The 247,850-nt window shown below is 40.2% G+C and overlaps 2 protein-coding genes across 4 annotated transcripts; one reads left to right on the top strand and one right to left on the bottom strand.

The window, feature by feature from the left end:
* Positions 1 to 1,180: 1,180 nt before the first annotated feature.
* Positions 1,181 to 138,752, top strand: REC114 (REC114 meiotic recombination protein). 2 transcript variants are annotated; one of them, XM_054531655.1, is made up of 7 exons: positions 1,181 to 1,306; positions 1,401 to 1,527; positions 63,153 to 63,242; positions 119,226 to 119,309; positions 129,666 to 129,878; positions 135,089 to 135,175; positions 138,485 to 138,749. In XM_054531655.1, exons 2-7 carry the CDS (start codon positions 1,444 to 1,446, stop codon positions 138,647 to 138,649), a joined length of 723 nt encoding a protein of 240 aa, XP_054387630.1. In that variant the 5' UTR covers positions 1,181 to 1,306; positions 1,401 to 1,443; the 3' UTR covers positions 138,650 to 138,749. The 2 variants fall into 2 exon arrangements, with proteins under 2 accessions (XP_054387630.1, XP_002825691.1); XM_002825645.4 differs by lacking the exons at positions 1,181 to 1,306; positions 1,401 to 1,527 and adding an exon at positions 32,584 to 32,775 and having other exon boundaries at positions 138,485 to 138,752.
* Positions 138,746 to 216,590, bottom strand: NPTN (neuroplastin). Of its 2 annotated transcripts, XM_054531654.2 has the most exons (9): positions 216,260 to 216,525; positions 181,585 to 181,932; positions 176,530 to 176,701; positions 172,060 to 172,154; positions 158,469 to 158,602; positions 154,940 to 155,213; positions 148,027 to 148,048; positions 146,688 to 146,762; positions 138,746 to 139,762 (listed from the first exon to the last, which is right to left on the bottom strand). In XM_054531654.2, the coding sequence occupies exons 1-8, from the start codon at positions 216,348 to 216,350 to the stop codon at positions 146,702 to 146,704; spliced, it is 1,197 nt and encodes a 398-aa protein (XP_054387629.1). In that variant the 5' UTR covers positions 216,351 to 216,525; the 3' UTR covers positions 138,746 to 139,762; positions 146,688 to 146,701. The 2 variants fall into 2 exon arrangements, with proteins under 2 accessions (XP_054387629.1, XP_009248282.1); XM_009250007.4 differs by lacking the exon at positions 181,585 to 181,932 and having other exon boundaries at positions 216,260 to 216,590.
* Positions 216,591 to 247,850: the final 31,260 nt, after the last annotated feature.

Genomic DNA, 247,850 nt, shown 5'->3' on the forward strand with positions numbered 1-247,850 from the left:
TTGGTCATAAGCATTAGAAAATCCTATCACATACTTACACAAGTAAGGGGTTTATTTTTCTCACATAAACAGATGTTCAGGCTAGGAAATTCAGAACTTTATGGCTTGCTGAAGCCATTATGAAGAACTGGGCTTCTTTTATCTACCTGTCTTACCATCGCTGGTGTTTTTACTTCTACAATAGAACAGACTAGAATAGAATAGATGCTGTACCTCCAGACATGTCATCCAAGTTCAAGGCAGAAAGAAAGAAGATTGAGGAAGACAAAAAGAAAATAGCAGGCTGGGCATGGTGGCTCATACCTGTAATCCCAGCACTTTGGGAGGCTGAGGCAGGTGGATCGCTTGAGGCCAAAAGTTCGAGACCAGCCTGGCCAACATAATGAAACCCCATCTCTACTAAAAATACAAAAATTAACTGGGCATGGTGGCACATGTCTGTAGTTCCAGCTACTTCAGAGTGGGAGGCTGAGTGAGGCACAAAAATTGCTTGAACCCAGGAGGCAGAGGCTGCCATGGGCCAAGATCGCACCACTGAACTCCAGCCTGGGTGACCAAAAAAAAAAAAAAAAAAAAAGCAAATAGCAACATTCAGTAGCCTCTTCCTTGTCAGACATTGACTTTTTATTCTGGAATGGAAGGCTTCCCTGGCGTCTTCTGTCTGCATCTGACTAGTTAGAGCTGTGTGGTATCATGGCCATCTTTTTCTACAAGAGAGAGTGGAGATGTGAGCATGTCACTTGCCAGCCTTCTTTAAAGTAAGACAGTAGACAATATGGTTGAAATAGAGGCTAAATCATCTAATCTACAGAATCTGCCAAGGCAAGTGTTATCTCAGTTTTACAGATGAGGAATCTAAGGTTGAGAGAAGTCACACGACGTGCCTGAGTTATCTAAGGGAATGTGGACCACAGATAATATGGCAGTCTGTCCTGTGGAGCATCTATGCATTGCACTGAAGTGAAGGGGTGCTTTTCCTCAGTGTCCATCAGAGTCTCCTTGGCCTCAATGCCTGTTACAGATGTCCCCTGATCTTGGACAAGGAGTGTAGACTTGGGGAAGTATAGAGTTTTTGATACCATTAAACCTAGAGATTGCGAAACCTACCTTAACATGTTAGGAACATTCTAGAGCTGAAGCATTACCATGGGGATGTACAGGCTATTGTGAGAAGAGAGGACTCAAGGGAAGGTTCCACAGCAAGAACCACCAACTCATGAAGGCCACTTGCCAGCAATTTATGTGGCACCAGCAGGGAGCATCAGGGCTAACAGGGAGCTGTGTTCACTGTTAGGTTGTTATAGAGGTGAGAAGTAACTTTTCAGATAGCTTAAAAAAGAAATGGTGAACAGGCTTAGGAAGGTAAAAGTGGAGGTCTCTGTCCTCTTGAATCGGTGTAGGCTTGAAGAGAAAGTGGAATTGTGGACAGGGAGATCTGGATGAATGGTGGCACCAGAGAGAAGCACTGAGAAGGTCCTGAGGGGCAGTGGCTGCTGTGGATGGTCTGATTTCAAGATCTCAATAAAGGTAACTATAAAATTGGAGAGATTTAAAGAAGGCCAAAAAAAAATGATATACCATGTTCGTGGATCAGAAGCCAATATTGTAAATACGTAAAATTTCTCTAAATTGATCAATAGACTCAATACAGTCTCAATTAAAATCACAAGATTCTTTTAGGAAACAAATGAGCTGATTCTAAAATTTATATGGAAAAGTAAAAGGTAAAGCTTATCCAAGGTAAAAGAAGAGGTAAGAGGACCTGTTTTAGCAGATATCAGGATTTACTATGAAGTAGAGTAACTAAATCAGTGTGGTATTGGTACAAAGATAAAAAATCAAACCAGTGAACTGATGGAATAGAATAGAGAATCTAGAAATAAATTGTGCATAGATAGACACTCTATATATGACAGAAAAACAATGCTGTACACTGGGAAAAGATTGTCTTTCTAATAAGAGGTTATCAATGTGGAAAAAAATGACTCTTATTCTCACACCATCAACAAAAATCAAATTTCAGATGGATTGGAAAATTCTCAATAGATTGGAGTCCTCAAAGTTAAAGACAGAATAGTAAGAAATGTATAAGGGAAGATAGGGGAATGTTTTCATGACCTTAGGATAGGTAAAGATTTGATAAGATGCACAACAGTACCAACCATAAAAAAGAAGACTGTTCTACATTAAGACCTTTGTTTTTAATTAAGACCTTTGTTCAAAAGATACCAGTAAGAGAGTAAAAAGATAAGCCGTGGAATGAGGCAAGCTGTGTTCCACACATATAACCGACAAGAAAGAGCACCTAGAAATCAATAAGAAAAAGACAACGTAATTTAATTAATGGTTAAGTACTTGAACAGACACATCACAAAAAGGGAAGTCCAAATGGTGAATACATTTAAGGAAAGTGGTTCAATTTTATTAATTAAGGAAAAGTACAAGATTCTATTACATACCCATCCGATGGGTAAAATTTTCCTTAAACATCTGGCAGCACTAGGCATTGGCTAGGGTGTGGTGCAAGGGGAACTCTCTTATACTGTTGATGGGAGTGTAAATTGACATAACCATCTTGGAAAAATGGCATTTGTTACTAAAGTTTAAGGTATGCATATTCATACCATAACCCAGAAATTCCTGTAAAAGAATGTACATGGGCAAGAATGTTCATAGCAGTATTGTCCACAATAGCCTCAAACTAGAAACAATCCACATGTCCATCAACCATAGTTTATTTATTCATACAATAGATTATATGGCAACAAAAACGAACCCAGCTACATGCAGCAACATAAACAAATCTCACAAACACAGTTTTGAGCAAAGAAGTCATATACAAAAGAATTAACACTATATGATTCCATCTATATGATATTTAAGAAATCAGCAGCCAAACTACCTAGCCTAGCCTAGACTTGCATACTTAGGTGGGATGTGACTGCTATTATTTTCATTATAGTGTATTCCTCTTGGGGAGGAAGAGGGCTGTGACTAGGAAGAGGCACCTGGGGGTGCTTCAGTGGTGCTAGAAATAATCTCTTTCTGGCCGGGCACAGTGGCTCACACCTGTAATCCCAGCACTTTGGGAAGCCGGGAGGCTGAGAGGCCAAGGTGGGTGGATCAAGAGGTCATTAGTTCAAGACCATCCTGGCTAACACAGTGAAATCCCATCTCTACTAAAAATAATAAAAAAAAAAAAAATTAACCGGGCATGGTGGCACACGCCTGTAGTCTCAGCTACTCGGCAGGCTGAGGCAGGAGAATAGCTTGAATCCAGGAGGAGAAGGTTGCAGTGAGCCAAGATCGTGCCACTGCACTCCAGCCTGGGTGACAGAGTAAGACTCTATCTCAAAATAATAATAATAATCATCATCATCATCATCATCTCTTTCTTGAGCTGTGCTGATACCCAGGTGGTCAGTAAGAAGGATTAAACTCTACTCATCTGGAACCATCAGTTTTATGTACTTTCCTGGGTATAATATTGCAGAATAAAAAGACGAAATATAATATATATTAGATCTGGAAATACATTCAAGAGGCCCTCTGGTTTAGGTCCACTCCATCAAGCGGATCAGATGTCCTTTATCCCCATTTTCAGGTGAGGCAATTGAATCTGAGAGCTTTTAATGACTTGTCCAAAGCCAATCAATGGTAATGAATCAAAACCAGAAATAGAACCCAGGCCTCCTGCCTCCAAGGTAAAGACTCTTTCCGGTCTACTTTACATTTCTCTCAACCCAAACAACAGCAATTAAGTTCACAAAAAGTTAAGCAACATAATTGAGGGAAGAATTTCCCAGGTGGCCTGGATCATCCTGAATCCTGGCCTCCTTTTTCCCCAGGGTCCCAGCCCTACCTTGATGACCCAGGCAGTGTGAGGAGCTGGGACTGGAGGGTTAACCCTGAAGCTTCCAACAGCTGCTTGGGTGCATCTCAGGCTTTGCATTACTCTTATTCCCTGTTCTGCTCCACATTCCCTGGCTGGCCCTTCTGGACCTACAAGCCCTGGCTGATGTGACCAGCTCTTTGGGATTTGTGTTTTATTGCCTCTCAGTCAAGAAGAGAACTACCTAAAAGATATACAGTTTGAGCTCTGTGAGGGCAAGAACCATGTGGCCACAGGCACTATACTCCCAGAGAGGTGGAGCTGAATAAAGGTCTGGTTCCTTATCCGAGGAAGTCTGTGACCAATCCATGGACTTTGTAAGTCATTGATGGTTGGGGAAGGGAGAGATCAATGTGGGCTAACTGGTCCAAGAGGTCACATTTGTACTGAATCTTGAGTGATAAATGGAAATTGATACATGAAAAAAGAATGGAGGATGTTCCAGCATGGGCGGTGATGGGAAACTTCAGGCCAGTTCTGGGGAGGGTGATCAAGTTGACCACAGCAAATCATTCATGTGGGAGTATAGGGTTTGATCAGTTAGTTTCACTGCCCTTTCAGTTATGGCATTCTGCAGGGTCTGTCATCAAACTTGTGAAACTATCTTGTGGCCCATGGCTCTTCCTCATCACAGTGGAGGCTCTTGCAGGGCAGGCCTATGCCTCCCCTATGGGCTCAGCCAGAGTGCCACGCTCTGCAACTTTTCCAAATCCCCTTCTGACCATCAGGCTATCAGCAGTGTTCCTCCCATGACCATCTGGGTTCCAGGTGATGGTTCTCCCAGACGTTCTGGTTTGCATTTTTTACAGGTTGAAGTAAGTGCATTATTTCATCCTGGCTGTCCCACAGCCCCAACCCTTATGCAGTTGTCCCCCCTGGTCCCCCATATTTTTAGCAACCAATGTAATTAATATGCTGTGTAATGTGTTTTCCTGGAACTATGATTATGCTTAAGGTATCTCAAACCTTTTTACAGTAATTACTGAGAAAAGGCTTGGAGAGTATTAACCATGCATGTGGAGTGAGCTATAATCTGACCTTGGACCCTTAGATATTAAAAATCTCTCTGACTGTGTCTGCCTTCATTTGCAATTCCAAATTTTCAGGTTAGAGGGCCTTTCAGCTGATTAAATAATGGGTTAATGGAATCCTCTTTCTAATTAAATCCAGATTGTCTCTTTGTGAAAGTGCACACTTGACAGTCTATCTGGATCATTCTAATTGCATTCTAAAGTTGCCATGGGGGCTGCCTTGAAGAAGCTGCTGTCCTGTCTGAGGGTAGAAACTGCACACAGGAGAGTAGCAGGTCCAGGAACACTCAGAGGCTATCCAGTTCCACACAGTGCTATAAGATTTGGGAGAACAGAGACCCACTTTGCCTTGTTGACCATCATGTATGCTGTGCCTACAGCAATTATGGCCACTGTTCTCAATGATAGGCTCTTGATGCTGGGTAACTATTGCTTGAACACATGAATGAATGAATGATTTGCAGCCGTGTTGTCATACTGACAACCCGGTGGGGCGGGCTGAATGGCCACTTGGATATAGTTTTAATCCCATGTTTTAAATTATGGGACTAGGATATATTGAACCCAGAGCATGAGAAGATTCTGAATACAGGAGAAGCTAGGCTTGAGCAATTCCCATATCTCCCCAATATATGCCCCCATAATGAGCCTTCTGCAGGGACTGGGTGGCCCATCTCTTTAATAAACTCTCTGACTTGCTAATAGCCATCTAATTTCTATGTCAGTTATGCCATATGATAAAAACTTTAATATGAAATGTTTTTCTAATACCAATCCAAGCTAATCTAAAACATACTGCTTCCTCTAGACATGGATTTCTATGCTTAATTCTAATCTTTTTTTTTTTTTTTGGAGACAGAGTCTTGCTCTGTCGCCCAGACTGGAGTGCAGTGGCACAATCTCAGCTCACTGCAACCTCCATTTCCCGAGTTCAAGCGATTTTCATATTTTCATGTCTCAGCCTCCTGAGTAGCTGGGATTACAGGCACTCACCACCAGGCCCAGCTAATTTTTGTATTTTTAGTACAGACGGGGTTTCACCATGTTGGCCAGGCTGGTCTCGAACTCCTGACCTCAAGTGATCTGCCCACCTTGGCCTCCCAAAGTGCTGGGATTACAGGTGTGAGCCACCACACCTGGCCAATTCTAATCTTTTAAAAACTCAATATTAATCCTTGATTGCAGAGAAAGTAGTGGGGAAAGTATTCTGGGTCTGCCTATTACAAACAGTAATATAACCAGCTTTTTTTTTTTTTTTTTTTAATGCATGGTTGGCTGGGTGTGGTGGCTCACACCTGTAATCCCAGCACTTTGAGAGGCTGGGCAGGCAGATCACTTGAGCCCAGGAGTTCAAGATCAGCCTGGGAAACATGGTGAAACCCCATCTGTACAAAAAATATTAAAGAAAAGTAGCCAGGCATGGTGTCTCACACCTGTAGTTCCAGCTACTCAAGAGGCTGAGGTGGAAGGATTGCTTGAGCTCAGGAGGTAGAGGCTGCAGTAAGCCCTGTTTGCACCATTGTACTTCAGCCTGAGCAAAAGATTGAGACCCTGTCTCAAAAAAACAAATAAATAAAAATTAAAAAATAAAGTGCATGGTTAAGCTTACAAGACAGAAAAGTGAATCTTTCACTGGCCACCAGGAAAATTAAAACCTAAACCACTATGAGATACCATGTTACACCCATTAGGATAGGTGTAATAATTTAAAAAAAAACATAAAATAATCAATGTTGGTGAGGGTGTGAAGAAATTGAAACCTTTCTACATGACTGGTAATAATGTAAAATTGTTTAAAAAAAAAAAAAAAAACTCCAGGCCAGGTATGGTGGCTCATGCCTGTAATCCTAGCACTTTGGGAGGCCGAGGCGGACAGGTCACTTGAGGTCAGGAGTTTTGAGACCAGCCTGGCCAACATGGTGAAACCCTGTCTCTACTAAATATACAAAAATTAGCCAAGTGTGGTGGCAGGCATCTGTAATCCCAGTTACTCCGGAGGCTGAGGCAGGATAATCGCTTGAATCTGGAATGCAGAAGTTGCGGTGAGCCAAGATCTTGCCATTGAACTTCAGCCTGGGCGACAGAAAGAGACTCTCTCAAAAAAAATTTTTTTAACTCCAAAGAGTTTTTTTTTCTTTTTTTTTTGAGACAGGGTCTTGCACTATTGCCCAGGCTGGAACACAGTGGTGTGGTCATGGGTCACTACAGCCTTAACCTCACTAGGTTCAAGTGATCCTCCCACATCAGTCTCCCAAGCAACAGGGGCTACACGCATGAGCCACCATTCCTTGCTAAGTTTTGTATTTTTGGTAGAGACGGGGTTTCACCATGTTGCCCAGGCTGGTTTTGAACTCTTGGGCTCAAGAAATCCACCTACCTTGGTCTCCCAAAGTGCTGGGATTATAGACATGAGCCACCGTGCCTGGCCCAAAAAGTTAAACATAGTATTATCATATGATCCAACAATTCCACACAAGAGAATTAAAAACTTGTACATAAACATTTATAACAGCATTATTTATACAGTTGGTTCTCCATATCCACAGGTCCCACATCCTTGGATTCAGCCAACTGTGGCTGATTAAAAAAGTATTTTTGGGGCTGGGCATGGTGACTCACGCCTGTAATCCCAGCACTTTGGGAGGCCGAGGTGGGTGGATCACAAGGTCAGGAGATCGAGACCATCCTGGCCAACGTGGTGAAACCCCGTCTCTACTAAAAACAAAAAAATTATCTGGGCATGCTGGCGTGTGCCTGTAATCCCACCTACTCAGGAGGCTGAGGCAGGAGAATCCCTTGAACCAGGGAGTTGGAGTTTGCAGTGAGCTGAGATCGTGCCACTGCACTCCAGCCTGGTGACAGAGTGAGACTCCATCTCAAAAAATATATATGTATATATATTTTTAAGAAATATATATTTAAAAAAATAATACAACAATAAAAATAATACAAATAAAAAACAACACAAAACTACCATTTACATAGCATTTACATTGCATTAGGTAATATAAGTAATCTACAGATGATTTAAAGTATGCAGGAGGATGTACACAGGTTATATGCAAATACTGTGTCATTTTATATCAGAGACTTGAGCATGTGGATTTTGGTACGGGTGGGTATCTTGGAACCAATCCCCCTTGGATATCGAAGGACAAGTGTAATAGCGCATATCTTGGTATAAACAACCCAAGTGTCTATCAATTGATGAATAGATAAATAAAAGGTAGTATAGCCATACAATGGAATATTAATACACTTATCCCAGGCCACTTTTCCCTCCACAAAAGTTGATGGCCAGATATCCTTCATAGAGCTCTGCCTTCCAGTAGGATCACAGCCATGGGTGGAGTTGCAGTGGGGCAGGAGACCATTTTTGACGCACAGCAACAAATCAAGGCATTCCATTCATGGACCAGACCCAGTTTTTTCCTGCTCACAGTAGCTGATTGTATGGAACTCTCCACGAGGCCTTAGGTTTGAGCTGAGACAAAGGTATTGGTACAACAGAGGTAGGCGCCATGGGGATTTGGGATACCTGACAGTGTAAATTATTTGAGTTCTCCAGTTTTATTTGGGCCTAATCCCAAATATACCAATTCCACCATATGATGGATTGCTACTGTGTTCTCAAATTTGTGATTTGGTGGATGTGACAGGACCCAACTTATAAGGTTAGCTCCACTCAGTCACCTAGCACCCCATGGTCATGCACTCAGTTTCAACCAGGGTTCTGGTCTACCAGGGACTGATGTTTAAATAATGGCTATCTCTCTGCTGCAGGTAGCAAATCCTTTCTCTAGGACCTTAGGGATTTGTGCTATGACTGTCCTAAAATAATTTGTCAGAAATGCCATATAGCACCCTTATCTATCACAGATACCTATAGCCCCATTGTGCTGGATTATATGACCTCCCCACCCTCTGCCCTATGGCAGGGCTGCTTTTGCTGAAGCCTGGACCTGCTGAAGAGCCCACTTTTACCCTAGGCCCAATTCAAAATCAGCTGCCTTCCAATGTATCTGATAAACAGGACTGAATAATATTCCCAACCATGGTATGTGCTATTTCCAAAATTCAAAGAGAGCTTCCAAGTACTCTGCCACTTTTTCAGTGCTAGGAGGTACAAGGTACAATCATTTGTCTTTTACTTGAAGATATTCCAGCATACCCCAGACCACTGGGACCCTGAAAACCTCACTGGTATGGTATTATCCCTAAATTTTTATGGGATTTATCTGTTACCCTCTGGCCCTCAAGTGTCTTGCCGGGGCTTCCAGAATACTTATCACTTCCTCCTTACCAAGTCTGACTAATGTGATTTAATCAATATGGTAAACCAGAATGAAGTTCTTCAGAATATCAAGATAATCAAGGTCCCTTTGGACTATATTGTAACGGGGAGCAGGAGAGTTAATCAAGCTCTGGGCAAGACCAGTGAATGTGTACAGCTCTGTGTGTTAGGTAAAATGCAAACTACTACTAACCTCCTTTCCTGATGGAGGTTAAAAATAACACATTCACCAGCTTAATAGATGCAGACCCAGTATCATACACTGTGTTGATCTAGTCAGTAAAGATAACAAATTTCATATAGTAGCTGGGATCGGGACTACCACTTGCTTAAATTTATGGGAATCCACCATCATTTGTCTTGGTCAATCTGATTTGTAGGTCCTTAAGAAAGAATGGTGGTAATCTCTGCTATTCCACCCAGGATGCGGTACAACTACTTCTAGTTTACTATCTTGGTTGGCAGGAGGAATAGTTTAAGGGGCTTCTGTCTGGCCTTTCGTACTACAATGACTCTTACCCCACAGGCCAGGGAACCAACTACTAAGTATATCTATCTCAATAATGCAATCAGGACTGAGAAAATTGACTTATACCAGGACTCCATGTAATACCCAGCCTGCATATACCCCTAATCTAAGTATAGGGACCATGATGACATTTTGGGTCTTCGTGGTATCAAATGTCAGCTCATTTAAAGGCTCTATATCCAATAGCCTTTAAAAGATCTGGACAGCCCTGTGCATGATTACTGTGCTAAACGACTATAGGTCCCTTTGGGATAAGGGTTGAGGGAACACCTACTTGCATACACTTGATGTGACATTATAGGGTCCTTCTTCAAGGGAGTACAGCCCCCTTCAAGCAAGTGATCTAAAAACTGGCTCATGTCTGGAAAACAGTGAGAGATCATAATATTTTTCCATTGCAATCAACCTTCTGCTCACCCTCTCTTGATCTATTTTGATCTTGTAAGTTGAGCCACATCCTCATTGGCCCTCCATTTATCTTGTGCCTAGAAACATCATTGTTTATTAGCCATTGCTCTGAAGCCATGTGGGTTAGGACTCTTGATTTTCTTCTGGCCTTGCTGTTCATCATGGTAATTACACCCACATTTTCTTTGACAGTTAAGTGCTGCCCCATGGCCTGTGCTATTCCTGAATCCTATCATCTCATTGATATTAGGGACTCCAGTTCTGTAGCACATCTTTTACCTTTAACCCTGGCCCACACAGGACAGCCACCACGGAACCCCTCACTAGCTTATTCCTTATTATTTTAATGAAGAAAGTGTCTTCTTGGCCTTTCCAGGGAATATAGTCAGCTGGAGTGTTCTCTAAAATTGCATAATAAATGCGTTCTAACACACTCATTTTTCTGAGGCTTTTTTTTTTTTGACAAGAGTGCAGTGGCACAATTATAGCTCACCGCAACCTCGAACTCCTGGGCTCAAGCGATCCTCTTGCCTCAACCTCTAGAGCAGCTGGGACTATAGGTGCGTGCCACCTCGCCCAGCTATTTTTTTTTTAAGAGTCGGGGTCTTGCTATGTTGCCCAGGCTGGTCTTGAACCCCTGGCCTCAAGTGATCTTCCCACCTCAGCCTCCCAAAGTGCTGGGATTACAGGCATGAGCCACTGTGTTTGGCTTTTCTGAGACTTTTGACCTCCTCCTCAGTACTCTGCTAAGCCATCTCCCCTTTCTTTCCTACAGACTATCACTGATTCCAAGCTTCAGGGAGCCATTCCATATTAGGATTAGCTCCAGGCATCCTCATTGGGATGTTAAATCCAAAGCCACAAGTGTGTTTCCATATCATTAAATCTTCCATATCCAGCCTTATCTTTCAACCTCATTAGTCCAGCAATCTTGGAATCCATTCCCACATATGTTTTCCCACAGCTCTTTTGGTGAATAATCCCTTTTATTTAATGGCAACAATCATACTTTTCAACTGAAAGCACGCTGAGACCTGACCGTACTTATCAGTCTAGAAGTGGCCGGGTGTGGTGACTCACGCCTGTAATCACAGTACTTTGGGAGGCTGAGGCGGGTGATCACTTGAGGTCAGGAGTTTGAGACCAGCCTGGCCAACACAGTGAAACCCTGTCTCTACTAAAAATACAAAAATTAACCAGGTGTGGTGGCATGCCCTTGTAATCCCAGCTACTCGGAAGGCTAAGGCAGGAGGATCACTTGAACCTGGGGGAGGTGGAGGTTACGGTTAGCCAAGATCATGCCACTGCACTCAGCCTAGGCAACAGAGCGAGACTCTGCCTAAAAAAAAAAAAAAAAAAAAAAAAAGACAAGAAAAGAAAAGAAAGAAAGAAAGAAAGAAAACAGAGAAGCAAGGAGGGTGGCAATGGGAGGTTGCCCTACTAACAAGTGGTAGTGGAGGTAGAAGGGCACACCTACTGGCTCAGAAGGGTCTAGATTCTTAAAGGCATCTACCCAAATATCCCATGTATCAGAGTCCTGACCTCACCTTATCAGTGCTGTGATTTTGGCATAGGAGACTTGTTAGGGCTATTAATTCATCTTCCTCTGTAACTCCACCACCCTTGCAATCAAATCTCGTCCTGATTTTTAGTACAATCGTTTTTCAGCTGCAGGAGACGCAGCTCACTAACATTGCCACCAGGCTGTGTGGTCTTCACATTGTAACCAGACTTAACAGGAGGCTGACATGAACTTGGTATTTTTTTCCCCTGCTGAGCTTTTATTTTATTTCGAGACAGGGTCTCGCTCTGTTGCCCAGGCTGGAGTGCAAGTGTTGAGATCTCTGCTCACTGCAACCTCTGCCTCCCGGGCGCAGGTGATTCTTCCACCTCAGTCTCCTGAGTAGCTGGGACTACAGGTGAATGCCACCATGACTGGGTAACTTTTTTATTTTTTGTAGACACGGGCTGTCACTATGTTGCCCAGGCTGGTCTCGAACTCCTGAGCTCAAGTGACACACCTGCCTCAGTCTCCCAAAGTGCTGGGATTACAGGCATGAGCCACCGCACTGGGCCCCCTCTGGGTTTTTATGGCAGTTAACAATAGCCAACCAATTCTGCCTTCTCTGTAATTACCATTGCCCCCTTATCTTTCAAGTGCCAGAGCTATTGAATAAGCATTGCATTCCATTCCACCTGTATTCCGTCCCAATCCATAGGCAAGTTTTATTCATTGCAGCTAGCGTGAGAGCTAATATTACCACCCCAGTCGCTTCTTTTTTTTTTTTTTTTTTTTTTTTTTGAGACGGAGTCTCGCTCTGTCGCCCAGGCTGGAGGGCGGTGGTGCAATCTCAGCTCACTGCAAGCTCCACCTCCCTGTTTAGAGCAATTCTTCTGCCTCAGCACCCGGAGTAGCTGGGACTACAGGCGCCCGCCACCATGCCAGGCTAATTTTTTTGTATTTTTTAGTAGAGATAGGGTTTCACCGTGTTAGCCAGGATGGTCTTGATTTCCTGACCTCGTGATCCACCCACCTTGGCCTCCCAAAGTGCTGGGATTACAGGCGTAAGCCGCGCCCGGGCCACCCCAGTCACTTCTTACTGATATCTGGTTGGCAAATGATACAATTTCAGAACCCCATATTGAGGGTCTGCTTTGTAGGATCACTTTTGGCACCACCCTTCTTAGGATGAGAAAAGGATTTGAATGCAAGGAGCTTATTTGGAAGGTGTTCTCAGACAGCACTGGTATGAAGCTAGAGAAGAGAGACAAGTAGAAGAAGGAAGTCAAGAGAGGCTGTACTGATGAGCAGATTTTCACCATGGACACCTCCTCCTCCCATTCATCACTGACTAAGAATCACTCCCCAGGATTTGCACTCCCCAGTACTTCTGGTTCACCCCATGGCATGGACCACGTAAAAGCCCTCAGGTAGAGAATCACAGGTTTACAATGGGATACTATTAGTGTGTATGGTAATGATGAATGCTGGTGGGGTATGTGTGTGTCCTTAACTGTATATACTACCGTAGGCTAGAAAAAAAATTGTCCACCTGAACCACCTCACACAAAGGGAGATATCAAGAAAGCTTATCTTTTTTTTTTTGCTTGGGCAAATGTGTGTGTGTGTGTGTGTGTGTGTGTGTGTATGTGTGTGTCCCCTTTGAGAATTTGCAACCATAGATCTTTACTTGACATAGGCTTGCTGTTTGAATTTATACTCCTTGATGGTCCAGAAACCCAAAGTAAGAAATTAATGTAAAATTTATCCCTGGCTAAGTGATACCCATGGAATGCTCAGCAAATGTGCGTGAAAAAAATAAAAAAATTTATATGACTTAAAACACCCAATAAAAGGAGAAATGATTTTTGATAAAGCCAAACAATGTTACACAATGCAGCCGTTAAAATGATGCTTAGAACCGGGAGCTTGGGGGAGAGAGATAAAGAGAAGTTGTTAATAGTTGCAGAGTTTCCGTTCTGCAAGATGGAAAAGTTCTGGAGATCTGTTCCACAGGAATGTGAATATACTTAACACTACTGAAGTGGACACTTGATAATGGCTAAGATGGTGAATTTAATGTTGTGTGTTTTTTTTACCGCACAGGAAAAAAGAGAAACAAAGAATTCTTGATGGTGAGGAGAAATGCTTACGGTAGAATGCTAGAGAGAAGGGGGACACAAAATTGTATAGACCATCTTATCCATCTTATCTCATCTGTGAACAATTACATATATATAGTAATTATATATTTTATATATATAGTATATTTTATATATATATATATAATTACAGTGGAGGGAAAAGCTTTAAGAAAATATTTTTAAATACTAATAAAACTGCCTGGCAGAATTATGGGTGATTAATTTCATTTTCTCTTCCTTTCTAAAAAAATCTGTTTCAGTAATGTATCACTTAGGATGCTTTCAGTTGCAAGAAATGGAAAATCCAATTTGAAATGACTTAAAAAATGAAGGGGATTTATTGGCTCATGTAACTGAAAAGGCCAGAGGTGGGGTAAGCTTCAGGGCTGATTTGGTTCAGATGTTCTAGTGATGTCATCAGGAATCCATTTCCTTCCCTCTTTCTGCCCTGCCATCTCTGGCTCCAGCTTTACCCCAAGGCTGACTCCCTTCATGGTACCAGAATAGCTGTAGCAGTCCCAGGCTGTGCACCCACACACCATGCTGTCCCAGGGAAAGGACCCCTCTCCTGGCGGCTTTCAAAAGAAGAGGAAATTTCTTTCTCATAAGCCACAGATAACTGATGCTTAAGTCTCTTTGACCATATTGCATCACATTTCCACCTCTGATCACATTATCCTGATCGATCTTAGCTTAAGCAGATAGGCTACAAGGTGGAGAAGATACCTGAAAAAATGTCTGGGCATTGTTAGGAAGGGGAGAGAAGAGAATGAATGCTGGCTGGACAGCTAACAAATACATGTATTTAAGCCTATTCCAAATTTGTATTTCTCTGGGAAATTCAAAAACCACAAGTGTAAAAATGCTCTTTTATAGAATATTTTATATATATACTATAGCATGTATTACATAAGTTTATATAATATAAACATATAATATGTAAGTTATAAGTTTGTTATATAAATATATATTTATTATAATATGTGATATATATTATATTTTGTACATAATATGTATCATAAGTTTCTATAATACATACTATAGTATACTATACATAATATAATATTTATATATGTACTATAATAGACTATTATATTACAAATATAATATAAATACCATAATAATAATGTTCTTTATGCAGAAAAAGTAACAAACCACCTTTACCAGCCTTTTACATAGACTCTATAGAACGAGGTTAGCATTCTGAAATCAGCTTTAACCTGACATTACAATTAAGGGTGACATTAAAAATATTTAATGAGCAGTATTGCACAGTTATCAATCAATCTGAGTGGGCACCCAAACAATGGGGGAGAGGATGTCACTGGCCATTCCACTGCGTTGGTGACCTCAGCCACAATCACAGTCATTATTACTTAGCAGTCACCATCAGATCAGAGTATGACATAAAACTGTCCAGTTTACCTTCAGCCACCAGTGCTGGACACCCACTCACACCCAGTCCAACACTGTGCCAAGACAGAGGGATCCCCATCACCAGACACACAGTTTCAAGGGAGATTAGGATTATCATTGTCAAACACCAACGGAAGCATGGGCTAAAGAGAACAAAAATAAAATCCAGCAAAAGCCTCCCTAGTCTTCTGTTGCATTTAATGAAGAGATACGGCATTGAAGTCAAGACAACCAATGTCAAAATGAGGTCGATTGACAACCAATGTCAAAATGAGCTCGATCATTTACAGCTGTGTCTACTCCACCTGGCCAAGCTTCAATGTTCACATCTACAAAAATGAGTAATACAAGAATTACCTCCAAAACTGGTTATGAACACATAGAGGTAGTGTAAATAAGTCATTAATGCAGGTGCAGCACATAGTAGGGAGTTAATCAATGGTAAGTATCTTTTATTACCATCTCAAGAGGCTGGTTGAAAAAACCTCAGACAACTGAGAGGCTTACAAATGCCCTTGTAGGGAGGTTAGCTCTCTGATTTCTGAAGTAAGGAAACAGCCACTGGCCTCTCCGTAATTTCACCCTCATTTTGGGCTTGAACCATCCATTCATCCACACTGCCCCTGTCTCTATAAATATAATGGGCTGACAGCCTCTAGAGCTGGAAACAGCTCTTCCTGAGCTGGGATTTCTGACAGCTCAACTTCCACAAGCTGTTCATGAGTTATTTCAAGGGACATTTTACTGTCAATCACTTACCCCTGAAGTGGACTGCACAGTCCTACCATGTGACCAGGATTCTGAAAGGGGCAAGAGCAACATTTGCTTCCTGGAAATCAGCATACTGGTTCACGACCCATAAAAGGAAGCTGAGAAAAGCAATGTGATGCTAAACAAGGAAAGGAAGCTATTCTTACCAAGAACTCCATATATGTCAACCACTGTGCTATCTTGCTGAATCCCCACAAGAACCCCAGGAGGCAGGTGTTAGATGCCCACCTTACAGGTAAACAAACTTAGGCTTAAAGATGTTAACTAACTTGCCCAGACTGGTATGGGGAGGAGCTGAGTTTCACATCTAGGGCTCTTTGACCGCAAATTTCTTTCAGAATTTCTCAGAGGTGACGCTGTTGACATTTTGGGCAGGGCAGTTTTTTTTATTATACGATGTTTAGCAACTCTGGTTCCTGAGCATTAAAGGTCAACAGCATGCCCAGGTCATTGTAACAGTTAAACTGCCTCCACACAGTTTCAAACCTTCTATATCTATAATAAATAGATCTTTTAGATCTATAATAAATCTATTTGTAATAGATAGATAGAAAAACATCTTATTTCAGAACAGGATTCTGGCACAGAGTAAGAAGAGAAAAGGAGGCTGGGCACAGTGGCTCATGCTTGTAGTCCCAGCACTTTGGGAGGACGAGGTGGGTGGATCCCTTGAGCCCAGGAGTTTGAGACCAGCCTGAGCAACGTGACAAAACCCTGTCTCTACAAAAATACAAAAATTAGCCAGCCACAGTGGCACACACCTGTGGTCCCAGCTACTCAGGAGACTGAGGTGGGAGGATTGCTTGAGCTGGGAGGGTCGAGCTGCAGTGAGCTGTGATTGCACTACTGCACTTCAGCCTGGGCGACGGAGTGAGAGCATGTCTCAGAAAAATAAAAATAATTTAAAAATAAAAATAAATAAAAATAAAAAAATTAAAAATAAATAAAAAAGAAGAGAAAAGGAGCTTTACAGATGTGGCCATGGGTGATATTGGAAATGCATTTGTGAATCCGAGTATGTATATTCCTGTTTCGAGTTAATAATGCATCTCTGTGCATAGAGTGTGCGTGCCACACTATGACTGCACGTGTGTATGAGATGTGCTCTTGTGTATGCACAGGCATGCAAGTCCCTAAGTCATCTGGGACCCTTTCTTCTCAATCAGCTCCCACATTCAATCAGTCTCTTCAGTCCTGTTGATTCCCCCTCGTAAATATATCTCACACCCATTTCTGCTCTCCAACACTGCTACATTGGTCGATATCGAACTTCTTCATCTCTCATCTGGACCACTGCACTAACCCTATATCTGATCACAGGTACTACCAAATCAATCTCCACACCACTGACCACCAGCATGATCTGTCTATAAGGCAAATCAGACCACACCTCCCTCTAGCTCAAAATTCCTCAGTCATTGTCATTGCCTATAGCAATTTTAGAAGCAGAACCTTGAATCTAAATGAAGTCTTCAAACACAAGTGCAATACGTAAAGCAGATAAATGTAGAACTGCTCTTTTGGATTATGTAGACTCCTTAGCAAGGCATACAACGTCTTTTATGATCTGTCCTTTAGCCAACTACTACAGCAACATCTCTGGCTTGGTGGTCATATTTGAGGGCTCTAAAATTCCCTACCTGCATTCAAATTCTTTGCCACTTACTAACTGTGCAACTTGGGCACATTGCTTTACTTCTCTGTGCCTGGGTTTCTTGTAGATAAAGTGGGACTAACTGCACTTAATGGAGTTGTTTTGAAGATTAGATTCATTCATATTTGTGAATCACTTAGAACAGTTCCTGTGGTTCCCAAAGGAATCTGTGGTGGGATTGACCCTCACTACAGTTGCCTACAATGTGACCAGCTAAATACACATCCTTGGATTAGCTTTCCTCTTTCTCTCTTTCATTTCAATTTTTTTTTTCTTTTTTTTTTTTTTTTTTCAGATCATGTCTGGCTCTGTCGCCCAGGCTGGAGTGCAGTGGTGCGATCTCAGCTCACTGCAATCCCTGCCTCCCGGGTTCAAGCAATTCTCCTGCCTCAGCCTCCCAAGTAGCTGGGACTACAGGTGTATGCCACAATACCCAGCTAATTTTTGTATATTTAGTAGAGACAGGGTTTCACTATGTTGACCAGGCTGGTCTCGAACACCTGACCTCAAGTGATCCACCCACCTCAGCCTCCCAAAGTTCAGGGATTACAGGCATGAGCCACCACGCCCGGCCCTCTCTTTCACTCTTTAGTCCCCCCACTTCTATTTCCTCAGACCACTTTCCCAAATAAACTATTTGCACACAAGATCCTGTCTTGACCTCTGCTTTTGTAGGGAATCTAAGCTAAGACAAAAAATGTTCCCAAATTTTTCACTATTACAAATAAATCCTGCTTTATGTTTTTATGTTTCTTTGTGACCATGTGTGAGTTATTCTCTAAGGTGTAAATCTAAAAGTAGAACTGCTGAGTTACATGACGTGTGCATTTTCAATTTTATTAGAAATTGCCAAGTTACTTTCCCATATGGTGGAACTAATTTACATTGTTGTCCACACTGCTGAAAATTCCCATTTTCCCACATTCTCTTCAATATTAATGTTGTCTGGTTTTAATTTTTGCCAGTAACATACAGCCTCATTATTGTTTTTAATATGTATCTCCTTGACCACTAACGAAGTTGAGCATCTCTTCATAAGTTCATTGCTCATTTTGTTTTCCTTTTATGTATTTTGCTTATTCACATCTTTTGCCCATTTTCTATTGGGTTTCTTTGTCTTTTTGTTATTGATTTATGGAACTTCTTCATACATTCTAGATACAAATCCTTTGTCTGTTAACTAGGTTGTGAATATTTTCTCTGAATGTTTTACTTGTCTTCAAATTTTGCCTATGATACTTAGTTTTTACTTTTAATGTAATCAAATATATTTTTCCCTTTATTATTTGTAATTTTTTATGTCTTGTTTTAAAAAATCTTCTTTTTATGTTACTTTATGATAATATTTACTTCTTTCATAATTTTACATTTCGGTTTATGTTTAGGGCTTTAATACATCTGGAATTTATTTTTATACATGGTATAAAGAATAACTCTTTTTGAGCTAACAGGCATTGAGAAGTTTTACTTTGCATTAAAAAATGTTTCTTGCAGAGACATCTTGGCATTTTGCATAATGTATATCTGACAGACCTAGAAATGGCAGAAAGGTAGAAAAGGAGGAGAAAGCACTGAGAAACTAGGGATGGTAAAGAAATTTCAGTTTCACATTTTATCCAATGTGAGTACTGTGACCTTGTTTGGGCAAAGCAATCACATAAAAACCACTTTGAAAAGGTTTACATTGGTTCTTAATTATCTACAGGTATCACATTAGTGAACATTTTTTGATTCCCTCACTTCCATTAGTCAGCTGGAATATGCTCACAGAAATTGCAAAAGCTATGAAGTAGGAAAATAAGTAGCTTCAGTCTGAACCAAACATGATGAGAAAAGGAGGTCTACAGGAAGAAAATTACATTTCAAAGCCTAAGCTAAAAAGTTTGGGGATCTTCTGCTATTTTGGAATAGTTACTCACTTTATATTCATTCATTCAGCAAGCATGTATTGAGCATCTACTCCATTCCAAGGACTATCCTGGGTGTAGGGAGCTATAGAGATAAATAAGTCCCTCCCCTTGCTCTCAACAATTTCTCTTTTAGGCAAAAAGACAATTATGTGAGAAAATAAATTTTCATTATATGTGATAAACATATGAAATGGCTACCATACACCATTTAAACATAACACCGAGCAGGAGGAATTAGTTATCTAGATTGGAGAGGAGGAGGTGGTCAAGGAGATGTTCCTAGAGCTAACTATTCAGGGGTGAACAATGGTTGACCAGGTAGACAAGGAGGTAGGTATGAGATGGCTTCAAAGGACATTCCAATCAGAGGGAGTAGAGAAAGCAGACATGTGAGAGGCAACTGTGCCTGTAGGTGGTGGGAAGGGTCTAAAAATGTCACACAAACGGGATCTATTTTCCCAATTTTCTATTTCTCCTCTTCAGTTTGAGCTTGTCTTAGTTCTGAAGAAAAGGCCCATCTCATCAAAGTAAACAAATATGGGCTAAAATTGACCTTCTTTTGCATATATACCTAGATTTCTTTTATTTATCTAATAATTTTTGTCCAGCACCTACTACAGGTGCTAGCAATACTTAAGGAATTCTTGTGAAAAGACACACAGAAATACAGACATTAATAAGACAGATCTGCTAAAGGAAGGTTGTACCCAGGTCCTGGATGTGAAAACAGGCCACCTAATTCTGCCTGGGAGAGTCAGGGAAGAGAGACAGAGGAAGTGGTCCTCGAGTTGAAATTTGACAGGTAAATAAAGTTTGCCAGGCAGAGAAGTAGGAAGGAGACAATTCTAGGTGGAGGCTGCAGGACGTTATGGTACCAACGTGGTCACTACACCCCTTTCAGCTGCAACTGTCTCACCCACAATGCCCTGCTCAAGGAAGAGAAGCAAAGCCATCCTTTGAAGGATGGTGGCTGCTGATTGGACCTCCTCACAGGCAGACAGTGTCCTATGAAGTATCCAGACGCAAGGGCTTTACCCAATTAGGAGGCATTGGTAACTGGTCAATCAGGCTGCATCCCCTAAGAATTTAGAGAATACAAATTGGACTGTCTGGTAACAGCAGAAGGATGATGAAGCCAGCTCTCAGAGAAAAGAAGAAACCTGGCTAGAGCACCAATTGTCTGTGATTATTTCCCCCAAGGATAGAAGATTAATTCATTTATCCATAGACTCCCAGCTTCCAGTCATCAAGGATTGCCCCATGGGATGTTAACTCCCTCAGGTTTCCAGGTTGCATGTAGGTCAGAATGGCTGAGTAGGACCCCACTGGAGTTCCCAGATTGTTATGTTTTCTTTCATGGGCTCTGTCTCTTTGGCCTTTTGTTCCCTTTACTCCCTCCCTCCCTCCTTTCCTCCTTTCCTTTCTTCCTTTCTTCCTTTCTTTCTTTTTCTTTCTTTTCTTTCTCTTTCTTTCTCTCTCTGTGTCTCTCTCTCTCTTTCTTTTTTAGATGGAGTTTCGCTCTTGTCACCCAGTCTGGAGTGCAATGGCGCAATCTCGGTTCACTGCAACCTCCACCTCCCAGGTTCACAAGCGATTCTCCCGCCTCAGCCTCCTGAGTAGCTGGGATTACAGGTGCCCACTACCATGCCCAGCTAATTTTCGTATTTTTAGTAGAGACGGGGTTTCGCCATGTTAGCCACGCTGGTCTCGAACTCCTGACCTCAGGTGATCGGCCTGCCTCGGCCTGCCAAGGTGCTGGGATTACAGGCGTTAACCACTGCACCTGGCCGACCTTTTGTTCTGCTTTCTAGGAGAGCTCCTCAACTTTATTTTTCAACTCCTATGCTTTCTTTTGTATTTGTCCAGCATACTTTAAACTTTTTAGAGCACTCTTTTTTCTCTAATTATTTGTCATTTGTGTAGCAACCTGTTCTTGTTTTATAGATATAATAGCTTCTCATGTCTCTCTGGGGATTTTAATTATCTTCTTCTCTCTATGTCATCTCTGTTCTCTCTAGTTATTTATCCTTTCTTCTACTCTCTTTTATATGTTGGAGATTTTTCTCAGAAGTCTGATAATATTAATTGCTGGTTTTTATTTAAGAGTGAGGTAACTAAAAAGCTGATTGGAACTATTATATTCTGGTTGGGCTTTAGAATTGGGGAAATTTGCTTTAGGTAAGTTAGGAAATAAGAAATTTCCTTCTATTCTGAGTGGCCCCCAAATGCCAGATAAATGGAAGTTATTCCATTTCTCTATGGAAGAACCCTCTGCCTGGGGGGAGATGTCCTGTGGGTAGGTGTTTTACACTCAAGTTTTGAGAGTGTGTTGCACTTATAGACTTTCTTTCTTTCTTTTTCTTTTTTTTTTTTTTTGAGACAGAGTCTTGCTCTGTCGCCCAGGCTGGAGTGCAGTGGCGCGATCTCAGCTCACTGCAGCCTCGGCCTCCCGGGTTCAAGCGATTCTTCTGCCTCAGCCTCCTGAGTAGCTGGGATTATAGGTGCCTGCCACCATGCACAGCTAATTTTTGTATTTTTAGTAGAGACAGGGTTTCACCATGTTGGCCAGGCTGGTCTTGAACTCCTGACCTAGTGATCTGCTTGCCTTGGCCTCCCAAAGTGATGGGATTACAGGCGTGAGCCACTGCACCTGGCTCCACTTATAGACTTTGAATTAGTCCATCCATTTGCAGCCTCACGTCTCAGTCACGTGTACCCTCTGGGGACACATGCCATCTCTGCCAGACATGATGGCTTTCTTCTATTTTACATCCTCCTTCTAGTATGCTCCAGGCTGCAACTTCCCCTGCCCTACTAACAGTTACCCTTCCTTCTGTAGTTTTTTCCTCCTTAGAAACTTGTTGAAATCTCTCCTTCACCTTGTTTTTTGATCATAGTCTTTTTTTCTAGTCATCTACATTTATTAATATGACAGTACATTTGGTCTTCTTAGTTATTCCTTGGTTTTTAATACTTTTTTTATGTTCTGTTATATTAATGTTTCACTTTATAATCTGTGATTACTTTTCTGGGATGTGCATGCTGTTTTTGTCTGATAATAAGGATTTTTTTTATAGTCTGATATTTTTCTAGTTGATCACTTTTTAGCTATGATTTTGAATAACATAATTGATTCTAGCATACAGCTAGATTTAAAAGTCCAATCTGATAATTTATGTTTTTAATTTGTGAGTACAGTTTATTTACATTTTGTAAATATATATATATTTGAAGTTTTAGGACCACCTTATGCATGATTTCTGCTTATTTTTCTTTCTTTATTCCTTCTCTTTATTGATAGACTTTTCTTTATCCCAACACTCTTTTTTAGTGTACTCATTTGGAAGCTATAGATTGTTCTATATTTTTAGTGGTTTCTTTTGTTTTTTGACATATGCACACTTAACTCCTCATTTTCTAACAAAACTACTGTTATTAAATATTTCAATCCTAACTTTGGACATTGTCACAATTTAACTACTTGTTGAATACCTCTCTCCCTCCATCTTTTTACTCTTTAGAGTTTTAAAAATAGCCAATAGTTTTTTTGATAGTCAATAATTAAGTTTCTCTACATTTAAAACCAATTTCTGTGCTATCATTAAATACATCCTCTAATAGTTATTTCAGTGAGTGTCTAGAAGTATCAACTCTCAGTTATTACATTGAAAATTCATTGTTTAAATTTTTAAATGGGCAACTTTTTAATTGAAGTGTAATATACATAAAGAAACCTACAAAAATTATATACAATTGATTCTCATTATTTGTGAAAATTATGTTCCATAAAATCACCATGAACACTGAATTAATGAATACTGAACCATTGCTCCCAGGGGAAATACAGAGTTAGGTTCCCATGAGCCTCTGGTCACATTTTCGTCAGCCGATCAATGTGTAATCTTGTTTTATGTGTGTTTCTATTGAAATACACCTTATTTAATATGTATGGTTGATTCATTAACATTGAACTTACTGCCAACAGCACTGCAACTCATACCTGAATGAAGCTTACTAACACATGTATTTTCTCTATAAGGCATACCACAGGCTTATGATAACACTAGGTAACACTTCAGCTGTATGCTTCCAGGCCATTTTAAACAGCAAAATCACCATCAGAAAGCACAAAAATGCAGAAAAATGTGCATTAAGTAGCCTGTGAAAAGGACACTTGAGGCCAGGCACGGTGGCTCACGCCTGTAATCCCAGCACTTCGGGAGGCCAAGGCGGGCGGATCACAAGGTCAGGAGATCGAGATCATCCTGGCTAACACGGTGAAATCCCGTCTCTACTAAAAATACAAAAAAAAAAAAAAAAGCCCGGGCGTGGTGGCAGGCGCCTGTAGTCCCAGCTACTCGGGAGGCTGAAGCAGGAGAACGGCATGAAACCGGGAGGCACAGCTTGCAGTGAGTCGAGATCGCGCCACTGCGCTCCAGCCTGGGTGACGGAGACTCCGTCTCAAGAAAAAAAAAAAAAAGAAAAAAGAAAAAAAAGAAGAGGACACTTGCTTCTAACATGAGAGCTGAAACAAGTAAGCAGAGAGTTGTTTTGTCCGACTTCAGCTTGGAACATGTGCATCCAGTGACTCAAATTTTTCCCCTCAATGCGTAGATCTGCAAACGACCACAAAGCTCAGCAAGTATTGATTTTGGGGTTGCAAATAAATTTGAGTGAGTAGGTAAATTAACAAATACAGAATCAGTGAATAAATGAGGATGGATTGTATGGACACACAATGACTTTTCATAAAGTGAAAGCACCCATGTAACAAGCATCTGAGTCAAGAAATAAAACGTTTCCAGCATTCTCTTTGGCCTTTTTCCAAGGGTAACCATTTTTCTGGCTTCTGACACCATAGATTGGTTTGCCTGCTTTTTCACATGACATCATGTAAGCATGTGTTATGTACTTTTTTGTGTCTAGCTTCTTTTGTTCAATATTATATTATTCATCCATGTCACAGGTTGTAATAAATGGTATTGATCATTCTAAAGCATTTTTGTCAGTCTGTTCTATACAATTAGTTTTGTCAGAAGTGAGTTTATATTCCTAGTGTTGATTTTGTTGATCGTCTTTCCTAGAATTGTATTCCCTGATGTGTTTTAGACTTTTGATTTTCAGGGTCATTTTAAGCAAGAAGCTTCTTGCTTTTCTTCATGTTTCTCTTGCTTTCTAGTAATTGAGTGGTGTGCTGCTGCCTTCCCTTGGTCCCCCAGGCTCCAGTCCAGTCTTACAGGGATGTTGATGTGCTGCAACATTGGAGATATCCAGTTCCAGAGTCTGCACGAGCCTTGGCTCAGGTCCTGCTCATGAGGCTCATGAGGCTGTGTCTGTCCACCTGCCTTCTTTGGGCTCCATGTTGCTGGAAACAGTTACACCGGGCATCAGAGTGGCAGTCTTTTGAGCCCCTTTCAAAGGAGTAGCATCCCACTCCAGCTCCTGGCTTCATGCAGGGAGCTGGACTCTATTCCGTGCCTTGTGTGGAGGTTTTGGTCCTGATTCCCTGCTACCGCTGTCTGGGGCCAGACCTGGAGCCCAGCATGCCCTGGCTTTATCCTTGCTCACTGCTGGAGATTTATGGTCCCAGAGATGCTTGTCTTCTCTTTGATCCCAGCTATCCATTTTCAGTCATCTCTTCTTATATTTGACCTGTCATTACTGTGTCTGGAGATGGGTGAAGTTGTTGAGGAGTGAATTTAACTGTACTATGCTGCCTGGGAGTCTGTATTGTTTGTTTTATCCGAGAATTAACAAGCCATTTTTATCTTGAAATACATAAAGCATTCAAGAGTTTCCTCTCAGGTGGAAACAACTCAAATATCTGTCAACTGATGAGTGGATAAACAACATAGGTATATCTATACAATGGAATATTAGTCATCCATTAAAAAGAATGAAGTATTCATACATGCTATGACATGGATGAATCTTGAAAACGTTATGCCAAGTAAAAGAAGCCAAATATAAAAGGCCATATATTGTATAATTTCATTTATATGAAATATACAGAATAGACAAATTCATGGAGACAAAGAGTGGATTGGTGCTTTCCAGGGGCTCAGGGGAGGGGAGCGTGGACATGATAACTAATGGGTATGGGGTTTCCTTTTGGGGTGATGAGAATGTTCTGGAACTAAAGAGTGGTGATGGTTGCACAACACGTGACTTCTAACTGCCTCGTTTGAAGGTATTACTCCTTTGCACCAACACAAGGCCAGGTCCTGTCTTTATTGAACATCTTTCACAATATATTGTGAATTACTTGTCTTTGGGTCTATCCCTCTACCAGACTATAAACATTTTCAAGAGAAGCGTTTTTTCCTATTCAGATTTTTATCTCTGTTACTTTGCTTAGTGCCTGGCACAGAGTAAATCTAAGAAACACTGCTGATCAAATGAATGAACAAATTAGTTGAACTGACATGACCACTTCAAAAAAAGTCATTCTTTTTTCTGGGTCCCTCAGTTTATTGTTAGAATCATCTCCCAGGGAAAGATTTTCATTCAGAGACACTGTGATCCCTCAGAGTTAAAGCATTTGATGTGAGGAAGCAGTGCAAGCAGCCCTTACCATTCCCAGGGTCCTCCTAAAACTTTGACCTCCCAGCCTCAGCCAGTCCTAACCTAACATCTGCTGGAGGTGCAGTTGCAATGGCTGAATTATTCAAAATATTCCCAACAACTAAGCACAAAAATGCTGTTGCTGAGTCACTCCCAGCATAAAGCATTTTCTTTATGATGTCTGCCCTCTGAGGTGTAAATTGCAAGTCTCACAGCCTCACTCTATAGAGGTGAGCTAAATGACTTCTCCAGGGTCAGGGAACAAATGATGGAATAAGCGGCACATCAAATTGGAAGAGATTTCTAGGGATCTATGCTTCTGTATTTGACTATGTATATGTAGGTGTCAGGGTTAGAAACTCCCCAAATATATCACCTATTAGATTAAGATCTTGAGATACAAAAATTTATTCTTAATGTTAGCGCCAATTCTTCATGACGTGGTTGAAGGTGATTTCTTCTTGTTCCAACAGTGTGGAGGTAAGGAAGGGAAAGGGTTATTAACCATTTCCCCCCATGTTAACCCTTTATACACTCAAAGTGATTTTTAAATTGTCCCTTTCTTCCATATTAAAATTTGCAGTCTGTTCATTAAAAAAAATTAAGAACCTACTATGTGCCAGCAATTCTGGATTCCAACATAAAGTATAGTCCCTCTCTTTAAGGTCTGAGTTCATAGTCTTCCTTTAGGGTTTGCTTTAAATTCTTATTTCTGACGCTAATCCAGCTTTGCAAAATACGCTCCCAAATCTACCACCTGGCAAACATTTTGTAGTAATTTATTATTCTCTGTGCTTTTAACACATGGGAAAATCAGTGTTAATCTCTCTCCATGTTATGCCAATGACCAGCAGCCTGTAGACAAGTTGGGATTGTCTGCGCCTGGTCACATTGAAATACTTTCAATTACCTGCAATGGAGGAGTTGATTTTTGCTTGTGAAAGATACAGAGTAGCAACTTGAAAATAATTGCTTTTTAGCAGTGAGTGTAAAGTACCATGGGAACATCCCCTTCTTACACAGTATACACAGGTCTGTCATAATGTAGACAGTTCATCTGGCTTGACTGATGCAAACACGGCTTTTCTGGGAAACCCCACAGCCATCAACATTGTTCTGCAGTTCTCAATCACTTTGTGTGGTCCCTAGAGCTGTTGCTGAGGGACACAGCAGGCAGAGCAGAGGTGCAGCTTTTCCTGTCATCTTGTCATCTAGGGGACCCAAGGAGACTGAAGCCATCATTTCCTTTGCTGACTCAATATCCTGGGCAAAAGGGATGTATGGGGTCCCTGGTCTGCTCTGAAAGAGACATGCTAGGGTTCCAAAACCAGTCTTTCGGCCTGCCTCCAACAATGATGCTGACTTACTCACACAGCATCTCTCTGTGCTATTTATGCCACCTGCAAAATAGAGTTACACAGTAAAAGAATTTGGAATGAAAACACTGTTCAGTGAAATAAATGACTTTTTCTCTTTTTTTAAAACTTCAGGGGCTAGGTTTTTCTAACTGGTAATAGTTTTCTAAGAGGGGGATGTAGGGATCCAGTGGCTCATGCGTGTAACCCCAGAGGCTGAGGCAGGAGAACTGCTTGAAGCCAGGAGTTTGAGACCAGCTTGGGCAACAAAGCGGGACCCCATCTCTACAGAAAAAAAAGAAGGGGATGTTTTAACTCATAGTAACCTGTCATTTATTAGTTCTGCCTTCAAATGCTGTCATTCTGCTGCTTCTAGTCAGCGAGGCATTGGAGGGTCTACTTTGCATTTAAGAATGACTTCTCCCTCCTCTGAATGCTGGTTGTACCATCTTCCTGTATGCAATTATATTAAAGCTAAATACATGAGGGTAGGGACTGTCTATCTTGTTTGTTACTGTCTTGGTTTGAGTTTCCACAGAAGCAGACCCTGGGAATAAGCAGACCCTCAAGTGCGAGCAATTTATTTGAGAGGTGATCCCAGGAAACACTGATAGCGGAGGGAGACAGGGTAGGGAAGTTAGCCCAAAATGAATCATTACTAAACAAGTTAGCATCATGGGTAACTGGAACTTAATTCCACTGGAAAACTTAGGGAACAGGGTATTACACACATCTCAGAGCAGTCCCAACTGAGGAGTAAGGGAACTTGGGTATTTATATGACAGTTTCCATTAGTCATTGGTTTAGGGCTGCCCCCATTTAACATAACGGTACATCCACATGGAAAAGAATGATCCTTAATCCCTACTTCACTTCACACAAACAATATAATGCAAGAGGGATCATATACCTAGTTGTAAAAGTTAGAACCATAAAGTTTCTGGAAGAAAATGTGGAAGGATATGTGTGCAACCTTAGGGTGAGCAAAGTTTTCTTAGGCAGGACAGAGAAAACACTATTAAAAAAACCCGAAAAATTAATTAAAAAGTACTTAATCAAAATTAAATACATCTGCTCTTTACAAAAACATTGTTAAGAAAATGAAAAGGCAAGTAATGGAATGGGAAAATATTTTCATTACATATATCTGACAAAGGACTGGTGCCCAGAATATATAAAGAACTCCTACAAATCAACAATGTTCAATGATTTGAACAGACACTTCACACATAATTTATACAAATGGTCAATAAGCCAATATCATTCATCATCAGGGAAATGTAAATTAAAATCCTAATGAGAAACCACTAGACATCAACCAGAATGGCTCAAACTAAATACTTGGTAAGGCCAATGTCAGCAAGGATGTGGTCATGTCAGCAACTGGAACTCTTGTATTTTGCTGATGGGAGTGCAAAGTGGCACAATCACTATGGAGAACTCTTTGGCAGTTTTTTACAAAGTTAAACATACATCTCTCTAAGACCCAGAAATTATATTTCTAGGTATTTATTTATTTATTACTATTTTTTTGACATGGAGTCTCACTCTGTCACCCAGGCTGGAGTGCAGTGGTGCAATCTTGGCTCACTGGAACCTCCACCTCCCAGGTTCAAGTGATTCTCCTGCCTCAGCCTCCCGAGTAACTGGGATTACAGGTGCCCACCACCACGCCCAGCTAATTTTTGTATTTTTAGTAGAGACAGGATTTCACCATGTTGGCCAGGCTGGTCTCGAACTCCTGACCTCAGGTGATCCGCCCGCCTTGGCCTTCCAAAGCTCTGGAATTACAGACGTGAGCTACTGTGCCTGGCCCTCTAGGTATTTATTATTGAAGATAAATGACAACACACATCTACAAAAACAAAAAACAAAAAACAAAAAAAAAGCTTATACAAAAATGTTCATAACAGCAAAAACAAACAAACAAAAAACTAGAAAGCATCCCAAATGTCCACCAACAGGTGAAAAAAAGCAAGCTGTGAAGTAGTCATATAATAGAATGCTATTTAGCACTAAAAAGGAACGAATTATTGGTACATGCAACAACACGGATGGAGCTAAAAAAACAAAATTACACTGAATGACATAAACATATATAAAAGAATATATTCTGTGTGATTTCATGTATATAAAGTCCGGGAACAGGAGAGCTAAGGTGATAAATCGACCAGTGGCTGCCCTTGCAGGGTGGTCTGATTTGAGTAATGGAAAGGAGGCACTCACAAGGGAACCTGGTGGTTTTGAAAGTGTTCTATATTTTGTTTTGAATGGTGGTTACATGAGTGTATATAGATGCCAAAACTCACCTAATTGGATATGTGAGATCTGTGCTTTTTATTATCTAAAATTATACCTTAATAAAGATTACAGACTTATCTTTTAAAAAGAAAACACATTAGCCATTAACAATAGTGGGTGATTTGCTCAGTGTTCTGCCCTCTACTAGACTGTGAGCTTCAAGAGAGCAGAAGCCCCATTTGTTTTGCTCTTTACTATATGCTCAGCACCTATCATAGCACCTGGGACCACCTGAGTGCTCAAGTCATATTTGTTAATATTATAAGTTTGTAAGAGCCTCTGTGCATTGAGCTGTGGCTTTATCCTATCTCCCTTTGCAGACATGATCTGTTCTTGGCAGACGCTGGTGGCCCCAGAAGCTCGAGTACAGGTGCATTGTCTAGGAAGGGAGCTTGCAGGTGGGAACCCAGCAGGGCCCTGGGTGTCCTTGGGCACTGACAGGGTCCCAACTGTGAGCACCATCTGCTCCTGTGAAGGGTGTCTGACAGTAGCCGCAGCCCTGGACCTGGAAGGTGAGTACCTCTGAGACCCAAAGTCAGGCTCCCATTCCCATCCTCCCTGCCTGTAGGGAGTCCACGGAAAGTCACTTTAACCCTGGAAATAGAAAGCACCAACATATGTACCACTTCGTAATTTACCAAGTGTTTTCCCACATATGTTCTTATTTTATCTTCTCAATGACCCTGTAAAGTAGTTGTCTAATAACCTTATTTTACAGAGAGGTTAACTGACTTCAACAAGCTCACGCAGTTGGCAACGGACAAATCTCGGATTCAAACCAAGTTTTTAACCATTTATTCCTATATTAAATGCAGTACTGCTGTGTCATTTATGGACCTTCAGAAGCAATTTCTGAAACCTGACCCCTTCAGTAAGCTTTACCGGACTGCTGGAAAGATAAGTAGTAGGCCCCTCTTGCCTTTTATCCAATTTATCCCATATGCTTCCAAGATATTAACCTGCCTGGACCACTACTAGGATAGTGCCATTCTCCCATGCAAATTTTTCATATTCCTCATCACCTACCAAGTAAAATTCACATTCCTTAGCTGCTGTTCAATGCTCCTTTGCCCCAACTCACCTCTGTAGCCTCATTTTCCTTAAAAAACAACTTCGTATTCTAGCTGGTCATGTCATTATCCTCATTTCCACAACTTTACTCCTCAACTTCTCCTTCATATGGAACAACAGTTCCTTCCGTCTTCCCTTGGGAAATTTTTCTCACCCTTCAAGTCCTCACTCGAATACCACTACCACTCCCTATTGGGAAGATTTTTACTTCATTTGAACCCTGGGAGCACATGGTTTGTACCTTTCCTGTGGCATTAACTGTCAGGTGTCATGGTGTCATATTTGCACCTTGCTTGTCTTCCTTATTAGATCCTGTGATCCCAGAAGGTTAGATACATGCCTTATCCGTTTCTGTAGCCCCTATGGTGACTAGCATAGCTGTTTGCCCACTGTAGATATTTAATTGATACTTTGTAGAGTGAATACATTACCACCTCTCCAACCATTGTCTATGAATTGAATATCCTTTGGTATGCATAGCTTTAAACATTGTTTGCGTTTAATTCTATTTTATGTATTTGGTTAGCATAGTCTCTACCTCTGTATATTTTGCTTCTAACTTGACATAGATTGTATGACTATCTAAATTCTTTGCAAATGAGGTGGACACGTGGAGATTGTGGAGTCCACAGCTCTACTCTGGCTCTGCTGTTCACTGGCTGTGTAACCTTGGACAAACCACATCTACTCTCTGGATTATTTTACTTTATTTTATTTTATGAGACGGAGTCTTACTCTGTAGCCCCAGCCGGAGTGCAGTGCGACAATCTTGGCTCACTGCAACCTCCGCCTCCGGGGCTCAAGCAATTCTTGTGCCTCAGCTTCCCGAGTAGCTGGGGTTACAGGCGCCTGCCACCACGCCTGGCTAATTTTTTGTATTTTAGTAGCGATGGGGTTCACCATGTTGCCCAGGATGGTCTCGAACTCCTGAGCTCAGGCGACCCGCCCACCTCAGCGTCCCAAAGTGCTGGGATTACAGGCATGAGCCACTGCGCCCGGTCACTGGACCTTATTTTGCCTCCATCTATTAGATGGGGGTTATAATCCCTGCTTTGCTTCTTTAATTCACTACAAGGTTGTTGGGAGGATAAAGGAAATAACAGATGTGTAAGTGCTTTGCCGACTATAAATCACCCAGAAATGTCGTTTCATTGCATCTGCTGTTGAATGCAGGCACATCTTTTGCTGCTGGCAGCCCCCACCCATCTGCTCCTCTTTCAGTGAAAAATTGACTGTCGAGTGGCAGGGAACGTCGAGGGGGTGGCAGGATGGATGATGAGGAAGTAACCATGTCTCCTGAATGGCGTGTGGCACTGGGGCTTTGTTGTGGTGGGTGTTAGGTGAAGCGGGGACATTGTCTTCTGAAAGGCCGCTATGAGGAAGGGAAAAGCCTGTGTCCAGGCAGCCTCGACTACCAGCCTAGTTCCAGGGTGTAGGCTACAGGGAGTCAGGCAGTTTGGGAAACTTCTCAGACTCAGAGACTCAGAAGTTGACATGGGCTGCCTGAGGGAAGGTGTGGGCCCGAATGCTGTGCAAGTGCGACATCAACTTCCACTAATAAGGGTCACAACCGCCCTTTAATGTAGAAGCGACCATCTCGGTGCCCAAGGTCAAGAGAGATACCGAAGCCCGGAAATGCCCTAGGCGCGAATCTTCGGAGCCTGCCCATTGGCTTCCGCTGAACGGGAGGGTGGGCCCTGGGGTGCTCCGCTTACTGATTGGTTCGATGCCGGATTGGGCGGTCCCCGCCGGCAGTGCGTGTGGTGAGGCCGGACATGGCGGAGGCAGGAAAAGTGCCCTTGAGCCTCGGGCTTACCGGAGGAGAAGCGGCAGAGTGGCCTTTGCAGCGGTACGCCCGCTGCATACCCTCAAACACCAGAGACCCACCTGGGCCATGCCTGGAAGCTGGGACAGCCCCCTGCCCCACATGGAAGGTGAGGCCCGAAGGCAGGAATATCCCTGAGGTGCCCACAGCCCTCAGGCGGGGAGGCTCCGCGAATACACAGGGCCAGTGCCCCGAAAGCGATGCCAAGGGGACACCGAGTGACTGCCAGGCCTGTTGGGGAATGGACAGGCCGACAACTAAGATAGGAAATACATACATAGCAGTAGGAGACGTGGTTGGAACTCTTTACAGTCTCAAAATAATTATACAAGGGAGTAGTAAACATTCGTATATTCAATGTGTATTTATTGAGCGTCAAGTATGTGCTAGACTCTATTCAGGGTGCTAGGGATGGAGCAGTGAGCAAGATAAAACGCTCCCCACCCTTATTGATGTTTTTAGTTTAGTGGAGGATATACTGTTTATCCAAATAACTAATTACAGAAGGGATAACTGAGTCATCCCATAACCAAGCATACACTCAGGACTAAATTTGAATCCTCACGTTGCCAGTGAATTTCTGTGACCTTGCTTTAGTTACTTAACCTCTCTGTACATTATTTACTTTGTCTTAAAATAGAGATAATAATATAATAGTACAGGCCCTCAGAAATATTGGGATTCGGTTCCAGACCATCACAATAAAGCAAGTTACAAACTTTTGGGCTTCTCAGTACATACAAAACCTGTGTTTGCACTATACTGTAGTCTATTAACTTGTCTAAAAGAATTATGTCTAAAAGAACAATGTACACACCTTGATTCGAGAATACTTTATTGCTAAAAAATGCTAACACTCACCTGAGCCTTCAGCACGTCAGTCTTTTTGCTGCTGGAGGGTCTTGCTTCATGCTGGTGGCTGCTGACTGATCAGAGTGGTGGTTTCCCAAGATTGGGGTTGCTGTGGCAATTTCTTAAAATAAGACAACAATGCAATTTGTCACATGGATTGCCTCTAACTTTCAGGAAAGATTGCTCTGTAAAATGCAATGCTGTTTAATGGCATTTTTACCCACAGTAGAACTCCTTTCAAAATTGGAGTTAATCCTCTCACATTTTGCTGCTGCTTTATCAACTAAGTTTATGTGATATTCTAAATACTTTGCTGTCGTTTCAGCAGTGTTCATGGCATCTTCACCAGGAGTAGATGCCATCTTAGGAAACCCCTTTCTTTGCTCATCCATAAAAAGCAACTCGTCATCTCTTCCAGTTTTGTCGTAAGATTATAGCAATTCAGTCCCATCTTCAGGCTTCACTTCCAATTCTAGTTCTCTTGCTCTTTCTACACATCTGCAGTCCCTTCCTCCATTGAAATCTTGAACCCCTCAACAGTCATCCGTGAGGGTTGGAATCAACTTCTTCCAAATTCCTGTTAATGTTGATATGTTCCTCCCATGAATCACAAATGTTCTTAATGGTATCTAGAATGGTGAATCCTTTTCAGATGTTTTCAATTAACTGCCCAGATCCATCAGAGGAGTCACCATCTACAGAAGCTATAGCCTTATAAAATGTATTTCTTAAATAATAAGACTTGAAAGCAGACAATTACTCCTTGATCATGGGCTGCAGAATGAATGTTGTGTTAGCAGGCATGAAAACAACATTCATCTCTTTCTACATCTCTATCCAAGCTCTTGGGTGACCAGGTGCCTTGTCAATGAACAGTAATATTTTGACAGGAATCTTTTTTTCTGAGGAGTTGGTCTCAACAGCGGGCTTAAAATATTCAGTAAACCATGCTATAAACAAATGTGCTATCATCCAGGCTTTGTTGTTCTATTTATAGAGCATAGGCAGAGTAGATTTAGTACAGTTCCTAAGGGCCCTAGGACTTTCAGAATGGTAAATGAACATTGGCTTCAATTTAGAGTCACCAGTGGGATTAACCCCTAATGCAAGAGTCAGCCTGCCCTTTGAAGCTTTGAAGCCAGGCATTGACTTCTCTTCAGCTATGAACGTCCTAGATGGCCTCTTCTTCTAAGAAAAGGCTGTTTTGAATACGTTAAAAAATCAGATCAGACTTTGGCTTAAGGGAATGTTGTGACTGGTTTGATCTTCTATGCAGACCATTACAACTTTTTCCATTTCAGCAATAAGGCTGTTCCACTTATCATCCCTGTGTTCACTGGAATAGCATTTTTAATTTCCTTTAAGAACTTTTCCTTTGCATTTACAACCTGGCTAACTGGCATAAGAGGTCTAGCTTTTGACCTGTTTTGGCTTTCAACATGCCTTCCTCACTAAGCTTAATCATTTCTAGCTTTTCATTTAAAATGAGAGATGTGTGATTTTTCCTTTCACCTTAACACTTTGAGGCCATTGTAGGATTATTAATTGGCTGGATTTCAATATCGTCGTGTCTCAGAATAGTGAGGACCAAAGAGAGGGAGGGAGATAGAGCAAAGGCTGGTGGATGGAGCAGTTGGAATATACATATCATTTATTGATTAAGTTCACTGTCTTCTATGGGCATGGTTTGTGGCACTCCAGAACAATTACAATAGTAACATCAGAGATCACTGATCACAGATCACCATCAGATATAATAATAATAATAATGAAAAAGCTTGAAATATTGTGAAAATTACCAAAATGTGATACAGAGACATGAAGTGAACACATGCTGTTAGAAACATGGCACTGAGAGACTTGATTGATGTGGGGTTGCCACAAACCTTCAATGTGTAAAAATTGTAATATCTGTGAAGTGCAATAAAGCAAAGTGCAGTAAAGGGAAGTGTGCCTGTACCTACTTCATAGGATTATTTTGACCATTGCATAAGCTAATACATATCAATCACCTAAAATAGTGCCTAGTATATATTAAGTTAGGGGTTTGCTGTTATTATCATTTTGTTCTAGTGGTATGCTTTAACACCATGGGTTGCCAGTCATTCAGTTCCCTTTTGTCTGGTTTGACTATTGGATGAGGAACCTGGGATTTTGGATTATACACATACATGTACATCACATGTGTGCACACATGCATACATGTTTGTGTATTTTGGGCAGCAGTAGATAGGAGAAGAATTAAAGAGAATAAAGGTCCCAGGTAGCTGGGTGTGGTGGCTCATGCCTGTAATCCCAGCACTTTGGGAGGCTGAGGCGGGCAGATCACCTGAGGTCAGGAGTTTGAGACCAGCCTGGCCAACATGGCAAAACCCCGTCTCTACAAAAAATGCAAAAATTAGCCGGGTGTAGTGGTGCCTGCCTGTAGTCCCAGCTACTCAGGAGGCTGAGGTGGGAGAATCACTTGAACCTGGGAGGCTGAGGTTGCAGTGAGCTGAGATCGTGGCACTGCACTCCAACCTGAGTGACAGAACAAGACTCTGTCTCAAAAAAAAAAAAAAAAAAAAAATTCCCACAACATGTATAGAGGCCACAACATACCTGAAAAAACCTCGGCATGTAATGTATAGTGAGAAGGCTAGCAAATCTGGTGCTTAGAGAATAAGGGAAATGGTAGCTTGAGATAAGCCTGTCTGAAGAGGTAGGCCGGTGCCTTGTGAACATTATTATAAATCCAGTGGGAAGCCACGGAACAGTTTTAAGCAGAGGCATTTTCATCTTTGAAAGATCACTCTGGCTGTGGTGTGAAGATGGAATTGGAGGGGAATATGAGTGGATTCAGAAAGATCATTTAGTATGCTATTGCAATGTTACAGGCAAGAGATGATGATGGCTTAGACTCAGGGCATGGCAGTAGAGATAGGGATATTGGGAATATATTTTGGAGACCAAAATGAAAAGGCTTGGTGATTGATTGTATATGAGTGGTGAGAGTAAAGGACTTCTGGGTTTCTAGCAGAAGCAACTGAGTAGATGGTTGAAGAATGGGAAACACTAGAGGAGCAACAGTGAGGGAAAAATCCAAGATTTCAGTTTTGGATGTATTGAATTTCATAAGATTGTGAAGCATCCAAGTAGAGATATTGAATAGGTGGTCGGGTATATTGGTCTAGACTCAGAAGGAAGATCTGGGCTGGAGATGTAAAGGTGTGAGTCATCAGCATAAAGGTGATATTTATAGTCTTGGGATTAGGTGAGATTTGGGACCAAGCTTAAAGGTAATCCAACATTTGTAAGTTGGGTAGAGGGGACAGAGCCCCAAAGAAGATTGACAAGAGGCCTGGTGCAGTGGCTTATCCCTGTAATCCCAGCACTTTGGGAGGCCAAGATGGGTGGATCACTTGAGGTCAGGAGTTCAGACCAGACTGGCCAACATGGTGAAACCCGAGGCTACTTGGGAGGCTGAGGCAGGAGAATCCCTTGAGCCTAGGAGACAGAGGTTGCAGTGAGCCAAGATTGTGCCACTGCACTCCAGCCTGGGCAACAGAGTGAGACTCTGTCTCAAAATAAATAAATAAATAGGAAAATACAACAAGATAGCCGAACAGGAACAGCTCCGATCTGCAGCTTCCAGCAAGATCAACACAGAAGGCAGGTGATTTCTGCATTTCCAACTGAGATACCTGGTTCATCTCATTGGGACTGGTTGGACAGTGGTTGCAGCCCATGGAGGGTGAGCCGAAGCAGGGTGGGGCATCACCTCACCTGGGAAGTACAAGGGGTCAGGGAATCTCCCTCCCCCAGCCAAGGGAAGCCATGAGAGACTGTACTGGGAGGAATGGTGCACAGATACTGCGCTTTTCCCATGGTCTTCGCAATCAGCAGGCTAGGAGATTCCCTCTGGTGCCTACGCCACTGAGGGCCCTGGGTTTCAAGCACAAAACTGGGTGGCCATTTGGGCAGACACTGAGCTGGCTTCAGGTGTTTTTTTTTTTTTTTTCATATGCCAGTGGCTACGGGAATGCCAGTGAGACAGAACTGTTCACTCCCCTGGAAAGGGGGCTGAAGCCAGGGAGCCAAGTGGTCTGGCTCAGCGGGTCCCACCCCAACAGAGCCCAGCAAGCTAAGACCCACTGGCTTGAAATTCTCACTACTAGCACAGCAGGCTGAGGTTGACTTGGGATGCTGTATCTTGGTGGGGGGAAGGGCGTCCACCATTGCTGAGGCTTGAGTAGGTGGTTTTACCCTCACAGTGTAAACAAAGCCACCAGGAAGTTTGAACTAGGTGGAGCCCATGACAGCTCAGCAAGGCTGCTGCAGCCACACTGCCTCTCTAGATTCCTCCTCTCTGGGCAAGGCATCTCTGAAAAAAAGGCAGTAGCCCAGTCAGGGACTTATAGATAAAACCCACATCTCCCTGGAACAGAGCACCTGGGGGAAGGGGTGGCTGTGGGCACAGCTTCAGCAGACTTAAATGTCCCTGCCTGACAGCTCTGAAGAGAGCAGTGGCTCTCCCAGCACAGTGTTCAAACTCTGATAAGGAACAGACTGCCTCCTAAAGTGGGTCCCTGACCTTTGTGTCTCCTGACTGGGAGACACCTCCCAGTAGGGGCCGACAGACACCTCATATAGGAGAGCTCTGGCTGGCATTTGGTGGGTGCCCCTCTGGGACAAAGCTTCCAGAGTAAGGAACAGGCAGCAGCCTGTTCTGCAGCCTCCACTGGTGATACCCTGGCAAACAGGGTCTGGAGTGGACCTCCAGCAAACTCCAGCAGACCTGCAGAAGAGAGGCCTGACTGTTAGAAGGAAAACAAACAGAAAGGAATAGTATCAACATCAACAAAAAGGATGTCCATTCAGAGACCCCACCCAAAGGTCACCAACATCAAAGACCAAAGGTAGATAAATCCACGAAGATGAGGAGAAACCAGCGCAAAAAGGCTGAAAATTCCAAAAACCAGAAAACCTCTTCACCTCCAAAAGATCACAACTCCTCGTCAGCAAGGGAACAAAACTGGATGGACAATGAGTTTGATGAACTGACAGAAGCAGGCTTCAGAAGGTGGGTAATAACAAACTCCTCTGAGCTAAAGGAGCATGTTCTCACCCAATGCAAGGAAGCTAAGAACCTTGAAAAAAGGTTAGATGAATTGCTAACTAGAATGACCTGTTTAGAGAAGAACAGAAATGACCTGATGGAGCTGAAAAACACAGCACGAGAACTTCATGAAGCATACACAAGTATCAGTAGCTGAATTGATCAAGCAGAAGAAAGGATATCAGAGATTGAAGATCAACTCAAAGAAATAAAGCAAGAAGACAAGGTTAGAGAAAAAAGAGTGAAAAGAAACAAACACAGCCTCCAAGAAATATGGGACTATGTGAAAAGACCAAATCTATCTATGATTGGTGTACCTGAAAGTGATGGGGAGAATGGAACCAAGTTGGAAAACACTCTTCAGGATATTATCCAGGAGAACTTCCCCAACCTAGCAAGGCAGGCCGACATTCAAATTCAGGAAATACAGAGAACACCAGAAAGATACTCCTCGAGAAGAGCAACCCTAAGACATATAATCATCAGATACACACCAAAGTTGAAATGAAGGAAAAAATGTTAAGGGCAGCCAGAGAGAAAGGTTGGGTTACCCACAAAGCGAAGCCCATCAGACTAACTGCAGATCTCTTGGCAGAAACCCTACAAGCCAGAAGAAAGTGAGGGCCAGTATTCAATATTCTTAAAGAAAAGAATTTTCAATCCAGAATTTCATATCCAGCCAAACTAAGCTTCATAAGCAAAGGAGAAATAAAATCCTTTACAGACAAGCAAATGCTGAGAGATCTTGTCACCACCAGGCCTGCCTTACAAGAGCTCCTGAAGGAAGCACTAAACATGAACCAGTACCAGCCACTGCAAAAACATACCAAATTGTAAAGACCATCGATGCTGTGAAGAAACTGCATCAACTAACAGGCAAAATAACCAGCTAACATCATAATGACAGGATCAAATTCACACAACAATATTAACCTTAAATGTAAATGGGCTAAATGCCCCAATTAAAAGACACAGACTGGCAAATTGGATAAAGAGTCAAGACCCATCAGTGTGCTGTATTCAGGAGATCCATCTCATGTGCAAAGATACACATAGGCTCAAAATAAAGGGATGGAGGAATATTTACCAAGCAAATGGAAAGAAAAAAAAGCAGGAGTTGCAATCCTAGTTTCTGATAAAACAGACTTTAAACCAGCAAAGATAAAAAGAGACAAGGGCATTACATAATGGTAAAGGGATCAATGCAACAAGAAGAACTAACTATCCTAAATATATATGCACCCAATACAGGAGCACCCAGATTCATAAAGCAAGTTCTTAGTGACCTACAAAGAGACTTAGACTCCCACACAATAATAGTGGGAGACTTTAACACCTCATTGTCAATATTAGACAGATCAATGAGACAGAAAATTAACAAGGATATCCAGGACTTGAACTCAGCTCTGGACCAAGCGAACCTAATAGACATCTACAGAACTCTCCACCCCAAACTGACAGAATATACATTCTTCTCAGCACCACATCACACTTATTCTAAAATTGACCACATAATTGGAAGTAAAACACTCCTTAGCAAATGCAAAAGAACGGAAATACAACAAACAATCTCTCAGACCACAGTGCAATAAAATTAGAACTCAGGATTAAGAAACTCACTCAAAACCGCACAACTACATGGAAACTGAACATCCTGCTCTTGAATGACTACTGGGTAAATAAAGATATGAAGGCAGAAATAAAGATGTTCTTTGAAAGCAATGAAAACAAAGACACAACGTACCAGAATCTCTGGACACATTTAAAGCAGTGGGTAGAGGGAAATTTATAGTACTAAATGCCCACAAGAGAAAGCAGGAAAGATCTAAGGTTGGCACCCTAACATCACAATTAAAAAAACTAGAGAAGCAAGAGCAAACAAATTCAAAAGCTAGCAGAAGACAAGAAGTAACTAAGATCAGAGCAGAACTGAAGGAGACAGAGTCTCGAAAAACCCTTCAAAAATCAGTGAATCCAGGAGTTGGTTTTTTGAAAAGATCAACAAAATAGATAGGCTGCTAGCCAGACTAATAAAAAAGCAAAAAGAGAAGAATTAAATACATGCAATAAAAAAATGATAAAGGGGCTATCATCACTGATCCCTCAGAAATGCAAACTGCCATCAGAGAATACTATAAACACCTCTATGCAAATAAACTAGAAAATCTAGAAGAAATGGATAAATTCCTCGACACATACACCCTCCCAAGACTAAACCAGGAAGAAGTTGAATCCCCGAATAGACCAATAATAAGTTCTGAAATTGAGGCAGTAATGAATAGCCTACAACCAAAAAAAGTCCAGGACCAGACGGATTCACAGCTGAATTATACCAGAGGTACAAATAGGAGCTGGTACCATTCCTTGTGAAACTATTCTAAACAATATAAAAAGAGGGAATCCTCCCTAACTCATTTTACAAGGCCAGCATCATCCTGATATCAAAACCTGGCAGAGACACAACAAAAAAAAAGAAAATTTCAGGCCAATATCCCTGATGAACATTGATGCGAAAATCCTCAATAAAATTCTGGCAAACCAAATTCAGCAGCACATCAAAAAGCTTATCCACCACGATCAGGTTGGCTTCATCCCTGGCATGCAAGGCTGGTTCAATGTACACAAATCAACAAACGTAATCCATCACATAAACAGAACCAATGACAAAAACCACATGATTATCTCAATAGATGCAGAAAAGGCCTTCGACAAAATTCAACAGCACTTCATGCTAAAAACTCCCAATAAACTAGGTATTGATAGAATGTATCTCCAAATAATAAGAGCTATTTATGATAAACCCACAGCCAATATCATACTGAATGGGCAAAAACTGGAAGCATTCCCTTTGATAACCGGTACAAGACAAGGATGCCCTCTCTCACCACCCCTATTCAACATAGTATTGGAAGTTCTGGCCAGGGCAATCAGGCAAGAGAAATAAATAAAGGGTATTCAGATAGGAAAAGAGGAAGTCAAATTGTCTCTGTTTGCAGATGACATGATTGTATATTTAGAAAACCTGATCATCTCAGCGCAAAATCTCCTTAAGCTGATAGGCAACTTCAGCAAAGTCTCAGGATATAAAATCAGTGTGCAAAAATCACAAGCATTCCTATACACCAATAACAGACAAACAGAGAGCCAAATCATGAGTGAACTCCCATTCAGAATTGCTACAAAGAGAATAAAATACCTAGGAATCCAACTCACAAGGGATGTGAAGGACCTCTTCAAGGAGAACTACAAACCACTGCTCAAGGAAATAAGAGAGGACAAAAACAAATGGGAAAACATTCCATGCTCATGGATAGGCAGAATCAATATCATGAAAATGGCCATTCTGCCCCAAGTAATTTACAGATTCAATGTTATCCCCATCAAGCTACCATAACTTTCTTCACAGAATTGGAAAAAACTACTTTAAATTTCACATGGAACCAAAAAAGAGCCTGCATAGCCAAGACAATCCTAAGCAAAAAGAACAAAGCTGGAGGCATCAGCTACCTGACTTCAAACTATACTACAAGGCTACAGTAACCAAAACAGCATGGTACTGGTACCAAAACAGATATATAGACCAATGGAACAGAACAGAGGCCTCAGAAATAACACCACACATCTACAACCATCTGATCTTTGATAAACCTGACAAAAACAAGCAATGGGAAAAGGATTCCCTATTTAATAAATGGTGTTGGGAAAACTGGCTAGCCATATGCAGAAAGCTGAAACTGGATCCCTTCCTTACATCTTATACAAAAATCAGCTCAAGATGGATTAAAGACTTAAATGTAAGACCTAAAACCATGAAAACCCTAGAAGAAGACCTAGGCAATACCATTCAGGACATAGGCATGGGCAAAGACTTCATGACTAAAACACCAAAAGCAATGGCAACAAAAGCCAAAATTGACAAATGGGATCTAATTAAACTAAAGAGCTTCTGCACAGCAAAAGAAACTATCATCAGAGTGAACAGGCAACCTACAGTATGGGAGAAAATTTTTGCAATCTATCCAGCTGACAGAGGGCTAATATCCAGAATCTACAAAGAATTTAAACAAATTTACAAGAAAAAGTCAACCCCATCAAAAAGTGGGCAAAGGATATGTACAAAAGAAGACATTTATGCAGCCAACAAATATATGAAAAAAAGCTTGTCATCACTGGTCGTTAGAGCAATGCAAATCAAAACCACAATGAGATACCATCTCATGCCTGTTACAATGATGATCATTAAAAGGTCAGGAAACAACAGGTGCTGCAGAGGATGTGGAGAAATAGGAACACTTTTACACTGTTGGTAGGAGTGTAAATTAGTTCAACCATTGTGGAAGACAGTGTGGCAATTCCTCAAGGATCTAGAACTAAAAATACCATTTGACCCAGCAGTCCCATTGCTGGGTATATACCCAAAGGATTATAAATCATTCTGCTATAAAGACACATGCACATGTATGTTTATTGCAGCACTGTTCACAATAGCAAAGACTTGGAACCAACCCAAATGCCCATCAATGATAGACTGGATAAAGAAAATGTGGCACATATATATCGTGGAATACAATGCAGCCATAAAAAAGGATGAGTTCATGTCCTTTGCAGGGACATGGATGAAGCTGGAAACCATCATTCTCAGCAAACTAACACAAGAACAGAAAACCAAACACTGCATGTTCTCATTTATAAGTGGGAATTGAACAATGAGAACACATGGACATGGGTGGGGGGCATCACACACCGGGGCCTGTAGGGGAGTGGGGGGCTGGGGGAGGGATAGCATTAGGAGAAATACCTAATGTAGACGACAGGTTGATGGGTGCAGCAAACCACCATGGTACGTGTATACCTATGTAACAAACCTGCACATTCTGCACATGTACCCCAGAACTTAAAGTATAATAAAAGAAAACACAAACAAAAATAAATTAAATAAATAAATAAAAGATTGACAAGGGACAGAGAGTTGAGAAGCACCCAAGAGAATGAAGGTTTATCAGTGCTAAAGAGAGTTATTTCCAGGGGAAAGAGTGATTGATTAACTTTGTTGAATGATGCTGCAAAATGAAGAAACATGATGACTAAGGGATATCTATTCCGTTCAGCAGCGTGAACGTCCTTAATGGTCTACCAAGAGAAATTTAAGTGGAGTGAAGGGAGTGGAAGCCAGATAGGAGTAGGGTAAAAAATGGCTGATAGGTGAGGAAGTGTAGCCAATGTGCACAGAGAGTTCTTCTGGGAGGCTTGACTATTGATATGATTAGAGAAAGGGCACAATGAATTATTCACCACATTGTAGAATATTAGAGCCGGGGGCACTCCTTCAAGATTGAAATCAGTATATCTAGGACCATAAAAAAGGCATTAAATTCCTAGTTGTACTGTTTTGAAACCCTGTATCCTGAGAAATGATATAGGCTGAAATACAAAGTGAGGTGAAGAAGAGTTAAATATAAGGATGACTGACCTATAATTGGATCTTATAAAAAGCTGGGAATGTTTGATGACATATTTAATTTTTGAGACTGCTCCACAGGTTCCTTGATACCTTCTCGTAACACACTTTAAACCCTTTCTCCTAAAGCATCTGTGTTGGGTGCAGCTGAATAATTCTTAAATTCTTATCCTGCAACCCAGAGGCCAGGACATTTGACCATTCTAAGGAGTTGATTGTTATTACAATTTTTTTTACTTCTCTTTGCAAAGCTCTTCATAATTGCTTATAAGGAACAGTGCTTTTAACAGTTTTCAAATGTTTGGCATAAAGCCACAGCTACAGTGACAAGAGATGAGGTTGGCTTTTGCAGTGCTTTTGAAAACTGAACATTTGTACCTTCCTTTGAATCTGTGCCGAACCATCCTACCCGCTGTGATCAGTTTCAGCCTAGGTCTGTCATTTTTTTTTGGAAAAAACGAAAGAGAAAACAAGATTTGTTCTATTTTATGGGCACTGGGACTATTGTGCAATAATAATAATAAAAGATGAGCCATCTAAAGAACTGTACTCTCTAAGTCTCATGTGAATTTTTTATTTTAAAAATATGTGGTACCTGCAGTAAAAAAAGAGGTTAGGTAAAGCATAAAAATATATTATTGTGGAGGATAGAGTCATTCTAGTTGTTTTTTCTTTAGGGAACTTTCGAATTCAATCTTGGTTGAACCTATTTTGAGTTCTTTGAATTTTTCTGATTATGGGAGAATCTGTTCTCCTGGTACTGTTCTCTATAGCTGTTTACAGAGAAAACGTTCATCACAATGGCTGTATATGCTGAGACAAAAATATCAACTCAAGAGAAAAAATGAATAGTACAACAAGACTCCTAAGACTTGAAGTCCTAGTTGAGAGGGAAGATCAATTGTGAGACAGAAAGAATGTTATATATAAAATATCTAATATATTTTATAGAATAATATACTTCATTATGTATACTGATTTGATTTACTTCTTTGAATGGAATTAATCTTGTTAAAAGACACTATCTAGAGATAAACACAATTTGGAAGCAAATAAACTTAGTAAAACACACACATGCACACTGAAAACCCAATGGTTTAGAGCTATGCTACCCAGCCCTTAATGTGCATAGAAATCATCTGGGGGTTTTGTTAAAAATGCAAAATCTGACTCAGTCAGAATAGGTCTGGTATGGGGAATGAGATTCTAGTTCTAACAAGCTCCCACGTGACACAGATGCTGTTGGTTAAAGGACCACACTTTGAGAAGCAGGAGTTTAGAATATCTTGAATGAAATGATAGCCATATCGTAAAATTGATAAAATGAATTTATAGAGTTATGAGGTAAGGCAATCAGATTCATAATGACTATGCAAATGTTTTATTAATAGGGTTAATATTTAAGCCATCTGTCGTCATTTAAGTGGAATGAGCAAATGTTAGTTCCTTACATCTGTTGGCTCAGCCTTTCTGAAAAGATATAATAACAGATTGGTCCATTTTATGTATTTTATGTCTGAATATAATTTAGTCTACTAATAAGTAGACTAATTTGAAAGGTGATGTTAATTGCAGGTTGCTTTTAAAGTTTTACCATGTTTTTCACATTTCAAGGATTTCTCAGACATGCCCTAATTGGTTGAACCTGACAACTTCTTAGATTTTTTTTTTTTTCCTTTCAAAGGGAAAAAAAATCCTTTTTTATAGGAGGAACTTAAAATAATTGCCCTACTTAGAAATTAAGAAATAGAATTGAAGTTTGTATTTGAAATGAACTTTTAAATGTGGATTCAACATAAGATATATTTTGGATCTTCTCAACAGTGTTCTTTTTTCTTTTGTATTCCTAGTGCCTACATAATACCAAGTATATGATAGGTGCTCAGTAAATGTTTGAATGTATGGTGTGGTAATTTTCCTTATGATAATGTGATAATTGCTAAATGATAGCTATTATTTATCATTTGCTTTGGTATATTTTTTACAGGAGCCCTATGAAGCAAGTATTATTATACCCATTTTATAGATAAGTGAACTGAAACTCAGGTTCAGTGGCTTTCCTAGGAATACAAAGATAAGTTGAAAAGAAAGAATTTAGACCCTTCTTTTCTCGTCTCTAAAATCTGTGCTTCTAAGCTCTATGCTGTTTGCCTTAAAAGTATTAATATCTTATATGGAGTGTAGCAATTCAATTATGTGGAAGAAGAATTTTGAGATTAACACACAGGATAAAATTGACAAAAATAACAGTTTTTTTTTGTTTTTAAGGAAAATTTAAAATAGTAAAATAGTTCTTTGTATGCTTGATAATTTTTTATTGCAGGCCTAATGTTGTGAATTTTACTTTGTTGGGTACAGGGTATTTTTGTATTTCTGTATTTCTAAGCATTTTTTTTTTTTTCCAGGTAAGTTATTTGGAAACAGTTTGATCCTTTCAAGTTTTGCTTTTAAGCTTTGTCAGCTGGGACCAGAGTGGCTGGGACTAGGGCTGCTTTTTCCCACTTCTGAGGCAAAGCTCTTGAGTATTCTACTCAATGTAAATTGTTTTCTCTACTAAGAACAGGCACTATTCCCTGTCCTGTGTGAGCTCTGGGGATTATTCCCTTAAATTCTTTCAGGTGGTCCTTTCCCCGCCCTCTGGCAGTTTCCTTACGCATATATATATATATATATGTTGCTCAGTACTCAGCTGAAGCAGAGGAGGAGGTTCTGCAAGTGTCTGGAGTTCTCTGTTTGTACAGGTCTCTCTTTGGTATTTTGTCTTGCAAACTGTAGCTGCACTGACCTCCTAGGACTCGAAGCTTCATCTCAACTCAATGAGACCTCACCAGGCTCTGCCTGGATTTATCATCCTTGCACTCTGACCTGGAAACTCGCGCCAAGAAGTAACCTGGGGCAGTGGTAAGGGCTCACTTCCTTCATTTTCTGTCATTTCTCAGTCAATAGGTATTTATTACTTGATACCTATTGACTTGAGAGCTGTTGATTCCTTTGATTTGTTCAGTTTTTTATTTCAGTTAGGAGGTATGAAATAACCTGTTAAGGAGGTACTTGTTAATTCCTCTTGGCCAGAAGAGGAAGTCCATAGTGAGTCTTTTGATTCAGTTCCACTTTGTTTTTCTACTGCAGGTCATCAAACAAAGCATTATTAAATTATCTGCTAAGTACTTGACATTCAACTAGGCATTAGAGATGCTATGGAACTGTGTGCTTCACACAGTTTTAAAATATTATGTTACTTGAGTACGGGATTCAAGGATAGGTGGGGCTTGATCACTGGAGCCAAGATTCCTCCTGGTGAGCAGACAACTTTCGTCAGTCTTTTGGGGTGCTTCTTGAAAATACGGCTTCATTGTTCCTGTGCTAGGCCTACTGAATCAACTTCTGGGGTGGCTCTCTAATTGATTCTATGAGTTGTAATCAGTCTTCATGGCCCAATTCTGAAGAAAGGGTGGTAGGGAAGAGGGGACAGTTGACAAAGTGGTACTGATACTATATGGAACTTTCAATTTACAAAGTATTTTCATAAATGTCTTTCCATTTAATTCTTACATTAAGACTTCCTGGGTCTCATTACCATCTTATAGACGAAAAGCTGAGGCCTAATTAGGGTTAATAGTTTGCCAAAGGGTAACATAGGAAGTGGAAGAACCAATTCTAAAACTCAGATTTTCCTCAAGCCATTGCTTCTTCTGCCATACACTGACACTTACTACATTAGTTATCTTCTCATATGCAGATGTAGGAGTATCATGAAGAGTTATTATTCTTTCATGTAGCATGCTTTTTTTGAAGAGTTAACAGGTAATATTGTGTATTAGGATTAAGATACGCTTTGAGTGACATGTAACAGTGGATTAAATGAGATGAAAGTTTATGATTTCCCACATAAAAGTCCACAGCTGGTGTGGCACTATAGTGATAGGTACTGAGGCTCCTTCTTTGTTCTCTGCTGTACATGGCCACGGTCTCACAGTCTGAGATAGAATCAGTATCCCAGACAGCTTGTGGAGGAGGGGATAAAGAAATGGACAAAGGTATATGATTGCTGTCTCTTAAGGAAGTTTCCTGTAAGCCACCACGACACTTTCCTAGAACACAGTGGCCAGAACTTAGACCTGTGGCCATCCTAGCTGCACGGGCAGCTGGTGTATATGGTCTGTATTCCACAAGTTCATATGTCTAGCTAAAAAACTAAGAGTTCTATTACCCCATAAGAAGGAAAAATGGATATTGGAGGGTAACTGGCAGTCTGCCACACAGTTCTCTTCTGAATCTAGAGACTGCTAAGAAATGAAGACTTATTCTTTGAGTCCCTGGTTGGAATAACAAAAACAACTATTTAATGAGTAATTTTTGTATGTTAATACCTAGAACACTGCTTGGCAGATGCCCCCAAAATATTAATTGAAGGAATGAAGGCCAGACATTCTGCTAAGCATCTGATCTCACATACCATTTAATCTTTCAGATGATCGTATAAGGTAGTAGTACAATTTTTATTTTACATTTTACAGATGCGATAATTAAGTATACTTTTTCTTTTTCTTTCTTTTTTTTTTTTTTTGGAGACAAGAGTCTCACTCTGGCTGTCAGACTGGAGTACAGTGGTGCAATCTTGGCTCACCACAGTCTCCACCTCGCAGGGTCAAGCGATTTTCCTGCCCCAGCCTCCTGAGTAGCTGAGATTACAGTTGCCTGCCACTACCGCCCGGCTAATTTTTGTGTTTTTTTCAGTAGAGACGGTTTTACCATGTTGGCCAGGCTGTTTTTGAGCTCCTGACCTCAAATGATCCACCCGCCTTGGCCTCCCAAAGTGTTGGGATTACAGGCATGAGCCACCGCGCCCGGCCCTAATTAAATATGCTTCTAAATGGCAAAACTGGAATTTGATCCTAGCTGTAATTCCAGATATTGTCTTTTGTAAAATAGTAGTCGTTAGTGCTGTTCACCAAATATGCTCAGATTGTATATTCCTGGGCTCTTGAAGTTAAGTTTTTTATATGACTGGTTTTGGCCAATGAAATGTGAGCAGAACCAACTGTCATGGACAGAAGCTTTAAGAGCCAGTGCATGATTCATCTTATCTTTTTCTTTGCCAGTGTTGCAGATATTGGCTTCTCTCTTAGCCTAGGTCCTACAGTGAAAACATAGGCGGTGTGAGGTAGAGTATGAAGACAGATAGAATAAGGGTGGATAGGTAATGTAAGTGAGAAATAAACCTTTGCTTTTGGGGGTTGTTAATTTCTGCAGCATACTGTAAGCTACACCTGACTGATATGGAAATTTTTTTTACTTTTGGTTATGTTTAATTGAATTATGTCATGTACATTGTAGAGTGCATGGGCTTTTGAGGAAGAACCTTATAACTGATGTTCTAACACTTCTTTTCTATGACAAAATTATTAGTTGTTCCAAAGCATTAGTTTATAAATGTTTCCAACTTGGGACCAGTCTTTGTTCTCTTTCTTCAGTAAACAAAATCTTAATTTTATTGTGTAACAGACATAGTTTTCATAGAGGCTATGGCTTGTTTATGAAACATGATTTAAGGTAGAATTTATTTGGACAAATAACTGAAGTTTTTTTCAGCTTAGTGGTTTAAGGAGTCTAAGAAGTTACAGTTTAGAATGAGGCCCAAGAGTATTAAAATTCATTCATTTTTAGGATTTATTCTCTACCTACTATGTGCCAGACACTATGCAAGGCTCTGTTTAGAGGTGGTTAAAGCATCTCTACTCAAAGAGCTAGCCAATTAAGTTCAAGTACCTGCTTATTTCAATATAGGGTGTTTTTGACTTCACAAATGACAGCACTGTATCTGAGAAATAAAGTAAGGTGTTTCCTTAACTCAAATTTGAAATATAATTTGAATATTGGAACTGTTATGAGCTTAAGTGGGCTTTGTGAATGAATAGAAGAGCATGCCTATGAAGATACCAAAGGTGAGTGTGAGAGTTGCAGAGACCTAGGATAGGTTTGATAATGGAAAGTACCACTTTCTGGTATAGTTAGTGATTTTTATCAGATTTAGTAGTCTGGGAAATGTTTAAAGGATATTTTAAACATGTTGGAGAAATGTTGTGGGAGTATTTGTTATAGAAATAACCAGAGTAGCCTTGACTGGTAATTTCAAAGACATAAGGAACTTATTCTTCTGTTACATGGAAAGTGTTTTGAGTAAATGTAGTCTATTTATGGCTACTGATAGAGGTGATCAAGTTAATTCTAGTAACTAGGTTTAAAAAGACTGGATAATTTCATGATCAATAATCTTAGGGATATGTGGTAAAAGTAGGGGAATTACATCTCATGCTTTGATACATGAGATAATTTTTGTACATTATAAAAGAAAAAATTCTCTCTATATATATGATTACTTTTTTTGGTGGTGGGAAGGTGTGCGTGTTATTGCTATTGTATTTTTTTTATCGTTACAGTTAAAACTTTGTATTTCTGTGAAACACCAAAAAACGCTGAATTTTATTGTTTGGTAATTGGTATTTGGCAGGACCACTTTTATTAGCATAATACACTCTACAAGTTTGTTGAAATAATTTATGAGACTCTTGCTACCAAGAGTCAGTGGGAAGGCAGTTGATAGCCTACTTAGCAATTTTGCACATTTTTCATATTTTATAGTTCATAAAATAGCAACTTGAGCCAATATATAAAGCTGTGACACTTTTTGAGGGGTCTTAAAAGCAGAAAACAAAACCCTTAATCTAGCACATAGTTTAATTCATCACAATCTGAATAATAATACTATTTTCACCTTTCATGTAGATATAATTTAGGGTAAGTACATTTGGAATACTTTTCTGTATTTTCATACTCTTTTCACTTTTTTCTACCTGATGTTAGATTTTTCTTATAGTACTGACTTGCACAAACAAACACATGCATGTAAATTTTGAGAAGATTCGCTGTTTAACCAATATGTAGGTTGTGCTATTGTTATTTAACTGATGTATAAGCTTGTGATAGGGAGGTTCCAAATAAAGCTGTGTGTGCTGCTGTGTTGATGGAAACATACTGCCATAGGCGGAGGTCATGTTGATGTCAATGTTAATCTACGTTTAGATTGGCAACTGAAACGAAGAGAAGATATAAACTTTATGTATGTTCTCTGTGACCCCTTAACATTAATGTCTTGTGTTATGATTTGGTCATTAGAGATAACATTTTTCTTTTTCTTTTTTCTTTTTTTTTTTTTTTTTAAAAAGACAAAGAGTCTTACTCTGTCACCCAGGCTGGAGTGCAGTGGTGTGATCTCGGCTCACTGCAACCTTTGCCGCCCAAGTTCAAGCAATTCTCCTGCCTCAGCCTCCTTAGTAGCTGGGATTACAGGCACCTGCCACCATGCCCGGCTAATTTTTGTATTTTTTGTAGAGATGGGGTTTCACCATCTTGGCCAGACTGGTCTTGAACTCCTGCCCTTGTGATCCACCCACCTCAGCCTCCCAAAATTCTGGGATTACAGGTGTGAGCCATTGCGCCCAGCCAACATTTTTCTTTAAGCTTTCCATATTGTGTTAATGTGAACATGCCAGTAGCATAAAGTTATCAGTCATTAAAGGTATTTCCCAAGGGCCAGAAATAAGCAATTTTTTTTCTCAGATACCTGGATTATGTTAGGTGTTATGATATTGGAATGTCTCGGTAGAATTAGGACATTATATTCAAATCCTAAATACAGTATCGTTATCCTTTGTGGTAAGCTGAATGCTTTTCTTAACCTTGATTCTACCTAGTCAACAAGGAACATGGAAGCCTCTAACAATTTGTATTTTAAAGCATTTCAAGCATAATCAAAGGTAGACAGAATAATATAGCGATACACGTATGCATCATCTAGCTTTAAGAATTACCAACTCGGGCCAGGTGCGGTGGCTCACGCCTATAATCCCAGAACTTTGGGAGGCCAAGGCGGGCGGATCATGAGGTCAGGAGATCGAGACCATCCTGGCTAACACGGTGAAACCCCATCTCCACTAAAAATACAAAAAATTAGCCGGGCGTGGTAGCGGGCGCCTGTAGTCCCAGCTACTCAAGAGGCTGAGGCAGGAGAATGGCGTGGACCTGGGAGGCAGAGCTTGCCCTGAGTCGAGATCGTGCCACTGCACTCCAGCCTGGGCAACAGAGTGAGACTCCGTCTCAAAAAAAAAAAAAAAAAAATTACCACTTAAAGCTAGTCTAATTTCATCTATACCCTATCCACTTCCTTCTCATCATGTTATTTTGAAGCAAATCCCAGACATGATATCATTTCATCAGTAATTATTTCCGTTCATACCTCTAAAGAAAAAGGACTTTAAAAAAGCATAACCATAATACCCCAAAATTAACAATTCTGTAATATTATCAGTGTTCAAATTTCAAGTAGTCTTATAAGTGTCAATTCTTTTAAACATGGCCAAAAATTGTGATTGATTGGTGTATCTTTTAATTTTTAGGTTTCCCTGCAGTATTTCCCTGACCTCACCTCTCTCTCTTCCTGCGGTTTAAGAAATCAGGTTGTTCTACAGTTTCTCAGTCTGGATTTTGCTGACCACCATCTCTGTGGTGCAGTTTAATGTGATCCTTTGTGCTCTGTATTTCTTGTGAACTGGTCATTGAATCTAGAGGCTTTGTCAAATTCAGGTTGGATTTTCTTGTATTTTCTTTATGTATCATCTGGACTATTTCTGTAAAGAAAAACATCCCCTTATCTATTAGAGGTTACCCGGTGGTTGGTTTTTATAGCAGAGCTAGGATAAATTCTTGATTCTTTCTCTTCATTTACCACTTAAAAAATGAGTTAAGCTGGGTGCTGTGGTTCACACCTGTAATTCTAGCACTTTGGGAGGCCCAGGTGGGTGAATCACTTGAGGTCAAGAGTTTGAGACCAGCTTGGCCGACATAGTGAAACCCTGTCTCTACTAAAAATACAAAACTTAGCTGGGTATGGTGGTGCATGTCTGTAGTCCCAGCTACTTGGGAGGCTGAGGCAGGAGAATCACTTGAACCCACGAGACAGAGGTTTCAGTGAGCCAAGATCGTGCCACTGCACTCCAGCCTGGGTGACAGGAAAAGGAAAAAAAAAAAAAGAATTGGTTCCCTAGGCTTCTTCGGTGTTGAAGGAGGATGTTTTTAACTAGAAACTTTTAAGATCTTCTTCTATCCGTGGAATTCAGGAATTTAATCAGGATATGTCTAGTTATTGATTTTTTTAAAACCCCCATCCCCATTAATGCCTGGAACTTAAACCCTTTCTATCTTCAGTCTCACTTCTTTCTGCAGTTGTAGAATATTTCATTCTATTATTTTTTCAATCGGTTCCTTTCCTCAGTCTTTTTTTCTCCCTCTACTTTAGCCCCTCTCACTAACATTTTTTCTCCTGGATCTGAATCTTTGCTCCATGTATCTTATATTGTTACACATGATTTCTTTCTCCTAGTTTTGCTCTATTTTTCTCCTACTTGCTCTTTTAAGCTATTAATTTGGCCTCAATAGTGTCCATCCAGTTCTTCAATTAGCTATTGAATTTTTGTATTCATAAAATAGTTTTAGCTTCAAGAATCTTCTTAAGTGTGAATAATAATTATATTTATCATTATTTAATAAGAAATATAGAAATATATATTTATTATTATTATAGTTATTATTTGGTTCAAGCTGTTGTCAGTCTCCTCTAGCAGCTTGTTCCCCCGGGAGCCTCGTGTTTTGGGTTTTCTGTTGTTCTTCATTGTTTTAGCTCATTGGGTATGTAGCTATTTTCCTTTGTCTAACTTATGGGTCTTTTCACTCCTGGGTCTCACCTCCAAGAGTGGACACTTTAAGTGGTGAGTGTTAGGAAATGCAGAAGTCACGGTGCTGTGGGCCTCCTGTAGAGAAGTAGGAAGGACTCAGTTAAGTTGGCCAACTCCTTTGTGACTCCTTGGAGGTTGAGAGACCGCTAGGAACTTGAGAGCACATAGTCTGGTCTGCGCATCTTCATGAGGTCCACCAATTTCTAGGGACTAGGCTCTCACAAGAACTGCAGCATTGTCTTTGCCTCAGGGCCCCTTGCTTAGTACCTCCTTTCTCCTGTAGGGGGAAAACATCCTACTAGCTCTTTTTTTGTGGACCCTGAGACCTCAGTCCACCCTTCTGGCTCTCTTGGATGATGATGCCTTTTTTTTTTTTTTTTTTTAGATGGAGTCTTGCTGTGTTGCCCAGTCTGGAGTGCAATGGTGCAATCTCAGCTCACTGCAACCTCTGCCTCCCAGGTTCAAGAGATTCACCTGCCTCAGCCTCCTGAGTAGCTGGGATTACAGGCACCTACCACCACGCCCAGCTAATTTTTGTATTTTTAGTAGAAACGGGGTTTTGCCATCTCGGCCAGACTGGTTTCGAACTCCTGACCTCATGTGATCTGCCTGCTTCAGCCTCCCAAAGTGCTGGGCTTACAGGTGTGAGTCACTGTCCCCTGCCAGATGCTGGTCTTAATAATTGCTTAAGGAAAAGTAATTGGCATTTGGATTGAATTTGGAAAGAGAAGACTTCAGGGATGCAATGAAGTCTTGAACCCCTTGGAAGTTCTTAAAATGGATATTTTCTAACTATATGAGCACATTATGTAGACCTTTTGGATGAGGGATTGCAACAGACATCTGAAAAATCATAAGCCTGGAATTCTCCTCCCCCAGATATCTGGTTAACTTTCATACCTTTGGTCTTTGCTCAAGCCTCACCTTCTCAGATGCCTACCTTAACCTCTCTATATTGTAACCTGTGTCCTGTCTTTGCACTTTGATTCCACTTGCCCTGTTCTATTTCTTCCCTAGCTCTTAGCATTATCTCATATACTAGATAATTTTTTTATTTGCTATGTTCAGTGATGTGCCTAGGACATCTGACACCTAGAATGAATATTTTTTTAACATCTTCTTCCCCTGAATGATGAAATTATTTTCAGAAATAATCATTAAGTTAAATGAAAAATATTATGCAGCAGACGTTTTCTCTTACTGAGTTTTGTTGTAATAATTATGCCAAATAAGAAAAATACAGTATAAGGCAGGGAAAAAATCCACAACTATTTAGCCCATTGTTTTTATTTTATTTTATGTTATTTTATTTTATTTTATTTTGAGACGGAGTCTCGCTCTGTCACCCAGGCTGGAGTGCAGTGGCGCAATCTCAGCTCATTGCAACCTCCGCCTCCCGGGTTCAAGCGATTCTTCTGCCTCAGCTTCCTGAGTAGCTGGGACTACAGGCGCGCACCACCACGCCTGGCTAATTTTTTCATTTTTTTAGTAGAGACGGGGTTTCACCAGTTGGTCAGGCTGGCCTCAATCTCCTGACCTCATGATCCGCCCACCTCGGCCTCCCAAAGGGCTGGGATTACAGGCATGAGCCACTGCGCCCGGCCACCAATTGTTTTTATATCTAGTTAATTGTTTGAACTTGGATTCTGTAGTTACAGACTGATATTTTATGTAATTGTTCATTAACTAATAAGTGAAGTTTTTTTTAAGTAAAACTAAGCATTTCCAGCTGGGTTCGGTGGCTCATGCCTGTGATCCCAGCACTTTGGGAGTCCGAGGCAGGTGGATCACGAGGTCAGGAGTTTGAGACCAGCCTGGCCAACATGGTGAAACCCCATCTCTACCAAAAATACAAAAAATTAGCCGACTGTGGTGGTATGCACCTGTAATCCCAGCTACTCAGGAGGCTGAGGCAGGAGAATCACTTGAACCTGGGAGGCAGAGGTTGCAGTGAGCCAAGATGGTGCCACTGCACTCTAGCCTGGGCGACAGAGCAAGACTCCCTCTGGGGGAAGGAAAACAACAACAACAACAAAAAAAACCTAAGCGTTTCCAAAAGGTACAATTTACGCAACTATTAATAAAATTGCTGATATGTTTTATCCCCTCTTAATGTTCTTTAGTTTCAAAACAATTTGAAGATAATAAATTTCAATGTTAAAGATATTCAAATTTAGTAAAATACTTTGTGAACTAAAATTTGCACTTATTAAGTTGCGTCTTGCTATTTCCACTTGTAACAGTGTTTTAAATTTTAGACAAATACCAAAATGTCCCATAAAAATGACAGAATTGGAGTGCCTCAAGTTGTTTCTTGGTCTTTACAATCACTGTGCTCTCTTTGTTTTATTTTGAATCTATCATTTAAATGCACAAGAATGTAGTACCACAGGGATGGAAAAGCCAACTGCATCCTAAGAAAGGGTTGGAATTAAGAACTTCATGTTGAGCAGCCTTCAGGTTTAACAAAGCCTGGTGCACTGCTTTTGAAACAAATATATGTGCCTAAGTTTGCATGGATGGGGGTTAGCTGTAACTGGGAGTTTCCCCAATTAACTTATATGTAGACAACAATTTAAGAATAAATAACAAATCTGATATTTTGAAGCTTACATATATATAATTTAAACTCAGCAGTAACTGCAGTAATTATTTGGAACTTAGACCAACAAAATGTTTTTTTAGGAAGGAGTATTTTTATCACTGACATTGATTAGAATTACTGGCACATGGTGGTAATAAACTGATTTTAGTCAGCTTTTTAATTGTTTATAAATTCTCTCCAGACCAAGCATTCCTTTATTGCCAGCACCTGCAGTGTACCGCGCCCAACATCCCACCTTTGGTATGTCACTAATTATATTTGTTGTTTATTGTCTGTACCCTTGCTCTGCATCACCATGTCACACTTGCTCCATTAGGATGAGGATCTGTGATTTGTTCAGTGATACTGCAATCATATATTTGTTGAATGAAGAAATGAATTAATGAAGTTCAAGTTCAGAGACTTTCTATGTCTTTTTTCTTCTCCAAATTATAAGGCGGATCAGTACATAGTGGATACTTTGCGATTGTTAACTCACTGACTTAAATGCTTGGCATATAGTCTCTTTGGACTCTTGCATTTCTTGGAAAATTTGGAATTTTGATTGGGATTGGATAGATCAACTTGGAGAATTAGCGTCTGTACTAATTTCTTACTGCTGCTGTAACAAGCTATAAACTTAGTGGCTTAAAACAATGCAAACATTAGCTTATAGTTCTAGAGGTCAGAAATTTGAAATGGGTTTATTGAGCTAAAATCAAGGTGTCAGGAGGACTGCATTCCTTCTGGAGGCTCAAGAATCCTTTTTTTTTTTTTTTCCTGGCCTTCTCTAACACGTAGAGGTTGCCTGCATTCCTTAGTTTGTTACCCACCTTCCATCCTCAATGCCAGCAATCACATTCCTTCTGACTCTTTCTGCCTCCCTCTTTCCCTTATAAGGATGCTTCTGATTACAATAGGTTCACCTGGATAATTCAGGGCTATCTCTCCAGCTCGAGATATTTTAACTTAATCACATATGCAAAATCCTTTTGCTATGTAAGATAACATATTACAGGTTCCAGGTATTAGAACATAGATATCTTTAGGGGGACCATTGTTCTGCCTATTACAGCATTTTAATAATATTAAATCTTCCTATCTGTGAACAAAATATTTCTCTCCATATATTTAAGTGTTCTTAAATTTCTCTCAATTTTCAATGTGCTGGTCGTCTTTTGTCATATTTATACCTTAGTATTTTATATTTTTGATATTGTAAATTTTGATGCTTTTAAAATTTCAGGTTCTAGTTCTTCATTAGTGTATGTAAATACAATTGGTTTTTATTTATTGATCTTCTATTCTGTAACCTTTCTAAAATTCACTTATTAGTTCTAGTAAAATCAACTGGATTTTCTACATAGATGATCATGTTGTCTGTGAATAAAGACAGTTTTACTTCTTTCCAATCTGGATGCTTTTTCATTCTTTTTCCTGTCTGATTACAGTGGTAAGAACTTCCGGTAACAATGTTGAATAGAAGTGGTGAAAGTGGACATCTTGTCTTGTTTCTTATCTTAGGGAGAAAGCTTTCAGTATGAAGTTAACTGTAGTTTTTTTTTTTTTTTTTTTTTTTAAATATAGATGCCCTTTATCAGCTTGAGGAAGTTACTTCTATTCCTGGTTTGCTGAGTTTTAAAATCAGGAATAGATGTTGGATTTTGTGAAATGTTTTTTCTACATTCTCTCATATTGAGGTGATCATATGGTTTTTCTTTTTTAATATGTTAACATGGTGAATTCCTTTGAGTTCACAATATTTCTGATTTCCCTTTTAATTTCTTATTTACCCATGAGTAAATAAGAATATTTGGGGTTTTTTTTCAGGGACCTTTCTGTTATTGATTTCTAATTTAATTCATCTGTGCTCAGGTAACATTCTCTTAAATCAACCAGAACTTGTTCTGTGGCTTAGAATATAGTCTTGGTGAATGCTCTGTGTATACTTGAGAAGAATGTGTTTTGTGTTGGTGTTAGATGGAGTGTTCAATAAATGTCGATCAATCATGTTGGTTGACAGTTGCTCAAGTATATACTTGGTGATTTGCTATGTGCTTTTTCTATCAGTTATTGAGAGAGGGGTATTAAAATCTGACTGTAATTGTGAACTTGTCTATTTCCCCTTACAGTTCTATCACTTACTGCTTCGTGTATTTTTAAGCTCTGTATTGGAGGAATACATGTTTGGGATGATTATCTTTCTTGATTAATTGACCCTTTTATTATTTGAAATGACCTTCTTTATAACCTTTTGATATCCTTGTCTAATATTAATAAAACCACTCCAGTTTTTATTTTTTATTTTTATCTTTTTCGTGAGTCTCACTGTGTTACCCAGGCCTCTGGGTGTAGTGTGCAGAGTGCAGTGGTGCAATCATAGCTTACAGCAGCCTCGAACTCCTGAGCTCAAGTGATTCTTCTGCTTCAGCCTTCCAAGCAGCTGGGACTACAGGTGTGTACCACCATGCCTGGATAATTTTTAAATTTTCTGTAGAGATTGAGTCTTGCCATGTTGCCCAGGCTGATCTCAAATTCCTGGCCTTAGGCAAGCCTTAGACTCTTTTTTTTTTTTTTTTTTTTAAGACTCCCTCTCCCTCTGTTGCCCAGGCTGGAGTGCAGTGGCATGATCTTGGCTCACTGCAAGCTCCACCTCCCGGGTTCACGCCATTCTCCTGCCTCAGCCTCCCGAGTAGCTGGGACTACAGGTGCCCACCACCATGCCCAGCTAATTTTTTGTATTTTTAGTAGAGATGGGGTTTCACCGTGTTAGCCAGGGCAAGCCTGTGCTGAGATTGTAGGAGTGAGCCACTGTGCCTGGCCTTACTCCAGCTTTCTTTTGACTAGCATTAGCTTGGTATATATTTTTTCTATCCTTTTGTTTTTAACCTGTTTGTTTTTACATTTAAAGTGCATTTCTTTGTAGGCAGCATATAGCTTGTTTTGTCTTTTTATCCAATCTGACAACCTCTGCCTTTAATTGAGGTGTTTACATTTAAATGTACTATTATATTTAATATGATTATTGATAGGGTTTGGTTTAAGTCTGTTATCTTGCTATTTGTTTTATAATTTTTCCATCTGTTCTTTGTTCCCTTTTAATTTTGATCCTGCCTTTCGTTTGGATTAATTGAATATTGTTTATCAATATAATCCCATTTATCAGTTATCTTTGAAAGATATTTAGATAAAATTTTTATGTATTTGCCCATGTAATTACTATTTCCAGCACTCTTCATTCTTTTGTGGAGATCTTAGTTTTTATCTGGTATCATTTTCTTTCTTCCTGAAGGACTTCCTTTCACATTTCTTTCAGTGCAGATCTGCTGGTGAAGAATTCTTTCTGAAGACATCTTTATTTCCTTTGAAAATTTTGCATTTTAATATGGTGCCTTCATTTAAAAGTTCATATTTACTTAACCATCCAACAAAATATTGGGTGTCTATTGTGTGCCAGGTACTATCCTAGGCATTTGAATGTAACAGTGTCCAAAACGGGGAAAAAAATCTCTATCTTCATGGAGCTTAATTTCTGCTCAGGGAAGACTGGTAACAAGTAAATATAACAAAGTGGTAAGAGCTATGGATAAAAATAAAGCTGGAGAAGGGAATAGGAGTAGTGTGGTTTAGGTAACATGGGGGAGTTTTCAGATGGATGGTTAGGAAAAGTTTTACCTGAAAACATGATATTTAAGCCAAGGTTTGAAGATGGAGTGAGTCATGTGGTATCTAGGAGAAGAGAATTTCAGATAGAACAGCAATTGTAAAAGCCCTGAGGTTTATAATAATCAGTGTGCCTAGTGGGTTTGGGGAGCAGGAAGGAGGCTAGTGTGGCTGATCAGAGTGCACAGTGGGTGGGTGCTAGAGGACCAGAGCCAGAGAGGCAGTGGAGGGCCAAGACCATCGAGTGCGTTGCAGGAGCTTCTGAATGAGATAGGGAGCTACTGCAGGGCTGTAAGCTGGAAATGACATGATCTGACTTACATTTTTAAAGGATCACTCTGGCTACTGTATTGATAATAAACTCTGTGTTGGAGAAGGGAAGCAAGAGCAGAAATGGAAAAGCCAGTTAGGAGATTATTATAATAATCCAACTAGAGAGAATGATAATTTAGACAAGACCTGTAAGAAGTGGTTGAATTATGGATATTTTGAAGATAGACATGAAGGATTTGCTGATGGATTGGATATGGGTGTGAGAAAAGGAGTCAAGAATGATTCCATGGTTTAGCCAAAGAAATGGAAGGAAAGAATTAATTTCTTCAGTGTTGCATATAGAAACCTGAAAAAGAAGAAAATTATTTTCTGAGATGAAAATATTGTGGTGTCAAATGTCTACAACAGCCTAGCACAGGGTAGGTACTTTGTAAATGAATGAGAAGGTTAGGAGTTCAAGTTAGGGACTGTTAATTTTGAGATAACTATTAAACCTTTACATGGAGATGTTGATTGGGTGATAAAATGTAGCAATTTGGAGGGCAAGAGAGTAGTCTAAACTGGGGCTCTCCTGGAAGTTGTTGGCCACAATTTGAAAAAAATAAAATAATTTGGGAAAAATAGAAATCTTTTATAATGAGTGTTTCTATCCAACAAGAGACATATGTAAGAATGTTCATAACAGTATTATTTGTAGTGAACCTAAACTGGAAAAAATACCCATCAGCAAAAAAAAAAAAAAAGGGGGGGGTGGTATCATCATAGAATATATTCAAGAATAATGAAAATGAATACACATGCAACAACATTGATGAAGCCAAATGTCAAATAGTTCTTTAAGATTCCACTCATATAATTAAAACTAAAGTATAGTGTTAGAAGTCAGGATGGGAGATTATTTTAAGGGAAAAAGAAGCAGATGGTGATTTTAAGACGGCAAACACTAGAGGACCTTCTGGAAATCTGGTAATGTTCTATTTCTTCATCTGGGTGATGTGTTTGCTTTGTCATCGTTCATTGAGCTGTACACTTATATTTTGGATGCTTTTTGGTATATATATTACATTTCTTAAAACAAAACATTAAAGTATCATGTTAACACATTGCCTTCCAAAGAATTCATTGACCAGACTGTAGTTGTGAAAGCTGTACTTGACTCCTAGCTATGCTTTTGGTTCTAACCAGTCATAAAACACACAGGATAATTCATTTAAACTGTGACAGGAAGAGTGTTGTGCCACTGACCAAGTTCCAAATACTGGGAAAGAGGGAGAATTACAACCACTGAAGGAATTAGTGCAGGTCTTATCGTATCCCCTTTGATATCTAAAATGTTATTCACTTTTTAAGTTTGGAATTTAAAATGAATTAGAGAAAACACAGTAGAAATCTTGGATTTAAATATAGCATTAAAACTCCAAACCCCACATATGAAACTGTAAGAGCATTATTAGTAGAATGCAGTAACCTCATAAAAACATATCTAAGTTGAATTAGGTATGTGTTAATTATTTTGAACTTTGGGCATTAAGATGAGTCTATAACTTATCTTATTGTTTATATAAGGATGTTTACCTTACGGTGTTTATTAAGGATATGAAAGCCACCTATATAGTATAGTCATTTAAGACCCAGATCCCACTCTAATATATCTATCAGTCATGTCCTTCCTGACATTTTGATTTAATTTCTTTGGTTCCTCACTACATCTCAATAGGTTGGAACTATAGATCAAATCTAACAAGATAAAATATAATGGGGCTAATCCAAGGTTTTATGTTTAGGTTCAAGATGAATAAAGGGAAGTATGATTTACCAACATAGGTAATGAAGTGTCAGGAGGTTATATTGATTTAAAATCAAACTCTTCAGTGTACTACCCTCTCAAAAAGTTAATGTGATTATAGGCAACACTATTGCAAGTAATGGGAGATAATTAGACTACACCAAGCAGATTATGGTAAGTTTATGGCACCATATTTTAAGAGTGACACTGACAAACTAGAGCTCATCCAAAGGAAAGCACCAGATGTTAAGGGGTTATGAAAAATGGATGGCTGGGTGTGATGGCTCACGCCTGTAATCCCACCACTTTGGGAGGCTGAGGTGGGCAGATACTTGAGGTCAGGAGCTCGAGACCAGCCTGACCAACATGGTGAAACCCCAACTCCACTAAAAATACAAAAATTAACCGGGCATAGTGGCGCATGCCTGTAATCCCAGCTACTCATAAGGCTGAGGCAGGAGGATCGCTTGAACACAGGAGGCAGAGGTTGCTGTGAGCCGAGATCATACCATTGCACTCCAGCCTGGGCAACAAGAGCAAAACTCTGTCTCAAAAAAAAAAAAAAAAAAAATTGATTACATGGCTGAAGAAATTGAGACTGTGAAGTCTTACAGCAACTCTGTAAGATGCTATCTCCATTTTACAGAAAGAATACTGAGGCTCAGAGAGAATAAATTATTTATTAAAATGTAACTAAAAAGTGGTTGGCTCAGGACCCACAACTCATGATTCTTAATCTGATATTCTTTGTTTCAAAATATTGGCTTTTAATTTTATTTTTTTAAAAGTCTGGCTGTTAGCTTATATATATGGAGAAACTTAAAGTTGTAAGGGAAGGGTTACAGATTAAATGAATGGAAAAGCAAAGAGAATGCTCAGAGTAGAAAGATCAATATGAGAAAACAGCTTGGTCATCAGTATTATAATTTTATCAGTTACAGAAATGTATTATCTTTTACATATTTTTCTCTCTCTTTCAAGGTTTTTGATTCCAATGAAGAATCTGGATATCTTCTTCTCACCATAGTTATATCAGGTCATTTCTTCATTTTCCAAGGACAGACACTACTGGTAGGTTTTATGCATAATAGTTTAATATGGAAATACATCTTTGTCTTCTTAGCTTTACGTGAATTTTTGTATCCTCAAGCTTCTTCAGTCCCACTAAAATTCAACAAGGTTAACACATTAAGCATTTATCGAATGTGCCATAACAGTGGGAAATACAGAAACGTACTGAATATTGCCTGCCCTAAAGGGGTTTAGGATTTTGTTGGGAGTCAGAGTGGATCAAAAGATTGAAATTAACCAGTATGATAAAAGGCTCTGTAGTAAGGGAGATTGAGTTAAGATAGGCTTGTTAACAGAGACAAGTGCGGAGGGTTTTCCAGATAGGGAAAACAGCATATGCAGAGGGATAGGTTTGCAGAAATAAAGAAAACAAAAAGGTGTTATTGTTAATTGATAGAGTCCTCTATAAAACTCTAATTTTATGGTGATGCATGTGTTCTTTATTCTGAATATATGTACACTTTAGGAAATTTTGGAATGAAGAAATAAGAAAATAAGAATCAACTTGGTTGAAAGTTTAGGTTTTATTTGGTACATAGAAACCAAATGAAAGAAAAAAAACAATTGGTAACTTCCAATCAAAGGAATTGTACAAGAAAGGAACATATAATGGAAAGTTATTATATCATTTAGCTGTGAATGGGGTCTACATTGACATAAATTCATACAACAAATATTTACTATCTACATGGGCATAATTTAACAAATATTTATTGAGTAATTGTATATGCTAGGCATTTTAGGGGATGCTAGGGATATAGCAGTGAACAGTGAAGACAGAAATCCCTTTCATTATGGGCTATCATCATTCTAGTGGGGGAAAAACAGCAATAAGCAAATAGGTCAAATACATTTAAAAGACATTAATTTTTTTTGGATCACTTACATGTTCTATCATAATATGGTAGGATCTCACATGTGTATATTGTGATGATTCATCTTTCCGCTTAAATATACCCTCCTCATTGAATGTGAGATGACCTGCAAAGTCATCTTTGTATTCCTTGTGACTTTTAAAACTGCAGCATGAGTTGTACTATTTTGCTTTATCTGCTACTGTCAGGGTCTGCATCAGTTGCAAGAGATAAGGTTTCTTCAGCTGCTAATGAGTATTGCAAATGGCAGACTTGAAGAATACCTAGTGCACAGCTAGTTCTCCCTGCCAATATCAGGGGTCTTTGCTGAATGGTGACATTAATGCAGTTTGGCTTCCTCAGGCATAAGAGACCACCCCATACTGTGTCTCTGCTCCATCTTTTTGCCCCAGTGGTGACTATTATGAACAAATGGATAGAAATTTCTTTGTATCACACATAGAATGATTTTTGCACTGTAGTCACAAAACCAAGTTTATCAAATTCCAAGATACCCACTACTGAGAAATGTAAGGATAACTCTGCAATTTGGTGCACGTTGCATATACAGTCATGTGTCTCATCACAACATATTAGTCAAGAGAGGACCACAGATATGATAGTGATCCCATTAGATTATAAGGGGGCTGAAAAATTCCTATCACCTGTGACGTCTTGATGATACTGGCCCTTGTAGGCATAGGCTAATGTGCATGTTTGTGTCTTAATTTTTAACAAAAGGTTTTTAAAATACAATAATTTTAAAAATGTAAAAATAGAAAAAATGTTGTATATGTTTTAAGTTATTGTAAAACGGTCCAAATGTTTTTTAAAATTTTTTTGAAGTTTATAATGTAAAAATGTTACAGTAACATTTTTACAGTAAGCTAAGGTTAATTTGTGATTGAAGAAAGATACTTTTTAAAATAAATTTATTTATAAAAAATAGTCATTAAGGAAATGCAAATTAAAACCACCATGAGATAACACTGCACACTTATTAGGATAGTTAACTGAGTGTACAGTGTTTATAAAGTCTACAGTAGTGTACAGTAATGTCCTAGGCCATCACATTCATTCACCACTCACTCACTCACCCAGAGCAATTTTCACCTTGCAAACTACATTCATGGTAAGTGCCCTATACAGGTGTAATGTTTACTCTACCTTCTCTATGCTTAGATATACACATATTTAGCATTGTGTTAGTGTTACAGTTGCCTACAGTGTTCAGTACAGTACCATGCTGTACAGGTTTGTAGCCTAGGAGCAATAGCCTATTCCACATGGCCTAGGAATGTAGTAGGCTGTACCATCGAGGTTTGCATAAGTATACTCTATGATAGTCACACAATGACAAGATCACCTAATGACACATTTCTTAGAACATATCCCCATTGTTAAGTGACATATGACTATACATATATAACTTAAACATTGTAATTTGTTTAATCTTTTTAAAAATTATTTTTAAAAATCACTTTTATTGAGGTATAATTTACATAAAATTCACTGACTTTAAGTGTTCAATTTGATGTGTTTTAATAAATCTATATAGTCATGTAACCATCACCACAATCATGATACAGAACATTTCAATTAACCCAATTTCCTTGTGCCTCTTTGCAGTGAGGTTCTCTGCCCACCTTCAGCACCTAGAAACCATTGATCTGCTTTCTGTCACTCTAGTTTTGCCTTTTTTAAAATAATTTTTATTTATATATATCTTTAATTGACAGATAAAATTGTATATATTTACTGTATACATTATTTTGAAGTATATATACATTGTAAAATGACTAAATCTAGCTAATTAACATATGTGTTACCTCACTGTAGTTTTGCCTTTTCTAGAATTCATGTAATGGAATCATATGATATGTAGTCTTTTCAGTTGGGCTTCTTCCATTCAGTATAATTTGGGATTCATCTCTGTTGTTCCATGTTATCAGTAGTTGATTCCTTTTCATTAATGAAGAATATTCCGTTGCATAGGTAAACCTATTTTGCTTATCCATTCAACTTTTGATAGACATTGGGGTGGTTTTCATCTTTTCAGCTGTTATAAATAACACTACTGAATATTTGTATACGAGCCTTTGGGCATGTTTTCATTTTTCATCGTTAAATGTCCAAGAGAAGAACCACTGAGTCATATGGAGTGTCTGTGTTTAACTTTATAGGAAACTGCAAAACTGTTTTCCAAAGTTGCATTCTCATAAGCGACATATGAGGGTTCCACATGTTCCACATCCTCACCAACACTTGGTATTGTCAGTCTTTTTAATTTTAACTATCCTAATAAGTGTGTAGTATTATCTCATGGTGGTTTTAATTTGCATTTCTTTAGTGACTAATACTGTTGAGCATCTTTTCATGTATTTGCCATTTGTATGTCTCATTGGTGATGTGTCTGTTCGTGTCTTTTAACCATTGAGTTGTTTGCCTTCTTATAATCGAATTAAGAATTCTTACTCTGGTTACAGCTCTTTTATCAGAAACGTGTTCTTCGAATATTTCTACCAGTTTATAGCTTACCTTTTCATTTCTTTGTGTCTTTTGAAGAGCAGAAGTTAAAAATTTTGAAGTTCAATATTTTTTTCTCTTATGGTTTATCCTTTTTGTATATTACTTAGGAAGTTTTTACCTATGCCAAGATTGCAAAGTCGTTTTTTTTTTTTTGAGTCAGGATCTTCCTCTGTTACCTAGGCTGGAGTACAGTGGTGTGATCACAGCTCACTGCAGCCTTGACCTCCCAGGCTCAAGTACTCCTCCCATCTCAGCCTCCTGAGTAGCTGGGACTGTAGGCATACACCACCATGCCTGGCTAATTTGTTATAGTTTTTGTAGAGACAGGATCTCACTATGTTGCCTAGGCTGCTCTCAAACTCCCAGACTCAGGCGATCCTCTCACCTCAGCTTCCCAAAGTGTTGGGATTATAGGCATGAGCCACTGTGCCTGGCTGCAAAGATTTTTAAAAATGTTTTCTTCTAGAAGTTTTATGCTTTCAGCTCTTATATTTAGGCCTCTAGTTCATTATGAATTTTTTTAATATTAATATTTTTTATTTTTATTTCATGTAGTGGTCCTTCTTTCCCACAATTAAAGCAATGTGGTATTGATAAAAATTACTATATTATGGAATGTAATCATGGATCTTAGGCAATTTACTTCTGGAACCATTGAATTAATTTTAATATATGGTGACAGTTAAGAATTTGGGTTTATTGGCCGGGCGTGGTGGCTCATGCCTGTAATTCCAGCATTTTGTGAGGCCAAGGTGGGTGGATCACTTGAGGTCAGGAGTTCGAGACCAGCCTGGCCAACATGGTGAAATGCCATCTCTACTAAAAATATAAAAACTAGCCTGGCGTGGTGGTGGGTGCCTGTAATCCCAGCTACTCGGGAGGCTGAGGTGGGAGAATTGCTTGAACCCAGGAGACAGGTTGCAGTGAGACGACACGGTGCCACTGCATGCACTCCAGCCTCGGTGACAGAGTAAGACTCTGTCTCAAAAAAAAAAAAAAAAAAAAAGAATTTGGGTTTATTTTTTGCACGTGGATATCAATTATTTTAGTACCATTAATTGAAAAGGCTAGCTTTCCCTCATTGAATTACCTGGGTATCATTGTTGAAAATTAATTTGCTAAGTATGTGTTAGTCTATTTCTGGACTCTTTTTTGTTCTGTTGATCTATATGTCTATCCTTACTCCAATAACACTGTCTTCTGCTTTGTTGTAATTTTTTAAATCAGGTAGTTTAATTCTTCCAACTGTGTTCTTTTTCAAAGTTATTTTGACTATTATAGGTCATTTGCATTTCCATATAAATTTTAGAATGACGTTTCCTACAGAAAAGCTTGCTGGGATTTTGATGGGACTGATTTGAATCTATAAATCAATTTGAGAAGAATTGACTTCTTTTACCATCGTCTAACTAGTAAGCATATTTAAAACTCTCCATTTATTGATTTCTCTCATCAATGTTTTGTAGTTTTCACAATACAGGTCTTGCACATACTTTGTTAAATTTATCCACAAGTATTTCATATTTTTTATGTTCTTGTAGGTAGGATTTTAAAATTTCAATGTCTAATAGTTTGTTGCTGATGTTTAGAAACATAATTGATTTTTAAATATTGACCTTGTATCCTGTGATCTTGCTAAACTCATTAGTTCTGCAGCTTTTTTGTAAATTCTTTAGGGTTTTCTACATATGTGGTCTGTGTTCTGTAAATAAAGATGTTTTACATTCTTCCTTTCAATGTGTATACTCTCCCTGCCCGCCTCACCCGCTTCCCACAGATTATGCTGGCTAGGATGTCCTTTTCAATGTTGAATAGCAAGGGTGAGAGTTGATGTCCTTCCCTTGTTTCCCCATCTTAGGGGGAAAGCATTTAGTCTTTTCACCATTAAATATAATGTTAGCTGTAGGTTTTTTTTGTAGATCCAATTCATAAAACCAAGGAAGTTCCCTTCTATTCCTAGTTTGCTAAGGGACTTGTTTTTTCCCTTTGAGCTTCTGGTATTTATCTATTTTTAAATAAAAATTATATATATTAGTATACATATAATTAAGGTATACAATGTAATGTTTTGATATACATTGTAAAACAATGACCGTAGTCAAACTAATTAACATATCATTACCTCACAATTACCATTTTATATATGTATGGTGAGAATACTTAAGATCTATTCTAGCAGATTTCAAATATACAATATAGTGCTATTATCTATACTTATGCTGTACATTAGATCTCTAGAATGTATTCATCCTATATAACTGAAGCTTCACACCCTTTGACCAACATCTCCTCATTTTCTCTACCTTCCCTGGCCCACCCCTAGTAACCACTATTCTATTCTCTGCTTCTATGAATTTTACTATTTTAGATCTCATATATAAGTGAGATCATGTAATTTTTGTGTGTGTCTGGCTTATTTCACTTAGCATAATGTATTCCAGGTTCATCCATGTTGTTGAAAATGGTAGGCTGCCTTCTTTTTTAAGGCTGAATAATATTCATGTGTGTATATGTACCTATATACATAACAATTTTTTATCTACTTATCCACTGATAGACACTTAGGTTATTTCTGTATCTTGACTATTGTTAATAATGCTGCAGTGAATGTGGAGTACAGATACCTCTTCAAAATACTAATTTCATTTCCTTTGGATATATACCTGGAAGTGGAATTTCTGGATCATATGGTAATTCTATTTATAATTTTTTGAGGAAACTCCATACTATTTCCCAAAATGGCTATATCAATTTACATTATCACCAACATTGTACAAGGATTCCTTTTTCTGCATATCCTCACCAATACTTCTTGTTTTCTGTCTCTTTAATAGTAGCCATCCTAAGAAGTATGAGGGGATAATGTCATTGTGGTATTAATTTGCATTTCCCTGATGATTAGTAATGTTGAACACTTTTTCTTATACCTGTTGGCCATTTATATGTTATTTGTGGAAAATGCTTATTCAGGTCCTTTGCTAATTTTTATTTTTTATTTTTTGAAATGGAGTTTCGTTCTTGTCACCCAGGCTGAATAATAAATAAATTATTTAAATAAACAAATTTATTATTTAAAATAAATTTTAAATTTTATAATAAAAATTTTCAATTACTGAATCAACCTTTATTGTAGAAGTATTTGATTTTTAAAATTATGTACATATGTAAGTGTGATAAAAATAAGAATATATATTTAAAATATATTTTGCCCCCTAAATTACAGAATAATTTTCATCAGTTCATGCCATTTATTCATAATCTTTCTTGGCCTCCACAAAAAGCAACACATAGAAGAGCAAACACATTTGGCTTATACGCATTTATAACACGTGTAATTTTATGTTGGTATTACATTTACACACCCTCTCCTCATACTAATCTGGGTCATCATACATTTTTAGAACTTTTTTTTGAGACGGAGTCTCACTCTTTTGCCCAGGCTGGGATGCAGTGGTGTGAGCTCAGCTTACTGCAACCTCCGCCTCCTGGGTTCAAGCAATTCTCCTGCCTCAGTCTTCTGAGTAGCTGGGATTACAGGTGCCCACCACCACGCCCAGCTAACTTTTGTATTTTTAGTGGAGACAGGGTTTCACCATGTTGGCCAGGCTGGTCTCGAACTCCTGACCTCAGGTGATCTACCCACCTCGGCCTCCCAAAGTGCTGGGATTACAGGCCACTGCACCTGGCCTTAGAACTTTTTTTTCATAAAAGGTAGAGACAGGACAGCCATGGAAAGTTTTAGCCATTTCTGTCTTAGTACAATAATTCAATCACTGGCATAGATCTAAATATCATATATTTATATTTTCAAAGTTGTGTGGAAGCTGCATCCACAAAACCCCTCCAAAAAGTAGTAACAGCCTAGTAACAGCTTCACGTATGTGATATGTTTATGTAAATCTCAAAACAGGTCAACAAGGTTTTGGGCTTTCTGCTTGGTCCTGGGAAGTTATTTAAATTTAATTTCCCTTAACCATCATAGGTATTTGATTGCCACTCCCTGTGAGATCCATGGGAACTTAATGCTTCAGATTAAACTGCATGCATGGTATCTAGTAATACTACAGATTTCCATCTTGCTTGTTCATATAGCACCTGTATTCAACTGGGGGCATCACTGCCAGAGGGCTCCATGGAGACCTACCACTAGACTGTTCTATTGTCATTTATGTCAAAGGGTTAGTATAGCAAGAAGGCTGAGATATCTTGACCCCATCCTCAGTTTACCTTGGGCTTGGGCTCAACTGACTTCCCCTTGCTAGTCTTGAAAGTTTGAATAGATTCTCCCTTGGCCGTTTTGGGCTTCATTTTTTTTTTTTCTAATTGTGGTAAATACACTTAACATAAAATTTACCATCTTAACTCCCTTTTTTTTTTTTTTTTTTGAGGCGGAGTCTCACTCTGTCACCTAGGCTGGAGTGCAGTGGAATGGTCTTGGCTCACTGCAACCTCTGCCTCCCGGGTTCAAGCAAGGAACCTAAGCCTCCTGAGTAGCTGGAATTACAGCTGCGCACCACCGCGCCAGGCTAATTTTTGTATTTTTAGTAGAGATGGGGTTTCACCATGTTGGTCAGGCTGGTCTCGAACTCCTGACCTTGTGATCCACCCACCTCGGCCTCCCAAAGTGCTGGGATTACAGGCGTGAGCCACTGCGCCTGGCCTATCTTAACCATTTTTAAGTGTACATGTCAGTGACATTAAGTACATTCATATCATCATGCCACCATCAGCACCATTTATCTCCAGAACTCTTCATCTTGCAAAACGAAAACTCTGTACCCATTAAACAACTGCCCATTATTTTTCCCCCAAGCCCTTGGTAACCACCATTCTACTTTCAGTTTCTATGAATTTGACTATTGTAAGTACCTCATATGATGGTGATATAGTTTGGATGTTTGTCCCCTCCAAATCTCGTGTTGAAATGTAATCCCCAGTGTTGAAGGTGGGGCCTGTAGGAGGTGTATCCCTCATGAATGGCTTGGTGCTGTCCTCACAATAATAAGTGAGTTCTTGCTCTGAGTTCATGCAAGATCTGCTTGTTTAAAATAGTGTGGCACTTACCCCTTCTCTTGTTCCTGTTCTTGCCATGCGACATGCCTCTTCCCCCTTTGCCTTCTGCCATGATTGGGAGCTTCCGAGGCCTCACCAGAAGCTGAGTAGATGGTGATGCCATGCTTTCTATATGGCCAGCAGAATTGTGAAACAAACCTCTTTTCTTCATAAATTACCCAGCCTCAGGTAATCCTTTATAGCAATGCAAAAACAGCCTCTAATACAAGAGGAATTATACAGTATTTGTCTTTTTGGACTGTTTCACTTAGCATAATGTTATCAAGATTGCTCCATGCTATAGCATATCATAGATTCCTTCCTTTTTAAACAGAATAATATTCTACTTTAGGTATATACCACATTTTGTTTACTGATTTATCTACCAATGGACGTTGGGTTGTTAATACCTTTTGCCTATTGTGAATAATGCTGCTATGAACATGAGGGTACAAATGTCCCTTTGAAACCCTGCTTTCAATTAATTTGGATATGTACTCATAAGTAGAATTGCTGGATTATATGGTAATTATATTTTTGATTTTTTTTTGAGGAACTGCCATAATAATTTCCACAGGGGCTATACCATTTTACATTCCTAGCAATAGTGCATGACAGTTCCAGTTTCTCCACATCCTTGCCAATGATTATTATTTTCTGTTTTTTAAAATAGTATTGATCTTAGCAGGTATAAGGTGGTATCCCCTTATGGTTTTGATTTGTGTTTCTCTAATGATTAGTGAGGTTGAGCATCTTTTATGTATTTGTTGCCCATTTTTGTACCTTATTTAGAGAATGTCTTCAGTTTTCTTTTTTCAAAAAAATATTTAACAATTTATTTTCTTTGAGTACTTCTGGTCAGGTTTTGGCAGGGCTCTCTGCATTCCTCTGGTCTTGTTTTGAGCTACTGCTGCTGCTGCAACTTTTAAAGCCTGTTTTTGCTTCTTCAGCTTTTGAGTCTCTTGGAACATCCAGAACGCACAGTCTTCTCAGTCAGGACTTGGCAATGGGCTGCTCCATCAAAAAGGTGTGCTCAATCCCCAGTGTGTCCTCTCAGAGACATCATATTGGTCTAACGAAGGTTTTTGAGCATCTTTTTCCTCTGGACAGTGCCCATCACCAGATAGTATTTGTGGGTTTTGTTCTTTCAGTTTTTCTGCCATGTTCTTCATAATTGTGGGCTTTGGTCAAGGGAATAATTCGAGCCTCCGGGAAGCTGGTATCCTTAGGGTTTGCCACGACTTTGTTCATCAGATGTTCTTACTTGATATTTAGCTTCTCCTTTTGGTTGGTCATTTCCAAAGACAAGGGTCTTTTCACTGTATCATTGCCCTTCTCAATTTCAGGGATGGTCTGGTGGTCTTTGAGCAGCATGGAAAGGGGAAGGTCATGGTCCTGTCTAGGCCAGACTGGTTTCTGGATGGTGTATCTGCTGCAGCCTGGAGGAGGAGACTGCAGGCCCCTTCAGTTGGAAGGAAGCCTGGTGTTCCCTCAGCCCAGCAGCCCAAGGACTGGGGTCTGGGTCACTGCCTGGGTCCAATAGAACTTGGCACTCTCTATGTGGCCCTCAGCATGGTGACTTCTGACCCCCACCAACTCCCCTGGGGCCTACTCCACAGCCTCCAGCCTCTTCACTGTAGGGACTGGGTTACACAGGCCTCTTCAATTTTCTGATTGGGGTTTTGTTGTTGTTGTGTTGTGGAATTGGTGTTGTTTTTTTAAAATAATAATTCCCCTTTACACACACACATGCACACACATCCTCCACCTGGTGAATGTAGCTTTTAAAACATTTTTGGCCAGATGTCATGTGATCTTCTCCACTCCTGTTTCTTCTTTCAGCTTGGATGAGATGTAGGATAAGCACTGTGAGCCCTTTTTAGGGTAGAGACTAGAAAGTGTGGCTTTTCTTGGAGCACAGAGCTCTGTGCCATGCTGTGCCCTCTCCCCAGTCACCCTTAAATATCAAGTTGCTTCTGCCACCTGCTTCTTTGTTGCCTGCTCAGTCCTCCTCGGCTTCTTCTGTCCTGGAGCTGGAGCTTCTGATTATTAGCAGGAGGTACACTTACCCTTCAGTGGGCTGCCATCTTTTCCTGGATCTCAAATTCATTCTTTAAAAAAGTGGAATTCATAACTCCTTTGGGGATGTTTCTCCAAATTTAAAAACACATTCTCTTACATATCAATGTAAACCTCTAAAGATCTACCTTTTGTCAGCATCTTCCTTCTCAATCCAGAAGTTGCAGAAGCAAAGTTTCAAGCCAGGTTCTAAATATATCCAAATGGGAGAAGTTATTTCCCAAGGCTTTAGCCTCTATTTCCAGCCATTCCTTTTTATCTCAGTTGGCTTTTGTCCAGCATGAGTGTGTCTTTACCTAATATAATTATGCCTGAAACACAGAATGGTTTTGAGACAATTTTAATTCTGTTTGTCTGGAAAACATGGGTCATTGTAGAAATGATAGAGTTCATCAAATTTTGTTTTGTTTTAGTTTCCTTTTTATTTTTCACACCCGGCCCAAATGTTCTTCCAACAGGAATTGTCTTTCTGTTTACCAGTGAAAATGCTATATTCCTGTTTAAGTGAACTCTGAAACCTTTAAACACTTAACCCAATTAGTTTTTAAAAATGTCCAAATCAGTCTTTAACTACAGAATCTTCTAAAAGGAAAGATTTAGCATAAACTTTTAAAGTCAAGTTATTCACACCATTAAACACTTTATTTATTTAATATTTATTTTGAGATGGAGTCTCGGTCTGTCTCTAGTGCAGTGGCGTGATCCCTGCTCACTGCAACCTCTGCCTCCCAGGTTCAAGCGATTCTCCTGCCTCAGCCTCCCGAGTAGCTGGGACTACAGGCATGCACCACTACGCCCAGCTAATTTTTGTATTTTTAGTAGAGACAGGGTTTCACCGTGTTGGCCAGGATGGTCTCGATCTCTTGACCTCGTGATCTGCCTGCTTCGGCCTCCCAAAGTTCTGGGATTACAGGTATGAGCCACCGTCCCCGGCCAACTCTTTAAATCAGAACCTGTCTATTCTTTGGCCACTGATATGGTTTGGATCTGAGTCCTACCCAAACCTCATGTTAAATTGTAATCCCCAGTGTTGTAGGTGGGGCCTGGTGGAAGATGATTAGATCATGGGGGTGGTATCTCATAAATGGCTTAGTACTAACCTCTTGGTACTGTCCTTGAGATATTGAGTGAGTTCTAGTGAGATCTGGTTATGTAAAGTGTGTGGCGCTTCCTCACCACCTTGCTCCTGCTCTTGCCATGAGATAAGCTCCTGCTTCACCTTCTTTAAGCTCCCAGAGGCCTCCCCAGAAGCAGATGCTGGTGCTGTGCTTCCTGTACAGCCTGCAGAACTGTGATCCAGTTAAACCTCTTTTCTTTATAAATTACCCAATCTCAGATATTCTTTATAGTAATGTAGGAATAGCCTACTACAGCCACTTTTTCAGGAAAGAATGAGGGAAAACAAAGCTCTTCATAACTTTATCACCCCCTCCCACAATTAAAACCACTGTGATCAATTTAATTCCACTTTTGTGTGTTTTGTTATTTCTCTTATAAAGACAGTTGGGTTAGCAAGAGTTAAAGCATTTTACTGTTCTACGTTTATACTGTCCTACATCTAAATAAACTTCAGCTCTTATGCAATACTTGCTTGCAAATTTGCTGATTACTCAACTGGAAGAAATATGAGGCGATCTTCCACCATACCTTTTTTCCTTTCTTTTTTTTTTTTTTTTTTTGGAAACGGAATCTCGCTCTGTCACCAGCCTGGAGTGCGATGGTGCAATCTCGGCTCACTGCAACCTCCATCTCCTGGATTCAAGCAATTCTCCTGCCTCAGCCTCCTGAATAGCTGGGATTGCAGGCACGCACCACCATGCCCAGCTAATTTTTGTATTTTTGGTAGAGACGGGGTTTCACCATGTTGATCAGGCTGGTCTCGAGCTCCTGACTTCGTGATCTGCCCGTCTCGGCCTCCCAAAGTGCTGGGATTACAGGCATGAGCCACCGCGCCCGGACACCATACCTTTCTTATCTTCCTGGCTTTTCACCTCCCTTTGGGAATCTGTGATGTGAAAAACCAGGGAATAACGCCTTAAGCTACCTTACCTTTCCCTCTTTTACCCATTGGGCTCAATTTGTCAGCAGAGAGTTCTTAGTCCATTTGTACTGCTATAACAAAATACCACAGACTGAGCATTTTATAAGCAATGGAAATTTATATCTTACAGTTTTAGAAGCTGGAAAGTCCGAGGTGCCGGTAGGATTTGTGTCTGAGGTATCTCTACTTCCAAATGGTGCCTTGTTGCTGCATCCTCCATAGGGGAGGACTGCGGTATCCTTACATACAGAAGAACATAAGAGAGGTACTCTATTCTGGCCGGGCGCAGTGGCTCATGCCTGTAATCCCAGCACTTTGGGAGACTGAGGTGGGCGGGTCACCTGAGGTTGGGAGTTCGCAACCAGCCTGACCAACATGGAGAAACACCATCTCTGCTAAGAATACAAAATTAGCCAGGTGTGGTGGCACATGCGTGTAATCCCAGCTACTCAGGAGGCTGAGGCAGGAGAATCGCTTGAACCCAAGAGGCGGAGGTTGCGGTGAGCCGAGATCGCACCATTGCACTCCAGCCTGGACAACAAGAGCGAAACTCTGTCTCAAAAAAAAAAAAGTACTCTATTCCCTGAAGCCCTTTTCTAAGGACCCTAATCCCATTTATTAGGGCCCTGCCCTCATGACTTAATCACCTCTTAAAGGTTCTACTTCTGTATACTGTCATATTGGCAATTAAGTTTCAACATATTACTTTTGAGGAATACATTCAGACCATCAATTCTACCCCGTTCCCAAAATTCTTGTTCTCACATGCAGAATATATTCATTGCATCCCAGTACCCCCAAAAGTCTTAACTTGTTCCAGCACCATTTCAAAAGTCTTTAAAGTCCAGAGTCTCATCTCTAAATCAGATGTGGGTGAGACTCAAGGTAAGATTCATCCTGAGGTAAATTTCTCTTCAGCTGTGAGCCTGTGATATCAAACAGGTTATATCCTTCCAAAGTACAATGGTGAGATGGGCATAGGATAGACATTCCCATTTCGAAAGAGAAGAAATGGTCAGGAAGAAAGGGATAACAGGTTCCAAGTAAATCTAAAACCTAATAAAGCAAACATTAAGTCTTGAGAGTAATCTTCTTTGACTTCATATCCTACTTTTGTACACACTGGGGTGGAGTTGGGCTCCAAGGGCCTGGAAGGCCCTGCCTGTTAGAACTTTGTGAGCACGGCCCACACAGCAGTTCTCATGGGTTGGAGTTGGGTGCCTGCAGCTCTTCCAGGCTAAGATCACACTCTGGTGGCTCTATAGTTGTGAGATCTCAGGAGTGGCGCCGCTCCCATGGCCTCACGAGACATTGCCCTAGTGGGGAGTCCTTGCAGTAGCCCTGCGTCCATGGCTTCACTAGGCATTGCCCTGGTGGGGGCTATCTACAGTGGCTCCACCATGTGGTATTTTTTTTGCCTGGGCCCTAAGGCTCTCTGAGCCATCCTTTGAGATCTAAGTGAAGGTAGCCATGCCTCCACAGCTTGTGCACCCTACACACCTGCAGAATTAGCACCACGTGGATGCTGTCAAGATCTATGTCTTGTGCCCTCTGGAGTGGTGGCCAGAGCTGAACTTGGGCCCACCTTAGTCACAGCTGGGGTGGCCAAGGAACACTGCACCAGAATTCTGGGAGCAAAGACTTGAGGCAGCCTGGAGCAGTGAGCACCAAGGTCAATGGGCACCCTGGGTCCCTCCCTTAAAACTGTTCTGCCCTCAAGCCTCTGGCATTGTAGACCTATGATGGGTGTGGTAGCCTCAAAGGTCTTTGAAATACTTTTGGGGTTATTTTCCCATTGTCTTAATGAATTGTATCTGGCTTTCTTCTATCCATACTATTCTTTTTATCAAATAGTTGCTTGGCCATACCTTTAGGGTTTTCTTCCAAACACTTTTATATTCTTTACATGGCCAGGCTGAGAATTTTCCAAATCTTTATGTTCTGATTCCATTTGACTATAAATTCCATCTTTAATTCATGTCTCTCTTCTTGCAGTTTATTATAAGCAGTTAAAGTCCATACAGCACCTAGAGTATTTTGCTCAGAGATTTCTTCTACTAAATATTCTATTTCATTGCCTTTAAATTCTGCCTTCCTCAAAGCAGTGGGACACAAACACAATTCAACCAAATTCTTTGCCATTGTATAACAAGAATGGCCTTTCCTCCAGTTTCTAATAAGATATTATTTATTTTTGTATAAGACCTTATCCAAATGGTCTTTACTGTCCATATTTCTACCAACATTCTATTCACTACCACTTAGATTATCTCTAAGACTGAGGCTTTCTTTATAGCCATCCTCTTCTAAGCCCTCACCGGAATCATCTTTAATGCTGTGTTCATAGCAATATGGGCCTTTTCCAGCATTCACTTCAAAACTATTCCAGCCTGTACCCATTACCCAGTTTCAAAGCCACTTTCCCATTTTCAGGTATTTGTTATAGCAACACCCCTTTCTTGGTACCAATTTCTTAGTCCATTTGTGCAGCTATAACAAAATGTCACAGACTGGATAATTTATGAACAATAGAAATGTATTTCTTATAGTTCTGGAGGCTGGAAAATCCAGATCAAGGCACCAGCAGGATTGGTGTCTGGTGAGTGCTGCTCTCTGCTTTTGAGATGGCATCTTGTTGCTACATCCTCCATAGGGGAGGAAAACTAAGTCTTCACATGGTGGAAGAGCAGAAGACAGTGAACCCATTTTCTGAATGCCCCTCCCTCACCTTTTTTTTTTTTTTTTTTGAGACAGAGTCTCACTCTTGCCCAGGCTGGAGTGCAGTGGTGCAATCTCAGCTCACAGCAACCTCCGCCTCCCGGGTTCAAGCAATTCTCCTGCCTCGGCCTCCTGAGTAGCTGGGATTACAGGCAGGTGCAACCACGCCCAGATAATTTTTGTATTTTTTTAGTAGAGATGGGGTTTCATCAACATGGTCAGGCTGGTCTTGAACTCCTGACCTCAAGTGATCCACCCACCTCAGCTTCCCAGACTGTTGGGATTACAGGCGTGACCCACCGCGCCTAGCACCTGGAGCCCTTTCCTAAGGGCCCTACTCCCATTGATGAGGGTTCTGCCTTCATGACTTATTACTTCTTAAAGGCCCACCTCTTAATTCTATTATATTATTATTAACTTATTATGTAAAGGCCCACCTCTTAATTCTATTATATTATTATTAACTTATGTAAGTTTCAACATTTGAATTTAGGGGAACACGTTCAGTCCATAGTGAGGGGAGAGTCTGTGTACTCTTACATGGTTACTCCAGGAAAAAAAAACAACAAAAAGCTCAACTCTCTAATCACCCAGCCTTCCTCAGGCAGCAGTTCCCTTATTTGCCTTCCTAGCAGTCCTTCCAAACTCTAACAACAGTGGTGGTTTATCTATGCCAATCTCATGTCTGATGCCAACTGTAGCATTTCAGGTAGTGGAAGGAGTGAGTACACTCAAACACAGTAGAGTTCCTTGCTTAATTGTAAATGTGGAATCTTTTGAGAGTGAGGTGACCACCCATGACTGGAATAGGTACAGTGAATCTCAGGATAGCTTTTGCTAACCCCATTTTCTGATGACACTTTTTGCTAGGCTGTAGCCCTTATATACTTGGGACCTAGGTCACCATTCCAAAAGAATTTCACTAATAGCTTCTGATTAAGAGAATGTTTACAAGCATTGGAATTATATCTGCATTTTTTTCAAAGATAGAAAGTTGTCAGTGCTCAGATGTCCATGAAATTATTCTTTTGCCAAGCTTTTCAGCATTCTGGAAATCCACAGTGCTCTTCCCATTTTCTGTTGGGATACTGAGGTTTTGTTATGTATTATTGGCATTATCTCTATAGAATAAGAATATTACATCTTTGAATATATGTTGAAATAGTTGAATTACGTCTTTGAATATATGTTGAAATATGTTGAAATAGTCGGTTTGTCATTGACTATTCTTAAAATGAGTTTTATTAGAGTACAATTTATATATAATAATAAAGTGGCTGGGCGCAGTGGCCCATGCCTGTAATACCAGTGCTTTGGAAGGGTGAGACAGGAGGGTCTCTTGAGCCCAGGAGTTCAAAACCAGACCTGGCAACATAGTGAGACTGTATCTCTACAAAAAATTAGCCAGGAATGGTGGCATACACCTGTAGTCCCAGCTATTCAGGAGGCTGAGTTCAGAGGATTGCTTGTGAGATGGAGGCTGCAGCAAGCCCTAGTCGCACCACTGTATTCCAGTCTGAGCAACAGAGCAAGACCTTGTCTCGAAAAATAAAGAATTTATATATATAATATACTCACTGAGTTCATTGAATTTTGATAAATGTATTCAACTATATAAACCATCACAATCATGATATGAACATTTCTTTCATTCCTTCGCCCCCACCAAAAAAAAATTCCCTCGTACTCGGCCACCTTCATCCCCAGACAACTACTTTCTGTCTGCTTTCTGGCACTACAGATTAGTTTTGCTTTTGCTAGACATTGATTAAATGCAATTATTGTAATATGTGCTCTTTTTGTGTCTAGCTTCTTTAATTCAGCATGTTTTTGAGCCTTGTCCACAGCATGCTGAATTAAAGAAGAACATTGTACATGTTCTTTTTTTGTTGATTTGTGTTTCATTTTATGGATGTACCACAAATGCTCATCTATTAACCTGTTGGATATTTGGGCTATTTCCAGTTTGGGGAAATTATGAGTAGAGCTGTTATGAACATTTATATATAAGTCTTTGTGTATTATCTTAATTTCTTTTTGGTAACACCTTAGAGTAGAATTATTGGGTTGCCCAGTAAGATTCTTTATAAGAAAGAAGTAACTTCAAAAGAAACTTCTGTACAGTTTTTCAAAGTGATTGTATCAGCCAGATGCAATGGCTCACGCCTGTAATCCCAGCACTTTGGGAGGCTGAGGCGGGTGGATCACATGAAGTCAGGAGTTTGAGACCAGCCTGACCAACATGGTGAAACCTTGTCTCTACAAAAAAAATATAAAAATTAGCCAGGCGTGGTGGCACATGCCTGTAAGCCCATCTACTGGGGAGGCTGAGGCAAGAGAATCGCTTGAACCTGGGAGGCAGAGGTTGCAGTGAGCTGAGATCATGCCGCTACACTCCAGCCTGGGTGACAGAGTGAAACTCTGTCTCAAGTAAAAAAAAAGTGATTGTACCATTTTGCTTTTCCACCAGCTTTGTTTGACAGTTCAAGTTGCTCTATAATCTTGCTAACAGTGGTACTGTCAGTCTTTATAATTTACGTTATTCTTGTGTCTGTGTAGTGGCATGTCATTGTCATTTAGTTCTCATTTTCTGAAGGACTAGTGAAGCACATTTTTTGTATGCTTATTAGCCACGTTAAGAAACAGAACATTTTCAGTATCCCAGAAACCTTTCTCATATTCCCTTCCAGTGACTACTACACACCCCACTCCCCAAAGACTAACCACCATCTGACTTCTAATAGCATAGTTTCCCTGTTTATGTACTTTATATAAAATGAATAATACAGGACTCTTCTGTCTGCCTTCTTTTGCTCATCATTATATTTATGGGACTTGTCCATATTATATTTATGGGACTTGTGCAAAATGAGATTGTTCATTCTCATTTTGTGAATATATAACAATCTATCCATTGATGGGTGTTTGAGCAATCTCAAATTTTTAGCTACCACAAATAGTGCTTCTGTGAACACTCTTGTATATCTTTTGGTGGACACTTGTATGTGTTTTTGTTGGGCATATAACTAGGAGTGGAATTAATGAGTTATAGGGCAGCGCTTCTCAAACATTAACATGCATATGAATTATCTGGGCTCTTATTAAAATGTTGATTGTGAATCACCAGGTCTGGGGTGTAGTCTGAAATTTTGCATTTCTAGCAAACTCTTGATGATGCCGATTATACTGATCCATGAACACACTTTGAGGGATAAAGTCATAGAGTATGCTTTGGTAGATATTGCTGGAGTTTTCCAGAGTTATTCTGCTCAATTTATACTCTTACAAATAATGCATGAGAGTTCTCCACATTCTTGGCTATACATTCCTGATATTTTCTTTTTAGCCATTTTGGTAGGTTTTCATTTATATTTTCATAATTAATAGTGAGTTTGAACACTTTTCCTTATGTTTATTGGTCAGCTGGATGTCCTCTTTTGTGAAGTATCTGTTGCAATCTTCTGCACAATTTTCTCTTGGGTTATCTTTATGTAGTTTTTATTTCTGCCATTTTTTTTTATTCTTTATTTTTTATTTATTTATTTATTTATTTTTTGAGACAGGGTCTCACTCTGACACTCTGGCTGGAGTGCAGTGGTGTGATCACTGCTGACTGCAGCCTTGAATTCCTGGGCTCAAGAAATCTTCCAGCCTCAGCCTCCCAAGTAGCTGGGACTCTATAGGCACATATGCCACCACACCCAGCTAATATTTCTTATTTTTAGTAGAGATCAGATCTCACCATATTGCCCAGGCTGCTGCTTATTCTTTTATTTCTTCGAGCTCCTTGTTTATTTCTTCTTTACTCTTAGCAAAACCTCTGACTGTTGCTTATTATCTGATCTTTACTCTCTTATTTCAAAGAATCTGCATTTTTCTGAATTTATTTAGTTTTTTTGTGGTGCAATTTTAATTAAAATTTACTTCTATTTCCAGTTTTGTTTTCAAAACTATGCCCTTTTCTGTATCTTCAGGGTTATGTTTTCCCCTTCCATTTCGTTGCAGAATGTTTTCATAGATCTATTATTATTTTTTCTTTTCTTCTTCTTCTTTTTATTTTATTCATCCTCATGCATGGAGATGTCTCATATGTAGAGGCCTGAGGGTGGATTCATCTGCAATAACCTCACTGTCCTTAGAAACTAATAGTTTCCTTTCAAATATTACATAAGAGACCTGGCTAATGTAAGTTTACATTTCTGTTCTTTGATCTAGAAGCCTGAGAGGAGTGAGCTTAGAGCCTGTCCTAGCAAAGGAGTTATCTCTAATTTCTTCTGTAAGGAATCAGTTTTTTGCTAGCCACAATGCCAGTTGAATACTGTAGTTATTCATCCACCTTCTGGTATATCTGCCTATTATTTCTCACACAAATTTTTTATTTCTCCGATTATTATCTGGTATGCTGCAGTACACATTCTAGGGCACAGTTATTTCAGATGATCTTGATTAGTAGTGGTGAAACAGATTCCAGATGAGGGCTTTCTTATTTTTTCTATGGCTCCCCTATTCAGTAGCTCTTGCTCCTCTTGGTAATGGCGTTTCTGCCAGTGTCTTCTCTTTCTCTCTGAGTCACAGAACTCCTTTCTCAGGAACGTGCGTCACTAGTTGGCTCTTGGCATCTTTCTTCCATCACAATACCATGTCTTGCATAAATTCTTCAACAGTTTTGTCATATGAATGGCATCTATTCCTAGTTTCTAGTATTGATATAGTTCTCTACTGTTTTATATTTGTTTTGGCATTTTCATTTGATAAGATGAAGGTATGAGTTAAAAGTTCAAGATACACCTGGGAGGCAGAGATTGCAGTGAGCCGAGATCTCGCTACTGCACTCCAGCCTGGTGACCTGTCTCTACTAATAATACAAAAATTAGCCAGGTGTGGTAGCACGCGCCTATAGTCCCAGCTACTTGGGAGGCTGAGGCAGGAGAATCATTTGAACCCGGGAGGTGGAGGTTGCAGTGAGCCCAGATCATGCCACTTCCCTCCAGCCTGGGTGACAGGACAAGACCCTGTCTCAAAAAAAAAGTTGAAGATATTTTCTTACCTTGAAGTCTAAAACCCTTTAAATTATTTTTCTTTTTTTCTAAAATGCTTTAAGTATTAAAAAGAAATGTACCTTTTCTCACCATAGGATAACAGTTATGCAACTTTCTGTGAGGTTTGGTTGTTTGTGGTATCTCAGATGATGTTACATTTTTGCAACTGGTTGATATGCTATAAGTGGGCCAGAATATCCAAGTATACATCAAGAACATTTATGTAGATGTAAATAATTCACTTTCTATAGTGGATCAGACAGATGAGGCACTCTAATTGGGTAGCTAAAATGGAGATCTTTGACCTAAGCCTTGTTATACTAAGTGTTTCATGGAAAGTTAGCGTATATATCTAGCTTCACTGATATGGTAATAGCTCTGATAGGGACCTGAAGGGCTTATCTAGCCTGGTTTGCTTTTAAAACTACAATTACACTTTTGTTTTGTTGCACTTACATTGTGACTTTTATATGAATTTCTTGTCTCTTGTTCATTAGGGACTAATTCCTGACAATTTTTAAAAGAGCTTCTGCTTTGTATTTAGTATGAAAATCTTAAGCATGTGAAGCCAGTAATACCATCTTGTTTCTTCCCCTCATCTTTTCTCTTCTCTCTAAAGTGCGTCATGACTTTGGAATAATCTTTTGAAAGGGTACTAACTACTCACAAAGAGTAATTTTGACATTTTAAACCTAACTGCCTTTCCCACCCTTCTTTTTTCATTTCCTAGCATATTGGAGTCAAAGACATTTGCCAGATTGTGTAGACTGTCTTTATTTTTAGAACTCTTGTTTACTTTACTAGATTTGTAGTTTCGAAAAAAAAGTACCTCTTCGGGGCTAAGTTCTGGTTGGTTCCTTTTGGGTATGTTGAAAGTTTGCATTAATATGTAGCTTACTAGTTATCTCTGATATATTCTATCCTCAGTGTCATAACCCAAAACAAAATATGAATACCACAGTCTTAAAATATTTTGCACTGCCAGTCTTAAAAAAAAAAAAAAAGGGAAATTTTTTTTTTTTGCTGCGACAAAATAAGTCTTGATTTAATTTATATCCCTATTTATCATCTTATCAAATTACAGGCATAAGAAGCTTAGTTATAGTACTTAGCCAGACCTCTAGATTCCTTCTTTTATTAAGAGGCTATAGAATTTAGGGTCTTTTCAAAAACACATCTTTGGTATAAGATTTTTTTCTCACAGTATTCAATTAAGTCTGTACTAGGTTCAATTGGATTAGCTTTACTTGGATTCCTTTAAAATAGTAAATCTTTTTATTGTTGGAGAAAAATTGTTATTTTTTATATCACTAATCATTAATGAAAGGGAAATGAGCACATTTTACTTTGACTATTACTAATTAAACTCTTCTTAAATCTTTAAATTAATTTAATATTTGGGAATATTTAATCCTTCAGTGGACCTTATTGAGCAGATAAAATTTACACACTTGAAACAAAGAAAATGCAGTTCCAAAAGATGGGAAAGATGCTCTAGCAGCATAACATTTTTTAATTTAAACTTTTTATTTAGAAATAGTTTCAGACGTATAAAAAAAGTTGGCTGGGTGCCTGTAATCCCCACACTTTGGGAGGCCGAGGCAGGCAGATCACGAGGTCAAGAGATCGAGACCATCCTGGCCAACATGGTGAAACCCCGTCTCTACTAAAAATACAAAAATTAGTTGGGTGTGGTGGTGAACATCTGTGGTCCCAGCTACTTGGGAGGCTGAAGCAGGAGAAACGCTTGAACCCGGGAGGCGGAGGTTGCAGTGAGCTGAGATCTTGCCACTGCACTTCAGCCTGGCGACAGAGGGAGACTCCTTCTCAAAAAAAAAAAAAAAAAAAAAAAAAAGAAGTTGCAAATCCCAGCACTTTGGGAGGCCAAGGCGGGCATATCACTTGAGATCTGGAGACCACCCTGGCCAACATGGCAAAACCTCGTTTCTACAAAAAATACAAAAATTAGCCAGACGTGGTGGCAGGCACCTGTAATCCCAGCTACTTGGGAGGCTGAGGCAGGATAATTGTTTGAATCCGGGAGGTGGAGGTTGCAGTGGGCTGAGATCACGCAACTGCACTCCAGGCTGGATGACACGGTGAGACTCCATCAAAAAAAAAAAAAAAAATTGCAAACGTAGTGTAAGGAATGTGTTTATACCATTCACCCAGCTTTCCCATTTAGCATAGAATGGTAATCCAAACCAGGAAGTTAACACTAACACAATACTACTAACTGATCTACAGACCTTATTCAAAATTTGAAGTTGTCATACTGTGTTTTTTGCTGGTTCAGGATCTAACCTAGGATTCCACGTTGCATTTAGTTTTTATGTCTTCTTGGGTTCCTCCAATCTGGGATAGCTCCTCAGTCTTTGTTTTTTTTTATAACTTTGACACTTTTGAAGAGTACTAGCCAGTTACCTTGTGAAGTGTCTCTGAAAGACAGAAGAGATGTTCAGTTCATTATCTCAGGAGGTACATGATATTGATATATCTTGTTACTAGTAATGTTAACCTTGATCACTTGGTTAAGGTGATATCTTCCAGTTTTCTCCATTGTAGTTACTCCTTTTCCCTTTGTAATTAACAACTATGTTGCCAGGAGATATTTTGAAGTATGAAAATACCTTCTTTCTCACAATACTCTTGTCCACTAGTTTTAGCAGCAATTGGTGATTCTTGCCTGCAACAGTTACTGCTCTGGTGTTTGCCAGATGGCAATTTCCTATTTCTGTGATTCCTTCTGCATGTACTAATTGGAATTCTACTGTAATAAAGGGCTGTCCCTTTTCCCTTATTTATTTATATATTTATTTGATTCTATCAGTATGGACTCATAGATACTCACTTCATTCTGTAGGTTATCCATCACTATCATTATCTATCACTATCACTAATCTTCCACTGATCACTTTTCTTTAGTCTTTTATTCTCTAGCACCATGCTATCAGTTAGAATATCAGGGTTTTTACTCTAACTTCCTATGTGCCATGAAATTCACATTTAGGCAAAATATTCAACTATTGTCACCCTGAGTACCCTCTCTCATAAAATGGGAATAATATCTGCTTGCGTTATATAAACAGATTTGTAAACTATAGAATGTGATACATATAGTAATATTGTCATTATTTTGTTGCTAAATGCCACAATGGGTATTCAGAGAACAGGGGCTCTTTTCAGGGGCTGACTTAAGAATTAATTCTTTTAGAGTGTCCACTTATTTCTATAGGGAGGCCCAAGAATGAAAGTGGAGAGGAACAGTTGTATGGAGATGAAAGGCAGAAGGAAGCCAAAAGTAAGTCACAGAAACACAGAGCAGCATTTATTTTCACATTCTGCCATGTACAGTAAATAATTACTGAATTCCCTAGAATATCATGCAATAGTAATCTATTTCTTTGACTATTAGTTTTGAAAATTCCCTTGTTTCATGTAACAAAATATTTTTAAATTAAATGTGGCATATAAAAACAACATTAACTTAATTTTTCCTGTACCTCAAGCTATTGTTTGATTTGGAAATGTTATCTCTGGTGTACTTTAAGGATGTGTGAAGCACACAAAACCATAAGGTGTTATGAATGTTATTACTCTTGTTTTTTTTCCCCAGTTTGCTTTGTGAGTCTTTAGATACCTATGACAATACTGTGTACAGAAGTCCTTGATGTGACTTTTTCTCATTAAATTTCTGAATCAGTACATACATCCACTGCCCGAGATCATTTGTTTCTCCATCCTCTTTGCTGTAGGTATTTGAAGGATCTGTTGAATGCTAAGTTTGTGATTTAAGGTAGGGGTGTGTGTGTGTGTGTGTGTGTGTTTCCTTTTTTATGTTTTATTTTGTCTTTGGGGATGAGAGTTTTATTTCTTCCTGTCACAACAATTGGGCAAAAAATAGTAGACTAAACTGCTAAGTAGGTCGACCTGCCTGAGCACCATGAGGTGGCAAATTCTAATAAGATTTCCTGACTTCAGCAGTTATCAGTGATGGGAACAGGGAGTAGAAATAGCAGTATTTGAACTTCAAATATCCAGGGAAGAATAAATGAGTTTCTGCTTTGTTCAACATTTGTAACTAAAGAAAGATTTTACACCACAAGGTCTTTTTCTATTTCATTTTAATGAATATTACCAAAGAAAGGCATGAAACCAGAATTAAAGAATAAGATCACAGTAAATTATTATATTAACGGATTTAGGCTGTGTAGTAGGCACCTTCTGTGTTCTCTAATACAGTAAAAGATTAGAAATAGCCTTGCCTCCTTGTTGCGTATGTGTATAAAAGTGAATGTTAGGCGTTGAAGCTATTAAGGGATGCTATTTTGTGTCAGTTATTTTGGAGATGGATGTTTTGTAAAATCCTCTTAGACATTAAAATCAACAAATGCTATGAATGAACTTCAGACCTTTGACTTTAGCTTAGCTTTTGGTCATAGGTTGGAATTTCATTTTTTGTTGTTGTTGTTAGTCTTTGGCTACTGACTTGTTTGCAGAATGGTGCTCAGCTAAACTCTTCCCCATGTCATTGGTCTACCAAGTATCTTAAACTCTCCAGATAACAATGGCAAGTGCATTGGGCACTGTAAAGAAACACCTCTTAAGGCGTTAACACTTCTGAATGAATTACTCCAATTCCTTTAGGTTGGTGCAAAAGTAATTGTGATTTTGCCAGCAGAAAGTGCAATTACTTTTGCACCAATCTCATAATTGACCTGAAACCAGTTATGAGGAGGCAAGTATTATGGAAAAATATTTTTCATTCCTGCAAGGTCATGTGGAGAGTGTTTTAAATAGCAAAATTAAGTATTTATTCACCAGAATCCAGTTTGATCACTTGCTGTCTAATTAGCCTTTTGTGTTAAATCTTTCAGTTTGGTTGAGGGACAACAGGGTAGTTTTTGACAAATCATATTAAAACCAAGTTGTTTTAATATTTGAGTTCCCTACATCTTTATTACCATTACCTCAGTTTAGTCCTCATTATCTCTTGTTAGGGTTACTACTGTAATCTCCCACTGATCACTTTCTTTAGTCTCTTATTAAGTCTGTACTAATATCTGAATAATCATTTAAAAATACAAGTCTGGTCAGATAATTTTCTTGCTTCCAGTTTCTTCAGAGCTCCCAATTGCCTTAGAATAAAACCAGGCTTTCTTAGCATGGAATACAAGGACCTTAGTGATCTAGTCCTGGCCTGACTTTTCAGTCCTGTTTCCTTACAACTTCCCCCAAATGACTTGTGGGTCCTTGAAAACTCTGCAGTTTTGCTTCTCACCCTTGCTTTTAATATTTCTCTGCTTGGCGTGTTATTGTCTTACTGACTAGCTCCTATCCATGCTTTAAGACACAATTTAAATTTTAGAAACTTTTAATTATGGATATTGTCCAAACATACACAGAAGTAGAGAGAATAATATAATAAACCCCATGCATCCATCACCCAATTTTAGAGTATCAACATTTAGCAGATTTTTCAACCATGATTTTTTTTCCAACTCAGTCTTCATTGGAGTCTTCCATGACCTCTCTAAGCAATGTGAGCCACTCTTTTCCTGTGTTCTCTTTAGCACCTTGACCATCCTGCTATTAGAATTCCTCATTTACCTGTCTCTCCCTCTACAATGTGAATCCTTAAGGGTAGGTACCAAGCTCTTTTCACCTGTTCTCTATGCCTAACATAGATGCCAACACATCATAGGTGTTAACTATATGTGAATGAAAGTAATAAACCAACCTCTTATCTTCTTCATCCCCACTTACTATCACCCTTTCCTTCCTTCACAGAAATAGCAAAAAACAAAAAAAAACCAAACAACTTGTTTCCCCAAAGAAACCAGATACGACGAAAGAGTGTATATGTATGCACATGTGCATTTATTTTTACTTTTTCAAGAAAGGCAAAACTAGTCTATGGTGATAGAAGTCAGGATAGTGGTACCTTTGGCAGCAGGTGAGGTGGAGGCATTGTTCACTGGGGAGAGATCATGCATGGAGGGGCCTTCTAGGTTCTAGAAATGTTCTATCTTGATCTGGATGGTGGATAAATATATGTGTGTATAAAAACGTATCAAGTGGTAAAGTTAAGATATGTGTATAATACTTTGCTGTATATAAGTTACAGCTCATTTTTTAAACGTCTGTTTGTTTTTTAAAGCCTGTTCTCTTCAATTATTGTTTTGTTTTTTTTTTTCACTGCTGGTAACATCATTTCCTTGATTACCCAAATTGCAAAACTGGGAGTTTCTCCAGACTTCTCCCACTCCCTCCTCTGAACTCTGATGAATCCATTTTATAAATAGCATTTGATCTTTCCCTTCTTATTCATCCTTAGAACCTCTGCCCCCAGGATATGGACCAGCCTGTGATGGGCCCACTTTGTGTCAGGTGTCCCCATGGTCTTATGTATTGAGGGAGGAGTCATCTGGCTTACTACCCACTTAACAGGAGTTGTGAGTGGGACATGGCTCAAAGGCCTTGTTTGGGAAGGCAGTGATTCACATCACTTATATACAGTATGTGAGAATTTAAGGCATATCCATTAAGCCATTTTTAGTACCTAGATAAGTGTATCCATGTAAATGAGGTTATGATATTTGAAGTAAAATAACACAGTTTTTGCCAACTGTATATTTTATTGCAGCACATCCATGAAGGTGTGCCATTCAATCTCATTGGATAAATGTTAACTAAAGTTTAAAAGAAACAAGTTTTTATTACGTGTAGTGTGGAAACGTGTAGCACAATTTAAGGCAAGGTGCATTTTACCTAAGTATCCCTTGTCATTCTTCTTCTATTGAAGGAAAGTTGGTAAAAATAAAAAGCCATAGGAGGGTTCCAAATGGTGATAAGAGTTTATCCTGTGAGCCTTTTCCAGTTTTAGCAGCAGCAGCAGCATTATTATTATTTTAGGCAGAGTCTCGCTCTGTCTCCCAGGCTGGAGTGCAGTGGCGCCATCTCAGCTCACTGCAGCCTCCACCTCCCAGGTTCAAGAGAGTCTCATGTCTCAGCCTCCAAAGTAGCTGGAATAACAGGTATGTGCCACCACGCCCAGCTAATTTTTGTATTTTTAGTAGAGCTGGGGTTTCGCCATGTTGGCCAGGCTGGTCTCCGTCTCCTGACCTCAATCGATCCACTCACCTCAGTCTCCCGAAGTGCTAGGATTACAGATGTGAGCCACCATGCCTGGCCACCAGTTTTATTATTAAAGAAGGACAGAATTGACTCACTTTTAAGCAAGCTGATTTTATGTCTGATTCTTGAGAATAAATGTTTCATCAAATAATCAGAACAGATACAAAGATGCAACGATCAGAACAGTGAACAGTTAAATGTGTGCAGTTCCTGAGTAGAGTTTATTTTCTTATAATGACATTAAGATCATATTCTTCTGAAAATAAACTCAGTATTTAAGAGAGTTCCATTGTGGAAAATGCAACTCAGAGTTATGAGCTGGGCATAGTGGCTCTCGCCTGTAATCCCAGCACTTTAGGAGGCCAAGGCTGGAGATAGCTTGAGCCCAGGAGTTGGAGGCTGCAGTGAGCTATGACCATGCCACTGCACTCCAGCCTGGGTAACAGAACAAGACCTTGTCTCTTAAAAAAAAAAATGACAGAATGCCAGGAATTTTAGATACAGAATGTAACATTTGTATACTTTGTATTCTTCATCTCATTGTTAAATAACACATCTTATAGAAAAAAACAAAAATATAAAAGCTGAGGATTAAATTTCCATGGTAACATCACCTTATTACACTACAGTTGATCCTTCAGCAATGCAGGGATTAGGGGCACCAACCCCTTGCGCAGTTGAAAATTCAGGTATAACTTTTGACTCACTGAAATGTAACTAATAGCCTACCGTTGACTGCCTTACCAGTAAAATAATTTTTAACACATATTTTCTATGTTACATGTGTTACATACTGTATTCTTATGACAAGATAGAGAAAATAATCATAAGGAAGAGAAATATATTTACTATTTATTAAGTGGAAGTGGATCATCATAAAGGTCTTCATTGTCATCATCTTCATATTGAATAGACTGAGGAGGAGGAGTAAGAGGAGGGATTGGTTTTGCTGTCTCATGGGTGGCAGAGGCAGAAGAAAATCTGCCTATACATGGACCTGCACAGTTCAAACCTGTGTTGTTGAAGGGTTACATGTAATTAGTTTTAGATTCCATTTAAGTAAGTTTTAGTGCTAAAATTGTTCAGAGCATAAATATTTGAAAATTTTATGTTGATTTTATGGAATCTGGCACATTCTTTAGAATCCTGTTACCTCCAAAACTTATTTGTAGACTATTATTTGCATAAAGGACAATATTTTTCTATGTATGCTTCAATTCTTACTGAATTGATTGCATTGATTAGTGAAATACAGATTAAAACCCCAATGAGATACCACTACATATCTATAATGAATGGCCAAGATTAAATGAACTATAATACAACTGTTTGCAAGGATGAAGAATAAATGGAGCTGTCATGCTTTGCTGTTGGAAATGCAAAAGGATACAGCCACTTGGCAAAAAATTTAGCAATTTTTTGTAAAGTTAAATAGTCACTTACCATATGACCCAGCAATAAAGGCTCTTAGGTATTTATTCAAGAGAAATAAGTTACTTTCACACAAAAATTGGCTCACAAATGCTTACAGCAGTTTTATTCATTATCACCCCAAACTGGAAACAATCCAGTTCATACATTCCCCAGTGTTTCAACTGAGTTGTGGCACACAGCTCATAGAACTGTATACTAAAAGCTGAGTTTTACTGTATGTTTATACCTCAATTTTTATTGAGGTATAACTTATACTTCAATAAATCTGACTTAAATTTTTTCCCTATCTTTTAAGGATGTAACTGAAATATTTACAGGAAAAAAAAAGTGATACAATACCTGGGATTTGCTTCAAAATTATCTGGCAGCAGAGATAGGGATAAAATAAGATTGATCATGAATAAATTATAGTTACATTATGGGGTGGGTACATGGATGTTCATTTTATTTTTCTCTCTACTTTCATACATGCTTGAAAGAAGCAACATTAAAACAAATTACAGGTTATCTGGCAGATGTGAAATGGGATCTCATGTTTTAAAATTTTATTTTCCTGTTTATAATGAGTTTTAGCATCTTTTCATATTGGCAATTTGGGTTTCCTCATTTATGAATTTTTGTTTTTGTCCTGTGCCCATTTTCCACTAGCTTGTTTGGCTTTTACTTATTGATTTTAGACCTTTATATATTCTGGATACCAGTCCTTTGCCAGTTACACAGGTTGTAAATCTTTTTTCCCAGTCTGTTATTGGCTTTTCAATTAGTTTATGTTAGCTTTTGTTGTATATAAGTTTTAAATTTTTATGTAGATGGATTATCAACCTATTTATTTATGCTTCTATATCTTAGAAATTCTCCCATAGTAATTTTTTTTTTTTTGAGATGGGAGTCTCGCTCTGTCGCCCAGGCTGGAGCGCAGTGGTGCAATCTTGGCTCACTGCCTCCCAGGTTCAAGTGATTATCCTGCCTCAGCCTCCCGAGTAGCTGGGATTACAGGCACGCACCACCATGCCCAGCTAATTTTTGTATTTTTAGTAGAGACGGGGTTTCACCATGTTGGCCAGATGTTCTCGATCTCTTAACCTCATGATCGCCCTCCTCAGCCTCCCAAAGTGCTGGGATTACAGGCGTGAGCCACTGCGCCCGGCCTGAAATATTTTTATATTTCTTTGTTTTTCACATTTCTCTAACCCTTCTGGAATTTATCTTTTTGTATAGGAATTCAATATTTTTTTCATATTGATTATCAGTTGTCCTTATACTAACCTTTCCTACTGATTTGGAATGCAACCTACAGTTCTTTACCACTGGGCTCCCTACTGATGTTGGATCCCTTCCTGGACCATGTTCTTGTTTGGCAAGAGGAATCCTAGCCCCTCCTTCCTGCCCATATGACCAGCAGTTGCTTCTTCTCCTCTGGGTTTCTTTAGGAGTAGTTACAGATTTATGCTGCTTTGGCTTTGCTTCTCTTCCAGGTTTGGAAATGGGTCATTTTAAACTTTTTCTCAGGAATATACTTGGTGGAGGTTGGGGTAGAGAGGAGCAGGCAGGCGCAGGCTACAGATTTTATATGTTGAACTGGTTTGGAATGAGTCTTTTAAATTATTTTTGTTACTTATTAAAAAAATTGACTATTCATGAGTTATAAGTTGTATAAAAAAATTTGTGGGTTTTGTTTTAATGGGTTTTGTTTAAAAATATAGATGTTTTATTGGATTCTATTTTAATTTGGGTTAAGAAACCCTGAACCTTGGGTTGCTTAAATTTCTGCAATAATAAACTTGCATCCTCTTCTCTAGCCAAACTAAATTACATTCTATTCCTTGTTCATGCCATGTTCCTCTATTCCTCTGTACCTTTGCATTTGCTGTCCTCACAAGTGACATTTTTTTCCTTATCTGCTTGGGAAGCATGTACATGTTTCTGTTTACCTTCTTCACTAGTCTGTGAGCTCTTACTGTGTCTTATTTATCTTTTAATCCCATTAACTGTGCACAGCACCTAAAATGTAGCCAGTGCCCTGTAAATGTTTATGTGCAACCTTAGATTCACTATGTTTGTGATATTCTTCATGTATAAAAGTTTTAAACCTTTTCTATAATTTAGTTTGACATTTGGTCAGTGTAAATTTACCAGTTTCACACATGTGGATTGTTATTGGTCAGGCTCTACCATGTGTACTCAACCTGTTGGCCCCTAATTTGCTAAATCCACCAAGATTCTTATGAAAACGGTTTTTTGTGCAGTTGGCCCGTATGTAGATTTTTCTACCCATCCCTTTGGCACAAGCTAGTTAGGATGCTTTTCTGTTCTACCAATGCCCTTTCTCCTGTGTAGGGCCTTTTCTTATCCAACATTCAACTGCACTTCTTCCTTTTTTTTTTTGTTTTTGAGATGGAGTCTTGCTCTGTCGCCCAGGCTGGAGGGCAGTGGTGCGATCTCCGCTCACTGCAAGCTCTGCCTCCTGGGTTCACGCCATTCTCCTGCCTCAGCCTCCTGAGTAGCTGGGACTACAGGCGCCCGCCACCACGCCTGGCTAATTTTTTGTATTTTTTAGTAGAGACGGGGTTTCACCGTGTTAGCCAGGATGGTCTCGATCTCCTGACCTTGTGATCCGCCTACCTCAGCCTCCCAAAGTGCTGGGATTACAGGCGTGAGCCACCACGCCCGGCCTGCACTTCTCCTTCTTACCCTGGTTATAGTTGGTAGAACATTTCCTGATTATACCCTGATTATTGTAGCTATTGTGATGTCATGCTCTTAGTTTGAAAAGGCTCTCTTATTTTTATTCCTACTAATGGAGCAGTTGAAGAGGGCATGCCTGAGAAGTGTGGTCTGCAGAGCATATCCTTTCTGAATTGACAAGAATGGAGATAACCCCTGCTTTTTTTTCCTTTTTGTAAACAAATGTTTTCATATTGATTTAGCCATTTAATAAAGAAAGCTTCTATAAATGTTATTACTTATTTATGGAATAGGCTCCATAAATGAAAGGTTAAAAAAAGCTTTGTTATTTCTTAGAAGATAAAAGCTTTACCTTTTTTGTATCTGATCTTTTATCACATATATTTTCTAATAATGGAAGATAGTGAGAACTGAGAAATAGGTTCTGAGTTGTGATCCTTCTATTTTTTAAAAGCTCTGTTGTCATGTTGTCTTGATTCTGCTTTTAACATCACTTAGTATTGTCTAAACTGTACTGAAATAGCAAGAGGTGGCATTATACCTAACTCAGCTGGTTCACTGTGCTGTTATAATTACTACTGCTTGTGAAATCTAAAAATTGAAAGTTTAAAAAGATGCCTGCGGTGCTGATAAAACATGGCTGAAGTGCCACTAGAAATGAATGCAAGTAGAAGTGCTATATATAATAATTCAGGAATTAGATCAGAAATTGTTAACTATAAACAATATAAATATGCTTGATTTGCTAAGGATTATAGTTTAATACAGCCATATATATGTTCATCAACACTAAATGCAATCATTTGTAGAACCATTATTACAACTGTAAATCTTTTGGGGAGATAAATGTAAATGAATGAGTTTTATAAGTCTCATCTCTATACTCAAGAGGCAAATAACTCCATCAAACTTACAGGCCCCTTAGAAGATTAAGAGCAATACAAGTCTGAGAGAAGGTACTTGTATAAATTTGTGTGCTGACATTCTGGCCTTAGAAAGGATTTTTAAATCACCAAGGAAAAGATCAACAGATATTAACTACATAAAAGTAGAAAACTTTGGTATATCAAATAAAATCCATAGCCAACTAAAAAAAATTAAAGTCTTGGAGTGAGAAGGCCTTGTTAAATAAGATAGAAATGCTCAGAATCTATAAAAGAAAAGATTGATAAAGCTTGCTACATAAAAAAATTCAAAACTTTCTGCATGGAAAAAATACCATAAAGTTTTAAAAAAAGACAAATCAACTCAAGACTAAGTGTTCATTTCCTGTGTATATAAAGGATATCTACAATTAATAAGATAAATTATAACCCAATTAAAAATGGGCAAAGGATATAAACAGACTGTCCACAGAAGTGGAAACTATGTATGTATAACTTAAATAAAAATATATCACATATACATTTTTGCTTGCACATGCATAGAGTACATCTAGAACAAGATTGTCCAACATGTGGGCCAGGATGGCTTTGAAAGCAGCCTAACACAAATTCGCAAACTTTCTCAAATTATGAGATTTTTTTTTTAAAGCTCATCAGCTATCGTTAATGTTAGTGTATTTTATGTGTGGCCCAAGACAATTCTTCTTTCAGGGTGGCCCAGGGAAGCCAAAAGATTGGATACCCCTGATCTGGAGGCTTTATAAGAATTTGGTAAAATTTCAGTGGTTATCCCTAGGGAGGGGACCTGGGTGGCTGGAGGACAGAAATGAGAAGAGGATTTACTCTCTCAAATATTTTTTACCTTTTGATTCCGTACATATGTATCAAATATTAAATAGACACTATATACAGGTACACATGTATGTGTACATGTATGTACACATACATAGTGTTTTATGTGTATATATGTATTTTTAATGTTAAAAACCTAGAAACAATCTTTAGAGCACAGAATGACAAATTTTTGTTTTAACAAAGAGCTCACACAAATTAAAAGCAGCAACTTATAAATAAGTAAGCAAATGAACAAACAGTTCACAAAAAGAATGAATAAACAGACATACAGAAATATGTTCAATCTCAGTAGTAATCAGAATGAAGCTTGGATATAACCTTCTCAGAAAGCCATTTCCAAGTACCTAAGTCATGAATGAGTGGGTTTTATGAATCCTGTCTGTATAAACGAGGTGGATGCTAAGGTCAAGGTAAGCGCCATTTTCGGTGCATCCCTACAGCATCTTGTATTTGCTGTGTTGTGGCACTTAATCATAATCAGTGGCTTTTGTTGATTGGTTGTCCTTTTTGTTTTCTGTCTTAAGCTCTAAACTACAAACTCTCTGAGGTCAGAGATTATGTCTTCTGTTATTTTTTCCAAGTCTGCCATCACATCTGGCATCTATTTGTTGAATGAATAAATGAATAGAGTAAATAGATAGTAATCAAAGACATAGAAATTAAAGTAAAATATTTTGGTTTATTTAATAAGGGAAATTAAATTTTAATATATTGTGTGTTGATAAAAATGTAATGAAGTTAGTATGTTCATTTATTGCTGGTGACATAGCACACTGTTTTTCTAAAATGTTTTCTTCATCTGCCAGTATATATATCAAGACTACCCTCTACCACAGCACACAGTTTTTAACCTTTGACCCAATTCTATTTCTCCAAATCTGTCTTAAGATAATTTAAGATACAAAAAAAGTATACATCTAAAAATGTCTGTCACAATGTTATTCCTAATAGGGATAAAATGGAAGTATTCATAATGGACAACACTCAAGTAATGGTTTTTACAAATTGTTGGTTCTATATGATAGGCATTAAAAATTATAATCCTAACAAAAAGGTAGCAGTTTGAAAAAAATGCTTGTGCTAAAATAATGTTAAGTGAAGACAGCAAAATTCAGAATATAAGTATACTTTAATAACAATGATAAAATATAAAGAAAGACTAGAAGAAAATACTTTAAAAGGAGAAAACAGGAAGGTATATTTATTTGCTGTAATTGGAATAATTCTAAGTACAGTGGCTAAGACTCCCTTCTCAAAAGTACTCTAATGGGCACTACTGCCTTTAACACTCTGATTTTTTTTTTTTTTTTTTTTTTTGAGACAAGGTCTCACTCTGTTGCCCTGTTGCCCAGGCTGGAGTGCAGTGATGCCATCATGGCTTACTGCAGCCTCAACCTCCTGTGCTCAAGTGATCCTCCTGCCTCAGCTTACAGAGTAGCTGAGACTATAGGTATGCACCACAATGCCTGGCTAATTTTTTATAGAGATTGGGTGTCTCTCTGTTGCCCAGGCTAGTCTCAAACTCCTGCATCAAGCAACCCTCCCACCTTGGCCTCCCAAAGTGCTGGGATTACAGGCATGAGCCACCATGCCTAGCCAGATTTCTTTTTCTTTAGATATATTGAATACATCCAAATAACTTACTGTATTATCTTTTATCTTTTGGTAGGAGTTTGGGAGATTTCTCCAACAGAACAATCATATGATTATTTTTAAAATAAAAATGTTTACATATTCCAGCAAACATAATATCCATACTCTTACGGGTTGCTGCAGTTATTGTATTGGTGATGTTGCTTACAAATTTTCAAGGTATTTTGGCAGACGACTCTTATGGGTTTTTAGGGCCTGAATTGTGTCTCTGCCCATATTCATATGTTGAAGCCCTAGCCCACAAAGTGATGGTGTTTGGAAGTGGGGGCCTTTGGGAGGTAATTAGGTTTAGATGAAGTCATGAGAGTGGAGACTGTGATGAGATTAGTGCTTTTATAAGGAAAGGAAGAGAGAGAAATCTCTCTCCCTTCTCCTGGTGCATGCACTGAAGAAGGGCCATGTGTGAGCACACAGCAAGAAGGCAGCTGTCTACAAGCCAGGAAGCAAGCCGTCACCAGACACTGAACCTGCCAGTATCCTGATCTCAGAACTCCCAGCTTCCAGAAATGTGAGAAATGAAATATCTGTTGTTTAATCCACCCTGTCTCTGGTATTTTGTTATGGCAGCTTCAACTGACTAAGACATGGGCTAACTTTTATGAATATGGGATGTGTTGAAGGCACACGATAGCTACTTTTATATTTTGCCCATAATCCATTTTACTAACAAGGAACTGAACATGAAGGCCAGTCTCTAGCTTTTTTTTTTTTTTTTTTTTTGAGACAGAGTTTTGCTCTTGTCACCTAGGCTGGAGTGCAATGGCACGATCTCGGCTCACTGCAACCTCCGCCTCCCAGGTTCAAGTGATCCTCCTGCCACAGCCCCCCAGTAGCTAGGATTACAAGCACCTGCCACCACGCCCAGCTAATTTTTGTATTTTTAGTAGAGACAGGGTTTCACCATGTTGGCCAGGCTAGTCTCGAACTCCTGACCTCAGGTGATCTGCCTGCCTCAGCCTCCCAAAGTGCTGGAATTACAGGTGTGAGCCACCTTGCCTGGCCTCTAGCTTTTAACTATTAATAAAATTAAGGTTCTGATTGTTAGTGTTCTGAGCATCTGGGGGTTTTAGAAAGATACTCGCCACTAGCCTGAAAATAACCCACCAAGAACTTTTATGATCTTCAAAAGTCTAGAACAAGTGAAACAAATTTCACACAGAGAGTTAAATGGTAAAAATCAAAGCCGAGGTATGGAAAGATCTCCCAAGGAGACAAGATTGCTCCCAGGCTGAGTCCCGAGAAGTAAATTGAGATAGGTCTGCAGAACCTTGGAGGTTGTATTTATGAATGCAGTACTCCATGCTATGAAGTAAGACAGCATTCTGGGCCAAGTCTTACTCAAAGAGAGGTGCTGTAAAGCTATAAACGATTTTTTTTTTTTTTTTTTTTTGAGATGGAGTCTTACTCTTGTCACCCAGGCTGAAGTGCAATGAAGCAGTCTCGGCTCCCTGCAACCTCTGCCTCCTGGGTTCAAGCAATTCTCCCGCCTCAGCCTCCCGAGTAGCTGGGATTACAGACTCCTGCCACCATGCCAGGCCTATTTTTTATTTTTAGTAGAGATGGGGTTTTACCATGTTGGCCAGGCTGGTCTTAAACTCCTGATTGGAGGTGATCTGCTGGCCTCGGCCTCCCAAAGTGCTGGGATTACAGGCATGAGCCACTGTGTCTAGCCATGTAAAGGATTTTTATATGCTCCAAAGTTGGAGTATTTTGTAAAACACTCCATCAATTTCATTGTTCCCAAAATGCATATTGGGGAAGGTGAGGAGGGAGTTGAGAGAACCTCACTAGGACACAGGCTTGTTCTGTGTCCGTAGACCTCTGTCTTAAGAGGTTTCAGGTCCTAGAATGTCTCTTTATGATTTCTTGGCAGTTTATGATCTTCAAGTCTTTTATTTAGCAATTAGATATGCAAGTGTTTATATACTTCACCCTTTCCACTTCTTTGTAGGTCATATAAAAGATTTAGTTTTTAGCTTGAGAGAAATAGGAAGCTATTGAAGAATTCTAAGCAAGGGAGTGACAGAGTCAGTTATGTTTTTACATAAAAAAGGTATCTCTCAAACAAAGAAAAAAAATTTTTTTTTAAAGGTATCTCTCACAGTATTGGGGAGAAGAGGAGGAGTGGGCAAGAAGATACATGAAGCCTACTTAGGAGGCTGTTTTAGTAAATAAAGAAGATGACAGCTTGGACTACAATGGAATAAATTTATTTAAAAGATATTTAAGAGCAAAAACCAATCGGACTTAGTGGTGTTTTAGAAGTGAGAGGGGGAAAGAGAAGTGAAGGAAAACTTTGAAGTTTCTGGCTTATGCAACTCAACTGAAGGTAGCCTCATTTACTGAAGTTAGGGACTTTCGAGATGAGCCAGGCCTGGCAGCAGGCATGTTCGTGATGACCACCGCCCTGGTGTCAGACAGTTTGAATTGGAGGTGTTTTTGAGACACTCAAGCAGGGATGGCACTTCCACTTGTTCTCATTTACTATTTAACAATTAGCCCTTCTGGTTCTTTGAAGGTCAGAGAAGGCTGTGCTAGAGATAAGATTTGGGACTCACAGATATTTAAATAGCAATTGAAACTGTGGATCTGGTGACCATAGCCTGGGGGAGGGTAAAAGAATGAACAAGGGAAAGAGGAGGCTGAAGAGAATAAGATCAGGGTAGGCGAAGAAGGAACTGCCACGTGTAGGAGGAAAACTAGGAAAGGGTGTGATCATAAAAGCCAAGACAAAAGTGTTTCACAAAGGAAGCAGTGGTTAACTATGTTGAATATTGCCGATGTTGATAAAACATTTAGATAAAAAACTAATTTGTTAATTGCTATGTTAAATGAGAAGATGTGGAGTTTTTAAAATGGTATGGCAATTAGATAGGGAAATTTGGATAATTGAGCAGTTAAAGAAATGAATTATGTTTGCTATTATACTTCTTAAGCTGGGTATTAAACTCTTTGTGTTGCAAATAACAGAAACCCAACTCAGGTTCTTTTAAACAAAATAAATAACTTATTCCTTCATGGAATTGAAATATCCAGGATAGGAGTGGCCTCCAGCACAACTGAGTCAGGGGCTTAACCAATATTGTTAGCTGTGTCTCTCCCTGTCTCTGCCTCTGTCTCTCAGCTCTGTTTTCCTCTGGAAGGATCTCTGGTGGTTCCTGGCCACATCAGGCTTTTCTGATCCTTACAATAAATAACCCTAATGGAAAGAGAGCTCCTCCTTCCTAGTTCTAGCAGAAGTTCCAGGATTTACTTAAATTTTACTAATTTAAATCACATCCTTATTCATAACCTAATTACTTTGGTCAGAAGTAATTAGATATGCTGACAGGCCAGGCCTGAATCACCTGCTCACCCCTGGAGGTGGGCCAGGTGAAAAGTAGCCTTGTCTGAATCACATGGGCTCTGAATAGGGGGAGGGGTGATCTCCCAAAGGAAAATGAAGAATGCATGCTGGGGATACAAAAACAACAGACAGCTATTTTAGCAGTAAAAAGAAGCCTTTGGCCCAATACATTTGAATAACTGCTTCTGCAATATACTTTATAGGTAATCTTTTGGCCTAAAGGATGAATGGGTAACTTTAAAAGAGCTACAGGGTCTGATTTTTAAGACTAAAGAAAGGTTGTAATTATTTTTGCTGCATGTGCTGCTACTGTGGGGCTGAATACTAACTAATCTTAAAGACACATTAAGGCTAAAACAAGCCCATGAAAAATGTTCAGCATCAGTAATCATTAGAGAAATGCAGATCAAAACCACAATGAATTATCACCTCACACCCATTAGGATGGCTGCTATAAAACAACAAACAAGCGAAACAGAAAGTAACAAGTGTTGGTGCTATGGTCTGAATGTTTGTGTCCCCCTAAAATTCATATGTTGAAACCTAATCCTCAATGGAATAGTATTATAAGCATTACATAGTATTAAGCACCCTTAAGAGGTGATTACACGGTCTTGAGGACTCTGTCTTCATGAATGGGATTAATGCCCTTATAAGAGAGACCCCAGAGAGCTAGCTAGCCCCTTCCACATGTAAGGACATGAAGAGAAAATGTCATGTTTCAACCAGAGAGCAAGCCCTCATCAGACACTGAATCTGCCAGCACCTTGATCTTGGACTTCCCAGCCTTCAGAACTGCGAGCAATAAATTTCCACTGTTCATAAACCACCAGTGTATGACATTTTTGTTATAGCAGCTAGAATGGACTAAGACAGTTGGCAAGGATATAAAGAAACTGGAACCCTTATACACTGTTGATGGGATTGTGAAATGGTGCAACCTCTCTGAAAAACACTATGGCAGTTCCTCAAATAATTAAAAATAGAACTACTATCTGATCCAGCAATCCCACTTCTGCATCTATATCCAAAAGAAGGAAAGCAGGGTCTCAAAGAGATATTTGTACACTCATATTCATAGCAGATTATTCACAGTAGGCAAAAGGTAGAAGCAACTCAAGTGTCCATCAGTGGGTGAATGAGTAAACAAAATGTGGTATCTACATATAACAGAATATTATTTATCCTTACAAAGCAAGGCTGTCCTGTCATGCTACATAGATGAACCTTGAGGACATTATGCTAAGTGAAATAAGCCAGTCTCAAAACGACAAATACTGTATGATTCCTCTTATATGAGATATCTAAAGTAGTGAAACTCATAGAAACAGAGTAGAACAGTCATACTAGGGGCTGGGGGAAAGGAGAAATGGACAGTTGTTATTTAATGGGTATAGAATTTTTTTTTTGCAAGATGAAAAAGTTCTAGAGATCTGTTGTACAACACTGAATGTATATATAATATCACTGAACTGTACAGTTAAATATGGTTAAGATCATTTTTTATGTGTATCTTACCACAATTTAAAAAAATTCATGACACATTGACTGATTCAAAAAACTACATAAATAGATGGTCCTTATGGACTAATTGTATCTCTTTTTTTTTCGTTTTGGGTTTTTTGTTTGTTTGTTTGTTTGTTTTGAGATGATCCCTGTCGCCCAGGCTGGAGTACAGTGGCACGATCTTGGCTCACTGCAACCTCTGCCGCCCGAGTTTAAGCAATTCTCTGCCTCAGCCTCCTAAGTAGCTGGGATTACAGGCGTGTGCCACCATGCCTGGCTAATTTTTGTATTTTTAGTAGAGACGGGGTTTTCACCATGTTGGCCAGGCTGGTCTTGAACTCCTGACCTCGTGATCCACCCCACCTCAGCCTCCCAAAGTGTTGGGATTACAGGCGTGAGCCACTGCACCTGGCCTATTGTATTTCTTAATAAGGATTGGTGCACATATCCAAAGGCAAGGGGTTTTCGGGGGTTGAATTTGTTAGAAGATGTACCTAGCACCCCATCACGAACTTCCCTGCTCCATTTTGCCCTGGATACGCCTCTGAACTATGTGGTTGTTGTACTTTGCAGTGATATTAATAGATTTGGATGATTAACCTTATTTTTCCTGGTTCTCTCTTAAATAGTCCATTTGTGTTATCAGTAACTATCTTTTAAAAGAGTATTTCTAAATCTTTCTAGGAGTTTGCAACTCATTGTATTTGTTTATTAGAAATTAACCCACACTTTCTTTTGCCATAGATGGGATTGCTGTTCTTCATTTTTTCATTAATTCATCAAACAGACATGCCTATTGAATGTCATTCTTGAGATACAGAGGTTTGTGACACAGACTTTGCGCTCAGGAATCTCACAGACTAGGCAGATATGATTCACGAGACAGGGTAGGAAGTGCTGTGACAACGGTGTGCACAAGATGTTACAGGGACATAGAGGATGAGTATCTCTTTCAGGATGGGCCGGAGTATAAAGAAAGTCTTAGCAGATGTAATGACTGGGTTAAACTTTATTTTAGCGTTAAAAATACTTAAGAAACGGACAAATCCACAATCCTGGTGAGAGACTTCAACACACCCCTCTCAATAGCAAATAGAAGAGCAGAGAAAAATCAGTAAAGATGTAGAAGATGAAACAAAACAACAACTGACATACTGAACACTGTACCTAGAATGACAGAATTCACATTATTTTCAAGTACACATAGTATATACATACCAAAATTGAATAATTGTTGGCCTAAGCTGTGCTTGAGGAAATTCTGTAGTTGTACAAGCATATTAGAAAAGATGTAAGAGTGAAAATCAGGGATTTGAACTATCTCAGATTGAAAAAGAACAGTAAATCGAACCTAAGGAAAATAGAAGAGAAGAAATAAAGAAGAGAAATAAGTGAATTAGAAAGTAAATGTATAACAAAAAAATCAAGAAAGCCCAAAATTGGTACTATGGAAAGATTAGTAAAATTGATGAACCCTTACAAAGACTAATGTCTTGAAATAGAGAAGAAATAATATTAGGAATGAAAAGGGGGCTATCACTGTAGAGCCTACAAACATTAAAAGAAGATATTTTTATCATCTTTATATCATGTATTTGATTGGATGAAATGCACAAATTTCTTGAAAAATACAACTTACCAAAGCTAACAGAAGAAAGAATAGAAAATCTAAGTAGTAAAATGTATATTAAGGAAACTGTTCCTGTTATTTAAAACATTTCCACAAAGAAAACTGTAGGCCCATGTAACTTGTCTGGTGAATTCTTTCAGATGTTTAAGGAAGAACTCAGATTCTTCTAGATAATAGAAAAAGGGAATAGTTCCTAGCTCAAATTGAACACATAAAATGGACAGTACATTACAATGAAGTGGTTTATTTAAAGTATGCTAGGGTAGCTTAATGTTTAAAAATCAATGTGTTTCACCACATTGACAGGAAGTAGAAAAAGTAGATGATCATTTTGATACGAATTTTTCGCTTAGCGGAAAAGGCCCTTTTCAAAGAATCTGCCTGTCCTCCAGCCTCCTCTCCTTTCACTGTCATGTATACACACACTCCTTCAGCCATATATGGAATGGTTTGCACTTCTGAGGCATGGCATGTTATTTCTTGCCTCTCTGCTTTCACATGTATCGTACTACCTGCTTCTTTACTCAGTAACTTGTCCTTCAAGTCAGTTTAGGATTCTTGGAAGATGTTGCCAGCATAGTCTTTCCTCCCCCTTTTTCCATCTTTATTGAGATATAATTTACATGCAATGAAAGGCATCTGGGTAACTACCACCACCACAATCAATATGTAGAATATTTGTATTACCCTTAAAAGGGTGCTCCTTCTCTGTAAATATTCCCCACATTGATCTGTCTCCTTTCCGTTAGTGTAGATTATATTTTGTGAGGTTTCATATAATCTGTATTAACTCTTTTGTGTCTGACTTTTTTCACTCAGTATGTTTTTAAGATTCACCCATATTGTTGCTTGTATCTGTAATTCATTTTCTCTAACTGCTGAGTTGTATGCCACTATATGGATATACCACAAATTGTTTATCCAATACATATTCACGGACATTAGAGTTTCTTCTAGTTTTTATTTATTAAGAATAAAACTGTTATAAACATTAATATTCAAGTTTTGTGTGGACATATTTTCATTTTCCCTAAGTAAGTACATAAGAGTTAAATTGCTCAGTAATATTGTTGGTATATTCTTAACTATGTAAGAAACCACCAGACTGTTTTCCAAAGTGGTTGTACCATTGTACACACCAATCAGCAATGCATGAGTGTTCTGTTTGCTTCATATCCTCAGCAACACTTGCTATTGTCAGTCTCTTTAATTTTAGCCATTCTGCTGGGTGTTGGTGGTATCTCATGATTTTAATTGATGTTCCTCTGATGAATTATGTTGAGTATCTTTTAATGTGTTTATTGGCCATTAGTATTATCTTCCTTTGTGAAGTGTCTGTTGAAATATTTTGCCTATTGAGTTGTCTATAAGAGGTTATATATATATTTATATATATATTCTGAATTCAAGTCCTTCATCAGATACGTGATAAAAGAAAAACTTCAGCCGAATTAAATTTAAAGGAGTTTAATTGAGCAATGAATGATTCATGAATCAGGCAGCCCCTAGAATCACAGCAGATTCAGAGACTCCAGCACAGCCACATGATGGAAGAAGATTTATAGACAAAAAAAACAAAAAAAAGGGGGAAAATGAGGTACAGAAACTGGAAGTGAGGTACAGAACAGCTGGAATGGTTACAGCTCAGCCTGTGTCTTATTGGAACACAGTTTGAACACACAGCAGTGAATGAATGGTTGAAGTCTGGCTGCTGGGATTGGCCAAGACTTAGCTATTGTTATAGGTGCATACTACTAAGTTAGGTTTTCAGTTTTGTCTGCCTATGAAGCTAGGTTACAGTTCATCCACAAGGACACAAATATAGAAGTATGGAGTCCTTCTCAGGCCATATTTAGTTTGCTTTAACATATATATGTTGTGAATATTTTTTCTTAATCTGTGGCTTGCTTTTTCATTTTAACATTGCCTTTGGAAGAGCTGATACTTTAAATTTTATGAAGTCTGATTTATGAAATGTTTCTTTTATGGTTCATACTTTTTGTGTCCTCTGTTTCTACCCCAGGGTGGCAAAGATTCTCTCCTATGTTTTATTTTAGAAATTTTATAGTTTCAGCTAGTACATTTAGGTCTATGATTTATTTTTAGTTAATCTTTGTGTATGATGTGAGGTGTAAGGGTCAAGGTCCCCTCCTTCCCAACTATGGATAATTTGATTGTCCCAGCACCATTTTTTGAAGAGATTGTACTTCCTTCATTGAATTATTGTGGTACTTTTATTGAAATCAATTGACCTTGTACAAGGGGTCTTCAAAAAGTTCATAGAAAGTGTATATTGTGAAAAATCTATACAAGGATTTCATTTTTTTTGCACCAAAATAAACATCTACTAACTTGTTATACCATGTCTGAACAGATCTAGTTTGAGGCATTAAGAAAGAGGAGGCATCAGTTTGAAAACGACCCCTATTAGAGCGACATGGATTTTGCTAAAATTGAAGAAAGAACAAACGTCACATTTATGGTGAAGCTTGGATGGAAGAAGAGTGAAATCAATGATGCTTTATGAAAAGTTTATGAGGACAATGTTCCCAAAGAAATTGGCAGTTTATAAATGGATAACTCATTTTAAGAAAGGATGAGACAATGTTGAAGATAAAGCCCATAGTGGCAGACAATCCACATCAATTTGCAAGGAGAAAATGAATCTTGTTCATGCCCTAATTGAAGAGGATCAATGATTAACAGTACAAACAATACCCAGCATCATAGATATCTCAATTGCTTCAGCTTACACAATTGTGACTGAAAAATTAAAGTTGGACAAACTTTTTGTTGATGAATACCAAAACTCTTGTGCCCAGATGAACTGCAGACAAGAACAGAGGTTTTTCTTTTTCTTTTTCTTTTTTTTGGTGGGGGGGAGACAGAGTCTCACTCTGTTGCCCAGGCTGGCACCCACCATCATGCTAGGCTAATTTTTTATTTTTGAATAGAAATGGGGTTTTGCCATGTTGGCCAGACTGGTCTTGAACTCCTGGCTTCAATTGATCTGCCTGCCTCAGCCTCCCAAAGTTCTGGGATTACAGGCATGAGCCACTGCGCCTGGCCCAAAAGCAGAGCTTTCAATGGAAATTTTTAACAGTGGGATCTAGATCCCAAAGCATTTCTTCGAAGAACTGCAACAGGAGATGAAACATGGCTTTACCAGTATGATCCTAAGGACAAAGCACAATCAAAGCAGTGACTAGAAAAAGGTGGAAGTGGTCCAGTCAGAGCAGATGTGGATCAGTCAAGTGCCAAGGTCGTGGCAATAGTTTTTTGGGATGCTCAAGGCATTTTGCTTGTTGACTTTCTGGAGGGCCAAAGTGCAGGTATTACAGACATGAGCCACTGCGCCCAGCCAAGTTGTACTATTCTTACTATCTTTTTAGTGCCTGTGGGATCTGTTGTGCCATCTTCTCTTTTATTCTTGTTGTGAATTTGTGTCTTCTCACTTTTTATTCTTGATCAATCTAGATAGAGATTATTATTTTTTCAAAGATCTATATTTTTGTTTCATTAAATTTTCTGTTTTCTATTTCATTTACCTAAGCGCTATATTTATTTCCTTCTACTTATTTCTGGTTTCGTTTGTTATTTTCTAACTTCATACAGTGGAAGCTTATATTATTATTGATTTTTTTCTAAGTATTTAAAATCATACTTATTTTATATATAAGTATAAAATATACTTATATATATTTTATACTTATATATATATATTTTATATATACTATTTTCACTATATATCCCAATTTTTTTCTATGTTGTATTTTCATTTTCATTCAGTTTAAAATATGTTTTATTCTGTGATTTTTTTTTTTTTTTTACCCATGGGTAATTTCACATTGTGTTATTTAATTTGTAAATATTTGGAGATTTTCCAGTTATCTTTATGTAATTTTTTTCTAATTTAATTCTGTTATGACCAGAAAGCCTACTCTATAGTATTTCATTCTTGTTTTAAAAACCTACTCTATATTATTTCAGTCTTTATGGAAGGTATGCATATGGTATATCTTTTTGAATGTTTTGTGTGCATTTGAAAATAATGTATATTCTGCTGCTGATGATAGGTATTCTATGAATGTCAGATGAAGTTGGTTGATTGTGTTAAGTGTTCCATATTCCTAATGTTATTCAGTCTACAAGTTCTGTCCATTACTGAAAAAGGAGTTTTGAGGTTTCCAATTCTAATTGTAGATTTATTTCTCCTTTCAATTGTGTCAGTTTTTGCTTCATGTATTTTGAATAGCTGTTATTGGGTACAAGCGCATTCAGGATTATTATGTTTTCTTGATGAATTTAACCCTTTATCATAATGAGATGTTCCTTTTTATCTCTGGTAATGATCCTTGACCTGACATATGTTTGTCTGAGATTGACATAACCATTCCAGTTTTCTTATAAATGAGTTTAAATGCCATATCTTTTTATCTCTTTTTGTTTTATCTGTTTCTTTACATTCAAAATGAATTTCTTCTAGATAGAATATCGTCTGATCTTGCTTTTAAAATCTATCCTGACAACCTTTTTTCAGGCTTTAGACCCTTTGCATTTAATGTGATTTTCTGTATAAGTTTAAATCTGCCATCTCGTTATTTGTTTTCTGTTTATCACATCTATTTTTGTTTGTTTCTTTTTCCCTCTTTTCGTTACTTTTGGGTTAATTCAGTGTTTTTTAGGATTCCATTTCATTTTCACAATTGGTTTATTAGCTACTCCTCCTTTGTCACCACCCACCATGGCTGTTGTAGGGTTTACAATATACATCTCTAACTTATCACAGTCTGTCTTCAAATATATGCTGCTTCCTGTGTAATGTATGAAACTTAACAATAGTGTACTTCCATTTGTCCCCTGGACAAATGTGCTGCTGTTTTCATATAGAGCATATTCATGAAATAGCTTCTTCAACACCCTTTTCTGCTAATTTTATCATCTCTTAAATTTCTGAGTTTGTTTCTGTTGACTCATTTTTCTCAAGGCTACTAGTCATTGTTGCTGGTTTTTCATATATCTAGTACTTTTTGATCAGATGTCAGATATTGTGACTTTTACATTGCTGCATGCTTACTTTTGTTGTATTCCTTTAAAGAGTACAGAATTTCTTTCAAGCAAGTAGTTAAGTTACTAATAATCAGTTTGACCCTTTTGAAGCTTATTTTTAATCTCTTTTAAGGTAGATCTAGAGTAGCTTTTACTCTAAGGCTGATTTAGCAATACTCCTGATGTATTTTTTTTTAAATAGAGTTAGGGTCTCATTATGTTGCCCAGGCTAGTCATGAACCCTTGGCCTCAAGCAATCCTCCCATCTTGGGCTTCCAAAGTACTGGGACCATAGGTGTAAGCCACCACATCTGGCCCTCATGTATGTTTTCTACTGAATGGCCTGTGTATTCAATGAAGTCTCTCTACTCTAGCTAGTTGTAACTTAAACATTCCCAGACCTGTGGAATTCTAGGACTGTTTGACTTACACTTCCTGGTGATTCTTATTTTTCCAGAAGTTGTTCTTGCTCAGTCTTATGGTATTTCATTCTGCATAGGTACAGATAGCTATTCAGCCAGAGATTCGAGGAACGCATATGCAGGTTTCTAAAGCTCTTCCTCTGTATTGTCTTCCTCTCTTAAGTGCCCTGCCCTGAAAACTGCAGCATCTTGGCCTACCTGACCTCCCATCTCTTTCTTCTCAACTCACTGGGATTGCAGGCTCTGTTTGGATTTCCATTCTCTGTGCCAAAGTCTGGAAATTAATTTTAGGAAGAAAGCCTGGGTGATGGTAGGGCTCACTTTGTCTCCCTTTTATCAGATATCACAGTCCTGTACTGTCTATTTTCTACTGTCTGAAAATAGTTGCTTCCAATAGTTTTGTCCAGTTTTCTAGTTGTTTATAATAGGAGTATAAATTTTGACCCTCTTATTCCCTGTTGGTCAGAAATGACATCATAGCTTTTGTATTTTCTCACATCTCCCCATAAAAATAGACAGTTCAAACAGGGCTGCAAAACCAAAGACCCATGGATAACATCTACAACTAAAGCTAGATGACTAGGCATTCCTGTGACCTTCCAAATATGAGTGGATGGAGCTAAATCACTGACAGCTTGAAGACCTGTGTGATGTCGTTATCTATACGGGGTGGGGGGGGGGAAAGGCAGTTCAGCTTCTGATACCTTGAGATTACTAAGGCTATATCAAAAGGACAGGGCCAACTTGAAAAGGTCCTCATAGCTAAAGAGAGGCAATGTAAAGATCAGTAACTGCAAAGGATCGAAACAGCAAATATGTTTAAATTTGTAAGTTTCAAATGACACTTTAAAAAAAAAACAAAACCCTCATTGTAATCTTTGGAGGATACTAGAGAACCACCTCATTATTTTGAAAGCTGACAAATACAAGAAATGAGGTGAGCATTTATCCCACCTTTCCTATTTTTACCTAGTATAACAAAATAGTTGATGAAGCAAAATTCCTCTTTCGAGATGTATTCTGTCTCATAAAGAATAAATGAAAAAATTTAAAAATCACCATTTTGCAACCCCAGATGAATTAATGAGTGCAGGCAGTGATTATCAATGGCTGCTAATATCACAAAAAGAATAAAAAACCATTATGTACCTACTATGGAATCAAATACCTGTCACTTAGGAAGTAATCTTATAAAATCTGAGAAAAAAAATCCAACCTGAATCTGCAAGCTTCTTGATCTACCACTTTTTGAGAATTATAAGACAGAGTTACATATTAAAACACACCATGGAGATACAAAAACAAAATTTAGTGAGGGGACTTTAGGGCAGGGGTTAGCACACAATGCATGGGACATATTTGGTCCATTGCCTGTTTTTGTATGGCTTTTGAGCCAAGAATAGTTTTTACATTATTAAATGGTTGTAAAAATTCAGAAGAATATTTTGTGAATTATGAAAATTGCAGGGTTCATAAAAAGGTTTTGTTGGAACACAGCCATGCTCATTTGTTTATGTATTGTCTGTGGCTGCTTTCATGCTACAAGGGCAGAGTTGAGTAGGTGCAGGAGCCTGTACAATCAAAATGCCAAAATATTTACTCACTGGCCCTTAACAACAAAAAAAATTGTCAGTCCCTAATCTAGAGGACTAATGACCCGGTTTCTTTAACAAAAAAATTCCAAGAAAAAGGATGAAAGGAAAAATCAGTAAGATTTGAGAGAGATAACAATCAAGTATCACAATATGTGGACCTTATTTGGATCCCTATTCAAAACACAATGTTTAAAAAACCAAGATCATCAGGAAAATGTGAACAGCAACAAAGATACTTGATGATATTACCGAATTGTTAATTTTTAAAGGTGTGATAATGATTTTGTGATTATATTTTAAGAGGTCCTTAGCTTTTTATTTTTATTATTTATTTATTTATTTATTTATTTGTTTTTGGAGACAGTCTCGCTCTGTCGCCCAGGCTAGAGTGCAGTGGTGTGTTCTCGGCTCACTGCAAGCTCGGCCTGCTGGGTTCACGCCATTCTCCTGCCTCAGCCTCCTGAGTAGCTGGGACTACAGGTGCCCGCCACCACGCCCAGCTAATTTTTTGTATTTTTTAGTAGAGACGGGGTTTCACCATGATAGCCAGGATGGTCTCAATATCCTGACCTCGTGATCCGCCCGCCTCGGCCTCCCAAAGTGCTGGGATTACAGGCGTGAGGCACTGGACCCAGCCGGTCCTTAGCTTTTTATAGATAGATTCTGAAATATATACAGATACTTGGATTTGCTTCAGAATAATCCAGGGAGATGGGAGTTATTGAGTGTGGATGTAAGTAAAATAAGATTCGCCATGTAATGAAAATTGTGACTGGAAGATGGGTGCGTAGTGTGATGGCTCATCACACTGTTTTACTATTTTCTCTAGCTTTCAATGTTTGATAACTTAAGAGTTTAAAATAAATGTTATTTCAAAATAAGTTTAAAAAATCAGTTCAAAGGCCATTTCCTCTGGACCTAGTAATTGAATGCCTCTTTTCTGTGCTTCTGTAGAATCATGGAACTTACCACATTGATTATTGTTGGGTGGTTATTTGTTTAATTTCCCCTAGACTCCCAGCTCCTTGAGGGCAGGGACCATTTGACTTTGATCTGTAGTGTCAGTTATGGGACATAGTACGTAATCTGGTACATACTTCTGGAACAAATATAATGACTTTTCATGGCATACGATGATTTCTAGATGATAAAAATTGTAAAACACCATCATCCTTTTTTGTTGACATTATTTATTTTTATTTACTTTACTCCTTCCAAATAGCCTATAGTTCAGCATGAAACCAAACTGGTTATATAGCTTTTAAAATCAGGAAAAATATAACTCCAAAATAAAGTAAGTTATAGAATGGGCATCTTAGTTTGAGCTGTCTCAGTCTGAGACATGATACTGTTTAAGTGTGGAATAGGTACTTTGAAGTAAGGCAGGTATTTCTTCTCCTAGCACAACAATATTGTATGTTTCTGAATATTGCAGAAATATCCATATTCAAATCTAAGACCAAAATCTAATCAAACCAGCTACAAATTATTTCTATCTTATTATTCCCTTTTGTTAGCTTAATACCTTAATTATTAGCTTAACCTAACAACTGGTTATGATTGTTGAAAATTTAATTTTTGCCTGGGTGTGGTGGCTTATGCCTATAATCCCATCACTTTGGGAGGCCCAGGCTGGAAGATTGCTTGAGACCAGCCTGTACAACATAGTGAGACCCCATCTCTACAAAAAAATTTAAAATTAGCTGGGCATGGTGGTGCATGCCTATGGTCCCAGCTATTCAGGAGGCTGAGGTGGGAGGATTGCTTGAGCCCAGGAGATCAAGACTGCAGTGAGTTATCATCGTACCACTGCACTCCATCCTTGGCAACAGAGCAAAACCCTGTCTCCAGAAAAAAGAAAATGTAATTTTAGAAATCCCAGTCTTTTGCTTTGTTTTCCCTCTTCACATTGTTGTCTTCATGTTTGTAGCAATTCTCTTATCATGGATTTTTTTTTTTCTGTTTTCAGTGAAATTTGATCCTCACAAACTGAGCTCCAGGATAGTGAGTCAGAAACACAACCCTGAAGCTTAAGCCAGGGTCTAATTTTTAAATAAATCTGGCACCAAGACACCTTCTCACATTCATCAGGAAGACCTTTGGGTGTTCTGGGCTTGGGGACAAGGTGCATTGTCAAATGATTAGTCATGAAGTTATTTTTGTAACCTTATTCTCCTATGCTGTTTTCCTCTGAATCAGGGTTTTCGTATCAGGTGTGAACATTTATAATTGTCATTTTCATAAAAATAAAATGCTGTTTTCTTCAAAGCATTTACGAAATCATAACGGGAAGATTTCAAAGCTAATTTACCTAGCTAAATGCCAGTGACACCCCATGATATTCTCCTGGCTTCCTTGCCCAAACTGGTAGGTGAAGTCAGAACTGAGGGGTGTCTGAGGTACTAACGGAACTAGCTCAATGGCAGAGTCAACAGCAAGGGAAACAGACTCAGTAGGGTTAAGGGCACAGGTAGTTTTTCCCACCATCTTTGGACTTCGGATTGTGTACGTCTTATCTCTGCATCCATTTTCTTAGGTACTTTTCTCCCTTCCCTTGATGGCTTCCTTTTTTTCTCTATGGCAAGTCTTCATTATGTATGATAACAGGGGCCACGGAGTGCATGGATGACCACAATTTAGAAACGCACTTCATAATTTATAAGGCATGAAAACCAAAGCTTGAGATTCTCTTTATATGAAGTGTAGTGTGGCGCCCCATCTTGGTGGCATATTGGCCACTGCCCCTCAGGGAGGCTGTGCCAGAACTGGGCAAATTAAGGGATGGGTCAAAGTGTGTTAGGAGGAAATGGGGGTGTCAACCATGTGCCAGAAATTGGCCCTCTTTCATTCAACAGACATGCTGGGCACAAAGATGAATGTACCCCAGTTCTTGATCTCATGAAGTTTGCAGTGAGGTGTAGGGGCTACAGAAAGAAGACAGGGTAGAAGCAACAGCCAGCCATTGCAGGGCACAGCACCTCCTGCTACTAGACTCCATGCAGATTTGACAGCCGTTATTTCTACTCCATCCCTGTGCATCACCTGACACCACTGACAAGTTTCTCTGCTGGAAACTCTCAACCCTCTTAGCTTCCACATTACTCTGTCCTGGACATTCATTCCTGGTATTGGCTCTTGTTCTTTTGTCTGATGGTAAATTAGCATTTCCTAGAGTTCTCCACTCTTTCCCATCCCACCCAGTGCTATCAATTCTGAACCTCAATTTTTATGCCTCAGCACTTTCCTGGGTTATGACAGACTCTCATCAGTTAACAGTAACTTCCTTTGGCAGTGATTCTTGACCCGGTGGGGGAACAGTATCCAAAGCAGAAGCAGTATCCAGTAGCAGAAGCTCCCTGGGTGATTTTGACACATTTCCCCCTCCTCTTGGACAGACTCTGTGTCTTATATTTTAACCCCTAGCACGGTGGCCAGCTGTGGTAGGAGCTCAGTGACGTTAACTGCGTGTTTAATGGCAGTAAGCACGGCATGCTATGAGAACACAGAGCAGGTCACTTAATTGTGAGAAAGTCAGGAAAAGCTACAGAGAAGCTATCAGTTGAGCCAAACTGAATTATCTAGATGGATAAGCCTTAAAGAGATTCAAACAGGTGGATTTTCACAGCAAGGCAGATCAGTTATTGAAATTTATGTATGGCAAGTAGTTAGACACACAGGCTTCTTTACTAAATCTCAGCATTAGGAGGAAAGAACTTTCTGAATTTTGAACATTAGCATAAGTCAAATAAAAGTAAGATGTTCTATATCACTGGATAGGTAATAGATTTGTGGTCATCACTGGTCCCAAGAAATGATACTGGTCCTGGCATGAAATAGTCTAATTAATTTTTAAAAATAATTTCAATTTTCATTTTAGATTCAGGGGTACATGTGCAGGTTTGTTACCTGAATATATTGTGTGATGTTGAGGTTTGGGATACAAATGATCCTATCACCCAGGTAGTGAGCGTAGTACCCAATAGATAGTCTTTTAATTAATTGTAATAAAGAGTTTCATTTATTCACTCAATAAACTTATTGAAGCACCTTCTAGTGTTAAGCACTATAATAGGTGCTATATATATTCATTAGAGAGCAAAACGAACTTAGCCCCTTCCCTCATGGGGCTTATAGTCTAGTGAAAAAATAGACATTAAGGAAATCACTACAAACACACAGACACAATGATAAATGCTATGAGAGAAAGTGGAATGTTAAGTACAACAGAGTCACCTAGTTGAGAGACTAGGCAAGAAGTGAACAATGATCAGAGGTTAATTAGGCAAAAAAAGTAGGGGGAAGAGGCAGAAGAGACATAGGAAACTCCATGGCAAAATGGTTTGAACAAATTGATGAAGAGCCATAAAGCAGCTCAACTAAGAGTTGCTGTTGAGGAGGAAGGGCACACCCCTTCTCAGGTCCTGCTTCTGCCTCTTCCTTGAGTTCATGCCATATTGTAGTGGGTATCCCCCCATCAACTCCAGCGACAGTGATCTCCTTGCAGGTTCCCAGACAGGCTATGCTGTTTCATGCCTTTTAAAAATTGTGGTAAAAAACATGCGACATGAAATGTACCCTCATTTTAAGTGTTCAGTACAGTATTGTTAACTATAAGCACAGTGTTGTCCAGCACAAATTTAAGCATTATGCATAACACAAGCATTAAGCATAACATTAAGCAATAATGTTGTCCAGCACAAATGTTTGCACAAATTTTCTCATACATGCATAAGAAGCTTACACAGCTCAAAAATCAGAGCAATGTAAAAAGGCATAGAAAAAGCTTTTATTCCCACCCCTGCCCCATCTGCACTGTTCACCTTCACTCCCTGCAGATAACATTTTTATTAGCCTCTTGTGTATTAGTGCTCCAGTTCTTTATGTAAAGAATATACGTTATTATGTTCTCTCTTACTTATTAAAAAAGTAGCATATGATGGACATTGTTATGTAGCTTGCTTTTTTGCCTAACAATATGTGTTAGATTTCAGTTTATATAGAGCTGCACTGTCCAAGGTCAGTAGGAGTCATATGTGGCTGTGGAGCACTTGAAATGTGGCAGGTACAACTAAAAATGGAATTTTAAATTTAATTTAATTTAAATTTAGATTTAAAAAATGAAAACAGTGAACAATATTTTCCTATTAATCTCAACTTTATTGTTTTAGTAGGACTACATTTCACTTTAACCATTGAAAATCCAACATCCAAATTGAGATGTGGTATAAGTGTAAAACACACACTGGATTTCAAAGACAGTATTAAAAAAAATGCAAACTGTCTCATTAATGTTTTACATTGTTTACAATCTAGTCACCAATTTGTTCAATTTTTTTGATATAGTTGGTTAAATAAAATATTAAGACCAATTCTGCCAATTTATCTTTTTTTAAAAGTGATACTAGAGAACTTTAAATCACATATGTGGCTCAAATTCTATTTCTTTTTTTTTTTTTTTTTTTTCAGACGGAGGCTCGCTCTTTCACCCAGGCCAGACTGCAGTGGTGCTATCTCGACTCACTGCAAGCTCTGCCTCCTGGGTTCACGCCATTCTCCTGCCTCAGCCTCCCGAGTAGCTGGGACTACAGGCGCCCGCCACCGCGCCTGGCTAATTTTTTGTATTTTCACTAGAGACGGGGTTTCACCGTGTTAGCCAGGATGGTCTCGATCTCCTGACCTCGTGATCCGCCCGCCTCGGCCTCCCAAAGTGCTGGGATTACAGGCGTGAGCCACCGCGCCCGGCTCAAATTCTATTTCTACTGGACAGTGCTGATATATAACATTTACTACTTTTTACACCTGTATAGTATTCCATTGTATAGAGTACCACAATTTACTTAACCAATCCACCTTTGATGCATACTTATTTCCAATCTTCTGTTAAAAAAAAAAAAAAAAAGCAGAAATGCTTACTCTTCTCCATGCATCACTTCATACATGTGCAGGTTGATCTGTAAAATGAATTCCCAGCATTGGGATTGCTGGGTCCAAATGTAAATACATTTGTAATTTTGATATTGCCAAATTGCCCTCCATAAGCATTGCACCAATTTGCACTCCCACCAGCAATGTGTGTGAGTGCCAGTTTCCTCATATATTGCCACTTGAAACTACAATTTACTGTATTTTTGGATGTAATAATCAACATTTCTTTTTGCTAATTCTGAGAGGGTTTTAAGAAGAAATCATAAATGGTTTGTCTAACTTCTTTTTCCATTTGGAAAAAAAACCCTGCTATTGATAAAATGCTTAGAGGTAGCATTTCAAAACTGACTTTTTTTTTTTTTTTTTTAGACGGAATCTCGCTCTGTCCCCCAGGCTGGAGTGCAGTGGTGCAATCTTGGCTCACTGCACCTCCGCCTCCTGGGTTCACGCCATTCTCCTGCATCAGCCTCCCGAGTAGCTGGGACTACAGGCGCCTGCCACCACGCCCAGCTATATATATATATGTATATATATTTTTTCTTTTTTTAATGAAAGCATCAAAGAATTAACCCTCACTGTTTCCCAGGTTGTAGATTTCTATGAAAGTTGCAACTTTCAGCATACTGAGTTTTAGGCAGAGGGATTTTGTGAGGGTTCAAATGGATAAGGGACTACATTTTCTTCTGTTTTTTTAAGAGTTGGGGATTTCTCAGATTACTCCAGCAGCCTTCCCTGGCTGTGGTGGACTAACATTTAAGGGTAGACCGGCAGTTTGCATGCAGTTTTTGCATATTGCCAGTTAATCTCCTGGATTGGTTTTACTGTATGCTAAACATATTCTAACTCAATGGGTTGCTTAACTGAGGAAATCACTGACAACATAATTGGCGCTTAAGAGCTGCCATAATCATCAGATAGTTCATTCCACTGACTTTCTTAGTAAATGGCAGAGAAAGTTTATCTTTTCACTTTATGGATCCAACTGTTGTGTCTCATTTGAGACTTGTGTGCCCTCTACTGCCCTCTTTGCCTTTTTTTTGTTTTTTCAGATGGAAATGAAGAAGTAAACATTCAGTATCCAAAAGCAAACTGCTTTAAATTTACCATTCATAGGAATCTGAAAATAAGATTCTTGTGAAGAGAAATCTTACTATGGAATTAGAGACGTGCCAGATAAGTTAATAAATCAGTATAATGGAACCCTTGATTTGGGGGAATATAAAATATTTTGGCAAATCCTAGAGGCATAGAAAGCCATTTTATATCAAATATGACTATGGACACTTAACTATCTTTAGTATTGTATTGATTTTCAACATAAAAAGATTAAGAAAAAAAGTTGTCTTATGTTCCTCATGCAGGAAAAGCACCAGGACATTGAGGACTTAGTATAAGGGTCATCCTTGGCAACTGGTTTTATTGAGTCATTGCTACTATGTTTGAGTTACACAATAAATAAATATACAACTTTCTAACAGGAAGTAGCTGCAGCCATAGCTATTCTTCATATTTTTGTTTTTGTTGCTAATTTTTGCCTAATTTTGTTTCAGGAAGGGTTTTCACTCATTGGTAGCAAGGACTGGTTGAAGATTGTAAGACGCGTGGATTGTCTGTTGTTTGGAACAACGATAAAGGCAAGATTTAAGCTAACGATCATACTCTTCTCATCTTCTATGTGTGTATGTTGGGGAGGTGTTTGGGGGCATCTATTGGTAGGTGATGGGTACTGGGAAGAATACAAATGTTTAAGAAAGGTTTGTACTATGAGCAAAACATGAAACAAGGACCGTAGAGAGGCAGAAGCCTCATTAGCAGGAGGACATTGCTAAGGAGTCAGGCTCTGATGGATTTATCAATATGCGTCTGATGGAGCTGTGCAGCCATTCTCTATCCCCCAAGCACAAATCGGAAGTGGAGTACATCATTTGTCTTGCTATTTGGATGTTTTAAAAGGTGTATATCTTCAAATGATTCAGTGAATATGTATTTTCATTTTTTCTCTTTTTAATATTAAAAAATTTCCCTTTTACTTGCTTTCTAGCTGTATTGTGTAAAGAATGATCCTCATCAAAGAAACATTCATATTAATCACCTGGATCATTTTCCTTCAAAAATAACTATGAAAACCAATCTGTTAACATTCATGGAGTAGATAATATTGAAATTTAAGTGAAAGATACTAATTTTTGAGGGACTCAGACTCTGAGAGTTAGATGATTATCTAGTGGAGGGGTATTAACCTGGGGTACACAGACCCCAGAGTCTCCATAGAATTCAGGGGGTCCATGAACTTCCATGGATTTTCACTGACCTCTAATTGAAATTTATCATTTCCTTCCACTATGAAGGTAAGGCCAGCAGACCACAGTAGTTTTAGACCTTCTCACTAATGGAAATCACAGATACTTTCATATCACATTTCAGTTGTTTCTGACATCTCAAATGTTTATGCTCATCACTACCTCAAAATTAAGGTGTTTATTAGTCCTCCTACTAGATCTTTATTATCAAATACATTAATAAAGAAGCATATATATTAGTTCACAAATTAGTGCCTTAATATTGTAATAAACTAATTCGGTATAATTGGTTTCTTTGTAAACTTGTGCATTTTGTGTGATTAAAAACATTGTTCTGAGAAGGGGTCCACTGGCTTACCAGATTGCTGCAGGGATCCAGAGCGCACACTCCAAAATGTTCAAGAACCCGTTTTGTTTCCCATATAAGGAAAGTAACTTATGCCAATAGCCCAGGTTATGACTAGCTATCAGAGAACCAGGCTGCCCTTTGATCTTTGGACTTAGCTCCAGACCATATCATACTGAATGAATGTATAGAGCTCTGAAAAAGTTATACCATGCTGTATGTTTGATATTTGAGTTTTAAATTTTTCTAAATATACATTATTACTAAAATTTTAAACTAACTACAAAGAGCAAAATAAAAATCAACCATAATTTGACCACTCAAAAATAATTATTAATATTCTGAAGGTTTTACTAAGCATATATACTATATCAGTTAGGATTGTGTTCAGATGCATGTAAGAGAAAAATCAGCTATAATGGCCTAAAAAACCAGATTTCTTTTTTTTCACTTAAAAGGAAATCTAGGCTGGGCATGGTGGCTCATGCCTGTAATCCCAGCATTTTGGGAGGCCAAGACGGGTGGATCACCTTTAGTCAGGAGTTCAAGACCAGCCTGGACAACATGGTGAAACCCCTTCTTTACTAAAAATACAAAAATTAGCCAGGGGTGGTGGTAGGTGCCTGTAATCCCAGCTACTTGGGAAGCTGAGGCGAGAGAATTGCTTGAACCTAGGAGGCAGCGGTTGCAGTGAGACAAGATCACACCACTACATTCCAGCATGGGTGACACAGCAAGACTCCGTCTCAAAAAAAAAGAAAAAAGAAATCTAGAAACAGGCCCTTGCTAGCATCCTCCAGCAACTCAACAGTGTCCAGGTCGGCATCTCGGTAATTCTCCTGGCCTCTCCCTCTTGGGTGCAGAATGGTTGCTGCAGCTCTACTGTATTTCCATAGAAGGAAGGTCAGCATCACCTGGCCCTTTTATAAGGAAAGCATCCACTTTCCTATATAGCTCTCCACCACCCACAACCCCCAGAAGATGCCTGCTTATGTGTCATGGACCAGTGTAATATGGCTGTCCCAAACTGCAAAGATTAGGAAAATGAGCGTTTGACGTTTCCAGCCCCTCTTGTGGATTGGCTTGTGCTAATTGAGTATCCACCATATAGATAATTTATAAAATGGGGATTATAGTACTTTGCATCCTGTTCTTTTTATCAGGAACATTATACCAAGTCATTAGATAGTCTCTGAAAGAAAACACCCATAATGGCTTGGTAGCATGTTATTGTTTGGATGCACTAGGGTTTAACTCATCACTAATTTTTCACTATTATAAAAATGTTCTGATTTTCATAAGGATTTATTTACAGGGTTCTTGAGATAGAAGTCCTAGAAGTATACACTTTTTTAAAAAAAAATAAATTTGCCCTCCCGATAGGTTGTCCCTGCTTCTACTGTACTGGCAATGTGTAAGAATGTTCATTTATCCAAATCCTCTCCAACATGGTGATACAATTTAAATTCAAAAACTAGTTTCTAATTTGACAGGCAGAAATGAGCATATTCCTTTAATTTGCATTTCTTGTTAAAACTGATGAGAATGGTAATGTAACATTTGTATTTCTTCTGTGAATCACCTGTCTACTTCTTTTGCCTAGTTTTTCTCTTCTTCAAACTATGTATAATTTGTGTAGCTATATAATTTTATATATTTGTGTACATACTGTATGCACAAACTTTTTAAACATTTAAAACTAGGAACCATTTGCCTGTTACTGTCAATGGTTTTTTTTGTTTGTTTTTTTTTGAGACGGAGTTTCGCTCTTGTTGCCTAGGCTGGAGTGCAATGGCGCGATCTCAGCTCACTGCAACCTCCTCCCGGGTTCAAGCGATTCTCCTGCCTCAGCCTCCTGACTAGCTGGGATTACAGGCATGTGCTACCACACCCAGCTAATTTTGTATTTTTAGGAGAGACAGGGTTTCTCCATGTTGGTCAGGCTGGTCTCAAACTCCCGACCTCAGGTGATCTGCCCGCCTCAGCCTCCCAAAGTGCTGGGATTACAGGTGTGAGCCACCACATCTAGCTGTAAATGGTATTCTTTATCCCAAATATATTTTCAGCCAGTTATTATTGGATTTTTTTCTGAATTAGTTTAAATTTAACCTCCTTACTAAACTTTTATTAACTGTTTATTTTTTTTAATTTCTAGGAAAGTGTTTTTATAACTTACAGACAATTGTATTTCTTTCCAATGATTTATATTTTTTATTACTTTCCCCAGCTTACCGAATCGTCTAGATCTCCCAGAATGCTGTAATCATAGGGTTATAGTATCTTTGACGTCTTCCTGACTTGCATGGGAAGTAGTGTTTAGACATTAACTCCATCTCTGGCTGTTAACTGGCTTTTTTTTTTTTTTTTTTTTTTTTTTTTTTGAGAAGAGTCTAATTCTGTCACCCAGGCTGGAGCAGTGTTGTGATCTCTGCTCACTGCAGCCTCAACCTTCAGGGCTCAAGCAATCCTCCCGCCCCATCCTCCTGAGTAGTTAGGACCACAGGAGTGTGCCACCACGCCTAGCTAATGGTCGGATATTCTTTATCATGTAAGGGAGATTCTCTTTCAATTATAGTTTATTTAATACCTTTATCAGGATTACATATCATTTTATCAAATGCTTTTTGACAAGTATTAAGATCATGGGTTTTTTCCTCCTTTGATCTATTGACCTGATGTAATATGTTGACATTGAACCAACAGATTCTTCTTTTGCCCTACCTGGCAAAGAGTATCTCTGGTGCTTCTTGGCTTGGATAACTTTTAGTTTTCAAGTATTTTGCCAAAACACTATTATTTAATTGACAAATGGAAGAAGTAAAATTTTCATTCCTTTTATAGCAATTTAATATAAATTTTGTGAGTAGTAAACATTATATTTCTTTTCTCTCTGAACTGAAATAAGTAGGTTGAATAAATTCTGCCTACTTATAAGGTAGGCTTCCCTTTTTCCAGCAATTCTGATCAAATAGGGGGCTAACAATAGACATATAATTCCTTATCTTAAGGGCACTTTGGCTCAAAGAAGGAAACCAAACAACCACTGTCCTCTTTACTTCTCACTCCCAGTAACTCACTGAGGAGTTTTTAAAATGATTTCGTCTAGCCAAGGCTTTGAGTATTACCTTTTAGTTTCAAAGCAAAGAATCAAAATGCTGAAGTACCTTCTCTGGTTAAGACCTTTTTCTGTACTTCCACATTTTCTATAGTAAAGAAATTCACAATTAGTGGTGGGGAAAACTGCTTCGGTTGGGGTCTTAGTGGTAATGGAAAATTTTGTACCAATCTGGGTGATGAATCTAAAACCAGCGGGAAAACCCACTGGGTTTTTAGGAGGCCTCTAGTGTCTCCTTGGCTCTCTATGTCGTGTTAACTGGGCTCCACATTTTCCAGGGCATGACGATGCCTTGGAACACCTACTGTGGAGCCTGTGGTCTAAGCATCTCTGTATGGAGATGCTATTCATACCTGTGAGCCAGCACTTAGTAGGCCTAATCCCTTTGTGAGTACATGGAGATAAGTGAAAAGAGATAAGCACTTATCCTTAAATTTGCTTCCTTGAGTCTGTATTAGTTGTTATAACTTGAAATTAAGTGTTCTGAAGGAGGGTAGGTGCAACTTTACATGTAAGCCACCACTTCACCACTTCAGATACAGTAATTATGAGCCCATCTTCTTAGGTGATAGAAACTAGAGACTGTATATTTGGCGAAGTTCGTGATTGTTGGTATACTTGAGAACTTTTCACTTCACAGCAAGAAGCTCTTTCTGACTTTTAATTATGGCATAACAATAAATCTCATCAAGACTTTCAATCTTTAGCAGTCCCTCTGGTTAACCCAGTGGAAAGTTTTCCATTATGGTAACCTATGGCATTGAGGATATAGGATGGAGATACAACTGATTTTCAGATTTTTCCTGATGTACCTGGGTTTTATCTTGGATCCACATGCATTGAAGTGGTATTTCTGGCTTTAGATGATAAGCTCAAATTCTAAAATTTTTACAGAAGCAAACATGGAACAAGACTTCAGTTAGGCTATTAGACATGTAACCTACTCTGTTGCTTTTTTGGAATTATACTCCAAAAAAAACCCTAGCTATCCAAACTGATTATTATATACATTCACATATATAACTGGTCTCAGGTTTTTGCCCTGCTTGTATGCTTAGTGTCTGCTTGTGCATACAGCTTTTTAAAGCTAGCTATGAAGTACAGTTGCTGATGTCACTGTCAGAAGGTTAATCGCAGAATCCTAATAGCTAATATAAGGGTACTTCATATAGATGTCTTCATATAGAGTCTGTTGGAAACAGCTAAATAACTGTAAACAAGAAATCAGTTTAATTTCACAAAAGAAGATTCATAGTAGTATTATAGACTGAATGTATAGGTTTCTTATCAGTTCTTTTCCCTTCCTCAGGGAAGGTTAGCTTTCAATGACTCTTGATAATTTGGGGATTATCCATCCAAGAGGAAAATGGCTAAGGGCATGAATAGGTAATACACTAAAAGAAAAAATACAAATGACCAATAAGCATAAGAAAGATAGTCAACCTCACTTGTAATCAAAGAAATGAAATTTTTAAAAAACTGTGTTAACCTAGTATGTTGACAAAAATTTAAAAACAGAATCCTTAGTGTTGGAGGGAAATGGGCACATAGATTCTTGGTGGGAGTAAATCAGCCCTGTCTTGCCACAGGGGAGTTAGGCATTATGTACCAAAATATGAATTACACACATCCTTTGACCCAGCAAGTCTGCTTTTAGGCATGTATACACAAAGATGTATGTATAAGAGTGCTTGTTAAAGCTTTGTGGTTTATAATAGGAACAAAGGCTGGAAATAACCTAAATGTTCATCCATAGGGGGCCAGTTAAATAAAGGAATACTCTTCAGCCATTCAAAGTAATGAGGCTTCTATTACTTCTATTTTTATATATTTGATGTTAAATTAAAAATTATGTTATAGAACAGCAATGTATTTTATATACACACATACAATATATAACCTATAAAAATATATTTATCAGTGAACTCATTTTCGATAAAAGTGCCAAGAACATACCCTGAGGGAAAAGACAGTCTCTTCAATAAAGAGTTCTGGGAAATTGCTGAGGCTGGAGAATCGCTTGAACCCGGGAAGTAGAGGTTGCGGTGAGCCAAGATTGTGTCATTGGACTCCAGCCTGGGCAACAAGAGCAAAACTGTCTCAGGAGAAAAAAAAAAAAGAGTTCTGGGAAACTGGTATCTATGTGCAGAAGAATGAAACAAGACTCCTATCTTTCACCATATACAAAAATCAAATAAAAATGGATTAAATACTTAAATCGAACACCTCAAACTATGAAAACTACTATAAGAAAACATTGAGGAAACTCTCCAGGACATTGATCTGGGCAAAAATTTCTTGAGTAATACCCCACAAGTGTAGACAACCAAAGCAAAAATGGACAAAGGGGATCACTTTAAGTTAAAAAGCTTCTGCACAGCAAAGTAAAGAGACAACCCACAGAAGGGGAGAAAATATTTACAAACTACCCATATAACAAGGGATTAATAACCAGAATGTATAAGGAGCTCAGACAACTCAATAGGGAAAAAAAATCTAATAATCTGATTAAAAAATGGGCAAAAGATTTGAATAGACATTTCTCAAAAAGCAAATGGCAAACAGGTATATGAAAAGGTGATCAACATCACTGATCATCAGAGAAATGCAAATCACAACTACAATGAGATATCATCTCACTCCAGTTAAAATGGCTTTTATCCAAAAGACAGGCAATAACAAATGCAGGAGAGGATGTGGTGAAAAGGGGACCCTCTTAAATGGTTGGTGGGAATGTAAATTAGTACAATCATTATGGAGAACAGTTTGGACGTTCCTCAAAAAACTAAAAATAGAGCTACCATATGATCCAGCAATACTACTGCTGGATATATACCCAAAAGAAAGGAAATCAATATTATCAGGATATCTGCACCCCCATGTTTGTTGCAGCACTATTCACTATAGCCAAGATATGGAAGCAACCTAAGTGTTCATCAGCAGATAAATGGACAAAGAAAATGTGGTACTTATACACAAGGGAGTACTATTCAGCCATAAAATAGCCATACGCAGAATGGGTATAACTGGCTAGCCATACGCAGAAATACAAAAATTAATTCAAGATGGATTAAAGACTTAAATGTAAAACCAAACACTATAAAAATGCTGGAAGACAACCTAGGCAGTACCATCCAGGACACAGGCACAGCCAAAGATTTCGTGACAAAGATGCCAAAAGCAATTGCAACAAAAGCAAAATAGGATCTAATTAAACCAAAGAGCTATGCACAGCAAAAGAAACTATCAACAAAGTAAACACAAAACCTATAGAATAGGAGAACATTTTTGCAAACTATGCATATGACAAAGGTCTAATATCCAGCACCTACAAGGAACTTAAATTTACAAGAAAAAAACAACTCCATGAGAAAGTGGGAAAAGGACATGAATAGACACTTTTTTTTTCTTTTTTCTTTTTTGAGATGGAGTCTTGCCATTGCCAGGCTGGAGTGCGGTGGCATGCTCTAGGCTCACTGCAACCTCCACCTCCCGGGTTCAAGTGATTCTTCTGCCTCAGCCTCCCGAATAGCTGGGACTACAGGCATGCGCCACCATGCCCAGCTAATTTTTGTGTTTTTACTAGAGACAGGGTTTCATCATGTTGGCCAGGATGGCCTCGATCTCTTGACCTTGTGATCCTCCTGCCTCGGCCTCCCAAAGAGCTGGGATTATAGGCATGAGTCACTGTGCCCAGCCTGAATAGATACTTTTTAAAAGTAAGACATACATGCAGCCAACAACTATATGAAAAAAAGCTCAGTATTACTGATCATTAGAGACATGCAAATCAAAACCAGTGAGATACCATCTCATACCATTCAGAATGACTATTACTAAAAAGTAAAAAAATAACAGATGCTGGCAGGTTGTGCTTATATACTGTTGGTGGGAGTGTAAATTAGGTCAGCCATTGTGGAAGACAGTGTGGCAATTCCTCAAAGACCTAAAACACCATCTGACCCAGCAATCCCGTTACTTGGTATATAATCAAAGGAATATAAATCACTCTGTAATATTGACACATGCACATGCATGTTCTTTGTGGCACTATTCACAATAGCAAAGACATGGAATCAACCTAAGTGCCCATCAATGATAGACTAGAAAAAGAAAATGTACATACACACTATGGAGTACTATGCAGCCATAAAAACATGAAATATTTTTTGCAGGGACATGGATGGAGCTGGAGGCCATTATCCCTAGCAAACTAACACAGGAACAGAAAACCAAATACCACAAGTTCTCACTTATAAGTGGGAGCTAAATGATGAGAACACATGAATACATAGAGGGGAGCAACACACACCGGGGCCTTTTGGAGGGTAGAGGAAGGAGAGGATCAGGAAAAATAACAAATGGGTACTAGGCTTAATACCTGGGTGATGCAATAATCTGTACAACAAACTCCCATGACACAAGTTTACCCATGTAAAAAACCTGCACTTGGACCCTTGAACTTAGAATAAAAGTTAAAAAAAAAAAAAATTATGAGATCTTGTTACTTGCAACAACATGGATGGAACTGGGGGTCATTATGTTAAGTGAAATAAACCAGGCACAGAAAGACAAACATCACATATTCTCACTTATTTGTGGGATCTAAAAATCAAAACAATTGAACTCGTGGAGGTAAAGAGTAGAAGGATGGTTGCCAGAGGCTGGGAAGGGGTAGTGGGGATGGTTAATGGGTCCAAAAAAAGAATGAACAGGACCTAGTATTTGATAGCACAACAGGATGACGATAATGGAAATTTTTAAATACGAGTATGGTTGGATTGTTTGTAACACAAAGGATAAGTGCTTGAGGGGATGGATACCCCATTTTCCATGATGTGGTTATTACTCATTGAATGCCTGTATCAAAACATCTCATGTACCTCATAAATATATACACCTATGTACCTAAAATTTTAGAAATTAAATATACATGTGTTTGTATATATTCTTTTATACACCCACAGATACATATGACTCTTCACATTTTTTCCAATGTTGGATACCATAATGATAATGGATTATTTTTATATTCAGGGGAAAAAATTAAATGAATTCAAATATAAAGAGTACCAAATACAGGCAGTGAAAAGGGGTAGTGGTGCCTATTCTTCTAAACATGATAGTTTACCATTATCTTAGCCATGCCAAGAGTTTTCTGTCATCTAAATATATGGCTTTACTTGATGGGTTTATTTAAATAGTATAAATTGTGAACAGGAAAATCAAGGACTATTTGCTTATAGGAACTTACAGGGTTTTGTTAACTGTAGTTAGGAGTGTTTTCAAGGTAGCAACATGGTATATATATTTCATGAGGGAAAAGGACTGTCACTGTGCTAAGCTTAGCATCTACATTTCTTTACGGAAGAAACTGATGAAAGGTATACAATATATACAGTCCTGTTTCGGAAGGCTTTTATGTAGGTTGACTCCTCTAAACTAGGCAGAGTAGTAGACTAGAAAAAAGGGAAACTATTCTAAAATGATTTTATGTTATTGTTATAATCTAGATGTTTTTGCACTTAGATGTTTTTATACTTGTAATCAAATAAGTTTGATGTAGTTGACAGATTTTTAAAATTTTTTAATTGCATCTGTCCCACATTTGCTAATTTGCCAAGGGATATGACTCATACAGCAAATTAAAGACAGCCTTTCACTATGCAACTTGTATGGTAGTCTGGCCTCTTTAAGGATAAAGGGTACTACAGATCATTAGCATGAGATCTATTAGCTTTGAGCATCTGCCTGTCACTCTTCCCCAGTACTGTTTAAGCTCACTGCCTTGTTTAACATAGTATCTACCTGGTTTGGTATTACTCAGTTTAGAAAAGTTTTGTTGAGCAGGACTATGCTTGCTGTATTATTATCCTCACAGATTTTTCACTTAAGGAATTAGAAGCTATGAAATCTTTATTCCAAAGCATGATAAAACACTAATCTGCAATCAGTATAGTGATCTTCCTTGTCTTTATGATATGACCTTTTCCATTGTTGCTGATGTCACTTCCCAGAGGGAAGTGAATTTTAGTATGATGAACAACTCCCAAACGGGGGAAGAAAATCAATTATTGGCTTTTCTATGCCTGCATCAATAAGTGAAGATGACTGTTCCCTTATCTATACCTCTTCCTCCGCCAAGCAAAGGAAACACTCAGTGGAAGACCCCAAAGTAAATAGTTATATGACGAGGGTCTCTCATGATAACTTTTGATTTGTCAAACAGGACAAGAGTCGCCTGTTTCGAGTACAGTTCAGTGGAGAGTCAAAGGAGCAGGCGCTGGAACACTGCTGCAGTTGTGTTCAAAAGCTGGCGCAATACATAACCGTTCAGGTGCCTGATGGAAACATCCAGGAGCTTCAGCTGATTCCTGGCCCACCCAGGGCAAGTGAAAGTCAAGAGAAGGATTCTGCAAAGAGTGTCCCACGGCAGCCTGGAGTAAGTAGGCTGATGTGTTGGTTATACAGGAAACATGACAATGCAGTGCACGATGAGTGGCCAAAATGACAGTGGAGTTTGTCAAGTCTGTTAGGTTTGTAGTTTAAAAAACATCTGTGTTGGGTGACTTTTTAAAATTGAGGTCGACACTCTTTGTAGCTCCCTATTCAGAAATTAGGGAGGGAGGAGTTCCAGCTGCATTCTGGGTGTCACTACAGAACAGTGGTTCTCAAAGCGTGGTCCATGAACCCTTCCCTAGGACCCTCCCTAGGGCCCACAAGGTCAAAATTATTTTTCTTTAAAGAAACAGTATCACTTGCCTTTTTCACTGTGTCAACATTTGAATTGATGACAGGCATCGTAAGGCTGCTGTCATCTCGTACAGATCAGGCAGTGGCACCAAACTGTACTAATAGTCATCATGTTCCAATCATTTGCAGTAAGAACAAACTAATGAAATAACCCTGCAGTCTGCAGTACCATGGCTGTCTCAAGGGAATGCACCTGTGTGACATCTGTATTTTGAACTAGCCTCTTTTTTCATAAAATACCATCATTATGTGAGAGAACAACAGACTATGGTCATTCAGATTTGGGTATCTGGCAGACATTTTCTCAAATCAGTGAAATGAACTATCACTTCAGGAAAACAGCTGATAGTATTTATTGAAAATGATAAAATTTAAGCTTCCAAGTGAAAATTAGAATCTTGAAAAACTTGTATCTGCCACATGAGCTTCACAACTTCCCAACCCGGAAGACTTTTCTAAAGGCGCTATTAATAAATGTGATTTACTTTTTTGTAAGTAATTACCTGATGAAATGTGTCAATATTTGAAAGATAGTATATTCAGTGAACCAGTATTGTCCAAATGACCGATGCCTGGATGCCTGAATGCCACAAAATTATACGTGAATGAAGAGCTATTCAAAAGTGTAAGATAGGCTAAAAGATTGTAATATAACAGTATAACAAGTTTATTGCTATGGTTTCAGATTCTATATTGCAACTTAACTTTAAGCAACTCACTCGTTGAGTTTTGGTGTTATATCAAGTAATATCCACAGTTATCTGAACAGGCTATTCTAAAATACCCCTCCCTTCTCCATCTACAATTTGTGTGAGGCCAGATTTTCTTCATGTCTTCAACCAAAGCAGCACATTACAGCAGACTGAATGCAGCAGCAGATAGAAGAATCTAGTCACCTTCTACTAAACTAGGTAGTAAAGAGATTTGCAAAAATCATTACATTTTGTTTTAGAAAAGTTATTTTCCATAAAATGTTTTCAACATTAATGTAAAGTGGGTTTATTATTTTTAATGAATATTTTTAAATTCAGTGTTAATTTCTAATATAAATACCAGATAAATGTAACTCAGAGGAAAGTTCTTTGAAGGCCTCATGAGGGGTCTTGCGATAAAAAAGTTTGAGACTCATGACTATAGAATTTCTCCCAGAAATATGTGTTCTGCATTTCTTTGGCACAGTTTCAAATATTGTTGGAATAAGCACCTACCTCTGCTCTTGAGATGAGATTCTACTTTCAAGCTGGGTTTTGCATTTGCTTTGAGAAGTGGTTTTTCCAAACCTGGTTTTCCATTACTTCATCATGTTAGTTTTCCTTAACCAAAACACCTCATTTTTGCTGTTTTGTCACTATGTTTCTTTTTTTTTTTTTTTTTTTTTTTTTTTGAGACAGAGTTTCGCTCTTGTTGCCCAGGCTGAAGTGTGCAAATGGCACGATCTCGGCTCACTGCAACCTTGCCTCCCAGGTTCAAGCCATTCTCCTGCCTCAGCCTCCTGAGTAGCTGGGATTACAGGCATCCGCCACCATGCCCAGCTAATTTTTGTATTTTTAATAGAGATGGGGTGGGGTTTCATTATGTTGGCCAAGCTGGTCTCGAACTCCTGACCTCAGGAGATCCACCCGCCTCGGCCTCCCAAAGTGCTGGGATTACAAGCATGAGCCACCGCACCCAGCTGTCACTAAGTTTCTTGTTACTCATAATTTGTCTAAGGTGAACATAAATTTTCATTATTTATTATAAAATCTTTTTCTTTAAGCAGGTGCTGCATGATTTCCTCTTGAATGTATTTAGTTTACCAAAGAGATTTTGGTGTTTTGAGTTCTTTCCCTTCGTTTGATTTTTGTGAAGATGTCTTAATGCTGAAGCTGCTTGCCTCAGAAACCCTGGATCTAGTTTCAAACAATAATGCTTCGTCTATATTCATCTCCTGCTATATTCCTTAAGAATCCCCTCCCTACAAATGGGTTGGTTGTTACAAGGTATTTTATTGCTTCCGATTTTTTGCCCTTTAGATTTTCATGTTTCACTGCCCATTAGATTCAGATGATAGTATAGTATACCCAGTGTATGGAGTGTAACAAAAACCAAAAGGGTTCCAGAATTTGGGAACTCAGTCTGGAATTCCTTATAAAGGTAATGAAGTCACATCACGCTAGAACCTCATCAGGCTACACAATTATCTAAGTATTACACATGCAAATAAATTGAAGTTGTAACATGCAGTAACAAATGCAGGCTGAGTTGTGAGCTACAGCCCCAGATGAAGGCTCCAGCTCTCTGATGTTAAAGACTGGTCCCAAATGTCTAGGTAGAAATACCTGAGAAGTGGTTAGTAAACTTTCATGCCTTTCTTGATTCTATTTTCAGGGACTCTTCTGAACTGTAATTGGGTGATTTGACTAAGATAGCATGATGTTGTGCAAAGACTACAGGTTTTGGTATCAAAATGGATCTAGGTTAGAATCCTGGCCCTATTTCTTAGTAGCTGTGTGATCTCACGGAAGCCAATTAGCCCCATCTGTAAAATGGTGAGATTAAAATGCTGTATAGAAAGCACCCAATACAATGCCTGGCAAATATAATCACAAAATCCATCATTACTATTATTGCCACCAATGTTACCCTTTCAGATGTGCCTTCCCTTGCAAATGAACAAATCAGCATCCTGGTCAATTAGCAAGGATCAGAACCTCCAGAGCCAAGAGAGGGCATGATAAGACAGTGTCTGAAGCTGCAGAGCAGATGACAAGTTAAAGCCATTGGATTAAATTCCACCAGGGTACAGACCTTGTGAGGCACCACCTAGAACATTCTAGTTTTCCTAATGGCAAAACATAAGGTTTGCCCTTAACTCTGTTGTACGAATTTTGGTAGCATGTGCTCTTTCTCAGAATCTGTCTTAAGAGGTACAAGCCATGGCCAAGTTCTGGTCATTTTGCTGCTCTCTTACATTCAGGTGTGTCATTTTTGTAATACCTATATATTTTTTAGTATAAAATAGTTGTTTCCTTCTTTGCAAATAGAGATAATTCTATTTCAAGTTCTTGAGTCATTTACTGGCTCATATTTTAGTTTTTGCTTTTCCTCAGCCTTGTAATTTTGTTAATTGTGGCTTAACCAGGCATTTCTCAACCTTAGCACTTCAAAGGCAACCAGCCCACCCCAAGGAGGGGCATGGGAAAGACAGTTAAGAGGATCGCAGTTCCTATGTGGACTCTTTCCTGTTAGCACAAAAAGTCCAGAAGAAAGTAGCTAGGGGACTCCAGCTACTGTGTGCACAGACTCTTCCATCTCTATGCTGTTGTAGAGGTGGACCATCTAATCCTAGAGCCCGCTAGCCTCAGGTGCTTCAGTTCCACTTTAGCTATTTTTTACAGTGTTTATGGCAGACAATTTTGGTTGACATCTTAGTTCTTTGTGTGAGCTGAAATGATAGGTATTCTAGGAAAGCATCAAATGTCATAGCTGAAGAAACACTAGGCACTAGAGTCTGCCTTGTTTTTACAGAGGAGAAAACTGAAGAAACTGAACAGAGAAATGGGGCTTGTCTAAGGGCTCTTGATTATAGAGTCCTTTGGCCATTTTGCTCATTTTTCGTTTTCTTGTCTTTGTTCTTTCCTTCCTCACTGTACCTCCACACTTCCTTTTTGTTGTTGTTGTTTGATGCTTCCAGGTCTGGTTTTCTGCTACCTACTGACTAGCAACCATCAGCTTCTCTGTAGGACAGAAGACAGAATTTGGCATCTCCCGTCTTCTGGTAGTCAGACTTGTTGCTGAAGGACAGAAGCGCCCTCCAAAGAGTGCTCTGTTTCCTCCCTGTATTGCACCATCAGCTCATACCTAGTGCAGGATCACCACTGCTCGTCTGGAGATTAGCACTGCAGCAGCCTCAGGTACCCAAGGCATATTGGGGCCTGAAGACATGTGGCTAGGAAGGAACGGAGGTAGGGCCCTTCATGCCTCCAGACCTCCTGCACCTTGTTCATTCCATTTGCCTGGAAAGCATCCCATGTCCTACCCGAGAACAACTTATTACCATAGACTCTCTCCAGATAACATCGACCTTAGAGCATCCCTGTACTTCCTGCTTAGCATACAGCCCTCCAGTTTACCCACTTCTCCGTGAACCTCCAGCACTTCCTGAGTTGCAAGATAATTCATGGTTTTACCTGTTAGGTTCTCACTAGGTTGTGGGCTTCCAGAGGGCAGGACTATCTTGTTCTTTGTAGCTCCTATCCCCATACCACCCCAGTGTCTAGTACGTAGGAGGCATAAACAGTCGTTGAAAGAAGATATCTGTAAGTTTTACTTACAGAAGAACTCATTCCTTCAGAATATCTAAAATGAGATTTTAAAAAAATCATTTTATTGAAAACATCAGTTGTCTTAAAATTATAGGAGTTTCCCCCCATTTTGCATTTCTGCAATGAACATGTATTACTTGAGCAATAATTTTTAGAGTGTGACAAATCATGATCAGAAGCTGGGGTCCGTCCACTGCATGCAGGCTGCCATGGTAACAGCACCTGGCCCACCCTCCAGCACCTGGTCCTGAATCCTAGGCTGGGCATCTGACAACAGAGGAATGCCCCAGTGTCTGACAGGAAGAAGCACTAACAGCCTGCCAGCTGCTGAGGAACATCAAATAGAGGTCAGGGCCGCAAATTTAAACTCAGTACTTCTGCTGTGGTAACTCAAGTAACCCTCCGTTTAAACCAGGACAGACCTATGCTGACAACCATTTTTACCACTCTTTGAACATGAATGCATATTTATGTTCAAAGAAATAGTGGTATTTTCTTTCTTTGAACATGAATGCATATTTCTGCTTCTTTAATGGCCTGTGGTATTTAAGATTACATTCAGCTAGTCTCCTTATTGCATGTTGTTTTATTCCAGTCCCACCAGCACTCAGAACAGCAAGTGTGTGTAACAGCGGGCACAGGCGCTCCAGACGGAAGGACCTCACTGACGCAGTTAGCTCAGGTAGAGCTTATTTCTGTGTTCAATTTTCTTGTCATGAGAAGCAGTGACCCCTAAGAATTTGTATCCCTTTGTTCACGGAGAGAAACTTCTAAAGCATTACTCTAAAAGGTGATAAAGACAGAGACAGGCCATTTTCATCTACCCCTTGCAGAGTAAGTTTTATTACAGTAAGTTGTGAGGTGAGACATGATGGCTGCAGGCACACAGTCAAGATCTACCCTCCTAAGGAAATAAAAAGAGGAAAAGTGGTTGAATGTCCAAGATAGAAAAATTTAATCACCACTTTCCCAAAAAAAGAATAAATGGAGGACTCCATTGTAATTATGGAAATGAAATTTGGGAACTATTTTAAGACAAATATCAAAATGAATGTGGATTCAGATCTACAACAGTTTCTATATGGGCAGATTGTTAGTACTCAGCTAAGGATGTGTAGAAACCCAGGAGGATTCAACTGTTAACTCAGACTTGCTTTCAGACAGCCCCTTGCCCCCTGCTGCAAAATCTCTTCATTCAAAACTATGGTTGTGTGATGTCCACTCTCCTCGGAGCTCTGCAAGGACTTTGTCTCCCCCTTACTGCATTCCTCATTGCAGGTGTTCAAGCCAGCAGCTTCTGCTTTCCACAGAATTCTGCATGGAATTCATCAATCTTCAAGTATGATTTTTTTTTTTTTTTTTTGAGGCAGGGTCTCACTGTGTCACCCAACAGGCTGGAGTGCAGTGGTGCGATCTTGGCTCACTGCAACCTCTGTCTCCTGGGTTCAAGTGATTCTCCTGCCTTAGCCTCCTGAGTAGCTGGGATTACAGGTGTGTGCCACCACGCCCAGCTAATTTTTGTATTTTTAGTAGAGACAGGGTTTCACTATGTTGGCCAGGCTGGTCTTGAACTCCAGACCTCAAGTGATTCCCCCACCTTGGACTCCCAAATTGCTAGGATTACAGGTGTGAGCCACTATGCCCGGCCAAATTTTCTTTTAATCCCTCTACTAAACTGTGCTATCAGTAGTTTAAAAAAAAGAAAAAGGGTTTTCTCCATCTGGCTTGCCACTAACTCAAAATAAATGGACAATCATATAGAATAAAAAACTCAAGAGATAGGAAGACTAAGAATTCATGTTCATTTCTTTTAATAACCCAGTAACTATGAAAAAAATTGTCCAGCAGCAGGACTGACTAATGCCCATATTTGCACTGGGGCGTTAGGGGCTAACTGAATCAGAGAAGCTGAGGAAAACAGAGCTGCAATAAAACAATAAGCAAGGCAGGGTGTGATGTCCTTATTTAGGAAATATCAATTGCTAGAAAAGGCATACCTTTGCCCAGTTTCTTTACATAGTATGGAAGAACCATATACAAATGAGAAAAAGCACGAAGCTTGGAGCTCAGATACATTACTTATTAGCTCTTATCTTTTGGACATGTCATTCTGTGTAAGTTGGCAAAACCTTTTGGAAGGCAATTTAGCAGTACATATCAAATTTAATATTATGTTAGCTATAATTTCATTTCAACTACACAAATATACATATGTTCATCACAATGCTTAAGAAACTGGAAACAACATAAATGTTCATTTAATAGGATATTAAGTGAGGTATAACCACAGATGGGATAGAAATGCAATTAATACAAGGGATGTAGGCCGCACATGGGTGGCTCATACCTGTAGTCCCAAGCACTTTCGGGGGGCTGAGGCAGGAGGATCATTTAAGGCCAGGAGTTGAAGACCAGCCTGGCCTAACATCATATTGAGACCGCATCTCTAAAAATAAACAAGTGCTGTATATCCCAAGTGAATTTCTGTTACAGAGTTCCTAGAGAAATAGCAGTTCTGTACTTGCACACTAAAGCATGCCATCCACAGAGAGAATGAAGCCACCTACCTCACAGAGTTAATGTGGGGAGTCAGTAAGATGACTGAGTCAGTGCACCAAAGTGGACCACACAGAACTGGAGCCCATCATCCTCATGGGGGACTGTGGATCCAGTGCTGCCAGATCTTCCAAATTGTCAAGATTTTTATTTGAACTCTCCTAATATTTAAATGTTGACAACTTATTCAACTGGTTTTAAAACACTGCAGGTTACCAAAGAAAACATACAGATGACAAATAAGCATGTGAAAAGATGCTCAACATTATTAGTCATTAGGCAAATGCAAATTAAGACCACAATGAGACATCCTGCAAACTTATTAGAATGCCTAAATTAAAAACAAAAACAAAAACTGACAATACCAAACCCCGGATGGGTGAGCAACTAAAACTCTCATCTACACTGCTAGTGGAATGTAAATGGGACAGCCACTATAGATGACAGTTTGGCAGTTTCTTACAAAATTAAATATACACTCACCACGACTCAATCCCAGGTATTTACTGAAGTGAAATGAAAACCTGTGTTCACACAAAAACCTGTAAGGGAATGTTTATAGCATCTTTATTCATAATTGCAAAAAATAAAACCCAAATGTCCTTCAACTGGAGAATAGGTAACCAAACTGTGGCACATCCATGCAATGTAATACTTACTCAGCAATAAAAATGAACTACTGCTATACTCAACATCATGGATTAATCCCAAATGTATTCATTATGCTAAGTGTAAGAAGCCAGATTCAACAGCGTATTATGATTTCATTTATATGACATTCTGAAAAAGGCAAAACTATATGGAGAAGAGATCAGTAGTTACTAAAGGTTTGGCGGTAATGGTTAGCACAAGGGTCACATAAGGGAATTTTTTTGGGAAGTGAAAGAAATGTTCTGTATTTTGATTGTGGTGACAGTTACATGACTATTTGTCAAAACTCACAGATGGCCAGAAAAAGACGCGTGTGAACTAATGTCCTTTGGGCAGTCTGTGGCCTCTTTCTTACATTCAGAATGCAGCTAGCACATAGTAGGCTGCTCACATCCACTCTGCCACCTATGCTATGGGGAAGATGAACTAAGCTAGTGGAGCTCATTCATTGATAGGTTTGTTTTCAATCCACAGGTTATCAGCACAGTATTCTTCATTAAAGTAGAATCTCAACTTTGCAAACATTTCATCAGTACATCTGAAATTCTTTCCTTAGAGCAACAAGATTATCTCACGTGCTATGTATATTCAGAAAACATATTAATATACAAAATTGTAAATGTAACAGTAAAACTATGTAAAGGAAGCCTGTAAAGCTAATTAACACCAATTTTTTTGGTGTGTATTTCGCTAATCTTTCCTTAAAGCACTATTTGCCTGTGTTCGATTAGCCAGGTATTGCTTTTACCTGTAATCTGTAACGACTTTTCTGGTATCCCTGCAGACTCTTCTGGCCTCGGAGGAGCTGCCCCGTGTCTATGAACAATCTGCATGGGGTGCAGAAGAGTTAGGCCCCTTCCTACGTTTGTGCCTTATGGATCAGAATTTCCCAGCATTTGTGGAAGAGGTAGAAAAGGAACTTAAAAAGCTGGCGGGTTTGAGAAATTAATGCTCTATATACATATATAACTAAGGAACTTCAAAGTATTGAAAATGTTTCCTCCTAAAATTAAAGAAGATATTAGAATAAAGAGTATTATCCAAACACCTTTTATCAATGTTTTATTTTTAAAAACAGGTGAATCCACTTTTTTATACATCATTGCACTTCAATAATTACACAAAACACACAAGTACATGCATCTACAGTTACGCACCGCATGAGAACCGTTAGGTTATAAAATCTATCATCAACCAGTAAATCAATGTGAAAAAATACAGTGTCAAACCAAAAAGTATAACTATAGTTGCATAGAATATCACCATGCTATAACATTTCAAGGCCATTGGAAACAAAAGAAAAATTATAAAAGTTTGCCTTGATTGAATGTACAAGAATAAGGTTCAACACATCAGTGCAAAAGGATTTATGAATTTACATGACTTAAGAAAAGATAATCACTTAAAAAGCAGTCATACGCATATACTGCAATTCATTATACCCATTCAGTGGACGGTTCCAGCTTATTAAAGTCACAGGTTAAGCCCTTAAAATTATAGATTTCAGTTTATATTACTCATCTTTATGTACCAGAACTGCACAATTTCCTCATCTGACAACATACAATAAGGAATGAATATCAGCAGCTTAAAAATGAAACAAGCATTTACTTTATTTTGGATTTCTCCCTCCCCAAAAATATAAATATATATATATATATTTATATACTGTATATATCTGTAGGTTTTGCTGTACTTTACAAAAATGTATCACTAGATGGCAGCAGTGCATTTTAGAGCTTTGCCAATTTAACAGCTGCATTAAGTAAAAAATGGCGCATGCATGATCTGATCCTCAGAGGACCTTTTCACTTCTATTTAAATATTTTAACAAAGGAAAAAAAGCAACATTCACAGCACATCAAGCCCAAAATAGTTTACACCTTCTACACTGAAGCATTGTTTAAAATGTACCTGGCTAGATCACCCTTAGGAGAGGCTAAATAAGGCATGCTTTAGACAGTCATTGTGGTGTTGCTCACTTGAAAGGGGAGAGAACCAAAGAGGTCCAAGCAGAAAATTTAGCAGGTCATGTTGCCACCAGTTTCAGGAACCTAAAGATCTGTAAAGAAATATGTATTTGGAAATTATAAAGGGATTATGCACTGTCACTCACAACTACACCGTGTGCCACACAAAACTTTGGTTCAAACAGCATGCTCAGGGATGTGGTGTGAAATTCTGATCTCCATGTGCCTAACAAGATGATGACATTCTGGCCCTGCTGCTACCTGGCCATTCCTGTTTTGCCCCTAGATGTGAGGTAAGACTAGTAGGCCTCTGGGAATAATCCACCTAAGAAGGTGACAATTTTCACCTCTTTGTAAAGATATAATAGTAGTGGAAAGTATTTATTTTAAAATATGTCTTCTGAAATGGCATTTATATAAACATGTGACACTGCACCTGATGGCGGGGCACACTGGCTCATGCCTGTAATCCCAGCACTTCTGGGAGGCTGAGTCAGGCGGATCACTTGAGGTCAGGAGTTCAAGACCACCCTGGCCAACATGATGAAACCCCATCTCTACTAAAAATACAAAATTTAGCTGGGCGTGGTGGTGGGCACCTGTAATCCCAGCTACTTAGGAGGCTGGGGCAGGAGAATTGCTTGAACCCGGGAGGCGGAGGTTGCAGTGAGCCGAGATCACACCACTGCACTCCAGCCTGGGCAAAAGAGTGAGACTCCATCTTAAAAAATCCAAACAACAGGTAGGGACGAGCCAAGATGGCCGAATAGGCACAGCTCCGGTCTACAGCTCCCAGCGTGAGCGACGCAGAAGACGGATGATTTCTGCATTTCCATCTGAGGTACCGGGTTCATCTCACTAGGGAGTGCCAGACAGTGGGCGCAGGTCAGTGGGTGCGTGCACCGTGCGCGAGCTGAAGAAGGGCGAGGCATTGCCTCACTCGGGAAGCGCAAGGGGTCAGGGAGTTCCCTTTCCTAGTCAAAGAAAGGGGTGACAGAAGGCACCTGGAAAATCGGGTCACTCCCACCCAAATACTGCGCTTTTCCGACTGGCTTAAAAAACGGCGCACCAGGAGATTATATCCCGCACCTGGCTCAGAGGGTCCTATGCCCATGGAGTCTCGCTGATTGCTAGCGCAGCAGTCTGAGATCAAACTGCAAGGCGGCAGCGAGGCTGGGGGAGGGGCGCCCGCCATTGCCCAGGCTTGCTTAGGTAAACAAAGCAGCCCGGAAGCTCGAACTGGGTGGAGCCCACCACAGCTCAAGGAGGCCTGCCTGCCTCTGTAGGCTCCACCTCTGGGGGCAGGGCACAGACAGACAAAAAGACAGCAGTAATCTCTGCAGACTTAAATGCCCCTGTCTGACAGCTTTGAAGAGAGCAGTGGTTCTCCCAGCACGCAGCTGGAGATCTGAGAACGGGCAGACTGCCTCCTCAAGTGGGTCCCTGACCCCTGACCCCCGAGCAGCCTAACTGGGAGGCACCCCCCAGCAGGGGCAGACTGACACCTCACACGGCCGGCCAGGTACTCCAACAGACCTGCAGCTGAGGGTCCTGTCTCTTAGAAAGAAAACTAACAAACAGAAAGGACATCCACACCAAAAACCCATCGGTACATCACTATCATCAAAGACCAAAAGTAGATAAAACCACAAAGATGGGGAAAAAACAGAGCAGAAAAACTGGAAACTCTAAAAAGCAGAGCGCCTCTCCTCCTCCAAAGGAATGCAGCTCCTCATCAGCAACAGAACAAAGCTGGACGGAGAATGACTTTGATGAGCTGAGAGAAGAAGGCTTCAGACGATCAAATTACTCCGAGCTACAGGAGGATATTCAAACCAAAGGCAAAGAAGTTGAAAACTTTGAAAAAAATTCAGAAGAGTGTGTAACTAGAATAACCAATACAGAGAAGTGCTTAAAGGAGCTGATGGAGCTGAAAACCAAGACTTGAGAACTACATGAAGAATTAAGAAGCCTCAGGAGCCGATGCGATCAAATGGAAGAAAGGGTATCAGCCCTGGAAGATGAAATGAATGAAATGAAGCGAGAAGGGAAGTTTAGAGAAAAAAGAATAAAAAGAAACGAGCAAAGCCTCCAAGAAATATGGGACTATGTGAAAAGACCAAATCTACGTCTGATTGGTGTACCTGAAAGTGATGGGGAGAATGGAACCAAGCTGGAAAACACTCTGCAGGATATTATCCAGGAGAACTTCCCCAATCTAGCAAGGCAGGCCAACATTCAGATTCAGGAAATACAGAGAACGCCACAAAGATACTCCTCGAGAAGAGCAACTCCAAGACACATAATTGTCAGATTCACCAAAGTTGAAATGAAGGAAAAAATGTTAAGGGCAGCCAGAGAGAAAGGTCGGGTTACCCTCAAAGGGAAGCCCATCAGACTAACAGCAGATCTCTCGGCAGAAACTCTACAAGCCAGAAGGGAGTGGGGGCCAATATTCAACATTCTTAAAGAAAAGAATTTTCAACCCAGAATTTCATATCCAGCCAAACTAAGCTTCATAAGTGAAGGAGAAATAAAATACTTTACAGACAAGCAAATGCTGAGAGATTTTGTTACCACCAGGCCTGCCCTAAAAGAGCTCCTGAAGGAAGCGCTAAACATGGAAAGGCACAACCAGTACCAGCCGCTGCAAAATCATGCCAAAATGTAAAGACCATCGAGACTAGGAAGAGACTGCATCAACTAACGAGCAAAATAACCAGCTGACATCATAATGACAGGATCAAATTCACACATAACAATATTAACTTTAAATGTAAATGGACTAAATGCTCCAATTAAAAGACACAGACTGGCAAATTGGATAAAGAGTCAAGACCCATCAGTGTGCTGTATTCAGGAAACCCATCTCACGTGCAGAGACACACATAGGCTCAAAATAAAAGGATGGAGGAAGATCTACCAAGCAAATGGAAAACAGAAAAAGGCAGGGGTTGCAATCCTAGTCTCTGATAAAACAGACTTTAAACCAACAAAGATCAAAAGAGACAAAGAAGGCCATTACATAATGGTAAAGGGATCAATTCAACAAGAAGAGCTAACTATCCTAAATATATATGCACCCAATACAGGAGCACCCAGATTCATAAAGCAAGTCCTGAGTGACCTACAAAGAGACTTAGACTCCCACACATTAATAATGGGAGACTTTAACACCCCACTGTCAACATTAGACAGATCAACGAGACAGAAAGTCAACAAGGATACCCAGGAATTGAACTCAGCTCTGCACCAAGCGGACCTAATAGACATCTACAGAACTCTCCACCCCAAATCAACAGAATATACATGTTTTTCAGCACCACACCACACCTATTCCAAAATTGACCACATACTTGGAACTCAAGCTGTCCTCAGTAAATGTAAAACAACAGAAATTATAACAAACTATCTCTCAGATCACAGTGCAATCAAGCTAGAACTCAGGATTAAGAATCTCACTCAAAACCGCTCAACTACATGGAAACTGAACAACCTGCTCCTGAATGACTACTGGGTACATAACGAAATGAAGGCAGAAATAAAGGTGTTCTTTGAAACCAACGAGAACCAAGACACAACATACCAGAATCTCTGGGATGCATTCAAAGCAGTGTGTAGAGGGAAATTTATAGCACTAAATGCCCACAAGAGAAAGCAGGAAAGATCCAAAATTGACACCCTAACATCACAATTAAAAGAACTAGAAAAGCAAGAGCAAACACATTCAAAAGCTAGCAGAAGGCAAGAAATAACTAAAATCAGAGCAGAACTGAAGGAAATAGAGACACAAAAAAAACCTTCAAAAAATTAATGAATCCAGGAGCTGGTTTTTTGAAAGGATCAACAAAATTGATAGACCGCTAGCAAGATTAATAAAGAAAAAAAGAGAGAAGAATCAAATAGATGCAATAAAAAATGATAAAGGGGATATCACCACCGATCCCACAGAAATACAAACTACCATCAGAGAATACTACAAACACCTCTACGCAAATAAACTAGAAAATCTAGAAGAAATGGATAAATTCCTCGACACATACACTCTCCCAAGACTAAACCAGGAAGAAATTGAATCTCTGAATAGACCAATAACAGGATCTGAAATTGTGGCAATAATCAATAGCTTACCAACCAAAAAAAGTCCAGGACCAGATGGATTCACAGCCGAATTCTACCAGAGGTACAAGGAGGAACTGGTACCATTCCTTCCGAAACTATTCCAGTCAATAGAAAAAGAGGGAATCCTCCCTAACTCATTTTATGAGGCCAGCATCATCCTGATACCAAAGCCGGGCAGAGACACAACCAAAAAAGAGAATTTTAGACCAATATCCTTGATGAACATTGATGCAAAAATCCTCAATAAAATACTGGCAAACCGAATCCAGCAGCACATCAAAAAGCTTATCCACCATGATCAAGTGGGCTTCATCCCTGGGATGCAAGGCTGGTTCAATATACGCAAATCAATCAATGTGATCCAACATATAAACAGAACCAAAGACAAAAACCACATGATTATCTCAATAGATGCAGAAAAGGCCTTTGACAAAATTCAACAACCCTTCATGCTAAAAACTCTCAATCAATTAGCTATTGATGGGACGTATCTCAAGATAAGAGCTATCTATGACAAACCCACAGCCAATATCATACTGAATGGGCAAAAACTGGAAGTATTCCCTTTGAAAACGCACAAGACAGGGATGCCCTCTCTCACCACTCCTATTCAACATAGTGTTGGAAGTTCTGGCCAGGGCAATTAGGCAGGAGAAGGAAATAAAGGGTATTCAATTAGGAAAAGAGGAAGTCAAATTGTCCCTGTTTGCAGACGATATGACTGCGTATCTAGAAAACCCCATCGTCTCAGCCCAAAATCTCCTTAAGCTGATAAGCAACTTCAGCAAAGTCTCAGGATACAAAATCAATGTACAAAAATCACAAGCATTCTTATACACCAACAACAGACAAACAGAGAGCCAAATCATGAGTGAACTCCCATTCACAACTGCTTCAAAGAGAATAAAATACCTAGGAACCCAACTTACAAGGGACGTGAAGGACCTCTTCAAGGAGAACTACAAACCACTGCTCAATGAAATAAAAGAGGATACAAACAAATGGAAGAACATTCCATGCTCATGGGTAGGAAGAATCAGTATCGTGAAAATGGCCATACTGCCCAAGGTAATTTACAGATTCAATGCCATCCCCATCAAGCTACCAATGACTTTCTTCACAGAATTGGAAAAAACTACTTTAAAGTTCATATGGAACCAAAAAAGAGCCCGCATCGCCAAGTCAATCCTAAGCCAAAAGAACAACGCTGGAGGCATCAAGCTACCTGACTTCAAACTATACTACAAGGCTGCAGTAACCAAAACAGCATGGTACTGGTACCAAAACAGAGATATAGATCAATGGAACAGAACAGAGCCCTCAGAAATAACACCGCATATCTACAACTATCTGATCTTTGACAAACCTGAGAAAAACAAGCAATGGGGAAAGGATTCCCTATTTAATAAATGGTGCTGGGAAAACTGGCTAGCCATATGGAGAAAGCTGAAACTGGATCCCTTCCTTACACCTTATACAAAAATCAATTCAAGATGGATTAAAGACTTAAACATTAGACTTAAAACCATAAAAACCCTAGAAGAAAACCTAGGCATTACCATTCAGGACATAGGCATGGGCAAGGACTTCATGTCTAAAACACCAAAAGCAATGGCAACAAAAGCCAAAATGGACAAATGGGATCTAATTAAACTAAAGAGCTTCTGCACAGCAAAAGAAACTACCATCAGAGTGAACAGGCAACCTACAAAATGGGAGAAAATTTTCACAACCTACTCATCTGACAAAGGGCTAATATCCAGAATCTACAATGAAATCCAACAAATTTACAAGAAAAAAACAAACAACCCCATCAAAAAGTGGGCGAAGGACATGAACAGACACTTCTCAAAAGAAGACATTTATGCAGCCAAAAAACACATGAAAAAATGCTCACCATCACTGGCCATCAGAGAAATGCAAATCAAAACCACAATGAGATACCATCTCACACCAGTTAGAATGGCAATCATTAAAAAGTCAGGAAACAACAGGTGCTGGAGAGGATGTGGAGAAATTGGAACACTTTTACACTGTTGGTGGGACTGTAAACTAGTTCAACCCTTGTGGAAGTCAGTGTGGCAATTCCTCAGGGATCTAGAACTAGAAATTCCATTTGACCCAGCCATCCCATTACTGGGTATATACCCAAAGGACTATAAATCATGCTGCTATAAAGACACATGCACACATATGTTTATTGCGGCATTATTCACAATAGCAAAGACTTGGAACCAACCCAAATGTCCAACGATAGACTGGATTAAGAAAATGTGGCACATATACACCATGGAATACTATGCAGCCATAAAAAAGGATGAGTTCATGTCCTTTGTAGGGACATGGATGAAATTGGAAATCATCATTCTCAGTAAACTATCGCAAGAACAAAAAACCAAACACCGCATATTCTCACTCATAGGTGGGAACTGAACAATGAGAACACATGGACACAGGAAGGGGAACATTACACTCTGGGCACTGTTGTGGGGTGGGGGGAGGTGGGAGGGATAGCACTGGGAGATATACCTAATGCTAGATGACGAGTTAGTGGGTGCAGCGCACCAGCATGGCACATGTATACATATGTAACTAACCTGCACATTGCGCACATGTACCTTAAAACCTAAAGTATAATAATAAATAAATAAATAAATAAATAAATGAAAAAAGAAAAAAAAAAATCCAAACAACAACAAAAAACAACGCAGCTGAAAAATGTTCCTTTCCAGTCCCTAAACTGGGCAGACAGAACTGGCTTCATCAGTATCAGCTGCTCTGAAATGAACTAAAATATCTTACAACATAACACCAATTACTGAAGAATTTGTAACAAGGTCAACAGAGGCACACTTGAATATAATTTTTAAGACTGCTACAGAAGGCCATACTTACATTGTAAGCAGTACTTAATTTGTGTTTCTCTGGCGCAAGTTTTTATCTTTGTGATTGTTGGTAGAGTTGGTTTTCCTTTGGAGGAAAAATTGCATTACACGAGTTAAACTCAGTCAATAACTTCTGAAAGTATAACACATGGAAATACAGGGACTCTTTCACTTACTGCCATCCCTGGTGTAGTGAGAAATTTTGTGGCACAATATGAGTGCATAAAAAAACATTCCTTAAGTAGCTACAGGTTACGTATCCCTCATCTGAAATGCTTGGGATCAGAAATGTTTCAGATTTTGAATTTTTTTAGATTTTGGAATATCTGCATTATACTTACCAGTTCAGCATCCCTAATCTGAAAATCCAAAATTCAAAATGCTCCAATGAGCATTTCCTTTAAGCCTCATGTGAGCACACACAAAAAACTTCAGATTTTGGAGCATTTCAGATTATGGATTTTGGTAGTAGATAGACTCAACCTGTATATACCTCATTTTATCCTCCTTTTGACCCCCAAGGCAGACAAGTACTTTCCCTTTGATTCCTGAACTATAATTACGATACAGGTGAGAATATGTAAAACTTTTCTCCACTGAACACAACACCACTGTCCCTTCTTGATAAAAGGTAATCATAAGCTGGCAGTGCTGGGCCCTCTGGTACTTAACAAATTTGGGTGCTGTTTGTCTGCTTCTCACTCTTTAGTCCAACTCTAGGAGATTCTGCTGATCTCAGATTGATTCCATACCTGCAGTACCCTCTCTCTTGGATATGAGCAATTGTTAATGGGGCTAGACAGTTTATCCAGGCTACCGTTCAGCCTCAAATTGCATTACGTGAGTTAAACTCGGTCAGTAACAACTTCTGAAAGTATAACACATGGAAATACAGGGACCCTCTCACCACCACCGTGGTGTAGTGAGAAATTTTGTGGCACAATATGGGTGCACAGGAAAACATTCCTTAAGCAGCTACAGGTTGAGTATTCCTCATCTGAAATGCTTGGGATCAGAAACGTTTTAACATTGACAAAACCGGAAGCCTCAGATATACTGGCCATTTCCCCCACATTTTAAGTATATCGAATATGCAAAATTTGAAAAAAAAAAAAAGTTTTTTGCATGGTATTCCACTTTGTATGGCCACTGAAAACAAGACTGCATAACCTATCCTGAGAATCAAGTGGTTTTTAGTCAGATCTGTGTCAAGCTAAGAAATCTACACTGCAACCTTCATTTCCACTCACTGTCTTCCCCTCCAATCTTAGCTACTCCATTTGATTAAACTGCAAACACAACATAATTCAATCAGATACTGTTGAATCAATGTCCAATAAAGTACTTACATTGGTCCAGCTGGTTCATCATCTACATGGTGTTCAGTTTTTTAATAATCCATGAGAAATAAGAGAAGAAAGGAGAAAACTTGTTAGATTCTGCATAAGGATTAATAGAATAGCAAACTGCAAGTGGCAATCATGGCTACTCACAGCATTTATTAAAGGCCATTCCATCTGGAGGTGCAAAACACTCATGGAGTTATTATTTCTAGATTCAAGTTTAAATGGCAGGTATGTTGTTTCAATGGTTTTAGTTAACACTTTGAATGCTTGTCATGAAAAACTGCAACTGTAGCGGACAGATAGGCTGCAACATTGTTATACTCATCTTGTCCCCAAGTTCCAGTGGTTCACTCTTAAATAGATGAGAAGACAAACCAACATTTCAGTTGTAAAATCCTGCTGTTTGTTTTCTTGTGGTGAATGCATGCAGTTTTGGCTCAATCCTGCAATGTGAGTGGATGTGTACAATCTGTACATTTAGCCACACATCCTCACTTCCCCGAAGGGCACTCTGTTTTTCTTGCTGTTTTGTAATCTTTAGAAGAGTCTTTAGTCTGGAGAATGAGATTGAGAAGAGGCAACCACAATAGTTCAACCTAAATTGGGTCAGCCATGCTGGGCTATGCCAGCAACAAGTGTATGTATACCAGAGGATGTTCTGTGACACACCAAGGAAAGCTGAACAGTGGTGACATCCCTCTAGAAAAGACTTCAGAAAGGCTCACTCCTGTGCCCTGGCCAAAACCAGAAGCCAAACCCAGGGGAGCCATGAGATAACTTTTTTAAAATCAAAAAGCTGACATTATATGAGTTTAAGCCTTCTTAAATTGATACTTTATGATTCTGATTTATAAGTCTTTTGTGTTTCAACTAAGTGCAACTTGATCCCCTTTAAGCAGAGATATACATTCACAGAGAGAGAATGTCTTAAAAAGACCCACAAGGGGAAGGGAACAAGTAAGTGCTCTTAGTTTGTTTTTATTATACAAAAGTCAGGTAGACTACATGATTCAGAACAGTTTGATTTCACTGAAGGCTTCTAGAAAAACTCTCAGCAGGATTCCACAAGGGGGCTTGGTGCACATGAAGCAGTTATGGAGATTACAGTCTCAGTGTAGGCATCTGCAGGAGCACACGTCGGGAGTAATGTCTGTCAGAGGGAGACATTGCTCCACCTGTTCCTTCGAGGCAACGGAGAGGCAAAGCCACCGCCAGCACACACAGTGACTGGAGCAAAAAAGGATTTCAAAAAAAAGAACTAACCACAAACCAATGACTCATCAGCCAAAACAATAGGCTAGCGACACAATAGTGTCCACAGGAGTCCACTACTAACAACAGTATACACTATCAAATGGGTACAGAGAACAAACTAAGACTTAAGGACACCCAAGACATCTGTGTGCTGTGTATGCAGTGGAAAGATACAAAGACATACCAGGTACTAAGACACACAAGCCCAGCCTAAATTCTCCCCTCACAACATCCTAATGCTCAGCATCCCGGCCAAGCCAGCTCAGCTACATGCTAGGAACTAAGCACTTTGGGGATTTAAATGAAAAGACACAGGAGCAAACTTGGAATATTTTTAGTGCTCTGGCTGTGCACTCGAAAATACGAAATTCTAATGCAAGATAGCCAAATCAAGAATACACCAATCTACTCTCAAATTTAAAATAAAAAGCAGGGGAGGGAGAATCGCAATAGCCAGGCTAATCTTTTCAAAGCATGACACTGTAGGCACCAACCCAAGCACCTCATACCACGGGCTGTTTTTCCTTTTGGAGTGTGGGTATTCCCTGGTGTCTGATTAGTAATGTCACTTTCCAGCCCAACAAGCTGGTAACATGCAAAGGGTTGCATGGAGGTGTTTTAGCGACAGTGCCTCCGGCATAGCTGCCATGCCTGCAAGTGGGAGCAGCTGAGATTCACAAGGGGGCAAAATCCCAGGAGCCCTCTTCATCTATCTCCCCAAATCCACTTTCACACTGACAAACAAAAGAGCTTCATGTCTCCCCACTCTCCTGGACTGAATCACTATCTGCAGCACCACTCTCCCCTACAGGTCAGACAAAAAAACGACTTGACCCCTAACAGGGAAGTCAGAGGAGAGGGAAAGAACAGAATTACAGAAAAAAGATACAGAAACCAAAGTAAATGAGGATTAAACAGCAAACTGAAATCCAAATTAGTTGTGAAAGTGAATGAAGTAAACTTGAAGAAAAGTGTTAACATTATGAACTGTGCATCGTATAGACTGAAGCGGAGATTAAACAAACTCCAAAAGCATGCATATCGCTCACTTACCACCATGTTTTAAGGGTTTGATGCAATTGAGGGGGGAAAAAAAAGAAGTCATAGTAACCGACAAATATCAACATACCCCAAACCCTCAGGCCAAAAGATAGCCAGCTTAAAACAATGACTGTTCTCTCCACCTCAGTATTACAGCCACTGGCTAGATGAGAGGAAGAGGACTGGGGGGAGAATGGAAACAAGATACTTCTGGAATCCACCTTATGAGTAAAGTTACCGGTGGAGCTGTAGCACACACTGATTTATCTGCGTGTTCCATCTTCCCAACCAAATGGACCACAGCCCTCACTCCCCCTATATCCGCCTCATCATCTAGAAGGGGTGCTCTGCAATGTCTAGTAAATAACGGATTGCCTAATACAATATCACCTCCAAAAAGATGGCTTTAAAGTCCGAATAATCAAGAGTTGACTCTCTGGTCAAAGGTCCTTTGTCACTGCATTCATCTCACTAGAAGGTTTTACAGTTTCTAAATCCACTTAAATTTTGCCTGACCTTAGCAAGTTAGCATTAAACCCAAGAGAGACTGAGTCACTTCCTATTTCCTTCCTTGTTTGGTCCTATTGCATTTTCTCCATGAGGTAACTTGTTACTGACCCAGATGGCCCCTAGTTAACAGACCAGACACTGAATGCATGTTTTAGGTGTCATTTTAAAAGTCACATTTCTTTTCCAATATCCCTAGCCTGTATAAAGCTTCATATGCTACCAAATGTTTTGACCAACTAACAGATTTTGGAACATTAGAACAGCTCTTCATTCTAAAGTGTCTAAAAGAGCTTGGATATATCAGAGCCACTAAAAATGACCCCCCAAAAATCCTCAAATATCTTCTCCAACAGTAACTTAAAGAGAGTCCCTTTGACTTGCTTATAAAAATTATCCCAATGTAAAAACAGAAAGTTCTTTTTTGGTGCCAGCACTTCTTTTCTTAAATCAGCTCCTGTTTTAATTTGCTGTCTGTGAGGTCACTAAAATATCAAGAAGAACTGCAGGCCTCAGCAACTAAGTGGGTTCACTCCCCATTCCTCCAGGGCCTGGGGAGGGGAGACTTAAGAGCACAGGCTGACTGCTCCTGGAGTGCAGTCGGCAGGACACCAACACAGAAGGTGCACCCAAGCAGGTGCCCGGCTGTGACATGGATGGAAGGCTAGAGGCTGCTAGCTTGACCTGGTTTTAGAGAATTATCATTTAACATTTTCAGGGAATACAGTCAAGTGGTGAGTAAAGTGAACAAAACAAAGCTCTTATTTGACTCCATGATTCACTTGTTCCTGAAAATACTGAAGGTAAAGGTGATCTGTAGATTAGTCCATCTACAAGACAACCTAGTGGGCACTGATCTGATCCTCAAAGAGACCATACAGGGGACTAAAGGAATGCAGGTGGGAGCTTTCATGTAGGAAATGGTCTGAGAATACTCCAGTAAGTAAAGAAAAAAGACATGGGGCTTTTTTTTTTTTTTTTTTAAAGGAAGCAGCTAAACCTCAATCCTAAGCATTTTTAATGTGAGAAATCTAAAGTAATATTTGATTTTCTAGTGAAACATACTTAAACTAAAGTATGTAAGTTCAAATTTGTGCTTTTATACTTTTGTATTGTTCACTTAGTGCTTTTGTAGTAAAGGGATGAGTTACCAAGAACTCACAGACTGCCCAAAATATGAAGACTGTGCATTCATATAAAAAAAGTTCAGTGACTCTGAAATGAGCCATGGGTGTATCTTGATAATAGAGTGCTATTTGGCAAAGTAGAAGTATGCCAGGCCTATAAAAAAAATTCCCATTTTCCTAATGGCATAAAAAAAAATCCAACACAGAGCCACAGATGGTTATCTGATAGGTAAACACTTATCACCTCTAACACTCCCAAGTTTGTGTCAAATATAATGTACCTCTTCGTTTATTCCAAAAAGGAGTGTATGTATATATCTATATGAAAATTTGGGGAGGAGCACATGGGAAGAAAGCAGACAGGTAAGTTTGTCCTTCCTATGGAGTGCACAGGGGTTGAGGGGGAACTGGCTAAAGAAGGAAAAGGCAGAGAAGAAGGAAAACTCACCAAAGAACATTCAACTTTTTCTTTTGTTTAATGATTACTTCCAGGAAAGGAGAAGAAAAGCGGGCAGGGGTGGAAGTAGGGAGGAGTTTGAGAGAAAGAGAAAGAGACAGAGGAGAAAAACAGAATGGAAATACTGGAGCAAGGGCAGGGTGTGAAGATGGAGAGTAGAGCCTGGCCCACACTGGCTGTCAGGAAGGGAAGGAGAGAAGGCAAACATTGCGATCATTCCAGCATCTCAGATTTTTCACCCCAATGCAACAACAACGAAGTAAACGCTGCTTTCATTACAATACTCTCCCAAGAGACTAAAGCAAGGAGGTTTTACTTTGCACTTACCCTGCCGTCATCTCTTTTAAGGGTAGGATTCGTTCACTGTCTATAATAACTTAGTTTAAGACGTACTGTCCCTCCAGGAAGCTGTTCAGATTTGCTGGCCACAGATGTCTCCTATAACAAACTGGTCCCCCATTTGAATTCAGTAACCAAGAAACTCTTACAAAAAAAGAGCTGCTTCCCTGGGCAGGTGTCTACACTTGTCCAACAGAACAATCCTAACCATTTCTCAAATCTAACCTGCCACACGCACTGTGATAGCAACCTCATAAGCGCGGTGACTTCTTAGGGCAAAGACTAGACCTCTGCTGGGAACACGCTAGGCTGCTGCATCACTCTCACCAGTGGCAGCCAGCCTTGCCTTAAAATTTAAAAATCAGGTTCTGAAGTCCATCTCTGCCTTCTCTTACCTGACTTTTTAGCTTCTCAACCTTTCCAAAAGGTAGGCTGAGGAAGGTGGTATTGGCAAAGCAAAAGCATTCTGGGGGGATAAAAAGGCCCTTTTCAGGAATGAGGCGTAACTGATCCCACAGAGCCAAAGCTGAAAACACACGAAAGACAGGCAACTCTTTCCCTTTACTCCCAGGTCTAAATAAAGGTGCACTCTTGCCTTGGGAGTCCTAATATGTAGCAGGAAAGAGAAATACCTGGAGAGAAAAAGCATTAGGAGTACATGAAATCCCAAAGAAAGCAGGTTCACTTCATAAAGTAGGAAAGTAAAACTCCTGGGGACACTCCCAGGTTGCAGGAAACTAGAGACTCATTTGCAGAGGCCGTCTGCTCCCAGCCAGCGTCCCTCCCACGCCTCTGCCCAGCTCACTGCTGAGTGCACATCTGGAGGGAGTCACCAGATATTGTCAGTGTCATCAACAAACCTCCTCACCAGCCACTCACTCTACTTACTGCAGGCAGAGAGATTTGTAACTGCTGAGAAGAAAGGAAAAGATGGGGAAGGGGCTGTTGCTCTCAAACATGTCCTCCCAGAGAGTCTAAAGCCACTGGCATGCCTCTGGGGCCACACTCTTTCTGAGGGAGCACCAGATGTCACTTTGTATTCTCCACTGGACAGCCAGCTCTGTGGGGCAGGATACAGCACCACAGGTGCACAAACACAGGCCCCAGAACAGCTGGACTACAGCTGGCAACCCCACCATCACCCCGGGTCGGCTACCACTGAGCCCAGGGGCACACCCATCTGTCTAGTCTAGCCAGGGACAGACTAGTGGTGGTAACAGTCGGCCAATTAATTTCTGTACGCTGGTCATGTTATAGGGTGGGGATGAGGAGCCAGCTGGGAACCTGAAGTACTGCAGATACAAGTCTCCATCAGCAGCTTCCCCGTTCACAGGAAAAATCGATCACCAAAAACTTCCCAAGGCTTTTCTGACTCTAGGCATATACAATAACCTAAGATTTCAGCTCTTGCTCTTTCCAGTGCTCAGTGGTGTGCTGTGGTTCTGCTGCTACCATCTCCTCCCTTCTCTGACCCTAGGCCAGCTTGAGGGCACAGCCTTGGGGCACGGACTCCATTTGTTCCGCCTTCGCTATCTCTGTCTTACACTAGATGGGTGGATACATCAGACTCTCCTTTGTCTGTGAGACACAGATGGAAAGCCACCCAGCAGAGAGCCTTGGAAACCTATCAAAGGGACCAACCAAGGAACCAAAGGCTGGCTCGTTCCAATGGCTTTGCTGAGAACAGTCTGACTGGGCTGGGGCAGTTACCTACAGGGGCTACACCAGGCAACCATGTGACAACCAGTTAGATACCTTAAATCTGCCTGAAAGGCCAGGTGGCCTGCCATCTTGGGGTGGCTTCTAGGCTTGACTTGGATTCTCCTCAAGCTCAATCTGCCTGATGATCTGTATTGAAGGAGGACAGAGCTGAACAAAGAGACTGACAGCTGCCCATTCACCACATGGGGCCTGAAAGGCAGATGGGACTAGGGTTTGGAAAACACCCAAACAGAGGGAGAGAGCTAAGGACAGCTCTAGATGGCTAATGCAAAAAAAATAATAATAAAATAAAAATAAAAAATAAAAATAAAAAACTCTTACGGGTAGGGGGTTAGGAACTGGTATAAGAATTTTCCTTCTTTCCTTTAGGGATTGAATCCCAACATCCCTATAGTCCTCTTTGGGTACTTGGAAACCACCCGAAGGAACCAACCCCAGCAGTACAGCTATTTTGTAGGGATGCTCTTACCGTCAGGAACCTCATCTGGCCTCTTCCTCTTCTCATACACAACAATGATCACCACAAGGATGATAATTTCAGCCAGAATTCCCAAGAAAGGCCAGAGTGGGGCCAGGTGGCTCCGCACCCTGAGGACAGTGACAACAGAGGCGGAGCCAATGGCGTTGGTGGCATTACATTCATACTCGCCAGGGTCTTCTGTGATCTGCAGGTTCACAATGTTCAACTCGGTGTAATTTTCCTTGTTGATGATGAAGAAGCGGCCAGAGGTATTGACAATGTCCTGCAAAAAAGTGAGAATACGCAAAGGTGAGAGTGAGTAATTGAGCTAATGTTCAAGAGAGGGTGACATTGCTCTCCGTTCTTTTCAGGCACCAGCCAGAACGAGGAAGCAGTGTCTAGGAGCATTTCATTAATGATTTCCCTTCAGTATCAACAACAACAAATCAACACACTTCTGACAGAGCCAGGCAAGCCCCCCTTACCATCGGTCCTCTAGACTTCCCCGACTTCCATGAAGTGAGCGCAGGTCCTACTGCCTGGAGACTCAGAAAAGTCCAACAACCTAGTAAATGCTGCCTCAAACACCAGGTAAGAAACCACAGCAGAAAGAGGACGGCGGGAGGAGGGGTGCAACCCCTACAGTCAGGCATGCCTCGGGGACCTCAGGCCTCTCTGATGACCTCAGAGTCAGCACACTGACTTCACGCTTGGTGAGTTCTGAGGAAGTCTCCTTAAACTTCCTCCACAAACAATGCTAAGAACTCACTCCTAGTCAGACTGGGGGAAATTCATAACTTTCCTTTCATTTAAGGACTACAGGGTTAGAGGAAAGGTTATTCAATCAATCAACAAATATTTATGGCTGGGCATAGAGGCTCAAGCCTGTAATCTCAGCACTTTAGGAAGCTAAGGTGGGAGGATCGCTTGTGCCCAGGAGTTCAAGACTGGCCTTGGCAACAAACTGAGACCCCATCTCTACAAAAAAATCAAAAACAAAATTAGCTGAGCATAGTGGTGTACACCTGTGGTCCCAGCTACACGGAAGGCTGAGGCAGGAGGATCACATGAGCCCAGGAGGTTGCTGCACTCCAGCCTGGTAGACAGATCAAGACCCTGTCTTAACACAAAACAAAACAAACAAATAAAATAGAACAAATATTTACTAAAATATGCTGCATGCTTTATATCCTACTAAGGGTAGGTGGGAGGGAGAAGGTGAGATAGGGAGAAGACAGACCTAAAAATGAATAAGGAGCTTGGCCTCAAAAGGGAACCAGACATCCAAAAAGGGATGACTGATTACAGGAATGTGTTAAGAAGCCCCAACAGAGCGTGTGTATAGAGTGCTGTAGGGCACAGTGAGTGGCCACTGCTGGAAAGAGTCAGGGAAAGCTTCACAGATGAGCTAACATTTGCACTAGACTGTGGAGGAGGACAGCTGATCAAACAGGGAGGAGCAGTGCAGGCAGGGATTTGCATGGGTGTGAAGGCAGAGGTGCAAGAGTGCACAGGCAGAGGTCGGGACTCAGCGGGATGGCTCACTGCACTCAGCTCATGAGATCCCGGCAGGGAAAAAAACAGACTCAAGTGTCTTTACCCTGCAACAACTAAAGCACAATCAGAAATAGGAGAGAAAAGGGGGAATATTATCCTGGAAATGATTCTAGATATGGCATACAATCTTGTCAGCATTTGAGTGCAGGTACATCTGAAATGGGGAACTCGTAGCTTTTAAAACAGCTAGTCTGTGATGCCTCAAGCTTCATCTTTCAGATTAAAACACATACTGAGTTAATTTCAACCTGCTTTGGCAAAAGCTCAAGGGCACTCCTTCCCAGTGACCAGCAGAGAGAAGTGGACATTTCCTCTCCAGTGCCTTAGAAAGTTCAGTGTCTTGTAAAAAAGACTCAACTCAGCACCTTCACCTCGCCAATCCTCATCCTGCTCCTCGTTAACGGGTCTCTGAAATCATCGCTGATGTTGGAGTCATTATCACAACTCAACATTTTATTATCGAGATGTCATGAAGTAGGAAGAATAATGGACTTGAAATTTAAAAAAACTAGATACAACTCTTGGTTTTGCCACTAATTTATCTTGGCTACTATGGAACCCTTCCAAAGAAGATGGATTAATGATCTTTAAGGTCCTTTTGGATTCTGAAGACTGATAATCAAAGAGGATCCATGGGATCAGAGGAATGCTTGACACTCTCTCTGACAGAAAAGGTAACGGGTCAACAATCATAAGGAGAGAGAAAGTGAGGGTCTAAAGCTCTAACTCTCCAAACACCATCATGAATCATCCCACTGATCGGAAAAGATGTTCTCTTTGACCTTTTCTGGGGTGAATACCGTCAGGTTCCCAGTGTCTAACGCTGCCAAGGCTGCCCTTGGGCCTCCTCAGGTTGCCCCGACTCCTTATCAGTATGTTCTGTGTTGCAGGAATGTACTAGTAATTGCCCTCAGTACCTTGGGCCTCCTCAGGTTGCCCCAATTCCTTATCAGTATGTTCTGTGTTGCAGGAATGTACTAACAATTGCCCTCAGTACCTTGTTTCCTACTAAAAAAAACAAGGCAGGTTCTCTAAGACCACTTCAAGAACAGTATTTTCTTCAGGATAAATGGACGAGAATTAGGCTCCGTTCTTTCAGTGTCCTATCCTGAAGGCAAGTGATATGGTTTGGATTTTGTCTCCACCCCAATTTCATGTTGAATTATAATCCCCAGTGTTGGAGAGGGGGCCTCGTGGGAGGTGACAGGATCATGGGGGCGGATATCCCCTTTGCTGTTCTCCTGACAGTGAATTCTCATAAGACCCGGTTGTTTAAAAGTGTGTAGCACCTCCTTCCTTCACTCTCTTCCTCCTCTCCAGCCACCTAGGACCTGCCTGCTTCCCCTTCACCTTCCTCCATGATTCTAAGTTTCTCTACTTACAGGGATCACTTAGGAAGAAATAAACAGCAACTGCAGTCTAAAAAATAGGTAAGTTCCAAGGATCAAAGAAGCCTGAGGGGGAGGCTAATTCTTTGGATTTAGCTTTATCTTAACTATATTACCTGTCAATGCCTCACCTTCAGTTACAGTAATCTGAAAGCAATAAAACTCAAAGCAGGCCAGATGTCACTCTGTTGTCTAAGATAGGAAAGATAATCTTTCCTGTGTTTCCTGAGGCCTCCCCGGCAATGCTTCCTGTAAAGCCTGTGGAATCATGAGCCAATTAAACCTTTTTTCTTTATAAATTACCCAGTCTCTGGAAGTTCTTTATAGCAATGTGAGAACAGACTAATACAGTGAGCAATCTAATCTCTTACCAGATGGACAGCTTTAACAAACCCATGTACAGGGATTTTTGTCCTGGAAGAGACTGTCAATGACCTCTCGATTCATGCTGTAAACCGTTCATGACTCTAGAAAGGGTGACCCTTGCCATGCACGCATCTGAGGATACAGCTACTACAGTAACTGACCCACATGTCTGGACCTCTGCAGGGAAAACTCCAGCAACCAGAGACCCAGGCCTGCCTCCTACTCACCATGGGCATCCCGTTCTCCTTCTTGCGCCATATCCAGTCTGGGTGGGGGTAGCCAACTGACTTGCAATACATCGTGGCATCCTGCCCTTCATTCTTGTTCTCACTCCGTTTATGGCCAGTGATGTCAGGAGCGGCTGTGAGAAAGCGTTAGACGCAGTTACCATGGAAGCCTACTCCAAACAGGATACAAAGGCCCCACCTTCTGGCTCAGAGCCCTGCTTGTAATGTAGTCAGTCTTTATGCTTACTGTCATACTCAGCTTTGATGAAGAGCATTTCAGGTCAGAATAGGGTAAAAGGACCAACTCCATCCTCTACCCCCCACCCGCTAAAGATGCCCAGGCAGATACCAGGGTTGCTAATATATGAGGCTCTACTAATGTAGGTGATTCTCCAACCTACTGGAAAAGGATGCAGGTCCAACTGCCCTCAATTAAGCCCACCTTTAAAGAAAATGCAAACAAACACTATTATCTCTTCTATCAGCCCAAGTTTTTTCTTAAAACACCTGCATGAACAACAATTATGCATCCTGTCAAATATCACACATTCCCTTAAGGAAATGAGATTCTGAGATAAAACAACTACAATCAAGTCCTATTACAAGGTATGTAAAAACAATGAATGCTTGGAGAAGCTACTCAATGAGTAACAGTGACCAAGGCTCTCCCAGGAAAGAGGGAATCCAGAAACTGGTCTTCACAAGGAGGAAGAAAGGAATGAACAGGAAATTCAACCAGTGTCCCAAGAGATTTTTTTTTAATTGAATGACTGATTGAGATGGGGTCTTATTCTATCGTCCAGGCTGGAGCATAGTGGCATGATCACTGCTCACTGTAGCCTCAAGCTCCTGGGCTTAAGTGATCCTCAGCTCCCGAGTAGCTAGAACTACAGGCACATGCCACCACACCTGGTTAATTTTTAAATTTCTTGTATAGACAGGGTCTTACTATATTGCCCAGGCTGATCCTGAACTCCTGACCTCAAGTGATCCTCTCACCTTGGCCTCCCAAAGTGCTGGGATTACAGGTGTTTGCATCTGCACCTGGCCCTAAGACCTTTTATTAACAACTTAAGAATCTGCCTTGGACACCTGATTTGCAACAATTTCCTAGACTGAACCCAATAATAGAAGGAATTTCAAGACATGCTAGAGGCCGTTGGTCTTCTCTATTTATAGGGATCACTTAGGAAGAAATAAACAGCAACTGTAGTCTAAAAATTAAGTAAGTTTCAAGGATCAAAGAAGCCTGAGATAAAAGCTAATTCTTTGGATTTAGCTTTATTTTATCTTAACTATATTACCCGCCAATGCTTCGCCAGTTACAGTAATTTTTTTGGAGACAGAGTTTCGCTCTTGTCGCCCAGGCTGGAGTGCAATGGTGTGATCTTGGCTCACTGCAACCTCCAACTCCCGGTTTCAAGCGATTCTCCTGCCTCAGCCTCCTAAGTAGCTGGGATTACAGGCATGCGCCACCACGCCCAGCTAATTTTGTATTTTTAGGACAGATGGGGTTTCATCATGTTGGTCAGGCAGGTCTTGAACTCCTGACTTCAGGTGATCTGCCTCCCAGAGGCAGATCACTTTGGCCTCCCAAAGTGTTGGGATTACAGGCGTGAGCCATCACGCCCGGCTAATTTTGTATTTTTAGGAGAGATGGGGTTTCACCATGTTGGTCAGGCCGGTCTTGAACTCCTAACCTCAGATGATCTTCCTGCCTTGGCCTCCCAAAGTGTTGGGATTACAGGTGTGAGCCACCACGCCTGGCTGGGTTACAGTAATCTGAGAGCAATAAAAGTCAAAGCAGGCTGGATGTCACTCCGTTATCCAAGATAGGAAAGAGAATCGATATGCCTTGGTCCCAATTCCAGTTTTGTTGGTTCTTTCGTTATTCTGGGCTTTGCTGCTATAGCCATTATCAAATGGAGACACCTCGTGTCCTTGTCTACCTCCCACTGTTCCTGGATAGATGAATAGGATGTCAAAACATTCATCTTGAGACTGCAGAAGCCTGTACAATTGCATTGGGGCTAATCTCATGTTCCACCTTTGACTGGCTTGGCTTTTCTTGGCTTAAAAACAATGCGAAGTCCTACTAGTCACAGAATGTGCTTCCCAGGCACAAACTGGTTTTAGACTCACCCTCCAGAGGCACCTGGATGGGCATGCACTGGGCAAGGCCCCAACCTGTCTCTGTAACCAGTCCCTACCAAACTGAGGCCTGCTGAGTAACACTCAATGTGAAGTGTTTTCTAGATAGTACGTTTCAAAGGAAATATCTTTTGTTTTTCCCAGGCAAAGTTTCTTACTACAGAAGGAAGTGGTCTACCTGGCTCTATCTCATTCCCACAAAGCCAGACTTTTCCCACAGCTACTCAGTCACTTCTTAGGCTGACTGTTCAACCTGGTCACCCTTTCTCAGATCTTACTTCAGTCCATAAATTCCAAGCACTCCAAGGAGCAGGCTCCATAGCCACACAGGACCCAGCATGTCCGAAGGGTTACCATGTGCTGCTTCAGCCAGCCATGCTTCATTCATCTGGCAAACACCTGCTGAGCACCCACTACACACCAGATATGTCAGACTGGTTGGGTAAGGCTTTTGTGATGAGATGAACTTTAGCATGGTCGTGAAGAAAATAAGGGAGTATATACAAGGTTCCTGACCTGTGGTAAGTAAAGAATGTCACTTTTTTTTTTTTTTTTTTTTGAAACGGAGTCTCTCTCTGTTGGCCAGGCTGGAATGCAGTGGTGTGATCTTGGTTCACTGCAACCTCCGCCTTCCGGGTTCAAGTGATTCTTCTGCCTTGGCCTCCCAAGTAGCTGGGATTATAGGCATCTGCCACCACACCTGGCTAATTTTTGTATTTTTAGTAGAGATGGGGTTTTACCATGTTGGCCAGGCTGGTCTCAAACTACCGACCTGAAGTGATCCACCCGCCTCGGCCTCCCAAAGTGCTGGGTTTACAGGTGTGAGCCACTGCGCCTGGCTAAGAATGTCACTTTCTAACAGGCCAGGAACCCCAAGTTATCTTGGGACCTCAAGAGGAGAGGAATTTGTCCAACTCATAAGTATTTGAGGGTACAAACCCATGGCTGGGCTCAACTTTTTAAAAGTCTTATCTGAGATTCTTCATGGAACAGAGTTCTGTCAAAGCCAATTTAAAAAGCCTAAGTGAAAAATAACTATTCTTGCTGCACTTTATGCAAATAATCAGGCGAAGTACAGTAAGAATAAGTTTATTTTATAAATAAATCAGTTCTATCATGATTTGTTTTTAATAAAAATGGGGACTGGAGAGAGAAAAATTATGCTTCAAAAGAAAAACTATAGTCTACTGTTGTTAGCTGTTGAGTTTTTTTTCTGCAGTTTAGATGAAATTCTAAATTCTTTGTGGGTTGGAAGTCCCCAGACTAATGCTTTCATCTTTGCTTTTAAAATTGGGAATTGTACTCCTCATCCTAGGACTCGTTATTTACCTCATAGTAGGCTGTTCACTTAAACACTGTAGTAAAACTATAGATGAGAGTAGTAATGTTTTTCCCACACAAGCCTTGGAATCCTAGCCAGGCCTGCATGAGAACACTCAGACAGTTACAAGGCGGTTCCACTCTTCTCACCTTGGGGTTCACTGCCATTCCCACAATGTCCCCTATCAACAGGAAGAAGCCAGAGTGATCAACGGCCTTTTCCCATCTTCAGAGCCTACACCTTAAGATTAAGGTGTTATAAAACCCAAAGGGAGGGACTGAAACCGTCTTTGCAAAATTATGACTGAGACAGTGAAAGAGATCGAACTTAACTGCTCCATCTTACTTCTAACCTCCAAGCTGTCCTTGTTCATTCCTGGGCACAGGCTGAACTAACTTTGGGAGAAACTTATAGTTTAAACAAAGATGGTAACAACCCCTTCCCAAAACAGACCCCCTTCTTGCCTGGGGACTAGATTGCCTTCGTAGAACTAACATTACATTTAGCCACAAGATTAGAAATTATGGTTTAGGAGTCATGTAGCTGGAGGCTAAAAGATTCTGACCCTCCCTAAACTGCTCCTAAGATCAGTGCTTGAGATATTTTGCAGACCTTGTACTTGATGGATCAGCTGGCCCCACCCAGATCAATAAACTGGCTCATCTGATCCTGTGACCCCCACCCAGGAACTGACTGAGCACAAGAAGACAGCTCCGACTCCCTATGACTTCAGCTCTAACCAATCAGCACTCCTGGCTCACTGGCTTCCCCCGACCCACCAAGTTATCCTTAGAAACTCTGCTCCCTGAATGCTAGGGGAGACTGATTTGAATAGTAATAAAACTCTGGTCTCCCAGCAAAAAAGAAAAGAAGGGAGTAGGTCACACATATCTGTAGGAAGAACACTCCAGGTTGAGGGAAATGCAAAGGTCTTGAGGTAGGATTGTGCTTGTTATGTACAAGGAACAGCAAAGAGGATTTGATTGGAACATAGTAAAAGCAAGGAGAAGAGAGCAGGAGATAAAAGAAATCAGAGAGACTGGGGACCCAGATTAGACAGGACTTTGTAGGCCACCATAATGACTCTGGCAGTTACAGTGAGTCAGCTGGGAAGCCACTGGTGAATACTATGTGCAGGTATAAAATGATGGGTGTGTTTTAACAGGCTCCCCGTGGCTACTATGTGAACAAGAACTGCAGAGACAGCAGTGGAAGCAAGACCAAGCAGGAGGCTATTAGAGTAACCCAGGCAAGGGAGAGGCTGGTTTCCATGGGGGCAGTAACAGTGGAAATAAAGAGAAATGGTGAGATTCCAGGTATATTTTGGAGGTTGAGTTAACATATTTGCTAATGGACTGAATGTGGACTGTGAAAAGAAAAGGAGTCAAGGATGACACCAAGGTTTCGGCCTGAGTAACTGTGAGAATGGAGTTGACAGTTACTAAGTTGAGGAAGACTGCAAAAGAATAAGAGTGTTTTTTGTTTGCTTAATCTTAGTTTGTTTTGTTAAAAGACTGAGAAACAGTGGTGGTAAAAACCAGAAGGTCAAGGTCTAGAACATGGTAAGTTTAACACACTTATTTAACATATGGCTAGGTGTGGTGGCTGGCTAGGTGCAGTGGCTCACACCTGTAATCCCAGCACTTTGGGAGGCCGAGGTGGGCGGATCACCTAAGGTCAGGAGTTTGAGACCAGCCTGGCCAACATGGTGAAACCTTGTCTCTACAAAAATACAAAAATTAGCCAGGCATAATGGCAGGTGCCTGTTAATCCCAGCTACTTGCAAGGCTGAGGCGAGAGAATCGCTTGAACCCGGGAGGTGGAGGCTGCAGTAAGCCGAGATCATGCCATTGTACTCCAGCCTGGGCGACAGAGTAAGATTCTGTCTCAAAAACAAACAAACAAACAAAAAAGATACTTATTTAACATCCAAGTATTGGGAGGCCGAGGCAGGCGGACCACTATGTCAGGAGATCATGACCATCCTGGCTAACACGGTGAAACCCCATCTCTACTAAAAATACAAAAAATTAGCCGGGCGCGGTGGCGGGCGCCTGTTGTCCCAGCTACTCTGGAGGCTGAGGCAGGAGAATGGCACGAACCCGGGAGGTGGAGCTTGCAGTAAGCTGAGATCGCACCACTGCACTCCAGCCTGGGCGACAGAGGGGACTCTGTCTCAAAAAAAAAAAAAAAAAAAAATCCAAGTAAAAATATCAAGTAGGCAGTAAAACAGCAAGTCTGGAGTTCAGGGAAATGTTCTATGTTTGAGATATAAATTTCAGGTATCAGCTTATATGTGGTACATTTTCCCATTTTCATTCTCCTTTGACCCAAAGAGGACACCCACTTTGGGTCAGTTATTGGCAATAGTACTATGAATTCAGTACTATCAGCTTTTGCTTTGGGGACTCATTTCCAAGACTGTACATTAGAACCATCTAGTATGCTAAAAGTTGAGTCGGCAGCTGCACTGCCTCTGAAAAGTCACTACTCTGAAAGGACCCAGACTTAAAGGTCAAGATTGGGAAGGGGGCTAGAAACAGTCTTCACTCCTGCCTTGGTGTGTGGGAGGAGAACACCACTTCCCCTCTTTATTCAACACTCTGGGAAAGGGTGGCCGCCATACTGGGGGACATTCAACCAACCAATGGAGAGGCCGGCACACTGAGGAACTGAGGGCCACTGCCAAGAGCCATGTGCGTGAGCTGTACACATGGAGTGGATCCTCCAGCTCTGGTCAAGCTTTCAGATGACTGCAGCTCCAGCCACCAGCTTGACCAAAATCTCAGGAAAGGCCCCAAGCCAGAACACCCCACTAAGCTGCTCCCTAATTACTGACTCACGAAAACTGTGAGGTGGTAAGTGCTTATCATTTTATGCCACTAAGTTTCGGGGTAATTTATTATGCATATTTGTATGTATAGATACAAATATACCAATTGATGAAGCAGACATTACCCCACTTTTTAAAACTGGAAAACTCAAGTTTGGAAAAGTAATTTAATGTTTAAATGGTAAAGCTAGAATCCAAGTTCAGGGTTGTCTGAATCCAAAGACCATGCTTTTTGTACTTTAACATACTGAGGGGAAAATAAACTAGAACAGAGTCCACAAAAATAAAAATATACAACATGCAAGGAGGGAGACCATTAGGACAAATACTTAATGCATGCGGGGCTTAAAACCTAGATGATGGGTTGACACGTGCAGCAAACCACCATGGCACAAGTATACCTATGTAACAAACCTGCACATTCTGTACATGTATCTCGGAATTTAAAGTAAAACTCTAAAAATATATGTATATATATTTATATATGTATATATTTATGTGTGTGTGTATGTGTGTGTGTATATATATATATATATATACACACACACAACATGTATTACTGGTAACTGCACAGCAAACAGCCCAAAAGTTATCTTTACTTGTAGATGTGCTAAAACACCTTAGACCCAAAGCAGAACTCATTTACCTGTCAGACTTCACTCTGTATTAGTGTAGCGTAAAGAGCAGAGCTTCAGACCTGAAAACATGGAAATCTGGACTTGATCTCGACTCTATTACTCACCAACTGATCCGTACTAATCTAGAACATGGTTGGAACTCAGGGTCAAGCATTTAAACATCAGTCAGGGAAAGGAAAAGCTAAGGCTTCGACTCTGTCATTAGTTCTACGAAATCAAAGATACTGATTACTATGTGCTCTCCCCATTTGCTGATACAAACAGGACTTCTGTTTGTAGCTCTAAAAATAAGGTTTAATCATGTCAGATACTGATAAATTATCTGATTAATGGCCTATTTTAGTGCCTCACCTCCTATGGGCTTGCCATTTAATAAGGGACTGCTTAACCAGATTTTGTTGGTCTAAAAGCAGGTCTGAGCGTCTAACTAAGCCTTCATATCCTGAAGGAGACAGAGACAATACTCTGTGCTTCTCTTTACCCTCTTAGTGGGGCACAGACTAAGTGGCAAGGGCAAGGGGTAGGAGCAACAAAGTAACAAAAAGACCCTTAGAAGAGAGCTCTGATCCACTCAGGAATTCATTCATTCTCTGGCCTTGTTAGTCACATATTCTAGTCACACTGATTAATGGATATCCCTCCAGTATCCTAATAAATAGCAACACAGGGGTCCCAAAAGAGTCTCAGTTACCCAACAGCACCTGACCCAATTTCATTATCTGGGCAGTCTGGGACTCAGGCTGAGGACAAATGCATGTTCCTTAGTACCCTGTGCTACCCAACCTGATGTACTTAGAGCAAAGGGTCAGCTTCTAGGCCAGGCTGGATGCTGTAGAAACTGTCAACTCAGGCCATGGAGGCACATTTCAGATGATATTAAATAAAGTTAACAGAACAGACTTAAGAAAGTGATCAAGATATAAGGCCTCTTTACAGACACTGCTTATATGGTGCTCACTTTTTTTTTTTTTTTTTTTTTGAGACGGAGTTTCGCTCTGTCGCCCAGGCTGGAGTGCAGCGGCGCGATCTCAGCTCACTGCAACCTCCGCCTCCCGGGTTCAAGCGATTCTTCTGCCTCAGCCTCCCGAGTGGCTGGGACTACATGTGCGCACTGCCACGCTCGGCTAATTTTTGTATTTTTTAGTAGAGACAGGGTTTCACCATCTTGGTCAGGCTGGTCTGGTCTTGAACTCCTGACCTTGTGATCTGCCTGTCTCGGCCTCCCAAAGTGCTGGGATTACAGGCGTAAGACACTGCACCTGGCCTTGGTGCTCACTTTTTAAAGCATGTTCATAACCTAATAACTTATTTTCAAAGAAAATCTATCCTTAAAGGTGTTGTCAATGAGTAGCCTATTTCCAAGTAAACACAGAGATTCTGCATTTACGGTCTATTTGCTTCCTTCATGCATCCTATCAAATCCCAAAAACACCTATCTTTGTGGTGGACAAAATGAACACTTGGCTGAAGGCAGTGGGAGAGTGAAGATTTACTGCTTGCCAAGAGCTATGCCCACGAAGGAATATGAGACCGGTCAAGACAGAAGCAAGAAGGATGCAGGCTTTTGGCTCAACAAGCATTCTCTGCCCACAGCAGATTCATCATTGGTTGTGAACACCAGAGCAGTCTAGGACAGGTGCCTCCTTCTGCAGGTGAAACCACTGTGTAAGAGGTATAGAAGTTTCCTTGAAGACAGTGACCCTCAACCCTGGCTGTATACCATAATCACCTGATGTGCCTTAATCTGATGCCCGAGCCACAGTTCATATGAATTAAATCAAAATTGAGAACCATTGTTCTATCACCTTTCCTGGCACCAGTACTGGAGGTCAGATACTCCCCACAAGACAGGGAGATGAGTGGGTAGAGGTGTGGGAGTCATTCAGGTGACTTTTCCAAGCTGAAAAACTGACAAATTGAAATTTTCCAATAACACTAGGAAAACGGGCTTGGAAATCACTTCCTTCAATAACCAACCTCTCCCAGCCTACATCTTTCTCCCGTGCTGGATGCTTCCTGCCCTCAAACATCGGACTCCAAGTTCTTCAGTTTTGAGACTGGGACTGGCTCTCCTTGCTCCTCAAGCTTGCAGGCAGCCTATTGTGGGACCTTGTGACCATGTAAGTTAATACTTAACAAACCCCCATATATGTATCTCCTGTAAGTTCTGTTCCTCTAGGAAACCCTAATACACAACCTGTCATCTCCGTCCACATAAGGGAACCTAGACCGTCAGAGCCACACAGAACAAAGGAACCTTAAAGATGAGCTATCTCATTCTACTTCATCATGCACTTGAGGAAGCTGAGACCCAGAGAAGGGAAGTGACTGGTCAGAGTCACTGTGTTTAATGGCAGGACCACGATTAGAACACATTTCTCCTAACTCTTAGTCAAGGCCTTTTAAATGTTACATGCTCAACAGAGCACCATGACTTGGTGCTTAGGAGCATAGGATCTAGTGCTAGGGCGCCTGAGTGAGAACCCTGGCTTCACCAGTTAACTCTGTGACACTGGGCCAGTTATTCCCTCAAGCCTCAATTTTCTCACCTGGGAAGGAGAGATAATGATCACACTTATCCCACAGAGTTGTGGAGACTAAAGGAGAGAAAAGGAACAAATAATGCACCTAGCACAGTGCCTGACCCACAGTAAGTGTGCAATAATGTTAGCTATTCTTGTTCTTATTAAGGAAGTTCAGGGTGGCACCCTGAAGAGAGGAAAAGAAAGTGCAGGTATGGTTTTTGGGCTGAAGTTAATGTTCAAAATGCCCTAGCAGCTTCATGATATTATTATGCCTTCAAAGACTTCTCAAGTCACGGCAATTCTGAGTCAGAAGCAGGTTGCTTTGACATCAGTTCTAACCTAAAGGATGTCACAACCTCTACGCATCCTCACCTATCACACTAGCTGCCTTTCCTGACTGTCAGTGAAGAAAGGGCAGTGGAGATGCTGTGCATGCTGAAAGTGCCGTGTGAATGTGGTCTGGGTATCACTGTTCTTCACAATGATCTTCAATCCCACCACACTGCCTTAGCCAGTCTGGATTAACATGTCACTTGAATGCACCATGACAGAGTAGGAAATAGGAAGGCAGGGCAAAGCCACTTACAGAAATCCTAACCTTTATTCTTAATAGTCAAATATAGAGAAAGCTAAGGAGTAGGGAAGAGAAAAACAAGATCAATCCTGGCTCTCACAGCAGCCCAAAGACTGAAACTCATTTGAAATGTCCAATAAGGAGGGTGAGATGAACCTAGTAAGACAACAGGCTCAACCCCCTTCTGGGCTGGGATGTGCCTCTCACAAGAGGCAATGACATATTTGTTGCAAAGGACTGGATGACCAACAAAATCCTTTTCCAAAAACAGCAATAAAATTCAAACTCCTTCTTTCTTGTACTAATCAAAATGGTTAAGGGATAAGGATACTGCTTGGGAGTCATGAGAGCAATTTTTTTCTTTTTACTTTGTAAATGATATCGGGATTTTTAATTTGCTTTTTTTGTGAGCACTTTTTTTTTTTTTAATTTTAGAAAAGGAAGGAAGCAGAAGAGGGAAGGAGTAAGGGGCAAAAGGTTGAAAAATTATAGGGATAGAAAATTTCAACATCTATTCATTCATGAATTCTCTATAAGGTGGGCACTCTGGTACCACAGCCTCTGAAGAGTCACAAGCTGAGGACAGAGATGCCCTCCTCAGTATTAGCTGAGTGAATCCCAGGGAGGTGGGGCTTTGGGCTTCACAAGGCCTCATCACTGCTGTCTTCCCTCTCCTGACTGGCCCTGCTCCATCTTCCTTCTCCGCATCTGTGCAGACCACCTGCCGAATACCTGAGAAATGTAACCCTCAACAGTATCTTCCTGTTTATGCTATGCCACATTGTGTCCTTAAAAAAAAAAAAAGGGAAGAGAATTTACAAACCTGCTTCAGATACAAGGCCTCCCCCACTACACGTAGATACCCCTATCCTCCAAATTCCTTTCTTGACGGTGATCTACAGGCTTTGGTTAAAAAACATAATCATCTTGGCTCTGTTCCCAGGCCATAGTCCCTCTGTCTGGTTCCTTCAGCCTTCTTTTCTTTTGTAGACCACAGATAACTCAAGATTTGGTAATCTGACAGATAATGCCCAATCCCTGGCTAGGCTAAATCCTTCACTTCCCACAGTGCGAAGCCCAAACAACACCCCAGAAATGTTCTGAAAGACAGGAAAAGGCAGATGGGAAAGAAATGGCTGAGAGCAGAATAGACGTTGAAGAAATATACACACATGGTCTGAATTACATGCCCTGTTGTGCTGATTCAGTTAAAGCCACACAGGAAGATTCTCAGAGACTCCTTTCAGCCAAGCGGCCACTGATGTTCTCGGAACCTCTCTGTTCTCAAGTACAACCACCTCTTAACTCTCTATTACTCAGCAGATTTTTCAAATCACTACAGCTATAAAAAGATAACTGTCTCTTATCCCCACCCCGGAGACACTAAGGGAATAAAATGAGAGTTTCTATTAAAATGTTTTGGGAACTAACATACAGACATGTACTACTCTAAATGCAAGGCAGTTTTTCTACCCCAACCACAATTGGAGGTTAGCTTAGAATATGATCCTGGGCCTATGGCAAACCTTTTAAAACTTATACAGAAAAAGCGAAGTGTTCATAGTCTTTACCAGACTCAACTATCCATAACTTGGAAGACAAGACATTAAACATTGAGCTCTTTTCTATCCAGGTGTTGGGGGGAGAAGGAAAGACAGACTAGAATTCTTTGCAAATTTTCTTGAGAGATAAACACACAGTATATCTATCCAAGGTGGTCCAGAATATGGTTTTGGATATTTATAAAACAGAACTCCCTCAAGGTCTACTTCTGTAAAACCAAGATACCACCACCTGCCTCACCTTCCACACAGGGTTATTTGTACAGTGAGAATGCAACAGTGCACAGTAAGCACCTTGAATATAACATGTAAGCTGTAACTTGCTCTGAAAATACTCCTGGCCTACAGCGTCCTATTCTCTGACCCTGGCAACTGCTGCTTCCTACCTGCTGAAGAGACTATGAAGAAAGATGCCTCTAGGGCCACTAAACCCCACCTTCGTAAGCAGCCAAACAAATGGAAAAACCATTTTGATTTCCACTCTTGAAAGTGCTATTTAGAAATCATTAACTCAAAGTCACTAACGATTACAGTTAGTTAGGACTAATTATCTCTTAGGCTTGGGGAGCACAATGAACTAGACACCCCACTCTTTCCTTCCCTCACCCACCCTGCCTCTCTGCACTTGGACTTTGTGCCGAAGGCGCAGCCAGGAATGCTGCATGGCCTCAAGTCTCACAGAGAGGTCTCCCCACACAATTCAGCTCACTTAGGCAGGGGAAAGCCCTCACTGGCAAAGAAAATGTTTTCCCACATCCTTCATCCTCATGTTGAATACATGTGGCATTCTTCTAAAATGGGTAGAAACCAAGGTTTCTCCAAGAAAAGCCACTAAAAAAAAATCAAATGCTAAGTTCTCTGGCCCACTGTGACCTGTAACTGTAACTCCTTTAGGCATTCAGAATTAAACTGGCAGCTGGAGGAGGCAGCGGCCATCCCCACATCAACTCACAAGTTTAGGGCTGTGTCTCCAAGATATTACTTTCTTTTGATAACACCATATAATGGAAACTTTGAATGTGTCTAAGCCTTTCTTGAATCTGCATTTTTAACCTCCCAAATATTTTAGGAAGACCTGAATACCTATTATACAGCCCCTTCCTTCTCCTAAATTTGTCCTTCTAGCTTCCAGGGATAACTCTATGGATTTAAAGAACAAGTCTGTGTCCTTACTAAGCAAAATGAGAAAGACTGAAAATAAAAAACCTGACCTCAAACAGTAGCCCTGCCTTCTCATGATAATTTTGTGAGAGTAGAAAAAAACACTGGATTGGGGGTCAAGACCTGTGTTCTAGACTAGCTCTGCCACAAACTCACTGTGTGACAGACAGCTAGAGGTTTCACTTTTCTGGGTCTCAGATGCTTCTTTGAAATAACTTAGGAAAGCTGAAATTTATGATGTTGGGTAGCTCCAACTTTTATAGTTCTGTTTGCCCTTCTTGGAACTTTCTGCTACTGCCTTATCTTTCAAAGGTTTCTATTAAAATTCTAATGAATTATCCACAAAGAGCTGATGTCCACTCTGCACACTGTACTTTCCCCTCAATCCTGCTGGCCCACAGAAGACCTATGTAATCATACTTGTAAGGCACTGATCTAAGAGCTTTACAAAGCCTTGGGCCATAGGAGCTGCCAACATTCAAACATTTTTGACATATAAAAACAGCAATTTTACGCAGTTCAATCTATTAACTTATTTAATCCTCCTAAAAAACCCATGATGTAAGTACTGCTGATATCCTCATTTTAAAAATGAGGAAAAGGAAGCAAAGAGAAGTTAATAAACCACCAAGGCCACACAGCTAGTAGATGATGGGGTTTGAATTTAAACCCAGGCAGCCACGCTCCTGAGCCTGTGGCCTAACTACAACATTATATTGTGTCTCGACATGGAAAGAAGAGGAGCTTGAAGACTGGGACTCCAGACCAAGGTACTGTCTTGGAAGGAGAGTGAGAGGCTCACACCACAGCCTCTGCTGGGTTGTACCTTTCACTTCAATGGTGGCGTTTGCTTTAGGAGCGCTGACAAAGTGATATACGCAGTGGTATTCGCCTGAATCCTCAGCTCTCGGCTTATTGATCCTGCAGAGATGAGAAGAAAAACCAAGTGAGGAAACTGGGAACGGTCAAAATATACAACAGAAGGAGAATCAAAGGGGCAATCAGGGATCCTGCTCTCCAAACCCTTAATGCAACTCACCTCCTTCTAACTAAAAGCAAAAATCCCTCTCTGTGCATCCTAAAACATTAACGTCTTGCTCTTTTCCAGGTGCCAAGAATACAAAGATGGAATGGCAACATGGTCCCTAACCTTAGGATGCTCTGGTCTATTGGGAGAAACAAAATGCAAAAGAAGTAATCAAAATAGAAGGATGTCCAAAGTACTATAGTTTATATTCAGATATACAGTATAAAACCATCACGGCTGGGCACGGTGGCTCACCCCTGTAATCCCAGCACTTTAGGAGGCTGAGACAGGTGGATCACAAGGCCAGGAGTTCAAGACCAGCCTGGCCAAGATGCTGAAACCCCGTCTCTACTAAAACTACAAAAATTAGCCGGGTGTGGTGGCACACGCCTGTAATCCCAGCTACTTGGGAGGCTGAGGCAGGAGAATCACTTGAACCCGGGCAGCAGAGGTTGCAGTGAGCCAAGATCACGCCAATGCACTCCAGCCTGGGTGACAGAGCAAGACTCTGTCTCAGAAAAACAAAAATCACTAAAAACCTCTTGTTCACCTGGTGGTTCCAGTTAGATAAACAAGAAAAACAAACAAACAAACAAAAAGCACAAGCTTTCTGAGCTTCTCCAAAGACCTTGTTTTGGTAGTTCTGTTCTTCCTACTTTGTCTTTTAGTAGCATGCGTTTCCACAAGTCTACTCGCTAACAGGACCCAGGCATAGTTTAAAGAAAAAAAAAAATCTGCCATCAGAGCATCAGCCACAGACATGCAGCAAAAAGTCTGGTGATAAACCCTAGGGCCCTACATGATCTGGCCCCTATCTACATCCCTAGCTCCATCCCATGCCACTGTCCAGCTCTTCTGGCTCTCTTCAGTTTTTCAATGCACCAAGCTTGTTCCCACCTCAAAACCTCCACACAAGATGTTCCTTTACAGAGAATGCTCTTCTCATCACTCTTAGTCTACCTAACTCCTTTTCCATCAGGTCTTGGCTTACATGTCAGTTTATTCCAGCCCCAATCTAAATGTCATCCCCTTCCACAACATTCTCTCTCACACTACTCTGTGCTTCTTCACAATACTTATCATGTGTGTGATTATATATTTATGTGATTACTTGATTGATGTCTGGCTTCCCAACAGACCAAGTTCTATGTGGATAGGCAGTTTATGCAGCATACTATCCCATACCGAGCACCTAGCCTGGTGCCTGGAATATGGCAGGGGAATAAATAAATGAATGAATTACTGAGTGAACACAAACACAGAGTGAGTATCTATGCACAGATTCAGATCAAGTTAAGCAGAGTGACAGGAAGGACTATAAGAAGAGTGTATGGGTCAGGCGTGGTGGCTCACACCTGTAATCCCAGCACTTTGGGAGGCTGAGGTGGGTGAACTGCTTGAGCCCAGGAGTTTGAGATCAGCCTGGGAAACATGGCAAAACACTGTCTCTACAAGAAATAAAAAAATTAGCTGGGCATGGTGGTGCGCGTATAGTCCTAGCTACTCGGGAGGCTAAGAGGTGGGAGGATCACTTGAACCTGGGAGGTCAAGGCTGCAGTGAGCCATGTTCATGCCACTGCACTCCAGCCTGGGTGACAGAGTAAGACCTTGTTGCGAAAAAAAAAGAAAAAAAGAAAAAGTAGTATATATGGCCAGAACAGCACTTCATTTCAATCACACAGGGTGATCCCAAACAAGCTTTCTTGCCCCCGAGAGTCAACTACACATCAACTCAGTACACTCTGGCCTACAAGCACATACACCAAACACATGCAGAAAGGTCAGTGAGTAATTACAGAAAGAAGAAAAACATCAGCCTCCAGATCAGAGGATAAATATTTATATAGGGCTGAGCTCTAGCTCTTTTGCTTAGGGGTTAAAATATGATACTTGTGATGGTCAAATCTCTACTGCACTATTTAATGTCTAAGAAAAACTCCTAAACTTGACCACTCTGGCCTAATGCATTTATCCATCTTATATTGCTCATTCCAAAAATGAAACACAGGTTAAGAGACTATGGACGAGGAGAGACATAGCCTATCCCCAGGGCTGTCTCAAGATACCCACATGGCAGCACAATATTCTGTGAGAAGCAGTCAAGGTGTCTTCTCAATGTGACACCATGCCTCTTCTTAAATCATTATGCTCCCAACTGGAAAACAGACAAGTCAGCTGCTCTTATCAACAAGTGTTCCAGAGTTCAAGGAAGGAGCAGCAGCTCTTTCTTCAGGGCTTAAACTGAAGTTCTTTGAGTCTAAGCCCTGAAGAAAGAGCTGCTGTTCCTTCCTCAAACTCAGCCCTGAACTTAAGACTGAAGTTCTTAGACTTCTAAGTTCTTTGAGAAATACTTGGGAAGATAACTCCCACACTTGAGTCCATGCCTATAGGCTCAAAATCTCCCCACACCATTCCCTTGGACTAGCTATTAGGAAGAAATTAAAGCAAAGGGATAACGTCCCCTATAGGCTGGGCAGAAGCAGGGTTCTGAAATCAGCTCTTCAGGTTGACTTATCAGGTAGCCCAAGGAACTCATCAGTTGTTATTTCACGAAATGTAGAATCCCTGAAAAACTCTAGAGATACACAACACCCTTGGAGAGCTTCAAATAAGCTGAGGGGAAAAAAGAAGAAGCATTTTATAAAGTCAGGCTGAAACTTCATGAAGTTAAAGCTCAACACTTTGCAGGCAATAGTACAAGACCCAAGAGAAACATGATTGGATGTCTGCTATCTTAAAGGAGGTATCATAAAAAACAAGTCTAAGGCTGGACGCGGTGGCTCACGCCTGTAATTCCAGCACTTTGGGAGACCAAGGTGGGGAGACTGCTTGCACTCAGGAGTTCAAGACCAGCCCGGGCAACATGGCGAAACCCAGTCTCTACAAAAAATACAAAAAAAAAAAATTACCCGGGTGTGGTGGTGTGCACCTGTGGTCCCAGCTACTGGGGAGGATGGCTTGAGCCGGGGAGGATGGCTTGAGCCCGGGAGGCAGAGGTTGCAGTGAGCTGAGACCGCACTACTGCACTCCAGCCTGGGAGGCAGAGCCAGACCCTGTCTCAATAAAATAAAATAACAACAAAAAATCAAGTCTGTAAAACTAATGGACAGAACAAGAAAAAAATGCTTTTCATTCCACCTAACAACTTCATTTGATTAATCCTTTCCAAACTATGAGGAAATCACTGAGGCTAAATTTCTAATTTTTTTTTTATCAGAAGAAACTACAGTGGAGATAGGTTAACTACCTTGCCACTAAGTAGATGGCATAGCAGGGAAAATAAAAACAATTCTAGAAAAATTTCTAGAAAATCAGAAGACCTGGAACCTAGCCTTGGTTTGGTTCTAGAACTTACTAAAATACAGTATTTGGCCTTAAAGCAGCCAAGAGTCACTCTTCAAATCTTAGTTTCCTTGCTTGGGAAAAAAGGAGGATCCACAAATTCATTTGGATCAACTAAATAAGGGGTGTGAAAAGATCTCAATGCTGCAATATTCTGCAGAATGCCCTTGCTATCACTGGATACACAGGCTTTCCTGGTCTCACTTCAGTGCTCTCTTTCTTTGCACTGCACTAACCTTCTAAGCAAGATTAGCTGATTCTTTTCCAGAGAGTCTTCAACCAGGAACAAACTATTCTGCAAGGTAGGGTGCCATGTGTTCTAGATATTCCAAAAAGCACCAAATATTTGGGTGCTGGGTAACTCTAGCCAGCAAATATCCTTTTTTCAAAGGATATGTCCAGGCTACCATCCTCAATCCACATCATTCAAGAGCCCTGCATCCGCTGGTCCATATCAGGTTACAGTGATGTTACACACTCCTAAAAGGGAATTCACTAGGAAATCTATCCAGTGGAAAGATGGCTTAGGGAGATGTCTTGCTCTACAGTCACAAAGCAGACTTCAATCTGTTTCTTCAAACCTAACTTCAATCTGACTGGATTAGGTCAAGAGACTACATTCTAAGTGTGACTCTCCTACTGACTAGCATTGTTACCCTGAACAAATCACTACTTCACGGCCTCAGTTTCTCTATGATTATAGTGAGGGGATCATCTATGATTCTCCAATCTGGCTGCTCATTAGAATCCTTTGGGAATCTTTTCTAGACTACTGGGCCTTACCTGAGATATACTGGATTGGACTTTCAAAGGGAGAACCAAATACATCTCATGTCCCTCCTGCGTGGCACAACTATGGATTATGAATGTCAAGTAAGGTAAGCCACACTCCCTCCCACCTTCCCAGGAGCTGCCCAGCCGTCTCACCTGTACTCCATGTTGCTGGCATTCTTACGAGTGGCACTCAGTTCCACCCCATTCTTTGTCCAGTAGCTGTATGTAAGGGTGTGAGAGCTGGAGGTGAGGTTACACTGCAGGGTGACAGGGAGAACAGGGCTGTCTCGAATAATGACCTCTTCACTGGTGACAATCCTTGGCTCTGTAATAAGAGTGCACAATGATAGGGGGCAATAGCCTTCCATCCTCTGTAGCCCTGGCCTGAGAGTTGGACGGGGTAGGAGGGGAAACTAGAAAAAGAGGGAGGGCAGACAGGACCACATGAGGAATTTCACTTTACCACTTTGGAGGAAGTCAAGAAAGGAAAAACAATGATTATAAGCAAATGACCACTAGCGCAGACAACAGCCTGAAGACCAGCTGGCCTAGACGTGAAAGAATGGGAGTATTACGGGTGCTTGTACTGGTAACAACCCACTTACGCTTTTGAATACCACCTTTTTATAAGAACCACCAAACAATTCGGCTTCAATTAGAAAACCAGGCTCCACCTTGCCATTCTGAAGACAAAGGCCATATCATTTATGTACCTATTATAATAAACTCCCTATTGTACCACTGGGCCTTGGAACAGTAATAATTACATAATACATGTATAGCTTTCCCCACATTTAAATGTTAAACCTATGGCAAACCATAGGCCATTATTTATGCAGAAAAAGACATTGTGGATTCTAAAAGCAAACTTCCTATTGGAAGTCACTTGCATTTTCCAAATTTTGTGGAGGCAAAATTCTTGAGAAAGCATCATCAGTTCCTCCTCTCCAGCCATATCTATTCCCAAAACAAGTTGTTGTTTTCAGAATTGCACTTTAAAACACATTTCATTCTGAGAAAATATAACGAGTGCAATATTGTGTTGGTATTATGGGCTCCTAGAATTTTAGAAAGGCCCTTAGAGTTCATTGAATCCCACTCTTTTTTTAAGAGCTGGAAAAGTGAAATGATTTGTGCAAGGCCGTAAGTATTACTAATGGCAAAGCTGGGCCTAGAAGATATATCTCACTGAATTCTATCCTTGGCCCCCAGCCCCAAGACCACCCCCACCACCTTGTGTCCTGGGCAAGGTATATATACTTCACCTTCTGGTGCTATTCTGCGCTTAGATAACCTGGGATCACTAGCTTATCTACAAAAATGACCTACTTGAGTCAAATATTATAATACATTGAACAGAAATGTTTAAAATCACTCTATATTATTCCTGGAAGCTTCATCTTTAAAGCACTTTGAAATCTATCACTGTATTAAAGTCAAGACATTTCTATGTTTGTTGTCTTTTGTTAATGTGCTTTGTCTTTATTATTTCCCCAGGCTTAGTTTTCTCTACTTTTGATCAAACATTTCCAGGTGAAGTCTACACTAACCATCTTTTCCCAACCACAATAAGAGGTATTTGCTGTTTGTTTGTTTTCCAATTCTCTCTCAGAAACCCTTGACTGACTTCCCATTTCCCTGTGTCTAGTCACTTCCTATCTACAGCTCTGCAGCAGCTCCCCTCACCATTTTATACAGTATTGTGCTGAGCCTTAACGTGAGGAAAGAACTCTCTCCCTCCATGGGAACTAAGTCGCTTGCTGTTCAGGGAGGGGGAAAGCATGGGGAAGTCGTGGGATACTTGGGAAATGTAACGTCTTAAGGACCTCCTAACCGATGTAACATTTCTGACTTATAGAGTTAATGTGTTTGAAGAAACTTGTAATAATGCAAAACCTTAAGTTTGCTCAATTAACAAATTAGTTCTATTTTCCAACTCTGGCAAAAGGATAATGGTTATCTTCCATTCAGCACTGGTCCTTATCAGTAACATCAAACAGGGTCTCTATGTACAGATAATGGAGGCATAGCAGCCACTAAGACAGAAGCAGATGCATGTAAACACGTTAGCGCAGTGGTGTCCCATGGTTTCCAAGACACACTGGACAGAAGCCAAATCCCTGGGCCTTAAGAAGTCGAGCAGAACGGCTGCAAACCCTGCAATGGAAGGCGCACACACACCATCAGCAGAAAGCATCACAATTCCAAGAAAAATCAAAACCAAGCAAAAACAAAAGAGAAAAAGATAGAACCAGTACTCCACAGAAGAGAAATTAAAAAAATATAAAGGCAACATTAAAACCCAAACACACTTTTAGGTTTTTACTGAATTTTTATTATCCAATTTCATTTTCTGTCCCACTTGGGACTCTCCTTCTGGCTATTCCTCTCAGACTGCACTGAGAAAGGGTAAACTCTGAGAATGAGGCCAAGAGCTTCCAGATGTTTAAATACAAGGAGGCCAAAGTAAATGCTACTCTTACCTGTGGCGATGCAAATGACCACTGCAGCTCAGGGAGATTAAGAAGTTGATGAAAGCAACCTGGTAGACTTTCTGCCAAGAATTCTTAGAAGGCAAAGGAAAGCACTTTTTCACTTAAGTCTTAAAGATCCAGGAGAGAGTCAGCTGGGAGCAAGTGGATAATTTAAATAGGTTTAAATATGATTCTGCGCCATAGGAGGGTTGTGGGGTAGGGTAACCTGCCTCCTGTGATTGCTGTATATGAAAAACAGTGCTACACCAAGTTCCTTGGCCATGGTGCCTCATCTGCATTCTGCACCAGGATGAAGGTGGGGCTTTTATTTTTGTGGCCAAGCGCTGCCCAAAGTCCAAGAGAGATGAATATTTAGGAGAAGTTCAAATGTGTTTACCTGCCACTGATGTCTATTTAAAAGCAGTGGATAGGAGACCCTTACCCCAGCCATCATGCATATATAAAGAACATGCTATGGCCAGAGAGATACCTAAAAACTGGGCACACTTCTCTTCCTGCCTTACATACTCAATGAGCTTTGGGGAAAGTACTACCAGGAGGTCATTCTTAGATAGAACACCTGATGTCCCCATACAGCAATGTCTTTTGGGACGCTGAGATCATAAAACAGTCCAATTAGAGTTAGATCCAGGGTGTTTAAAAAAAAAAAAAAAAAAAAAAAAAAAGCAGCAGCAGCAGCAACAACCTCCTGGCTCTCCAAAACAGCTAACTCGGGTTAACTGACTGATGGGTAAGTCTGAAGAGAGTCTAGCCAGGATTTGGATTTGGTTCAACCACATGCAGACAATTCTAAGTAAACTGGGGGAATACATAGCATGTATTCTCGGGATTGGTAGGTAGGTACCCCAAAGCCTCATCTTTTTCTAGCCCCTTGGCATGGCCATTCTAGCTATGAGTCAGGCTCTTGGAAGTATAAGTGCAAATGCCCAGCCCAGTCCATACCTATAAACTTCCACAGACCTTTGTGGCCATGTAGGTAATTCTGCTTTTATAAGGAAAGGAGCAAGGGGGCAGGAGAAGGAGGCGTGCAGGGGAAAAATATTGTTAAAAAAAAAAAAAATCACTGGGTTAATGTTCCCCATTTTCACATAGACAAGGTTTTCTTTTCCTCTTTCCAGAAGCAGGTTCTCTGATTCAACAGTGCCAACTGCAGCAGCCTCTCCTACCACTGCCCTACAAAGGACTCTTTTTTTACCCATAGGATCTTCAAGTGGCTACAAAGAACAGACACTAATTTGCTATTTTTCATATAGGTATATAGACTCAAGGCCCATGTCTTACTACTTTACGTATTACCAAATTCCTCATCAAAGTAAGATTTTACTATTCTTACTTTCTCTAGATCAGCTCTTTAAGCTAGAACTGGCTATAGATCTCTCATCGTGTCCTCAAAGAGAAGGTGAAAAACCCAGAGGATCTTTCCAAAAGTGAATGTCCCCTCAATTATAACCAGGTTTGATGTGGGGCCAGAACTCTTTTTGGCCAGGAACGTTGGTTCTGTGGTGGCTTCTCCCTCTCTCTGCTTCCCAACATAAGGTAGCAAGTCACTTTCGAGAAAGAGAGAGAAGTGGCCACAAAAGTCCCGGTGTCATATGTCTCACACATACCTGCTACAAGGAGAGGATTCTGAGCCAGCTGGTCAGCTCACCCCATCACTATGAGAAACCAGGTTGGAAGTTAGTTTCCTCTTTTTTCAAGACACAAAGAAAAGGCCAGTGTAAGTGGTCCCCACACTATGTCTGGAGTTCCCATCCTCTGGGATAAGGCACACTGTGCCAACAGCTACTCATCAGAATCAAACCGTGAACAGGAATCAACTGCAGCTCTGACTTCCAAACAGTGTGATGGGCTAAAACAATAATAATTTGCAGCTTAGTGTCACCTGGCTCCTAACAACAAAACATAAGAAGGAAGTCCCAGGCTGCTGCTTTTAAAGAGGAGACTAATTAGCAGGCCCAGTGAGGAGTACACTGCTGCAGTAGAGGGCTGTTATCAGAGAAGCACATGCCACGGTTTTAGAAAAGAAAAAGAGCTGGAACTATGAAAATATCCAAGCTTACATGCCACCCAACAACCAAAACACACCACCACACTGCACCCATGGCAACATTCCCATCACAACAAGATGACATCAAGTCACAGTTAAGGGAAGAGGCTGGGCAGACACAAACTTAAAACCATAGAGGTGAAGGCAGCTACTTAGAGAGCTTCAAACAGAAGAAATAAAAAGTAGTTAGACTGGGGAGAGAAACAAAAATAGAAAGGCACCAGAGAAGAAATCAGCAAAAGTATAGCAGGAAACCTACTACAAAATCAAAGGGGAGGGAAAACCATTTCAACACTACCCTCCTTGGACTGCCTGGTTTTATGAGTTTTAATTTAAGCTTCCCAGTTCTCCCTCCCCAACTCTTCCCAACACAGATGATTTTGGACATTCACGGATTTCCTCAAGTTCTTTGTTCCTGAGAAGAAAGACACAGAGAAGGGTTGGGGGATAAGGGAGGCAGAGAGAACGGCAAAGAAAAGAAGAAAAAAAGTTGCCACAGATGTTTTCATACACTACAACCAGAAGGGTCATGGGTTTGAAAAAAAAACGAAGACAAGGGGTGGGGTGAGTGATCATACTGGGGAAGAGGGAAAGGATGCAGAAGGGAAGGGTCATTGGGCCACCTCTAATGACTACAGTACTACTACTGTAGGGTGCTGGACTCACTCTGAAGGACGCTTATGGTGGCCTGGGCTCGAATCCATGTTATGGAGGGGTTTTGCCTCAAGTCATTCCTCTTGGGGTCGTTGCTGGCCCTGCACTCGTAAGTCCCAGAGTCCTCCAAGGTGAGCCGGGTTATTCTCAGCACACTCACGCCGTTTGACCCGTAGGCGGTGTTTACGGTGACACGGCGCTTCCGAGCACCGTCCCACAGCTGTCTGAAAGACTCTGCCCGGTTGACTTCTGCGTACCACCACTGGATCTCTGGCGTGGGGCTCCCGACCACGTCACAGTACAGCTCAAAGGCGTCCCCCGTGAGCTTAGTTTCTGACATGGGCGACTTGACAAACCCAGCTAGAGGGAGGGGGAGCAGGAATGCAGTGACAGGCCAATCAGAAAAAAAAAGAATCAACAGGTGTTAATAGTAATTTAAAGAAAAGAAAAGAAAAAAGCAAATGAGTTGCAAAGAACAAAAAAGGATTCATTTTTAAACTATAAAGAGACAGTACAGCAATTCATACAAGCTTTTAGAAGAAGAACCACACCCTGGGAAGCTTATGAAGCAAAGGCAGGCTAATTACAAGCTGGGGCAGCCCAGGTGCTGGCCAGGCAGAAGCAAGCCCACTGGAAAGCATTTTAGCAATGGGCCCAGCTGGTAGGAATGAGAAAGCCTCAGGTCTTGGGAAGAGCCTCTTTCCTTAAAACACAAACCATTTATTACCTTTTTAAACTCAGGCAAGTGATGAAAGATAACCAGAAGAGGCAGTAGTTTTATATGCCGAATCAGGATCTCTCTTTTGGATGGGTAAACGCTTTGTTAGAAATGCAGTGTCTTTTGCAAGCCTCAACAAGAAGTATTAAATGACCTACTGGTGCCTTCTCTTGGGATTCAGAGTTCAAATTTCAACTGAAAGAGTAGCAAATTTCTCTCTCACACAGGATTCTATCCTGGGTTTGATTAGATTTTCTCCACCTCCTATTCTTCCCTGGGCCTATGGCAAACAAACAACCCAGTTGTTTAGGGTTAGGCAGCCTCTTCCTGAATGCAGACCCTCAGAACAAGACAGCCTGTACTTCACACCACAGTGAGATATTAATACTTTGTGGGTCAGCTCAGAAGTGGGACCAACAATACCAGCAACCCAACTCATTGCCAGCTAATGGAGGGACTGTGCCCTCCATAACCCCATAGATCCATTACCTAGAAAAATCTGAAAAGCTATGGTATTTGACAGGCTCTATACAGTTGAATTGCCTGGCTTCTAGAAGCCAGCTCAGAAGAATGAGAAATGTACCCTGATGAATTAAACTAAACACTAGGGTGAAAGCCAGGCCTCAACCAACACTCTCAGGAACTGCCCAGGAACTAAAGTTGATGCCTACCTCCAATTGCCCATAATTTGCTTGAGGTTACACTTCCATAAGACAAGGTGGAAATGGCAGAAAGAGTAAAAAAAAAAATCCAGGCTTAATTTAAAAACTTGGAGTTAGGTCCACAGGAAATAAAATCAGAGTGCAAGCATACTCTCTCTTACCCTTCCACCCACCTAGGGTTCATTCAGCATTTCTACTGATTCAGACAGTATCCGAAGGTATAAGGCAAGACACTAAAAGAGGGCATTCTGATTGGCTTGGAAACTTCCCCTGGGAGGCCTGCTGCATAAGCCAAGCCAGCCCCTCTGCAGTGAGCAGGGAGTGAGGTCAGCATCTGCCAACATCAGATTAAGAACATTCCAGAGGAAAGGATGAAATAAATGGAACTGTTTTCCTACAGTCCAGAAGCCAAGGATGTAACAGGGCTAGCTGAAAATGGAGGTTACTAAGTGGAAAAATTCCTGTTTACATCCATAGCAGTATTTGCCTTTGGTGATAACCCCACACCATGGACTAAGAACATTAATGGAGGTACTAACTCAAGTAGAGGCCAAGACCTCCAAATTCATACTAGTCTTTCAATTCCTGACATTTTCAGACTCTGGGGAGCACAGGAATGCAGTGATTAACAGGCTTAGACTAAACGTTCTGCCTTTAATATGCCATTTTAAACTACCTCTTCAGATCCAGCATGCATTCCTTGTAAGGAAATATCTACCAGAGGCCCCAAGAAGCCCAACAGATGTCATTCTCAGATGCAAGAGAAGCTTTAGAATTACACAAAGGAGCCCCCAAGCCCCTGCATGAAGAGCTGAGCTCACTGCCAAATAAAGTGGTATCCAAGGAGCCATGTCTCAGTCTCACAAACTACCACCTGCCCACCTGTCAAAGTCAATGCCAGCTAATATAAACAAAGAAGTAAAGGAGGGCCGGGCGTGATGGTTCACACCTGTAATCCCAGCATTTTGGGAGGCTGAGGCGGGAGGATCATGAGGTCAGGAGTTCAAGACCAGCCTGGCCAGTATGGTGAAACCCCGTCTCCACTATAAATACAAAAATTAGCCGGGCATGGTGGTGCTCACCTGTAGTCCCAGGTACTCAGGAGGCTGAGACAGAAGAATCACTTGAACCCAGGAGGCGGAGGTTGCAGTGAGCCAAGATCGTGCCACTGTACTCTGCCCTGGGCGACAGAGCGAGACTCCGTCAAAAAAAAAAAAAAAAAGAAAGAAAAAAAGGGAGGAAGGGAGGGAGGGAGGGAGGGGAAGTAAAGGAAGTTGGTTTTATTTATTTTACTACTGGCTCAAATAACCACAGAAAACTGGATATCAGTAAATCCCTGAAGTGCAGTAAAAGTATTATTCTGTTTTAATCATATTCTTGACCATAAGTGGTAATCACAAATGGTCTTATCACATTATCTGTGAACCTGGGGAGTTACAGCCTCTCAAATGCTGTAATTATGTACTTGATTATGCCCTAGAACTGTTAGTGGATTTCTTTTGTACTTTTTCCCTTCTTCTGTATTGTACTTCAAAGCAGCCCTAGACTTAAGCCTGTTTATCAATCTGTCGACAATGCTAATGTAAAAAAGATGCCTGAAAGTATCCTTTCACCAAGAATCCATCCAATTCCACCGTAACCCCAAGTCCTAATACCACACAACTCACAGGTAGCTGAGAAACAGTCTGACTATGATTCCCACTGCACACAACTGGGCGAGTCACTCGGCCTGATCATGCCACCCTGGGCAAGACTTCCTGCTAAGAGGAAGGAATGCTGATCTGAGTCAGTTCAATTTTCTACCTGTATCAAGGAAAATGGGACGAAGACAAAAATGTTCTTTGCATTAGTAAATTATATGATGTATATTTAAATGAACTTTTAAAACACAAGATAAAAAATCCTTTAAAATGCCAACAATGGACATTTTTCTGTGCTCTCTTTGAAGGCCATTACTGTTATTACCATTACTATACATATAGAGTAACAGGTGACATTTTCTAAGTATGCATTATATGTTTAGGCAATGTGCTAAGCACTTTATTCATTATCATATTCAAAATTCATTTATTCATTATGATAAGTGCCATTATAATTTTCTTAAAGATGTGGAAACTAACGTCCAAAAAAGTTAAATATTTTGCCCACAGTCACAAGCTAATAACAAAGAGTCTGGCCTGGAATCCAAAGCGAAAGCATGGTCTCTTAACACTTACCACAACTGCGGTCAATGTGTCTCACTGGCCTGAAAAGGTTTTTGTAGTTACTTAAGTTAAAGATATGCTTTGTCACCACTTAGTTTAATTAATAAATTAATTAATAATAATTCCTGGCCACAAAAAGCCAGGAACCTTTGACCGACTGTGCAACATAATATGATCACTAACTCCATAAAATTATAATCTTACTAGAGAATGGAGATAGAGAAGCACTGGGTCAAAGAGTTCTTAAAGCAAATGGGGGAGGGTGAACAGTGTGAAAAGATAAGATGATTCTGAGGCAATACTGCCTCTAGTTGTGATGATTCCAATGCCCTGCTTTGGAGAAGGCTGGCTTCAGAGAAGGAAGGAATTTACAAGACACTGGAAAAATTTCTCTGATGCTGTAGTCAGGAGCCAAATTAATAAAGGGCAGCACCTGAAAGTTTTATAAAACTTCGCAGTTTGCAAAGTGCTTCCACATACATCACATCTCATTTCATTCGCACAGTTCCACAAGGTTCATACATAGGGCAGGTGCGGAGACAGGTTTATGACTTGCCCAAGATCACTTAGGCAGTTAATCCTGAGTGGGGCTGGGACTAGAATGCAGGTCTTAGCTTAGTCTAGGGTTCTTTCCAATAAACTGTGCTGCCTCTGAACAAACTAAGGAATTCCTTGATAGCTGAACACTCATCAAAAACCATGAAAAGAGTTCTATTCCCCCTCCAAACAGCATGGAAAAGAAAGAAAAGAAAAAGAAAAAGAGAAAAGAGAAAAGAACCCTCTTTACAAAGTACTGTGAAATCACAATTAGCAAGGGAAAGTTATTAGCAACCATCCACCTCATTATCCATCCAAAATTAGCTTCAATTCAGGAAAAGAACTGGCTCTCAGCAGCAGCAGCAGGAGGTTCAGAGCCTGACTCACTGCCCTGCCTTTCATTACTAAGGGCTTTCAAACAAATATGTACCTTCAACAAGAAAGCACACACTGCCTAAAGTTGGAAGGCCAACAGAAGCATCTATTTGCTCTCTAGGTTAAGGGTCATCCAATATTTTGGAAAAACCCTAAATTTTATAAGACAACCTCCCACCCCACCCTCTTCCCCACCATCATCTCCACCCCCTATCTTAAGTGACTGGGCTCAGATCTGCAAGAGTGTTGGGAAAGTATTAATATCAGTGCATTCAAAGCAATAGTGATAAAGAGGGAAACTGAACAGTGGTTATTGGCTTTGAGGGAGGAAGAGACTAGAAGCTGATGTTGGAGGGGGTGGGTAGCAGGCAGAGCATTAAAAATGGAGGCAGCAAACCCAAGAGAAGCATAATGTAAAATTGCATAACTGGGGATGGGGGATGGGAGGCAAAGATGACAGCTGGGACTAGCAGCCGGAGAAAAGGAGGAGCTCGCTGGCAGGAAAAACTGGATGTGTAGATATGTAGCAGAGGGTGAGAAGAAAAAGGAAACACAGAAGAGCAAGTTGAGCTCAATCCCAGGAAAACTGCTTTCATATATGCCCTAAGGAAGTAAAAAAAGCTAGCCTAGCCCTATATAGGAAAGACTATCATGATTTTTCACATTTACCTCCAGGGCAACCACAGAACAAGAAATCAGACTAACTTTCTCTCTCCCTCAGCTGACTACTGCCAAGGCCAGGCCTTTAAGTCTTGCCTGCTTTTGTCACCTCTTTTAAAAACAGCTGTTCCCTTCAAACCCCCTCTACCTCTAATTCCCTGTGGCTGGCTCATGCTGTTCTCCCCTTCATTCCTCACAATAAAGAGAAAATGACAGCCAAGATCATAAGAGCGTTTCTCTCCTCTGTCTCTCTCTCACACACACACAAATTCAAATCATCTACCTCAAAATAAAGACTGAGCAAGACCCACTGACATCTAAACATGAATACAGGAACTACGAGTATTTCAAATGTCTAAAGGACCCTTAACTGCTGTGAGGCTGTCACAGACTTGAGCCTACACAAACTACCGTAGAGCCTGCCTATCCTTCCTGTTAATCAGGAAACAGATCATTCATCACTATTCCTTAACACCAAAGGCAGGTCAGAAGTCTATATGCACTCATTCTGTGTGTACTGACCAAGGGTAAGGCAGGCTTGAAGCCCTGGGAGCAGTGGAAATGGGGTAACCTCATTCTCTGCAGCAGGAAGAGGTACCACAGATTAGTCTTATCTCTAGGTAGAGATGGCAGCAATTACAAAACATTTTCCAAATTCAAACCTGCTCCTTCCACAGCTACCTTGATCAGGCAGATATGACAAAAGTTTGGAAATTAAGATCATCCCCATCACTAGCTTCTAAACCAGGGTCCACCCTTTATTCTGAAATTATACCATTCAAAATGACCAAAAGCATCTATACCAGCCAGCCTTCTGCTTTGGAGAAACAGGGGAATCTAGTTCATGCCAAGAGAAACTACATAGTTTAGTGATCAAATGCAGCAAACTCTAAAATCAGTTGTCTGGATTCACATAAGGCTCTGTCACTAACTGTATGACTGTAAGCAAGTGACCTAACCTCTCTGAGCTTCATCTCCCTAATCTGTAAAACGGGACTAATAATAGCAGCTACCTCACAGGGTTATTGTGAGGATTATATGAGATAACATAGCTTAAAACAGTACCTGACACATAGTAAGCACTCAATAATGTTAGCTATTATCATATGTCTCCATAGAAATAAGTGCTAAACAGGCCACGGGCAGCAGCCTGCAGCACTGCTCCACAACAGGCTGGGAAGCAAAACTTCACATCCAAAATGAGCTTAACTTAAAATCCAAGTTCTTCAAGAAACAACAAAAAACTAACCTTAAACTTCCAAATAAAATGAGAACCAGAACAGAAATGTTAACTGCAGAAGGGAATGAAAAAGAAGGGAATTCTTCATTCCTTCCTATCTTTAGAGCAAACCAGAATGAACAAAGTGATAATAGCAGACACATGTATGTGGACTCAAGGAATTAGCAAGTGTTTTCAGAGTTATAAACCATTAAATCTAAGATATTATGAATAATCTGGAAAGTCCAAGAATAATAAGAATAAAGAGAGGCAGTACAAATTCTCCTTTTCAAAAAAATTCTTTTAAAGTAGAAAATAATCCTATCAATTATAAATCAGACTGCTTTAACAATATTTGGGAAGATACTGGATACTGAGCAGGCCAAACTGTTCATTTACAAAATATAAGGTGTAGTCATGGAATCTGAGATCATGTTACATTAGCTTAATTTCAGCCTAAGAAAAGGTGTCAGGTTTTGAGTCAGCACCTCCACAAAACAAATTCTCTTAACTTTAAGCAGTTTCTTCAAATGGGAATGATGCCACTTTCTTTATAGAGTAGTTGTGAAAATCATGTTACATTATGTGTAAGAGTTCTGTAAACATAAAACTCTATGCAAATGTTAAGTTACTTTAGGATAGACAAGAAATAAGCATTTGGTATGACGGATCTCCCTTAACAAAAACTTTCATTCAGTCCTGTTGCCAATTCCTATTGACAAGCTAAACAAGCATGATCCTCCTAGATCTACAGGTTTAAAAAAAAGTCAATGACGAAAAAGAAAAAAAGTTAAAAGTATGATTTAAAAAAAAACATGGGCCGCTCACACCCGTAATCTCAGCACTTTGGGAGGCCAAGGTGGGCTTATCGCTTGAGTCCAAGAGCTCGAGACCGGCCTGGGTAACACGGCAAAAGCCTGTCTCTTCAAAAAATTAGCCAGGTGTGGTGGTGCATGTCTATGATTCCAGCTACTCAGGAGGCTGAGGCAGGAGAATCACGAGTCCAGGAAGTTGAGGCTGCAGCATGCTGGGGTCACAACATTGCACTCTAGCCTGAACGACAGAGGAGACCCTGTCTCAACAAACAAAGAAAACAAAAATTATAGGAATCTCTCACCTCAGAAAAATATAACCAAAGTTTTGCATATTTCAGGGGTCTTCCAGACCCTGAGTCTAGATTGTACTACTGTTAGATGAGTGAACAGTTAAGGGTCTATTAAGATGAGAGCTCACCTTATAGGGAAATGAGCCAAGGTTTAAAAAACCTGGGATGGATTTTTCCATTTCTTCAACCTCAGTTTCCTCATCTGAAAAATGGGGACAATGATTCCTATCTTCTTCATAAGGTCATGGCAAGATTCACATGAACAATGTATGTAAAATTACTTCGTAACCTGTAAAGCTATAAATGTAATAACACATCAGTTTTATGCAAGCATTCTACTCTATTACATAAAGAATGATCTAAGGCCAGGCGCAGTGGCTCATGCCTGTAATCCCAACACTTTGGGAGGCTGAGGTGGGAGGACCGCACCAGTCTGGGCAACATGGTGAAATCCTGTCTCTACCAAAAATAGCTGAGCGTGGTGGTGTGCACCTCTAGTCCCAGCTACTTGAAAGGCTGAGGTAGGAGGATCAATTGAGCCTGAGAAGTTGAGGCTGCAGTGAGCTATGATTATGCCACTGCACTCCAGCCTGGTGACAGAGTAGAGACCCTGTCTCAAGGGGGGAAAAAAAGAATGATCTAAACTAGTCCTGAGTGTTCTATTAACATACCTCAAAAGCAGTGTGGAAGAAACTGGGGGGCAGGGCTCACACACATCCATGAAGGAGGGGGATGTCTACTGGACTGACTTTTTCCAAATCTTTCCATTTTCCAAAAGAAAAAAGCACTGCAAACCACTGATCCAGAAAATTAACATGTTTCAAATAGCAAGTGACATTAAATGAGGTAAGGTTGCCAGAAATTAATAAAAATGATTTAGAATAAATTCTGGTTAAAAAAAAAATCTTACAAAAATAGAACCTGACATCAGACCTGAGAAACAGAAAGAACTGGAAAATGTAGGCCGGGTGCGGTGGCTCATGTCTGTAATCCCAGCACTTTGGGAGGCCGAGGCGGGCAGATCACCTGAGGTTAGGAGTTTGAGACCAACCTGACAACATGAAGAAAACTCGTCTCTACTAAAAATACAAAACTAGCTGGGCGTGGTGGCGCATGCCTGTAATCCCAGCTACTCGGGAGGCTGAGGCAGGAGAATCAGGTGAACCCAGGAGGCGGAGGTTGCGGTCAGCTGAGATCGCACCATTGCACTCCAGCCTGGGCAACAAGAGCAAAACTCACCTCAAAAACAACAACAACAACAACAACAAAAAAAAACAGAATTGGAAAATGTTAAAAGCAAAGAGAAGAAGAATCAGCTTAGAATTGAACTCCTCTTGCATTTCTTCTGTACGTCTGTCTTCCAAGGGTCATTCCTATGATCCCGAATATCCTCACATGGACTCTTAACAGACTGAAAGCTCTGCCTGTATGTTATTTATCAGAAAATACTATGGCCATCATGCGGTGGCTCATGCCTGTAATACTACCTACTTGGGAGGCTGACGCACGAGAATCGCTTGAACCCAGGAGGTGGAGGTTGCAGTGAGCCGAGATCACACCACTGCACTCCAGCCTGGGTGACAGAGCAAGACTACTTCTCAAAAAAAATAAAAAGAAAATGCTAGCCACTTGTAGGCTTTTATAGTACTCAGGCAAACAGCTTCATTATCAAAGACACTGCTGGAGACTAACAACATTTCTCCTTCACCCCAGGGAGGAAAAAGGCATTTAATTTACTCTTGAGCAGTCAGATCCAAGAAAGTGTGGCCAAATACAATAAATCGGGGCCCATTTTGACTTTGACATCAAAATGACCATGACTTTTTTAAAACTAAGGATGTGTCTGTCCAAAGAGAAAAATGCAGCAGCCACAAACTATTGTCAAGCTAGTCTTTTCAGGGGAATTTTAGGTAATTCACTTCCCAACTTCACAAATAGTACTTAAGCTGCTGGTCCACAAGAGAAAAAGCTGGTTTTGCTAGCCATTAAAAACCAGGAATGTCTCATGCAGGGGAAACAGAAAAATGCACACTAATAAGCTATATCTTAAAGAGAGTTATTAATGAAAGGTCTGGTTCAAATATGTAAGTGAAACCCTTACATATTTAAGCAAATGCTCATAAAAATTCTCTTATCCCAAGAGATTGTCAAAAGTAGCTATGGGCAGATCTAGAACTACACCCAAAATAGAGCTTTCAGGCCAAAAACAATTTTAATTAATTAAAAGAAAAATAATACCAGTTACAAAACATTTAAAGAGTATACTTCAACTGACTCTCTGGTTAGCATTAAAGCCAAAATGAAAACAATATACTAGAAAGCTTTAATACTTTAATTCGACAAAGATTCTTTGCTTGACCAATATTTAGGCTTCTGAACCTTCTCCTAGGCCCATCTGTGAACTTCCTTATAAAATTCAGTTTTAGCAAAGAACCTTGCTAAGTCAGTTTAGCAAGAACCCCCATCTTTGATCATCCTCAGTATCAGATCAGGTTCTTCAGCCTCCACCATTCCCTAGCTGAGGTCTGATCAACCTGGCCTGTCCTCAGTGAGAATGTTTAGGTTGGGTTAGCCAAATCCTCCTTACCCCTAATGTTTCCTCTTAGTAATTTTCCATCCATTGACCCCCACTTGCCTATGCTGTATTCACAGTTGAGCCCATCTCTCTCCCCAGTGCAGAATCTCACTGCAGTGGTCTGGTCCCTACATCTATCCCATGTTCTAAATAAAGCCTTTCTTACCATGCTTTAACACGTATCATTTTTTTTTCTTTAGCAAGTTGAATAAACCATTCTCAAAGGCCATAGGTAATTACTGCTCAAAAGCTAATCTTTGCCAATACTTTTTCTGTGAAATGCACCTGTCTATAAATTCAGCATAACTTCTGATAACAAGCTTACTGTCTGTCTCTGACACCACAGTAACAATCAGGACTTAAATGTTAAGATAACAAAATTCATCTCATTCTTCCATCATCATATATCCCATGAATATGACAATGAACACAAGCAATCCAAGCTGATAGTCTAAGTATAATCTAGAAGACATTTTAACTGAAAGAGGTAGTAAGCTACTTCTCCCCACCTTTTTTTAAACAGCCATTCTCAGAAACCACAGAGTCAAAAACTCTGACCAGAGGGAAATTCAAGTTTTGAATCACATCTCAGGATGTTAGGTAACCGTAGTCCCAGTCTTCCCAGCTGATGAACTATTAATATTTCCAAAGCATAAATAGCTTATAGCAGAAATCACATTGAGAACTTTGTCATTACATACAAAAGGCAAAGCTTTCCTTGGATGACAAAATTCTAAAGCAGCAATTGTTAAATTTTACCATGCAGCAGAATCATTTGGAGGGCCTGTTAGAACACAGACTGAGGCCTGAGACTGCACTTACAAGTTCTCAGGTGATGCCCCTGCTGCTGCTCCAGGGACCATACTCTGACAATGTCTTGGAGAATCTGAAACTGTGCAAATTTTGTGCAAATTTTCAGCTTGTTTAAATGGAAGGAAAATAAAGGCATAAGAGCCACATAGACGTTTCTGAAATCATATAAAGACTCTCCCATCAGCTGGGTCTGTGATCCATGGCCAAAAGGAGTAGAGTAGCAAAAACAGTTGCTAAAAAAACTGTCTCACTATGATTTCAAAACAATGACTTTTATCTTGGATTCGTTCAGTTTTCCAGTGCATACACTGACAGGATGCCTTCAATTTACCATTTATTGAGGTCCTGTTTACCAAGGACTGTGCACAGGGATAAACTTTGTTCCTAAACAGATTTCAACCTTGCAAGACACAAGACAGAATAATCAAAATACAATACCACTGACAACAGCACTTCTATGACAGGTATGTACAACAGGAACATATATAAAAAATAATTTTGTTGGACTAACGTATACCTAGAAAGCTCATGCACTGAAATCTAAATCTAGCCTTTTCAGTTGCGGGGAGAGATGGTCTTGTTCTAGGCAGGAGGAAACACCATGAGCATAGTATTACAATTAGTAGGAATGAGTTCTAGATAAAGGTGAAAAAATTCAACATTTTTTGAGTGCTATTATATGTCAAGCACCTATTAAGTGCTCATGCTATTCAGAAAAATATCCTCAAGACCTCACAATATAGGCAGAATGACAGGTATCCTGTAAGCTATGAAGAGCATATTCTAAAATAAGCAGCTTAGGCTTCTTTCCATAGAACAAGGGGTATGACTGCTCTGACTGGTGGCAGTACAATGGCTGTCAGAAATAAGGAAGTCAACAAGGAGTTAAGAAGCTCCTTCAATAATCCAAATGAAAAATAGTCTGAACTAATTAAGAGTGGCTGTGGGAATGGTGAGAAGGTAACAGACATGAGAAATGTTTACAAGATAGAATCAAATGAACTTATTGACGTGGGGTGGGCAGTGATACTATAACTGTAATAAGGGAAAGCAGGCTGAGCTGGCTTTAGAGACATCTGGAGATACCCAAATGTAGTTAAAAATAAGGATCTGATATGCAGGAGAGAGGTGGAGGCTGGAAATATGCACTTGGGAATCATCAGCTTTTGGATGTTGAAGCCATGGGAGGAGATGAGCTGACTCAGGGAGGATGAAAAAGAAAGTGAGAATGGAACTTTCTAAATAATTATACTTCTTTCCAAATGATTCACCACTGAATGCAATGCACTTTCACTAGGATAAAATACCCCAAGTTAGGAACTAATTCCCTTCCCATATCTAGACAACACTTTTAATAATATCAAATAAATATTTTATTATTTTGCTTCAGAAGACTTAAAACTCCATGTCAATGACTCAGATATAAGGCACAGTATCCATACCAGAAGGTCTCAAAGCAGCATTAGACTTCGCTTGAGTAGAGCATGTAATGCTATTAGCCTTTACAAAGAATCCTGGCCGGGAGCAGTGGCTCACGCCTGTAATCCCAGCACTTTGTGGGGCCAAGGCGGGCGGATCACCTGAGGTGGAGTTCAAGAGCAGCCTGGCCAACGTGGTGAAACCCCGTCTCTACTAAAAAATACAAAAACTTAGCTGGGCATGGTGGTGGGGGCCTGTAATCCCAGCTACTCGGGAGGCTGAGGCAGGAGAATCGCTTGAACCCAGGAGATGGAGGTTGCAGTGAGCCGAGACGGCGCCATTGTACTCCAGCCTGGGTGACAGAGCGAAACTCCGTCCCCGAAAACAAACAAACAAACAAACAAAAAACAAAAAAAAACACAAAGAATCCTTAACTTCTGAGAAAAACAGTATCCATATGGTTCCAAAGACTACCTTTGGAAATGCTTTTTTCCCCTTACTTTTTTATATGACACATAAAAATTATATTTATATGACACATAATAATTATATATATTTATGGGATACACAGTGATGTTTCAATATATATACAATGTGTAATGATCAGATTGGGGTAATTAGCATATCCATCATCTCAGACATTTATCATCTGTGTCGTGAACACTCCATATTTTCTATTTTAGCAACATGAAAATATGTATTACTGTTATAGTAATCCTACATCTAGTATTTTCTAGCTATAAAACACTAGAACTTATTCCTCCTATCTAGCTTTAATTTTGTGTCCTTAAACAAATCCCTCCCTATTCCTTTCTTCCCTCACCTTCCTGTTCTACTTTTTACTTTTTTTTTTTTTTTTTAGAAACAGGGTCTCGCTCTTGTCACCCAGGCTGGAGTGCAGTGGCATGATCATAGCTCACTGTAACCTTGAACTCCTTGGTTCAAGCAATCCTCCCACCTCAGCCTCTAGAGTAGCTAGGACTACAGGTGTGTGCCACCCCACCCAGCTAAGTTTTTTAGTTTTTTGTAGAGATGAGGGTCTTGCTATGTTTTTTGTACAGTATGCTGGTCTCAAACTACTGGCCTCAAGTGGTCTTCCTGCCTTGACCTCCCAAAGTACTGGGATTACAGGCATGAGCCACTGTACTGGCCTACTTTTTATTTCTATGAGATCAACTTTTTTTTAGCTTCTGCATCTAAGTGAGAACATGCAGTGTTTAAATTACTGTTCCTGGGTTATTTCACTTAACATGGAATGCTTTCTGTGGAGAAAAAGCTAACACATAATCCCAACCAAATTTTCTCAACTTTTAAAAAGGAAAACATGCGGAATCTCAGCCTAAAGCCCAAAGCTAAACCAACTCCCACTCTGCAGTAAAGAGTACTGAAAAGAAACAAAGCCAATATGCCACAGACCAGTGATTCTAGAGAAAATATTAACAGAAATAGTAACCCCTATTTTAGACTGTGATAAAAGTTCATGAAATATTACAATGTTTATGCCCCTTTCCTACCCTTCTGGTCCTCTCCAGTATTTCTGTAAAGATTAAACAAATATGATTTTGGAAAATAAGGATATGATGGTGATACACAGGCAAGTGAACAAGAGACTCTTCACTTCCACAATGGCATGAAACGGGAACATTTTCCCCCCTCTAGGCCCCAGTGGTTTCTCAATTTAAAAAAAATTGAGGATGCTCAGCAGAACTTTACTGAGTCTTATTTTGAATCTTGAAAAATGAGACAAATTTGACTCCGTTACATATGGACCATATGGACAATGTGCTGAAACTGCAAACATTCCCACTACTTAAGTTGTGATAGTAGCAAAAATTATTTATACAGTTACACTGAGCCAGAGTCCAAAGAATATTTGATATTTGGTATGACACAGTTTATGAAGATCCTGTATTTGTCCCTGAATTCTCAACAACTCATATAATTATTGTTCATTCAGGAAGACAGGGAAAATCATTCTTAAAGTAATACGCAATTTCACTCCCATTAAATGGGAATTTATCACATATTCAATTCACTGTTAAATAATTAAAAGTTCCCACTTGTGGAATTTAGTATGCCAATCTTGAAACAGACTATCAAGAACATTTTCTTAAAATTAAATATGCTCCCAAACAGTAAAATACTATTCAATGCAAAACAAACAAACAAACAAAAAAAACAAAAAAACAAACTCTCAAGCCATGAAAAGCCAAGGAGAGACCTTAAATGCATATTACTAACTGAAATAAGCCAATCTGAAAAGGGTACACAGTATGACTCCAACTACATATATGACATTCTGAAAAAGGCAAAACTATGGAGACAATAAAAAGATCAGTGGTCCCAGGAGATAAGAAGGAAGGAGGGATGAAGAGGTGGTACCCAGGGGATTTTTAGGACAGTGAAACTATCTGTATAATACTATAATGATTAACGTATCTAATTATATATTTGTCAAAACTCATAGTATGCACAACATCAAGAATGAACCCTAAACTCAAAGTCCTAAGCTATGAACTTTGAGTGATGATGTGTCAATGTAGGTTCATCAGTTGTAACAAACGTACCACTCTGGTGGGAATGTGATAGTGGGGGCTGTATGTGTGTGGGGACAGGCGGTACATGGGAACTCTCTGTACTTCCTGCTCAATTTTGCTGTGAACCTAAAATTGCTCTAAAAATGCAGTCAATTTTTTTAAATTAAAAGTATCAACTGAAAAATACTTATAATCATGTACTGAGGTTTATTTGCACTTGACACTGAGCATATCTGATTGCAATTTTTTAAATGATACATAAATGCAAAGCTACTTTTGAGCAATCAGAAATCACTTCTGCTCGGACAAGCTAGTAATGTTCACCTATCTTGTGTTTCTGATGCAAGCACAGAAAACATGAGACAGGTTGGGCATAGTGGCTCATGCTTGTAATCCCAACACAGGAAGGCCAAGGCAGGAGGATCGCTTGAGCCCAGGAGTTCAAGACCAGCCTGGGTAACATAGGGAGACCCTGTGTCTTACAAAAATGTGAAGAATTAGCCAGGCATGGTGGTGTGTACCTGTAGTCCCAGCTACTCAAGAGGCTGAGGTGGAGGAACACTCGGACCCAGGAGGTCGAAGCTGCAATAAACCGTGATTACACCACTGCACTCTAACCTAGGCCCACAGAGCGAGATCTTGTCTCCAAAAAAAAAAAAGGAAGAAAAGAAAACATGGGACTCTTAAACTTTAAGATCTATCAGACTGGCCAGGCACAGTGGCTCATGCCTGTAATCCCAGCACTTTGGGAGGCCGAGGCGGGCGGATCACGAGGTCAGGAGATTGCGACCATCCTGGCTAACACGGTGAAACTCCGCCTCTACTAAAAAAATACAAAAAATTAGCCGGGCGTGGTGGCCAGCACCTGCAGTCCCAGCTACGCGGGAGGCTGAGGCAGGACAATGGCGTGAACCCGGGAGGCGGAGCTTGCAGTGAGCAGAGATGCGCCACTGCACTCCAGCCTGGGTGACAGAGCCAGACGCTGTCTCAAAAATAAATAAATAAATAAATCTATCAGACTTCAACTAGGCTATCTTAATTAATGCCCTCCTAACTCCATTAAACAGGAATCTCCCATCATAGGGAAAAGAATGTCATAGGAAGAAATCTCCTAAGCCTTTATCACGTTAAATGCCCAGGAGAATAAATTACACTTATGGGTAAGGTAACCATATAATTTGTCATCTAAAGCTGAATCCTTCTGAGAGTGAAAGGGGTGCTGTTAATAATTCTGACAGGGCAACAGGCACAACCTGAGAATTATGGTTACTCGACTTACAGGGAACCTGGAGGATGTATTATGTAAGATTAAGCAATTAGAGTGGAGATATCCCAGAATAAAATTCTAGGTCAATAAACTTCCAATTCTAAATACAGTATATTTGTGATTTACAAACTTTCCCCAAAACCTGGAGCAATAGTTTTCCAAGAATCCCTTTGATTGTTAAATATCTGAGTCTCAGATTCAAATATATCAAGTCCTCCAAAGCACCTCCAAAATTCCTATTTTATTTTTATCTATTAAAATTATAAATCTTCCACCTTATTCTTCTACATTCAATATTAATTGGTAATTATACCAACCTTAGCTAATTTTTCCATTAACTAGAACCTATTGTCTTAGTATAAAGTACACAATTCAAGGCCCTACTGCTCCAAAAGAAAATGCCTGTCTTGATTTTAAATGGTAGTATACAAAGATCAATGAACACTAATATATACAAAAGGCAGTTCTCCACTTAGTAATTTCAGATTATCATATTTACTAAAATCATAAACTCTGGTTAAAAAAAAAACAGGCCAAGATTGTGTCAGCTACAGTCTCGCTCTGTCGCCCAGGATGGAGTGCAGTGGCACAATCTCAGCTCAACTGCAACCTCTGCCTCCTGGGTTCAAGCGATTCTCCTGCCTCAGCCTCCCAAGTAACTGGGATTACAGGCGCCCGCCACCATGCCTGGCTAATTTTTGTGTTTTTAGTAGAGGCAGGGTTTCACCATGTTGGCCAGGCTGGTCTCAAACTCTTGACCTTGAGTGATCCGCCTGCCTCAGCCTCCCCAAGTGCAGGGATTGCAGGTGTGAGCCACAGTGCCTGGCCTGGACCTAACAATTTAAATTGTAACTTTTTGAAAAGTATATTTAAGCCAGGTGTGGTGGCTCATGCCTATAATCCCAGAACTTTGGGAGGCTGAAGCAGGTAGATCACTTGAGCTTAGGAACTCAAGATCAGCCAAGGTAACAAGACAAAACCTCATCTCTACAAAAAATACAAAAAAAAAAAAAAAAAAAAAAAGCTGGGCATGGTGGTCCACACCTGTAGTACCAGCTACTTGGGAGGCTAAGGTGGGAGGATCATTTGAGCCTCGAAGGTGGAGGCTGCAGTGAGCTGAGACTGTGCCACTGCACTTCAGCCTAGGCAACAGAAGTAGACCCTGTCTTAAAAAAAAAAAAATGCATATTTATAGAAATCATTCCATTTAATAAACACATACACATATATTAAAACCTGAAACCTCAGTTCCCTTGTGTATATAACCAGAAGACTGGAATGGACAATTTCTAAGGTCCTTTCAGCTTTAATATTCAGCAAATCTATGTATTTGTAGATGTAATTGATGAATTAATTCAAATGCCATGTTCTATGAATCCATGAAGATGCATAAGGTAAGAAGAAAGAATATATGTTAACAGATTATAAATTATTTGGAAACCAGGATATGTCTCTAATTTTGTTTCCCTACAGTGCCTTGCTGCACACATTATACTCAATATTTGTTAAAAGAAACGTGAGTAATAAGATTCTTATTAATGAAGGATTAAGAAAAAATCCTTTCATTAAATTTCAACCTATTAAAAACTTAAAATGTACTAGTCACGTTAATAAATATATAATAAATGAAACCATCTTTCTTTGATTAGTGGAGTTTTTCATAGAAAGGTGGCCATCAGAGCCACCTTTCTTAATATCAACAGAATCATATTAATACAATCTAAAAGACTAGACTTTGATATATTTGAATTTACCACAGATATCTTAGAAGTTACCTTTTGTTTAAAAAAAATCAAATCCCTAATGTCAGTTTGTTTTTTAACAAGCAAGGGAATAAATTTGAGTTTAAAATAGATTTCTTATTTGAGTTTTTACTTTACAGTTAGGTTTCAACTTAACCATTGTTTTCCAAGTTAGGTAGTGATGCTGCCCAACACTAAGTCTAAAAGAGATGGATGTTCACAGTCTCTGTGAAACTCCTAGCATCAAAAACAAACAGCCTAACAATCTTTTTTTTTTTTTTTTTTTTTTAAAGATAACCTTGAAGAAAACCATGGTGGGCCAGGGATGGACAGGGAGTAGGACATTTTTTAACTATTCTTAAAAAATAAAAAAGAACATTTCAAAAAGATTACTGAGCACATAACTAATGTCTCTGAAAGGAAATTCATTATAACAGCAGCTAGCCTTTATTGATCATTTGTGTTAGACATAATGCAAAGTATATCATAATTTAATTTGCTACATAAAGATACAGTCTACCTCTTAAGGTTGCTTTTGCCATTCTACACAGTACAGAGGAAGGATGCACACCTTGGCAGTATCCTTCCAGAGCTTGCAATCACTACACTATACTGCCTCACTGACAGCAATGCTTTTACTATAAACAATCAGAACTAAATAATATCCTATATACATTATTTAATCCAAACACATTTTATCTTAGAATGACTGTACACAGTGAGTTCCACTTCTCTGTCATCAAGGTTAACAGTTCAGGCCTTTATTACTACACTTTCATCCCCAATCTGAATTACCTATACAAAAAGTCTATGTGGGCCTATGAGTTTAAAAGGCATTTGGCATTACTAAAAAAGACCGATTTTTAAAAGCTGATGTTCCTAACTAGTAAACTGGAACTTGGTAGTAGGTTTCCAGTTCTTACTGACAGATCTCCAAGATGGTTACTAAAATGACACACCCCTAAGATTTTCTTCCCACCAAGAAGGGATGAAAATAGCAGGTTCATCCTCTTTCCACCCAGAGACTTAACAGCACATTTCTGCACTCTATCATGTACATATACCTGGATTTCAAAACTCGGGTAAATGACAGGTAGCTCTTTCTTCCCCAGAGGTTGGCAAGCCTTGTAATAAAAATTATTTTACTGAATCCATTTTGCATAGGGGTAATTATATTTGTGCTATTTTATACATTCTATCTTAAATGGGTCATCTTTTCTGTTGGTCTTATTCAACAATGGACATATATATTAGTATAAGTATCTTAATTCTCGGTTTTACAAAGTATGCACAGGACCTCTTCTGTGCAGGTATCAAGACTGACCAAGTAGATTATGAACCAAAGGTACAAAACACTCTTATGCAAAAACTTTAAAAGTAGGTCTACAAAGGGATCATCCATTTTTCAATTTAAAAACCCTGCTCCACAGACCCTAAAGATTCTTTGAAACACTTATGGGACTCCCTCTACCCCTCAAACAGCTCTACTTGTATCTAATTAACAACAACAAACTTTCTGCAGCTAAAGGTTGAAAACTCCTAAATCTAATTCTTGCCCCAAATTAACACTCAGATATACCACGGGCCAAAGAGGCTATACTTTAGTTGCAGAACCCTTAACTACAATTCAAATATTCTGACTCCTGTTCACTAATGCTCTATCCACTAAAACCTGCTGCCTCCTCAGTCCCTCAAGAAATCCCAAAATTCAGCCAACTGTCCAAATCTATTCTATTCTCCCTTCACAATTACTTCTTATTTCTACTGTCCTCAACTTGTTTCAGGTCTGTATTACCTCGTAACTACATGATTAAGTAGAATTTTCACCTCTGCAGTGAGGTAGAGAGGTTATACTACTTACCTAGTGTCCCAAACACCAGTAAAAAATATTGCTGCTTGTCTTGAAAAGGGACAGCAAAATTGTTTCCAGAATGCTTTCACTAAAAATCAGCAAAGCTGTCCCAGGAGTTACCCACATGGCTAAGATATTAAATGTGTGAACATTGAAGACTTCAGCCAAAAATTGGATAAAATTGTAGTAGTATATTTTTCTATTCCATTTAATGAAGCTTTTCCCTGCTTCCCTCTCAGTAGGCCAATTTCAATATCAAGAATGCAGTCATTATCAACATAATTCCCTTTGGTGACAATTAGTAACAACAGATGTATTCCAGCAGTTCCATACATTTACATAAATGAAAGTATCTGTCACTCCAATTACTATATTCAAAAAAAGACTATAAATACCTAGATGAATTATAACATACTACTAAATGCAAAGCATCACAGTATGTAAATGATATGCCTACATAAACCAAGCTTTGAAAGGATACACAACAAACTACTAACACTGCTAACTAAAAAGTAGGAATATCAAGGAGTAAAAGGAAGAACTTCAACATTTTAAACACCTAAGTATTATTTGAAGTTATCATGTAAGCAAATCCTTTCATAATTTTTAAAAATCCAATAACTTTTTCCTTCTTTCAAAAAACGGAATGAAATAATTCAGTATCAAAATGTTGGCTAACCACTATCCAATGCAGGAGGATTCATCCTTCCTAACTAACCACTGGTATTCCCTCCTGTGGTTAGTTACAGCTATTCTTTGGAAATTTGACCTGATGAAAACTTGACTAAATTCTAGGCACAGATGGCTGACAAGCTTATGTATCTGGTTACCTCAGGCTCACCTACTACTGGGCCTGTCAAGTTTTTCGAGTGGTGTATTTTGAGAGTTCAAGACTTGACACAATTCTTTAGTTCTTTCCGTGACAAACAGATAGTGTTGCAGAATGGTAAGGTGACACTCTACTAAAACACTACTACAAACACATTCCACTCAAACTCCCATTCTGGCTTTACAAAGCTGCTGAAATGTACACACCTGTTACTAAAATACAAATGCCAGGAAAGCTCATTCTTCTGATAACTTCTGAGCAATTTTCACTATAACCTAATGTTCCTACAGCAAGAACTACTACTTTGTATACTCTACTGGTGTTTTTTTCTCCCTTTAATGCATATCAAAATTTGCCCTTTCATCCTCCAGCTGTAAAGTCTGACTACCCCTAGCACCACCCCCACCCCATAATTGAATTTTAATGTCTACTTGCCACTGAGTAGCAAATTATATGCTCCACGGGCAGACATTTCAGAACGTTGCACGTACACTACTCCACAGTAAGTGGTAGCTCTGCAGGGAAGCAAGTACCACACAGCTCACAATCAATATTCATTACTAGCCGCCTGCCTGGAATTCTTTCTGCCTCGATGTCCTCACTTCCATCAGGAATTAATTTCCTTTGTGACCAGGCCTTGAAGACCAGCTGAGCTGTTTCTGAGAAACATGGGCTTATGACCCTTTGGGGATTAAAAGATTTTAAAAAAATATATGTTAGAAAGATCTCTACCATACAAAGAAAGTCATTAAACAGCTATTAGGAAATGCAAAAATACCCACTCACAATATGGAAACACTCCTGCTCAAAAACACCAGTCATCTAAACTTTTATATTACACTTAGAATATGGAACCACTACCTCTCTGCCTAAAAAGGATTAAAACAGAATTTAAAAATTTTAAGTGGCAAATGTTTATCCAGAAACAACTGAAGATACCAGAAGAAACAGGATCAAGAAGGTGTGTGTAAGAAGAGAATAAAATTAAGATAGGAAAAATAAAATGACTTTATAAGAAATTACAGGCTGGGTGCAGTGGCTCGAGCCTGTAATCCCAACACTTTGGAGACCAGCCTGAGCAACAGTGAGACTCTGTCTCTATGAAATATTTTTAAAAATTAGCTGGGCATGGTGGCACGCACCTGTGGTCCCACTACTCGGGAGGCTGGGGTAGAAGGATCACTTGAGCCCAGACAATGGAGGCTGCAGTGGGCTGTGTTCTCACCACTGACTCCAGCCTGGATAAAAGAGCAAGATCCTGTCTCAAACAAAACAAAACAAAAACACCTCCCTGGGCAACAGAGTGAGACACCATCTCTACAAAAAAGTTTTTTAAAAAATTAGCTGGGTGTGGTGGTGCACGCCTGTAATCCCAGCTGCTCAGGACAGTGAGACAGAAGGATTTCTTGAGCCTGGGAAGTTGAGGCTGCAGTGAGCTATGATCATACCACTGCACTCCAGCCTGGGCAACATAGCAGCAAGACCCTGTCTCAAAAAATAAAAAATAGTAACAATAAATTAACTTAAATTAAAAAATTTAAACTAAGGCATAGAGGTCTTTAAAAGGATTCCAAATCATATTGTAGAGGAAAACAAAGATAGACAACAGAATTATGGTGATGGGAATAAAGCTTCTATTGCTTTAACTATTTAGATCATTGTCTTAATTACTAATGTTTAAAAAGAAAACTTTCTGCTGCTAAAATCTGAAAACAAGATGTACAGCAAGCTATGTACATCTCTACAAAATTTTACAAGAACCAAGAAAATGTAAAACTTTCAAAACATTCACTGGAAAACTGGAAGAAAATAATATAACATAGTTTCCTAGTAAAACTCATGCTGCTAAATTTCTAAGTCAAGCAACAACTACCAAAACATGTCACTTGTATGGAACAACTTAATTTTGATGGTGCAATACATTACTGTAGTATTAGCAAAATCCCCTGCTCCAAGACGGCTCCAAAAATAAAGACCACTGCTACCTGGATACATTAATGTTAAAAGCTAACCGGAAAGACCAAGGAGGGTGATCTACTGAAATAGTTTGGAATAAGCGTATTTAGTGTTATAAGCATCAGGTTTCACATACCCTAAATGGTAAATAAGTTGTGTGTTAACCAAAAAAGTTCATTTTAATTACTTTCTAGCTTGTTAAAAATAAGAAGGGACTAATATCCTCTATATTAAAGATTTCAAATTTTATAATCATTTTACTATAGAACACATAGCTAGCTTTAAAACAACAGATTAAAAAGTAACCAAGATAACTGAAGGGGTATTAGGGCAAAGAGAAAAGTTCACTAAGCACATGTATCTTGTGTCATGTACTGTACTGGGCATTGTATATATGCACTCTCATTCTAATGACCATCCTGTGAGGTGTGCATTATGTCTAATAAGCAGCTGAGAAAACAGAGGCTAAGAGAGATTAAGAGATTTGCCAAAAATCAGGGTTTCAACCTAATCTCTCAGGCTCCAAAATTCATAATATAATCCTTTGGTGAAAGGGACACAACTTAAGAGGCCCACTGATAATTTTATTTCATCAGCACAGTGTTTTTTAAATCCAACTTTCAGTGTTTTCAAAGCATGTATTCTCTAGTTTAGCAAATGGTACTTGTTTAGCTCTTGTGGTAAATGAGTTTGCAAACCCTGCTTTAATGCATGTCAACAAAAAGAATAAAGGCAAGTCAACAGCTGTTCTCCTTGCCTTTCCATTCCTAGAAGGGATGTGGCTTTGACTACTGATAGTCCTAGGGACTAAGTACTATAATCCTACATCAGAGGACACTTACAAGTACAGGAACAAAATGAAGATATTCTCAATGGGGGCTGCCCTGCCTTTTATAGGGCATTTTGGAAATTTCTCTATTTTTGGTTGACACAATGACTGAGGTGAAACTACTAGTCTTTAGTGGGCAGGCACCAAGGATTTGCAACATCCCACAAAGTAAGGAAAAGTTTCGCACAGTAAAGAATTGTCCCGCTTCCTATACCACTTTCAAATGACATTCAAGATGAAAAACTTGTTCTGAGCCCAGAACCCAACTGTTTTAAATATAACACAAAGTATTCTTGCATGATTTTAATCATCACTTAATTTTCCAGGAATGTAATTACTGTGTAAAGTGTTCTTTCGTTCATTTGGAACTCTACCAAGAGCTGCTCACCTTTTCAGAAAATCACATTATCAACAGCAACACCGCCTATAGTATTCGACTCACCATTACACCACAACTGTATCGGTCTGAATTTGTAGCTTGGTTTTTCTAATATAAACAATGGGCTACTTCAATGTCTTTCTGTGTAGCCATCTCTTAGCACTTACAGACTGATCTAAACATTGTATTATTAGAGTACTTTCCCTTATTTTCTCCTTTATATTACATTTAGGACATCGGATTGTTTTTTCTTCAATAACATGTAGGTAGGTCAAAACATCTATGAATGTTATTTCAAGATAGTAAAAGGGAGTTACAAAAATTTGCTATAAAAAGGAAACACAGCTAGACATCTGATTTCACTTTCAGTCACCTATCTCGGGGAGGAAAGGAGAGAATGGGGATGAAAAATAACAAGGGTCCCTGTGACTAAATTTAACTTGAAGTGAGAGCAGTGAGCACACTACAAAGATTATAGAAATTCAATAATAACCTTCCCTAGTAGAGAGGAATAACTAATTCAATGAAAAGACTGGCCTATTAACAACCATCTAAAATGCACATTTTAATGATATGGTCATCATTTGTCAAAAGAGCCAACCTTGAAATAATCTGGCCTTTCTCATTAGTACTTTATTTTTCCTCTTAACTTTCTTATGAACTACCAGAGTTGCAGTTAACCTATTAAGGGTAAACACTATAAATACCATGCCCTATAACTCAAAGCTAAACAAGCATGCCATTTAAAAATATAGCAGTTTATTAAGCACTTTAGCATACATTATAATTTAATCCCATAAAACTCTATGAGTTAAGTATTACACTAATTTTTAAAATAGAAACCAGAGTACTAAAATGCAAAGAGATGATATTTCAGGGCTACTGCCAAATCCAGTGTTCTTTCTACTTAACTTCATTGCCCGACAAGATGACCTTTTCAGTATAGTTCTTATTCACATTTTATATTTACAATGGTAATTTCCTCTTTCATAAAAACTACAAGTTACTTTTAATACTTTTTAAAATTACCTTAAATATATTTCAAATAAATATGGGTAAGTATAATTAGGGTTATGTTTCACGTTCCTTAATATCATTCTCCTTGGAACCTATTCCACTGTTCAACTCCTCTTATTCTTATAGGCACCACTCCTTGCCTCAGCCCATAACAAAAGGACAAAAGGGAGAGCTCTTACAATGAATTACTGATAAACAGGGACAAACCACTACTAAAGACTCATCAAACCATGACTTTCTTGGTACTGAAATTTAGGTATAAAGTAATCACATCCCATGGGAGACTGAGGCAGGAGAATCACTTGAACCCGGCAGGTGGAGGCTGCAGTGAGCTGAGATCGCGCCACTGCACTCCAGCCTGGGGGACAGAGTGAGACCTCATCTCCACAAAAAATTTAAAAATTAGCCAGACATGGACATACACGCCTGTGGTCCCAGCTACTTGGAAAGCTGAGGCAGGAGGATCACCTGAGCCTGGAAGGTTGAGGCTGCGGTGAGCAATGATCACGCCACTGCATTCCAGCCTAGGCAACAGAGCGAGACCCTGTTTCAAAACAAAACAAACAACAGAAAAACACACTAACTTTTGAAAGCCCATTTCATTTCATATTCATTTCCATAAAGATTTTTCTCTCATTGAGCTCCTAAACAAGCACAGTACTATATAAGAAAGAGATCATTTCTGGTTTTGAGTACCCTCTCAACCAGCTCTTTGTCCTACTTACAATCGTTCTGACAATGAGTGCAAATAACTCTATTCTTCTGCTAGTTTCATTAAAATCATCTTAATACTAAACCTATGCTTTCTTCCCTGTGCTCTAGGCCATTGCTCTTTGATACAGCCCATCCATCTTTGGAGACTGCCTAATTCCCTTACTTCATTTACACTGCTACCTTGAAAGTATTAATAGATAATCACATCCCCCTAGTGCTCCCTTTTCCTAAGTTTAGCTCCTTCAGGCTTTTCTCCTAAATCTTAAGCTACCATCAACATAGATTCTATGTCTCTTCCAAAATGTGGTTAGAAAGTATTCTTATTTGGAGTTCAATCCTAGTAAGAAAACAGTAACACTGTTAGGTTAGCACCATACTTTTGATAAGTGATCACTATGTTATTTGTGTAAGGGTAATTCAATGACAGTTCACTGCAAGCTATCTGAAACCTCTTTATACTTGCTTTTTTCCAGGTAGCAGTTTCCTGGTTTGCATTAAGGCCATTTATCTCATCTCCCTTGATGCATTATTTGAGATTCAGCATTAATGAATATAATTTCAACGCTGGAGCTCCTTGTTCTATTTTTTTCCAGTTGTTCCACAATGATTCCCAAACCTGCTAAACTCGTATAATCAAAAAATTCCAAGTTAAATTTAACACATTCCTTCAATCTATGAATTTAGAAGTTTTTCACAGATAGTTGCCAACAAAGGAGGACATCTTGTTGCCTTTTTTTCCTCCAGGAAGCAGTGTCTAAAAACTAGGAAATAATCCCACTACTCTAGGATCTTAAACGTGAATGGCAGATGATTCTTCAGTGATGGTTCTGCTTACCCTCTCTCTCTCTCTTCCCTTGGCCAGTATTCAAGTCAATCTGTACTCAACAGAAATGTGCCTCAGACTACAGCAACCAAGTAAAGCATTTGGCTTAGAATAAACATTAGTACTCCCAGCCCTGCACTAAACTCAAAGGCCTGGGAATAAGGAATACAAGGTCTAATTTAAAAGGAAGGTCAACTGAATATACTCGAAAAGTTATGTCTTGATTATGATATTCAAATTACTGTGGCTTCCCCTTTTTCTAAAGTTCTAAAAGGAAAAAAAAAATCACTATATATAATGCCTAATGTATAAATCCAAAATGTTATATTTTCTTTACTCATAATGACTAATAACAGTGTATGCTGATATTATTGATAAATGTCTAGTGAAAATCCTTGTGTTAACAAAAATCATAATTATTCCAGACTAATATGGCATGTAAAAAATAAACAAAAACCCCAAACTACTCCATACCTCAAAATGCTGTTTTTCAAACTGAGTTTCATGGCCCATGAATTGTGAATTCAATTTAGAAGGTCACTATGGTTCTCCTAACTACCTCACACAGATTAAGAATAGGTAATGTTTCACAAAATGTTACATATTTGTGTAATTTTGTTACAAATTTCTATTAGTCAAAAACTACTTCTCTATCTGGGTCACAGACAAAAAAGTTTGAAAGCCTTTTTCTAAAGAGCTTTTTTTTTTTTGAGAAGGAGTCTGGCCCTGTTGCCCAGGCTGGAGTGCAGTGGCATGTTCTTGGCTCCCGGGTTCACGCCATTCTCCTGCCTCAGCCCCGAGGAGCTGGGACTACAGGAGCCAGTGACCACCCCTGGCTGATTTGTTGTATTTTTAGTAGAGATGGGGTTTCACCGTGTTAGCCAGGATGGTCTCGATCTCCTGACCTCGTGATCTGCCCACTTCAGCCTCCCAAAGTGCTGGGATTACAGGCGTGAGCCACCGCATCCAGCCAAGAGCTTTATTTTTCAAGTAATTTCAACATGATTACATGTGAACCAAATATTATCTTTTACTCATATAAACTAACCCCTACTGACTACATTTCAGGTCCTAGAAAATTCTAGTTTGCAATGTAATTTTTAGGTTATTTTTAAATTAATAAGTAGCAAGGATGTAGCTGAAACTAGATGATGAATACACAGGGGTTTATTACATTACTTATCTATTTTTGTACATGTTTGAAATTCTAAAGATCTAAAAGAAAAAAAGGAAAAGAAATGGACCTAAAAGATAACAAAGTAGTACCATGAATGTTTACAACTTGAGACCTTTAAACACAATGTTTCTAAGGAATAACAATCAAGGAACTTGCTTGGATTTAATTCAGTTAACACTTGGGGTTGCCTTCTTCGACTATAATGGACGGATTTCCAGGTCTTAAAAAATGCATAAGGGACTGCAGAAACTAACTCATATATAGAAAACAAACTTTCTCAAAAGATAACATAAAAATACAAATAGTTAAGTGTGTTTCATTGTCTCTTTATTAGTCAACCACTTTCAGCCAACAGAAAGATCATAAAATACCTACCTACCTGGCAGGAATATTCACTTCTTTATTCACACTGGCAATTTTCCCAGCAAGTTTAATATAAGATCTCTGCATAACAGACACGGTTCTGCCTCCCTTGAAACAAGAACTGCAAGGGTTGTCTGAAGTAGATTTAGAGGCAGTTAGACTTCAAAACAGTGCATGCCTCAAAGTTAATTTTCATTATATCCAAAAGTAAGTTTCTAAAAACTTTTAAACAGAAAGTGTTATCATCTCTGAGCCTTTAACCTATTGGAGACAGTATCTAAGCTATAAGGGCAAGATAATTAGTAATTTTTAGAACTGAAAGGAAATTTAGACATCATCTAGTCCAATGGTTTCCAAATACTACCATCAGGAAGAAAAGAATCTCAAAGGCATAACAATTTATATATGCAAAACAAACTCTTACTTGTGTGTTTTCCTGTATCTTCCTGCACATGAAATACTATGCCTTATTAGTATTCTATCAGGAAAGGATGTGACATTTCGTTATGCATTTTATATTTAATCACATTCAGTATGTGAGTATCCATTTAGATATGATTAAAACTATTGGTACGATTTGGGACTTAATGTTTTCTAATTATAGAAACTTACATAATATATCCAATCCTAATACTTTCAGAGTGATTTCATACCATCTCATTTATATTTTATTGTCTAGTAAATTTGAAGTAATACCTGGGTGACCGATGATTTTTAATAAGGCAAGAGAAGGATATCCAAATTGGCATATTTCAGCCGGGCACGGTGGCTCACACCTGTAATCACAGCACTTTGGGAGGCCGAGGTGGGCAGATCACCTAAGGTCAGGAGTTCAAGACCAGCCTGGCCAACATGGCAAAACCCCATCTCTACTAAAAATCCAAAAATTAGCTGAGTATGGTGGCTGGCGCCTGTAATCCCAGCTACTCAGGAAGCTGAGGCAGGGAGAATTGCTTGAACCCAGAAGGCGGAGGTTGCAGTGAGCTGAGATCATGCCACTGCACTCCAGCCCGGACAACAGAGCAAGACTCCATCTTAAAAAAAAAATTGACATACTTCTGGAAAATACCATAAAGTATATCATAAAGCTCCAGTAGTTAAGATTATTTGGTAGGAAGGCTAGTCTTAAAACATTCCATAATTGTTTCAGAAATGCAAGAAAATATCATTTAGTGCTTTTTAGTACAAGAAACTCAATACAAAATGTTTCCATCAAGCTGACCACATTCTATTTTAATGAACGGATACCGCTCAGTTTATTTATTTGAAAAACAAGAAACACAACAAAAAACCAGCAGGTATCTGAGGAATATTAAATGTCTCCCCTAACTTACTGTGTGCAAGTAAATTTACATACGTAGGAAATTCTTTAAATATTTAGAAAACCCCATTTCTATACAGATAGACAAAAGTTCTGAGCAATCAGGTCAAAATAATCTCAAATTAATAAGAGTTGATTGATAAATGTTTGCCTTTGTATATACACAAAAGCAAACAAAAGTTAGGCCTACTTTCAGTTTCAAACAATATAATAAATTGAAATTAAATACAAATTTTGACTCTCCTTCCTAAACTGAATAGATCCTTAAAAAGCAGATACATTTTACTTGTGTATTCACTCTTTTAAATTTAGACATCAATATCACTAGAATAATGTTTTACACAAGATCACTTTTAAATTCAGTAAAGTTTTGTTATGTATATAAGCCTAAAATATGTAACCATTTATAACCAATTAATTTTACTGGAGGGGTTTCCTGTCTTCCCGAAGTTAATCCTTACCAACTAAAATTAGGAATGTTGAAAAAAAAAAAAATCCATAAAAATTTCACAAACAAGCTTACAAATGCATTATCTAAGGTGCTTAAAATTAAACTCCATATTATGAACAACATTTTAAAAATTTGTATAAAATGATAACGTTTTGTTTAAAGAGGCATACTGAAAGCTAAGCCAATTGTTCACAGGAGGTGATTCTCCACCATTATTTTAACTTTGATGTGTGAATTTACTTTAGAGGTCCCTGGTCTATTTACTCTTTCTGACAGCTTATATTTTTCCGGATGCTCCTCAAACGAAGATTCATTCCTCATTCTTGTATCCTGCTTTTCTCCTTGTACTACTGCAGCCTTTCTTCTGTCTTTCCCTTTCTCTCACAACTTCATTCTCTACTTCTGATCCTGTCCAGATTGTACTCTCACTGCAAACAATAAATTGAATAGAATACATCAGAACTATTTTCATAAAATTCACTTTTCCAAAACTACTTTGCATAATTTTATTCAAACTTTTGTTGAACATCTCTTGTATGGTATCCAACATGGTCACTCACTGTTTTTCTACATACTTCATTTTAATAGATATTAGCACTTTATCTCCTTCCTGAATCGCTGTAAAAAACCTTTACACAGACCCAGCAAGTTTCAGAGTTTACACACAAAACATCTTACTTTTAAAAAGTACCTCAGACTAATGAAAAACAATGTTCAAACTGACAGAGCACTTATCTAATTACATTTGGTCATCTTTCAAGGCCCAATTAAATCTTTTTTTTAATTTAAATAATTATTTTTATTTAAACTTTATTTTAAAGTTAAAATAAAGATAATATAATGTTGCTTTTTATTAATGTCTAAAGGTATAATCCACAAAAGAAACTGTTTCACATCAAATCTGTATTAATGAGAAAAAACAAAGGGATTCCCTCAAAACAGTCTTCTCATAAGGATCTCTATTAATCAAGCGAAGTCAGACCTGTAATGAATTCCAACCTCACATCTAAGGGGTTTTATTTCCTTTTGTGGTTTTAAATCTTGGTATATTCACAAGTTAAGCTCTACTGCGTCTGGCAACACAAAAACCCATCTGTATCTCTTTCTAATTTGGATCCAGTAACCTTGTAAAACAAACCCAGGGAATGGGTCCTGATGTAGTAACATGGCCTATCCTCCCAGACCGAACCAATTTCTCATGCCTGGGTGCTCCATTATATCAGTAGTGATTTTAGCCAGTAGCCTGAGAGACTGAAAGCCTGTGATCTCCTTAGGAAGGGCTTTATTTCAAGGCAAACTATTTCTTCTGGTCAAATCTTACTTGGATTATCTCAAAATTTTTTGCTTGACATTTGGCATGTCATTTGTGCCACAGCTGCCATAGATAAGATGTGTCTTCTGTTGCTCATTTCAGTTCAAAGAGGAAACACACAATCAATCAGCAAATACACCTCTAAAAATGTACTCAGGGAGAGAAAATTGCCAAACCACTGAAGCAAACAGCCCTTGACAGAAAAGAAAAAGATCCATGAATCATCTAATGCAAATACTGGCATTATTACAAAGCACAATGTTCACAACTATCTAGTATCACCCAAGCAAAATGGTTTCTAAAATTTAGGTCGTTAAAAATAAGACTCATTAGATTCCTTATTTTCCTCCATTGAACAGTGTTAATTATGTGATGTCATATTTTCCATATGAATATATTACGTTTTTACACACCACTCCACATTCATTAATTCAGCTAACATCTGTAACACTCCCACTGTGTGCCGGGTACCACATTCTATTTCTCTTATTCACGACAATAATACTCTATGAGAAAGTGATACCTGGCCCACTTGAAAGATTTGGTTCACTGAAAAAAAAGAAAAAAAAAAGCCATAAAGTCTCTCCCAGAAACTCAAATAAAAATATTAACTTCCTCACCAGAATTGGCAATTGCAGACACAGTGCAGCTGGTCACTTTTCTGAGAAAGTTACATAAGCAAAAGCACAAATCTCTATGTGGGGCCTTCAAATGGCCTATTTACCATGACAGCAGCATTAACAATCAAGTTTTCAATATACACAAGAAGAAAAATAAATAAAAAATAATGCTCCTCTTTAAAGGATAGTAGTAATAGCTAACATGTACTGAGACTCAGGCTGAAATCTAAGCGGCCATTATCTCATTTAATCCTCACATCATCCCTAGGGAATGGACATTATTGTAATCCCCATTTTACAGATGATGAACTGATGAAACTGAAGTTTGCATTACTCAAGGTCACTCAGCTACTGACAGCTGGAACTCAAACCTGAGTCTGTCACCATCCAAAGCCTGCACTCTTGATCATCACATTATACTGCTTTGTTTACACTCACTCAATTGTAGTCTAATGCTTTTGAATGTCTTATAAGGTTACTTTTTAGAACAAGTTCCTCTTTAAACTACCATTTTGATGATACATATAGAAGTCAACAAATAAGGATTTTACTTGGAATTGGTCTTACAAGTTTAAATACTTGGATGAGAAACAAAATCCATCTGAATGAAAGCCCTGAATGCCCACAGCAATGGGTCAGAAACTCACTGGAGCTTCAAGAGACCTTGAGAGTCATACAGGCCAAATTCTTCATTTTAGGAATAATGAAACAAACGCCTTTTGAAAAACATCTATATTCAATCTAAACTACTACACTCTCAATTCAGAGATACTTGTGAGTTTTTTTTTTCTCCAATCATTTAAACAGAAAATCTAACATTTCTAACATTTCAACATCATGCACAAGCAAGGTATCCCCTTTTGAAAGCACTGTAAGAAAATACAAACTCCATGACATGAAGTCAGATCACTGCAGGGCTATTTATTACCAGCTGAAAGCTTGAATATTATAATAAGACATGTTATAGAAAGCTATAAAATGGCATCCATAACTATACGAACTCAAACTCAAAAATAGCCATTTCTTCCTTGAATTAAATTTACATTCATTTGGGTCAACCAGCAGCTCAGCTTCATTTCATCGGTCATGTCATGTGACTGAATTCAAGCTCATTTCAAGGGAAAGGCCGTTCTATGCTGTATTTAGAACACATATCACTGAGCAGACAGATGAGTCTTTATAGGCCTATCCAGAAACCTTGCTTTAGTTGCTAAGAAACTACAATTTTACCGTATTATAAATCATTGGAAAAAAGCTATGCCAGCAGAGATTAAACATGTTAAGATCAAGACTCTCTCACCTATTGTGCAAAATGAAACTATGCTATTACCATAAACTGAATAGCTAAAATTAGCATTAGGCTTCTTTAAGTCATGTTGACACAGTTGAGAAACTGATAAGACAAATAAGACTATCTCTACCCTGCCTTCCACAGTGGACTCATGCTTAGAGGAAAACAGGAAAAATACCCAATACACTTAGTATATTCAATGCTACAGACAGAAAAAATGTTTCCTTCCTGACCCCTGCAGTGATGTCCAAGGCCATGAAGCACACATAAAATCTGGTACTACAAACACATATTTAACTGATGGATATTGTCAATCCTTTATTCATTTTAGGAATAATGAAACAAACTCTAACATTCAGCATTTTAAACCCAGTTTCTCAAAAAACTCCATTGGCTCTATCACTGATTTTTTAAAATTTAAATTGCAGCCTCTCTAATAAGAGTAATCGTAAATTGTTCTAGTGTAACAATAAACACTGAAAGATTAGCAAAAATAATTTATAGTTCACTCTCCAGTACTGACTTCTCATAAATTCCTTCATAGAAAAAATATTCTTTAACCTCTTAATGGCTGTTTCCACAAGAGCAGAAACAGGTTCACAATCCTAGACTCACTTCTGAAAGATCAATTCAGCAGCTGAATGGTAACACATGCCTTCAATCAGAATCTGTTCTGTTTAGGTCCCTATGCCCATGGTTCCCCACCATTTCTCCATCTTCTCAAAGGAGCTTCAATTCAAAACCCAGTAATTCTCTGGTTTCTACTGTACCACCTCCCAGGGGCCACTTTCATGTTCCTCGGAAATAACGTTTCTTCTGTCTTGAAACTTTTAAATCTCAAAAATCCACTTCCCCATCTCCCCGTCGCCAGTCACTGCCCTCAATCCCACCACTGCAATTAGCTGCAGCTATGTGTCCCTGTTTTCCCAAAGGCCCGACCAATATCATACAGCATTTGCCACATCCCAACTCCTCCCTTCCCTAATTTATCCTCCACACTGCAAACCAACATTACACCCCCGACTTCCTGCATTTTACTCCCTTCCCTTATTTTTCGTCTTCCCCCACCCCCATCTCCATACTCAAGCCTCCTTACTTCTCTAATAAATATTCCCCCACCTCAGTTCCAACCCTTTCCCTCCATCCTCTGCTCATTTTCCTCTCCTTATTTAGAAACTCCTTTTTGCTCTCCCAACCACTACCCTAGAATGCCCAGCACTCCACCCTCTTTAGCAAACCCAGCCCTCTTCCCCCAGCTCATTTGGAGACACTGCTGCTTCTCTCTCCAGGTCCCCTACTGCAGTCAACCCACTCCCTTATCTTCCCACCCACCTTCCCTCTATCCCCAGATCCAAGGTTCTCTGATTCTTTACCCCCTCCTTTGGTCTCTAGTACTCAGCTCACCATTAGTGTTCCTAAGGACTCTCTTCGCCCCAATTTCTCCCTTATTTTTAAGGATGTCACCAGTCCTACGGGGCCTCAGTAGAATCCTGGACGACCCCAGCTCCCGGGGGGCCTGACCGACACCACCATCCCGGTTGCCCGGAACACAAACGCCGGTCTTGTGCCACCCTCCCTAAGAGCTGCGCCCCCTCCTCATCCGCCCCCGCTACTCCAGCTCCCCACGTCGGCTTCCTCCGTGTCCCCTCGCCGACCCGGCACGACGAGCCCCACGACGTGGAGCCTCCGAGTCGGCAACACCTCGGGCTCACCCCGGACGCCCCCGCCGCTCGGACGGGCGCCTCCGGTCCTCACACCCGCGCCTCCTCAAACCCGCGGCCGGTACCTCCTCCTCTCCGACCCGCAGCCCCTCAGACGCCCACTCGGCCCCCTTCCCCGAGCTCCAGCGTCTCCTCAGGCCAGAGCCGGGCCCCGGCGCCCCTCAAACCCCGCCCGGCCCGCCCCCGGCGCCCCGCTTACCGTTCTGAGCGGCGCCTGGCCCTGGGAGGAGGGAGCCAGAGACCAGCAACAGCGAGAGGGCCAGGGCGCTGGGCAGCGACGAGCCCGACATCCTCCCTAGCAGAAGACCCAACAGCGAATGGGCCGGGGCCAGAGCCGGGGCCGGGGAAGGGAGGGGAGGGAGGGAGGGGGCGGGCGAGTGCGCGAGGGAGTGAGCGAGGGAGGCAGCCGCGGCTTGGCTCCGTCCTTCCCCGTCCTCCTCCTGCCGCCGCAGCGCCCAAGCCTCGCGAGACCTTCGCTCCGGGTCGTGGGCGGCAGAGGAGCGACCGCCGCAAGGCTCGCGAGAAGAGGCGGCCCCGACGGAGACTCCCGCCCCGCGGACTCGGCGGCCCCGCCCCTGCAGAGGCTGATTGGCCTAGCGCGAAGTAGGTCACGTGCTGAGGGCGCCTCTGGCCATGTGACGGGGCGAGGCGGGACTCCGCCAGCTCTCTGGGCAGTGGGGAGCTGGGAAGTTCTCCTTCAGTTTACTCGTCTGTGGCCCGGGAGCACCCATAAATAAGAGGAAGCTTTGGAACACAGTACATTTCCTCCACCCATCCTGCCTTTCATTTGTTAGCGCTCTTGGCTGCAGAGTTTCATACACCGTGCCTCCTTTCCTCCTTCCTCTCTTTGTCCCCTGTCCTGCTGTTTCTTCCTTCTGGACTTTGAACACAGACCTCTACTGGTAACGCTCCAACCTCCTTCTCTCATCTGCTGTTTTTTCCTTCCAGGAAAAGTGGTGCGCCCCCTGTGCCCCCGTTACCTTGTGCTTTCCTGCCTGGACATCTGCTGCCTTTGCTTGAAATGTCCTTTTCCGCCTCTGCCTACTCCCCCTCCCACCCCACATCTGGGCCTTATTTTAGCTTCATAGACTCTCAGGGCCTGAAGTTCAACTAGCCTAATTGCATGTTCATTGACACAATTCTACAAGGAAGTCATGTATGAACTTACATGAAGACTCCTAAGAAGCGTCTTAATGCGGAAAACATTTATCGAGAACGTGCTGTGTGCCAGGCACATAGTGAAACCCACATGAAAAGGTAGTCCCCGCCCTCATGGAGTGCACTGCCTAGGCTAGCAGAGGAGTGAGGAAGGGTCAAATGGCCCCATAGGAAAGGATCTAGCAAAGCACTCTGGAGGGTGATTGGCAGTGTGGTTACTACTGTTTGCATAGAAGTTTGGGAAATGCTCTTTTTAGGGGTATTTTTTGTACTACCCTCAGCGCTTGTGGTTGGCAAAGGAATTTCTATGGCTTAGCTCATCCCTGACTCACAGCAGACGTCCTGGGAGTGTCTGTGGAAACTCCGAGGAGCCAAGTAAACAGTCCTGGTGGCCTGACTTGATTTAAAGAGAGGGTTTGGAGGACCTGGAAGAAGGAGACCCTCGCAATCTCTATCAAACTAAAGTGGTCTGGAGCTTTCAACAGGAACTGAACAGCTGGTGGTTCCAGACCGAAATTTCTAGCAAGGGCCAGGACCACTATGGCATGTTGTTGATTGAAGTGAAAACTATATCCTTCAAAACCTCAGGTGTGTGAGTGACAAAAAGATGGGCATGTACTTTCATCTGGACAAAGGCCATTCTGCAGACAGCCCTGTAAGGAGGGCCATAGGGCTGCCCGTGGTGGGATCAAGATTTTCAGCTGATGGAAGCTTTGGTTGGATGCAGCCATTCTGCCTCATTATAGCTGTAACAAATATGGCTCTTTGATCCTTACAACAAGAGATTCTTACAAAATGATCATGCTCTTTTTGTGGATAGGGAAGCTGAAGCCAAGGGAAGACACGAATGGCTCCGGCTCTCAGAATGTTTGTATTAATCATTAATGCCAAACAGTCTGGTTTGCTTGTTAATAGGCTCATGGTAGAAGTGCATTTTCTTGTCCCCTTGAAGTCGGGAGTGGCATTGGATGTGCTTGGGTCAGTGAAATGTGTAAAGTGACATGCATTGCTTTCAAGCAGAAGCATTTCATTTCCAGTTTAGACTCTTTCCCATACTCTTTCGTCTTGGTAGTGATTACTGATCATGATGATGAAAGCATATATCAAAACGAACCTTGTGTCAGCATTAGTCCCTGAGTTAGCATAATAAGCTTAACCCCCCTGCTAACGCATACAGAATAGTTACCCTCTGTTGAATTAAACTGTGAGATTCAAGGGGTATTTGTTCCTGTGACATAACATAGACTGTTCCGGCTAAGGGAAAGATGAAATTCAAGTCCACAACACCAACATTACCATCCAGGAGCTCTGTCACCTTAGGCAAATGACCTAATCTCTCTGGACCTTATTTTCTGTCAAATGGTGCTAATGATAGCACCTACCTTACAAGATTATAGAAGGAATAAATAAGTAAATTTATGTGCAATGTTTAGAACAGTTTCTGGTGCATAGTAAACACTCATGTTGATGTTGATGATGCTACTACAATTCTGACTCCAGCTTTGTATTCTTCTTCTTATCTCATGCTTGCAAAAAGTGATCTGGGAAGAATATTTTTAAGGATGGATGTTACCAGTCAACTCCCAAAACCTGCAGTTATGAAAAAACCCTTTTACCCAGGGAGAAATGTCACCAAATTCCACATGATAGTAGCTGTACTTTGTCACTTTTCATCGAGAAAATACATAACAACTAAGACCTTTTAATAATTCTGTAACTTTTTTTTTTTTGAGATGGAGTCTTGCTCTGTCGCCCAGGCTGGAGTGAAGTGGCGGGATCTCGGCTTACTGCAACCTCCGTCTCCCGGGGTCAAGAGATTCTTGTGCCTCGGCCTCCCAAGTAGCTGGGATTACAGGCATCCGCCACCATGCCCAGCTAATTTTTGTAGAGACAGAGTTTTGCCATGTTGGCCAGGCTGGTCTCAAACTCCTGACCTCAGGTGATCTGCCTGCCTCAGCCTCCCAAAGTGCTGGGATTACAGGCGTGAGTAAGCCACCATGCCTGGTCTAAGTCAGTAACTTCCTTTTATTTTTTGAGATGGAGTCTCGCTCTGTCGCCCAGGCTGGAGTGCAGTGGCGCGATCTCGGCTCACTGCAAAAGCTCTGCCTCTCGGGTTCATGCCATTCTCCTGCCTCACCCTCCCGAGTAGCTGGGACTACAGGCGCTCGCCACCACGCCCGGCTAATTTTTTGTATTTTTAGTAGAGACGGGGTTTCACTGTGTTAGCCAGGATGGTCTCGATCTCTTTACCTTGTGATCCACCTGCCTCGGCCTCCCAAAGTGCCGGGATTACAGGCGTGAGCCACCGCGTCGGCCTAAGTCAGTAACTTCTTTAAAAGAATTTAAGAATTTGTATTTTTTTGTTGTTCAAGATTTACATACACTGTAAAAAAAAAAAAAATCTCTACAAGCGTATGTGGCTGTGCCAGAGGATGGCTGAGCTCTTTGCAATACCGTAGAAGAGCCCTAGGGGTCCTCAGAGCTCAAGCTGAGACACACTTTCCTGGCCTCCAGGGACTGCTTGGAGTTAGGCTCTTCGTTGCTGATCGCGCCCCCTGGTGGGAAGGTCTGTAATACAGCATTCCCAACTGAAAGGCTTTGCGTGGTTTGGTTTGAACATGGTTCACTCAAGGATTTTAGTCAAAAGGCTTGTACTGTTCCTAGAGTTGACCTTGAACTTCCTAATGGTTTCCTCCGTCTTGTAAAGATCTCTGCCCCTTAAGTTCTTGCTATTCAGATTACCACCCCACTCATCTTGATTGTTGTCATCTTCCGACCTCCCAGTCAATGTAATCTTTTCCCTGCCCCTTAAGATGCCTGGCACCATCCTTGAACTCCATCCATGGGTGAGTTCAACATCCATGTTCGTGACCTATTCAGTATCCTGATCTCTTAATCCTTTTACCTTCTCACGTCCAACAACTTGCTCCTCAACTAAACCAACACTTCCGAGCTCACACTGTCAACAGTTTAATCACCCAAAAAGTACTTCATCTTTGAAATATGAAAATGTAATATCCCACTGTCCACTCACCAACACCTAGCCTTTCAGTTCCTTGTGCTAGTACCCTACTTGCTGTAATTCTTCAACCTCACTGAGACCACTAATCTGCTAATCCCACCAATTTGTCTTTATCCATTCTTTGTTTCTTTCTTGGTCCAGTTTAGAGCCCATGATTCATCATTATAATCATTCCTTTGCCCACCTCAACTTTCAACATGCTTTCCTGGAAAAACCACGACCTGACTGAGCACTATAGTCTGAAGTAAGGTACCATGCCTGTACCTGAGCAGCTGAGTGTTGCCAGAGAAAAATCATACAAACCTTCTAAATGACTTCATTTTAAATTCATGATCTCAAACTTCAAAAGGATATTCAACACTACTCAGCAATCCTACTCTTTCATATGTGATAAGCATGAATTTGCAACTACAACGGTCACTTGCCAGAAACGCCTTATTTTTTTTCTTTCTATAAATCAGATTTAGTCTATTCTGAGTACCTTGCTGCTGAGATGACAAGAAATTCAATGTTGGCCTTTATGAGCCTCTGTGACTACTTCCCAGGATAATATGAAATTCCTGGTGTTTTACACAGCCTAGGACATTCCTTTTTATTTGCTTTTTAGTTCACCATGGTGACTGCTGGTAGGAACATTGACCATATCCACGTGATTCCTTGAAGGTGAATGGCTCAGTGCTTCCCACCACTTCCCCCAGCAGCCTCACCCTGCGCTACACTCCCTTTCAGTTCTTTGTGATGGCTCTGCTTCATCTCACCTTGGGGGCCTTTGCATATTTTTTTCTCTTTGCCCCAAATACCGAACAACCCATCTTTTTTACCTGGTCTACTTCTCATCCTTTAGATCTCAGCTTCAACTCATCTCTCCTAATATGAAATTTTAAACCACAGTGAGGTGCCATTTCACATGCACATATTTAATTCAATAATTTTTTAATGCTGGGCACAGTGGCTCATGGCTGTAATCTCAGCACTTTGGGAGACCAAGGTGGGTGGATCAATTGAGGTCAGGAGTTCAAGACCAGCCTGGCCAACATGGCGAAACCCCATCTCTACTTAAAATACAAAAATTAGCAGGGCATGGTGGCGCACATCTGTAATCCCAGCTACTCAGAAGGCTGAGACAGGAGACTTACTTGAACCCAGGAGGCAGAGGTTGCAGTGAGCCAAGATCGCACCACTGCACTCTAGCTTGGGTGACAGGATGACATTCTGTCTCAAAATAATAACAGCAATAATAATTTTTTTTAACCTGAAAATATCAAATATTGATAGGGATGTGGAGCAACAGGAACTCTCATACATTGCTAGTATGCAGATAAAAATGGCAAAATTACTTTGAAGAACTGCTGACAGTTTTCCATCAAGTTAAATACATATCTAATCTATGACCACCAATTCTACTCCTGAATCTCAGTGCCCAAGACAAGTGAAATATATGTCTACAAAATGAATTGTACAAGAATGTTCATAGCAGCTTTATTCATAATAGCCAAAACAGGAAATAACCCAAATACTCATCAACAGATGAATGGATAAACAAACTGTGGACTAGTCATATGATAGAATACTACTCAGGAAAAATAAATAAGTAAGTAAATTATTGACACACAACAATATGGATGAATCTCAGAAGAATGATACTGAGTGAAAGTGAGACAAAAAAAGTATGTATATATATAGCATAGTTCTACAAAGTTATAGAATAGGCAAAACTAATTTACACTGACACAAATCAGATCAGTTTCAGTGGTTTCCTGGGACAGGGAGGGTATTGACTAGAAGGGACACAGGGGATGTTCTGGGTGATAAAAATTTTCTGTATCTTGATCTGGGTGATGGTTACATTAGTGTATACATTTGTCAAAACTTATTGAAGCTATGCCTCAATTTAAAAATGAAAACAAAAACGTCTCCTTATCAAAGTCTTTCCTGGGCTCTACAACTCAGTTAAACCTCATTCTTTCTTTCTTTTTTTTTTTTTTTTCCAGACAGTCTTCCTGTGTCCCCCAGGCTGGGGTTCAATGGCGTGATCTCAGCTCACTGCAACGTCTGCCTCCAGGTTCAAGTGATTCTCTTGCCTCAGCCTTCTGAATAGCTGAGATTACAGGTGTGCACCACCACACCTGGTTAATTTTTGTATTTTTAGTAGAGACGGGGTTTCACCATGTTGGCCAGGCTGGTCTTGAACTCCTGACCTCAGGTGATCCGCCCACCTCAGTCTCCCAAAGTGCTGGAATTACAGGCATGAGCCACCATGCCCGGCCTAAACCTCATTCTTAAATACACTGATTGTTCCATGCATATCTTCATGGCTCTTATCACAGCTGGAATTTTACATTTATTTGTGTGGTTATTCAACTTGCATCTGAATCCTTCTCTAGACTTCCAGGAGGAGGGAACCATGACCAATGGTATCAGTATTATTTACCACTGTATCTCTGTTGCAGGCTGAAAGAGTGAGGGTCATGATCAACTCAGTATACCACTGGAGGCTCTATGAGTAAACAGCAAACTGTTCTCATGAAAGCAGGATGTTGGCAAACTGACAAGCTGCGTCTGCCGCCCAGAAGGAATGCTGAGGGCAGTCATGCCCCAAGCAGTGTTTCTTGTGGTTAGGCACATCTGAAGCCTGTTAGCAATAATGTGAACCTGTGATCAATTAAGCAGCTGACCAATCATTACCTCCTCCTCCCTGCTCTTTCTACCCAATAAATACGAAGGGCTGTAGCAGCTCAGGGCTGCCTTTGCTCACTAGAAGCAAGGAGCCTTCTTCTTCCCCAGACCCCTTCTTTAAAACGGTTTCTTTTGTTTTAAGTTTTCATTTCTGCATACGTCCTCCTTCGTTCAGTCCCGTGGTAACCGTAGTAACCATGGCAAACTGCAGCATATCTCCAGTACCTACTACAGTGTCTGACATGCAGTGGGCATTTAGTGAATATCTCCTGAATGAATAGACAAAGCATACAGCTAGACTCAGAATCTCAGACTCTTGCCTCTCAATCCAGTGCTCCTTTCAGTCTGTCACTATGATGTTGGAGTCCAGTTCTGCCTCAAGGCCCAACTCTAATTCCACTTCTTCTGGAAAACTATTTCTGTTCACCATTCATTCAGTCGTCATTCATTTCACAAATGTTGGGTGCATAGTCTGTGCAAGGGTATGGTATACAATGATGACAGGGAACATAGACATTGAACAACAATGATCCCATTCCTTACTTAATGATAATTTTGGTCCATGATAAGAGTAGACATATTGGATGCTAAGGGAATATGTTACAGGGAAACCTAACTGTGTCTGAAGTGGGAGGAATGGTCAAGAAAGGCTCCTGGAGGAAGGGACAGCAAAGCTGTGCTCTGAAGGATGCTTAAGAGTTAGCCAGGCTGTCAGGCGCAGTAGCTCACGCCTGTAATCCCAGGACTTTGGGAGGCCAAAGTGGGCAGATCACCTGAGGTCAGGAGTTTGAGACCCGTCTAGCCAACTTGGTGAAACCCCTTCTCTACTAAAAATACAAAAATTAGCTGCAAATGGTGGCACACACCTGTAATCCCAGCTACTTGGGAGGTCGAGGCATGAGAATCACTTGAACCCAGGAGCTGGAGGTTGCAGTGAGCTGAGATCACACTTCTGCACTCCAGCTTAAGTGACAGAGCATGAATCCATCTCAAAAAAAAAAAGAGTTAGCCAGGCTAAAAAATAATAAACAACAAAAAGTCATATCTAGAGGCAAAAATAAACTAAAAAATAAAAAACAAATGAACAAAAAAGGATTAGCCTGGCACAGATAAGGTAGGCCTAGGTGGGGGAGGTCTGTTCCAGGCAGATTTAAAGGGTTGGAAGCAGGAAGGAGATTGTCAAGGTCTGCAGAGGAGCCCAGTGTGCCTAGAGCTCAAACAGCAAGGAGAAGGGGGACAAAAGGAGCTGAGGCTGAAGGAGGGGCATTGGGGACATATCAGGCAATGCCTTGAGGACCATGTTAAGGGTTTTAAGATGTTGATCACCTATGAGGTAACCTGTAGCTTCCTTTAACAAAATCTAGTCCAAAACCTCTTTATTTGTCAATAAAAGAAATCTATCTGTAAATATTGTAATATATTAAAGCAGAATGAGTCGTTAAGCTGTGCTACCTATAAGCCTGATCACGTGTTACTCTCCATCATCATTTCCTTCTATTAGTAACATTTTACTTAGCTGTTCCTGCAGGCTCAGCTGTGCTGCAGAGAATTAAGGGAAGGGCCGTTTATCCTTTGGGTCAGAACATAAATGGCCAGGAACCCTCCCCTAAGGTCATGGTGTGGTGGCTGTTGTCTCCAAGTAGAAAGTGAATGTAGCACAGAGAACAATGCAATGAGTCGTGAGGGAGGACCAGTTCTCCCTCCACACAAGGAGACTCTCTAGCAATTGCCAAGGCTGCATGTCCAGCCCTCAATGCTTCCTTCTGCCTCCCGATACCTATAAGGCTCCTCCCTATACCACTGAAAAATGTTACCAAGCCTTGCATGATGGGCTAATTTTGCACCTCTCCACATCCAGTCTCCCCATCTAGAACACGAGTTCATTATAACAACGTCTTACATGCTACAGCTTTTCACAGTTTACAAAGCATTTCCCACGATAGGAAAAATAAAGCCTTCAATATCCCATTATTTCACTTGGTTATCACAACACCCAATCTTGTTCATTTCATAAACAAGATAACTAGGCTTCAGAATGGAGAATGCCTTGTTCAAGGCCCCCAGCTGGCAGATAATAGAGCCAGAATTTGAACCCAAGTCCTTTGGACCTCAAAGGAAATATGCTGAGGATGGCTGAGTCACTTTCTTGGGGAAGATGATCCTTGCAATGACCCTCCTCAGACACCATGAGTCTTGTCTGAAGATAAAGCACTCTCTTTGGGCAAGTTCTCCATTCAAGATCTGCTAAGGCTGGTATAATGTTGTTTCACCTCCTGGCCCCAGGAGTTTGAGATGCTCATAATTTCTTCGGGGAGCATCTTGGGTACCAGCTCCACTGTGATGGCCAGTGCTCAAATGGGGCAGGGCAACTAAACAGCTGAGGTAGGCTCTCCCCACTGTTGGGGTTGGGGTTTTTAGTGGCTAATACACGGCATTCTTTTAATCCCTTCTCAAACTTGGAAACAACTGAGAGACAGACACAGGAGTCAAGCATGTGGAGGTCAAAATGGTGGAGAACATGGCTTAGTCTGCTGGCCAAGTGAGCTTGCTAACACTTTGCCCCTGAATTTGGCAGACTTACTCAGAGACGCTGGCAGTGCAGGAAAGCCACAAGTCTCCCATGGCCACTGGAAAACTTAGGGCAGCATGGAGAAGCAGAACCACTCATCTGCTCTCTGTAGAATGCCAGTCCCAGGCTTGCTCAAGTCCTTCTGCCTCAGTTGTCCACCAGAAAACTCATTCCTGGGCCCAGGAGGAGAAGCAAGTAAAAAGAGGCCACACATGTTACAATAATGAAGTGATTCTCTGCCCTGGCTACACGTTAGAATCAACTAGGGAGCTTGAAAAAAACACTAGCACCAAAACAGATATACACAACAATGTCCAGGTTCCAGCCCCAGAGATTTAAATGCAATTGATCTGGGGATGGGGCCCAGCTTGCATAGCAGAGTAATGCACTTTAATGTGCCGTAATGCACTGCTTCTCGAATGTTGATGCACATTGGATTACATGGGGAACCTTAAAAAATCCCAACCCTAGACCACACCAATTAAATCAGAATCCCTGGAGGGGAGACCCAGGCATCAGTATATTTTTAAGACTCCCCAGGTGATTCCAATATGCAGCCAAAATTGAGAACAGGTGCTCAAATGTGGTTGTGTCGTTGTTGTTGTTATCGTTTCAAATTTGAGTGTTCAGCAGAATCACAAGAAAGGTTTGTTAAAAGACGGAATTCTGGGCCTCACCCCCAGAGTTTCTGACTCAGTAGGTTTGGGTTGGGGGCCTGAGAGTCTCCATTTCTAACAAGCTCCCAGGTGGTGCGGATGCTACTGGTTTGGAGACCACACTTTGAGACCTGCTCCTTCATAGGGTGTGCAGAGAAGCGTTTCCTTCATCAGCTGAGAAAGCCACGGTAACACCTGATGTGAAAACTGTCATCCCTGAAGGTCCACAGAAAAATATGCCAAAGTCAGTAGCATTGGCCTATATGATGTTTTAAAGAGGGTTCATAGATTCTGACTTTAAAAAAGAACTGCCTCATTGTGGCTAGTGTCAGAATGCCCAAGATGCTCTTTATTTTGGTGCTCTCCTTCTCACAGTCGGGAAACTCATTTCTGGTTTTTGCCAGGTTAATGGTTGGTTATAGTAGAAACAGAGATGCCTTCTGAGTATTGACTTTTTCTCTTGAGAAGTGCTCCCATCTACATAGCTCTAACTGGACCACTCCATTCTTACAAGTCCCTGTTTCCCTGTTTAGCTCAGGGGTGGTCAGCAGACTCAAGCCAGGCCATCCAGAAGCCCTGGAAAATTTTTGGATTAAAACTGAGGAAAGGGAGTCAGTTTCTCTCTTCTCAGTGTTATAAGCTATGAGATGTGAGACTTGGGGTGAAACTATGTTTCCTCTCTACTGTGAGCTCCTCAAGGACAGAGTGTTATTTACTGCCATATTTCTTAGTGTTTAGCATAGTTAGTGGCACAAAGCAGAACATCAAATAAATATTATAAACAGTTTTGATGAGGTATAAGTGACATACAATGAATGGTACATATTTAAAGTATTCAATTTGATATGTTTTGACATATTTATACACTCTAATAAACAGATTTTCAGATTGAATTAAAAAAATAAGACCCGACTATATGCTGTCTCTGAGATAGCCATTTCAAATATAAAGCCACAAATAGATTTAAAGTAGGAGAATTGAAAAAGTATCCCATGCAGACATTAATTAAAGAGAAGCCAGAATGACTGTATTCATATCAAAATGGATTTCAGAAAAGAAATATTATCAGGGAATAATGGTGATATTACATAATGATAATGGGGTCAATTCACCAGGAGCACGTAACCATCCGAAATGGTGTGTACAACGGTGCTTTATTATGCATGAAGCAGAAACTGAAAGGCAAAATAGACAAGTCCTCAATTATAGCTGGCTATTTTAACACCTTTCTTTCAGTGATTGATAGAAAAAGTAGACAGAAAATCTGTAAGGATATGGGAGACTTATACAACACAATCCATCGACTGGATCTAATAGCATCGTCTAGCTAATAATAGCAGAATATGCATTCTTTCCAGGTGCACACAGAGCATTCACTAAGATAGCCTGTGTTCCAGACTATAAAATAAGTCTCAACAAATTTAAATTTATTGCCAGCCACAGTGGGGCATGCCTGTAGTCCCAGCTATGCAGGAGGATCCCTTGAGCTCAGGAGTTTTGAGACCAGCTTAGGCAACATAGTGAGACCCCCATCTAAAAAAAAAATTAAAAGTAGTGAAATCATGCTAACTATGTTGTCTGACCACAAAGGCATATACTACTAAAAGTCAAAGAGAAAAAGATATCTCGAAAATCCTCAAATAATTGGAAATTGAACAACACACTTCTAGAAAGAAACCAAAGAATAAATAATGGAAATTTAAAAATATTTTTAATAGTCCATTACATTAAAGAGATTTGAAAATAAGAAAACATATTTAGGGCCAGGCGCAGTGGCTTATGCCTGTAATCCTAGCACTTTGGGAGGCCAAGGCAGGTAGATCACTTGCTCTCAGGAGTTTGAGACCAGCCTGGGCAACATGGTGAAACCCCGTTTCTACAAAAAATACAAAAGTTAGCTGGGCATGGTGGCTTGTGCCTGTACTCCCAGCTACTTTAGGGAGCTGAGGCAGAAGATTCCCTTGAGCCCAGTGGGCAGAGGTTCCAGTGAATGGAGATGGCGTCACTGCACTCCAGCCTGGGTCACAGAGTGAGACCCTGTCTCAAAAAAAAAAGAAGAAGAAGAAGAAGGAGGAGGAGGAGGAGGAAACATATTTAGTATACTTACATTCACATTTATCATTTCTCTTTTCTTTCTTTCTTTTTTTTTTTTTTTTTTTTTTGAGATGGAGTCTTAGTCTGTGGCCCAGGCTGGAGTGCAGTGGCCCAGCTCGGCTCACTACAACCTCCACCTCCCGGTTTCAAGCAATTCTCCTGCCTCAGCCTCCCAAGTAGCTGGGATTACAGGCACATGCCACCATGCCCAGCTATTTTTTGTATTTTTAGTAGAGATGTTGTTTTGCCATGTTGGCCAGGCTGGTCTCGAACTCCTGACCTCAGGTGATCCACCTGCCTCAGCCTCCCAAAGTGCTGGGATTACAAGCATGAGCCACCGCGCCCGGCCACATTTATCATTTCTATACTCTTCATTCTTATGTGTGGTTGCAAATTTCCATCTGGTATCATTTTCCTTCTGCCCGATGAATTCTCTAAACTTTTGCCTGAGAAAGTCTTTATTTCACCTTCTCTTTTGAAACATATTTTGGCTAGGCACAGCGGCTCACTCCTGTAAACCCAGCATTTTGGGAGGCCAAGACAGGAGGCCCCGGAGCTTAAGACCAGCCTGGGCAACATGGTGACATCTCATCTCAAAAAAAAAAGGAGAGAAAGAAAGGAAGGAAGGAAGGCTATTTTTTTTTGTCAGGTATAGAATTCCAAATTAACAGATTCTTTTTTCAATTCTTTAAAGATGTCATTCCATTATTTTTTGCTTGGCATAACTATAATTTTTTGCTTGGCATAACTATAATCCTTGCCTTTGTTCCATTGAACATAATACGTCATTTTTTTCTGGCTGCTATTCAATTATTTATCACTGGTTTTTCAGCAATTTGATTATAATGTGCCTTGATATTTGTTGTTTTCTTTATATTTGTTCCATCTGGAGTTCATCGAGCTTCTTGGATCTATAGGTTTATAGCTTTCCTCAAATTTGGAAAATCTTATGCCATTATTTCTTCTCATAAGTTTCTATTCTTCTACCCTTCTGCAACTCTAGTTACACTTATTTTATTTTATTTTTGAGATGGAGTCTTGCTCTGTCGCCCAGGCTGGAGTGCAATGGTGTAATCTTGGCTTACTCTCCACCTCCCGGGTTCAAGTGATTCTACTGTCTCAGCCTCCCTAGTAGCTGGGATTACAGGTGCCCGCCACCATGCCCAGAAAATTTTTGTATTTTTAGTAGAGACAGAGTTTCACCATGTTAGCCAGGCTAGTCTTGAACTCCTGACCTCAGGTGATCCACCTGCCTTGGCCTCCCAAAATGCTGGGATTACAGGCGCGAGCCACCGCGCCCAGCCTGTCACGTGTATTTTAGATCACTTGTTATCATCCCATAGAATCACTAGGCTTGTGTTTTGTTTTTGTTTTGTTTTTGAGAGAGTCTCACTCTTGCCCAGGCTGGAGTGCAGTGGATCACAGCTCACTGCAGCCTTAACTCTCTGGGCTCAAGCAAAACTTCCATCTCAGCCTCCCAAGTAGCTGGGACCATACGCATGTGCCACCACACCCACCTAATTTTTGTATTTTTTATAGAGATGGAGTTTTGCCATGTTGCCAGGCTGGTCTCAAACTCCTGAGCTCAGGTGATCCACCTGCCTCGGCCTCCCGAAGTGCTGGGATTACAGGCGTGAGCCAATGTGCCCGGCCACATTTATCATGGAGGAGGGGGAGGGGGAGGGGGAGGGGGAGCGGAAGGAGGAGGATCTGCCCACCTCAGCCTCCCAAAGTGCTGGGATTACAGGCGTTCACTTTTTTTCATTCTCATTTTTCTCTGTTTTCTTCATTTTGGGTAAATATTGCTATGTCTTCACATTCACTGACCTCTTTTTTCTAGTGTTTAACCTTCTCTCAATCCAAACTTGTACAGATTTCATTTCAGATAATTGTGTTTTTCATTCTAGAAATTCCATTTGGGTCTTTTAATATATTTTCTTTGTCTCCTCATTATTTTTATGTTTTCCTTTTCATCTTAAGCATATTTGTAAGATTTAAAAATAACTTTAAAATCCTTGTTTGCTAATTCTATCATCTTTGTCATTTGTAGGTTTTTGGCTTTTTTTTTTTTTTTTAAGGGACAAAATCTCTCTCTCACTCTGTCACCCAGGCTGGCATACAGGGTGGCACAATCATAGCTCACCACAGTATCCAATTCATGGGCTCAAGAGATCCTACCGCTTCTGCTTCCTAAATAGCTGGGACTATAAGCATGCTCTACCAAGCCCTGCTAAATAAAAAAAAAATTTTTTTTGGAGAGGTGGGGTCTCATGATGTTGCCCAAACTGGTTTTGAACTCCTGGCCTCAAGCAATAATCCCGCCTTAGCCTCCCAAAGTGCTGAGATTACAGGCATGAGTCACCGTGCCCAGCCCATTTCTAGTATTTTCTAATGATGCATTTTTCTCTTCGCTTTGGGTCATCTTCCTGCTGATTTGTATGCCTGGTAGTTTTTCACTGGATGCTCTACATGGTAAATTTTACCTTGCTGATTGCTACACTTTGTTGCTTTTCTTTAAGGAGTATTGGGCTTTGTTTGGCATGCACTTAAACTATTGCATATCAGTTTGATCTTTTTGAGGCTTGTTTTTCTGCAGTTATGGAATCAGAACAGCCATTTTTCTGGGTGTATTTATGTCTTCTGTCAAGGCCTTCTGCTTCTGAGAATGCCCCCTGTATTACAAAATCTCTTTACTCTGGCTGGTGGGAACAAAACTAGTTTTAGCTGTGTGTGAGCTCCAGGAATTATTTGAACAACTGTTTTCCAATGGTGTTTACCCCACCCTCCTGGAGTTTCACCCCAGGCATGTACAGATCATCACTCAGCCAAAGACTAGTTTAGAGGATCCTTTTGCAGATCTCTAGAGCTTTCTGGTGTGCAGCTTCCTCCTTCTCTGTACACTGCCCCACAGGTTCCAGCCACCTCAGCCTCCCCAAATTCCAGTCTCTGTCTTCTAAACTCAACAAGGCTGGCGGTTCTGGGTGGGTCCCTCTCCCTGCACTACAGCCAGAAAACTGCCTGAGGCAGCAATTGCAGAACTCCCAATACCTGTGCCCCCTCGCTCAGGGATTGCAGTCCTGTGCTGCCCATGTTGTTTTATAAATTTTGCCTGGTTTACTAGTTGTTTATAATGGGATTGCAATTTTTGTAGCACTTAATCCTTCACAGGAAGAAGTAGAAGTTAGAGTTAACTACTTTTAACTGTTTCTCTTTTAGTTCTTCTACTAGTTGCTTTCATAAGGTTAAATAATATTCTGAAGTCAACATTTTTTTAATCTTTCAACTTCCTGCTGTGACTGATGAAGATTCAGCCTACCCTCCACTTTCTCCATCCATCTTCCCAGTTTGAATAGTTATGTGATGTTTTTGTTGTTGTTGTTCTTCATTTATTGTGTTCAAGTATTCAGTAGTATACTTGATAATGTATTTCTCACGCCATCATCATTTTTTTTTTTGAGACGGAGTCTCACTCTGTCGCCCAGGCTGGAGTGCAGTGGTGCTATCTCAGCTCACTGCAAGCTCCGCCTCCCGGGTTCATGCCATTCTCCTACCTCAGCCTCCCAAGTAGCTGGGAATACAGGCGCCCGCCACCAGGCCCAGCTAATTTTTTTGTATTTTTTAGTAGAGACGGGGTTTCATCATGTTAGCCAGGATGATCTTGATCTCCTGACCTCGTGATCCGCCTGCCTCCACCTCCCAGTGCTGGGATTACAGGCGTGAGCCACTGCACCCAGCCACTCCATCATCTTTTGATAGTATCTTTGAATCTTCAATTACTGTGTAAGATGAGGTTATTGGCTGGGCGAGGTGTCACGCCTGTAATCCCAGCAGTTTCGGAGGCCCAGGCGGGTGGATCACCTGAGGTCAGGAGTTTGAGACCAGCCTGGCCAACATGGTGAAACCCCGTCTCTACTAAAAATACAAAAATTAGCTGGGCTTGGGGGCGCATGCCTGTAATCCCAGCTACTTGGGAGGCTGAGGCACAAGAATCACTTGAACCCGGGAGGCAGAGATTGCAGTAAGCCCAGATGGCAGTGAGCCAAGATCGTGCCACTGCTCTCCAGCCTGGGTGACAAATCAAGACTGTCACAAAAAAAGGTTCTTTTAAAAAAAGATCTTGAACTCGGGTGGCGGAGGTTGCAGTGAGCCGAGATCGCGCCACTGCATTCCAGCCTGGGCAACAGAGCGAGACTCCGTCTCAAAAAAAAAAAAAAAAAAAAAAAAATGAGGTTAACACTCTACCCTTCCCTTCACTTCTATTTCCTGACTTCCAACTCCCTGCTTATTTAATAACCTATACCCTTTATTCCCACATTGCTGTAGTTCTTACCATTTATATTTTGCTGTGTAAACATATTTAAATCTTCTGTGCTTTGCCTAGGGATTACTTCCAAAAGTTGAAAACTAATAGAAAATAATGTATATTATTGTCATTAAGAAAATATTTACTGGCCAGGCGCAGTGGCTCATGCCTGTAATCCCAGCACTTTGGGAGGCCGAGGTGGGTAGATCACCAGGTCAGGAGATTGAGACCATCCTGGCTAACACAGTGAAACCCCGTCTCTACCAAAAACACAAAAAATTAGCCAGGCATGGTGGCATGTGCCTGTAATCCCAGCTACTTGGGAGGCTGAGGCAGGAGAATGGCTTGAACTTGGGAGGCGGAGGTTGCAGTGAGCCGAGACCACGCCACTGCACTCCAGCCTGGACAACAGAGTGAGACTCCGCCTCAAAAAAAAAAAAAAAAGAAAAGAAAAAATATTTACTGCAGAGCCAAGCTGTGTGATCAACTTACAATTCCTTCTTTATGAGGTCAATAATACAAACCCGTAATACTTGAATGAGTCGAGGTCAAATGGATTCTATTTTGCTTCATATTTGGACCATGACTTTGTTGTACACATTCTTTCCTAAAATTTCTAATTACCTTCCTCTTGTCGAGAAAACTAATGTAAGACTAAGCCACTAAGCTCTTCCAGCTTCTTATCTACCATTTTTGCTGAGAATCAATTCTACTCTTCTTCTTGAAGACATTCTTGTTGGATTCCACTGATCTGTTTTTCTTTTTCTTTTTCTTTTCTTTTTTTTTTTTTGAGATGGGATCTTGTTCTGTCTCCCAGGCTGGAGTTCAGTGGTGCAATCTCGGCTCACTGCAACCTCCGCCTCCCAGGTTCATGCAATTCTCGTACCTCAGCTGCCACAGTAGCTGGGACTACAAACATGCCTGCCACCACACTCGGCTAATTTTTGTTCACCATGTTGGTCAGGCTGGTCTCAAACTCCTGACCTCAGGTGATCTACCTGCCTCGGCCTCCCAAAGTGCTGGGATTACTGGCGTGAGACACTGCACCTGGCCAACTGATCTGTTTTTCTGATATGAAATGATTGGCTTCTAGATCTGTTACGGTATGGTCTTAGTGAAACTCTCTTCCCCAGATGAACACTACAGGAAGTATTGTAATGAAACACTGGTAGATTCCCCAACTCACATCCCACTCAGAGGATTAGTCTAGATTAACAACAATAATCCCATTCATTTTGCTAGCAATTGGCTCAGAATTGTGACTTAATTCTGGCTAATGAGACATTAGAATAAATTAACAAGGGGACTTCTGGGAAAGATTTTCATCCCTAAGAGGGAAAAAAACAGAAAACACAGTCCTTTTTCTTTGTCTGGACATTGTCATATCTAATTAGATATGACACCTGGAATTCTGGCAGCCATCTTGCTGTCAGCTTGAGGCTGAAGCCAACACTAAGAGGTGGCAGAACAGAGATATAGAAAGAACCTGAGCTTCAGATGATATCATGGAGCTAATGACTCAACTAATTCTGGAAGCCCTGCATCTGGACTTTCTGTTTCCTTATTGCTTAAGCCGGTTTCCTGTCTCTTAGAACCAAATATTTTGTATGTAAAAAACACTGTTGGTTGTTTGTGCAATATTTTTTCTCCTCTTCTTTATTACTAGGAGAACCTCATTTTTTCCTACAGAGAGGCATTATACAAAAGAAAGAAGGCAAGAAGGCAAGAAAGAAGGCAAGAAGGCAAGAAAGAAGGCAAGAAGGAAAGAAGGAAAGAAGGAAGGAAAGAAGGAAGGAAGGAAGGAAGGAAAGAAGGGAGGGAGAGAAAGAGGCTTTGCCCTTCAGATTCCTTTTTTCAGCTAGAGATGGCTCTAAGACCCATCTAATTCTAGCGAATGAGATACAAATACAAATTTCTGAGTAGGGCCTCAGGAAAACCTTTTTAATGGGAATAAATTTGGTCTTCATACTTCCTCCTTCCTTCTCACTGAGAATGGAGATTTGATGCTTGGAATTACTGCAGCCATCTTGCGATAGGGAGGGTGAAGACCAAATGCTAGGGACGGCAGAAATGGAAAAAGAAGATGTCAAGAAACTTTAGGACATCCCTGAGCTGCTAAGACAGTCATAAAATGCCTGTAACCAGACATCCTGTGATGTGGGAAAAATAAAACCTTATTTCTTTAAGCTGCCATTAATTGCAATATAGATAATACATCAAGAATCCAACTGCTTCCTCTTCCTTGGTTTTCACCTTCATTTTGCTTGATGATATCCTCAAGATTCTCTTAAAAAGTATGTGAGATAGATGCTTTCTTAGCCTTTGTCTGTCTGAAAATTCCTTATTTTGTTCTCATACTTGGTTGATACTTTGGATGTATTATACAGTGCTAGCTTAAAAACAATTTTCCCTCACAACTCTTAAGACATTGCTCCACTTTCTTCTGGCATTTAATGTTACTGATGAGAAGTCCACTATTAATTTGATTTTGCACTAATGCAAGTGGTTTAGAAAATTTTGGGGGGGGGCTTTTAAAAAATTTTATTTTTGGTGTTCTGAAATTTCACAATGGTATGTCAAGGTATGGGTCTTTTTCAATCATTATGTGCAATACTTGCTGGGCTCTTTCAATCTGAAAACTATTATGTCTTTAATACTTGAGATAAATTATGACCTTCTGTGCTCTTTTATTCTCTTTCTGAATGTTTGACTTTCTGGATTGATTGTCTCTTATATTTTCTGTCATATTTCCCATCCCTTTTTGCTTTTTCCTCTATGTTCTAAGAGATCTCCTTTATCTGCCAATTCTTCTATTACATTTCTAATTTCAGCCGTTACAATTAAAATTTTAAGAACAATTTCTTGGTTGGGTCTGGTGGCTCATGCCTATAATCCCAGCACTTTGGAAGGCCAAGGCAGAAGGATTGCCTGAGTCCAGGAGTTTGAGACCAGCCCGTGCAACAAAGTGAGATCTTGTCTTCTTAGTAAATGACAACAACAACAAAATTAATAATAACAAGGAACAGTTTCTTATTCTATGATTGTTCCTTTATCATAGCAATCTATACTTGTTTATGGATATGTTATATTTTAAAAGTCTCTCTGGAAATATAGTTTGTAATGGTTTTCTGTTCTCTGCATTCTTTATTCCTCTTGAGCCAGTTTTTAAAATAATATATTTTTATCATGATCTGTTTCTTTTATTTGTATGTGCAATGATATACATTTGCTTTTTTATATTTAAGAAAGAGAGTCCGGGCGCGGTGGCTCACGCCTGTAATCCCAGCACTTTGGGAGGCCGAGGTGGGAGGATCACGAGGTCAGGAGATCGAGACCATCCTGGCTAACACAGTGAAACCCCGTCTCTACTAAAAACACAAAAAATTAGCCGGCGAGGTGGCGGGCGCCTGTAGTCCCAGCTACTCGGGAGGCTGAGGCAGGAGAATGGCGTGAACCCCAGGGGGCGGAGCCTGCAGTGAGCCGAGATCGCGCCACTGCACTCCAGCCTGGGCGACAGCGAGACTCCGTCTCAAAAAAAAAAAAAAAAGAAGAAAGAGAAACCATGTTGATTTTTCTGGGTACCAGTTTTGAGTTTCCTGCGTACTGCATGAAGCTAGGTCTATTTTCCCATTTAGTATCTCCCAGAAGGAAAAGGTTGGCCAGGCGTAAGAATGAAGTTTGTTCATGAAGTTTGTTCCGGGCATAAGAATGAAGTTTGTTACTATAGTGAGACTGGGCTAGGAGTTGACTTTTAGCACTGGGGGAAGGGTATTCTCTATGGTTAGTCCCATCTAGCTGAGCTCTACATGAGTAGAGATAGCAAAGGGCGTGGTCTAAGGAGGGCATCTTGGGAAGTTGTTATGGAAAGGCTTCCAGTTGATCTCTGCTCTCATAACTCTTCTTTCCTCACCAGCCAGCTCTTGGGCTCTGCTAGGTGTACCTGCCCCTCAGCTTCCTTCTCTTACTCTGCACAGTGGGCCCACTTCTACTTCTCATCCATCAGCGGCTTCTCTCCACTTACTATTTTCTACAAATCTCAGAAAGTCTCTTTTTGCTGATAGTCTCTCATTCTCTGCTCTAATCAGATCATTTTCTTTTTCTTTTTTTTTTTTTTTGAGAAGAAGTCTTGCTGTGTTGCCCAGGCTGGAGTGCAATGGCATGATCTTGGCTCACTGCAACCTCCACCTCCCGGGTTCAAGCCATTCTCCCACCTCAGCCTCCCAACTACAGGCGTGTGCCACAAAGCCTGGCTAATTTTTTATATTTTTAGTAGAGACGGGGTTTCACCATGTTGGCCAAGCTGGTCTTGAACTCCTGACCTCAGGTGATCTGCCCACCTTGGCCTCCCAAAGTGCTGGGATTACAGGCGTGAGACACCATGCCTGTCCTCATTTTCTTTTACTGGCATTCTAATTGAGTTTCAGGAGGGAGAGAAGGCAAATGTTTGTGCTTGGTCCATCATCTTTGCTAAAATTTTATTTTTAATTTTTCATCCATCTTCATAAATGAGATTGTTATATAGCTTTTCTTTTCCTTTATGTCATGTTTCTTTGGTTTTGGGTTCAGGGTTACAGGAACTTTAAAGAATGGTTGGTTCACATTCCATGTATTTCTATGCCCTGGGATAGTTTAAATTCACCCACACACTGATCCAGTAACTGACTGCATTACAGTCACCTGGGAATATATTTTAAAGTACATATTTCACTTGTCTTCGTATAATCACAGGAAAATATAGAAGGATGTATATAAATTGTTACATTTATACACAAACTAATAAAATTTGTTTCAGCAGGAGTAAGATCAGGGAGAAAATGGGGAGACAATTTTTCTTTTATATATTGTTGGATGTTTTTTACAACCACTAAATGTAACTTCTGAAATGAAAAAAAAATCTTTATGAAAAATATAGATTCCCAGGCCAAATTTTGGAGACTTAAGTTTGTTGAGTCTGGGAAGCCAGGAAATCTATATATGTTTTTAAAAATGTACCTAGGTAATTGTGATATGCAATCAAGTTTAGAAACCCCTAGTATAGATATTATAGGAATTAGTTTTTTCTTGAAATTGTGAAGTACTTACCTATAGAACCCCACGGCCCTGAGGCTTGGTGGGGGAGGGCAGGGCAGGTGGAGGGAATGTCGTTCTTTGACTCCTTTTAACAATTTGTCTTGTAGAGATCTAAATATGCCACTCCGAAACATGCCACTTTGGCATACAATTATTTCAAATTCAATAGATGCAGAAAGAAGCCGTCTCAGGGCTTCGCTTATCTCATGAGAAGCAGAAACTTCTGAGAAATGAGGACTGCTGTAAATCTCCTCTTCTAGGGAAGTTTTATGGCCACTAAGAAGATGGAGTTGGTGACAAGATGGATCTGCACAAACAAACCTTACTCCATTAATTTCCCTCATATATTTACTTTCCCATGGTTTACTGCCTTTGGGAGCCTAAGATTTTTTTTTTCCTTTGACTTGTCACTTCTCTACGAATTTATCGTTCTTTGTTAAGATGCATAAACCCACATTCTAACCACATCTTTGAGTTTTTCATCACATCACTGAGTTTCTCCTGGGTACATGCCCACTGTACATGCTAATAAACTATTTGTTTTTCCCTTGTTAATCTGTCTTTTCTCAGTTAATTTCCAGAGCCCCAGCCAGAGAACCTATGTGGGTAGAGGAAAAAGCTTCCACCCTCTTACCATTAATTTTGGCATTTTATGCATCTCCTGGAAAATCATCCATTCTATTAAATTTATTAGTGAAAAATTAGATCTACTAATTTTTTATTAGCTTTACACTTACCCTTTTTATCTTTATTTTGAACTCCTTTCTTATTCTTAGTATTTGTGATTACTCTGTTTTTCAAAAAAAAGTTTTATTGTGGCAAAAAATATATATATAACAAAATTTACCATTTTATCCATTTTTAGGTGTACAGTTTAGTGTCATTTTGTTCACTCATAATGTTGTACAACCATCACCACTATCCATCTTAGAACTTTTTCATCGTCCTGAACAGAAATTCTGAACCCATTGAATAGTAACTGTCCATTCCTCCTTCCCTAGCCACTGCTAACCTCTGTTCTACTTTCTATTCCTATAAATTTGCCTATTCTTGGCACTTCTTATAAGTGGAATCTTAAAATAATTATCGTTTTGTGTCTGGCTTATTTCACTTAACATAATATTTTCAAGATTTATCCATGTTGTATCTGACTTTCATTCTTGTTAAAGGTTGAGTAATATCCCATAAAGTATGTATATATCACACTTTGTTTATCCATTCATCTGTTGATGTCCATTTGGGTTGTTTCCACCTTTTGGCTATTGTGAATCATGCTGCTATGGACATTGGTGCACAAGGATCTATTTGAGTCTTTACATTCAATTATTTTGGGTACATACCTAGAAATGGAATTGCTGGATATGGTCATTTTACATTAAAATTTTTGATCAACTGCCAGTTGTTTTCCACAGGAGTCACGTCATTTTATATTACCACCCACAAGGTACAAGTGTTCCAATTTCTTCACATCCCCACCAACACTTATTTTATTATTATTATTATTTTTTTAGTAATGGCTATCCTAACTGGTATGAAGTGATATCTCATTGTGTTTTTGATTTGCATTTCCCTAATAACCAGTGATATTGAACATCTTTCCTGTGCATATTGGCCATTTGTTTATCTTCTTTGGAGAAATTTCTATTCAAGTCCTTTGCCTATTTATTTATTTATTTTGTTTTTTTGAGATGGAGTCTCCCTCTGTCGCCCAGGTTGGAGTGCAGTGGCGCAATCTCAGCTCACTGCAACCTCCGCTTCCCGGGTCCAAGCAACTCTCCTGTCTCTGCCCCGAGACTAGCTGGAACCACAGGCACCACCACCACGCCCGGCTAATTTTTGTATTTTTAGTAGAGATGGGGTTTCACGATGTTGGCCAGACTGGTCTCAAACTCCTGACCTCAAGTGATCCACCCACCTCGGCCTCCCAAAGGGCTGGGATTACAGACGTGAGCCAATGCTCCCGGCCGTCCTTTGCCCTTTTTTTTTTTTTTTTTTTTTTTTTAAGACGGAGTCTCGCTCTGTCGCCCAGACTGGAGTGCAGTGGCGCAATCTCGCCTCACTGCAAGCTCCGCCTCCCAGGTTCACGCCATTCTCCTACCTCAGCCTCCCGAGTAGCTGGGACTACAGGCGCACGCTGCCACGCCCGGCTAATTTTTTGTGTTTTTAGTAGAGACAGGGTTTCACCGTGTTAGCCAGGATGGTCTCGATCTCCTGACCTCGTGATCCGCCCGCCTCGGCCTCCCAAAGTGCTGGGATTACAGGCGTGAGCCACCGCGCCCGGCCTGCCCATTTTTTTTAAATTGAGTTGTTTGTTTTTTTGTTATTGAGTTTTAAGAGCTTCTCTATTTTTTTTTTCCTTTGGAGACAGAGCCTCGCTCTGTCACCCAGGTTGGAGCGATTCTCCTGCCTCAGCCTCCCCAGTAGCTGGGACTGCAGGCATGTGCCCCATGCCCAGCTAATTTTTGTATTTTTAGTAGATTCGGGGTTTCGTCATGTTGGCCAGGCTGGTCTCAAACTCCCTACCTCCAGTGATCCACCTGCCTCAGCCTCCCAAAGTGCTGGGATTACAGGTGTGAGCCATCGCGCCTGGCCGAGTTTCTCTATTTATTATTATTTATTTATTTATTTTGAGATGGAGTCTCGCTATTGTCGCCCAGGCTGCAGTGCAATGGTGCAATCTAGGCTCACTGCAACCTCCGCCTCCGGGTTCAAGCGATTCTCCTGCCTCAGCCTCCTGAGTAGCTGGGATTACAGGCTTGCGCCACCACACCTGGCTAATCTTTGTATTTTTGTAGAGATGGGTTTCACCATGTTGGACAGGCTGGTCTTGAACTCCTGACCTCAGGTGATCCGCTCACCTTGGCCTCCAAAGTGCTAGGATTACAGGCATGAGCCACCATCCCCGGACTATTTTTGAATGATCTGTTTATTATTCTGTGTCTCCTGGATTTCTATGAAGCATCCATTGGCTCTTCTAGACTTGTGCTGTTCAGTACAGTAGCCACTAGCCACAGGTGACTATTAAGATTCAAACTTTAGTTAATTAAAATTTAAGTAAATTAAAATTTTATTTCCTTGGTGACATTAGCCACATTTCAAATCATCAGTAGACACACGTGGCAAGTGGCTGCCATATTGGACAGCACAGAATGAACAGTCCTGTCATCACAGAAAGTTCTATTGGACAGCACTGTTCTAGCTCTACCTTCCACAGCTCTTATTTTTTCTCCAATATTCTGCATCTCCATTTTTATGGTCTTCATTCTGAGAGATGTCCTTGACTTTATTCAGATCTTTAATTGGCATTCAATCATGGCCATTGCATTATTGGCTTCTAATATATAATTTTGAATTTTATTTGGCAATTAACTTTATAAATGCCAACGTTTTCTTTTGTTTTTCTATTGCTACCTTTTCACAGCAGCATATTCTTATTTTATTTTTTCATTTATTTTATTTTATTTTATTTTTTTTGAGACAGAGTCTTGCTCTGTCACCCAGGCTGGAGTGCAGTGACATGATCTCAGCTCACTGCAACCTCTGCCTCCTGGGTTCAAGCGATTCTCCTGTCTCAGCCTCCTAAGTAGCTGGGATTACAGGCACACGCCACCACACCTGGTTAATTTTTGTGCTTTTAGTAGAGACGGGGTTTTGCCATGTTGGCCAAGCTGGTCTCAAACTCCTGACCTCAGGTGATCTGCCCGCCTTGGCCTCCCAAAGTGGTGGGATTACAGGCATGAGCCAGCACTCCTGGCCAGCATATTCTTATTTTGTAGGTGAAGTTTGCTCTTGTTTATCTCCAAAGACACTAATTCACTTTAAGAAACTATTTTTAAGGTCTTCTGTTTTCTGAATTAACTCTGTTTCCTCCATAATTAAATGTCCTGTTTGTTCATCTTGGATTTTCTCTTCCATACTGTTGGTTTCCTAAAATGTCTATTGATTCTTAATTGTCCATTTATATTTTATAAATACAAATCTAGGCTGATTCATAACTTACATTCATTCTCTTAACAATTGAAACTCCATTTCCACAGCTGACATTTCTCCTTAATTATAAGATTGATGGGAGGCTCTCAGTGTGCCAAGGTCAGTAACAGTCAGATCAGTTCCCACAGTTGCTAAAAAAGGAAGGTTTTACTCTAGAGGTGAGTGCTTTGTTTCAATCATGGGTGAAGCTGCCTTTCTATTTTTCCCTTTCTTCCACTTACATTTTGAATTTACAGAATTATCTGGGTCCTGATTTGATTCTCTCGTCTCAAGACCTGACTAAGAGTCCCCCAGGCAGATTCTCCAAGTAATCAGAGAGTGGTAATCATGGCTTTACCCTGCAGTGAAACATTGTAGCCAACTGCTTTATACAGAATGATGACTGGCTCAGTTGCTCCACGGCAGACCTTTAATTTGTGACTCCAAGTTCCACCTCTGCTCCTTGCCTTTGCTGACTCCTGGAAGCTCTTTGAGGAAAAAACATCTCTAACTTATATTTCAAATCTCTGCTACATCTATTTAGGATGTGAATTTCTCTGCTGTGATTTCTCTGTCAATTAAATACCACCTTCATTAATTAATCTTTGCTTTTGTGGACGTCTAGTGCATTAGATTGAATTAATCTTCATAGCAATCAATTATCATCAATCTATAATGTTCCTCTCTGATTATTATGTTATTACTAATACTATTACTTTATTTATTTTGGTCTTCATGCATGACAAAGGCAGTCTCTTTTCACCAAAATGTTAGTCAGATTCCTCTGAGTCTTCTGCTTAACTGGCCCGTCCTTGGGCTTTTCTCTCTGTCCTTGAAGAATCCAGTTTGAGCTAGAATCCTCAAGTCAGTTTAATGAAAATTCACCATCCCTGATATCTGACCACCCTGGCCTATCTTCAGCAAGAATTCTGTTGAGTAGCCCTGATGTTTCTGCTTAGTAATTTTCCATTCCCTGATCCTCCACCCTGCTCCTTGGTTATAAATTCCCGCGTGTCCTTGTTGGAGTTGGGGTTGGGTCCAGTCTCTCTCCCCTACTGCAAGACCTCATTGCAGTGGTCCCTATACATATCACCATGGCATCCTTGACAAGTGTCATGGATCATCTCTTCTTTAACATGCACCATCGTAACTCCTGTTCCTCTTCTTAGGATGAATGTATTTTTGCCTCATGTATGTTTGTATTTTTAACTAGTATAAATGGTACTAAAAGCCTTGTTTTCTTTTTTCAGTCAACATTGTGTTTTAAATATACATCCATGACATCTTATAAATTTCTAATTAATGCTTTAAAATGTACAATCCTACTGTGTGTGCAGAAGGAAAAAGGCCTGGAGATATTTGGGGAACAGCACTAATGACAACCATTGTTTGTCCTTCTGGTCAACAAATATTCAGTTTGCTTTATTTCCCCTCAGAAAAAATACACTCCTTCTGTATCTAAGGGAGTTGTCTGAAACATCCCATGGAGCCCTCCCCACCTCCTCTCCTGGGGATGCACATGGTTCTTGCTTTGGCCCTGATTTCCTGCCCTGGGAGTAGCTACTTTGTCCTTTGTTCTCCTTGTTGTTCCTCTGGCTCTACCTTCTGGAAGATTCTTTCTTCTCCATTATCTGAAGTAACCATCAGCCCATTTCCTGCCCACTGGTTGTTGGGTGCCCTAGGCCCTTTAAGACTAAAATTTAAACTTTTTTTCACTCATAATTTCTTTGGCAACACTCTTAAAATTTAGTAGCCTTCTTATTTATTTGATTCCAGTCAGTTCCATACGGCAGAGCTCATCTATAGTTATTTTCTAGATATATTTCCTGAATTTGCTACATTTCTTGTTTCCTTTCCCCAACCCTTCCCCTTCACTTAATTGCAGGTAACGTGTTAAGCTTATCAGGCTTTGGGGGAAAAGCCACACATTTAGTCTCTTTTCCCAGAACCATTTTGTCAAATTAAAAGGAATTATTGAATATCTCACCCTTAGTTGACATTCACTTTGAGACATCTTCATCCATTCAAAGGTTTTTATCACTGGATGAAACAGCCATAAATTTGATCCTTGTTGAAAGCCTGAAATTTTAATTGGTCTTTGTCCTTCAAAGTCCTTCTCATTTTTCCTTTTATTTGTTAGGGTTGAGAAGCAGTTATTCACAACTTCCAACTTTGCAAGCCTCCAGTTTTCTAGTCCTTCTCAATTTCCTTTCATTCCTACTTGGAAACTTGCCAATTCTTTTCTGAGCTTATCTCAAATACAGTCAATAAAAACTTATGCTCTCTCCTGTCTTCCTTTTCAGAGCTACCTTCTAAGTTTTTGCAGATCTACCTTCCAATATTTTGCCACTGCATAACATGAATCACTGGCCAGGCACAGTGGCTCATGCCTGTAATCCCAGCAATTTGGGAGGCTGAGGCAGGCGGATCACCTGAGGTCAGGAGTTCGAGACCAGCCTGGCCAACATGGTGAAACCCTGTCTCTACTTAAAAATATATCTACACAAAAATTAGCCAGGTGTGGTGGCACACACCTGTAATCCCAGTTACTCGGGAGGCTGAGGCAGGATAATTGCGCTTGAACCTGGGAGGCGGAGGTTGCAGTGAGCTGAGATCGTGCCACTGTACTCCAGCCTGGGAGACAGAGTGAGACGCCATAAAAAAAAAAAGAAAAGAAAAAAAAAGAAAGAAAGAAAGATAAAAACATGAATCGCCATCCTTCCAACATTTGCTAACAGTTTCCTTGCAACCTGATGGCCAGCTCCTAAGCCTTCAAAGCCATATTTTTGATTATATTATGGTAGGTAGGACTCCACTTCTGTATCAACCAGGATAGATGGATTACGCTGTGGTGACAAACAACCTTAAACAACCATAAAATCATAATGGCCTAACACCCCAAAGAGTATTTCTTGGTCATTGCAAGTCAGCAGTGGTCTCCTTTCATAGCCACTCAGGGGCGCAGGCCAATAGAGTGGCCACCATCTCCAACATTGCTTGTCATCACACCAAAGGGAAAGAAAATGTGGTAAACAGCACATTGGCTTTTAAAGCTTCTACTTAGAAGTGATACTTGTCACTTAAATTTTATGGACAAAGCAAGTCCTATGGCCACACCTAACTTCAAGGAGGCAGGCAAGTGGGCATATGGCCACTGATCATAGCCATGTATCCAGGAGGAGAACCAGAAATATTTGTGGAATGGTACTATCTCACGTAATTTGCCTATTTTTTATTGTTGTTTCTGTCTTTTTTTGTTGATTGTTAGAGTTCCTTGTAGGATCTACAAAATGTTATGTACTCCCTCATCAGTTTTGTTTTGTTTTTTTTGAGATAGAGTTTTACTCCCGTCACCCAGGCTGGAGTGCAATGGCGCAATCTTGGCTCTGCAACCTCCACCTCCAAGGTTCAAGCAATTCTCCTGCCTCAGCCTCCCGAGTAATGGGGATTACAGGCATGTGCCACCATGCCCAGCTACATTTTTTGTATTTTTAGTAGAGACAGGGTTTCACTATGTTGGCCAGGCTGGTCTTGAACTCTTGACCTTGTGATCTGCCCACCTTGGCCTCCCAAAGTGTTGAGATTACAGGCATGAGCCACTGTGCCCAGCCCCTCATCAGTTTTAAACATTGAAAATATCTTCTGTCCATCCTTCATCTCTTAATTTTGTCAATAGTATCCTTCCTTCACTGTGTAGAAATCCTTTATGTTGATGTAGATCCATTCACCAATTTTTCCAGATGAAAGTTTTTGCTTTTGGGGTCTTATTTTAAAAATCCTTTCCCCATCCCAAGGCCACAATGTGTAATTACATACTTTCTCCTATTAACTATGTATTTTACTTTCTATATCTAAATTTTAATACAGCTAGAGTTCACCTTTTTCTTAAGGTGTGAAGTAGGGATCTTTTCTTTTAATCCATAAAAGGAGCAAATATTCTCAATACCATCAACTATAAAATTAATAATTTCTCCACTGATTTATGGTTCCATCTTTATAATATTTCAAATTTATGAAATCTGTTTTTGTCCCACTAGTCTATGTGTTTGTTCCAATTCTTTCTAGTATAGTACTATGGTTTTGTAGAATATTGAAGCAGGGTATTTTCCTGACTCCTTCACAGGCCTTGTGAAAAGGGTGTTTCACTTACTCAACCCGCAGTGCTCCACCCCTCACGGGAGGGGGAGCACATGTGAGTGGGTGCAGGAGCCAGGGTGAGTGCTTTTGGATGCTGATAGGAGCAAAACTCCATGTGGGCCCCATAGCAGTGACTGGGGGAGTCGTCCCTGCAACCCCTGAAGCCCCAGAAGGAGGGTTACAGTGCCCTTTTAGCTTTGCCATCTGTGGACTGCTTAAGTGTTAACAGCTCAGTGGAGGGTCAGTGTGGCAGCCTTTTGCACCCACACTTGAGGCACCTGAGTTCTCGTCTGGCGTCCAGGAGGAATGACATCACACAAATGAATTGAAGGTGGTAAATGCGCGGGGAATTTTATTGCCAATGAAAGTGGCTCTCAGTGGGTAGGGGAACTGAAAAGGAGACAAAGTGGGAAGGTAATCTTCCCTTGAAGTCCAGCTGTCCTTGGCTGGACTCCTCTCTGAAGCTACACTGTCAAGCTGTCCCTCTGAAGTCAAGCTGCTTCTCTCTGACTTCCAACTGTAGTCTCTGACATCCAACTGCTTCTCCTCTCTCTACCGGCTGAGCCTGGAGTTTTTATGTGCACAGGATGGAGGACAGTGCGGGCCATGGGTGGTTTTTGAAAAGGCAGCATTCAAGCAGGAAAACAGGGATGTAAGTTTTCATTTTGGGCTGCAGGTTCAGGCAGAATTTCTCTGCCTCCTGTCCCTATCAATATCTTTGCTTTGTAGAGAATCTCTGTTCTTCTTCACAGTTGTCTTAATTATCTGTGAATTTCTATTCTTCCCTATGTATTTCAGAATATTTTAAGTTGCTAAAACCTTTTGATATAAACTGTACTAAATGTATAGATGATTTTGAAAGACAATTAACACCTTTGTGATGTTAAAATTTTCCATTCTTTTTTTTTTTTTTTGAGATGGAGTCTTGTTCTGTTGCCCAGGCTGGAGTGCAGTGGCATGATCTCGGCTCACTGCAACCTCTGCCTCCCAGGTTCAAGTGATTCTCCTGCCTCAGCCTCCCAAGTAGCTTGGACTACAGGTGTGTGCCACCACACCTGGCTAATTTTTGTATTTTTAGTAGAGACAGGGTTTCACCAAGTTGGCCAGGATGGTCTCGATCTCCTGACCTTGTGATCTGCCCACCTCGGCCTCCCAAAGTGCTGGGATTACAGGCATAAACCACCATGCCTGGCCCATTCTTAGTTTTTTTTGAGATGGAGTTTTGCTCTGTCACCCAGGCTGGAGTGCAATGGCACGATCTCGGCTCACTGCAACCTCTGCCTCCTGGGTTCAAGCAATTCTCATGCTTTGGCCTCCCAAGTAGCTAGGACTACAGGTGCCTGCCACCACACCCAGCTAATTTTTGTATTTTTAGTAGAGATGGTGTTTCACCATATTGGCCAGGCTGGTCACTCCTGACCTCAAGTGATCCGCCCCCCCCTCAGCTTCCCAAAGTGCTGGGATTACAGGCGTGAGCCACTGTGCCCACCCCAAATGTTCCATTCTCTAATGTGACATGTCTTTCCATTTTTTCTAGTCTTTATGTATTTTATTAGAGTTTTAAAACTTTTCTTGTATATTCTTTGATAGGTTTATTTGTATTGTTAAAATAGATAATTGGGATGTCATTAGGATGAGACACTCTAATGCATGAGGTTCTTACCAGAGAAACCAAACCCCAACTCAGTGTAAACTGTAAAATGAAACTTAGGCTAAACCAATCAGAAACTGTTAGCTAAACTTCTAACGGACTTTCCAACTTTAACCAATTAAATATTTTCTTTGTCTTGCTTTCATGAGCACCTTATAAAAGTTTCTCCGTTGTATCTTCTCAGTATAGCACTGACCTGCTTATAGTCTGGTGTTAACTGATGAATCGCAGAATGCTCAAATAAACTCATTAAGATTTTAAGGTGTCTATGTTTATCTTTTTTTTCATTTATTTATTTATTTATTTATTTATTTATTTATTTATTTTGAGACAGAGTCTTGCTGTGTTACCCTGGCTGGAGTGCAATGGCATGATCTTGGCTTACTGCAAACTCAGCCTCCCAGGCTCAAGTGATTCTAATGCCTCAGCCTCCTGAGTAGCTGGGACCTGCAGGCTTGTGCCACCACACCTGGCTAATTTTTGTA

Source organism: Pongo abelii, chromosome 16, assembly GCF_028885655.2.
Source record: "Pongo abelii isolate AG06213 chromosome 16, NHGRI_mPonAbe1-v2.0_pri, whole genome shotgun sequence".
NCBI lineage: Eukaryota > Metazoa > Chordata > Mammalia > Primates > Hominidae > Pongo > Pongo abelii.

What these genes read in the sequence shown, in the direction of transcription:
- REC114 (XM_002825645.4), top strand. Translation starts at nt 32,617, where the DNA reads ATGGCGGAGGCAGGAAAAGTGCCCTTGAGCCTCGGGCTTACCGGAGGA. An exon ending in CCCCCTGCCCCACATGGAAG is followed by an intron (nt 32,776 to 63,152) that starts GTGAGGCCCGAA and finishes CTCTCTTTCAAG; the next exon opens with GTTTTTGATTCCAATGAAGA. An exon ending in GTGTCCCACGGCAGCCTGGA is followed by an intron (nt 129,879 to 135,088) that starts GTAAGTAGGCTG and finishes GTTTTATTCCAG; the next exon opens with TCCCACCAGCACTCAGAACA.
- NPTN (XM_054531654.2), bottom strand. Translation starts at nt 216,350, where the DNA reads ATGTCGGGCTCGTCGCTGCCCAGCGCCCTGGCCCTCTCGCTGTTGCTG. An exon ending in GCCAGCAACATGGAGTACAG is followed by an intron (nt 172,155 to 176,529) that starts GTGAGACGGCTG and finishes TCATCTCTGCAG; the next exon opens with GATCAATAAGCCGAGAGCTG. An exon ending in AGGAGAACGGGATGCCCATG is followed by an intron (nt 155,214 to 158,468) that starts GTGAGTAGGAGG and finishes ACTTTTTTGCAG; the next exon opens with GACATTGTCAATACCTCTGG.